Genomic DNA, 263486 nt, shown 5'->3' with positions numbered 1-263486 from the left:
CTCACTGGCAAAATGAATGCTCTAAAAATAACTGATATTTATATAATTTACATTGCATAATACATAGACATAATTTTGTTCACCTATAATATATAACTGAAATTTATTTTAATATATTAATATGATGAATAGATATATTTATATTTATTTGTGTTATGTGTCATTTACCATATTTGGGGTGTTATTTATAAAAATATGACAATAAAACTGAAATTTCCAAAGCACATCACATGAAATTATCCCATTTGAGCCTCACAAGAACTTCAATGTAATTAAGTAATATTTCTTTTTTACTGATGAGGAAACTGAGGATCACACAGTCTAATTCGCTCAGTCCCACAGACAAGATAAGTCTTTAAGCTATTACTATGTATGCCAAGCCCCTCTGCTAAGCGCTGCGGGTACAAAGCTTAAAATAAGAGGAAGCTTACTCTTAAAGAGCTACATTGTAATGGTGAAAGATGATACATAAAGAGAAGCAGTCTACCCCATTGAGTAGTTGTGAGGAATTTCCCAGAATATCTAGTTGACAGGCATCACCACAGAGGCCATCTAGGCCAAGAGAATCTTCTCAAAAACATCTGCAAACCTTTTTATTTTAAGGTTTTTGCAAGGCAAATGGAGCTAAGTGGCTTGCCCAAGGCCACTATAGTGAACCTTTAAAAACATTTTACTATTTTATTTTTCCCAATTACATCCAAAAAACATTTTAGATTTTGAGTTCCAAATCCTCTCCCTCTCTTCTCCCCCACCCCCATTCATAAGGCAAGGAATTTGACAAAGATTATTACATGTGAAGTCATGCAAAGCATATTTTCATGTATGTCATCACTGTGAAAGAAAACAGACCAAAAAATCCATGATCTTCAATCTGCAATCAGGTTTCACCAATTTGTAAATATCTTTTTAGGATTTTGCAAGGCAAATCGGGTTAAGTGGCTTGCCCAAGGCCACACAGCTAGGTAATTATTAAGTGTCTGAGACCAGATTTGAACCCAGGTATTCCTGACTCCAGGGCTGGTGTATCCACTGTACCACCTAGCTGCCCCTGTAAAAATCTTTTTTAACCCATCTGCTACCTCAGTTGAGGTAACTTCTTTCAGTATGGTATAGCTGATGATTAGGAAATTTCCCTTATTTGGAGGCTGAATCTATATAAGGTTTAATCTGTTTCAGACCTCTCATCACCCTTATCTTCCTCCTCCAGACCCTCTCTACTTTATCAAATATTTTATTCAAATCCATGATTTCATAGAATTCAAAGTGAGGAAACTCTCTACACAGATGGAGATCCTCAACTAACTCTTCTACAATTTGTTAGGGAAGTTGAGAGCACTGAGAAGTTGTAATTTGCCTAGAGAAGTTCACAGTGTGCATTATAGGCTGGACTTAACCCCAGACTTAATATTGTTCTTAAAATGTGCTTTTTCTTTGTAAAACTCCTTGAAGGCAGACACTGTGACATTTTTCATCTTTGATAATTCCTAGTACTGGGGACACCAAGTTGCCAGGCATAATAATGCTTATTGGATTGTCAGTAGAAAAAAGCACTGATTTTAGAAAGAGGACATGTCTAGTCTTTAAGCCTCAGTTTCCCCAACTACAAAGACTTTGGACTAGATGCTAAGGTCGTACCCTACTTTAAATCCTATGGAAATTTGAAAAGTATTCAGTGTTTATAGGAAGTATTTAAATGCAGTGGTATCCAAAAATATCAACTTGCAGCACAGGCAACTTAAACTATGAAACAATGATCTTACCTCACATTTGTATAGCACTTTATGATTTACAAAATGCTTTCTTCACAATGGTCTTGTGAGGTAGATAGTAAGTAGTCGTGGTAGGTAGTAAATATAGGACCTGACCAAATTCACAGGGTTACTAGGACCTCTAAAGGTAGGTCTCTTGAAAGCTTTTCCCCTTCATTAAAAAGATGTTCTTAAAAAAATTGGACTTAGCAAAAATTCCCCTTTTCCTGAGAAAGAAATGAAAACCAACCTAAAGACTTCCAAAGAGGATGACCGTGATTTCTTCTGTAGAGGAAAAAAAAATCCCAGATTTCTTATAAAACAAAATTAAAGGAAGCTAGCAGATATTCCTCTAGTAAGCAACACAGTCAAAAGCAACTAAACCCAGAATCAGGTGGTTTAATATTCCACTCCTCTGTTGCTATCTATGGATGATCATGTAGGGACAAAGAACCTCTCCTCAGTTTCATCAGCTGTAATTTGGGGATAATACCTCCCTCTTGGTGTTGTTGTGAGGCTCAGAATGGCATATGTCAATTTTTTGCAAGTCTTAAGACACTAATATCACCTTCATTAGTAAATCATCCTACTTATCCCTAATATTCTGATGAATTCAGTTTTGCAACTGTGTTAACTGAATTGATAAATGAGTAAACAAGTCCATTCTCTAGAAGTCCACTCTAGAAATACTGCTTCATATCCCAACCAGCAGGCATTTTGTCATCTGTCATGCTACTTGGTCTTGTTAGCATCCTTCAGAATCTGATATCCTTTCTATCTCTTGGCTCAGGAATCAAATCAATAGTATACTACCACTGACCCAGAAGTGGCTTGATCAACTCACCTCTGTTAATCCACCACAAATTGCCCAGGCATTCCTTTACCTAGTCCCTATTCCATAAAGGTATCTCCCACTATGGGAGTTAATAAACTACTTAAGGGCAAGAAATGTCCTGCCCTTTGTATTTGTATCTCTGAACCTGGCACTTAATAGGTATTGAATAAATTGATTTCTTTTTCATTTTCTTTTATTGATATGTTTTGTTTTTAGATTATAAACATTACCAGATTATCCCCTATCCTCTAGGATACCCCTCTTGGAACAAGGTAAAACAATTCAACAAAACCATATTACCTCATATGAAAGTACATACAACATTCCACACCATTAGTCCTTCCAATCTATTTTGTAAAGTGTTTTTTTAATTAATAGAAATCTATTTTCTTTCCTCTTCTATCCCCCACTCCATTAAAAAGAAAGAGAAAGGTGAAGCCAAAATGGCAGGTACTTTATTATAGAGTACCTACTCTTTGGGTGACTTCTTCACCCAAAATTCCTCCAAACAAATCAGACAATCATGATGGGGAAATGCAAGAAAAATGAATAATTTTCACATCCAGGTTGGTCTAGGGAGAAAGATTGAGAAATCTGTGGACACTGGGAATTGGGTCTGGCCAGGAACGTACAGCACTCCATTGTCCAAGGAAAGATTGTGCACCGGGGAGAAGGAAGTCCCAGGTCCACAACTGGAAAAAGTACCATCTGGAAGTTCTGTCAATCACTATTCAGCCCCAGATCCAGGTTGAAACAGGGAGGGGATCTATTCTCAGGGTTAACTTTCTGGGAGAATAAATTGTATCAGGTCCTAGGATAGGTACTGAGAGAAATAAATTCAGAAGCAGGCAGCATCAGGAGCAGAACAGGATCTCAATTTCAATTCCTAGCCCAATTTGAAGTTTGCAGAGTAATAACAGGAGCAGAAGTCCTAGATCAAAGGAGAGTTAGCAATACTGTTAGTCTCTGTGAAATAGCAGGGCTTCCAGCCAGCTGAGAGTGACAGAGTCCAGCAGCATTCCAAATCCAGGTTTAGGAACTTGATAAAACTCCTAACATGGAGCAGTGATCAGACTTTACCTTGGAGCAGACCACTTTTGGAGCACTCTAAGCTTGCAAGCCCCCTAACACAAACTGCCTTTGAGATCCTGAAATAGCAACACTCTAACATGGCAAGAAAGTAGCAACAATCCAGTCATTTCCTCCTGAAGAGCTTGGAATGTAGCCTTGAAATTTGATGTCAGGAAGTAGGCTAGACAAATGAACAAACAAAAGCGAGAATCCTATCACAAAAAGCCATTATGGTGAAGAGAGTGGCTCCAAAATTTCTATCTACAAGCAAAGCCTCAGAGAAAAACACAACTTGGGCAAAAATTCAGATACAATTCCAGGAAGAGATAAGAATTTTTAAAATGTTCTTAAAATAGGCAGCTAGGTAGCACAGTGGAATGAGCACCAGCCCTGGAGTCAGGAGGAGATCTGAGTTCAAATCCAGCTTCACTTAATAATTACCTAGCTTGTGTGACCTTGGTAAAGTCACTTAACCACATTGCTTGAAAAAAACAAAAACAAAAAAGTTTTTAAAATGAAATGAGGCAGGGGTGGCTAGGTGGTGCAGTGGATAGAGCACCAGCCCTGAAGTCAGGTGTACCTGAGTTCAAATCCGGTCTCAGACACTTAATAATTACCTAGCTGTGTGGACTTGGGCAAGCCACTTAACCCCATTTGCCTTGCAAAAAATAAAAAAATTAAAAAAATGAAATGAGGGTCCTAAAGGAAAGAATTGAAAAAGAAATGAGAGCTACAGAATAAAGCATTGGAAAGAGAATTATGTTTGGCAAGAGGGTAAAAACCTTATTCTAGCAACAAACTCCTTGAAAATTAAAATGGGCAAAATAGAAACCAATAAATCCATGATAAGTCAATGAATCAAGAAATAACAGAATGAAATCAAAACACTTTCTCATAGGAAAGAACAAATAACAAAAAAATAAAAAACCTGACTTGGAAAATAAATCAAGGGAAAAAACTTAAGAATTAATTATTGGTATGGCACTGAATTAAGTAATTTAACTTAGGTAGAATTGTCATTTTTATTATTTCAGACCTGCCTAACCATGAGCAATTCATATAGTTGCTGGGTTTGTCTTGGTGGGTAGATTCTCAAGTTTTTATATTGGCTACAGTTACTTTAAATGGAATTTCTCTTTCTATCTCTTCCTATTGGGTTTTGTTGGTCATATATAAAAAATGCTGATGATTTATGTGGGTTTATTTTATATCCTGCTACTTTCCTAAAGTTGTTCATTGTTTCTTTAGTTGAATTTCTAGGGTTCTCTAAACATACCAGTATATCATGTGCAAAGAGTGAAAGTTTTGTTCCTCATTGTCTATTCTAATCCCTTCAATTTCTTTTTTCTTTTCTTATTGCTAAAGCTAGCATTTCTAAAACAATATTGAATAATAGTAGTGATAATGGGCATCCATGTTTCACCCCTGATCTTATTGTAAATGCTTCTAGGTTTATCCCCACTACATATAATGCTTTCTGATGGTTTTAGATAGATATTACTTACCATTTTAAGGAGAAGACTATTTATTCCTCTGTCTTCTAGCATATTTAATAGGAAGCATTTTGTCAAAACCTTTTTCAGCATTTATTGAGATAATCATATGATTTCTGTTAATTTCGTTATTGATATGGTAAATTATGTTGATTTTTTTTGCTAGTATTGAACTATCCCTGTATATCTGGTATAAATACTACCTGATTATTCCAATAATAACTTATTTTACTCTTTGCTAAAATTTTATTTAAGATTTTTCTATCAATATTCATTAGGGAGATTGCTCTATAATTTTCTTTGTCTGTTTTGGCTCTTCCTGGTTTAGAAATCAGTACCATGTTGGTACCATGAAAGGAATGTGGCAGAACTCCACCTATTTTTTTTCAAATACTTTACATAGACTTGTAATTAATTAATTTTTCTTTAAATGTTGGTAGAATTTACTTGTAAATTCATCTGGTTCTAGAGAGTTTTTTCTTAGAGAGTTTATTGATTACTTCTTCAATTTCTTTTTCAGAAATAGGCTTATTTAAGTATTTTGTCTCCTCTTCTGTTAATAAGTGCCATACCCAGGGCGGCTAGGTGGCGCAGTAGATAAAGCACCGGTCTTGGAGTCAGGAGTACCTGGGTTCAAATCTGATCTCAGACACTTAATAATTACCTAGCTGGGTGGCCTTGGGCAAGCCACTTAACCCCATTTGCCTTGCAAAATCTAAAAAAAAAAATAAGTGCCATACCAAATAAACTACCAAAAAACTATTTTACAGAGGTAGAAAAAAAAAGAAACAAAATTCATCTGTACAACAAAAGGTCTAGAATATCAAGGGAATTAATTTTTAAAAATGCAAAAGAAGATAGCTTAGCTATACCAGATCTAAAACTATATTATTAAAGTGGCAGTAATCACAACTGTCTGGTACTGGCTAAGAAATAGGAATAATGGATCAGTGGATTAAGTTTAGGTACCAAAAAACCCCACTAGAAATTGACTATCATAATCTACTGTTTGATTAAACTCACTATTTGACAAAAACTGAGAAAACTGGAAAAAAAAGTACATCTCACACCCTATACCAGAAGAAGGTCGAAATGTATAGCATTTAAACATAAAGGATGATACCATAGACCAATTAAGAGAAAAAGAAATACTCTTATCTGTTTGATCTATGGAGAAGGGAAAAGTTTATGGCCAAACAAGAAAAAGAAAGGAGATTATAAATTGCAAAATGGATAATTTTGACTATATTAAATTTAAAAGTTTTTACACAAGAAACAATTTTCACAACTATTGTTTCTTACAAAGGACTCATTTCTAAAATATCCAGAGAACTAAATCAAATTTATAAAATTACTAGTCATTCCTCCATTGATAAATGGTCAAAGGATATGGACAGGTAACTTTCAGATGAGGAAATTAAAACTATTTATAGTTATATGAAAAATGCTCCAAATCATTATTGATAAGAGGAATGCAAATTAAAACAACTATGAGAAACTACTTCATATCTATCAGATAGGCTAAGATGACAAAAATGGAAAATGGTCAGTGTTGGAGAGGATGTGGAAAAATTGGGACACTAATTCATTGTTGATGGAGTTGTGAAGTGATCCAACCATTCTGGAGTGCAATTTGGAGTTATGCTTAAGGGCATTAAAACTGCTCATAATCTTTGATCCAGCAATCCACTTAAGTCTATATTTCAAAGGGATCATAAAAAGGGGAAAAGATTCACATGTATAAAACTATTTATTTTATAACGTCAACGAATTGGAAATTGAGGGAATTTGCAGAAATTGGAGAGAAACTGAACAAATTATGGTACATTAATATTATGGAGTACTATTGTTCTGTCAGAAATCATGAATGCCTGGACTTTAGAAAAGTCTGAAAAGACTTGTATGAATTGATACTGAATAAAATGATCAGAACCAGGACAGAATTGTACACATTAACTACAACATTGTGAGATGGATCACCTATGATGGACGAGGTTCTCCCAACAATTTAATGATCAAAGATAATCCTGAGGGACCTGTTGTGGAAAATGCCATCCACATCCAGGAAAAAAGCAACAAAACTCTGGAGTTGGAATGTAAAACAAAGCATATTATGTCCATTTTTTTTAAATAAAAAGATTTAAAATCTTTTATATTTTTCTTTCTTATGGTTTTTCCCTTATTTCTAATTCCTTTTTCACAACATGACTATATTGGAAATATATTAAACATTATTGTACATTTATAAATTTTACCAGTTTATTAGCCATGATGGGGAGGTGGGGAGGGAAGAGACTGTGGTAGAAAAATGTTGAATTCATCAACTTGCAAATGAATGAAAGTTGAAAACTACCTTTGCATATAATTGGGGAAAAATGCTTTAATTATTGCATTATCTGAAGTAAGAGCAAAAAAAAGAACCTAAAGAGCATATTTCAAGAACAAAAACTGCTTAGGTCTCTTAGAAGGAAAAAGCAAAATAGAAACAAAAAGAATCTACCAGCCAACTTCAGAAAAAAATAAAATTCAAAATGAAAATTCCCGTGAACCTAACTAAAATCCAGAGCTTTCACGTCAAATAAAAAAAAATTACTGCAGACAGACAAATAGAAAGAATTCAGGTATATATCTATAACTATTTGGAGAGCTTGGAATATAATATTCTAGAAGATTTACTACCAAGAATAACTTACTCAGCAAAACTGAGTGTAAAGCTATCAGGTAAGAAAAATATATTTAATGAAATACAGGATTTCCAAGCATTCTTGATGAAAAGATCAGAAATATGTAGAAATAGTTAATTGTAAGCATAGGAATTAAGATATTAAAAAATAAACATAATTAATGAATCATAAAGAGGTAAAATTGAAAAGGTCTTGAGGTCCTGCCCCAGGTTCAACTAGGCAAGTACATGATGTTCTCATTGACATTTATACAGAATGCTATACTAGTTAAGAATCATGAAGGGGAAGGAGGGAAGAGATATTTCCTTCCTTCCTCCCCCACTGGAGATTTAAGGGATTGATGCATTTAAAAAGTAGGAAGGATCCAAGAGAGAGTGGAAATTATTTCTTTTCATTGTTAAAACTTTCTGAGGAGTCTTGCTTTCTTTTTCTACTGCATTTTTTCTGATTTCTCTTGATACAGTCTAGACTTGAACTTGGTTTTGGAAACACACACACACACACACACACACACACACACACACACACAAACCTCCACTTATTCCCCTCATGACCTGTAGATGAGGTATATCAGGAGATTAGATGAATTTAATTCTATGCCCAGTAAATTTGTACAAAGGTAATATTGATTGATTTACTTCATCATTACTTAGCATATACTAAGGCTCATTTTAATAGAGAAAATATCTGTAAGTCATAAGATGTCCAATTGATGAATCTCTGAAATAAGCTTTAGACCATGACAGATTTAAAAAGTCCTTGAAAATAGAATGACATACAGGAATCTGTTCAGATAGTCTAAGAAGTGGTCACACCTCAGGGGTTATCTATGAGAAATATTCCATCCTAAACTTGCTATGCAATAATATTAGGAGACATAGGTGCTATTATCTCCATTTAACAAATGAGAAAACTGATGCTGAGAGGTTATATGACTTGTTCGGAGTCACACAATGTGTCAGTGTATGAGGGTAGACTTGAACTCAAGTCTTCCTGACTCCAAGATAATTTGGAACCACAATCATTTGATTAGTTTGAGTAAGCATGGCCTGCCAGTGAAACTCCTAAGGAGGAATTTCTGTGAGTTGGGGGTTCAAGGGGAGGAGAAACCATGGTTTATGCCTTGGTGTCGGGTCTCCTCTTCTCCCCATTCCTTTGAACACAGAAGGAACTTGTAAACTTTGAAGTATCCATAGGATTTTGACCTATCTTCCTATCAATATCCTAGAAGCATCCACAGATCAGCTGACAACAGTGACTAAGTTGGAATCAAGAGCAATTTGGATATGGACTTATTGTTCTACAAGGAGGTCAACAGAGCAGTTAGATGGGACAGTGATTAGAACACCAGCCCTAGAGTCAAGAGAACCTGAGACCTCAGGTCCAGCATCAGACACTTAATAATTACCTAGCTATGTGAACTTGGAAAGTCACTTAATTACATTGCCTTGCAAAAAACAAACAAACAAACAAAAAAGATACCAACAAAGAAACGATCTATCTGTCTAAGAGGAACTTTATGAATGCTTCAGGAAAGAAGCAAGGACTCCCAGCAGCTATGAGTTAACTATCTGGCACATGTGCTTTCTAAACTTGAGCCTGCTTTCTTCTATATTCTGTTTACATTTCTGGGGCAGTGTATTACAGAATTTTCGGGAGAGGAAATTTTTAAAATTAAATTTTGTTTTGTCAATTAATAAAAATCTTCCTTCTCTTCCTATCCCTCTTCTCTTTCTATTGAGAAAAAAAGAAAAACAAAATCCCTGTTAACAATTAGGTATAAAGTAAAATAAATTCTAAAACTGACCATATTTTTTAAAAAACATCTGTCTACACTCAGGCTTTATCAAGGTCTTTATCAGCATGTTTCATTGTAACTGATGATTGAATTCCTAAGTCTTTCAACATTGTTTGTTTTTATAATATTGTTGCTAAAGAAATTGTTCTCTTGGTTCTACTCCACTTTTCATCAGTTCATACAAATCTTAGGCTTTGCTGAAACGTCTACTTCATGATTATAACAAAATAGTATTCTATCACTGGAGCAGTTAGGTGGCACAGAGAATAGAGCACCAGTCTTGGAGTCAGGAGGACAGGAGTTTGAATCTGGCCTCAGACACTTGCCACTTACTAGCTGTGTGACCTTGGACAAGTCACTTCACCCTGATAGTCTCACATCTAGAACCATGTGCAGTCATCCTGCTTCATATGTGGCCACTGGAACCAGGTGACTCTGGAGGAGAAAGTGAGACTGGTGACGTAGCATGGCAATCCCCTCACTCAAATCCAAATCATGTGCTTGTCATGACTTCATCTCCTATTACTTGAGCTACTATAAATATTTTTAGACTTATGGATCTTGTTATTCTTTTTTAAAATGACTGGATCAATTCACAGCTCCATCAAAAACTATATTAACACATCCATTTCTCCACAGCCCCCCTAGCATTTGTCATTTTCCTTTTTTGCCAGCTTTTCCAATCTGAGGGGTATAAAGTAGAAACTTAATTTTTTGTTCTAATTTCCATTTTCTAATTATGTTTTCCATTTTCTAATTATTATTGATTTAGATTATTTTTCTAGCTCATAAGGAGTAAATTTCTTCTTAAAATTGTTTGTTTATGTCTTCTGACCATTTATCTATTGAGGAATACCTTTTATTCTTATAAATTTGAATCAGTTCCCTGCATATCTTAGAAATTAGACCTTTATCAGAGAAACTTACTTTAAAAACTTCTTTTTTGTTTTTTTAAGGTTTTTTTTTTTTTGCAAGGCAATGGGGTTAAGTGGCTTGCCCAAGGCCACACAGCTAGGTAATTATTAATTGTCTGAGGCTGGATTTGAATTCAGGTCCACTGCACCACCTAGCCACCCCCAAGACTCCTTTTTTTAGCTGTTTCTCTTCTAATTTTAGTTGCATTGATTTTGCTTACTCATTCAGAAATGATTATGTGTTTTCCTTCCTCCTTTTCTCATATCTTTCTTTTTGCTTTTCTTTCCCCTCCTTTATTAAAGGAGAAAGGGAGAGCAAGAGAGGAATGTGTTCACACCAGTGCCTTAGGTTTTGAGCAATATGTTTCTGTCCCCTGCCCTTTTCTTCCCCCAACCAGAACCCAATCAAGGATTCTTATCTTTTTTTTTTCTTTTCTATTAAATCTCTTTTCAGGATTCACCTTCCTCAGAATAGTTTTTTTTGTTAGTTTTTGCTTAGTAGGAATTCATTCTCTCTTCTCTTTCCCTTCTGCTTCTCAGTTGAGTCAAATGTATTTTTGTACCCAAATGTACAAATGTATTCTTCCTTCCTTTAACTAAAGTTGAGATGAAAGTGACTTAAATGTCTCACATTCCCTACATCCTTTGTCTATGTGTGTACTTAGAAATTATGTGAGATAAATTTCCCCATCTTTTCTTTACCTTCCCCTCCCAACCTAGGGAATTCTAGTTTCCTTCCCTTTCCAGTCTTTTAAAAACATCAAGATATAAAAGAACCACTTCCTTGATTTTTGTCTAATTAGATAGGGCAATAAGGTGATTCAGTGATAAGTCTGAAACACATTCCTGAATTCAAAATTGACTTCAGACACTTACTAGCTATGTGAACCCTAGCAATGTGGGCAAATCACTTAACTCTGTTTGCTTCAATTCTTTTCCTTTTTCGTTCTTTCTTTTTTTTTTTTTGCAGGACAATGGGGTTAAGTGACTTGCCCAGGGTCACACAGCTAGGTCATTATTAAGTGTCTGAGGCTGGATTTGAACTCAGGTCCTCCTGACTCCAGGGCCTCTATCCACTGCTTCAGTTCTTTATCTGTAAAACGAACCGGAAAAGAAAATGGCAAACCATTCTTTGCCAAGGAAACCACTATTGGGGTCATGAAGAATCAAACAACTGAAAGGACTGAACAGCAACAATGACTCCCAAAGATGATAGGGTTCAATGGGAGCATATGTATCAACCCCCGATATAAATATATAAGCAAGTGGTCCTTATTTGTTCCATTATGATTGCTAATTTATGTTTACTTCATATTTCTATTAATATCTCTATTTCATTAAATTTCATTAATGAGAGTTTTCTCATTTCAAAGATTATATTTGGTTGCAGCAAGGTGATACAGTAGATAAGAGTGCTGGACTGGGAACTCATTTTCATGAGTTCAAATCTGACTTCACACACTTTCTAATTCTGTGACCCACAGCAAGACACTCAATCCTCTTGGCCTCAGGACTTCAGCTGGAAAATGAGCTGGAAAAGGAAATGGCAAACTACTCCTATATCTCTGCCAACATAACCCCAAATTGGAGTAACTGAGAGTGGGACATAACTTAAAAATGACTTCTCAATAAGAATTGTATTTAGCTGGAAGTCCTTGCTTCTTGGTTGTAAGTCTATATCTTTTGCCATTTAAAATATAATATTTCTAAATGTTCTACTCTCATGTGATCCTGAATATGTGTACTTAGTACTTGAATTCTTTCTTTCTGATTTCTTATAATAGATTTCCTTTGAGCTGTAATCTTTGAATTTTCACTATAATGGTCCCAGGAAGTTTCATTTGGGGGTTTCTTTCAGGTGGTAACCAGTGGAATATATTTTTACATTACCTTCTGATTCTAGGATATCTAGCAATTTTCTTTTAATATTTTTTGAAATATGGCATCTAAGTCTTTTCTGGGGGGTCATGACTTTCAATTAGTTCAATGATTCATAAATTTATCTCCTTAATCTGTTTTCCACAAAAGTTGTTTTTGCAAGGAACCACTTTACATTTCTTCTATTTTTCCAGTTTTTTAACTTTAACAACTTGTCTCAACAAGTCATCATCTTTTAATTATCCTACTTATTATTTTTCCTCTGTTTCTCATATCATTTGTAAAATATGTTGAAATTCTTTAAAAAAATTCTTGTCTCATCTTTTCTAGAAATCCTAGTTAAATTCATGCCTAGGCTATGTTTTCCTTGGGGGCTTTGTTTGTAGGTGTCTTAGAGTTATTTTACTCTTGTGACTTTGTGTCTTGAATATCTCTAATACCCTAATAACTTTTTATGGTAGGATTGTTTTTGTTTGTTCCTCCTTTTAGCCTTCTTCTTAGGACATGAAGTTAGAGCTGAACTCTCAGCACTTCTGGAGAGGATTTCTGAGATGAACTTGTCTTCTTGGGTCCTGCTTCTGCTCTCTTGAATGTTGTGTTTATTCCGGATTTTAGGGACTAACAGAAATTATTAATAACTAATGATCTGGGGAGATCCAGAGTTCTCCCCCTTTTTACTAAAGTCCTCATTTCAAGGCTCAGTTGGTCTGGATAGATGATAGCAGATTAGGATTAACACACTTCTTAATCTAGTTCAGATCCCATTCAACTTTACAAGAAATTTAATTTTAAAGTGGGGAAATTCATGGTCCTCTGTCAGGTTTTAGGGATAATTTCATTAGATTGCCCAAGTTTGGGCAGTTTAGAAGATAATGACATAATCATTTACATTGCAGCCCTTCCTTAGAATAGGTCTCTGCAACTAGAGAGCACAGTGAGTAGAATGCTGGTCCTGAAGTCAGAAAGATCAGAGTTTATATCTGACCTCAGATACTTATTAGTATGTGGCCTTGGGCAAGTCACTAAAACTTGGTTGCCTTATATCCAGGACTATGCCCAGTCATCCTGATTCATATCTGGTCAATGGACCCCAATGGCTCTGGAGGAGAAAATGAGGCTGGTGATTTAGCTCAGTATTCCCCTCACTCAAATTCAATTCACATGAATATCATGGCATCATTTCCATGATGTCATGGTCTTCCTCTTTAAAGACATCATCATCAGAATTCATCCACCTCTCATTGCAATATTCATTGTCTCTCATTACTTGTTAACCAATAAGACATGATTGCCACCTGCAGGAACACCCACTCTTCCAAGTATATAAACCGTGAACCCACTATGATTGGTCTTTGGCATTCAAGAGTGTCACTGAATGTTTTATTAATAAAATGATAAATTACCCAGAAATTATGTTTCCTTGAACTTTTTAAATATCACAGGATAGTGCATGTTAGGCACTTGCTAGCTTTCAGCGCCCCCAGAACAATCTGTTCCAGAGCAAAATCTAATCGCTGCCTTCATGTTCTGAGTTCTGCAAGTTCACCCTGGGTTTGAGCACCCTACCTATGGGTTTACTGCAGGTTGTAGTTTCAAAACATAGTTGCTAAACTCAGCCACTATCACTTGAACTTCAAGCCCTCCATTTCCTAGGATTCCTACTCTAGTTATTCTTATTCAAGCTTCAGCCTGAGCTGGAGGCTGGAAGTGACACCCTGCTCTACTCCTCAGGTCACACACGATAGCTCCTGCTTGATTCTGATCTTTTTCCTTGCTCAGAACACAATCTATGATCATTCCTCACACTGAAATTCTACTGCAAAATCAGCTGTGTGACCCTGGGCAAGTCATTTAAGGTCTTTTTTGTTTTAGGTTTTTTTGCAAGGCAAATGGGGTTAAGTGGCTTGCCCAAGGCCACACAGGTAATTATTAAGTGTCTGAGACCAGATTTGAACCCAGGTACTCCTGACTCCAGGGGCGGTGCTTTATCCATTGCATCACCTAGCCACCCCCATTTAAATTCTTTTAAAGTCATTTCACTTCTTTTTTCTTCAGTTTCTTCAATTGTTAACTGAAGATAATTGCACATTTCTCACAGGATTGTCAGGACGATCTAATATTTGTAAAAGTATTTAACACAGTATCTTTTACAAAGTAGGTACTATAAAAATGCTTATCCCTCTCCATTTCCTTCATTCCACCCTGAATCTATGGCCCTTATCTGAATATTAAAAGACAGAATTGCCAGTTGCCTATTCCTGCAGCCTTCATAAGTTCTAGCCCCTTTCTCTGGGTCTAGAACCTCAGCTTACTCTGACACAATGTCAGTCCTCTTTCGGTCATGGACTGAAAAGCTCCATGTAGCTATTTCCGATTAAACCTCAACCCCATCATTTACAGAAGTCTTTTTCTCTTTCTTTTTAACATGGGGTAAAAGAATGCTCATTTGTGATTTTTTTTCTTGTATTTAAGACTCATTCTGTTACATTTTCTAGATCTTTGGGGAGGAAGTGTGGTGGGAGAGAAGTAAATTGTACTTTTTCCTAATATTTCACACCAAGTATGAAGTGTACCACCTTAATGAATACCACTTTCCAAAAGCTACCTAACACTGGTTGACTAAAGTGATGACCTTTTTCCAACAGAGTTTCTTATTTTGTTAAATGGGGAGAATAGTAATACCTTTATTCCTGAGTTTTTAAATTTTTTTTAATTTTACATTTTTCTTCATTTATACATTACTAAAATAGTCTTGTTGTAAGAGTAAGCTTAATCCCCCCCCCAAAAAAAAAGAAAAACCTCATGAAAAACAAAGTGGAAGAAAGAGAAAAAAAATTGTACTTCAGTCTGTATTCAGATACCATCAGCTCTGTCTCTGAGGTGGATTGCATTCTTTATCATAAGTCCATCAGAGAAGTTGCTTCCATATTTTTTATCTAAAGTTGCTATTGCTGATTGCATTTTTATCCATTCCTCCTCACTCCCATTATTCTATTTTCTCTGTTCTTTCACTCTGTCTCTCCTCAAAAGTGTGCTATGGGGCAGCCAAATGGACAGAGCACCAGCCCTGGAGCCAGGAGGACCTGAGTCCAAATCTCACCCCAGACACCCATAACCACCTAGCTATGCAATCTCAGGCAGGCCACCCAATCCCACCACTTTGCAAAAAAAAAAAAAACCCCAACAAAATTTTGAAGTATCTATCTTCTTCCATGATCTACCCTCTCCTCTATCACCTATAATCCCCCTTCCTTCCCCCTTCCCTCCCCATCCCCTTTCTCCTATCCCTTTCCTCTCCCTTTTCCTTGAGGGTTGTTGAGTTCCAGTTTGGACATGAGTATTAAAGGGGTGGGAGATGAGGAAGACAAGGATGACAAGTTCTCCAAGATCCCCAAGTTACTCTAAGGTCTCCTTTTATTTACCAAAATACAAGTGCTTAAATATCCTTCCCAGTCTCTAATCCACCCCCACTTTCTGTGGCAGTTAGTAAAACAAGGCTCTGGTTCTCAAGGACACCAGGTGATGAAGGTTCACAGCACTCCCACATACAACAGTCCCTAACAGAGGGTAAGAAATTTCTATACCCTATTAAGTTTGTATGTTGTTTCCTCTCTGAGCCATTTCTGATGAGAATGAAGGCATACTCATTCCCCCTCACCTTTCCCCAGCCTTCTGCTCTATTACAAAAGCTTTTTCTTGATTCTTTTATATGAAATATCTTAGCCCATTCAGCCTCTCCTTTCCCTTTCTCCCAGTTCATTCCTTTCTCACCCAGTGACTCCATCTTTATAATTTATTATACCTTCATATTCAGCTCTCTCCTATGTCTTGTCTAAATATGCTCCTTTTAGGGGTGGCTAGGTGGCATAGTGGATAAAGCACCAGCCCTGGAGTCAGGAGTACCTGGGTTCAAATCCGGTCTCAGACACTTAATAATTACCTAGCTGTGTGGCCTTGGGCAAGCCACTTAACCCCGTTTGCCTTGCAAAAAAACCTAAAAAAAAATATGCTCCTTCTAACTGCTATTATAAATGAGAAGGTTCATATGAGTTATCAGTATCATCTTCCCATTCTGGAATACAAGCAGTTCAATATCATTAAATTCCTCTTAATGTATCCTTCTCATCAACATCTCTATACTTCACCTGTACTTGGAAATCAAACCTTCTGTTCAGCTCTGATCATTTCAATGGGAAAGTTTGAAATTCCCCTATTTCATTGAATGTCCATCATTTACCCTGGAGTGGATGTTCAGTTTTGCTAGGTAGGTGATTCTCAGTTGCATTCCAAACTCTTTTGCCTTCTGGAATATTATATTCCAACTCCTATGAGTCTTTAATGTGAATGCTGCTAAGTCCTGTGCAATCCTGACTACAGTGCCATGATATATGAATTGTTTCTTTCTGGCTGCATGTAATATTTTCTCTTTGACTTGGGAGTTCTGGAATTCGGCTGTAATATTCCTGGGAGGCTTTTTTGGATCTTTTTCATGAGGAGATTGGTAGATTCCCTTCCTGCTTGATTCTGATCTTTTTCCTTGCTCAGAACACAATCTAAATGGGGTTAAGTGGCTTGCCCAAGGCCACACAGGTAATTATTAAGTGTCTGAGACCAGATTTGAACCCAGGTACTCCTGACTCCAGGGGCGGTGCTTTATCCATTGCATCACCTAGCCACCCCCATTTAAATTCTTTTAAAGTCATTTCACTTCTTTTTTCTTCAGTTTCTTCAATTGTTAACTGAAGATAATTGCACATCTGAATATTAAAAGACAGAATTGCCAGTTGCCTATTCCTGCAGCCTTCATAAGTTCTAGCCCCTTTCTCTGGGTCTAGAACCTCAGCTTACTCTGACACAATGTCAACAGAAGTCTTTTTCTCTTTCTTTTTAACATGGGGTAAAAGAATGCTCATTTGTGATTTTTTTTCTTGTATTTAAGACTCATTCTGTTACATTTTCTAGATCTTTGGGGAGGAAGTGTGGTGGGAGAGAAGTAAATTGTACTTTTTCCTAATATTTCACACCAAGTATGAAGTGTACCACCTTAATGAATACCACTTTCCAAAAGCTACCTAACACTGGTTGACTAAAGTGATGACCTTTTTCCAACAGAGTTTCTTATTTTGTTAAATGGGGAGAATAGTAATACCTTTATTCCTGAGTTTTTTAATTTTTTTTTAATTTTACATTTTTCTTTATTTATACATTACTAAAATAGTCTTGTTGTAAGAGTAAGCTTAATCCCCCCCCCAAAAAAAAAGAAAAACCTCATGAAAAACAAAGTGGAAGAAAGAGAAAAAAAATTGTACTTCAGTCTGTATTCAGATACCATCAGCTCTGTCTCTGAGGTGGATTGCATTCTTTATCATAAGTCCATCAGAGAAGTTGCTTCCATATTTTTTATCTAAAGTTGCTATTGCTGATTGCATTTTTATCCATTCCTCCTCACTCCCATTATTCTATTTTCTCTGTTCTTTCACTCTGTCTCTCCTCAAAAGTGTGCTATGGGGCAGCCAAATGGACAGAGCACCAGCCCTGGAGCCAGGAGGACCTGAGTCCAAATCTCACCCCAGACACCCATAACCACCTAGCTATGCAATCTCAGGCAGGCCACCCAATCCCACCACTTTGCAAAAAAAAAAAAAACCCCAACAAAATTTTGAAGTATCTATCTTCTTCCATGATCTACCCTCTCCTCTATCACCTATAATCCCCCTTCCTTCCCCCTTCCCTCCCCATCCCCTTTCTCCTATCCCTTTCCTCTCCCTTTTCCTTGAGGGTTGTTGAGTTCCAGTTTGGACATGAGTATTAAAGGGGTGGGAGATGAGGAAGACAAGGATGACAAGTTCTCCAAGATCCCCAAGTTACTCTAAGGTCTCCTTTTATTTACCAAAATACAAGTGCTTAAATATCCTTCCCAGTCTCTAATCCACCCCCACTTTCTGTGGCAGTTAGTAAAACAAGGCTCTGGTTCTCAAGGACACCAGGTGATGAAGGTTCACAGCACTCCCACATACAACAGTCCCTAACAGAGGGTAAGAAATTTCTATACCCTATTAAGTTTGTATGTTGTTTCCTCTCTGAGCCATTTCTGATGAGAATGAAGGCATACTCATTCCCCCTCACCTTTCCCCAGCCTTCTGCTCTATTACAAAAGCTTTTTCTTGATTCTTTTATATGAAATATCTTAGCCCATTCAGCCTCTCCTTTCCCTTTCTCCCAGTTCATTCCTTTCTCACCCACTGACTCCATCTTTATAATTTATTATACCTTCATATTCAGCTCTCTCCTATGTCTTGTCTAAATATGCTCCTTTTAGGGGTGGCTAGGTGGCATAGTGGATAAAGCACCAGCCCTGGAGTCAGGAGTACCTGGGTTCAAATCCGGTCTCAGACACTTAATAATTACCTAGCTGTGTGGCCTTGGGCAAGCCACTTAACCCCGTTTGCCTTGCAAAAAAACCTAAAAAAAAATATGCTCCTTCTAACTGCTATTATAAATGAGAAGGTTCATATGAGTTATCAGTATCATCTTCCCATTCTGGAATACAAGCAGTTCAATATCATTAAATTCCTCTTAATGTATCCTTCTCATCAACATCTCTATACTTCACCTGTACTTGGAAATCAAACCTTCTGTTCAGCTCTGATCATTTCAATGGGAAAGTTTGAAATTCCCCTATTTCATTGAATGTCCATCATTTACCCTGGAGTGGATGTTCAGTTTTGCTAGGTAGGTGATTCTCAGTTGCATTCCAAACTCTTTTGCCTTCTGGAATATTATATTCCAACTCCTATGAGTCTTTAATGTGAATGCTGCTAAGTCCTGTGCAATCCTGACTACAGTGCCATGATATATGAATTGTTTCTTTCTGGCTGCATGTAATATTTTCTCTTTGACTTGGGAGTTCTGGAATTCGGCTGTAATATTCCTGGGAGGCTTTTTTGGATCTTTTTCATGAGGAGATTGGTAGATTCCCTCAATTTCTATTTTTCCCTCTACTTCTAGGATAATTTTCCTGAAGAAATTCTTTAAAATGTAGTCAAGGCTCTTTTCCTGATCATGACTTTCAGGTAGTCCAATAATTTTTTAAATTTTCTCTTCTGGATCTGTTTTCCAGGGCAACTTTTTCCAATGAGATATTTCGTGTTTTCTTCTAGTTTTTCATTCTTTTACTATTGTTTTATTGTTTCTTGATTTCTCACAAAGTCATCACTTTCCTTTACCTCTATTCTACATTTGAAGGAGTTTTCTTTTTCAGAGAGCTTTCTTATCTCCTTTTCCATCTGGTCAATTCTGCTTTTTAAAAACTTTTTGCTTTTCTGAAATTTTTGGACTGCTTTTTTTCCATTTTACCTAAACTGGTTTTTAACATGTTGTTTCTTCAGTATTTTTTTGTTTGTCCTTGACTAAGCAGCTGACTTAGTTTTCATGTTTTTCCTGCATTGCTCTCCTTTCTCTTTCCAATTTTTCCTCTACCTCTCTTACTTTCCAAATCTTTTAAAAATTTTTTTTAATTTAAGGCAATGATGTTAAGTGACTTACCCAAGGTCATACAGTTAGGCAATGATTAAGTGTCTGAGGTCAGATTTGAATTCAGGTCCTCCTGACTCCAGGGTTGGTGTTCTATCCACTGTACTACCTAGCTACTTTGATTTTCAAAATCTTTTTTGAGCTTTCCCATAGCCTGAGCCCAAACCCTATTTTTCTTGGAGATTTTGGATACAGAAACTTGGACTTTGTCATCTTCTGAGTGTGTGTTTTGATACTCCAAAGGGACCAAAGTAATTATCTATGGTTAAATTCTTTTCTTTTTATTTATTCATTTCCCTAGCCTGTGCTCTGGTTTTGAGGTGCTTCCCAAGCTTTTGAGTGTTATTGGGACATCCCCGCAAGGATCTCAGTTCCTTCAAGATCTTATAAGAGTCTCTGACTGCTCTCCTGCCTTTGCTCTGGTCTGTGGATGACCACAAGCATTCCCCTCTTCCCTGGAGTGTGAGGAGGATCTCTGTTCTGCTAAGGCAATGGAGGGCCCCAGACTGAGACCAGGGTCTGAATATGGATGAAGCAACAGAGTCCTGGCCCAGGGACAGCAGAGAGAGTCCTTGACAGTCTCCTTGGACTCCCTTACTTGCCTTGGGCTGAGCATTCTGGAAGCAGCTGCCAGCCGCTCTCTGTTGGGTGCTTCATTTTTCCAGACAGGGCAGTGCTAAGGGGCACAAGGGCCTGGGCTCAGCACTCACTCTGGCAGTCCTCCCCCCGCAACTGATCTTCCAATTTGTGCTTGATGATCCCTGGAAAGTCTGGATAGGCTTCTGCTGCCAGCCCTGTGGGCTGTTCTTAGGAAACTGGAACTCATTCACTCCAGAACAGTGCAGCCTTGGCTGCACTGCCTCACCTTCTGACCCTGGTGGAATAAAGCTTTCCCATGAATCTTCAAGTTACCTTGGGCTGGAGTATTGTTTATTTGGGTCTTTCTGGGGGTTCTGCCTCTCTAAAATTTAGTTGAGTCATGATTTTCAGGTTTGGGGGATATTAAGAAAGAGATCTGAGGAAATATTGCCCTCAGGCGACTATCTTGGCTCCTCCTGCATAGTACCTTTTAAAAATGTATGTCATTTTTTTTAAAGTTTTGAGTTCCAAATTCTATTCCTTCCTTTTCTGTCCCCTCCCTGAGACAATAAGCAAACTGATATACATGTTTAATCATGTAAAACATTTCCATACTAGGCATTTTGTACAAGAAGATTTGAACAGAAAGAAAGGAAGGAAGGAAGAGGATGAAAAGGAAAAGAGAGAAAAGAGAGAGAGAAAGAAAGATGGAGGGGAAGCATGCTTCCTTTTGTATTCAAGATAATATCAGTTCTTTCTCTAGAGGCAGAAAACCTGTTTCACCAGGAGTCCTTTGTGATTGTCTTAGATAATTGTATTGCTGAGAATAGATAAGTTATCCACAGTATAATATTTTTGTGTTTAGCATTCTCCTAGTTGTGCTCACCTCACTTTGTATCAGTTCATGTAAGTTTTTCCAGGTTTTTCTGAAATCATCCTGCTTGTCATTTTTTGATACTTTATTTTATTTTTCCCTAGTTACATGCAAAAACATGTAAGTTTTAACATTCATTTTGTAAACTTTGAATTCCAAATTCTCTTACTTTTTCCTACCCCACTCCCCCTCATTGAGAAAGCAATTTATTTGACATAGGTTAAAATGTGTAGTAATATAAAAAATTACCATAATAGTCATGTTGTGAAAGTACAGACAGCTCTCCTTCAAAAAAAGAGAAACCTGAAGAAAAATAGAGTAAAAAAAAAGTATGTTTCACTCTGTATTCAGACACCATCAGCTCTGTCTTTGAAGTTGGACTGCCTTATCCATTTGACCTAAACTGTTTTTTAACACATTGTTTTCTTCAGAGTTGCTATGGGTCACAGTATTACTGAGAAAAGGAAAGTCGATTACCTACTTATCATTTCTTATAGTACAGTAATATTCCATCACAATCAGAAATAACACAACTTAAGCCATTCCCCAATTGAAGAACATTCCCTTCATTTCCAATTCTTAGTCACAACAAAGAGTTGCTATAAATATTTTTGTATAAGTAGGTCCTTTTCCCTTTAAAAAAAAATCTCTTTGGGATACAGAATTAGTAGCATTTGCTGGATTGAAGGGTATATGCACAGTTTTATAGCCCAACCATAGTTCCAAATTGCCCTCCAGAATGGTTGGGTCAGTTTACAATTCCACCTACAATACATTAGTGACCTAGTGTTCTAAAATCCTTTCCAACATAAATGATTTTCCTTTTTTGTCATATTGGTGTCTGATTGATGTGAGGTAGTACTTGAGAGCTGTTTTGATTTGCATTTTTCTAATCAATGCTGATTCAGAGTATTTTTTATGACTATAGATAGCTTTAATTTCTTCATCTGAAAACTACCTTCTCATATCCTTTGTCCATTTGTCAACTGAGAAATACTTGAATTCTTATAAATTAGACTCAGTTCTCTATATATTTAAGAAATGAGGCCTTTATCTGAGACATTTGCTGCAACATTTTTTCCATTTTCTGATTTCCTTCTAATTGTGGTTGCAATGGTTTTGTTTGAGCAAAATTATCTATTCTACATTCTGTAATGCTCTCTATATCTTGTTTGGGACTAAATTCTTCCTTTGTCTATAGATCTGACAAGTAAACTACTCCATATTCTCTTCATTTTCTTATGTATATTAAGCATTTTATGTAAATTTTGTATTCATTTTGACCTTATCTTGAGATATGGTGTAAGAGATGTTGGTTGGTACTTATTTCTGCCATATTGCTTTACAATTTTTACAGCAGTTTTCAAATAATGAGGTTTTGTCTCAAAAGCTTGAATCATTGGATTTATCAAATACTAAATTATTATGCTCATATACAATGTATTGCTTACCTAATCTCTTGCACTGATCCATCATTCTATTTCTTAGCCAGATTGTTTTGATTGTTTTGATTTTTTTTGTGGTAAATTGCTATAATGTCTTTGCTAGTATTTTATTTAAAATTTTTTAATCAAAATTCATTAGGGAAATTGTTCCATAGTTTTCATTTGCAGTTTTGACTTTTCCTGATTTGGGTTTCAGGATTAATTTGTGATGTAAAAGAAATTTGTAGGATTCCTTCTTTGCCTATTTTCTCAAAAAGTTTATATAGTATTGGGATTAATTGTTTTTTAAATGTTTGGTAGAATTCACTTGCGAATCTATCTGACCCTGTAGATTTTTTTTTTTTAGGAAGTTCATTGATGACTTATTCAATTTCTTTTTCTAACACTGAGTTATTCAAATATTCTATTTCCTCTTCCTTTAGTCTGGGTAATTTATATTTTTATAAGCATTCATTTCATTTCATTTAGAGTATCAAACTTATTGTCATAAAATTCAGCAAAATAATTCCTAATTGGGGCAATTAGGTGGCATAGTACATAGAGCACTCGCCCTGGAGTCAGGAGTACCTGAGTTCAAATTCGGTCTCAGCTGTGTGTCCTTGGGCAAGCCACTTAACCCCATTTGCCTTGCAAAAAAAAAAACTTAAAAAAAAATAACTCCTAATTGAGGGGTCTTGCTACTGACTGACCCGAGGGTGGGGTCTGTCTTCTGGTCAGCAAGGAGGGTGAGGCCTTGCTAATGAGCTGGTTGCACAGACTGTGGGCTTGTTTTTGGAGCTGTTGGTTTATAGAAGGGTGGGGCCTCCCTGACAGATTGCTCTAGAATTCTGGGGTTAGGAGCCAAGTTGTAGGCCCCCAGCTATAAGGATGGTTGCTGCTGCTCTTAAGACCAAACCCTCTCCCATTCCAAGGAGATAGACTTTTCCTGCTGAGTTGGTAAAGACCAATTATATGGGCTTATATGGGTTACATATGTCTGTGTGACTTTAGACAAGTTTCTTAATCCTATTTGCTCTATTTCCTCATCTGTGAAATGATCTGGAGAAGGAAATAATGACAAACTATTCCTGTATTTTTTCCGAACCCCAAATGGGGTCACAAAGAGTTGAACATACCTAAAACAATTCAACAACAAATTTACCCACAATAAATAAACTGTGTTTGATGTATGTAGGGGAGTTGAATAATAATGAGCCGGACACTTTACTAAGAGCTTCTCAATTATTATCTCATTTGTTATCCTCACAGATCTACATGGGGCATGATGGCAAAGCCATTAGATTCTTTTTTTAAAAAACTATTCTGAGCAGTATTTTTTTTATCCTTTAGTACAAATTCAGAACCTAACCAATGTTGACCTGTTTGGCAGCACTGGGAGGTGGAGTGCTTTTGCAAATTAATTGTTCTTTAGTGGCTAATTGGGGTGCTGAGGCACTTGTGTAGCTGACTGTTCCATACAAGCCAAGAGAGCAAGACTTACCTGAACAGGTTAGCTCTTGCAATCATTTTGGATGATTAATATAGTGACATCTTTCTCTGGGTTTAAAAGAGCCAACACTCAAGTCAATGTAAATTGTCATGCTACATGGCATGACTTTAAGGAGTCTATACCTCTATAGGGGTATACTTGCAGGTCAGAGGTGTCATGCTAAAAAAAATGAATAAAATATCTGGAAGTCAATGTGCTGAGACACATTCATGACTTGCAGTACAGAACAATTCTTACTGAAATAGAAGAAGATATAAATAATTAGTCATATATTGTTTATGATTAGACTATGGCAATATGACATATATGAAGATACTACCTAAATTAATTTTCAGGTTTACTGACATAATAAGCTACAAAACTTTTTCAAATAAGATAGCTAGAGGGAGTAGAGGAAACTGATGTATAAAAAATTCTAGAGACAAAGTTTCTGTTGAATTATTCATTTTGTTAATTATTGCTAGCAGATAATAAAAAGGATTGACTATTTGGTCATCTCTCCTGAACCAAAGATGAGTTTGGTGGCTTCTAAACACCTATATGCCTTTGAAAGAGTGGGTATCCCCTACACATGGCAATCAACTCTGGCTGGCTAACAATTGATGAGAGAAAGTTGTATTCCATCTAGTGAGGAGTTGGGGGAGGCAGTGACTTTGATTTCTCTAGCTCCCAAATCACTCTTAGGTTTAGGCAATCTAGACAAAAGATCTTTCCTTTCTTCCCCCACTAAGACACACACCTGAGCCTGCCCAAGTGGAATCCACCTTATATTCAATTAAATGAGGTTTTCTCTTGGGTGGAGTCTCCCATCCAGGATTAAAAAGAAAGGCCCAAGGGATTTGGGCAAACTTTTCTGACAATAATATCCCTCAGAGACTGAACAGTCCACAAATGTCTGTTTTCTGATCAAGGAAATAGGAAAGTAAAAAATTCTGATCCTAATTCAATAATTCTTAGTATAAGAGAGAAATTAATCATTTCTCTGAACAATCAGCAGGAAGCAGCTGAGTTTCTATGGCAGGTGGGGTGGTCACATTAACTGAAGACATTCGCATCTTAGGCTAAAAATGAAATAAAAAGTTAGGTTACACATCAAGTTTTATTCTCTAAGGTCTTACAAAGAAACCCATAAATGGAAGACATCATTAAAGAGATCAACCAAGAATTTAATGAGGGAAAAATATTTATAGAAATCACACAGTCATAAAATTTTGGCAGCCAGCCACATTAGTACATAAAAGTGTCATTGATTACTTTATGATTCTCTAACCCATCCATAAAGTCTGTCTAATGTCAGAACTGACAAATATCCATATAACAGCAGGACTACTGTTTCCTTTTTGACTTGATATTTTATGTTGTTTTCAGATGTGAGGACATCTGATTGGGATGTTATCCCTTTCCAAAATGTCATAAGTATAAATTTATTTGAGTCTCTTAGCCTTTGTCTAATTACTGACACAACTGTGAAAGTCAAATTTGCAGATGCAATCGGAGAAGTAAGCTAATTCCTGACATCAGATTTATAGCTGTAGAGATGCATACCTAGAGGAAAGAAGAGACACCAGACTTACAAATTCCAATTAGAGGTTGAGAAACTAATTTTTGATCAGAAATAAAAGATAAAAGAAATTAATTGGAGATTGTCTCTCGCATCACATCATGAATACCCTAATCATATGTAGTCCCTCTGTGTATTTGTATTTGTGTCCCCCTTCAAACAGTTGCCCTAATCACTATCCCAAACATGATTCCTGTTTGGAATCTCTCTTCCTAATGAGAGTCAATATTTTCATACTCAGTGATCAAGAGGTGCCAAAAAGGAGACCTGAGTACTAACAGAACTGAGATTGATCCTGGGTGGATCTGATACCCAAAAGAAGTTTATGTTCTCTCTTGAGCTTTACTCCAGTACTATTGTTAACTCCAGAAAAATAGTTAAAACAAAAAACTATTGTATATTTGGAGGGAATATAAGTCATACGTGGTAGAGGTGTAGTTTCATGTGCAATCATCTTTTTATTATTGTTTTATGGAAATGCTTATTTTGTTCTATTAAAAACAAAATAAACTATTTTTTTAGAAAAAGTAAATAGAAATATAGAAAACAGTAGCCAGGGCTTCAAGATCTAGTCTTAGGTCTATTTAAGTAAGCACATGTCTTTGTTGCCATGTGCTTGTACTGTAAGATACTACTGGCGGGTGTGGGGGGTGTGACAGTGTGTGGAGAAAGAGAGCAGAGGATGGTACTCTTTCCTTTCCCTTCTTTTCACTCCATTGCTGGTAATTAGAAACCCAAGAGAGGAAGCTTGCACAAGTGGAAGCTTTTCACCATTCTTATAGGTCATAGCAAGGTTCTTTGACAAAAGTTCATTCTTCCTGACCCTCAGTCATCTTTGATGAACATTGTAGTCACAGAGAACCCATCAAGAGTTTTTCTTTATCATTTCAGCAGAACCTGTGTCTCTCAACAAAGAATCAGAGTATGTGTCTGGCTCTGAGGGAGGTCCAAACATCAGAGGGTTTCCATGTTCATCCCTGCTACATTAATAAGAGAATAAGCTCAATGTTTATAGGTTGACTAGCCTCTTGTTGAGAAGACTGCATGGTGTAGTTCATAGGAAACCAGTTATGAGATCATGAGGTTCTATGTTTATTTCTTTCCCTGATTGTATAAACCTGGGCAAGTCACTTAACATTTAAGAAACCAGAGCATTGATAGTGAAGTTTCCTCACTTACTTTACCAAGTGAAATTTTTCAGGTTATTACTAATGGTCTATTGTTGCTGCTATTGCATGCTAATTAATTGCCCTTCTTATGGAAAAAAACATTAATCAAGGTCTGTAGGAAAGATGTTATGCTAAGTGCTTGGGTTACAAAGGTGGTGAGGGGGTGTCCCTTTCCTCAGGGAGAGGGGTTATGATTAGTATAAAGAGAAGTTTGATACTTAAGAAGCATACAAGCGATTTGGAAACAGTAACTTTTGTTTTAGCCTAAATACAAATGAATTTGGACAAACTTCAAGAGATAGTGAGGACAGAAGGATCTGTCATGCTATGATCCATGGGGTTATGAAGAGTCAGAAAACATTGAACAACACCCCCTAGCATCCAGTCTTACACATAGTAGGTGTTTAATAAATATTTGCTTCATTGACTTAAATGTTGCAAGGTAGAGTTTATAAAAATTGAGAAAAGATATGAATGTAAAGGTACCTCCTTGCTCAACATCTTTTGCCCTGTTTTTCTTTTTTCTTTTATTGTGCCCATCTTGAATTGGCCACAGGCATAGGCAATGTGAAGGGTGTAGCCTTGGGGGGGGGCATAAGTGAATTGCTATATCAAGGGTGGTTACACTGTATATCACACTATGACTTTGGACTTCTGAATTAGAACCTGGACTCAGGTGAGCTTCCTCTAGTTCTCTCTTCCCTAACTAGTAGCAACATTAGAAATTGGCAAGAGAATCAGAGAAGCTGTTCATATGATATATGGAAGTGATTTGATTCTTTGGGGAGAAGGAATAGGCAATCTCTGAGAGAAGATTGTTTCTGACCTCAGAAATCTTGAGAGGCCATCTTATTGAAGATGTTATTATGGGAGAAATATCTCCTCTCTAAGTGCATGTGATGGGTAACTGCTGCTAAATTATATTTATCACAATGAAGAAATTGTGGGAGTAAAAACCTAGATTTTATTATTATTCTCAAGCATAGAGTCATAGTACTCATAGAGAATCTGAACAATCATTAGGATTTTAGCAAGATTGTGGGATCTCTGGGGTGAAGGAGGACCAGTACCTCAGACACTAACTTGGTAACCCTGGGTAAGTCCTTAACCCTCATTGCTTCAAAACAACAACAAACAAACTCAGAAACAAGTCAACAAATCTCCCCAGGGAAGGGGGACTAGGTGCTGTGGGACTTAGGCAAGTCTAACTGTGCATGTGCAGAATGATTGGGAGTAAAGGGAGACTTATAGGAATTCCAACAAGTTTCTGCATAAAGGGAAGGAACTGGAGCGGTTTGAATTCAAGATATCATCTGGTGTCTTATACATAGGCTACACCCTCCAGGAGGTCTCAGAACAAGATCTCATTTCGTGGCTTGGGGCATTCTTTCTGACTGTCCCCCATGGCTGGAACCCTTTCCCTTTTCTGCTCTGATTACTGAGCTCTCTGACTTCCTTTAAGGTCCACTTAAATCCCATCTTCTACAGGAAGACTTCTCTATCTGCTCATTAATTCCAGTGCCTTCCCTTATTTATTATTTATCCTGAATATAAGTTGTGTTATATACATCTATTTGCATGTTATATCTTTTGGATTGTGAGCTCTTTGAGGGCAGGAACTGTCTTTTACCTCTTTTTTTTATTGTATTCTCACTACATGGCACAGTGACTGATGGAAGGGGCTTAATACTTATTGATAGATTGATTGTTAGCAAATGTACCTTCTCTGACCTGCCTTTCTTCTTCTTAATCATTATGCCAAGCACATGCTGCTTTGTAAAGATAATCTTTTTTTGTGAATTATTTGCATTCTGAACTGGTAATTTCATTTTTGTAGAAGCTCCCTTCTCTAATGAAGAACAAGACTAGTCAATTAGAATTTATTAAGTACCTATGTGCCAGTCACTGTGTGCTGAGGATACAAAGAAAAGCAAAAAGCAGTCCCTGTTCTCAAGGAACTCACAGTCTAATGGGGAAATGACATGCAAACAACTATGAACAAATAAGATATAAACAAGATAAATTGAAGACAATCAACAGAGGGAAGGCATTGGATTAGATTGAATATGATTGGGGAAAGGCTTTCAGCTGAGACTTGAAGGAAGTTAAGAAGCAGAAGTGAAAAGGGAGAGAGTTCTAGGCACAGGAAAAATTCAGTGAAAATACATGGAGATGGTGTGGCTAGGTGGTGCAGTGGATAGAGCACCGGCCCTGGAGTCAGGAGTACCTGAGTTCAAATCCAGCCTCAGACACATAATAATTACCTAGCTGTGTGGCCTTGGGCAAGCCACTTAACCCCATTTGCCTTGCAAAAAAAAAAAACTAAAAGAAAGAAAAGAAAATACATGGAGACAAGTGATAGAATGTTGTGAAGAACAGAATGTAGGCCAATGTCACTAAACCTCAGAGTTATGTGGAAAAAAGTAAAAGAAAGATAAAAGGGACCAGATGATGAAGCCTATTTTAAAAGCCAAATAGGGATTTGCATGGACATTGGAAAGATCATTTGGTAGCTGAGTGCAGGATGGTTTGGGGTGGGGAAAACTGAGGCAGAGAAACCAACCAGTTGGCTATGATTAATAGTTCCCCCTGTGAATTGAGAAAGGTCTATCCCAGAATGGTGTGAGGAAAGAAGGGGTCTTATAGTTATTAGGAAGGCAAACAAGAAGACTTGGTAACAAATTGGATAAAGTGGGGAGATGCTGTAAGAAAAACTGAGGAGTCAAGATGGGCTCTTAAGTTATAAGCCTAAAGTGACTGGCAGAAGGGTGGTATTCTCAACAGTAATCAGGAACTTCAGAAGAGAGGTTTTGCTGGGGCGGCTAGGTGGTGCAATGGATAGAGCACTGGCTCTGGAGTCAGGAGTACCTGAGTTCAAATGCGACCTCAGACAATAATTACCTAGCTGTGTGGCCTTGGGCAAGCCACTTGACCTCATTGCCTTGCAAAAACTAAAGAAACAAAGAAACAAAAAACTAGGGCCATTTGGGGGGAAGAGGGGGAGGATGAATAGAAAGGAGGGAAGTGAGGAAGCCTACTCAGAGGAGCTGATGCTTGAGGATGCCTTCTAAGGCCGGGCTCAGTGTCGGGGAGCCTCGGGGTGATTTACCCTGTCTGGGTCTCTCTTTGCTCAGGTGTAAAATGGAAGTTTTTTTTTTTCCTCTCAAATTGTAGGCTCCCCTGAGAACTGAGGGCAGCAGCCTTGGCCCAGTCCGCAAGCGAGGACGGAGGATGCGCAGCCGCGTTTCCATGGCAACGGATGCAGGCCCGGCACACCCGGGCGGCCTCTAGGCAGCTTCCCGCCCTGGGCCCTTTGGGGGCGGGAAGAGGCCGAGAAGAGCCAGTCCTCCAGCATCCTAGGCGGCGCCGGGCGGAGGGAGGAGGAGCTGGGCCCTCTGTCCCGCTGCCCACTCGCCTCTATGGTTCCGCCGTGCTCCCAAAATCCCCCTGGAGGCGGCTCTAGTCGTCCAGTCCGCGGAGGAGCAGTCCCGGGAGCCGCGGCCGTCCCGGGGAGCGCCGCCTGCACGTCGAGCGCCGCTGCCGCCCGGCCCCGCCGCCCTCGCCATGGCACCCCCCACAGGTACCCACTCTGCGCTCCGGGGCGCCGAACCACCCGCGCTGCGCCGGCCGCGGCGTCCCCTGGAACCCGGGCCCGGGCCCCCTCCCCCTCCGACCACGGTATCTGCAGCAGGACCCCCTTGTGGCCCAGGGTGCAGGGGGCCCCGGCCCTGGGATGCAGCCCCCCAGATCACCCCCTCCCTCTACTCCAGGGATCACCGGCCAGGACCCCCTTGTGGTCCTGAGTGCAGAAAGCCTGAATCCTGGACTGTAGCCCCCCGCCCCGACCACCCCCCTTCTGTCCTGAGGAGCATCAGCCAGGAGCGCTTTGCAGTCCTGGGTGCAGGGAGCCCCGATCCTGGAATACAGCCATTCAGACTATCCCCTGCTACCCGGGGATCAACCAGGGCCACCTTGTGTTGCAGGTGCAGGGAGCACTGGTCCTGAAATACAATTCCCTACATCATCCCCGCTCCATTCCAAGGACCCCTTGTAGTCCTGGATGCAGGGAACTGGGTCTTGGAATACAACTCTCATAGACCACCAGTCAGGGCCACCTTATATTCTTTTTTTTTTTTTTTTTTTTGGTTTTTGCAAGGCAATGGGGTTAAGTGGCTTGCCCAAGGCTACACAGCTAGGTCATTAAGTGTCTGAGGTCGGATTTCAACTCAGAGACTCCTTACTCCAGGGCCCGTGCTCTATCCTTGCCGCTTCACCACCTTATATTCTTGAGTACAGGGACTGGGAGCCTGAGTCCTGTAATACTGGGGCTGCTTGCATTTCCCCCTCCCCCCAAAACCTCCCTTCTACCCCAGGGACCATCAACTAGAGCACCCTTATAGTCCCTGGGTACAGGGACTAAGAGTCAGGGAGCCTGAGTCATGTAAAATTGGGGCTGCTTAGCTGTCCGGATCCCTCCCTTCTACCCCAAGGGCCATCAGCCAGGGTGCTGGTACTGGCTGCAGGGCCTGGGAGGCATTGAGCCTGGGTCCTGTAATAGTACAGCTGCTTCCAACTCCATCTCCCCTTCTACTCCAAGGACTAGTAGTAGCCAGGCAGGATTTCCTTGTAAATCCTGGATGCAGGGACTGAAAACTGGGGAGTGTGGGATTTGTTATTCTGGGAATCCACAGAGAAGTAGACCAGAGCTATAGACTTATATACAGAAGATCTGGATTTTGCCACTTAACTTCCTGTGAAACAAATCCCTTCTCTAGTCCCCAGTTTCCTGGTCTATAAAGTGAGGAAAACAGGCAATATGATCTGTTGCCAAGAGTGTTGGATTTGGAGTCAGAGGTCCTGGCTTCAGATCCTTTATTTTCCACTTATCATTTTTGTGATCTTGCAGAATTTCCTTATTTGCAGAAAGCTGGATGGCCTAGGTGGCCTCTTGAAATTCCTTCAAACCCTAATATTTTGTTATGGATATTCTTGGGTGGTCTCTAGAGATCATTTCCGGTTTCAAAACTGGGGAATTATGATTCTACCAGATCTTCTCATCTTTACTTCCAATGCTTTTGAAAGGATCATAGATTTAGAATTGGGAGAGACCTCACCCAGTACAATTCTTTCATTTTATAGATGAGGAAACAGATTAAGTTCCAGAAGTAAATTGGTTAGTTAGTCAGCAAACATAATAAACATTGTGCTAAGAGCTCTAGGGGGAAAAAAAAAGGCAAAACCACAATCCTTTACCTCCAAGAGTTCACCTTCTAATGGGTAGACAGCTATATGAATAAGATGTAACTATACCTATCTGCTTATCTAATATTTATCTTTCTAATGGAAATGAAAAATAATCTCCAAGGGAAAGGCATCAGCTGTTTCAGGTGAAGTAGGAGGATAGTTGGGAAAGAAGTGATAGGGTCTGTATTTGACCTCAAGTCCTCTGACTACAGATTCAGAACTCTGGGCCACCTGGTTTTCTCAAGAGAGCTTGAGGTTCTGAACCACATTTCTTTGTGCTGGGATCTCTGCCTTCTAATCCTAAGTGGTATAAATTTGGGCTCTAGAAAGAGATTCCTAGAGTCTCACCTCAACCGAGGCAGATCTTTTGGGTCTCCCCCAGTCTTTCCTCTCGTACTGAAGATCTTCTTCCCACTAGCCCCTCTCCCTTTCTATTTCACTCGACCTTTCAGGAATAAATGGGGTTGCTCATTCTCTATTCTATAATTGAGAGAGCCTAGGCATTCATGTCTTCAGAGGAATCTGGAACTTTCTGCCAAACCAGATTTCCCTCTTCCAAATGTAGGTAGGTGCTGTCTGGTGATTGGGAATCCAGGTTACCCAGTAAAGCCTAGAGTTATTTATTTCATTCATACCAGAATTGGGCTCCTGAGCTTGCTTGTTTGTTTCTGAGCTCTCATGTGAGTCTGGGGCTCTGAGTTCTTCCAATCTCAGAGTTTGAGTGCAAAAGTTGGGGCTTCTTGTTCCATTAGATAGCATCTTTTTTTCACCTGAGTGCTACACTTGGGCTCAAGGATCATGGGCTGGATTCAGCGAAGAAAAAGATTAAAAAAAAAGTCTTTGTTCTTGAACAACTTTTACTCTAATAGCTCATGTTGTGCACTCCTGCTAATCAGAATTAACAATGTAAATAAAAATAATAATAAATCACTATAAAACTAGAATTAAACACAGTGTTGCTACCTTCCTAACAAAGTGAAACAGGTATCCTTTTTTGTTACTGCTTAGCTGTAAAGGAAAGAGATGAATACCACCAGTTACAGTCACTCCTAGGAGTTTGGAACTATAGAAGAGGAGACAAATGAGAGATGCAAGCTATATTCTGGAACTGGAAATGTCTGGCCTTGGTATCTGATTAGCTGGAGAGAAAATGTCTTTGATTCAGTGCACATTTCTTTGTTGTCTCTCCTGAGTCCTGTACTCGGTACCAAGAAGAATACAAAAATGAATATAGTCTCTGCCCTCATGGGGATTGTACTCTCAAAGGGGCCCAGTAAGAGAGACATAAACAAGTTTAAATAAAAGTTAAAATGGAAATGACTATGAAGAGTACAGAGTGTTATAAAATCATATAAAGAAGAGAACACTTCTAGGTGGGTCCATTTTTTTTCTGTCCCTTGTATTCTCAGTGTTTATTTGGTGCTTTGAACTTGAGTCAATGACCTATGGATGTTTGATGGTATTTGAAGCCCCATTTTCCTAGATCCTATTTTGTGGACTATGAGGGAAAATGGTGCATAAAGAAATATAAAATTTAGTTCTTTTACTTCCAGGGAAATAGTTTGTACTTCAATTTACCTCTCTATAGCCCAAGAAAAGATGAGCCTTAGGTCTTCTAAGAGGCCAATAAGGTTGTATCTGGATGGCCATATTGGGTATCAGCTGCTTGTTTATCCATTTACCAATCCTCATGTTTTGTTTTCCTGTCTTTGATGTGCAGGAGATGTCCTGGATAATGTGTCTCAGTGTTCTGTGACAAACTACTTACGGTGGGACTTGACGGCAGGGCAGATTGAAAATCTTACCAATGAACTCATTGAAAAAACCAAACGTGTGTATGATCAAGTGGGATCGCAGGAATTTGAAGAAGTATCCTATGAAAGTACTCTTAAGGCGTTGGCTGATGTGGAAGTGGAGTACACAGGTAAATTACAGGCCATGGCCCTATTTGAGATTGGCTCCCGTCCAATGCAGACTAACTGAGCACAGTTCAGAGTTGCAGCTCATCAGCCCCATTAGCTAAGAGCCAGAAAACTAGAAAACAGTTTGAATTACAAACTCACACCCAAGAGCCAACTCAGATTACAGCCTTGAAACTTGGGTCCTTTTTCACCTCTCCAAGCCAACCTGTTTTGAGATGTCAGGGAAATGTTTTCTATTTCTCTTGCCAAATTTGACCATGATCTTTTCTTGTTTTGTCACCTTCCACTCCTTCACCCAGTTAAAAACTATGAATTGCCTAATTACTCTGCCACCCATCTGTCTCTCCCCTTAAAAAATGTTGATATCCTTTATTTTTAATGTCACCTTCATTTCCAGATATATCCTACTTCCTCCTCCCCAGATATAGACTCTTCTCTTATTCTGCTTGTAAATATTCTTATTTGGGGGATTAATGATAGTGAATTACTTCACCCTTCACCCTTCTAAGGTGAAGAATATTGTAACAACATCTTCCAGCTTTGGTTTGTTACTCCATAGAGTCATACAATCCCAGGGCTGCAAGGGACTGTAGAGTTTGTTTAATTCAGTTTCTGCCTTAAGTTAAGAATTCCCCCAGTTAAGTAGAAAAGGTGACATCTTGTATTGGAAAGAGGGTTGAATGTGGCATGGTGACATGAGAAGTCTCAGATTTGAATCCCAGCTTTACTACTTTCTAACTGTGTGACCTTGGGCAAGTCACCCAATGTCTTTACATATAAAATGATGAGATTGAACCAAATGATTTCCAGCATTAAATTCCACTAGTCCATTGGCCATTTAGCCTTTGCCTGAGCCACTTTCTGCATTCTATTTTCCAGGTAGACTTACTGGCTGTTCTCATCTGCGGCATTTATGTTTACACAAGCCATCCTCCATGTCTGAAATGCTTTCCCTTTTCCACTTCTACCTCTTAGATCCCCTTCCTTTCTTCAAGCCTTGACTTAATTGCTGAGTCCTGGTCCATGTCCTGGAGGTGACACCCAATGCAGTCATGTGACCTTTCAGTGCTGGTTTTATTAAATGGAGACTTTACAAATAAGAAAAAACTGAAAGTCCTGAACTAACTCATGATCCCAGAGCATTTTTGTTTTGTGTATCAGGTACTTCTGATTGGGATCTCTTATGCCAAAGAAGTGCCCCACCCCTGATATTTTGTATTTTCTTCTGGCTTGAGGTTATTCTCCTGCCCACACCCTTACAGCCTGCTCCTAGTTGAATATATACCCTTGGAGCCAGGGACAGAGTAGGGTGTGTAATAGATGTTTGTTGAATGAATGCTTTACTGATTTGCTCCTGAACAGGCTCTCCACTCTGGGAATAGCTGGAATTCTAGAATGTTTTTTCTTCTTGTGAACAGAAACATGCTTTCCTTTTATTTCTGTCTCAGTATTCCCAAGCAGAGACTGAGTTCTTGCTGATGTTGAGATATTTCACAGAATCTCAAGAGTTGGGAGGAACCACAAAGGAAACAGTCCAACCCGTACCCTGAAAAAAATCCCCTCCCTGATCTACTTGATGAGTCAACAGCTGACTTGCCTCTATTGCTGCTGCTTTGTGGAGGACTGGGGGTTGTGGGGAGAGGGGGATGACAGTGTAGTGGAAAGACCCCTGGGCTTTTTTTTAATCTTTTTTTAGGTTTTTTTTTTTTTTGCAAAGCAATGGGGTTAAGTGGCTTGCCCAAGGCCACACAGCTAGGTAATTATGAAGTTTCTGAGGCCGGTACTCCTGACTTCAGGGCCAGTGCTCTATCCACTGTGCCACCTAGCCACCCCTTACCTTTTTTTTAAATTTTAGAAAGGTTTTATTTATTTTGAGTTTTACAGTTTTTCCCCCAATCTTGCTTCCCTCCCCCCACCCCCCACAGAAGGCAGTTTTTTACATCACTCCCAGTCTTTACATCACTCCCATAGTATGCATTGATCTCAGTTGAATGTGATGAGAGAGGAAATCATATCCTTAAGAAACATAGTATGTGATATAGCAGAATTATATAATAAGATAACATTTTTTAAAATTAAAGGTAATAGTCTTTAAGACCCCTGGGTTTTGAGTCAGGAAGCAGCCAGAGGCTTTGGCTATAGGACTTTCAGTTTTTCTCATTTGTAAAATCTCCATTTAATAAGTCCAGTCCTGAATGTCTTGGGGCTGTTGGGAGGAGCAGGTGAGGCTCTCATAATTATTCTGTGACTCATTGAGGAGGATTTAAAATGGGTGTTTATTGCTTGACCACTTGGTCAACCTGACCTACTTTTTTCCCTGCTTGACCTTTCTTCAGTACAGAGAAACATTCTGGATTTCCCACAGCATGTCTCCCCCTCCAAAGATATCCGAACAGCCAGTACTGAGGCCGACAAAAAGCTCTCTGAGTTTGATGTTGAGATGAGCATGAGACAGGATGTATACCAGAGGATTGTCTGGCTACAGGTGAGTACAAGTGGGGTTTTTTTAGGTTTTTTTTTTTGCAAGGCAAACGGGGTTAAGTGGCTTGCTCAAGGCCACACAGCTAGGTGATTATTAAGTGTCTGAGACCGGATTTGAACCCAGGTACTCCTGACTCCAGGGCCAGTGCTTTATCCACTATGCCACCTAGCCGCCCCTGCCTTAGGTTTTTATGCCAATTATTTCCCCTCCTGAAATCATCCAGCTCTTCTGGAAACAATGAGAAGAACCTATAAGCAAAGCCAACCAATGCAACAGCTATATCAGTCAGCAAAGAACAGTTTTGTATCCAAAGTCAGGAAATACCCTTGCTCAAATGCAGTCATTCAGAATGTAATTGCTTTCTTGGTGTTATGAATAACTTATAGTTTTATTCTGCTTTCTTCACTCTGTATCACTTCCTGTAAGACTTTCCAGGTTTTTCTCAATTACTCTTGTTTGGTGCAGTAACTAGTTCATTCCATTTCTAGCCCATGATTTTTTTCATTCAGTTCCCAGAGAACTGCTCATTGAGCCATCTAGAAAGGGTACGGTTCATATGTAAACTTACTGTGTTACCATTCACCATTCAGTTAAAAAATATTCTGAACTTCAACTGCAAATAAAATCAGCATTTCTACATACCTCATGGCATAGAGAAGACACTTGTACATGAAATTGTGAGTCTAGTGAGTATATTAGCTATTCTTAGATCAAATACATTTAACATATATTGTGTTTAGCTGTGTCTGCAAATGTATGCCCTATTCTGCCTTTTGAATCTATTGTCTTTTTGGGTGAGGTGGGAGCCATGTTTTATCGGGGATCCTCTGATCACGTGGTCAGTCATTGTATTAATCAGAGTTCTTGAAGTCATTCTAACTTCTTTTTCTTTTAGAGTTGTTGCATAAGCTGTTAATCAGTTTACATGTCTTCCCAGATTTGCCTGAAACTATCCTTTTGGTCATTTTTTACAGCAAGCTAGTGTTTCATTCATAGAGTTATCCTTTGTTCATCTATTTCTCCAGGGAAGGAAATTACTAACTGGTCCATTTAGAATGAACATGAGGACACAGCTGGCATAGGAACTCAATGGAGGAATATTAACATTTCCCCATCAGTTTTCCCCTCATCATAAAGTCCATCATGGTAAATGTGTTTGCTGATGAGGGAAAAGAGGGAGGAGAAGCTTTTATTTTTTAATTTTTTTTTAAGGTTTTTGCACTGCAGATGGGGTTAGGTGGCTTGCCCAAGGCCACACAGCTAGGTAATTACCAAGTGTCTGAGACTGGCAGGTGCTTTATGCTTTATCCACTGCGCCACCTAGAGGAGCCCCAGAGGAGAAGCTTTTGAGCTGACTTAGTACCCAACAGAATTCAGCTCCCTAGACTTCAGGATAGATAAATGCATTTGTGGCATGAGAGCAATTATTTGGGTGAAGCATTTTACTCCAAATGGCCTCATGAGGCAGCTTGGCTTGAGACTTTCCCTTTGCTCTATGGTCCCCAAGTGTCAGAGCTGGTCCCAAATCCATGCTTTCTGATTCTAACCATTATACTTGTCAACTCACTCCAAAATCTGTGTATTTCAGAATTGCTTTTACAGTAGCAATTGTGGGCAGCAGTAGTGATTAGCCACAGTTTACAAATGGAGAAAGAGACACAGGAAGTTGGTGACTTAGGATAGGGACCATATCCATTACTGGGGCTCCTCATTCCTTATCCATATTCCACTTTACATCCCTTATTTTGCTTGAGTTTCAAACAGTGCTTTGATAGGTAAGTACAGTTATGCTTATTTTATGAGGAAACTAAGGCTCATTTGGGTTTCAGAGGAATATATACCTAGTAAATATCTGAGGCAAGATGTAAACTTGGGCCTTCAGTTGCCAAAATGAATGCTTTAGCCAGAGTACCATGAGCCTAATGTGGTCTTCATCTACCCAAATAGAAATTTCAGTGTTGGGGCAGCTAGGTGGCATAGTGGATAGAGCACTGCCCCTGAAGTCAGGAGCACCTGAGTTCAAATCTGGCTTCAGACACTTCATAATTACCTAACTGTATGGCCTTGAGCAAGCCACTTAACCCCATTGCCTTGCCAAAAAAAAAAACCTAAAAAAAAGAAAGAAATTTCAGTGTTGAGAATGAGGTCAACCGATGGGGACTAGACTTTCTAGGGAAAAGGAAGGAAGGGAAAACTTGTTCCTTGTCAAGATGTTAGCAAGGAGAACAGGATTACACAGAGGAGGAAGGGAAGAGAACCTATACAGTTAGAACTTAAAGGAGAAGGATCTGGATGCTCTGAAGAGCATTGGCTGGTCCTCCTAAGAATGAAACACAGCAACTGTTAGATAAGAGCAGATCCTCCAGATTTGGGATTCCCTGCTTTGGAGGACTGAGGCAGCTGTTTGCCAGTCTGACCACAAGGGAAGTCTATTGTATTCCTGTGGTGTGAATTTCCAACACAAACAGGTCCTCTCAGGATGTAAAATGGATTGTTCCTGCTTCTGGTGATTCACATGGTTACAAATGACTTCCAGAAGGAATCTAAATATATTGCCACTGACTAAGAAATATCTAGACAAGAGACTAAAGACCATTAAGATGCAAGCTGTGTTTTCTTCACTTTTGCCTACTGAATGCAGGGGATACTGAAGAGAAAAATTTGGAAGTGAATATTAGTTCATTAAAAAGGTAGCATTTGAGTATGAGATTTGACTTTCTGTATCATGATTTACAGTATAGGGTTAATAGACCACTGGATAGATATGGAATATAATTAATGAAGGCTGATGAAAATATATTTTGTCACTTCTCAAGAAAGAATTACAAATTATAACTAGTTATATGAGTGAATACTCCAAATCAACTAATAAGGGAATACAAATCAATGCAACCCTAAGTTTTAGTCTAAACCAAGAAATTGGCGAAGATAATAAAAGATGGGCATAATCAATTGGTAATGGAGTCATAGATTAGGACAGCTGTTCTGGAAAACAATTTGGAATTATGGAAATAAAAAAGTAGCTAAAATGTCAATTCCCTTTTACTTAGAAATTTCATTGCTAGGCCTATTTCCCAAGGATGCAATGACTTAAAAGAAAAGCTTCATATCTACGCAAATAATTTATAGCAGCACTTCCTCTGGTAGTGAATAATTAGAAAGTCGATGCTTATCAATTTAGGAATGGCTAACCAATGTGAATGTATTGGAATATTACTGAGCTGTAAAAAATAATGATGTAAAAATAAAAATAATAATGAATGCAGAAACGTATGGAAAGACCTATGTGAAGTGATACTAAGTGAAGTAAACAATCAAGAAAACAATATAGAGTGACTACAGCAATTTAAATAGGACAACAAGCACTAAATAGTTGAAAATTAATATTGAAAAATTATAAAGAATGAGTTTGGCCCTAAACAAAGGAGATGACTTTCTGTTGTATTCCTGGGGCATATATTTAAATTATACAATTTAAATTAGACCCTCTCAGGACTTAAAATGCATAGCACTCACTTCTGGTGATTATATTAAAGAAATTTAGCCCCTCACCTCAGCCCCATGGCAGAGGCAGGTGCTTATGGTAATTCACAGACCAGGAGGGAGGACAGAGCCTTACACACTGAGTTCCTTGTGGGAGTTTCCCAAAAGCTCAGGAAGCACCCCAAAAATAGGCTTAGGCTGGGAAAATGAGCAGGCAGAGAAACAAGAGGAACACCATTGAGAAATATTTTGCCTGTGAGCCCAAGAAGGATCAAAACACTAAGTCTGAAGATGAGGAAGCACAAGCTCCTGCTTGTAGAAAAACAGAAATTGGGCTCAGGCTATGACAGAGCTCAGAAAAGACTTTGAAAATCAAATGAGGGAGTTAGAAGAAAAACTGGGAAAAGAAATGAGAGAGATGCAGGAAAAACATGAAAATGAAGTCAGCAGCTTAGTCAAGGAAATCCAAAAAAATGCTGAAGAAAATAGCATGCTAAAAACCATCTTAGGTCAAATGGATAAAACAGTTCAAAAAGTTATTGAAGAAAAGAATGCTTTAAAAAGCAGAATTGGGCAGGTGGAAAAAAAGAGATAAGAAAGTTCCCTGAGGAAAACAAATCCTTCAGACAAAGAATAGAACTCAGGGAGATTGCTGAATTTATGAGAAATCAGGACTCAAGACTTCAAAACCAAAAGAATGAAAAATTAGAAGGAAATATGAAATATCTCATTGAAAAAACAACTGATATGGAAAACAGATTTAGGAAAGATATTGGAATACCTGAAAGTCATGATCAGGAAAAGAGCCTTGACATCATTTTTAAAGAATTACTACAGGAAAATTGCCCTGATATCCTAGAAGCAGAGGGCAAAATAGAAATGGAGAGAATCCACTGATCCCCCCGAGAAAGAGATCCCTAAAAACTAACCCCCAGGAATAGAGCCAAGTTCCAGAACTCCCAAGTCAAAGAGAAAATATTACAAGCATCCAGAAGGACACAATTCAAATACCGTGGAGCTGCAATCAGGATCTCACAGGATTTAGCAGCAACTACACTGAAAGCTCGTAGGGCTTGGAATACAATATTCTGGAAGGCAAAAGAGCTTAGAATGCAGCCGAGAATCAACTACCCAGCAAAACTGAATGTCCTCTTCCAAGGAAAAAGATGGACTTTCAATGAACCAGGGGAATTTCAAATGTTCCTGTTGGAATGGCCAGAGCTGAACAGAAGGTTTGATCTTCAAATACAGGACTCAGGTGAAGCATAGAGATTGGAGGAGAAGGGGAAAGTATGAGGGACTTGATGATGAACTGCATGTATTCCTGTCTAGAAAAATGACACTGTTAATATTCATATGAACCTTCTCAATTAACAGAGCACAGGTAGAAGGAGATTTTATAGTTGAAGCACAGGACAAAGCTGAATTTGAAGATAAAATATGGTGCAAAAATGGAGTCAATAGAAAAAAGGGAAATGTAATGGGAGAAAGAAAAAGGAGAGGGGGAATAGACCAAGATAATTCATATAATAAGATTTTTCTTTATTACAATGAGCTATTGCAATGATATGGAAGGGGGGGAAGGCAAGGGAATCTTTGCTCTCATCAGAGGTGGCTAGGAGAGGAAACAGTATATATATATACTCAATGGGGTATAGACATCTGGAGTAAGAAGGAGGGGGGGACAGGGGGAAGGGGGAGGATGTGAGTGATGGAGGAGAGGATGGACCATGGGGGGAGAGTGGTCAGATATAACACATTTTCTTTTTACTTCTTGCAAGGGGCTGGGATTGGATGGCCTGTCTGGGACCATAGGGACAGGTGGATGGATGCTGAGCCTAAGGGATGGTATGGGGGCTCAGGGCCTCTTGGCCCCAGGGCCAGGGATTTGTCTGCTGCGCCACTCAGCTACCCTACAGCAGAGTCAGAGTGAAAGGAAAGAGAAAATATAGTACATGGTAGTGGAGAAATATGAAAGGAGGGAGTTGCAATCAGCAATGACAAAGGTGGTAAAATATGGAAGTAACTTTTGTGATGGACTTATAAAGAATGTGATCCACCCACGACAGAGTTGGTGGTGTTGGAACACAGACTGAAGCACATTTTTTATTATTATTATTATTTTTTGGGAGGTTGCAGGGCAAATGGGACTGGGTAGCCTGCCTGAGGCCGCATAGCAGGGTGATCGTTGGGTGTCTGAGGCTGGATTTGGACCCGTGTGCTCCTGGCTCAAGGGCCAGTGCTCTGTCTGCCACCCAGCTGCTCCTACTATTATTACTATTTTATTTTATTTTAGGTCTTTTTTTTTCCCTTTTTTTGGTTTTTGCAGGGCAGTGGGGTTGGGTTGGCTTGCATGTCACATAGCTGGGTGATTGTTGGGTGTATGGGGCCAGATATGGGCTTGAGTGCTCCTGGCTCCAGGGCTGGTTCTCTGTCCACTGTGCCACCTGGCCTTGCCTACAATTATTACTATTATTTTTTAATTTTAATTTTAATTTTTTTCTCTCCCCTTTACTTTATCTCTCAAGCAAGTCTATATTTTTTTGGGGGAGGGGGTATTTTGTTTACTCTTAAACAAGAATATTTTATTAATGTATAAAAAATTTGTACAAAATGAGATAAATATTAAATATAATAGGAAAAAAGAAAAAAAAGAAATTTACACTACTTTCCCCTCCTCAATTCTTTTTCCTCGTGGGTATGGAACATTACATAGATTATCAAATTGGGGGGGTGTATTGATTAGTTCTATTGACTTTTTCCCCCCCTTTTTAAAAAATTCCTTGTTACAAAAAATGGCTTTCTGGGAGGTATTGAAGGCAAGGGATATAGAGGGGAAAATGGGCTATATAAAAACAAAAGAGATCAGTGAAATTTTAAGAAAATAATGTATCTGTTAAATCTGTTGCAAATCTAATAAAAAAAAAGCTTTAAATTATAAAGGTTGGGGAAGGAAGACTACCTATGTATATCCACCAAGTTAGATACTGTAGAGAGAAATCACAATGAAGGTTGGAGAAGTAGGATTTGGTATACCCACAAGTGCACAAGAAATGAAATCCAAGAAAAGGACCAGTAGTAGAATTTATACCTTGAGTGTACAAAAAATGTCCAAAAAGGAGCTCAGCTGGGCTATGCTGCAAGGGGACAAATTTGACCTCTTGAGTTATCATTGAGGTTGGTGGGACTCAATTGTGTCTACACTGTAGCTCTGGATGGGTATGCTTTATTCTTTTTTGTTTTTTTTAAGGGTTTTGTTTTTTTTTGCAAGGCAATGGGGTTAAGTGGCTTGCCCAAGGCCACACAGGTAATTATTAAGTGTCTGAAGCCGCATTTCAACTCAGGTCCTCCTGACTCTAGGGCTGGTGCTCTGCCCCGGTATGCTTTATTAAGAAAAGATGGAGGGGCAGCTAGGCAGCATAGTGGATAGAGCACTGGTCCTGGAGTCAGGAGGACCTGAGTTCAAATGCGGCTTCAGACACTTAATAATTACCTGTGTGGCCTTGGGCAAGCCACTTAACCCCATCTGCCTTGCAAAAACCTTAAAAAAAAAGAGAGAGAGAGATGGAGGGACAGCTAGGTAGCGCAATAGATAGAGCACTGGCCCTGGAGTCAGGAGGACCTGAGTTCAAATTTGAACTCAGACACTTGATATTTAGTAGCTGTGTGGCCTTGGGCAAGTCACTTAACCCCATTGCCTTGCAAAATCCAAAAACAAACAAGAAGAAATGGAATAGGTAAAAATTGTAGGAGCATTGTATATTAAAAAGACTCATAGAAGAAAATCTAGGAACCAGTGGGGGAAAGCATTATGGAAAGCATTTAAGTAAAGCTCCAAGAAGGCACAAATAGAAGTGATTTTGTTATTTGGAGTTTTCTACAAATCACAAAAGGGGGAAATAGCTAAGGAGTTTGGGAAATAGACAACAAGTCTAGCACAGAGGAATGCTATAGCTCCAGCAGGTGTCTGGATAACTGATAATCACTTATCCAGACACCTACTAGACCTCTGCCAAAAGCAGAGCAGCTACTAATTGTTTGACCTGCTGCAGTCATAATTTCACCCATTAAAAGGGGCAATTCTGGGTCTGATTATTACTAGTGAAGGAACTGACTTGGGGTAGAGGAATGATGGAATCCTTCTGGTTCCTGAGTGACTTAGAATTTTTGATAGGGTAGAAGAAACCTGGTTATACCCTGACATGCATCCTAAATTGCAGGAGAGCAGCATGTAAATAATTTGGGTAAAAGATTGATAAGATGCCATGGACTAAAATGCTTAAGGAAAAGCCAGCCTAAGGGGATAAGAGATGCACACGAATGATATTCTGAAGATATAGATGGAAATAATTCCAATAAGGAGGACAAATGGGATTTGTCAGAAGAAGAAAAAACTGCGTATACACAAGGGAACTCATCAATCAAGTGTATGGAATATGTGGTAGAATCCTATAAAGAGATTTGAAGAGTGATAAAGCTCAGATTGACTTGAGACTGGCAAGAAACCAAAGGAAAACAAAATTTTTTTTTTTAAATTGGTTTCATTGGAAGACAAAGGAAGCTAAAAGGAGAGAGGAAGCCTTTGCTTCATTAGATAGGATGATCATTATTGACAACTAGCAGGGAATTGATACCCAGCCTAAGTAAAGTGATAGTAAGAGCACCTGGTTGCCCTTGATGGATTCAAATCACCTGGCTGAAATTAACTCTATCCTTAGATTTTTTTTTAAATATTATTTATTTAAAACAATGGGTTTAAGTGACTTGCCCAAGGTCACACAGCTAGGTAATTATTAAGTATCTGAGGTTGTATTTGAATTTAGGTCCTCTTGACTCCAGGGCCAGTGCTCTATCCAATGTGCCACCTGGCTGCCCCACATGTCCTTAGGTTCTGAAAGAACTAGGAGATGTGATAATTGGGCTTTCAGCAATGCTTGAAAGATCACAAAAAGCTGAGTGTTGGTAAGGGAGACTGAGGCTGGTGGATTACTTGAACCTGAAAGTTCTCAGATGTTATAAGTCTAAAGCTGATCAAGTGTCATCACTAATCTGGCAGCAATACAATAAACTTCCAGCAACAGGGGGCCACCAGACTGTCGAAGAAAGGGTGAACCAATTCACTTTGGAAACAATCAGTCTAAGCTTCCATCCTGAGCAACAGTGGCATTCTTCAACCTACTGCAGTTTCAGGTTGGGTGAAAGAAAGAAAAAAAATAGAGATCATCATAGAATAAGATACCGCAAGATTGGAGAAGGAAAATTGTAGTCCCTTTTTTCATAAAAAGGAAAGAGAAAATAATTTAGATACTATAGGCTCTGAGCATGACTTTAATTCCTGGGAGGATTTTAGAAAGATTTTAAAAAGATGGTAAACATATAGTAATTAATAAAGAGAGGCAGCATCAAGAACAGATTATTCCAAACTAATCTCACTTTTTTGATTGCTAGAATTATTAAGTAGATGATAAGAATGCTGTGGATGTATAGTTTAACTAGATTTCAGCAAAGCTTTTAATAAAAGCATCTCTTACTGTGTGGTGAAGATGGAGAGAGAGAATGGATTAAAGTGATATAATTAGGAAGATTCAGAATTTTTCAGATGGATAGACTCATAGAGTGAATTGTCAGGAGGGTGGGAGATCTCCATTGGAGTGTCCTTGGGATCTCTTCTTGACCCTGTGCTGCTTAACATTTGTTAATGACTTGGATGAAATTATAGATGTCTGACCACTGCAATTGCAGGCAACACAAATGTAGGAGAAATAACAAATAGAAGAGATGACGAAATCAGGATCTGAGGTCCTTGATAGGCTAGTGCATTAGGATGTATCTGATGAAATGAAATTCACTAAGGATAAATGCTAAGTCTTGCACTTAGAGACAGAAAATCAGCTTCCCAAGTATAAGTTGGGAAGACATGGATAGGCAGATCTGAAAGTTTTAGTGGCCCTGAAGTTCAAGAATCAGCAGTGCCATGTGGGAGCCAAAAAACTTGATTCCTTCTTGATTCCTCCTCCTTTAATAGATACAATGGTGACAGTCTCACTGTACTCAGTTGTCAGACCTCATCAGAAATATTGTGTTCAGTTTTGGGTACTTTGAGGGACATTGATGGGGAAAGTGTCTTGAAGGTGACAAGTAGGATGGAAAAGGACCTTAAAGTCATGTCAGAAGAAGATTGGCTGAATGAATTGGACATGATTACCTGGGAGTAAAGAAGACTCAGGGGAACATGGTAATTGACCTTTGATATTTGAAGAGCTTTTGTGTGGGAGATGGATTAGTTATGTTCTCTTGGTCCTAGGGAACAGAAGCAGGAATGGGGAGAAGTTGCAAAGAGCCAAATTTAGGCTTGATTTTGAGGGAAAGTTCCTACCAATTAGAGCTGTCCAAAAATGGAATGGGCTGTCTTCGGAAGTGGTCAGCTCCCTCTACCTAGGGGGAAGGCCTACGCAGTTAGTGGTTGAGTGTGGTCTAAGTGAGATTTCCTTTTGTCTGTGGGTTGAAGTGGAGCTTTGCTTAGATCCAACTCTTCTCTTCTAAGATTCTAGCTATCATATTTTAGGAGCAGTTCCGAGAGAGAATGACCAGAGGAAGGAAACATTGAAAACAACTGTCCTCGGTTCAGATGGAAGAACTAAGGCTATTTAACCTAGAGAAGAGAAACCTGGGAGAGTCATGATTGCTGTTTTCTGACATGTGAAGGGCTGTCAAGGGCAATAAACTTGTTAGGTTTTTTCTCAAGGTTTAGGATTCTGTAGTATAGAAGTTGCAGAGAAGCACATTTCAGTTAAGCAGAACAACATAAATATTATAGCTGTACCCAAATGGAATGAGCAGTGAGTTCCCTTTCACTGAAGGTATTCAGGAAGAGACTTTTTATAAAAATCATTATTTAGTTTTATTAAAGATTTTCTTTTGAGTTTTGCAATTTTTCCCCTAATCTTACTTCCCCCCCCCAGAAAGCAATTTGTCAGTCTTTACTTTGTTTCCATGTTGTACATTGATCCAAATTGAGTGTGATAAGAGAGAGAAATCACATTCTTAAGGAAGAAGCAAAGTATAAGAGATAACAAGATCAGACAATAAGATATCTGGGTTTTTTTTTTTAGGGAATAGTCCTTGAACTTTGTTCAAACTTGATGGTTCTTTATCTGGATACAGATGGTATTCTCTATTGCAGACAGCCCCAAATTGTCCCTGATTTTGCATTGATGGAATGATCAAGTCCATCAAGGTTGATCATCACCCCCATGTTGCTGTTAATGTGTACAGTGTTTTTCTGGTTCTGCTCATCTCACTCAGCATCAGTTCATGCAAATCCCTCCAGGCTTCCCTGAATTCCCATCCCTCCTGGTTTCTAATAGAACAATAGTCTTCCATGACATACATATACCACAGTTTGCTAAGCCATTCCCCAATTGAAGGACATTTACTTGATTTCCAATTCTTTGCCACCACAAATGGGGCTGCTATAAATATTTTTGTACAAGTGATGTTTTTACCCTCTTTCATCATCTCTTCAGGGTATAGACCCAGTAGTGGTATTGCTGGATCAAAGGGTATGCACATTTTTGTTGCCTTTTGGGAGTAGTTCCAAATTTCTCTCCAGAAAGGTTGGATGGGGGGCGGCTAGGTGGCGTAGTGGATAAAGCACCAACCTTGGAGTCAGGAGTACCTAGGTTCAAATCCGGTCTCAGATACTTAATAATTACCTAGCTGTGTGGCCTTAGGCAAGCCATTTAACCACATTTGCCTTGCAAGAACCTAAAAAACAAACAACCCCCCCCAAAAAAAAAACCAGAAAGGTTGGATGAGTTCACAGCTCCACCAACAGTGTAATAGTGTCCCAGATTTCCCACAACCCAGTAAGAGACTTTTTGACTCATTTGGTTGTTGTGGAATGGTTTATGCTTCAGGTATGGATTCACTAGATGATTTTTTGAGATCTCTTCCAGTTCTAGGATCTTGTGAAATGATTTCTCCTTCTGAAACTTTTTCCTCATCTATAATAGTTCCCTATAAAGGTCCCCTCCCAGCTCTAACATTTGATAATTCTGAAAGTGTCCTTTGAAGTAATCTTTAAATACTTGGTTTTCTCATTTTCCTAGGAGAAAGTTCCAGGAGACTCATTGAGACCAGAAGCCAAGAGATACCTGGATCGGTTAGTTAAGCTGGGAAAACGGAATGGACTTCACCTCCCTGAAGAAACTCAAGAAGTAAGAACTCTGCCTAAGAGCTATGGCCAAATGTAATTAAGTCATGTTACTGGCGGCAGCTCTTGGGGATTCACTAGTGAAGAATTCATGGGGTTTCAGTGGCACATGCTTACACCCCCCTTCTTCATGGTATACTTATATTGGCTGTCTTACAGTCTCCTGCATTAGTGTTTTGTGATTGGGTGCCTTGGTAGTTACCATTTTTCTGTCTCAAGAGACCCTTCTCATGTAAAATCTTGTCTCTTCCCTATCAATAACTCCCTTTGTGATCTTGGTCAAATCTCTTCCTCATTTTGGATCTAGATGACTTTAGAGGGCTCTTCCAGCTTTGTATGCACTGTTTCAGCAAAGGTAGTTATCCTGTTTTATCTGAGATATAGCTGAGGATATGTCAGTTTGCCTTTTTTTCTATTCTTAAAAAACATGTCAGAGTAAGGAAAATATCTTTTAAAAAATATGGGGCAGCTAGATGGTCCAGTGGATAGAGCACTGGCCCTGGAGTCAAGAGTTACCTGAGTTCAAATCCAGCCTCAGACACTTAATAATTACCTAGCTGTGTGGCCTTGGGCACGCCACTTAACCCCATTGCCTTGCAAAAGCAAAAAATACATAGTAACATATTCATCCACATCATCTAAGTATTAATTTCCTTTTGGGGGGGGTAGTTTTTTTTTTTTTTGCCAGGCAAATGGGGTTAAGTGGCTTGCCCAAGGCCCACACAGCTAGGTAATTATTAAATGTCTGAAGCCGGATTTGAACAGGTACTCCTGACTCCAGGGGTGGGTGCTTTATCCACTGCACCACCTAGATGCCTCTATTTATTTCCTTTGAAGTGCTGCCATGGAATGTCAGAATAAAATCTTTGAATAGGAAGATAGCTCAGTGGCCATTGAGTATGGCCTTTACTGTACCCTATCTACAACATACCCCATAACTGATCATTCAAACTTAAAGGCTTTTGCTTAAAGACTGTTTTTGTTATTTTGGAGGAAAATGTTTTTATTGATTCTTTTTAAAAACATCACTGTAGATTCCCAGTAACCTCACAGAATCCTCTGTTCTTATAATTACACAAAACAAATGGACACATTGACCATTTTTAACAGCATATGACTCTTTCCTTGTCAGTCTTTCTCTCTCTACCTTCTCTGCCAAAAAGAAAAGAGTAGGTTTGAGCATCAGTCCTCTGGAGTTAAGCGTGGTCATTGCATTGACCTGAAGTCCTAGTCTTTTAGTGTTTTTTACCTTTACATTACTGTTCTTACTTTGTTCTGTATAGGTTCATTCAAATCTTGCCAAATCTCTATGAAGTAAGGATATTCTATTATATTAACATATCACAATTTCTCTAGCCATCCCCTATTTAATGGCACCTGCTTTTTTTTTTTTCAGTTCTCTTGGATTCTCAAATATGCTACTATAAATATTTTAGGAAAACTATATTTTAATTTTTTTTTTTAGTTTTTTCAAGGCAAATGGGGTTAAGTGGCTTGCCCAAGGCCACACAGCTAGGCAATTATTAAGTGTCTGAGACCGGATTTGAACCCAGGTACTCCTGACTCCAAGGCCGATGCTTTATCCACTACGCCACCTAGCCGCCCCGGAAAACTATATTTTAAGACAACCCATCTCATGTTATAGATAAATTGTTAAGAACTTTTCCTTGAAATCATCTACATTTGCTTTTCTGTTAATTCTGTCCATTGTACCTAGTTCTCCCCTCTGAGGACAAGCAGTTCTCTGATCTTTCTTAAGCAAGGCAGCCCTTCAGCTTTCATGTTCCCTCATTCAAGTGAAATATCCCCAGTTCCTTCTGTTAATCCTTGTGTGGTAAGATGTTGAAGGCCTTCACCATCTTACTTGCCTTTCTTGGTAATTTCTGCAGCTTATCAGTATCCTTTCCTAAATATGGCATCCAGAACTGAACACTGAGATCCATCATGGGGCAACTAGGTGGTGCAGTGGATAGAGCACCAGCCCTGAAGTCAGGAGGACCTGAGTTCAAATGTGGCCTTATACACTTGATAATTACTAGCCGTGTAACCTTGGGCAAGTCATTTAACCCCTTTGCCACCCAAAACCAAAAAGAGATAGAGTGGAATATGCTGGCACTGTTGACTCCCCAGTTTTAGACAGTTTATTTATCTTCTTTTTCCAGTGGCTTTATTAGCTATCTTTGACTGCTAGAGCACACCCTTGACACTCATATTGAGCTTGTGGGCCCAAGTAACACTGAGCTGTCTCAGATGAGTTTCTGTCTAGGCTTGTTGTCTAGATGTTCTTACTTGTGATTTAATTTACTTAAGTTTCTATATTTAAGCCTATTAAATGTAATCATTTTATAGAGAGCTTAGTGTAGTTGCTGGCGAGCCTCCCTTAAAATCAGGAAGACCTGGGTTCATTCTTTATCTGAGCCACATTATTGGCTCTCAAGTCACTCAACCTCTTACTACTTCAGGTAACTATGACTTCAGGTTGCAGAAAAAGTGCTAGTTTCATAACCCAGGAGTTTCTCATACTAACAGAATCACAAGTTACTCTGCTCATTCTACATTTCATCTTATTATATTCGACCCACTATTAGAACTGTTTAAATCCTTAGGACTCTTGATTCTGCCATGCAATAGGGTAACTGACTTTCTCAGCTTTGTGTCAGTTGGGCATGTTATAAATGTTGCTGGTAGGCCGTCAGACACATCAGTGGTGAAATTTTGGAAAAAGGCAACACCAAGTGTTCTGAGCCCCACTTTAAACCACTTTTCAGGTTAACATCAAGCCATTTATCCATTAATCTCATTCTTAGGTCACTGTCCTGTCATATCTCACATCATTCTTTCTCATCTGCAGGAAGAGCATGAGAGATTTTTATCAAATGCTTTATTGACTAAAATCTAGATAAACTATCCATAATATGTCTCCCAGTCTAGTAAAGGAAGAGAGGTTAGTTTGGTATGGCCTGTTTTTGATGAAGTCATGCTAGTTCTTTTATTTAAAAAAACCTAGAATTTTGCCAATAATTGAAGCCAAACTTACTGGTTTGTAGTTTGCAGAATCTATTTCTTTTTCTTTTTCTTTTTTTTTTTTAGAACTGGGACCTTTGCTCTTCTCTCACCTTGTCATATTTTCCCCACTTTTTCCGTCTTTCAGAGATCATCAACAAGAGCTTGTGACACTGAAGTCTCTGCCAGGGATTCATTGCATGTAGTAATTTGAGCTCACCAAGGGCAGTCTAAGCCACACTGAGGTGTTCTCTTTATTTCTTATTTATTTTGATATCTGTTCCCTATTAGCCATTTTTCCTTCTGGCCTTTGGAGTACAAAAGTAATTCTCTTCAGGGAACAAAACTAGCAAAATTAAACTGGTACAGACATTGGTACAGTACTTGTATTAGTTCTGTCTTTTCTCCATTGTCACATCACCCCAATCATTAATTATAACCCTTCTTTGAACTTTCCCTTTTCTCCAGTATAACTTTTAAAAGTCTTTTTGTTAACCAGGAGTTTTAATCTTTTCCTGATCCTGTAGTCCTAGGGTCAGTAAACTGTCTTACTTTTATATTTCTATCTGCAGAGCATGGTCAGTATAAAGACATATGAGACTGATTTCATCTGTTAGTTTTCATTTTCTATACTCTCTTTGAAATTTTGTTTGGTTAGTGAGTTCTCTGCTCATCCACACAGAAAACCTACTCCTTTTCCTCCTCATTGGAACTGAGAATTGAGCAGCACCTTGTACATAATAGATCCTTGATCAATGATTCTTTATTGAATTTCCTTTTTGCTTTCAGAGTTTCATTCTTGAGAATTTCCAATTCTTCTAACCTTTTGCTGTCTTCCCTTCCTAGTTGTAGAGTACATGCCAAACCATGCCTAGCCTTTTCTCTCCTCACAAACCCTGTGAGGTTTCCATCTTTTCCATTCCAGAAACCAATTTCTTGTTGGTGAGAGTTGCAGAATCGATATTTCTTGGTTCTTTCACTTTCTGAAGCATGACATCATGAGGGCAAATCATTGACTGCTCTGCTTTGGATTGAAGTATCCAAATATCTGGTATCTGCATAGTTGAAGTCTCCCATTACAACTTGCTAATACTTCCATAATGATCAGCTTCTGATCTCTTTCTCATACTCTACACCTTCTTACCTGAGTATTCATTATTTAATATACAAATATGACTCTTACTTCACATACCAGACTGGTGTTTCACACAATGGTTTCTCATTATGTAAATAATAGTATGCCTTTCCAGAGCCATAGTCTTGTGATGAGTGTCATCCTATAAAGTTTAAGTCACATTTATGAGGTGAAATTTGGTCTCTCATTTGAGGACCTCTAATTCACCTTGCTAGGTATTTGTACTTTATATATTTGTGCATAAACATGAGTTTTATTATTGATTCGTTTTTTGCATTTCATGTCCACGAATTTCTGGACATTTCTTCCTCTCTTTTTCCTAAAATGTAATTACTACCTATGGTATTTAAGTTAGTACTCATACTAAGGCAGTATTCTTGCTGCCCTTTTAAAATTTAGATTTTTATGTTGATAAGTTTGCCTAAATTTCACACTGTGTCCCAATCCCTCACAGAAAACTATCCTTTATATTAGTGTTTTTTTGTAAGGAAGAAAGCAATCGGCAAAACCAATCAATATATATTTTAAAAATCCGACAGGTATACTGTTCCATATCTCTGGACTCCCCCACCCCTACTTCTGCACAGATGTAGGTAGAGGTGATTTCTCCTATAGCTTCTTTTATAAAAATTTTGTAACAGGATTAACGACCTTTTAATTAGATTTGTGAGTCACCGGGAAAATGATTTAATAGCCCTTGTTAGATGTACTCCATTCCTGGTTTCTATTCCTGTAGTCTGTTGTTCTATTTTTAATTGTGGTCCAGAAATCCCAATCCTATTCTCAGATACCATCTTCCTAGCCAGCTGTTCATTGTCCAGATCTGTCATTTCTTTTTGAAGCCATTGCCTTTGATAGGCAGCAGCGATGGAAGCACCCCTTTCAATCACATGATTCCCCCACACTATGTGGTCTAGCCAAACTGCATAACCCTGTACAAGCTGACTCCCATGTCTGGAAATGCATGTCTTCCTTAGCTCCCCCTCTTAAGAATCTTAAGGACCATTTCCTACACAAGACATTTCCTGACCTGCCAACCTCAAATGTGCATTCACCCCCTCATGCCCAGGTGCTAGTACCTGCATGAAATTTTGTAAAACTGCTTTATGTATATTTTATATCTGCCCACCTGTCCATAATGTTTCCCTAAAAGACTGTAAGTTTCTTTGTAAGTCCAGATCGTCTCATATTGGCCTAGCATGGTGCCAAGTGCATTAGGTTATTAAGGTCCCCAACATTGTGTTTGGTGCTGTGGATCTAAAGAAGCACAAACAGGACTTTACATTTGACTAGAGGTCCCAACATGTCATGGGGGTTACAAAGCAGACACTGCAGGTAGTTTTAGAATCAAGCGACTGAGCAGGATATTCTGCATAAAGTAGCCTTAGAGCAGGGTTTTGGAGGAGGGCAGGGATTCTGAACCCATTGAAGAAGGGGACCATTCTAGATTTGGGGGACCTCCATTACAAAGGTTTGGAGAAGGGAGATGGGGTGGAGGTGGATGAGGAACAAGGAGGCTTAAAAATTGCTTGGTAGTGGACTTTCAGCTCTTGGTTCTTAGAAGGAACACCCACCCTTTGACTCCACACATTTTTGGCAGAACTGCTTCAGAGTCTAAAAGCCTAAAGTGCCTTCAGTTTCTAAAAGACTCAAAGGGAAATCAGTCTTGTTGCTTTTTGCTCACATTACGTTAGAGTACCCTCATGTACATTCCTCCCACACATACTTCCCCCTGCTTCTTTTTCTTTTGTCTTTGCTCTTCCCACAGGGCTGCCAATGAGGTACAATCAATGTTGCAATCAATGAGACCACCATGGCCCCCCAGGGGAACTACCTTAAAAGTTAGAGCCTACACATTTCCTTTTTCCCTATGACTCCCTTCTTCCTGACTCCTCACTTCCTTTCTTTCTTTCCCCTTTAGAAAATAAAAAACATTAAAAAGAAGCTAAGTCTCCTTTGTATCGACTTCAACAAGAACCTGAATGAGGACACTACCTTCTTGCCGTTCACCCGAGAGGAGCTGGGTAAAGGATCCCATGACAATATTTGCAGGGGTGGGGGGGGAAAGGAGGGGAGGGGAGGTGGAAGGAAGGAAAGAAGGGTGGTACAGTACTTGTATTAACTGCCCTTCAGAGCTCTGTGATCGTGGGGATTCTAAATGAGTAGAAGAATTCTCCAAGAGCACCAACTTCCTGTTTTTGGCATGGACCAAGATTTTGGGGGACAGTTAGGCTCTCTTATGTGTGGGACTTAAATCTTAAACTTAACATTTGTATCATGCAAGAATTGAATTACAGAATTGTGTCACTAGATTGTGATTGTAAGTTCCTTGAGATGTAGACATTGAATTATTTTTAAAAATAATTTTTATTGATGGTTTTGTTTTTAAATTCCCTAAATTTTCTCTTCTTCTTTCCCCTCCCACATAAATTACAAAGAATGTTTTTTTTTAAAGAAAAGAAGGGAAAAGCAATCAACAAAGCTCTTTAAAATATTAAAAAAAAATGCTTGATAACATGTGCAATATCCAGTCCCTAGATCACCCTCCTCTGCAGGACATGAGGAGGCAGATGTCTTCTCATGTCTCTCCTCTGAGACTATGCTTGTTTTTTGAAATTTCACAGTGTTTTTTTTTTTGTATGTTTTGAAGATTGCTTCCATTTGCATTATGTTTTTTGTTCTCTTGGTTTTGCTTACTTCACTCAGCATCAGTTCATGGTAGATCTTTCCATACTTCTCTATATTTAGCCTATTTGTTGTTTCTGATAGTTCAGTAATATTCCATTACATTAATGTACTACAATTTACTTAACCATTTTCTTGTTTTATTTTTTGGGTTTTTTTTTTTTTTTTTTGCAAGGCAAATGGGGTTAAGTGGCTTGCCCAAGGCCACACAGCTAGGTAATTATAAAGTGTCTGAGACCGGATTTGAACCCAGGTACTCCTGACTCCAGGGCCGGTGCTTTATCCACTGTGCCACCTAGCCGCCCCTGCGCCACCTAGCTGCCCCAACCATTTTCTAATCAATGAGCATCTACTTTTTAAAAAGTTTTTATTGATGTCTTGTTTTTTTACACTACTGTAGTTTTCCCCAGTATTCCTTCCCTCCTTTTCAGACAGCCATCAAATATTACATAGTACTTTACCCCTATGTTAGTCGTGTTGTGAAAGAAAACACAAACCAAAAAACCCCAGCAGTAAACATAAAGGAAGTAAAGTTGCTTTGATTTGCTTTCAGACTCCATCAGTTCTTTTTCTGGAGATGGATTGTATTTGGTTTTTTTTTTTTTTTAGTGTAAGTCCTTCAGAATTGTCTTGGGGGGGGCGGCTAGGTGATGCAGTGGATAAAGCACCGGCCCTGGAGTCAGGAGTACCTGGGTTCAAATCCGGTCTCAGACACTTAATAATTACCTAGCTGTGTGGCCTTGGGCAAGCCACTTAACCCCATTTGCCTTGCAAAAACCTAAAAAAAAAAGCAAACAAAAAAACCCAGAATTGTCTTGTGTTGTGTATTACTGAAAATAGTTAAGTCATTCATAGTTGATCATCATACAGTATTGTTGTTATTACATACAGTAATATTCTCCTGGTTCTCATTTCACTTTATATCACTTCATGTAAATATTCTCAGGTTTTAACTTATAAAAGTTTTAGCTTTTTAAAGTTAAAAGAAGAGAAAAAAATCAGGGCAGTCAATACAATTTGAAAAGGGCTGGAAAGATATACTGTGTCCAGTTCTTGTGGATTCCCCATCTTTGCAAAGGATTGAAAAGGATGGGTCTTCTCAGGTCTCTTCATTCTAGTCCTGCTTGATCTTTATAATTTTGTTAGATTTCCTTGGGATTTTTTTAAGTGTAACTATTCTTTCCATTTCCATTATCAGAATTATTGTGTATATTTTTTTCTTGGCTCTGCTGACTTTGCTCTGCCCCAGTTCATATACATCTCTCCATACTTCTTCAAGCATCATATACATCATTTCTTACAGCATAGTGATATTCCAAAATGGTTGTGCTCACAGCTTCACCACCCATATATTAGCACACTATTTTCTTATAAATTCTCTAACATTTACTTTTCCTACCTTTTGTCAGTTTGCTGACTTCCATTTTCTTATTATTTGGACCATTCATTTGTGTGGCTGTTAATAGTTTGTAATTCTTCTTTTTAGAAAAATCTATATTTTTAGAACCTGACTTGGTGCCCAACTCTGAGGATACCAAAAAACCCAAAGCAGTTCTTGCCCTCAGGACTCTTACATTCTAACAGATATCTTGAAGATAATCTGTACTTATGAGATCCTAAATAAGTCCAAAGTAATTGTTATTTGTTTCTGAGGGAGTTCTTAAAAGGTTCATGTGATCCCTTGAGCTGAACTTTGCAGAAAGGTTGAGATTCTAAAGAGTGGAGAGGAAGAATAAGTGTGTTCCTGGCCTAGAGGACAACTTGTGCAAAGGTATTGTAAGAAGGGAAATGAAACATTAGTTTGAGATAAACAAGTGGATCAGGTTAAATAGACCACAGAGTTGTTTTTTGTTTGTTTTTTTTTTTTTTTTTTTAGTTTTTGCAAGGCAATGGGGTTAAGCAGCTTGCCCAAGGCCACACAGCTAGGTAATTATTAAGTATCTGAGGCCGGATTTGAACTCAGGGCCTCTTGACTCCAAGGCCAGTGCTCTATCCACTGCACCACCTAGCTGCCCCTGACCACAGAGTTCTTGAAGAGGATTAATGTGGCATAAATCTGGAAAAGATAGAAAACTGGGCTGGAGATAGATTGTGAAGGGCTTTAATCACCAGAGCTAGGAATTTTTATTTGATTCTAAAGACAACAAGGAACTCTTGGAGTTTTTTGAGAGAGGGATTGTCATTATCAAATCTATATTTAGTCATAAAACTTTAGCAGCTTTGTTTCTTATGGATTTTTGGAGAGGGGAGAGATTGGAGTTAGGGAGACTCAATTACTCAATTAGGGGTCTCTTTTGTGTGAGAAGGGGGTAAAGGCTTGAAGGAGGAGATGAAATTGAGGTAGGAGAATAAGATTTGGCAGGTGTTCAGATATGGGGACTAAGCAAAAGTGAGGATGTGAGGATGACATCAAGGTTAGGAATCTGGGAGATTGACAGGATGATGGTCCCTTTCTAAGAAAGGTGAATTTATGAATTTATCTTAACTCTTCTTTTGCCTAGGAAAATTTTCAGCCTGCATCACCCCAATCTTTCGAGAGATTTTTTACCTATCTGAAAATTAGCTAATTATATGACCTCTCAAGGTCCTTCTTATTTAGCATTCTCTTTATCCTAGGATTCCATGAGTTCATGCCCTAAGGAATCAGTATAGGCAGAGAAGTAACTGGGTAGGTCCGATATAGTTCTAGGCAGGCCAAGGAACATAATCTAGGCTATTCCAAAGGATCTTCAAGAACAATACCATGGTTATATATATGGGCCTTCATATATATATTCATCTATTTTACTACTGGGTATTTGTAGGGTTTTGAAGGTAAGTCCAGGCTCTGAAAAAGGAAGGAGCATAGGCGCTAGGATCACTGGGTTAGTCTAGAATTCAGTGCTAGGAGGAAAATGAAAGATCACTGAATCCCACTTCCTCAGTGTACAGATGGATAAGACACAAGAGGAGAAAGCACCTGGGATCATAGACATTCAAATAGACAATCACATGGGGATGTAGCTGGAATGAGGTTCTTGCTCTTTTGATTTTTGGTCAGGTGCTCTTGTCATCATGCTCCCTTGTCTTCCAATGGGCTCTTATTGTGAGTGGGTTGACCTTTGTAGTTCTTTTATATCATGGAAGCCTGGGACATAGACAATGAACTGAGATTTATATTTTAGATAAAAAAGAAAAGTCTCTTTTTCATGCCATTTTGGCTCTTTTCCTCAGACTCCATTTTTCATTTCAGAGTGATTCTCTGACTCTTCTGGCTCCTCCCATTACCCATTTGCATTTGCTTTTTGGACTCCTTCCTTCTTCAGTCTACTAATTTTCAACTTTGCAAGGCAGGTCTATGAGCTTTCGTCTCCATTTTCTCATTTGAGTCTCATTCCTGCCTTGGGATGGGGACCAGGCAGTGATTATTGTCCCTGTTGAACAGAAAAGAATCTCAGTGGCCACCCAGTGTCATAGTCAAGAGACTAGTGGAAGCAGCAATAGGCAGCAGACTCACTTCTGAAGGACTGAATCAATCACATGCAAAAATTTTAGACCACTGTTAATCCATCTACATATGCTCATCTCCCTGGCAGGCATAGAACACAAAATCAGAGAGGAGAAGACCTTCAGAAATCAGAGGCAGGACTTCTTCAAATCCTTTCCTTTAAATTTTCCATTTTTCTGGGGGAGAACTAACTGAGGCTAAACTGGGGAATGAATGCCCTCAGTCCTTCAAGTCAGGGGCAGAGTCAGAACTGTACATCCTAATGCCTGTTGTTTCTCCCACTGGAGTATGTCATCAGGCACATTTAACCTTCTTAAAGAAGAGAGGAAATGAGTCCTTGCCCCTAATGCCTGCTTGATATGAATTTTGACTGTTAATTAAACTATCTCTCCCTGCCCTTGTTTCCACAGGAGGCCTTCCCGAGGACTTTCTGAACTCCTTGGAAAAGACCACAGATGATAAGTTGAAAGTCACTCTCAAGTATCCTCATTATTTTCCTCTCCTAAAGAAGTGTTATGTTCCTGAGACTCGAAGGAAGGTTGAAGAGGCTTTCAACTGTAGATGCAAGGAGGTAAGATGGCTCCTCTAGCTCAAGAGCAGGGTTCTGCTCGCCTTCCTTTGCCTTCACTGTTGTCCTCTTTTTGCCATTTGGGTGTCTAAAACCAGAAGTGATAGTAAAGGGATTTGGATTATCATTGCAGATGCCTAGCAGGTAATGAGTCTGGCCAAACTCTTGTGGTTCTGGTCTTCTTCAATACTGAAGGATTGGCAGCGATGAGTATTTGGGGCCTGTTGGGATAAGTGTGCTTATTTCCTGAGGGGGACCACTTTGAAGGAACCCCACTGACCTGTTAAAAGCCTTGCTATTTCATAGTCCTCTCTTACAGGGAATAAGGTACTTATCCCAGTAGGTCAAATCTGCCATTGAGATAGATAGATACTCGTGTTGAGGTAAACTTCTGTCTCTCTCCAGTTTCCCCTTTTAAAATGTAAATTCTTCTGGGAAAGGTAACCCTTAGAGGTCCTGTTCTGTGGGGTAAATGAGATTAGTCTCTTAAGAAACAGCCAAGGCACCATGTGACCTTGGTCACAGAAGAGTCACTTCCTCCGTGTATTCAGTATCTTCTTACTTAATCCTAGGTTATTTGGGGAAGGACCCCCTTCAGGAAAGCCTGGAAACTTAGACTTTTTTCCCCCACTCTCTTGTATCTTTGCATCCAGTCAGATCAGCAGAGAATTCATACTGTCTCTGTCTCCATCCTTTCTCTTCCCGCAGCTGCCAGCCTAGTTCAGCCCTTTATTTCCCTCAGCTCTAGTTGCAGTGTCCCACTAACTATCATCCCTGGTCTTTTTCACCTTCAGCCCATCCTGCCCCGGCTGCTAGTATAACCTTCCTAATGTGTCACTGCCTTACTGATAGCTTCATTTACTCTCGTCTACAAGATGAAGTCCAAACTTTTTAGCCAGGTGTTCACGGTCCTTCCCATTCTGTTTCTACTTTTCAGCCTTTTTTTTTTTTTAATTTTTTGCAGGGTAATGGGGTTAAGTGACTTGTCCAAGATCACAAAGCTAGGTAATAATTAAGTGTCTGAGGACAGATTTGAACTCAGGTCTATCCTGACTCCAAGGCCAATGCTGTATCCTCTGTGCCACCTATCTGCCCTACTTTTCAGTCTTCTTATAATAATCTCCCTCAAGGCTCACTAGTCATATTATCCTCAAAAATATTGTATTTCTTGGCTTACTCTTACCATTTCTGGAATTCACCCATCACCACCACCTAGAGAAGTTCTGTCAGCCCCTAATGACCAACCTCACCTCTACCAACTTCAGTTCTAGAATTAAAACTCTTCCATTCTCTCAGCTCTCATGAATTTTTAAAAGAGAATATTTGTTGTCCCAAATGAATCTCTTTAAGTGGTTGAATTTTAAGCCATGTAAAGCAAAATGGCACATTGAAACAGTATTAGGGCAAAGATTTTTTGGTGGACCGTCCCTCATCCCTATCTGAAGATCAATTTCAGGGGCTCTCCTTTAATCTCTTTCTATCTGGCAGTTCAACATTTATTAACATTCTACATACTGGAGAGGAACATAGTCCCCAGCAAAGGTGAGGTCTAGTACAAATAACTATGGTACAGAGTAGAAAAAGGCATCACAGTGGATAGAGTCAGGAAACCTCATCTTCCTGAGTTCAAATCTAGCTTCAGGTACTTACTAATTGAGACCCTGGGCAAGTCACTTAATCCTATTTGCCTCAGTTTCCTTAAGGCAATGGTCACTCCAGTATCTCTGCCAAGAAAATCCCAAGATGGGGTCACAAAGAGTCAGACATGACTGAAAATACTCAGCAACTACACAGACTAGAAAATAAGAGATAAGCACAAAGACCTGTGTTTGAATCCCCAGCTCCAGTACTACAAGGTCTTTAGGACCTTGCTCTTCCTTTCTTAAGTTGAAGAAAATGAATTAGAGGGACTTGAAGACCTTTTCTCAAGACTCTACATCCTTTGACCTTCCTCCTTTTCTAAACCCCGGGGTCTGAGCTTCCCACATTTCTTGTTGGCCGTGTTGGCTTTGGGAGGAATGATCATTGCTAGGTCCCTCACTATGCATACTCTTTGATTTCTCCTAGGAGAACTGTGTGATCCTCCAGGAACTAGTGGATCTCCGGGCTCAGAAGTCCAGCCTGCTAGGATTTAAAACACATGCTGATTATGTCCTAGAGATGAATATGGCCAAAACAAGCCAGGATGTCGCCACATTCCTAGGTAATGCCTGCCACCTTCTCATCCAGCCTGGACTTCCTGCATGGCAAAGAGCTCTGCACTTGGGGTCTGTAGACCAAGGTTCAAGTACTTATTCTGCCATCATCTGGTTGTGATATTGGGCAAGTTACATAGCATTTCCCAGCTCTAGGGACTCAGTCTAGAAAGTGGAGATAGTGATACTCATCCTGCTTGTCTCATTGAGTTGTTGCAGTGATTAGTTTTTCTGAGACATCATAGTCTGGGTACTGTGGAGTGAGGGGTACTGGGAAGAGTACAAGAGAGCTCAAGTAGGATGGTAACCATGTTGGAGTTTTGGAGAGTTTCAGCACTGTGAGGCATAATCAAGTCTAGACCTTTTGAGCTAGAAAGGATCATAGAGAGATCTTGTCCACCCATCTCATTTGAGAGACTGCGAAGGGGTCGTAGCCAGGTAGGGAGGGCTTGAACCCCAGACTTCTCCTCAGCCATGCCCCATGAGATTTACCCTAACCTCCTTCCTAGGGCTGTGGTGAGGAGAGGGCTCTGTGGACCCCCTCAGCAGGAATGCCCACTCACTTAAACACTGTCTTCCTTGCCAGATGAACTGGCCCAAAAACTGAAGCCTCTTGGGGAAGAAGAGCGAGCAGTTATTTTGGAGTTGAAAAAAAAAGAATGTGAGAAGCGGGCCCTGGATTTTGACAACCAGATCAATGCCTGGGACATGCGCTACTACATGAACCAGGTGGAGGAGACCCGCTATAATGTGGACCAGAACCTGCTGAAGGAGTACTTCCCTATGCAGGTGGTCACCAAGGGTCTCCTGGGCATCTATCAGGAGCTCCTGGGACTGACCTTTGAACTGGAAGAGAATGCCAAGGTGTGGCATGAGGATGTGAAATTGTATTCTGTGCGGGATGTTGACTCGGGCAAAATGATAGGGAAATTCTACCTGGACTTGTACCCCCGGTGAGTATCAGAGAGGACCTCATGAACAACTCTGGGGACAGCTGGACTTGGGATGCTTGGGAGACTTGTCCCTCAGATTGGTGGGGCTTAGGGAAAGTGTGTTCAGGGTGGAGTTTCCTTATTTATTTATTTGTTTGTTTATTTTAAAATTGTATTAAGGCAATGGTGTTAAATGACTTGCCCAAGATCACTCAGCTAGGTAATTATTAAGTGACTGAGGCCAGATTTGAATTCAGGTCCTCCTGACTCCAGGGCTGTTGTTCTATCCATTGTGCCACCTAGCTGTCCCAGAGTTTCCATTTTTAAAAGCAAAAAGAAATTAGGAAATGTTTCTTGCACACCAAGCTTCAGGATGGCAGAGTGGTATTATGGGAAGGATCCAGAAGACAGGAGAAGGATCCAGTTCTAATTCTGCCACTAGCTCCCTTGGAGACTTTGGGCATGTCCTCATGATTATGGCTGTAGAAGGACACCTTTACTTTTCTCCCTTCACTTAAAAAAAAGCCAACCATCACACAGTCCAGCTCCCACCTGAAGCCCAAGAGTGATGATCTTGAGGCGGCTAGGTGGCACAGTAGATAGAGCACAGGTCCTGGAGTCAGGAGTACCTGAGTTCAAATCTGACCTCAGACACTTAATAATTACGTAGCTGTGGCCTTGGGCAAGCCACTTAACTCCACTGCCTTGCAAAAACCTTTTTAAAAAAAAAGAGTGATGATCAATCCTCTTCAGGAAGGCCTCCAGGTCATTATTTTAGAGCTTATTATTTGAGAGGTCTTCCATCAGCGAATCCAGATTTACTTCTTTTTTAGCTTCGACTCATCACTCCTAATTATGCCTTCTCCGGCAAAGGAGAACAAGTCTAATCCCCTTTTCATCTGACAGCCCATCAGATATTTGGTACCAGTGAAGATACACCCCCTATGGCATCTCCTTCCTAACAGAACAGCCCCAGTTCCTTTCAGGGGTCTTTGTGACTGGGTTTGACTACCTTCTTATCTTTCTGGTCCTAGGAAAGGATGCGGGGTGAGGGGTTACTATCATAAGCTCAGGTCCTGTTAAGGCAGCTTAAGAGATCACAGGAAGCATGCCAACCAGATCTCATGGTGGCTAGTAGTGAGCTTGAGGTTTATTAAGACTTCTAGATCTTTTTTCTCCCCCAGCTTGAATTTTTAATATGGCTAATTCCCCATTCTATATTTGCCATTGTTGTTCAATCCTATCAGAGTCTTTGTGATCCCATGCACCATTCTGTCCATGGGGGTTTCTTGGCAAATATACTGTTGATTTTTTCCTCTTGTGGATTAAGGCAAATAGAGGTTAAGTGATTTGCCCTAGTACATGTCTGAAGTCAGTTTTGAATTCAGGTCTTCCTGATTCCAGGCTTATTCAGTCAACTATCTGTACATGACTTCATATTTATCCCTTATTATACTTGACTCCTTACTCTATTCTGTTCTTAGGATTCTATTGTTCTAGGAGTTAGACCCTTTCTTTTAGTCTGATTTATAGATGAGGAAACTGAATAGTAGAAGGGAACTGACTTGCCTAAGGTCATGCAATGAGGAAAAGAACTAGGACCAAGAACTTCTCATCCAAGGTTCTCTTCACTGTAATATGCTGTTTCTCTCTCTGTGTCCTGGTGGATGACCAAGCCTTATGAGTGAGATTCCTCCCACCCCAAGTCAGAAGCCTGGACCTTGACTCATTTCCCTCCTCTGTCTATAGGGAAGGAAAGTATGGTCATGCTGCCTGCTTTGGCCTACAACCTGGTTGCCTCCTCAAGGATGGTAGCCGGCAGATTTCCATTGCAGCCATGGTGGCCAACTTCACCAAACCTACACCGGATGCCCCCTCCCTGCTGCAGCATGACGAGGTGGAAACATACTTCCATGAATTTGGGCATGTGATGCACCAACTCTGTTCTCAGGTAAGGGTGACATTCCACAGAGATAGATGGATAGCAGTAAGACAGTCCTGTGACCAAGAGGACTCATGTCTCAGAATCAGGACAAAGGGGAGTGTATGGCTGGTAGGTACTGGCAAACCAGAGTGTCAAGTGTAGAAAGTGTAGACCCTGCAACCACTGGCCATCAGGGTTTGGTGACCCAGATACTGAGAAGATCTTGGATGGTTTGCCAAGGATATAGTTATTCATGATCTTGTGATACAGTCACCCAGATTCTGAGACTTGAGTCCTCTTGATCAGGGGGCTGGCTTGCCCATTATTGAATTCTAGGACACAGACATCAAGGTGCTCCCAACCAGCCTGGTTCAGTGACACAATAGAGGGACAGCCTCCCTGATAACTCACCTGCTCAGAATCCCCATTGGTCTACCACTGAGCTCCTTTCTTCTGATAGATTAACTTCATAGTTGCAGCATAGAAGCCCAGGCTTTCTTTTATGTCTTATCAGAAGGCTGCTATAGGGGTATGGGGAGATGTTGCTCTTATGGCTCAACTACCTTGTTTCCCTGATTGTGATAACATCAGAGGAGCAGGTAGATAGCATAGGTTCACATGGACCTAGGGTCATTACCAGTAATTTAGTCAGAGTAAACAAAGACAGAAACCCAGGCAGATCTAAGCAGGAGGCTTGCACAATGCGCCAACAGCTAGACAGGCATTGGATTGTAAATCAGGGTGGAGCCAGCTGACTGAGGCTGTGGGAGAAGGGGACACTGAGCCAGAACAGCCCTGTGGGAAGTGAGTTCAGTCTCTGTTGCCATTCTGTGGTAGAGATGGTTGGGTTTTTTAAATGAAGGGGGAGAAGATTAAAGGTGTGATAGAAGGTAAAATTGGTCATAGAATGTAAACCTAGAAGGGATTTTAGCAATCTAGACTAGTTTTCCAGCCAAGGAAACTAAGCCTAAGTGACTTTCTAAGACTAGAATCCAGGTTCCTTGACTTAGCAGTTGAATATATCTTAGTTAACCCTCTGGTTTTACTGTTGAGGAAATGGACAACAAAATGAATTCTTTGGGGTCATATTGCAAGCTCTGATGACTCTTAGTCTAGAGCAATTTGAGAAATGTGGGTGACTGGAGATAGGGTATGGAATGAAAAATAGATCAAGGGGTCTACAAAGTATGACCTGTGGGTCAAATATAGCCCACATCTGTTTCTGTGGCGTCCATAAGTTCATAATAGTTTTTACATTTTAATATGCAATCAAATTTTATTTTTAAGTTTTTTTATGGGTTTTTTTTTTTGCAAGGCAGTGGGTTAAGTGGCTTGCCCAAGACTACACAGCTAGGTAATTATTAAATGTCTGAGGCCAGATTTGAACTCAGGTACTCCTGACTCCAGGGCTGGTGCTCTATCCACTGCGCCACCTAGCCATCCCAAAAATTTATTTTTAAGATTGTAAAAAAAAACATTGTTCACTGAATTTGGCTCTGGGCATGGTCCCCTGGACTAGACACTGGCATGTACATAGAAAACCTGTAAAGTTCTGTGTCCTAAACACTTATAGGTATATTGTAGTCTAAGGAAATTTGGGGACAGTATTTCCCAAACTGTTATCGAGCACCTTCTGAAAGCTCATTTGACCCCATTGTTGACATTCCTTTCTCTTGGTAAAGTTGGGGATCATAGATGCCATAGACTTATCCTACAAGGACTTTCAGACAGAAGGGAAAGTGGACAAGTAGAACGGGGAGATTTTTTTGGTCACGGTAGAAGACAGAGACCCATGGTCCTTATCTTGTCCTCACATTCACAGGCAGAGTTTGCCATGTTCAGTGGAACCCATGTGGAGCGAGACTTTGTAGAAGCACCGTCACAGATGCTGGAAAATTGGGTATGGGAGAAGGAGCCTCTGAAGCGCATGTCCCAGCACTACAAAACAGGAGAGCCCATCCCCCAGGAGCTGCTGGAGAAACTCATCAAGTCCCGTCAGGCGAATACAGGTTCAGTGTTCACCCATCCGCTTTGATTTTTTTCTTAGATGTTCACTGAGTTCTATATGCATGACTGTATGGGTATATGAGGGCTGTTCATCGGTTGCAAACTTCTGAAAAGAGAAGGGACTAAGTATCAGGTAAATAGCAGAACTAAATCTAACCCTGGGCAGCTGACTGCGAATCCATTGTTCTTTGCCTACACATGTTGCCTATGATTTCTTCAAAGGCACAGTGTGATTTGAAGTCAATAAATAAGGAGATGTTTGAAGTGCTACTTACAATGTCACCAGAAAGCCAGTGGTGGCTTCTGGGTTCTTCTTAAACTAGAGGTGGCATGTCTGAACTGTGAGTGGCACCAGGGAGAGCTGGAGGGGAAGAGGGACTGGGACTGAAATGAGCACTCTGGAGAGAAGCCGACAATAATGGGGTGACCTGCTAAGGTCATTTTGGAGGTACCTGGCAGTTAAACAGTATTTCATGACTTATTTTCTTCCACACAGGTCTATTCAACCTGCGTCAAATTGTCCTCGCCAAGGTGGACCAAGCCCTGCATACACAGACAAAGGCAGACCCAGCCAAAGAATATTCCAGGCTGTGCCAGGAGATCTTAGGAATTCCAGCTACTCCAGGTACTCCCCCGGTATTCACCCTGACTGCCAGGGGTTCACTGGAGTTGTTTACCCCTGGGTGCTAATATGGACTATAGTTATAACTAGGGTGCAAAAGAGTTTACAAAAATTCTAGATGATGCTTCCATAGCAGGGTATGGATATCACTCCAGAATTTAAACAGGAGAGGAAGTGAGTACCTCTCCATTCGAAAGTCTGGGTCAGAGTAACTGAGGAAGAGAAGAGGAGGCCTCCAGGGGCTAGAATCATAGAACCTCAGAGTTAGAGAAAAACCATAGGACATGTACTGTCAAAGCCCTTACTTAGAACATGGACTATCAGAACTAGAAAGGATTATAGAGATCATCTGTAGTCACCCTGCTTTTGCAGATGAGGAAACTGAGGAGTAAGGAGAGTAGTAAGCAGTAAGGAGAAAGGGCTTGCCCAGATTTGTATAGGTAGCGATTGACAGAGCAGGTCTGCTCCCCAAGTCTTCCAGCTCCAGGCACAAGCACTGTAGCCTTTCTCTGCTGATATTGAAACTGTAATGAGAAAAACCAGGAAAAAGCAAAGCTCACTTAATACAGAGAGATCCTCTAACTTCTGGTTTGCCCAGCTGTATCCAACATAGTCCTTTATGGAGGGAGGGGCATCTTGTTCTAACCTCTTTGTTCCTTAAATGTTAAAAAAAAATGTCAGAAGGCTGGGCATCTGGCAGTCCCTCCCCCAACTCCCCCCCTGCCTGACACTGTCAGACAGAATGCTAGGATGGTTGGACCATTGGTTTCTATTGAGATGTGTAATGACATGACAGGAAGAACAGAAGATTGAGAGTTGAGAAGACTAGATTTACAGACCAAAGGACTTAGAGAATGGGCACAACACTGAGGGGATTCATCAGGCCAAAAGCTTCCTCCTGGAGATGAGGCTTTAGAACACTCCCTTCATCCAGACAGTTCCACATTGGACATTGGGGCAGGTCCAAGGAGATTGTCTTAGAAGGAGAAGTGAGCTCCCTGTCCCAGGCATAGCTACCTTTCTACAGGATATCTTTGGGTCTTAGAACTTCTCTGAGATAAATGCTACCATTTTTTAATCTTCACTTTATAGATGATGCCCCTCATGCTCTTCTGAAAATACATGGTGGCTACATTGTGTGACTATAAGTTCTAATGCAGTGACCAACATTGGCTGTGGAGCAGTTGAAAAAATTACCCAGAGTGGTGGGGGCATCGTCCCTGGAGAGGGACGATAGGTAGGCACAGGATTTGACAGAGACTGTTTTCTTTGTTACCAGAAGTGGGGTTGGAGGGCATAGGAGTGGCCACTGGCACAAATCCCTGGACATGACTGGGGTGTGATAAACCAGCATCCACAAACAAGCTAGCAGCCCAGGAGGGGAGTACTTGGTTCAGCGCAGCAACTCTGCTCATGACCACCAGATGGAAGCACCGAGCCAGGGAGCGCCCTGGAGTGAGCCTGGCCAACGTGGGGTCCATGGTCCCTGGTAGGCAGAGGCAGTGAATGTGGTCCAAGGCCACTTGGATTTGTGTCAGGGGAGTGGGCTCTAGCACCAGCCCTCTGATTTACCCCCTTTGTGACCCAGGACAAGTCTCCTCTCTTTGAACCTCAAGCTCTTCTGGCAATAGGGGCAGACATTGCTCACCTTGGCGATCCGGATTAATGCACTACTACTGTTATGGACCAGGGGCTGGTGACACTTAGAAACAAGTACAGATAAATAGAAAGGAATTTAGGGGTGGTTGAGGTGGTCTCTAATGGGAAGAGTTGTTAGAGAAGACACAAAGGAAGCCAGGGGGCCCAGAGGAGGAGATAAGGATGGAGAAGATTTCAGATACCAAGGAAAGCCCCATGTAAGACAGAGGTTGGCTGGATGCATTTATTGGATGCATAATGGGGAGGAAAAGTGGGTTGGAGCCAGGCCTTTAAATGCCTTGAGAAGAGTGAGTCAGTAAAGAACCACTAAAGAGTTCAAGCAAATAAGATTTAAGCAGATTTGGCAGCTGTGTGGAAGATGGATCAGAGAGGGAAGAGATTAGAGATGACTGAGGAGGTTATTACATTGAAACAGGAGAGAAGATATGAGAACCTGAAATGAGGTGGTGGTGGGAAAATCAAGAGCAGGGGATGGGCTGAGAGGCCTTGAGTCCTCTGCCATTTAGTCCCTGTGTGACTTTAGGCAGAAATTCTCTAAGTATTAATTTGCTCATCTATAAGCTTAGGGGATTGTACCATGACTTCATTAGCTCATCCCAGCCCATAAATCTCTGGACCTGTGACAATCTGCACAAAGATTCTATCATCCTCAATGGCAAAGATGTGGAGGCAGAATTGATAAGACATGAAAACTGATTAGAAAATGGTGATGGTGAGGAGCTATAGGAGATATCCAACAAGGCAGTTGATAATAGGGGACTAGATAAAGGACAGAAATCATTTGGTTTTTAATTAAATTTTTTTTCCATTTAACAAAAACCTATTTTTCTCTCTCTCTTCTCCAAACTCTGGGGGGAGGGTAGGGGGGAGAAAAAACTTTTGTATAGTCAAGCAAAACCAATTCTCTCTGGCCATGTCCCCAAAAATTTGTATTATTCTGCATCCTGAGACCATCATCATCATCAGTCAGTCAGGATGTGGGAATTATTTTTCACTATAAGTCCTCTGGAATTGTGATTGGTCATTTCATTGATCAGTTTTTACATCATATTGTTCTCTTGGGAAACAATGAATTTTTAAAAGAAGATTTGTAAATTACAATCACATGAAAATATGTTCTAAATCATAAGAGAAATACAATTAAAATAACTCTTGGGGGGGCACAGCTGGGAGGCATAATGGATAGAGCACTGGCCCCGGAGTCAGGAGGACCTCAGTTTAAATCCACTTAATACACTTAATACTTGCTTAGCTGTGTTACCTTGGGCAAATCACTTAACCCCAATGCCTTGCAAAAATCCAAAATTAAAAAAACGAAACAACAAAAAAACAACTCTAGGTTTCTTCTAATTCCATGACAAAAGATTGGAAGTCAATGTTGGTGGCGTTGTAGAATAGCAGAGGCTCTAATGCACTGATGGTGGACTTCTGAAGGAATCTAGTTGTTCTGGAAAAATGATTTGCAGTTGCAGTTACTGGCCATGTACCCCATGGAAATCAAAGACAAAAACAAAAGTTCATTGTATACTAAGTATTATTAGCAGTACTCTTTATGTCTTACAAAGCCTGGAAACCAAGTGGGTGTCCATTGATTAGGGTTTGGCTAAACATAACATGTGATGGAAAAACTTGTATGAACTGGTGCAGACTGAATCGTGTAGAACAATTATACAATGATTACGTATCTGAATGCAAATAAGGGGACTAGAGCTTGAAAGAGAGATGAACGCTGGCTATGGAGATTTTGTATGGTCTTTATTGTGTTATTGGAATCCATGGGAGACTTGGCAATATCTGAGCTGAAGAGATCTGAGAGGCATTAGTAAAGAAGGAAGTCTAACTAGGTGACTTTCATATAAAAGTGACCATAAGGGAGGATTACAAAACAATATATTGAAGCTACTTTGAACGTTCATGGTTAGTAATAAGAAAAGAGAGAGACACAAAATGCTTACAGCTGCAAGAGAATCACACCTGTCCATCATGAATACTTCAAGGATAGCTTCAGGAGTTACTGGACATGGAAAGCATCAAACATTACAAAAAATGGAATTGAAATTTTGACAGGAATGACTGGTTTACTAGGATGAGAGACATTTCCTAATCAGTTACTTATGTTGGCCCATAAGAGAAAGAAATAATCTAGAGTAATACCTCCTTCCTCTAGGTGGATGAAGGGCAGAGAGGAGGAATCAAAAGCTATCAGTAGCCTTGCTTTCAGCAATGGTGTTCTTAGCCATGTTGTCTCTTCACATTGGGCAGTGGCTTCATCAATGTATTTCTTAGAGAAGAATTTTTTTTAACTTAGGTTCTATATGGACAAATGTCAGAGTCCATAAGTTTGTTTTTAAATATTCCAGTAATATTTCCAATAAATATTCCAGTATGCGTTTATAAAGACTGTTTTAAGAGGGGTCCATAGGCTTCACCAGACTGACAAGGAGGTTCATAATTTTTCATGATTGTTGATATGGGTCTGATTCCCAGGAGAGAGATTGGAACTGTATATAAAGTATCATCCTGTGGAAAAGTTGTTTGAAACCAGGAGAGCTAATGAAATCACCAACAGTAAGAAAGGGCATAGATGTTAAGGGAGAAGAGATGAGGACTCAGGCCAGGCAGAGTAGTTCATGGATAACGGTCCAGTACAAGTGTCTGAAAAAGTTGTCAAAATCAATAGATGAGAAAGTGCATGTCAGGGTTGAGGGGGGAGAAGGGGAGTTAGCTCAATCTGGAAGATAAAAACTGAGAAAAGTTTTTTGGATTTAGTAACTAAGAGATCATTTGTCACAATGACCAATCTTGACTTAGGAGAATTGCTGGTGAAGAATGTCAAGAAGTGATGGAAGACGAGTACTTTGTGAGGCTGATGTCAGACATACTCTATGTGTTCATTTGTTTTGCTTAATTCCACTTCTTTCTTACAGGGGAGGGTTTTTTTAAAAAAAAATTTATTTGGAAGGGGGAGAAGGAATCATTGGGAAGTGATGGTGATTTTTAAAAACAAAAATACTACTTGCTTTTTAAGATTATTAGTAATCTCAGAGAGAACATCTTTACTCAAATATTGAGGCCAAAAGCCAGATGGCAACGAATTGAGAATGAGTGGGAGGAGAGGAGGTGGAGGGAAAGAGTATAGATACCCATTCTAGGAACTGAGAACATTTCCAAAATCACATCTCGAGGGAATAGTGGGGTTGAATTAACCTTCTTTTAGGGATAGGAAATACTTGGGTATGTAAGCAGCAGGAAAGACCCTGTGAGAAAAGGAGAAGTTGATGAGAGTGTGACAGAGAAAGGGGGATGGAAGAAGTAGACTTTCCTAGAAGAGACATGATTAAAGGCACAAATAGAAGCATTTATAGACATAATAATAATAATATAAAGATAAATCCCCTCTGAGAGAAGAGCCAAGGAGGAGAGAATGATGGGGAGGAGAGGATAATGGAGAGGTTTTAAAATGTGGAAGGTGGGAGCTTTCAACAGCTTGCTTTATAACTTAAATTATTTTTTTTTTAGTAATGATTGTTAAATAATATTTAAGCTTTTTTATTCTTCTGTCAGTGATTTCCTGTTATCTCACCCTTAATTAAAATCTTCCCTAGCAAGCAAAAGAAGATGAACGAACCACCTGACAATATTCCCTTTTTCCTCCCTACCAAGAAGAAAATATTTCATCAGAGTTCATGATGGCCTCTTTTCCTTTTTATATATGAATATTTTGTTTTCCAATTATGTACAATAGTAGTTTCCACCAATCATTTTTTGCAAGGCTTTGAATTTTATAATTTCCCCCCTCCCCCTAGCAGAAGGTAGTCTGATAGTCTTTACATTTTTTCCATGATATGCATATATCAAAATTGAATGTGTTGAAAGAAAAAACATGTCCTTAAGGAAGAAAGAAAATATTAGAGATAGCAAAATAATGTAACAACTTTTTTTAAAAATTGGTCTTTGTTTAAACTCCAGTTCTTTATCTGGATACTAATGGTATTCTCCATTACAGATCCCCTAAAATTGTCTCTGATTATTGCACTGATGGAGTGAGCAAGTCCATCAAGGTTGATCATCACCCCACGTTGTTGTTAGGTTGTACAATGTTCTTCTGGTTCTGCTCATCTTGCTCAGCATCAATTCATGGAAGTCTTTCCAGTCTTCTCTGAATTCCTATCCCTCCTGGTTTCTCATATAAAATAGTGTTCCATCATATACAAATACCATAATTTGTTTAACCATTCCCCAATTTCCAATTCTTTGCCACCACAGAGTTGCTATGAATATTTTTGTACATGTGAGGTTCTTACCCTTTTTCATGATCTCCTCAGTAGTGGTATTGCTGGATCAAAGGGTAGGCATAATTTTACTGGATGGCCTCTTCTCTTAGTGAAGTAGGAAGGGAGGAAAAGGTACTGTAGGAAACTTGAGGGAGAAGGTTTAGAGGCTCTGTGGCATGCAAGAGAGAATCAGTTAGGGAGCAGCTAGGTTGCACAGTGGATAGAGCACTGGCCCTGGAGTCAGGAGGACCTGAGTTCAAATCCAGCCTCAGACACTTAATAATTACCTAGCTGTGTGACCTTGGGCAAGTCATTTAATCCCACTGCCTTGCAAAAATAAAAAAAATAGAGAATCATTCAGGTCAGAATAAAAGGACTGCCATGCAATAGTGAAGATTAGAGAACAGAAATGTTTAGTTGCTCCAGTTGACATAAATGATTTGACTTCCTTTTGTGGAGTGTTCAGCTGAGATGGTGGAGAATAACCTAAGTCTCCTCCTCTAGGAAAAGGAGTTCTTTAAGAAGGCCCACACCGAGAGCTCTCCACTAAGACATCATCCAACATTTCCGACCTTTTCTCTCTCTTCCCCAGGTCCAAGGCCATCAATGAACCTCATCACCACAGTTTATAGTGATCCTTTATGCACTTGGTTTGTCTCTTTCCTGAATTATCTATCACCTTGTATTTTAGTTATCTATTCATATCTTTGGTTCTATCTCTAATGTGAGCCCCCTGTGAACAGGAATCATGAATTATTGACTCCACTGGAGTCTTGCCCTGTTGCTTCCTCTCGGTTTGGAGGAAAGTTTGTGCCTCAGGTGGGTAGGTCCGGCAGAAAGAGGATCAGTCTAGCAATTCTCAGAGAGACTAGGCATTCAGATGGTCTCCTACAGTACCTGCTCCTCCTCCTCCTTTTGGAGAGTATCTTCCTTCCTACTTCACTAAGAAAAGAGGCCATCATGAACTCTGATTAAGCAGAATGACCAATTTTAGTCCCAGAAAAAAAAGATGATGAAATATTTTCTTGGTAGGGAGGAGAAAGGAGGTATTGTCAGGTAGTTTGTTCAGAAGATTTTAATTAAGGGTGGGATAGAACAATTTCCTGGTTGTGATTGATGGAGAAAACTGATCCTATAACATCCTAGGTCCTTGAATTATCTTCAGAGAACTAAACCCAGTGCTCTGCACACAACAGGAGTTTGTTGAAATTTCAGATACTTCAGGGAAAGGGGAGAACATGAGTTCTTCCCCTCACTCTGTGTTTTCTCTTCAGGTACTAACATGCCAGCCACCTTTGGCCACTTGGCAGGAGGCTATGATGCCCAGTACTATGGCTACCTCTGGAGTGAGGTGTACTCTATGGACATGTTTCACACACGCTTCAAAATGGAAGGGGTCCTCAACTGTAAGGTAAAATAGCTTATTCTTGGGACAGGTTTCTGCTGATTCTCTTCCAGTCCACTTGGTCCCCTTTCCCATCAAAAGGCAGAGGAGTGATGTCACTGGAGAACTCTGGTCTAGTGTCCACTCCCTCTGCTTCCCAGTGTACACAGTGTACACCCCTGAAGATCCACGCAGGCACAGCTTTATATAATCCCAAAGCCCTCTAAGCACACCTTGTGTTAGCCCACTTGAGCCTGGATTTCTCTTCCATGACTGGGAGAAATCAGCCTTTCCTACTTCTTCAGCTTTCCAGGGCAAGACTGTAGGCTCCCCTTCCCTCCTAGAGGACCTCTGATTTAAGGGCCAAGGTCAGAACCAACCAAATGAAACATGTGGACAGCATGGGTCCCATCTTCAAGGATGTGAACAGAGTAGTGAGAATTGCCTTTCTTGGCCTAAAGGCACAAAACCAGGAAGAATGTGTGGTGGTTGGAGAGAGATGGAGCTGGGTTCTATATATAGAAAAATCCTAATGATGAGAGTTGCTCCAAGTGTGTCATAGGCTTCTTGACATGGGACTTGATGGCCACTGACTGGGGGTACTTGGCTGGGCCAGATAACCCTGGAGGTCCCTTCCAAGCTCTGAGATTCTGTGAGCGTTTGGAATTAGATGCTGTTTGATTTGGGTAAACTTCCCACTCACCACTTTATTATCCCTCTTTCCCTGCCTTCCAGCTCTCCAGTGACATCCACTGTGAGCCTCTGCCAAGACCTTCCTTTCCCCCTGCTAGCACCCAGGGTGTCAGCATTCCTTTATTCTCCCTTAGAGCCACTGTTCTGTCAGTGCGACCAACCTCCCCTAAGTGCTGGTGGTTTGGACAGATTGGTTATGTCTGGTCATAGCATAATTGGGAGCTTCCCTTTCATCATTTCCAGGATGTTGTCACTTCAGCTGCTTGGGGCTGGGGGATGCTTTTGAAAATTGGAAAGCCCCAGACTCCTGGGATCCTGCAGTGTTCATGGGGTGATCAGAAGAACTCTGTTGTGCTTCAATTTCCTCCTCCATTAGAATTCTCTCACCACTATCCTAATTTGGTCCATTTATTTTCCTGGGTGTTATATAACTTTCCCAGGACCACAGATGGTACCTAATTTCTCTGGATTTTTTTACACTTCTGTAAAATGAATGCTCATACTGTTCTTGCCTAAAAAAATGGGACTAGACCAGGGGGTCTATTTAAGTTCCTTCCAGTTTTAGGATCTTTGGTTCTAGGGGCAGAACAGGGATGATTTGGTTCAGTCCTTTGCTAAGTGGGAATCATCTGCATAGTCTCCCTGACAAGAGGCCAATCTGACTTCTCTTTGGAGACCTCTAATTATGGGGATCTCCTCAGATCTGGCAGAGGAGAGTAGACTCCCCATCTGGATCCTGTGCCCATACAGCCCGGGGTTGGGGAAGTATTGCTTCCCTCTCTGTAACCCAAGTCAGGGGAAATGACCCCTGTAAGCTTACTATCTTTCTCCACTGTGCCCCTCATCCCTCCTGCAGGTTGGCATGGACTATAGGACCTGCATCTTGAAACCTGGAGGCTCTGTCGATGCCATCAGTATGCTGCAGCAATTCCTCGGCCGGGAGCCCAAGCAGGACGCCTTCCTCCTTAGCAAAGGCCTGAAGGTGTCAGAGAACAGCTCCCTGCCCTCTGCCTGCTGATGGACCAGGCCTGGAAGCCCAGGAACTCTTTCGTGCATCCCTGTTCTTCAGGACTGAGCAAGTGTGGACATAACCTTCTGCTGGCCTCCCTGTTGCCTTAACCTCCCAACAGAGAGAGAACCGAGGGACTCTAGAAAAGCCACTACTAGAGAGGAGTGGGATGAGGGGGTATTCCTACACCTTGTCCCAAACCTGCCCTGTTTTGTTTTCTACTTTTTAATCTTCCAAGTCCCTTTTAGGGTCTTTGCTCAGTCAAATTGAGATGTTTAGAGAGTTCTTGTGTTGACCATATGACCTGGTATGTTCTTTCCCTTGTCCAACCCACCCTTGATTAAGCAAGATCAGGTTATCTATGAAACTAACTGTATTCTTTTTTTTTAAAGTGGAGTGAAAAAGGGAGTCTCTCCTCTGCCTCCCTCTCTCCCTCTATAACTTCCTTGAAATGGTTTAGTTTAATGTTAAGGCAGAAATCATGGTTTAGTCTTTTGGGGGTGGTTTTATCATACACTGTTTTGGTGAGAGATTGATTAGACCTCAGGGAATTGACAGCTGGGGGTGAGTGTGTTGTGTTTGCATGTATGCAGTAGCTGGTGAGTGAAATGAGTGAGTTGTTTTCCTAACTGGAACCAAGGGGCCTTAGAAAGTTCACCTTGAGCTTTGTACATCCTTACTTTGGGGGTTCTGAGGCCAGCATCTCAGCTTGTATCTCAAGAATGTCCATTGTTAACCTCTTCAGAAAGTGAGGTCAAGTTGGAGCTCCCTAGGAGAAAGTGTTTGGAAAGAACTTGGTCCAAGTGACTCCCCCCCCTTTTTGCACAGCCGACTTTCTCAAATCCCCCAGGAGAGGTTCTGCAGGCCAGGTTCTTGGCAATGACTTCTCCTGCCCTTGATCACTCTTCATTTTCTCAGCACAGAGACTTAGGCTTATATTGGGCACTTGGTGTGTTAGCAAGGTGAGGGATGATAGCAGAGGTAGAGAGAACACCTCAGGAAAAACTTTGAAGTGGGAGGGAACAAACAGGCTTTAAATTGGTGGGTGTCAGATAAATCCAGGCATGAGCTCTCCAGGCCTGTTCCTGTGCCTAAGACAAAGCCTGACCTCAAGAAGCTTAAAGTCTGATGCAGACCACTAGGTACAGACAGGCTGCAGATGGGAGGAACAGGAGATACACATCAGAGAGAAGCCCTGGAGTTAAGAGGTATTGGGAAGTGCTTGTGTAGATGGTGGCACCTAAAGGAAAACAGGGGTTCAGAGATGAAAGTGTCCCCGGCAAGGGAGATAACCAGAGAAAATGCCAGGAGTCCCGTGATGGAGGGCCTTGTTTAAGGAACAACAGCCAAGTTGCACCAAATTTCCATCCAAAGGCAATTGGAATGCCCTCTGTTTTTTGCCCACCCTCTGTGTTGTGTGAACTTAAGCCAACTTCTCTGGGGTAGGTGATCTTGAAAGCCCTTCCCAATCCTAATATTCAAAAGATCAGTGAATATTGAATATTCCTATTCAAATGCCCCCACTCCTAGAAGCAGTCTTAGCACCCTCTGCTTCTGTATCTCTGCACCTCATCCTGCCCCTCTCTGCAGAAATCTCTTCAGGGAGTAGTCAAGGCCAGTTCCTGGCAATCAAGTGACCTCCTACCTTTAACTGAACCAGCTAACAATGATTAGAGTTTTTAACAATGACCCCAAATTATCAGCATCAGGCAAAATACCACAAATACTACACCCAGGCTTTGGCCACCCCTCATCCCTCTTTTTATCTCTTTGCCTGCCCCTGCTCCCCCTTAGCAAGAAATAATTACCATACACAGAGAGATTTAATCTCTGACTTTTAATCTTTTGACTTATTAGAAATTTCTTTTCTTGGGGCGGCTAGGTGGTACAGTGGATAGAGCACCAGCCCTGGAGTCAGGAGTATCTGAGTTCAAATCCGGCCTCAGACACTTCATAATTACCTAGCTGTGTGGCCTTGGGCAAGCCACTTAACCCCATTGCCTTGCAAAAAAAACAAAAAACAAAAAACCCTTAAAAAAAGAAATAAATTTCTTTTCTTGTTATCTTGGTGGTAAGCTCCCTGCTCTTGATTCTGAAAACAGAGTATGGTGCCTTGTCTTCATTGTGGCTTTTTCAGTCAGGTGCTTGGAGTTCCCAGGACTCCTCCAGCCTTTGCTTAAGCATTTGTCTTTTTTGGTCTCAACAGACCCCAAGGTAGAAACAGTTGACAGTTCAGTCAGCTACAGCAAGATCCACCAGGTTCGCAAGAAAGGCATGAAGAAAGGGAGTGACCCTCTTCCCACCAGGGACCAGTGTTTGGGGATGGGAGTAGGATCTTGTTTCCCTCTTTCCCAATTCATTTCTCCCAACCTCCCACTTCCTTTTCAGTCATCTGCATCCAGCTCCTAAACCAGGGTGGAATGCTGCAGAGACAGTTTGTGCTCAGGCCTTGAGACAATTGTACCTAATTTGCCCTGCCCTCTCCCAAAATTCTCAGCAGGACAGGTATGTGATTTTTCTTAGCCGGAACTAGTAAGGGCAGGTCTGAAGGGTCAAGATATGGTATCCCTGATGTCTTCACTATCCCAGGAAAGTGAGTTGCTTAGATTCTGTGGCTTCTACAACCGAATGTTATGATATCTACAATCCTCTGCTTTAAAATACCAGATCCACAGGACAGTTGTACTAGTGTCAGGAGATGAGATTGTCCCTATTAATTCCTCTGACCATGTGCCATCTTTTATGGTGGCCAGACTCTACTGGACTCTGCAACTAGTGAGTGACCTCTGATTCATTTGACTACTCAGCCTTCAAGGTCCAAACCCAGCTTGTGACCTTTGGTTTTTGTTGCTGTTGTTTTAAAGATATAGATGTCAAAACTCATAAGCAGAGAGAACAAGGATTCTGAGGGCCATGGCTGCTTTTTGAAGCCTGCCATGTGATTGGGAGGAAGGGGGAGATGCCATTGCAAGAGGCCACATTTGTACAAATGGAGCTATGAAAGGCAACTAGTGTAATGAGAAGATCATTGAGTTGAATCCTGACTCATTACCCATATGATTATAGAGAAGTCCCTTCCCTTCCATATATCAGTTTTTTCCATCTGTAAAGTAAGATTAGACTTTATCTTTAAGTCTTTCATTCCATCTCTTATTCCATGGTCTAATTAAGCAAAGAATGCATCATCTGTCCAAGTTATGGCTTGGCTCTAGAACGACTATCCCCTTAGCAAAGCCTTGATTTTTTGGTGATCTCCTCCCTGGTGACCTAACTTGCCCTGGGCCTCCAGCAATGAGCTCTTGCTCTTCCCTCTGTCTCCTTTGGCTTGATAAGATATATAAAAAGGTCACAGATTTTTAATTTCTGCCCGCTTTGAGTGGCCAGCCCTGTGCCCATATTCCTCATTCCCAGGAGCTAGTGTCTTAGTGCTTAAGAGATATTTGAGCCTCTGAAACTGAGTGTGCCCACATATTCCCAGCGTTCCCTCCATCACCCTCATCCCCCCAAGGCCCAGGGACCTGGATCTCTTCACATAGCGTCTTTGCCGCCTCTCCCTGGCCTCCTTTCCCTTCCAGTATCTTGAAGCTTTTTCCATATCCTGACGTATGTTGCCTGTACTGAAAGCCCAGCTCAGGTACTCAGCAGAATCCCAAAGGAGAAACACATGCTCAGTGGGGATAGCTTAAAATACCTAAGGCAGGTGTGGGGCCGCTGAGTCAGCGCTGGACAGCCTCTGCTCCCCAGAGACTTCCCTCTCATGGAGAAAGCATTGTCTGCCATCTTATCTACTTCACCCCAATCTCTAGACATGGCAGGGCTAGAGATTGCGAGTCTGTCTCATTCAGACTCCATTCCTATCCCAAGTCAGCAAGAAAAAGTGGTTCCAAACTGTGCCCCATGCCCCTCCCCCCCACCGCAGGTGCAGCAGCTGCAGGGTCAGGAAACAGGCGCGTGGTATAGTCAGGAATGCCAGACTGGGAAGGTGCCCAGCTCCTCTCCCTTGTCCCTGCTCCTTTTATCTTTCTCAAAAGAAACCACTGGATGGAACCCCATCCCCCCCCCCAGACTGCCTCACTGTCCCCTGCAAGCCTAGGACCAAGCTCAGCCCCAAAGCTGAATTGACTCTGTCGTTCTACCCATAACCCGGAGCCATAATCTAGCTACCCGATGTACCCCTAAAGCCTTATGGCTGCACCAACTCGATGGAGGCAGCTAAAATCAACTTGCAGAAAGAGAAGGTGATACCAAGGCTTGTCAAACTTGCCCTCTATATACTTCCAACCTCTCCAAAAAGGTCCTCTGATTAATTAAACTCCACAGTTATTAAGCATCTACTGAGCAAGGTGATGTGCTAGGAATACTGACAATTACCAAACAGTCCCTGCTCTCAAGGAGCTCACATTCTACAAAAAGCTTAAGGGGCCCACAGATCTTGGCCCTTTCCCACCTACCACCCTTCTCTTTGGAGTCAAGTGTTAGGCTGCACCCCAACCTTGCCCTTCATTCCCTTCTCCCTCCCCAAAGAATGGTGCTTTTGAGATTTTTGTAATGGTTCAGGTTACACTGGCTTGTTAAGCTGGTTGTGTTTTGGCAAAATGCTTATTACTAATAAAAAGTGGTTTCTAAAAGGATTTTTTGAGATAGGAACAGTGTTTCTTTAAGTTTCAGGCTCCTGTTTGGGGTGCTTTTCCTTCCCACATAGCAGGGGGTGAAGTAAGTACACTAACACATGAACCTGGATTCTCTTGTATCCCTGTTTGGGGAAATTAGTAAATGATTAGAAAATATGTACTATTTCCACTCCTGGTCTCTTCCAATCCCCAGTATGATTGTGCAGTCTTGTCAGTCAAAAAAAATGTTAAGCATCGACTACTGTGCTAAGCACTGGAGATACTAGGAAAGGTAAAAAACAGTCCCTGCCCTCAAGGAGTTTACAATCTAATGGGGTAGACAACATAAAAACATCTGTGTACAAACTAGCTATGTACAGGATAAATCAGAATCAACAAAGATAAGGGTCTGGGCATGCTTTCCACTTCCAAATAGAGAGGTGACAGTCTCAGAGTATAGAGTGAAACATATATATATATATGTATATAAAACATTCTGGGCATGAGTGACTGCCAGGGAAAATGCTGAGAGTTGAGCTCCAATGTCACTGGATTGAAGAGAGTACATGGCTGGGTGTGAGATATGAGAAGAGTAGAAATTAGGGTGATGAGTAGAAATGGAGGGTTAGGTAGTAAAGGGCTTTGAAGACCAAAGAGGACAGTTTATATTTCATCCTGGAGGGATTAAGGAGCCAGTGGAATTTATTGGTGAGATCTTCACTTTAAGAAAATCACTTTGGTTGAATGGAGGATGGAATGGAGTGAGGAAATACAACAGGGAGACCCATCAGCCACCTATTGGCAATAGTCCAGGTGTGAGGAGATGAGGGTCTGTACCATGATGATAGCAGTGTCAGAGCGAAAGGGACATATACATATATGTATATGTATATGTATATGTATATTCAAGAGATGACACTAAGGCAAAAGAAACAAGCCTTGAGAATAGCCTGGATACTAATTGATAACCTTGCTTGTGAACCTGTCACCAAAGGAGTGACACTAATTTCCATAAAATTTGTCTATCTGGACTCCAATCTCTTCCCACATTCATCCTTCCCAGAGCCCAGGTGTCTATTTGATTGTAGATGAACCTATTCTGGACCATCTCCTTAAAGTCACTCCTGCCTTTGCCTCAAATGAAGTTGCTGACATTTGTTCTAGTCCCATGAGAGTCACGTGGTGGGTCCTGAGGAGTTAGGGGAAGGAATTATGGTACCAGAGATATAGTGCTAAACTGGAGACCAGGACACTTGGGTTTGCCATGAAGTGACTAATCATAATGTGACCTGTCCCTCTCTAAAATGAGAGGTAGTCTCGATGGTCTCTCAGGTTCCTTTCTGCTCTGGCATTCCAGGTTCTGAGGCCCTTTCCAATTAGAGTTTTCACTGCCTTACAAATGACTTTTTTGAATATACCTCATTGGTTAGTTGGGATACATGCTTTAGCGAATCACTGGGACTTGTAACAAGATTGAATTGGGGCTCCACTTCTTATTCTCTATGGACCCTTAAACAAATCTCTTAGCCTTTTATGACCTGAGTGTTTGTCTTCTGCAAAATAAAAGGGTTGGACTCATGATCTCTTAGATTACTCTTGGCTCTCAATCTCTTATCACATGACTCTTTTTTGGCCATCCCCGATCCCAGTACCATGACTCATGGCATGCCTCTCCTCACCTCCAGGTGGCAGACATTGGCCACTTTGGCTTCTAGTAGGTTTTCCAATTACTGGGGTCTTGGGAGCTTCAGGGTGTCTGCCTTGATTTGGGGCATTCAGCTCCAGGTCAGGCTCGCAGATTATCCTGTCTCTTCCCAACACAATCTGCCTCCTCTGGGGCCCCTCAAATGCCTTTTCCCAAGAACTGCAGCTGGCTGGGACCCAGGAATAACTGGGAACACGATTCCTAAATCTCCCAGATTCCCTAGGCGTCCCCAGACTCCGGGGGGCCATAATGTGCCCATGGTCCAATATTAATACTGTGGCTATTCTGAGCCAGTCCAGGGCACCACTGTCTGCTGTCTCTCCTCCATTCCTTCTCTCAGCTCTCAAATACTCCAGACATGTACTATCGTCTCAGAAGCGAGTGTGACCACATTCTTGGCATGGGTCAGATGTATTGTGTTCAGCCCATTATGGATTTATTGGTCTCCATGAAGTCATCCTCGTAGCCCAAGTGCCATCTCCACCCCCCACCTTTTCACCCCTAGGGATCAAGAGGAGAGTGGGCTCTATTACTGCCTCCTGACCCACCTCCTCCAGGGCCAACCTGTAATAGGAGAACCTGGAGCTTCCCTGAGATTGCAGAGGGCTGGGGGGAGGAGGAGCTGGTACCATTTTGAGAAAAGAGAATCATTAGCCCCTCTCTGGGAAGCAAATCAACAGCCCAGTCCATTTTAGAGGAGAATCTCCTTAGGGTTCAAACTTCCTCTGCTTTTTTATGGTAGATTTGGGTTTTGAGAGAACTCAAAAGTTTTATTTGAATCCAAACAATGAATAATGTAGGAGAATGGGGTCAGAACACTTGAACACTCAGCAATTTGGTGTCTATTAATGTTTCCAAGCCTCCATTTCTTAGTCTGTAAAATGGGAAATAACACTTGCATTACATTCCCTCAGTGAATGACAAAGGTACTTTGTAAACTTTAAAGCACAAAAATAAGTTGTTATGGGTGAGCTGGGTTACCCTTTATGATAAACATTTATAAAATGGAAGTGATGAGAAACAAAGTGTGACTGATAATATTTCCCCTTTAGCAGCTTATGATCCACTGGGAAATATCCCACTTGATGGACAAACACATTTGGATGGATAATTTGTTATTTACTGATGAAAACTTGCATATCATTATTTTGCAGTCCTAGCATACTTTTACCAAGACCTTTTTACACACAATCCTTTTATAGGGTCTTTATAGCAATTCCCAGAGCTAAGTATTAACAGCTGTCACTTCCCTCTGTGCCTTGGTCTCATCATCTGTAAAATGAAGGGGTTTCAGCCAGTGATTAGAATAGCATACATTTACCTAGTTTATAAAACATCTTCTTTTTCCCTTGATCATCACAGACCCCTGAGGTCTGTATTGAATGGGTTATTACACCCATTTTCTAGATGGAGGAAACAAAGCCAGAGACAAGTTGTCACCTCCCCAAAGTCACTTGGGAAGTAGAAGAACCAGGTTGAAGCCCGATCTTATTCCCACCCCAATGCTCTTTACATAATACCATGATCACAAGGGGGCCCTCCAGTTCTTAGACTGTTTGATGAGGTGATAACAACAAACTCCAACTCTAAAAGTTGGGAGAACCTTGAAATGCAAAACAAAAAAGGGGGGGGTACCTTGGGACGGATCAATGCTTGGTTCTCAGGCAAAATGACATGGTCCAACAATAGCAAAAAGTTCTTGAAGGGTTGGGAGAAATGTCTGGATGATTGGACTTAAGCTTCAAGCTTTTATGATTTCATCTTTGTAGGCCATGGGGGGGTGGGGGGCAGGTCCTGAAGTGTCCCTTCACTGGGTCAGATCACAATCCTCTCTTGCCTTGGTCTCTGTCTTAGTCTTATTTCTTTGCTGGGATCGAAATAACATGCTCCCTTGGACCCAGATTCTCCAGAAAAACATAGGAGGCCTCAGACTTGGGTACAGTGGTCCTCTAAGCACAAGACATGTTTGAAGCATTTCCTGCTTGGTAGTTAGCTCCCAAATTTTGGGCTCTCCTGGTAAAGGCTTCAAGAGCCTGGGCTTCCTTCCATGGCCACTGTTCCTGCCCCTTTGGACAAGAGATGATCACTTTTAGCTCTAAAGCTGGATCAGGGCAGCTAGTTGGCACAGTGGGTAGGGTGCTGGCCTTGAAATCAGGAGGACCTGAGTTCAAATCTAGTCTCAGACACTACTAGATGGGTGACCTTGGACAAGTCACTTAATCACCCTGATTGCCTCACATTCAGGGTCATCCATCTCCAGTTGTCCTGATTCCTATCTGGTCCCTGGACCCAGATGGATCTGGAGGAGAATGTGAGACTGGTGACTTTGCACAGCACCCCCCCACACACTCAAATCCAATTCATGTGCATATCATGGCATCATCTCCCTGATGTCATGGTCTTCTTTGAGAATGAAAGACAAAACATCATCAAAATCAAGGATTGGTCCTCTTATCATATCTATTAAAAACAAATAAAAAGGATTAGGATTCAGGACCAGACTGGTATAGTCTTGACTTCGTCCCCTTCTATTACAAGGATCCGATCACCCTCTGTACCTGCCTCTTCTATTCCTGGATCAAGTCATGGTTCATCTTATGCTGGAATCTGATTTGGGAAGTTGCTAGAAGGTTCTGCAACCTGGAACCATCCCAGGGTATCCACAAACAAAAAAAGTCCCTTCAGCAGGGCCAGTGGAGAGTAAAGGCTACTTTGCTCTCTGCCTTCTGACCAGTTTATGACCCAAATGGGTCACCTTTGAGGTCAGTGCTACCCTACCCTTGTCCACATCTCAGACGGCTCGAGGCTGTCCAACTAAGTGAGGAATGCAGACCCTGACTATTTGGCTATTTCCAGCCCAGACAGATATTAAAAGCCTTGACTTGGCGCGGATGTGATCAGGGCGGGGAAAAGAAAACCTTTGGAGAAATCCCTGCAGATCTCAGAGGCTGAGCTCAGAAGCCCTGGTTTGGCCCTGGCTTTCCTTTCATGGAATGAGTTTTTGAAAAATCCAGCATGGTCACAATGTCACATCCCCTGACCTCCACAGTATTCCTTTTGCTGGCCTTGTTCCCTGATCAGTTCCAATTCCTGTGGGGAAAAACCAAGGGGGGCATAATATGGCTTGGCTTGCCAAATGGAATCTCCTGTTGTAGATCTCTTCCTCTCCCCCATTCTCTCATATACCATCATCTTTGGCTATTAATAGAATCTTAAAGTTGGAAAGGAATTTGGAGGTCATCTAAAAGAGTTATTTTACAGATAGGGAAACTGAGGCTTAGAGAAGGAAAGGGACTTTCCTAAGATCACATAAGTAGGCAGATACAAAGAACTTTAGACTCCAAAACCAGTCTTTTTTTCCCCTGCCCCATCTTGCTGCCCAGGCTTCCAAACACTGTAAGCCCTGATAAGATTGGGCCAGTCACAAAGACTAGGGTGATTTTATTAGATCCCTGGGCTCTTTTAAACCCCAATCATTGAAGTCAAGAGATAATAGGACCCAAGGGTTCAAAAAGATCCCAACAACACTGTCTCCTGGGTGAGTACTGTTGTCAGAAGTCTGTTCTTCCTGACTGGCAGGACTTCTCATCTTGTCCCACCCTCCCAAACAGACAACAGGATCCAATTCCAGTTTTTTCATTTAATGAAAAAGACTATTTAGGAGATGCTCAGTCCAGCACAGAGGGCACCTTGCAAGATGCTCTCCAGTCCATTTCAATTCTGACCTGGCCCTTTTGGCCTGTGCCTGACCAAATCCCCAGGAACAGAAATCTTCTGAGATCATCTGTCCCATCATCCCCTCTCCCACACTGAATATTTAATCAAAGAATTGGAAGAGACTTTGGAGGATTCCTCCCTGCAATACGAATCCCATGATGACATCCCCAACAAATAGAAGTTTGAAGATCTTGAGAGACAGGTACCCCCTACTCCCAGGGTAACACATTTCATTGTCAGATTTCTCCTAAAATTCTTTCCCACAACTTCATACAATTCTTTAAGCTCTGCCCTCCAGGTTAAGGCAGAACAAATCATCCCTCTTCCACATCACAAACCTTCAGATATTTGGGGAAAAGCCAAACCAACTGTCATGCCTCCCCCATCCCCCACCTCACCCAAGTCTTCTCCAAGCTAACATTCCCCAAGTTCTTTCAGCTGATCCGGCATGTCATTTCCAGATCTTTCACTATGTCATCCATCCTTCAGATGTGCTCCACAACATAACAATGTCCTTCCTAAATCTGAACACTGTTCTCTAGAGGTCTGACCAGGGTATGGGGCAGCATATCTCTCCTATATATCTCTCTTCCTTCTCAACTTTTTTTTCTCTCTCTTATACAACCTAAGATTGTACCAAGCTTTGGGGGTTGCAATGTCTGTGTTGCTTCAGATGGACCTTATTGTCCATTAAAATCCCCAGATCCTTTTCACATGATCTCTTTAGCTATGTCTCCCCCATCTTGTTCTTGTGTAAATTAATTTTTTGAACTCAAGAGCAGAACTTTGCATTTATGCCTTGTTTTTTGTTTGTTTTTTCCTTTTTTTTTTAATTTATTATTTTTAGATTTTTCAAGGCAATGGGGTTAAGTGGCTTGCCCAAGGCCACACAGCTAGGTAATTGTTAAGTGTCTGAGGCCGGAATTGAACTCAGGTACTCCTGACTCCAAGGCCAGTGCTCTATCCACTGCACCACCTAGCTGCCCCTTGTTTGTTTTTTTCAGCCCAATCTTGGTCCTGGGCCAGCATCAGCCCTGACCTCATTAGAGTTATGGTGGCTGAAGGAAGTTGCTCCAGCTCTCCTCCTTCTACTTGCCTTTGCTTCTGCCCATTCTTTTGGCTCTCACTCCAGCCTCGATAACTGTTAGTTTTCCTGGAGATTGGACAGAATGGGTAAGGGAATAGGTCAGTGGACTGAAAGTGAGGAGTCCTTGGGTTCTAATCCTGAATCTTCTACTCAATGTCCTTGGCTGAGTCCCTTCCCTTCACTGGACCTCAGGGTCTCCCCATCTGTTAAATGAAGGGGTTGGTCTAGAAAGCCTCTGAAGCTTCCAGAGAATTCTCTAGAATTCTCATTTATACTTGGCACACCCCAAACTCTCTACCTTCAGCCTTTTCTCCAGTGTCCAAGGCATTTCACCTCAACTCTATTTTCCACTTCTCCCTGGATCCTAACTTGCTAATGACTCTCTGTACCTCCTATGTCCTTTACCCAACCCCAAGTCACCATATCTTCCCTATTTACAGTCTTTCCTCATGTAGCTTCTCTGGCTTCTTTTCATTGTTGGGGTTTAGGCAGCCCCGCCGCAGAACCCTGCCTCCTGCCCAGGTACCCCCAGAGGGTCAAACAAAGGGTACTAGAAGGTCTGGAGTAGGTGAAGGGTATAGTGGAGGCGCTGACGCAGAGCCTCACTGCAGCCTTGGCTCTGCAGGATGCCCAGTGGATGTGAGATGGCCTGCCGCTCCTGGTCAATGTAGGTGAGCAGGGGTTCTTCTCCGGCCCAATTCAGGAGCAGTTTGGTGTGATCATGGTAGAAGTTGACCTGACCAGGATGGGCAACAAAGGACAGTAAGTCCTCCCATTCTGTATCTTGCCCTAGTAACTGGTGTTCAAAGCTGATACCAAAGATAGGTGTGGGTTTAGGTGCCTGCTGATGCAGAGGCACCTACTCACCTCTTTCTCCATTCTATGCTGCATCATTATTATGGGATCAGGGATTCCCTAAACTTCCCCAGAGACTCCCTTTCCCTGGACTAGTCAGAGTGGGAAAGGATTCTGGACAGCAACCTCATTTTATAGATGATGAAGCAGGACCCGCAAGGTCAAGTAACTTGCCTGAGATCACAGGCACTTGAAGAGCCAACTCTTTTCTGGGGTGCTTCCTACTACTCTGATACCTTCTAGTGGTTTGTGTGGCGAGTCTCAGGAACTGAGGGCAGCTGTGGCCAGCTGGAGCTGGGCGAGTCCCAGATCCTTCCATGCTACCAGGAACCCATTTTCTCCCCTCCACTCGTTTTCTTCCCCTTACCTGCATTGTCTGATTACTGAAGAACAGAAGCAGGGCCTGGTCTGACTTGAGGAAGTGGAGCAGGGAGAAGCCAGGGCCAGGGTTGAGACTGGGTTGTGTAGGAAGACTCCCACCCTGTAGAGGGAAAAAGTGAGGGTGTCAAGAACTAGCAAGATAGGAAGGGTACCAGAGCCCACTTGTGCCTGCCAGAGCCAGCCTCACCTCTACTAGCCATCGCTGCATGTACCGGGTGAAGAGCTGCAGGACTGCCACTTGGGTGGCCAGGGAGTCGGGAATATCCCTCCAGGTAAAGGTCACTGTCTCACCCTGAACTGGAGTGTAGCTTATGCACCTGTGGGAGAGGGCCCAGAAGTAGATATAATGCTGATGAGTTGGGAAAGATCTCAGAGAACAAGGATGCTTCCCAGGGGACAAGCCTGGGAGTCAGCAGAGGGGTTGGAGGCTCATCCCTCGAATGGACACAGGGATTCACTCACCCCAGGGCTGGTTGGAGAGCGATGTGGGTGCCATCCCGGAGGAGGACACCAGTGCTGGCATCAGAGAGCTCATAACCGAAGCCATACTTGTTAGAATAATCCACCCACTTGGTAGCCCACAGAACAGGCTGCTGCTGCCCGGGGGGGTCCTGCTCCCCTAAACACAGAAAAAGCTGAGTAAGCATCTCTACCCTCTGGTAGCATCCAGAGAGACAAAGAAGGAAGGAAGCAAAGTCTCCAAAGAATGAGGGCTTAGGGCTAATCAGGATGTGAAAAATCATTGAGTTTGACCCCCTCATCCTACATTGGAGGAAAGGGTGACCCAAGCTGATTAAGCAGCTCACCCACTGACTCAGTAGAGCAGTTTTAGAGCCTGAATCTAGACAGTCTAGGAAGGGAGGTTGAAGATGGAGATTTGAGAGGGGAGGGGAGACCTACCTGCTGGCATAAAGTCCAGACAGTTCCGCAGAAGCTTGGTAGCCACCTCAATTCCATCATCTGGGATCCCTGGGGACTCTGGAAAAATAGGCAAGAGTGAGAATGAGCTCAGCTCCCTACAACACTTGCTAGAAATGTTCAAGAAGAGTGCGCTACCACAAACTTCATAGAGAACGTTCTTGCCCAGGCTCCCTCTGAGGTCACTCTTATTTGTGAGACTCTGAGACAGCTTGGCACCCTCATAGAGTCCTGGAACTCAGAAGTACCCAAGATTTTACTCACTGCCAGCTGCCACAGCCAACCATAGTTGCTCAATCCACCCATGGTCCTGGTCAGTCTCAGAATTGCTTGGAACATTTTTTTAGAGCTGGAAGGAATCTGAGATCTGGTTAATTTTATAGAGGGAAAAAAAAATGAGATCTTAGCGATAAAGTCACTTGCCCAAAGTCACAAATCAAGGCAGTGGCAGAATGGGTACTAGAACCAAGGACCTCTTCCTCCATAAATCAAGCCCCCATTCCCTTCTTTCTATCTACTCCCTTCTTCTCTGAGTTCAGACAATAGGAACTTTAGACAGGGGGAGGGGGCCTCAGTGCCAAATCACCTTCTGTGCCTGGTGGGTGACTCCTGAGGCTCCTCTGTAAGAGTAGATGGACAGGAGTCTCCAGAGAAAGGACTTGGGGATGAGTTTCTTCTTCAGGGCCTTCAGTCTTGTGGGGAGGAGAAAGGTTCTAAACAATAAGAGGCAAACGAGCAATTATTAAGCACCCATTATATACTAGGTGCTATGCTAAAGGTTTTATCAGTATTATCTCATTGGATCAACAACTCTGGGAAGAAGGTGCTATTATGATCCCCATTTTATAGAACTGAGGCAGGCATGGATTACATGACTAGTCCAGGGTCATACAGCTAATATCTGAGAATGGATTTGAACTCAGGTCTTCCTGACTCCAGTCTCAATGCTTTATGTACTTGACCACCCAACTGCTTAAGACAATCCTTTTTTTATTTTAGGCAATGGGATTAAGTGGCTTGCCCAAGGCCACACAGGCAATTATTAAGTGTCTGAGGCCGGGTTTGAACTCAGGTCCTCCTTACTCCAGGACCAGTGCTCTATCCACTGCACCACCTAGCCATCCCTGCTTAAGACAATCCTAACAATCCTTACTCATGACAACCCCATGAGGCAGAGTCCAAGTGTTTTTATCCTCCATTTTTAGATGAGAAAACATGTTCAGGGAGCAAGTGATCACTCATCAAATTAGGATAGAATCAAGACTAAACTCAGGTCTCTTAGCCCCCAGGCCTGGGCTCATCTTGCTGAAAACCCCATCAAATCCTTTGAGGGCCAGTTCCCATCCTAATCCTTTTGAAAATCTACCCTGAACTTTCTTCTCCTTCCTCCACTACCTTAGACACGACAAACTCTTACATAGACTGTCAGGACCTTGGAACACAGGATGCCAGAGCTGGCAGGGTCCTTAGAACAGAGAATGTCAAATTTCAGGCAGTGGGCTGGCCTGATGAGATGTGTTCAACATGACCTTTGCATGCAACCCAGTCTGAAGGGTATCCGAAGCCATACTGGTGATCCTCACTTATACAAGATCCCAATGAATACAGATGTCAGAGATGGGAGGACCCCTGGAATACAGGATGTCAGAGCTTGGGAGGGCCCTTAGAATATAAGGTGTCAGAGGTGGAAGAGATCTTAGAACATGGATTGTCAAAAGAGCTGAGACCAGGAAGGAAACTTAGGGGTCCTCATCTACCCCCTCATCTTACAACTGAGGAACCCAAAGATTGTTGATGGGCAGAGTCACAAGTACAAATGAAGAACAGAAGCCTCCTTGCAACATCGGTGAACAATATTGCCCTCAGCTCCCTGCTCTTGGGATCTTTCCTCCTATGTCACACAGTTCTCCTGGGTCTCTCACCTCATTGTCTGCTTCCCTGAGAGTCTTCTGGGTATCCTCTGGGGCTGGGGCTGTTGGCATCCTTGGGACAAATGATCCTAGAAAGCGAGGAGTGGGGAGAGAAGAGGTGAGCTCAGGTGGTGTCTCTGACTTGTTCTGGCAGCTAGGAGTAGAATCCGGCCTTAGCAATGTGAGCTCCTGCCTCTTCCACATCCACACAACTCACGTTGGGGTCGGCGCTGAGCCACAGCCAGGAACAGTTGGGTGGCCTTCTGAAAGAGTTTGTCCAAGGGCTGGGGGATGGTGAAGATGGGTGCTGTGTGGCAGGAACGGGGAGGCAATTGGTCTGGGGTGAAGCCCTGTAAGGGAAAGAAACAGTAACAGAATAAAGCTCATGACTTCAAGGTGGCACAGTGGATAGGGCACTGGCCCTGGAGTCAGGAGGACCTGAGCTCAAATTTGACCTCAAACACTAACTGTGGAACACTGAGCAAGTCATTTAACCCTTATTGCCTCAAAAAATATTTCAACCCCCTCAGAGGCTCATGAGGCCTTGGTGCTGGAGTTAAGGAGACCTGGGCTCAAATCCTGCCTCAACCACTTACTTCCTGGGTGATCCTGGGCATGTAGTCACTTTTTTCCAAACCTAAATTAGTAACAACAGTAATAATCACAACAATAACAGCTGCCATGTATATAGTCTTTACATTTAACACTGGGGCAGCTAGGTGATGCAGTGAATAGAGCACCAGCCCGGGAGTCAGGAGGACCTGAATTCAAATCCAACCTCAGACACTTAATAATGACCTAGCTGTGTGGCCTTGGGCAAGCCACTGAACCCCATTGCCTTGCAAAAACCTGACCACTATCTTGTTTGAGCTTCATAGCTCTGTGAGGATGTTAACACAACTATTACGATCTCCATTTTACAGATGAGGAAACTGAGGCTGAAGGGATGTGACTCTACCATAGTCAATTGTTGGAATCAGAGTTTGAAATTGGTGCTCTCTTGATTCCAAGTCTAGTCTTCCTTCCTGAGTTTCTGGTACATATCTGGTACAAATGCTTGGTGTTGATTGATTGATTAATTGATTGATTTTGCACTATTCTGCACTATACAAAGGGAAGCGAATGGCCTTGGATTATTATTGTCCTACCCATAAGCAGAAACACGTGGGTCCCTGCAGGCCCCAGCCTCCTCTCAGAAGAGGGAGGACCTCACCTGACTGGCTGAACCCATGTTCCCATCAAATGTGTGAGCCCATACCCAGGTGTGATGTGGCCCTGACCTGGGTGAAGAAGTCATCTTCCAAGACTTGGTCGAGGCTGGGTCGGTCAGCAGGGTTGGGGGCCAGCAAGCGGGCAATAAGCCTTCGGGCATTGGGTGAAAGTTGAGTGGGCACAGGATAGTGGGCATCACGGATGTTCTGGTACATTTCAGGCAGTGGGCTGGCCTTGAAGGGGGGGATGCCCGTCAATGCTGTGTACCTGGGGTGAGAAAAGGGTTCTGATGAGATGAGTTCAACATGGCCTTTGCCCCAAGCCCGTACCAGCTCTGCATCTGCAGTTGGGCACAGATATCTAGTCATACTCCCATATGCTCAGTACTCACATAATACAGCCAAGAGCCCAGATGTCTGACTGGATTGAGTGACCCTTTCGGGAGACAACCTCTGGAGCCAGGTAGTTGGGAGTCCCACAGAGCCCCCTGGGGAGAAAGACAGGAGCACTGACAGCACCCAACCCAGTCTGAAGGGTATCCAACAAGTATGTCCAACATACTTGTACATAATCCAGAAAGTGATACACATACAGAGACACAAGGTAGGAGTCACATCCAAAGCCACACTGATGATCCTCACTTATACACGATCCCACTCGCACACAAGCAAGCCACACAAACACACTGAGACTCAGTCACACACGCTTACCCATGGCAGTGTCCCCCAGGTCCCACTTTTGTAGCCAGTCCCAAGTCACCAATCTTCACTTCCATGTTCTTAGTAATGAAGAAGTTACCTGCAGAAAGAAGGGGTCAAGTGTGATGGCGTGTGGGATTGTGTATGATGGCCTGGGTGATGGTCTGTATTGTTATGTGAAGTATAGGATGATATACCCTATGTGTGTGATGTGTGATGCTGCATAATGAAGTGCAACAACACATGTGTAATGGTGTGTGTGTGTGTGTGTGTGATGGTGTACAGGTGGCTGACACTGGGTGATGTGTATTTGTGATAAGATGTGGGCTACAGGTGAGGGAGAGGGGACTCACTAGCAACAATAATGTCCCTGGCAGCTTGGCTGTGGTCTCCTGTAACTCCCTTGGTCTCTCCTCCCATCCCTACCTCCCTTCCTTTACTTCAACCACCCCTGTCCCTGCCCCTTTGCCTCCACGTACTGAGCTTGAGGTCTCTGTGGATGATACCCTGCTGGTGGAGGTATCGCAGACCAGCTGCAATGCCCCGAAGATAGTAGCGGACCTCAGGCTCAGTCAGCGTCTTCCGGGCCTTCAGGACATGGGCCAAGGACTAGGACATGGGCCAAGGACTAGAAGGAAGGAAGGAAGGAAGGAAGGAAGGAAGGAAGGAAGGAAGGAAGGAAGGAAGGGACTAGGTGTGATAAAGTGCTATTCTGAGTCTTCCCATCTACCCCATCACCCAACCCAAGGACCTTTCTAATCACTCCTCACAACAATCGAGAGACAGAGGGTATTGTCCCCATTTAAAAGTTGGGGAAACTGAGGCTCAGGGAAGAGAAAGCTTGCTCATGATCACTCAGGGAATTAGTAGCTGGGCTAGAGTAATATCCAAGTCTCTTGACTTTCAACCTGGCTAAGATAGAAGAAGGAGGGAAAGGAATAATTTGTTCGTTTTTGCTTTTTGCAAGGCAATGGGGTTAAGTGACTTGCCCAACATCGCACAGCTAGGTAATTATTAAGTGTCTGAGGCTGGATTTGAACTCAGGTCCTCCTGACTTGAGGGCTGGTGCTCTAGCCACTGTGCCATCTACCTGCCCCAGGGAATAATCATTTATATAGCACCAATATATACTGTGAGCCAGACATGGTAAAATGAAGCACATTACAAATTTTGTCTCGTTTAATCTTCACGACATTACAAGCATTACAGGGTAAGTGCTGTTATTGTCTTCATTTCCCATTTGAGGAAACTGAAACAGACTATGGTTAAGTGATTTGCCCAGGGCCACACAGCTAGTATCTGAGGCCCAACTTGAATTCGGGTCTTCCTGACTCCAGGACCAGTGAGCTATCATTGTACCACCAGCTGCTGCAGCAGGGAGGAATTAAGGCTGATTGGGAGATCAGAAGTGGCAGAGATTACTATTGGGGGGAGAGGATGGAGAGACGGGCTGGGGGGTCAGTAATATAGAAGATGAATGATAGGGGTGAGGTATCCCTGCTACAGATGAAGGGTCAGAAGAGGGGGAGATAAGGGGGCTCCGAGATAGGCCTGTGAGGTTAGTGATGAGAGCTTTACCTTGCGACTGCAGTACTCGAGCACCAGGTAGACATTGTCCTGGTCAGCAAAGTGCCCGTGGAAGCCAACCACATTCCTGTGCCTCAGCTGGCAATGTAGCTCAATCTCTCGTTCCACCTGCCGGCGAGAAGGTGGTCCTCTCTATGGAATAGAAAGGGAAGCATGATGGGACTGGGAGAAAAACCGAAGAGGTTGGGAAGCTGGGGATCAGGGATGAGGATGATGTGGGTGTTAGAGATGGAAACAGAGGAATCAGTGGTTAAAAAAAGGAGATCTGTGATGAAGATGGGGTTGGGAGATTCATAGTTGAGAGGGGTCAGGGATAAAGGGAAGTCAGGGATGGAAACAGGGTCAGTGATGGAGCTGGAGTCGAGTTGCATGGAGCAGGGAGATTAGTGATGAGGGAATTAAGGATGGACGAGTTAGGGATGAAGGAGATTCGTGATGGGATGAGTGTAGTCAGTTGATTAAGGGAGAGCGATGAGGCTAAAAGGGCAATGTAGGGGACACCAGAAATTGATGGATAGGGAGATGGAGTGATGAGCAGTCATGAAATAGGAGAGAGGTGATGCAAATGGAAAGTGAGCCGTGGAAGTGATCTCAAAGAAATGGGAGAGATCGATAATGGGGAGAGAGGAAATCAGGGATGATGGAAGTCAGTAATGAGGATAACAAGCTTTGGGATCAGTCCACAGGGGATGGAAATACCTCCAGTAAGGATGAGAATCAGGAATAGAGAACTAGGGATTTACTTAGGATTGTGGACAGGAATGGAGATGGAAGTCAGGGATAAAGGTAGAGGAGCTAGGAGTCTCTGAAAGTCTCTGAAAAGGGGTAAGGAATCTTACTTTCCCCCACTGGTTCAGCCCACTGAATCTTCCCCGAGGCACCACCTTGAGGGCAAAGACTCGATTGGTTGACATATCCGTCAGTTTGTAGCACCTGCCAAAGGCACCCTGTGGTGGAGAGGGGGAGTCCCAGGGGACATGAGATGTATCACAAGCATCCCAGGTACCACTCAGCCCAGACTCTTCCTAGGACCTGGCCTCAAATGCTTCCCAGGCTCTAAACTCAAGTAGATGCACCCTCAGGGAGAGATGGGGAAAAGGAAGGAGGGTTCACAAACAGGCACAAACACACAGGAGCACATTTGCACAAGTACCAACCCATACACTTCCCCCATTGTCCATTTACATCTCTACTGGTCTTCCCAGGGTTCCCTAACAGGATAGCTGTGGCCTTGGACCTTTCAACTCACCAGCTACATGGGCATCATCCCTCTTCTAAGCACACACGTGCACGCGCACACACACACACACACACACACACACACACACACACGCTCATAGTTACACAAGTATCAACCCCTACACTTCCCCCATTGCCCATTTACACCTGCACTGGTCTTCCCAGGGTTCCCCAACAGGATAGCTGTGGCTTTGGACCTTTCAGCTAATCACTTACATGTGTATGACCCCTCCTCTAAACACACACACACACACACACACACACACACACACACACAGACACAACACACACACAGGAGTACATTTGCACAAGTACCAACCCCTACACTTCCCCTACCTAGACAGCTGTGGCTTTGGACTTGAGCTGAAACATGAATTGTGTACCACCCCTCCTCTAAACACACACACACACACACACACACACACACACACACACACACGCAATCCGCAGGCTGGCTAGGGCTGAAGACAGACCCAGGAGGAGGAAAGAGAAGAGCTAAGTAAGTCTAGGAAAGTGGGCCAGCCAGAATGTGAGGATTTAGAGCTGGAAGAGACTACAGAAATCGCCTAAGGCTGCCCACCCTCCCCTGGCAGGACTCCCCCCTCCCTCCTACTTGTGCCTCGTCCCCCCCTTCCCTCTCCAGCCCTCAGGCCCCCAGGACTCCCCTTCCCCCCAGCCCTTACCGTGCCCAGCAGTCGCCCCCGCCTGTAGACGCGCCCCGTGCTCGGGTCCCGGAGGAAGGGGGCTACGGGCTCCTGGGCCCCTCGCCTCCTGGGGACCCCCAGCTCCATCCCCAGCCTGGCCCTCCCCCAGGCCGGGCTGGGCTCCCCCCACCTTCCCTCCCGCTCCCGCTCCTTCTCCCTGGCCCGCCTAGTCTCTGCTGGTCCTGGGGGAGCCCCGGGAAGGTTCATATACCCCCCGGGGCCAGGCCTCCGGGCCTCCCTCCCTGCGTGATTGGCTGGCGAGGAGACAAGAGGGAGGGGGCATGGGAGGCGGGGGGCGCGGGGCGCGGGGGGAGGGAGGCGAGCGGGCCACGCAGCGGGCTGAGGCTGGGAGCCCGTGGGGGGCAGTCTGTGCGTGTCTGCGAGTCTGGGGGTGAGGGTGGCTGGGCGCCGCGGGGATGGGTGAATGGGGGGCCGGGGAGATGGAAGAGGGGCGCTCTGCTTCTGGGCAGATTTGGGGTGTAGGAGCCGTCCTGGGGATGTGGATGAACAAAGCACTGTGTGGGCATCTGTGTGTTAGGGAGCTGGAGTCCCGGGGGACAGCTAGCTGCATCCCCCTCTCTATCCATCTGCCTATCTCCCCGATATATATGCAGGTTATTTATAAGCAGCCATGGAGGTGGGTTCTACATGTGACTGTACATACAAGGGTGGCCGTAAGGTGACGGGCTTATATTGGCCCTCAGTCACTATGTGTGCTTGCATAAGTCCCCCCCTCCACCAACGTGGGCCTCGGTCTCCTAATTTGAGAAATGGGCAGAGCTGCTTAGTAAAGAGCTTGGGCCTAGAGGGAGTCCTCTTCTCTCTCTCTCTCTTTTTTCCTGGGGCTTGGAGGAGACTCCTGTCATCCCCCTCCCTAGGGGTGAAGGGATGGTGAACCCTGACCTGCAGATTCTCTGCCAGTTGGGAGGAATCCATCCTTTCCTAGAAACTATCAATGTTTTGTCCTTTCTCAAAGAGGATCATGACATGGGGGGGGGTGATGCCATGTCAAGCATGTGACTTGGATTTGAGTGAGGGGGCGCTGTGCTGAGTCACCAGCCTCAGTTTCTCCTCCAGAGCCAACTGGGTCCAATGACCAGATTCGGATCAGAAAGACTGGTCATGCGAGGCAATCAGGGTTAAGTGACAAGCTCAAGGTAGCACAGCTAGTAAGTGGCAAACGTATTTGAGGCTGTATTCAAAGTCCAGTCCTGACTCAAAGGCCAGTGCTCTATCCACTGTGCTACCTAGCTTCCAAGGGACACCTAGGAATAAACAGTGCTTCCCCCCAACACTTAAATGGATCCAGTGAACCAAAGCTGTATTGATTGAAGGGAGACAGACAGTGAGGGATCTATCAGCTGGTGGATAGAGCACTGGCCTTGGAGTCTGGACGACAGCAGTTGTAATCCAACCTCAGACACTTGACACTTAGCCGGGTGACCCTGGAGGTAAGTCGCTCAACTCTGAGTTGAGTCACATCCAGGGTCATCTTCAATCATCCAGATTCATATCTGGTCACTGGATCCAGATGGCTCCGGAAGAGAAACTGAGGCTGGTGACTTTGCACAGCCCCCCTCACTCAAATCCAGTTGACCTGCTTGTCATGGCATCATCTCCCTGATGTCATGGTCTTCTTCATGAAAAAAGGACAGACATCGACATCATTAGCTCAAAACAAAGGGAAACTGCTCAGAACGGCTTCCGTAAGTCCCAGCAACAAGGAAGGCAAGTTTTTTCTGTCCTTCCCTCAACTTTCTCATCTATCAAGTGGGGCTGCACTGACTGAATGTCATAGGACTGTTTAGAAGGAAAATAAGCCCTGGAGCCCCATAGAAGCTAAAGCTCCTTATATTTCTGGAGGAGGCGAGATGGGGAAGACACTTGATTTAACCCTCAAAAAGAACAGTCTGAACTCTTGAAGATCACAGATTTAGAACTGAAAAGAGACCTTAGAAATCAATGATTCTAATCCCCTCATTTATGTTCCACTTGGGATTTGAACCTGAGTTTTCTTTATTCTAAAATCTAAAATTCTATTGGGCAAACTAGGTGGATAGAGCACCAGACACTGGGATCAGGAGGACCTGAGTTCAAATTTGACTTCAGACACTAGACAGTTACTAGACTTTGGACAAGTCACTTAACCCTGATTGCCTTGAATCCAAGCCATCTTCAGTCATCCACCTCCCTGATGTCATGGTCTTCTTTGAGAATGAAGGACATATATCAAAATTCTATTCATAAACCACATAGTAAAAGTTTACATTTGAGTTTTGATTATAATCGGGGTGGCCTTCAATGCAAAAGCTATGATGTGTTGAGAAGCTAGGAGGTGAAATGGATTGAGCAACAGTCCAGGAGTCAGGAAAACCTGAGTTCAAATTCAGATTCAGACAGTTTCTAGCTGTGTGACCCTTGGGTAAGTCACTTTACCCCAATTGCTTTCGCATAAAATACCCAACAACTGCATGTATTGCCTCCTCCATAACGCCTTGAGGACAGTGACTATTTTTTGTCTTTTATCTTTGTAAGGAACACAGGGCCTGGGACATAACAGATGCTTCATATATGTTTGTTGACTGACACTCAGAACCTTCCCCACTCCCTAGGTGGTCCATCACAGGCTTTGTTCTTAGCCTACTTCCCTGAGTTTTGGAGCTAGAAGAGGTCTTTGAGGTGACTTAGTCTAGCTTGACCAGAGGGGCCTTGACCAAGTTTGCAAAGCATGTGAATGGTAGAGTCAAGATTTTAAGCGAAATTAAGCGAAGGTCGATGAAGAAATCAGGGACTGAGCGATCCTTCCAGTTCTAAAGTGATTCTAAGACTCTAGAAAAAGATCAGATTCCAATTTTGAGTGCCTATCTAGATCCCAGAGTGATCTCAGTAGGTGAGCAGCGCCCCCTAATGGCTTTCAGGCCTATAACATTTGGGGACCTTTGGCAAGGGTTTCTCCTAACAGTTTGATAAAGTAGATAGATTTTTTTGTGAGAAAAAGTAGAAAGGCGGGGTCTGGAGGATGGGATGGAGGGGAGGGCAGAGAAGAGAGCTCAAAAGAACTGGGAGTAAGATCAAGGGTCCTTTGAGAACCCACAGTCCTGCAAGTAATCCAAAGTATTTTTACCCTTTTATGCCAATTTTCCTCACCTCCATCAATCCTGAACCAGCTGGGGTAGTAACTGAGGGTTCTAGAGGTTTAGGTCTGTATTTCCTGTCATTTATTTACTCTGTGACTCTGGACAAGTCCTTTTATATTTCCTGAACTGTGTCCCCAACCATAAATGAGAAAGGTCTCTTTTATAGAGAGTGATGTGGTTTTTGTAATGTCGATGGAGTTGAGTCGGGCAGATCCAGATCGGATACAACTATTGTGACAATGGACAAATCACAACTTCCCTAAACCTCAGTGTCCTCATCTGTAAAATGGAGACAGTAACAGATACCTGCCTCACAGGATTGTTTTGAGGACCTGATGGGGGACTATAAGTAAGGCAGTTATGTAAATTGTTACTGTTCTAAAATCCAAGATTTAAGGATCTTCAACCATTAATATAGTAAGATTCTTCCTAATTCTAACATTCCATGAGTCCATCGACAAAGCCAGCACTAGACCCTAGATTCTGGTTTTCCAGAACTCCTTCCAGAACCTAGTCTAGCTAAGGCTTTGGGCTCCTGTTTAATTTCCTATTCAACTCTTTTCTTCTTTGAATCCCTCCAAAAGTTTCCTGATTGTCTGGCCTTCTTATATCCTTAATCCTCCCCTGCTGGATCCCCCTCTGCCCCGGAGAGGGGCCCTGGGGGCCCTGGGGGCCCAGGGCCAGGAAAGGAGATTGGGATGTCTACAAACAAGAGAGGGGGTCCAAGAGGCTCAGGGGACAAGGACAGAGGTCTGGAGATGCAGGCCCATGAGCAAGAGAGGGAAGCTTAAGAGATGGAATGGGCCATCTAGACTTAGGGGAGGGCTCCTCCATCTCCAAGGTCTCTTTCTACCCCCCCCCCCATGACAGCAGCGTCCTGGAACGCGCCTGGGACATCCGATCTCCCTGTTTACGCAGCCCCAAGGGAGGACTGGGCGCAGTGGCGTCCTAGCCTGGCCCCGGCCCGGTCCCAGCTCTCTCCGGGCTGCTTCTCCTCCTCCTCCTCCTCCTCGACCCTTCCTCCCCGCACCCCCGTTAGTTTGTTGTCCGGGGTCGTGTCCGGCAGGGGTCGCTATGGAGGATTCCCACGTCTCTGCAGTCTCCCACCCCCCTCAGTTCACCCCTTTGTCGGCGGCTAGCTGCAAGCGCCCCGGTCCCTAAGGGACACCCCGGCATGGAGTGTTGGAAGATCCTGCTTGCTTTGGCCTCCGCGGTCCCAGTAGCCAGACTGGGGACCCAGGTGTCCGAGGGCGGAGCAGGGGAGGTCAAGTAAATGGTTGGGGTCAGGGGCTCAGTGGACCCAAGGGTCCGGGCTATTCCTGGGGAGGGGCTGGACGAGGGGGAAGGGGGGACCTTCAGGGTGCGCCAAGCTGGGTCCGACTCAGGCCAAGCTGGGCTTCTTGCTCTGGGCCTCAGTTTCCCGATCTGTAAACGGAGAAGGCAGACCCCCCCCCCCAGGATCGCCAGGGCCTTCCGAGCCCCGGGAGTGGAGCGGGGGCGAGCCCGGCCTCACCCTTCCCCTTCTCTCCTCCCCCTTGGGAGCACCGCACCCCGAGCTCACATTTCCCGAGCCTGAGCAGGAGGAGCAGAAATAGCAACGCCCGGGGCGGGGTGGGGGGCGGTGAAGAGCAGAGGATGGGGGGGCTGTGTGGAAAAATGAGATTGGGAGAGGGGAGGGGAGGAGGGCAGGAGAGGGGAGGGACGGATGGCTCCCCCCGCCCCGCCCCGCCCCGCCCCTGCCCTCTCCCCTCCCCTCCGCTCGGACCAGTGGGGATGCCCAAGGTCACTGGCAGCTCCAGGTCGCCTGGGGCCCCTACTACGGTTCCGGCCCCGGGAAGGCGGGGCAGCCGGAGAGAATGAACCCCCACCCCGCCCCAAGCCGCTGATACCCCTCCGGTGTCCCCCCACCCCCAGCTCCTCGGATCCGGGAGCCCGGAGAGAGCGAACTCCGAAGGGCAATCCGGCCCCGCCCCGTCTCCCGGGCCGGCTGGGGGAGGGGGGTCCCCTGCCCCCCCCCCGTAAGTGCCCAGAGCAACCCCCCGCCGCAGAGCCCGGGAGCCCTTTCCCTCCTCCCTTAGCAGAGCCGAGGCCCCCCTCAGTCTCGGGACAAGCTTGGAGGGGTTAATGGGCCCTGGGTGGAGTGGAAGGGGTGGGGGCCTGGGAGGCCTTGGGGCCCCGGAGGCGCCCCCGCCTCGCTCCTCCCGCCGGCCCGGCCCGGGGTGGGAGGGGCCGCCGCTGGGGCAGCACCCCATAGCAGGCCAGCCCCAGCCGGCAGAGCGGCAAAGAGACGCAGCCCAGGTTGGGGAGAGGTGGCCCGCCCAGCTCCCCCCAGATGCCACCTCCCGCGGGGACCCAAGAGGCTCGGGTTGAACCCCCCGCCGGGAAGCTCTGGTAAGTCCCTGGACCCTCCCAGGGAGCCATGGAATTGGGGACCATTCCCCAGGACCTCCCCACCCCGCCAAGCCCCTTCCAAAGAAGCTTGGGGCAATCAGTCTGTGTCCCCATCCTCTCCAGGAAGAAACGGGGGTCTGAGGGACCTTCACAATGGGGGGGGTGCAGGGAGGGGAAAGGGAGAAAGGACTAAAGGATTACATCACGCAATGATTGAGTTGGAAAGGACTTTAGAACAGAAAAGTCAGAACTGAAAGAGTCATTTAGCCTAGCCTCCTCATCTTGAAGTTGGGAAATTGAGGCCCAGAGGGAGGAAAAAGCATTTATTCAGTCACACCTCTCTGCCTAGTGGCAGATTCGGGACTAGACCAAGGTCTCACTCCTCCAGGGTCTCACTCCTCTCTAACCACCATCCCCCCTAAAATTTTACTGGGAATCTGGAGGAGGGGAGATTAGACATTATTAGGGTGGCAGTTCCCTCTGATTTATTCCTTCAGTTGGCCCAGGAACCAAACTTAAGCCCCCACCTCCATCCCCCTCATTTCCCATCACTCACTTTTTCTCTCCTTCCCTTTACTAAGGGAAGCCCTAAGTAAACACTTCCTTCTTAAACTGTTAAAATCTCCACTCCTAATCTCCAGCCTATCCCCATCTCCCCAGATTCCAGACACCCCCCATTCCAAACTAAGTTCCCTGCCCCCGAGGGACTATCACAGGTACTTTCCTACTAGATAGACAAAAGCACTTTTTAAGAAACTAGAATGGTGGGTTCTCTTCACTTACTCATCTAGAACCTGGAAGTTCTGAGGGATAAGAGTTTGGGCTCAAAGACATAAGCAAGAAGAACCCAAGAGTTCCCAGGCCAGTGTCTCTTCTCCCTCCTCCAGGAGTAGATGAGTAATCTCCTTGCCCCTTCCCCCACCGCTGCTTCCAGAGTCTTGCCTCCCCTCCCCTGGGGATTCTCTGTGGGTGTTCAAATTCCCATACACCAGCCCAAGCTCATTCCTCCCTTGACCTCCTTACCCCACCTCCATCTTGACCTGGTCCAAAGTTTGGTGGGTTCTTTTCCAAAGTGATGCACTTGAAACCAAACTACCTTCTGGGTAAAGTTTAGAGAATCCAAGGATATGAGAGATGGAAATGACCTTATAAAGAAGTCATTTAACCCAGAGCCTTTCTATCATAGAAGGAGCAATTGAGGCCCTGAGAGTGGAAGTGACTTATTCCACAGGGAAGCCAGGCCTCCTGAGGACAAAGCCAGAGTTCTTTCCATTGCACAACACTGCCTCATTTCTTTGAGATCCTTCCCACAATCAACAATTTCAAACCCTGAGAGAAGGGCCTGAGTCAATAGAAAATGAGGAAAGAAGGGATGCCTCTGGGGACTTCCAGTGTGATCCACCCTGTTGTTTATGGATTTCTCAGTGGAGAGAGCAGGCCCTAGTGCCACTTGCTCTGTGTGACTGTGGACAAGTCCCTCTCCCTCTCTGGGACTCAGATTTCCCTTCTGTCACATGACAGGATTGGACTTTTAAGATCTTTTCAGTTCTGGTATTCCATATTTCTAGGATCCTTTTGGGGTTGTTGACAGCTGAGTTTTCTCCTGGTCATTTGAGGATATTGTTTGCTACCTGAGACTAAGGAAGTGTTGGTACTTGCTGGGAAGGACAATTGTTATAATGCCTTGGGGAGGATGCAGCCCCCAGACCTAATTTCAAATTGCTTAAAGGAGCCCAGTGCCCAAGTGGATGCTGCCAAGCTGGGGTGGACACTGACCCCTGACAACCCCATCCGGGAAGTCCCCAATCTTGCTTTCTCCACCTAGTTTTCCTACCATCCAAACACTGTCCCCACCAAGAGATTTAGGCAGCTGCTTATTTTCCTGCCAACATCTGATCAGTGGCCAGGCCTGTGCTCAGAGATAAGGAGTGAAGGGACACTGGTATATAGGAGCCAGGAGGGTTGGGGGGTCAGAGTCAGGATGAGGGTGTGGTTGATGAGGGTAGGGTGCTGCCCCCTTCCTGGGGGGGGGGGGCTGTTTGATAGATGAGAAAACTGAAACTCAGGTTAAGAGACCTTCCTCAATTTATGTAAGTCAGAAATCACAGATTTTTTCACTCATATGTTCCCCAAAGAACAACATCCAGTGTGTTAATTTGGAACTCCCCAAAGGCTTAAAGTCCTTCTGTGTCCTGCCCTGAATCCCAGCCTCTCTCCTTTCTCAACATGCTGTATTTACAGATCTTCCTCCATCAGGTATCCCTAAGCTGAATGATGATGATGATGATAATTATAGCCTGCATTTATATATTAATCTAAGGTTTTCAAAGTGCTTTGCATACATTATCTCATTTGATTCTTACACTAGCCATTATAGTAGCCTTGTGCAGTAGGTGCTGTTTTTGAACCTGTTTCACAGATGAAGAAACAGGCTCATGGAGAATAAGGAATGTACCCTGCTAGTAAAGATATGAGGTAAAATTCAAACTCAAGTCTAGCAGCCCAGGGCAGGGACTTTCACTTCTGTTTTTATCAGTCAGGCAATCAATCAATAAACATTTCTTAGGAACCTGCCTAGTGCTAAGTACTGGAGAGACAAAAAGAAGTAAAAAAAAAAACCAATCCCTGCCCTGAAGAGTTTACAATTTAATGAGGGAAACTACATACAAATAAATATGTACAAAGCAAGCCCCATACAGAATAAATAGGAAATAATTAGTAGAGGGAATAAACTGGAATAAATAGAGGATGGAGAAGGTTTCCTGTAGAAGATGGGATTATAGTTGAGACTTAGAGGAAGCCAGGAGTCAGAATTGAGGAGGAAAGCCTTCTAGGCATGTCTTATTTAATGTTCCAAAAGTGTCTCCATTGTTGTAAGTGCATAATATTTGTGAAATTTAACCAATTTTTTTGGAGGCAATGGACTCCAGGGCTACATGGCTATAAACATCTGAGACTGGATTTGAACTCAGACCTTCCTAACTCCAGGGCTAGTACTCTATTTTATGTTCCACCAGTTGCCCTTGCCATTTAATCTTGAAAAATTCAAGTTGAATTAGATGGCTTCCTTTATTCCTAAATCTGTGATCCTGGGGGTGGCCCTCAAAAAACTGATCTTTAGGGGCAGCTAGGTAGTGCAGTCGATAGAGCACTGGAGTCAGGAGGACCTGAGTTCAAATCCGACCTCAACCACTGAATAATTACCTAGCTGTGTGGCTTTGGGCAAACCACTTAACCCCATTTACCTTGAAAAAACCTAAAAAAAAATGATCTCTTCCCACTTCAAGTCCTCCTCTATTCAGCTGCTAAAGTGACTTTCTAAAAGCACAGGTCTGACCATGTCCCTCCTTCCCTCGATTTGAATCCCTCTGTTCACTTTTTAAAGCCTCATCCTCCCTGATTCCACCCTACCCGTCCAGCCTTGTTCTATAGCTTTCCTTTGGCTGGCCAGCCAGAGAAACCTTTGCTCTTCCTCTCCTATCACAATCTCTATCTCCCTACCTCTCTTTTGCATTGTCAGTCTCCCTTCCCTGAAATGCTGTCCTTCCTCATCTTTATTTTGCTTCTACACACACACACACACACAAGATTATATATATATATATATATATATATATATATATGTATATGTATATATGTATATATATATATGTATGTATATATGTATGTCTATGTATATATGTTTTCTTCTCAAATAGAATGTAAACTTCCTGAAGGTAAGGACTGTATCATTTTCATCTTTGCATTCCTAGTGCCTACATGTGGTAGATCCTTATTAAATGCTTGTTGGTAGTTGAAAGGAACCTTAGAACGTAGGATATAGACAATCTACTGGAAGAGACCTTAGATCACAAAAGGAAAAAATCAGTACTATCCAAGAAATGTGTGGAGTAGAGGCCAAGGATAGATCCTTTGACATGGAGGACCAACCCAGCCAAGCTCTCAGCAGTTCATCACTGTCATGGCCATCTGATGAAGTTTCCTGGCATGACAATTCTCAAAAGTCACCTGCTGTCTTTAAGAGGGGGTTTTGGCTCATGCTGATGGGGGGCATGTACTCAGCCAAGGAAAGAGAGATACTGGAAGTGGTTAGGAGGTACTTAGAGCTAGCTGGAAGAGAACTTTGAGGTCAACTAGTTCACAGAGTTGAAAGGGGTCTCAGAATTATTCCAACATGGAACTGAATAGGACTGTTATCCCTAGCAAATGGTCTGAATGACCTCCAGTGATGGGGAAACCCTTTGGAAAATGAGAATCTGGAGGAAGAAATTTCTCCAAGAACTTTTAGAGAGTGAATAGTAGATTAGGGGGCAGTTAGTGTAGTTGATAGAGTACTGGGGGTTGATAGAGATTCATCTTCCTGGTCTCAGACACTTAACTGGCTGTATGACCCTAGACAAGTCACTTCAATCTGTTGGCCTCAGTTTTACCAGCAGTAAAATGATCTGGAAACCAAACTCAAATGGAGTCACAAAGAGTAGGGCACAATTGGAAAAAATAAGAAAAAGCAGATCAGGAGATATGGAAAGGATGGGGCAAAGAAGACCTGAGTTGGAATCCTCCCCTAGATATTTTCTAACTATGTGACTTAGGCCAAGTCACTTAGCCTCCCATAAGTCTTTCAATCTCAGTTTCCTCCTTAAATTGGGATAATTAAATTTAAATTATTTTCATTTAAATTGGACACTTCTGCCAGGGCTGTTGTGAAAATCAGTTGAGATAAGATGCGTGAAGTGCTTTGCCAACCTTAAAGTTTATGTAAATGCTCTTTTATTCAATTGGGAACGGAAGCCTCCTAGAGGATCCCTGTCTTGAGCCCCTGGAGCTCCTAAACTCTACCCTTTGCTGTCCTTAGGCCCAGGCCTCGACCAGTCCTGCTCCTCATCTGGATATACCTATGCTGTGGTCTGGAGGGGAGAGCTCAGGTAAAGGGAACACGCCAGAGTCTGCCATCCCTGTGGTCCCAGAAGACCCCTGTCCTCTGAGGAACTATGGCCCATTCATCCTCATCCCCTGGGGGAGGGATGGCAGAGGATGTCCCAGTCTTCTTTGCTATATTGGAATTTCTTCTTCGCCAGAGGTCACAGAGGCACTTTCGTAACCCTCTGTTGCTCATTGCTAGTGACTTTGTTGAATTATTTGAGGGTGACGAGAGCAGCAGCCTCTCTTCACAGGAAGCTGGATGAATGTGTGCAATCCCCCCCCCCCCAAAATTGTCATCCACAGACTGAAGTCTGGTCCCAAGGGAACAGGAGCTAAGGTTGGGAGGGATTTATGGGGAAGCTCACTTTTTTGTGTGGGTGTCTTGTTAATGTAGGGAGAGTCCTGCCAGAGGTTACAAGCTGCCCTTTTCTCTGTGTTTATGGACCCCTTCCAGTCCTTAGAAACTCAGCCCCCGCATCTCTTGCCTCTACTCTCCATGGAATCTGGCCCACAGGGGGGAAAAGAGGGGGTGGTCAGGGTCCCTTGCTAGAATCAGCATTTTTTGGGGGGGGAGGGCAGCTCTTCTCTTTGCATCCCTTCCCCCTGCACAGCCACAATTGTACCAGACCCTGAAGAGCCCCTCCTCATCTCACCTCCACCTCTGCACCCTACCTCCTCATATCCCATCAGCTTCTAGGGCCTCCCTTACTCATTTCTATTCCTTATCCCTCTCTTTATGGAAATTACATTCATCCCCCCTTTCTTCTCAAGGGCTGAGCCAGCAGCCCTGGAGGCTGGGGCTGGAGCTGGTTGAACAGGCTGGGGCTAGATAGCACCTAGCACCCTGCAACTGCTTCCCGATATTTCTGGAAGCTCCCCATGTGCTGCCTGCCTGCCTCCCCACGGGGGCAGAGGAAGTGGTTGGGGCTGGGCCCTGTTGACAGAGGGAGGGGTCCCCCTAGGGGGACAGGGCCCCCTGGGGCCCTTCACCTCATTCCCTGGCTCCACCCCATCAAGGGGCCTAGAGGAAACTTCCTAGGGGTACCTAGGACTCCTGGTCCAACTAACAGTTATGTTCCTCCAAGTAGGGAAGATCCGGGTCCAGTGAGTGGACGTCCTGGGGACCCTGGAGCAGCTGCTCCAGTACTTGTGGTCAGGGGGCTTCTGTTCGCAGCAGGAGATGTGTGCGGTGAGACCCTCAGAATAATGGGGAAGGGGGGACCATAGAGGAGGAGGGCTTGTTCTGAGAGGCCTGGGAAAGGACGGGAGTTTAGGAGATTGGGGGGAACCTGGAGAGGTGGGTCTCCTCCAGTGGGCTGGGGGGGCTAGGCACTGCCCTCCTCTCCCCATCCCCTAGGGTTTAAGATGGGAAGGGGGATCTAGACAGGCCTGGGCGCACCCCCACGCCCCATCCCAGGAGCACAGCCCTTTAATCCCTTTGGAATGTGGGGCTAGGTTGGGAGCGGTATATGCAGGAAGTCGGGGGGAGGGATTTATAGACCAGGCACTGCGGCTGCTTTCCTGACTGCCTTTGGATCCCCCCCACCACACACACACCCTAATCTGCCTGCAGGATTTCCCGGGAACATGCCTGCGGGGGAGAGTCTCACCAGTACCGTCTATGCAGGCTCCCTGTGAGTCCCCCAAAAGCCTTCAGATATCCCCAGTTCCAAGATGACATCTTTCTACCTCCCTCCTGCCAATCATATTCTCCCCCCTCCTAGCCCCTCTTTGCTCCCTCGCTCTCCCCAGCTTCGACTCCCCAAGAGGAAAAAGTGGAAAGAATTTTGAGTTCAGAAAACCCAGGGGCAAGTCCCAGTCTGCTTTGTGACTTTGGGCAAGCCTCATTTTCTACCCTTGATTCTCCTATAAAATGAGGGGCTGTTGGATGATCCCTGTCAGCTCCAACATTCTATTTTTTAAAGACGCTCCTAGCCTGTGATTCTGAATCTGATCCCCCCTCCTTTCTGCTCTGCAGCCCTCTATTTCCCTCCATATACCCACAGTCTCCCCATGTACTGCACCCACTTTCTGAAGGCAAGATTCAGCCCTGATGATCCTAACCAATTATGGTTCCAAGTGTGTTTTCCAAACATGTCACATCCTCTAAATAGCTTACCATTTTCTGAAAACCACCCCCTCATCATTTTTTCCTATTTAAAAAAATATATTGTAACATTTATTTTTGAAAATTTTGAGTTTGGGATTCTTGCCTTCACTTCACCCCCCTCCCCCATCTATTGAGAAGGCTGGCAATGTGATATCAATTATACATGTGAAGTCATGCAAAACATCTCCTTCCTTCTTTCTTACAAAACAATAGTATTCACATACCATAACTCACTCAGCTATTCTGTTATTGATGGGCATCCTGTCAATTTTCAGTTCTCTTTTCTCAAGATTTCATTCAGTATTGCCTACAGTCTTTTTCCTTATTCCCTTGAATCCTTGAATATTGGTGAAATTCTTACCCATTATACATCCCAATCTCCCAATCTCAACTTCCCTTCCCCTAGTTCCTTTCCAAACATCCTCTCCCTAGTCCCACAGTGCCAACCCTTCCCCCTTCTCCCCAGCAGCCTCTGATCCTCCAGCCCAAGGGCACTGCTCTGACAGAGCCTTCTCTCCCTGCTTTGCTTGGCAGGAATGCCCCTCTGGTGCCATGCCCTTCAGGGAGCTGCAGTGTGCCCTCTACAACAGCAGGCCTGTTCTGAGTGACCAAGCCACTTATCAGTGGGTACCCTTCTATGGAGGTGAGTGGTTATGCTCAAGGCTAGGACACTGGTATCTCCTCATTCTTGAGCCTACTTTTGAGCAGTTTAGGGTTACCCAGGTCTGGGAGTGGGTAACTGAATGATCATCCAGAACTTCAAACTGGAGATAGGAGAAACCAGGCTCCCTGTGAGTAGGGGCCTGGAGATGTCCCCCCATAAGAATTGGAAAGAGAATTTGTAAAGCTGATCCATATGTGGCTTAAACCCATGATCTCCGTCTTATGGATAAGAGGACATGAAATGATGGAGCTGACTAATTAGGGAACACTTCCTGGGAAGAGCTTTTGGGAGCATGCAACGAGGCAACTTCTTCCCAAACTTTCATCTTCTCTGCCAGCTCCCAACCTGTGTGACCTGAACTGCTTGGCGGAGGGCCACACCTTCTACTACACCTTTGGACGGGTGCTGGATGGGACCCCCTGCAGCCTGGACTCTGAGGGGCTTTGTATCAATGGCCGATGCCTTGTGAGAGTCTCCCCCACTCAATCTGATTTCTGCCCCAAGTGCCCATTGAACCCTTTGGCCTGCAGGGGGAAGTGAAGGGGGGCTGGACAGTTGAAGATGGTCGAAGGCTGTGTTCTGGCATGCCCCCAAGGGAGGTACCTCTGGAGTTCCTAGCCCTGTGGAGGGTGGAATTCCCAAACCAAATTTCCCTCTCTTCCTGTTCCCCAGACCGCAGGCTGTGATGGTGTCCTGGGCTCTGGGATCCATGAGGACAACTGTGGGCAATGTGGTGGCAGAAACAACTCCTGTCTCTTCATCCAGCGTGTCTTCAGTGAGACTGCTCCGCCCTCTGGTGATTATTCTCCTGCAGGGCTGCCCCTTTGCCCTCTTTCCCTTACCTACTCCTTCCTGCCCTAGGCTTGACATGACCTAGAGTTCTCAGACTTTCACCTGTCCCACCTGTCCCTTCTAGCCTCTGGAACATAGAGTGTCAGAGCTATAACAAGACCTTCAGGCATGGAGAGGTAGAGCCGGAAGGATCAGATTTTTTGGATAGAAATTGAGGCCCAGAGCGGTGACTTTAGAACACTGTGTTAGACTTAGGAGCAACCCTTCAGACAGAATAGAAAATGTCAGAGTTGAGGATTCAAGGCTATAAGGAGCCCTAATGTCAGAGAGGTTAATGACTTTAGAACCCAGAATGTCAGAGTAGGGGTAGAGGGGACATTAGAATATGGAAGGTCAAGGGCTTCTGAGATGGGATGTCATAGCTGAAAGGGACCATTCAATTTAATTCCTCCATTTGATAGAAGAGGAAATGAAAGTTCTTTTGGGGTGGGGAGAGTAACCTCTAATGGTAAGTGATTGTCATTACTTGTTGCCCAGGGCCAACCTCTTTCTACCTCACCTTCCCCACATCGTGCTTCCCCAAATACACACAGGCTTGTATGGTGATTGGGACCCTAAATATAAATGCACTCATGGCTCTTGAGGGAGGGTAGCAAAGTCAAAGCAATGGGACTCATTTGACTTCTCCTTCCCCAATTTCCTATCAGGCCAATCTTATGGCTACTGGAATGTGACCCTTATTCCCACTGGTGCCCGGCACATCAGAGTCACTGACCGGAGCCGCAATTATCTGGGTGAGAGCCAAGAAGATCTCCTATTTCCTGGAGCTTGGGGCTTCTCAGCCCTGCTGGGGTGGAGGGTAAAGGGCAAGTCTGGGGGTAATATCTCTGGTTAGGATGGGGCTATTCATAATGGATAGGGACTCCCAGGAAACAGATCAGCCCAGAGTCTAGAGCTGAACTAACCCAATCCCTTCCTCTGGCCTGAGGACCTCCTAGTATCCTAATGAATGTGGGAAACTGAGGCATGGGGATGTGAAGCTGTTAAAAAGTTCTAACTTGATATCTAGAAACTCCTTGAACTCCTTTTCCTTCCCCTGCCACCCAGCACTATTAGGCAGTGATGGGCGCTATGTCTTCAATGGAGACTGGGCCATTGACTGGCCAGGGACCTTCCAGGTGTCTGGGACTCAGGTTCACTATAGCCGCACCAATGACCGGGATGAGAGTCTGTGGGCAACTGGGCCCATAGGTGAAGACCTCTACTTGCAGGTGATTGCAAATCCAGGGTGAGGGACAAAGACCAATCCTGGGAAGATTTTTGTGGGCTACTAGAGACAGGTGTGGGAGGGTCACTGAAATACTGTAGGAAGCAGTGGGTAATCATAGAAACAACCTTCAATTTGGAATAAGGAGACCTATGTTTAATCCCTGCCTTCTCAATTTACTGGCTATGTAGCAGTGGGATTAAGTGACTTGCCCAAGGTCACACAGCTAGGCAGTTAGAACTCAGGTACTCCTGACTCCAGGGCCGGTGCTGTATCCTCCGAGCCACCTAGATGCCCCAGGCTGTGTAGTCTCAGGAAAATTATTTAAGCCCTTGGTGTTTCAGTTCTGTCATCTTAAAAAGGGATAATAATCCTTCCACCCCTTCCCTCTCAGGATCACTGCCTTTTCTGTGAGAAAAATAAATGTTGTCCTGGACCTGAAACTATTTGTTACCTTGAGTGCTTGTATGGGAGCTAGGGGCTTTGTTGTCTATATTTGTCAGAAATCTAGATTGACAATCAACTTTTATTGATCATCTATTATATGTATTTTGAGTGGAGATTACAAAGTCAGAAGATAGCTTCTTTTCTCCAGGAGCATAGTCTAATGGTAGGAGTTATATATCAAATATATTCAAAGATTCAAAAATATCTTGGTGGGGGCAAAATGAACCCAAGAGAATGGGACCATTTTAAGGAGCTGATCTATGAAACTGGGAGCCTAGAGAATGGAGAATCCTGGTTAAATCCTCTGTGCTTCCATTTCTTCATCTATAAAATGGGGCTACTTCCAATTTCCTTTTCAAATCTTAATGTTCTGTTGAAATTTTCTATTTATTGATCCCATAGCCAGAATCATTCTGGAAAGAAAGCAAGGCATGGGATCTTATATACTGTTGACTGACCAGGGGACTGAAGCTCAAAGAATCCTTTAGCTTTAGGTAGCCAGCAAATGTTAGTCTGGATTCAAGCACAGGCCTTATATCTGCTTCTCAGAATAAGAATGGAACGTACAAACCATCTACTTCCACCCCTGCAATGGACACAGATGGGGAAATGGAGGCCTAGAAAGCCCTAGATTAGAGTGAATTTAGTCAGAACTTGAATCCAGGACTCAGCTCTGACTCCCAGGCTGGCAGCTCTCTCCATGGTACTGAACTAGAACCAGTTAGAATGTGGAATTCTTGGGGGCTAGGGCTGTTCTCTTTGTATAGTGATAATCTCATGGTCATAAAATGCTTGTTGGTTGATTGATTGTACTGCTTTTAATTACAGAACAGATGCCTGCCTTATATAGGCATTAGGATGATTTGATTGAAAGAGGAAAATAGTGATCATTTGGGGAGAAATCTGCCCCAGAATGGAGGCTGGTGCTCAGGAGAAGGTATAAATGGGGAATCTGAGCCTCTCTGCTCCCCTAGGTTCTCTTCCAAGAGCCCAACCCAGGCATTGACTTTGAGTTCTGGCTGCCAAGGGATGCCTATTATGCCCTGCAGAGCTACAGGAGTCCTCTAAGGCAGCCACAGACTCGGGAGGTGGAGGTGGGGCCCCAAGAGCCTGCCTCAACTTGGACCGGGCCAGCCCCCTCCTCTCCAGGATTCTCCCCACCTCGGGAGCAGCCCATTGAAACAGGTGGGTCTCCCTTTCCCTTAACTGAGTAGGGAAGCAGGGAAGATCCTCCTCCTCTCATTTCCCCTTCCCCAGAAACTGGGATCAGAATCCATTTGTGTCTCTCCCCCACCCCCACTACTTCATTGCCAACTGTAGAGACCTGCCAGTCATGTCCAGGTGCCAAGGGACGGAGCCAGCGTCTGCTTCATTACTGCAGGAGTGACTTTGGTAAGATTCCCCCCTCCTTCCATGTGTTCTTGGCCTCATACTTCCTATCCCCACTCCAACTGCCATCTCTTCTCACCTTAGGTTCGGGCCCCCTGGATTTACAGATTCCTTAGGTTTTATCACTCAAAGGCACCTTAGATAATTCAACCTCTTTTCAGAAGAAGAAAACAAAATTAAAACTCGCCCTAGGTCACCTGAGGAGTAATCAGAGCTTACACTGATTCAAATTTGAGTGTTTTCCCCTTGCACTGAACTCCATTCCCCTTTGCTGCCCAACCTTGGCATTGGTTCTGGACAAATCACACAAACCCCTTCAGGTGTCAGTTTCCCTTTCTGTAAGATTTATCAGGTCTGGAAAATATTCTAAATGAGGAAGGAGCTCTGCCCTGTCTTTTTCCTATCCTCTCTGCTGCTGACTTGCTGGGTTATCCTTTCTGATTCTCTCTACAAATAAGGGGGCTGGATAAACTCCTCTCCAAATTCCTGAGTCTGCCCAATTGCTGATACCCACAGTATTCCGGGCCCGGGTCCTGGCACGGCTCCGTTTGGGTGAGGAGACCCGGTATGATATTCAGGTGCAACACTCTTACAAGAACTGGACCCCACTAGAGCGAAGGGAGTTTCTCTGGGCCCCAGGGGCCTGCCCCTGCCCCCTGCTGGTGCCTCGAGGAGAATACTTGGTGGCTGCCCAGAGACACATCAACTATGAGGGTACCCTGGACCGACTGCTGCTGCCCCATGCTGGTTACGCCAGGCCCTGGACTCCCAGAGAAGATACCCGCATCCGGGAGGTAGCCAGGCATTGTCCCCCGGCTCCACGACCAGGCTGAGGCCACCCTGTCCAACCTCTGGAGAGGGCCACACCTAGCCCAGCAGACTGCCCAGGCATGGGCCTACTGAGAGTCCCAGGAAAAGAGTTGACCCATTCCACAATAATGCTGTCTAGAATGGTAGTGCTCCAGGGGGATTCTTCCAGGGCATGGGCCTAGGGGAGCCAGATTGATTTCCCTATTCTGCCCTTTTGCCCATGATTGTCCCATCATCAGGAAGAAGCAGAACTGGCTCTTCTTTGTCCCCTGGCTTCCCTCTGGACCCTGAATTTTTCTCCAACCTTCAGAGCACCAGATGTCACAATACAGTAACACAATTTGGATATCATGGAGGTCAATCCACAAGCACAAGACAACCAAATGCAAGCCACACTTCACTGTCAATCACTCAGAAAATTTTTTAGCACTTGCTTTGAACAAGGAAGAGCCTCTGTGGGATACGTAGACCCTGCTACTTAGGAGTCTACAATCTAATAGGGATAAGGACATTTATACCATTTTGATGAGGGAGAATGAGATCATGGTAAAGGAGAGTAAACCAGGCAAAGTGCCAGGAGAAATTTGAAGAAGATGTCATCTTGACCTGGAGAATTAGGGAAGGATTCTGGGAGGAGACACCACCTGGGCTGAGCCTTCAATATTTTAACAGACAGAAAATGAGAGGAGAAAAGAAAGCCCCTCTACCAGAAATGGAGGACAGGAAGAACTGAGGCAGAGTTGGGAGGGGGAGGGCATCCGGATTTGCTGGAACAATCTATGACACCTGGAAAAGTAGGTTGGAGCCAGTTTGTGGAAGATGATGAATGAGGGAGGGGGTTCCTTTTGGGAGGAATGACATCACTCAAGATTGTAGCCAAGTAAGGCTGCCTCGATAGCTCTTGGATAGGGTGAGATGAGAGGTTACGCCAGGATAATTTGAAAGGGAGTTGAGGAGTGGAAAGAGGATGTAACAGCTTTAGGAGCCAGACTCAATTAGATCTAATAATTAATTTAGGATATGAGGAAACATGTTCCTTGGCAATACAAACATTAGTGGGGTGTACAGCACATAAGTTGTTTTTCAGACATTAATTCTGAGTTCCAAATTCTCTCTCCAGCTCCTCCCCCACCTATTGAGAAGGCAAGTGATGATACATGTGAAGTCATATAACACAAATCTTAAGACCTATTGAAATCCTGCCCATCCTTTAAAACCTAACTGGAGTGCCAAATTGTCTAGGAAACCTTCCTTGATTCTCTTTCTCCCTCCCACTCAGACTTCTCATTGCTTTATACCTCTAAGGCACTTGTCAGAGGGTGTGGTCCACCCCTGTGATAGTATGCCTTCATCCCTTGTCACATATCATCCTTGGCTAGGCTTGAAGCTCAAGGATGGCAGGAACCTTGTACTATATATGTAAACCATCTTCCTTAACACCAGCATTTTGGGACAGGGACAGATATCACTATCATTCATAAATATTTCATTTGGGTTGCCATCCGGAAGAGGGGTTAGTCTTGTTCTGCTAGGACCCAGTGGGCAGAGCTGGGAGCAAAAAGTGGAAGTTGAAGCTCAGAGGACTGGGCAATGTGGGTTCAGATTCTACCTTAGGCACTATGTGACATCACATGGTCTCTGGTAATTCCCTGGCATTCATCCATTAAAATCATAAAAGGGCAGCATACCTACGCTGGTGGAGAAAGTTCCCTATGAACATTTCTCTAATTAGAAGTATCCAGGAACAGTTAGGTGGCACACTGGTCCTGGAATCAGGAGGACCCTAGTTCAAATATGGACCTCAGATAGTAGCTGTGTGACCTTAGGCATGTCATTTAAAGACAATTGCCTTTAAAAAAAAAGTACCCTAAAGTGCAAAGGTGAATAGTGAGCTTCCTGTCACTGGACTTGTATAAAAGTAAGGGTTCAGAGACTTTTGGTTGTAGAGGGGATTTTTAGGTGGCCCTTCCTCCATGGATATTCTCTGCCTAAATGTGCAATGAATGCACTCATACTTGCCAACAGCATGGCAAAGGAAGGCTTTCACATTTAAGGGGAAAGGAAGAGAACAAGCCAGTCATGTACCAAGCAATGTGTTGTGCTCATTTGATCTTCACAACCACCCTGGGAAGTAAGTGCTATTAGCATCACCATTTTACAGTCAAAGAAACTGAGGCTGAGACTTGTGATTAGACTAAGGTCACATAGCTAGTGCCTGAGATCAAGTTTGATCACTGCACCACCTAGTTACCTCTAGAAAGCAGGAAGCCTCACATAGACACTTAATCTGACTTCTCAACCCTGAAATAGGTAACCTAGGTAAGGCCCAAATCTTCTGTTCCTTTCAAACTTGGCCTATAGCCTATATTTTCCTACAATGCACTGCTTCTCTCTGGGTTTCCAGCCTGTCTTTTTCCTTACACACCCTCTTCCCCACCAAGCCATACTTTTACACACATGGAGCTATCTCTGGGGAGGAGCTTAATCTCCAGCTAAATAATGAGATATCTGGAGGTTTAAATTTACTGGGGAAAAGATGATTTGGCAAAGATTTCCCAGCATGAGGATTAAAGTTGAAGAACAGGGGTGGAAAGGGTTCTATCCACCCATGTAGTATTAACCACTTAAAACATTCTGATGTAGGGGATTATTTATGTTTGGATTATCCAAGCTCCCCTCCCTGACAATGGAACAAATTGTCATCCTCTTCACACAAATGGCCTCTGGGGAGTGGATGAGGTGGGGCCCTGGACCGAGGCAAGAGCCAGAAACTGCCTGGGGCGACAGGCAGCTGGGCCCATCTTTTGCTCAAACCCACCCTGTTTCAGGGCAACCCTAAATAACCAGAGTCTGCCCAGTAATCAAAAGGGTATCAGCATGCACCCCATACTGTTTGGGGGGGCTCTGGGGTCACATGCTATTCCCTGCTGCCTGCCTTAATGGAGTCAATTCTTGGGAAGAAAGACCTATTCTTCAGAAATCACTTGCCTCCACTGGTGGAGAAGCTAGGAAGCCAAGAAAATGTAAATATAGCATGTCTGCCCCAATACTTTTAAAGTCTTCTGAAATGTCTCAGTCTTCTTCCCAGTGTTCCCCTTTCTCCTCCAAAGCTAATTGTGCCACTTTTCAGCTGTATGACCAAAGTATTTTCCCTACAGTTACCCCAAACTCCTGACCTGGAGTCAGGAGGTCCTAAGTTCCAATCTAGCCTCAGCCGCTTACCAGCTGTGTGATCTGGGCAAATCATTTAACTCTGATGGCCTAAAAGAAGAGGGGAGGTATCCAAGGTTCTTTTTAACTTTAAGATTCCTGTTTCTCATGTAGAGCTGGGGCAGAAAGCAGGACTACAAGGATTTGATAGGTAGAGAGTTAGATTGGGCCATGGCACCCTCTGGTGGTTAGATGTAGCAGAACAAATCCTTTCAGGGCCTGACTGATAATGTTGATAAAGGGTCCATGTTGATGGAGGATCCTTGCTGGTGGCTAGGTTGAACCAAGAATTTTACATTACAAAATGTCAGAACCGAATACTCTCAACCCTTTCCCACCAAAGACAGCTCAGATCTTTCTAACTAATAATATTCCCTTCACCTTCCATTCCCCTGTCTCCACCTCAACAAAAAATACAACAAAAATACTGTGAGGTCAAACAAGTTTGGCCTGTGTAGGATTTTTTTTTTTTAATACATAGGCAGCTGGGATAGCCAGGACACATCTAGCAACCTATGGGGAGACCAGTGGTGAGTCTAGGGGGCCAGAGGCAGATAGATGGTCAATAGTATACTTAAGAGAATTCTGGGCACCAACAGGGCCCTTGGTCGAGGCTGATAGAACCTAGATGGGCAGAGCCCCCCCCCCCCCACATCCAGAGACTTCTCTAATGCCCTAAAGTCCAAGAAGGTGGAGTTGGGGAGATGCAGCTGGGAGGGATCAGCTGCTTAAGACATGAGCCAGCATTGGGGGCCATGGTCCCTGGTGGAGGATGTCCAGTTACTTGAAGCCTCTGGCTCAGAGATGATCTCGTCACTTAATCTTCAGTGGATGAATCATTCCTGCATTGGTTGCTGGGGGAAGGGGGACAAAGATGAGATTGTGGGGGGGGGGGGGCTGTACTAGGGGTGCTAAATAGAGACTAGGGGAAGAGAACTTGTGATGGGAAGCATAGGTGGGGGAACTGGGAGACCAGACAAAAGCTCAGGGAAATGGAAAGGTGGGAGGTTGGAGAAGGAAAAGCTGCTGGACTCAAAAGCCAAACAGAAAAAAAGGGACCTGTCACCCCCCCCATACCCAAACTGGAGAATGGTCCTCAGTGGAGCTGCCTCAAGGGAAGAGCTGGAGGGGCCCTCCTCACCTATTCCCTATCACCACTATCATTTAAGACACAAAATGAATTAGTTGCACAGCTGAGGCAAAAAACAGTCCTCCTGACTCCCAGGTCAAGCCCTTTCCTTCTTTCACTACAAACTTCTTTTCATGAATTCCCTCTGGTTTTCCCTCCCTCTCCTATCTGGGTCCTGACACCATTGGTATGGGATGGGAAAGGAGTTACATACTGGACCTCTGGAGAGACCTGAGAAGCTCCATGGACGTTCAGCAATGTCCGACTATGAGCCAAAGTCTGAAGGACTGGATCCCGAGAGCATGACAGAAAACAGGGACAGACAGACAGTAAGAAAGAAGAAAGCAGAAGCAAGGCTGAGTGTCCAAGCAAGAGGCCAAAGGCAGGTAATGGTGAATGGAGAGAAGGAATGGGAAAGGGTCTCTCTCACCTTCCCGGGTCAAATTGGCTGCTGTGTCTAGGGCTCGTCCACTCAGGTCATTCACCAGGCTGTCCATGGAAGCCTGATGTCTTAGGAAGATGGGGCGGATCAGGCGACGATACAAGATCTGGGAGCCATTACAGGCCATTGGAAGCATGCACCACAGCAAGAAGACACACTGGACAAGATGGGGTGAGAATTGGTGTGGCTCACTTGGAACCCTTTGCTGTCACTCCCTTCCTATGATTTCCCCACCCCCACCTCACCCAAGGGACTCCCCTGAGGCAACCCTACATCAGAATTGACTTTTAGATCCCCCCATCCCTCCACTCTCAGAACTAGAAAAGACCCCTCCCCCATCCTTTACCACCCACAGTTCCCCATCCATCCCACTAGTACCTTCCCTACATAGTAGAAGGGGAACCAGAAAAGGAAGATGTCAGAGAAAAACTCAGCCAGGCCAAATATGCTGTACACCACCCAGTAGGTCAGCCAAGTGGTATCGTCATCTTTGTTGGGGCTTTCAATGGCCTTGATGCTGTGGGAAAGAAAAAAAAGGAATGGGTGCCAAGGACTCTTGCCTACTCATGCAAGGGCTTGGATTTGGGGACTTCAACCAAGAAGTCCCAGAGGGAAAAGGCACTGGAGTGGAGGGGCCCAAAGGGTTTTTGGGTTTCTTTTTCCCAATTTACCATCCATCCTTTCCTCTAAAAAGTCTAATTCACTCCCTTGCAGGAATCCTCCCTGGATCATCTAGCACCCAGACAGCACTTAGATCTGCTGCAGGGCGCATCTGAGTTGTAAGGAACAAATAAGTGCCAGCATAAGGCTAGACCTTACAAAGACTGTTCTTTAAGTCACCAGTCAGCCAAATCTGGCCCTCTTCTCTGAACAGTCTACCTTACTGGTCAGTCTGGTGTCTTCCTCCCAAGATCCTGGACTTGTTGAGAGTTAGAGCCCCCATTTTTCCTCCTATCTTTCCCAAAGTACCCTCTTTGGAACTTCTCCTATAAGGCAGTTTCTAACATGTTTCAGGTGGACCAGTCTTCTGGTTTAAGTGTTTATATGTGCAAGGACCCTCTAGGGGTGATGCATGGGACGGTCTCCATCAACCTGGACCAGTCAAACCCATTCCCTTGCTTAGCCAAGGGTTAATTCCTAGCAAGGGTTCACACTCACGAGGCGTATGCTGGGTAGATGAATCCGATGAGATTGCAGATCAGGGAGGCACCATAGCCAAAGATGAGATAAAGGCCCAGGAAAGCAATGAAACCTGCAGGGAAGTAAGGATTGGGGGAGGGGATTATGTAAATTCATCAGGAAGAGCTTTCAGGAGCAAACTTACATTATCTATATCCCCCTGCCTTCCTATCACACAAGGTAAGGTAGAAGGAATATTGGATTTGAAGTCAGAAGACCTGGATTCAGACACCAGCTCTGTACCCTCACTTGGACAAGGTACTACCTACCCCCCCAACATTGCTTTATCTCTAAAAATGAAAGAATCAGGGCCCCTGAACTGACATTAGAAGTTCTAAGGGTCCTAAGAGCTCCACCATTTTGTGTTCTAAGGCCCTTCCTCCCAGCTTTGACAACTGTCAGAGTCTGTTGTGTAGTGCCTGAGCTCCAAGTTCCAGGTACAATCCTGATCACAGGTTAAATCTGCCCAGGGACCAGCCCTGAAGACCAAGAGACATCTCATCAGAAAGTGATCAACGGGGGTGCTTAGGTGGCACAGGGGATAGAGCACCAGCCCTGGAGTCAGGAGTACCTGAGTTCAAATCCGGCCTCAGACACTTAATAATTACCTAGCCATGTGGCCTTGGGCAAGCCACTTAAACCCATTGCCTTGGAAAAAAAAAACCCTAAAAAAAAATGATCAACTGGTTGGCAGCTTGTGAAAAAAAGTAAAATTACAAAACGGCCCTTAATCCTGGGTGACCAGGGCAGAAAAGGGAACAGAAGGTTGCTAAGATTCTATAACTACTGGTGGCCTAAACAGCTATCTTTGTTCAATGACCAACAATGCTGCCATAGAATTGGAGGGACTGAATTTTCTCAATATCAACATTCTCATCTATTACCATCTATTTATATTTACAGTTTTTTTTGGTATATTGTCTCTCCCATTAGACCTAAGCTCCTGGAAAGTAGGGACTGTTTTTGCTCCACAGTACCTGACTCTTAATAGTTAAGTTTTATTCTGTACTCAAGGACAAAACTTAATTTTTTGTGAAAAATAATTTCACAGCATATGTGGTCACATTGCCTTGGATTGGTTAGAAGCAAAAAGGGGGGGGGGGGCAGCTAGGTGGCTCCATGGATAGAGCACGTGCCCTGGAGTCAGGACAACTTGTGTTCAGAGTTGACCTCAGACACTTAAGCTGTGAGGCCTTGGGCAAGTCACTTAACCCCTTTGCCTTACAAAAAAAAAAAACAAAAACAAAAGAATCATGAAGGTCAGGAAAGTTCATGGTGAACCTGACAAGCTCTTCCAAATGATGTCAGAATGTGTATGTGTGTGTGTGTGTGTGACTTGTAGGCTGCTCAGTTTCCTTGTAACTCATCTCATGAGCCTTCTTTAAAAAAAATGGAGCAAATGGGCCCTATACTTGGTGAGTACCAAATGACAACTCACATAAAGATATTAAACTCACTAAATCTTAGCTAAAGGAAAGGACTGGTTACCAATGGAAGAGTTTATCCATAGGTTTGGTAGCTGATGGTCTATGTGTAGTCAGAGCATCAGTACTAAAGAGAAAGGGTCAAAAGAAACAGTAAGAAGGGGACCAAGAAAGATATAACAGCCCTACTAGTCTGATCTACCAAAAGATCATCTATTCCTTCAGAAGATTAAATGGGATACAGCAATTGACAAGATAAGGAGGTCAGAAAGGTCCAAAAACTGTTTCAGTCCAGACCTCCTGACCAAAGGGGAAAAATACTGTCTTCAAGGACAACTCTGGTTTAAACTTATCCTGGAGGAAGTTGGGAGATCAATGAAGAGCAACAAAGGGTGACTAGAAAGGTTTGAGAAGAATTTGGTGTGGAACTATCTAATGATACCTGATGATCCCAAAAGGATTTCTAGATGAAACTAGAACAAGTGAAATCTCTCAAGATTTTTCATTAGCTTATATTTATCACCAATAACAGGGGATTTATTGTTCAGTCATTTTTAGTTGTGACCAATTCTTCATGACCCTGTTTGAGGTTTTCTTGACAAGATACTGGAGTGGTTTTGCAATTTCCTTCTCCAGCTTACTTTCAGATGAGGAAATGGAGACGGACATGGCTAGGTGACTTTCCAATGGTCACATAGCTAGTGAGAGTCTGAGGCTGGATTTGAATTCAGGAAGAGCCTCTTTGCATCACTCTATTCTCTATGCCACACAGGAAGACCTGACTATATTTGGATTATGGATACCAGTAGGCTATAAGAAAAAAAGGTGAATTTGGGTGGAGCCAGTGGACCAGACCAAGTATAAAGAGAAGAAATCTTTGCTGCATGTGGTTCAATTTTTGAAAGCATCAAAGCATCTGTTTTTAAGAAATCTTGATATTAAATAATTAGGGTGGTGGGATAAATCTAGAGAAGGTACAAGATAGGATCAGTAAGTATTGATTCATACACACTGCTTTTCTCCCCCAGTAGAATGTGAGGGATACACCAGTTTTTGGTTTTGTTTTGCTTTTCTTCTTATTCTCACCATTTTTAATAGCAACATATCTGGCATATTTAATAAGCACTCAATAAATGTTTTTTGTCTTTTTTTAAAAAATCTGTATCAGAATGATAAATGCAAAAGATTGCACAGCAAGGCCACCCCAGATGAAACTTTTTACAATTGATTCACAAATGATTTTTCTAGAGATGAGATGGGAATTTCACAGAGCACATCAAAACCTGGGTTGGGTTTACTTGTTTGTGGACTATCAATGCACTGAGCTCAATAATGCAAAGTACAACCTCAAGCACAGCCAGCAAGAGATTGGGTATTTTTCATGCTTATGGATTCCTTGATTAAAGTAACTTACCCAATAACTCTTGCTTGTCATCATGCTAGGCCAAGGTTCACAACAGTGAGGGAATGATTAAAATAAAAGAGGAAATCATTGTCTATGGATGCCAGGCCTCATTCTCCACCCCCAGGTGTTCCAGTAGGAAGGGGAAAGTTGAAATGCCTTGACACCTTCTTCACTGAGTAGTGTATAATAAAACTCAATCTATAGAGGAAAAACCAAGTACTCAAGAGAATGAGCCTTGGCTGGTTTAGGGATAGAGACCATTCCTCCCTTTCCAGTCTTCTTTCATTCTGATCTTCTCCATGAACCAGCTAACCTGGCCCACATGGTATTCCTTGAACAGGATACTCCATTTCCTACCTCCCAGCCTTTGCACTTGTTCATTCTCCCTCCCAACCCCCAACTCTTTTTTAAGTCTTTTAAAAAAATTCATTTATTTTGAATTTTATAATTTTTCCCCTAATCTCGCTTCCCTCCTCCCACTCCCCACGTAAGGCAGTCTGTTAGTCTTTACATTGTTTCCATGGTATATATTGATCTAAGTTGAATGTGATGAGAGAAATCATATCCTTAAGAAAAAAAATAAAAGTATAAGAGATAGCAAAATTACATAATAACGAGTTTTTTTTTTAATTAAAGGTAACAGTCTTTTTGGTCTTTGTTCAACTCCACAATTCTTTCTCTGGCTACAGATAGCATTCTCTATTGCAGAAAGCCCCAAACTGTGCCTGATTGTTGCACTGATGGAATGAGCAAGTCCACTATGGTTGATCACCCCCATGTTGCTTTAGAGTGTACAATGTTCTTCTGGTTCTGCTCATCTCACTCAACATCAGTTCATGCAAATCCCTCCAGGCTTCTCTGAAGATAGATTTGAACTCAAGTCTCCAGGTTCAGGGTTACTCTCCATTGAGCTGCCTAGCTCTAAGGTTACTTTCATCTACTCAGTATTTATTTTTCCATGGATTCTCTTATTAGAATACCCCGAGGTCAGAAGCTTCTATCTTAGCACAGGATCTGGAATTTAGGAAATACACATTATCTCATTTGATCCTTACAACAGCCTATGAGGTAGATGTTATTGTTATGCCCATTTCACAGAGAAGTTTCCTCACAGAAACTGAGGCTTCATCAACTCCTTGCTACCTGCCCAGTTGGAGAAGCACTCACATTCATAGTAAAATGTAAAAGATCTATGAGAGCAGGGAACTCCATTGTGCCTTTCTATCTTCAGGGCCTAAAATGAGCTTCAAAATTTCTAATATTTGTAAAGCACTTTACATATACACTTTAATGCTGTTGCTCATAAAACCCTCTGGTAGATGCTCTCATTATCTATTTTTTTTTTTTGCAGATGAAGAAACTGAAGCCACAGGTTCCCTCAGTTACACAGTTAACAAGTGTCTCAGGTTCAAGTCTTCATGTTTAGTGGAGACAACTGTGCTAGGATGGGAGTCAGAAATAATGGAGTTAGTTGAAAACTGAGCTCAGATACTTACTAGCTGTGTGACCCTGGACAAGTCACCTGATCTTTATCTGCCTTAGGTTCCCCACTTGTAGAAGGGGAGAATGATAATATTACCACCCCCCCAAGGGCAGAACTAGAAGCAAAAAAGTAAAATAATCCTTTCATTACAACAAGGATCTAAGGAAGAACTCCCAAAAGAATTGGGAAGCAACAGGGAGTATATTCTTGTTGCCATGGAGATGCCAGGAAGAAAGCAAATAGTTAAATTCTGTGCTTTTCTATAGTAGACTGTATCATGAGCTACACTGACCTTGTGAAAAGTAGATTATAGAAGAATGATATTACCTCCATGGGAAAAACTTTCTCTCCTCTCTGAGAAACTGCCTCCCTCTACCTAACCTTGAATTGATAACAGTCATCTGTATACTCTGTATTCTGCCAAGCTGATAGGGACTCACTGGGAGGGTTCTACAAGGACAGGGAACCAGAGACAGAAGCCCAACATAACAAACTGCTAGCTTTTTGTTACCTAAAATGAGCCTTTGTTACCCTGAACACCCAGACATAAATCCTGCATAGACCCCCTACTCATTTCTAGACCCTGTACGCCTATAGAAACCCTAGCTTTTTCTTCTGCTGATTTATCCCTTAGAGATAGAGCCCATAGGAAATCATCTTATACCTGAACTGTGAAATAAAACTTCTTCCTTATCACTGAGTCATGAGTCTTCACTATTCAAACCCTAACTTAGTGAGCCCCAAGTGCATCATTTAGTACCCACTGACTCTCAGATAAGCGTTTTTTTGGTTAAGTCACCCTCTACCCAGGTACAAGACCTAAGTTCATCCTCTCCTGGAGATCTGTTGTTACAGCCGACCTGTGTAGTAACAGTACTATTTGAGTCCCGCTGTCTGCCCTTGCCCAGGACAGTATTGGGGGCAGGGGGAGGAGGGGAAATATTGTATTGCCGGCATTCCAGAGATTTCATTCTCAGAAATGTGGAGTGGCAGGCGTCCCAAGGACCTGGGTCTGTGTGAATATGATGTGGCAAGTGAAACCCAGAGATCTCATTCTTTTAGGGTCTGCGGGATAGGGCCCTTATGGTGGTGGATGCGCAGCCACAGGCCACCTATCTTTCCCTCTCCAGGCCACTGCTAGAGGTGAGTCTCATTGTGGTCTTCACCATGGATAGAAAACCTGCTATTGTCAAATGATAAATCTCATAAAATGAAATGCTTTGGGACATAAAGCATTTATGTTAAATAAAGTATTATAATCAAAAATTGAGATTTTGTGTAATGCCATTTAGAATAAAGATTCAGATGTAACTGATAAACTACAACATTGGAAAGATTAGAATGCATAAGATTTAAAATTGATTTACAAAGAAAATCTTTTTTTTTTTTTTTGCAAGGCAAGTGGGGTTAAGTGGCTTGCCCAAGGCCACACAGCTAGGTAATTATTAAGTGTCTGAGACCGGATTTGAACCCAGGTAGTCCTGACTCCAGGGCCAGTGCTTTATCCACTGTGCCACCTAGCTGCCCCCAAAGAAAATCTTGAAAGGAAAAAAATGAATTTTTAGAGGCAACTAAGTCATAAATCTTTATGAAGACTTATCTGTGACAAGGAAAACTCGTTGCACAAGAATCCACCAGCATATTTTGCCCAAAAGATATATTTATTGTGTTTGATATATTCATATGAGTCAATATAGAGATTTAATGTGAGGTTATTTCTAGTGGATGAAGGAAAAAGGCAAAGAAAAATACGTTACCATTTATATGCTCTGTGGAAAGGCTTTTAGTTATTCTCTGGTTGTTATTTGGAGAACTGACTATATATAACCTATCAGCAAAAGAGCAAATTCCTTAAGTCCCTTAAGTCAGAAAAGCAGTCATAAAATTTGTCTTTATCCACCATGTGTTTGTAAACAGGAATATGTTAGAAATTAGGTTGTTATAAGTCCAGATTTGGCATACTTTAATTAATATTTGTTATTTGGCATTAAGACAAATTTGGAAAATGCATGGATTTGAAATTTGTTAATTGGCTGATGAAGCAAGTTACCTCACCCTTCTATGATTGTAAATGGCCAAGCAAAAGGTAAACACTTAAAAGAATATATTATTATTTTGGCCTTAATTAAGGATGAAGGCTTTGTAACTGATAATTTTGTATGATTTCTAGAATGTCAATAGTATATTATGATGCTAATGGAGACAGATGCTGGTAAGGAAATTTGGTCATGCATTTATAGAAGGTATTATTTGATCAATAATGAATTTTGTTTCAAGTAATATTAATTTTAGGACAATGTACAAATTGGTACACTTATGCACAAGTTATGGTTTCTACAACTTGGATATTATTTAGTATGGTTTGAAAGAATAGAAAAATCATTGGGAAATTATTTTTAAATCAGCTATGCTGTCAGTCCCTGTTTTTTAACTGCCTGGATTTTTCCACCACCTTTGACTAAAATTAAGAAGTATTACATCTTGGGAGGCTAGGTGGCGCAGTGGATAAAGCACCGGCCCTGGAGTCAGGAGTACCTGGGTTCAAATCTGGTCTCAGACACTTAATAATTACCTAGCTGTGTGGCCTTGGGCAAGCCACTTAACCCCATTTGCCTTGCAAAAAAAACTAAAAAAAAAAAAAGTATTACATCTACAACTACTTCATATGAAAAATTTAAATTATTTGAAGTTATTGTCATAATGTTGAAAACTAAAGATCAAAGATTATAGCCTATCACCGGATAAATGAGTAGACAGGCAGGGGACAGCAAAACCAGTTCTCTTTTCTGGGGTTCCTGTTGGGTTAGTATGAGCAAGGTCAACCAGTCCTGGGAAATGAGCCAACTTTAAGTCATGAAATTCTAAACAGTAAATGTGGCTTACTATATGTAGATCTGTAAGCTTCTGTTTAATATTCTAATGATTTGGTATTTACCTCAGCACAAATCTGAACAGGAAAGAAAAATTAGTGATAAATTCTAAGTGAAATTTTTTAAAAGTGTTTGAATCAGTATTCAAACAGTATTCAAACAGTAAACTGTTACTGCTTATTGCAACTCAAGAGAAGAAAATAACTATCAAGCCTTAAGCTGTGTTTAAAGAAAGTTTTTTATTTAGAGTACAAGTCTTTGGAACAATGTTTGATTTTTGTTCTTTTAAGTCTTAAGAAAGGCTATCTGATGAATCATTAAGTCATTAATCTACTGATACAGCTAATGTCCTAAGAATTGATTGCACAGCTTTTGAGACAGTGGCACAGGACTGCCCGGACCGCCCAGCATAGTGTGCCCTCATCAGTGAGGGGGCTGTACTCTATGAGGAAGGCAGAATGGAAGCAGCTCAAGGGAAATGTGACATCTATAAGTTTAGAATACCCACCCCAGGTGTTCACATGGACTATTTGTTCCTAATCTGGGGGAGAGCATTACGAGCTCATGTCTCATCTGCCTGAGTCAGACACACTGTAATTTGTCTCAAACAGGTGACATTTTGGTCTTTGGTCTTCTTTGATAAAGAAGGACAAGAACCAATCTACTGATACTAGCTAATGTCATACATAAGCTAACTCAGGGAATTCGATCCTGAACTGTTACAGGTGGAGGAGGTCAACTCTGAAAAACTTGAGTCTCAGCCCAGCCTGCTCTTCTGGCTACTTTGCTGTCATTCCTTCCCTCTGCCACCTTACTTACCTAGACCTTGGATATTAATCCTGTCCTCAGGCTACTTACTGTCTCTCCAGGAAAATAAACTTAATCTGTGAACTTTTCAAGTTTGGGAAATAAAAATCCTAAACTTTTATACCTCCAGGCCTAGTTTGAGTTTTTTTTACTTTCAAAAGGACTCAAATCTTTATGATGGAGACATCAATTTCTCCTCCAGTACCATACAACCTTCCCCTACTGTTAACCATAATTTTCCTTTGGCTAAAACGAAACAACAAATTAAGCTTAAATGAAGTTTAATTCTCTAGGATCTTACCGAAACCTATGGGTAGATGGCATCCTTACAAATACCAACAACAGCAGAAAATTTCGGGGACAATTTATATAGACAGAACACAGAATCATAAAATTTTTGGTGGCTAAACAATCAGATTCTACCATTTGTTTGTTATTAATTACTTTGATGATTATCTGACCTATTCAGAGGTCAGTTCCTGTGTCAAACTGATAAAATCAGATTTTTCTCCAGGATTACTCTCTTCTTACCTAAGTGTCAACCAGAGCAGTTTTCCTCTCTTCCTGGATGAATCTACCTTCTAATATACAAGTTGAAAGCCATTCTTTGAGATGCACATTAGAAAAGGTCTGCACAGACAAAACCTTTTTCCTTAGATCTATCAAAAGGACAGACACTGGGGGGAGGCTCCCCCCAAATATACACAGTTCTGAACTTCTGAATCCTACAATCCTCAATTAGAGCTAATAGAAGAATTTTTTTAAATTGGAACTGTAAAAAAATTTTTTTTAATTTAAAAAACCCTAAAAAAATTGGAATTGTAGAGATCAAGGAATGTTAATAAACCATTAAAGGATATTAAGATTAGACACTACATGCTAAAACAATCACTTCTACTTGGATTGGGAAAATACAACATGATATAGGTTAGATCCAGATTCAACCACCGACTACCAGTCATAGTTTATTATCTATTGTTTTGTTTTTCCTTTTTGCTATAGCTGTATGTGTATGACCAATTTTCAATAAGTTGAACTCTGGACTGAGTGTGTCATGGAAAAGTCTGCACGGAAGCAGAAGGTCCAAGAGAATCTTATCTCCCCAGGATACTCCCTTGGGTGGGACTCCTATTTTTTTTGGTTTTTGCAAGGCAATGGGGTTAAGTGACTTGCCCAAGGTCACACAACTAGGTCATTAAGTATCAGAGTTCAGCTTTGAACTCAGATTCTCCTAATTTCAGGACTGGTGCTTTACCCAATAAGCCACCTAGTTTGGCCCTCTCCTGGCTTTTTTTCTTGCAGACCCTGATACTCATCTATTGATCACTTTTCTCCTGAATCTCTTTAATCTTCTTGTAAAATTTGTTTTCTCCAGGCTACATATCTCAAACCAGTGGAGCAGGATACCATTCTCAACACCATCCTGGACATCAGTGACCCCCAGTAGCTGCCTCAGCCATCTACCAAATGTATCTCAATTCCTCAACAACTCTTTGCCTCACCCACCCTGAACAGGAAATGAAATCCATATTCTTTGTCCCCCAACTATTAGGTGGGGGGGAGATGTTGTTGTGGAAATGCTAGGCAGAAAGTAAAAAGTTAAATTCTAGGCCCTTCTATAGTAGATTACATCATTGATGCAGAGAACCAAGGACAACAGGGAGTGAAGAGATCACAAAGAGACAAATTTTGTAAATCTTTTGTTTGCATTGTTAAGGGAATCTTCCTTCCGAGTCTAATTAAGACAACAGCCTGAGGGAGGGCCTGACCTTCAATCTGATTTGGGTTCCATTCCCTTTAGGTCAGGGGATGCACTGGAAACACTAAACCCACCCACCCACAAGGGAACCCTCCACAAAAGGTAAAATTGCCAAAATGGGACTTGGGTCACTCCCAGGTTGCCACCCCTCCCATGGACCCTGGGAGAGAATTTAAGGAGATTGGGGCAGGGATTCACTCTCTTAGCTTTCCAGCAACGTGACCTTTTCTTTAAGCTCTACTTAACTTTCCCATTACTTTCTTTTGTCTTGTAATTTCTTTTAATAAATCTTTACTTTCTTTTACACCTGCATCACCAGGGGTCAGAGTGATTCTTCCCAGGCAATAAGCAGCAGCAACATCGTGAGCTATACTGACCTTGTGAAAAGTAGATTATAGAAAAATGATATTACCTGCATGGGAAAAGCTTTTTACCCTCTCTGAGAAACCTTGAATTGATAATAGCCATCTGTGTACTCTGCACTCTGCCAGGCAGATAAGAACAACCTGCAGGGAAGATTCTATAAGAACTGGGAACCAGAGGCAGAAGTCAATATGATAACAGACTGTTAGTTAGCTCTGTTACCTAAACCAAAGCTTTATTACCCCCTAACAATGGCAGAGAGTCCTTTACACTATACCTGGTGACCCCTACCTGTTTCCCAATAGAAACCCCAGCTTTTTCCTGCTAGTTGCTTATCCATTAGGGATAGAACCCAGGCAATCACCTTATGCCAGCAAAATAACACTTCTGTCTCTTTTCACTGAGTCATGAGTCTTTGTAGAAGTCTTTCACTATTCAAATCCCAATTTACCATGTGAGCTGAAACTATATCATTCTCACAGGAGGAATTTGGAAAGATGGAAGATCTCTTGTTTTGGATGCTGGAAGGAAGGGGGGATCATAAGTGTATAATGGTATCTAATTGTTATGGGGGTCCAGTCAGATTATATTTGTAAAACACTTAGCACAATGCCTTCCACATAGTAGGCATAGAATACTGCCTCCCCTCCAAGAAATTACAGAAAGAGCCCCTCCCCCCTTGCTCATAACCTTCTTAGCTCCCATTCTCCCATTCCTTCCCCTCCACCTAAACAAAGATTTGTGTGGAGGCATAAGACTTGCCCAGGGACCAACAGCTAGTAAGTGTCTGATGCTGCATCTGAACTCCTGTCCTCATGACTCCAGGGCCAGTGTCCATAAATGGTTTGCTAAAGAAGCAGTACTAGAACAAAGAAATCAATAAGACTTTGCCCCGGCAGTAAAGATCCAGTTCACCCTTCCTCCTACTTCCCTTCTCATACGCCAGGAATTAGAAGAAGAAAAATCCCTCAGGATCCCTTTTCTACCCACCCCCAACCATTCAGATTAAGATTCTCTTAGCTCAGGGAGAAAGGAAATCTCCATAAATGCTAATACCAAAGATAGCCAAGGGCAGGGGGAGGAGGGGAGAATGTGACTAAACCCTTTAGTCTTTACCAGTCAACCTTCAGGCAAAGTTGGCTTCCAGGGTATAAATCCTCAAATCCCAAGTAATTTCTGGGTCACCTGGGTAAGCCACCCTGGGTAGAAGGGAAAGGTCTTCAAGAAGCTAGAAAAACCAATTAGGCATAGACTCAGCCCTGCTGGTCAGTCAGGTTGGTGAAGGACCCCAGCCTTTTGACTTTGGCACAGGAAGTCAAAATAGCAGATTTGAGTTCCTCTTTGCCCAGTGATATATTAGCTCAATATGGTATGAACTTTGCCTGGAATTGACAGCTGAATAAATAAGGGAAGATTTTTCCCATATGTCCCTGTTCATTATGGTAAATTTCTAATATCAAGTCATATGATCAACATAAACACAATATTAAATCCTTCTGTTATAAACTAATACTGAAGCATATCTGAATTACTTGGTAAGTATAAGATCTGATGAGCCATTTGGCCTGTTAATACATAATCAAGATCCTCACAAGGATATTTAGGTGAATGACACCAGGATATGACTATAGCAGTCTCAGCTCTTTTTTTTTTTAAAGTAAAGAAATATCAGCAATATTAGAAAAAAATGTGGCCTTTGGCTTATCTTAAAAATGTCTCAAGAAATTAATTTTTTTTTGGCTAGAAGTTTTGTTCAATTTAAACACGATTAAAGGCTGAAAGTGTTTTATTGTAAATAACTTACTTGATATGCAGTATTTTAAAACTGATTTATCTATTTATGTGTGTGAACCTTTTGCTACAACTGAAGTTAATCTAGCAACTTTCAATGAATTCAGCAGATTGGAACCTTTTAGACCATAGAATTTTCAAACTTCATTTTCTAATAAAAGAAACATAAGATTTGGCCTGGTTACCTGCAAGGAAAAATTTGTATAAGATGCTCTTTATAGATCTCTTCAAGAGCCTTGAGCTGGAGATATACTCTGAGAAGTATACCTGAACAAGACTGCATAGCATGTTCCAGAGGAATAAATCTGAATCTGCTTTACTGCTACCATCCTTCCTTTTGTGAAAGTCAAGTACTAAAATCTTATTATTTCTGATCTAAAACTGGTTTTTCATTAAAGTTTATAAGTCTGGATGTTAGTTAGCCTCTGCCTTTCTCAAGGTCTATCTCTCCAACTGTAAATCTGAAGGTAGACTCTGTAAATTAGTCTGGTACCCCTCTAATTGCATCCCAGTTGTGTCAATAATTACAGATTTTCCTGAGAAAGGAGACTATTCAAGTTATCTCTGAAACCCAAATAAATTCTTATATTATGACATTTTGTAAAAGGAGAAATCCTAATGTTTTCTACATCTAAAATGTATCTGGTAACAACATAAAATTTCCAGTCAGAAAAGGAGACACTAGTTCTGCTACCAGTTGGATCTTTTATCTGTTCTTACATAGATGGGTAAAAAGGATTGGTTGGCTACCAAAGTTTATGACTCTTTTGTATGTTTTCTATAAACACTCTTCTCATTGTGCTCTAGAGGTAGACATTTCTAATGTAGGTCACCTCTAGGTTTTCTAGATAAATCTAAAGAAAATCAATTTCTTGTATAACCCAAATTTCTGTTTTATGTTTAACAAAAAAAAAAAAATTAAGACATATACTTTATACCTTTAATTTGTAAGAACCATTTTCCAAAGGGGACTGCCCCCTTCTATTCTGTCAAAATCCCATTCATCTTTTCCCTTTCCTTCTTTGGATATTTGGCCCATACATCCTAAATTTGTTCATGAGGATTTTATTCTCTAGGCTGATGTCTATTGACTGGTCGGTGGGTTGGTTTGTTCTTGTGCTTGGTCATCAAAGACAACCAAAATGCCATTACTATGTTAGAGACAAGTTACAGTGTGTCCAATTGTGGCCAATCGGAGCAATAAAGTGCTCGGAATGCCCTAGTACCAGTCAGGCACATGTAGTCCATGTGGGCACCTAAGGTGATTCTTTAAACTGGAATCTATTAAACTACAGATGATAGCCTAGGATGGCTATATCCTTTAGAGACTTCCCAGCATCCCTTAGATTCCCCATTTAATTTAAATCATCTCCCTCCCTCACAAAGGGACCCAGTAAAGAAGGGACATCTCTATGACCCTGGTCAGTCTGAAAAATTTGTAGAAGATGTGATTTCAGTCTCTTCTTCCGAATTAATTTGGATTCCTACTCCTGGAATTGGGAAAAGAAGAGATCAATGAATTTCAGTGAAGCACCTGGCCCCCAGGCACAAGATGAGTTCCAGCCAACAAAACAATAAATCTCTATTTTAGCCAGAAAGGATAAAGTACCCTCACTAGGAACCCTTCCTTACCTGCTCTTTGAGCTATACCTCCATTTACATATCCCTTTCCTTATCTCACCTCTACCCTTAAAAGCTCACCCTCTGGGCAAGGAACTAGAAAGTGAGGCAATGTCCATTGGGTGGGGAATGGCTGAACAAACTGAGTTATGTAATTCCAACAGAATGCTATTTGGTTATAAAAATCAGTGAACAGGATGCTCTCAGTAAAATAGTTGAGTAGATGCACTGGGAAATGTATTTATTATATATAAAGTAACAGTAATATTGTTGGATGATCAGATGTGAAATACTTTCCTTTTTTTCAGCAATGCTGTGATCCAAGTCAACTCTGAAGGACTTATGATAAAGAATACCATCCATCCCAAAGATAGAGCTGATGGTATCTGAATATTATATAAATTAAAGCATATTTTTTTAAACTTTATTTTTCTTGAAATGTTTCTCTTTGTGTGTGTGGGGGGGGTTAATTTCACAACATGACTATTTTGGTAACTTTTGCAGTACTACAAATGTTCAACCTTTATCAAACAACTTACTTTCTCAACAAGGGGGAGTGGGGTGGGAAGGGAGAGAATTTTGAAATCAAAGTTTTAAAAATGAATGTCAAAATTCTTACATGTAATGGGAGAAAAATAAAATAAAAGAGAAAATTTAATCCTAAAAAACAAATCCAAAAATTCATCTTCTCCCTTTGGGAGGTCAACCCACTCACTTTTTGGGATCATGATCCCCAAATAAATGCCTTTGCTTGAACTTGAAGATGGTATGAGTTTGAATTCTTTTGGGACATCTCAACCCACCTCACCTTACAGGATAATATAGTGTCAATGCATAAAGGATGGTTATATTGATGCCTGATGCCCTAAATTGATTCTTATTTCAAGGTTATAGGGGTATCAGAGAATGTTAAAGTAGGGAGAGCCCCATAGAACACAAAATTTGAGGTGGGAAAGTTCTTGGAATGGTCAATCAATTGACAACGCTGGTTCTTCATTTTTTTGGTTTGTTTGTTTTTGCAAGGCAAGGAGGTTAAGCAACTTGCCCAAGATCAAGCAACTTGCCCAAGGTCACATACTTAAGGCAATTATTAAGTGTCTGAGATTTGAACTCAGGTCCTCCTGACTCCAGGGCCAGTTCTCTATCCACTGCACCACCTAGCTGCCCCTTGTCCTTCATTCTTTTTTTTTTGTCATTCAAGAAAGATTTTATTTATTTTGAGTTTAACAATTTTCCCCTAATCTTGCTTCCCTCCCTCTACCCCCACAGAAGGCATTCAGTTAGTCTTTACATTGTTTCCATGTTATACATTGATCTAAGCTGAATGTGATAAGAGAGAAATCATATCTTTATGGAAGAAAAATAAAGTATAAGAGATAGCAAAATTACATAAAAAAGATAAGAGTTTTTTTCCTAAGTTAAAGGTAACAGTCTTTGGTCTTTGTTCAAACTCCACAGTTCTTTCTCTGCATAAAGATGGTATTCTCCATTGTAGATAGCCTAAAATTGTCCGATTATTGCAATGATGGAATGAGCAAGTCCATCAAGGTTGATCATCACCCCCATGTTGCTGTTAGGATGTACAATGTTTTTCTGATTCTGCTCATCTCACTCAGCATCAGTTCATGAAAATCCTTCCAGGCTTCCCGGAATTCCCATCCCTCCTGGTTTCTAACAGAACAATAGTGTTCGAGGACATACATATACCACAGTTTGTTAAGCAATTCTCCAACTGAAAGACATTTACTTAATTTCCAATTCTTTGCCACCACAAACAGGGCTGCTATTGTCCTTCATTCTTGAAGAGAACCATAACATCAGGGAGATGATGCCATGGAAGCAAGTGAATTGAATTGAGGGAGTGCTGTGCTAAGTCAAAAGGCTCACTTTCTCCTCCAAAATCATCTGGGTTCAGTAGTCAGATATGAATCAAGACAACTGGAAATGGCTCTCCCCACCGTGTCACCTAGAATGCTTTAATCAATAAACAACTATTTTAGCTCCTACTTTGTAAGCCCTGGGGATACAAAAAGATGCAAAAGACATTCCTCACTTTAAAGAAACTCATAATCTAATAGGAGAGAAAATACAAAGCAAGCTATTTACAGGATAAATAGGAAATCATTGACAGAGGAATTAAGAACTAATTAGAATTTAAGAAGAATTGGTGAAAAGCTTCCTGTAGAAAATGGGCTTCTAAAGGAAGCCAGGGAAATCGGTGAGAATAGGAGTACATTTCAGGCATGGGTAACACTTAAGAGAAAATGCCTGGAACTAGAGATGGAGACCAATGTCACTGGATCAAAGAGTCCATGACATGTTTTGGGTTTTTTTTTGCAAGACAATGGGATTAAGTGACTTGCCCAAGGTCACACAGCTAGGTCATTATTAAGTGTCTGAGGTAGGACTTGAAGTCAGGTACTCCTGACTCCAAGACCTGTGCTATATCCATTGTGTCACCTAGCTACCCTAGTCTATGACATGTATTCTCGTATTCATGTACATAGAAAGATAGGAAGAGACTGGGTAATGGACAGTTTTATATGTCCAACAATAGCATTGTTTGGCTCTTGAAAATAATATGAAGACATAGGAGTTTACTGAGTGTGAAGAAAGGGAAGGTGGAGGGTATGACTTGATTGTTTCTTTGCTTTAGGAAAATCACCTAAAAGAGAATGAGTGAAATGGGTAAAATGTACTGGCTATTACAAATAGCCGGCCATTACAGAGATCAGGGTGTGAGGTGATGAGGGTCCTGAGCCAGGATGGTGGCCGGGGTCAGAGGAAAAGGGTCTGAATTAGAGATGCTGCAAAGGTGATATCACCAAGTCTTTGGCAAGACATTAGACATGGAATGTGTGTGTGTGTGTGTGTGTGTGTGTGTATGAGAAACAAGGAGGAATATAGGATGACTTCTAGGTAGGAGCATAAAGTAATAGGGAAAGTAGGACAGAGATAGCAGAAATATCCAGTTATCTGAAAGGCAATTGGAGATATAAGATTGGAGATCAGCAGAGAGACTGGGGCAGGAAAGGTAAATTTGAGAATAGTTAGAGATAATAATTATATCCATGGGAGCTAATGAAATAACCAGGTGCAGCGGTGGCTAGGTGGTGCAGTGGATAGAGCACTGGCCTTGGAGTCAAGAGTACCTGAGTTCAAATCTGGCCTCAGACACTTAATAATGACCTAGCTGTGTGGCCTTGGGCAAGACACTTAACCCCCTTGCCTTGCAAAAACTAAAAAAACAAACAAACAAACAAAAACCAGGTGCAGTAGTATAGAGGAAGAAGAGATGAGGGCCTAGGACAAAACTTGAAAGATACCTATGATTCCTTAGAGGGATGATCTGATAGACAGAGAAGTGGTAAGACAGGTAGGAAAACCAGAAGAGTGGTGCCTAAAAAATCTAGAGAAAAGATTGCTATAAAGAAGAAGGTAATCCACAGTATCTGCTGCTACAGAGTGGTTAAGGAGAATTAGATTGAGAAAAGGCCACTGGTCATTTGGAGAGTAATTTAGGTGAAATACAGTTGGTTAAAAGTTAGAGTGTAAGGAGTTAACAAGAAAATAAGAAGAGACAAAGTAGAGGCATCTTTTGTGGAGGAGGTTGGCTACAAAGGGCAGAAAAGATATAGGACAATAGTCAGCAGGGATCGAAGTATCAAGTGAGGGTTTTCTCAGGATAGGGGAGATGTGGGCACATTTATAGGCAGTAGGAAAGAAGCCAGTAGACAGGGAGAAGTTGAACCTGCAAATGGTAATGAGAAGCAAGGAATATTCCAACTACTCTTCCTTGACTAATGAGTCAAGGAGACTATATCATCTGGAGGAGCCAGGTTTCTTTGAAGGTGCTATTAGACAGAAGCAGAGGGAAAGAAAAATATTTAAGGTGCAGGGACATTCGTTGCCTATGAAACAGGCATTCCAAAGGGCAGAGTGGAAGGGTTAGACTGAAACTTTGAGGTGGGAGGATAGAAGGGATGGAAATGAGGTATAGGGGTGGGAAATGGGATTTAGATGATTTATCTACAGGAATACTAGGGATGAAGGGTAGATCAGGAGTAAGAAAGCTCATCATTAAGTGAAGGGCACCACTCTTCTATCCTCATATGACAGGTCAGTAGGACCTAAAATTTAAGGAAGGTTGTTCTTTTTTACTGGACTTTATCCACATACCAGTTGGGAGATTGGGCTAGCATCAGGTAGGGTTGCCTTGTTCTGGAACAGACATAAGAGTAACTAGATGGGAGAGCCCTTGGAATTAAAAAATGTCAGAGTTAAGTAGGTGGGGGAAGAGAATGGACACGTTTCCCCATGGAATGTAAGCTCCTTGAGGGCAGGAACTGTTTCATTTTTTGGACTATGAATCCCTAAAGCATTGAACAGTGTAGTCAGATCAACAAAGTACTTAATAAATGCTGGTTCTCATTTCCTTTGTTGGAGCTCACCGAGGTCACAGGACCTGAGTATGCCCACAAAGCTCTATTCTGGGCCCTCTTCTTCCTTTGTACTACTCTACTTCTATAGATTCAATTATTATATATTTGCTCATCATTTTTCAACCTACCTAGACAGCCTCAACTTTTCTGCTGACCTCCACTGTCTATTAGACATCTTCAACTGAATGGCCCATAGACATTCAACTCTTTATTCCCTTATGCCACAGGCTGCCAGGGCCTAACCCTGGCTGTCCTGCTGGTGAAGGCCCTCATCTCCTATGCCAGGATTTTTGCAATAGCTGCTGGTGGGTTGGGTCTGCCTGCTACAAGCCTCTGCCCTGCACAAACCACCCTCCATTCAGCTCAGGACTGACCACATACCCCTGCCCCATCCCCACATTCCAATGGTGCCCTATCATTTCCAGAACCAAATTTAAAGTCCTGTCTTCAGTGTTCAAAGTCCTTCAGGATCTACCCCTTCATCTCTCCCCTCTTTCCAATCTTTACACCTTATGCTTTTCCCTAAACTCTGATCCTTGGCCTCCCTGCCAGTTCAAGAATGAGACCCACCATCTTTCTGTTCCAGGTCTTCTCCCTGGCTGTCCCATGGTTGGAAGGTTCCCCTAACTCATTCCCATCTTCTGATTTTCTTCACTTTCAAGCTCAGATCTCACCTTCTTTAGGTAGCCTTCCTGATCTTCCTTAATTCTAGGGCCTCCTTTCTGAGACAAGCCCCATTTAACCTCTGGGAGCTCCAAGAGCTGTGGCTGCCTTTCTTTGTATCACCAGCACTTAGGATGTACTGCACACACCAAGTGCTTAATATGTATATATATATATATATATATATATATATATATATATATATATATATATATATATATATTATTTATTTTAGGTTTTTGCAAGGCAAATGGTGTTAAGTGGCTTGCCCAAGGCCACACAGCTAGGTAATTATTAAGTGTCTGAGACTGGATTTGAACCCAGGTCCTCCTGACTCCAGGGCCAGTGCTTTATCCACTGTGCCACCTAGCTGCCCCTTAATATATACTTCTGAACTGACTGAGAGAACATCAGAGCTGGAAAGGATTTTAAAACAGAAAACTTAATAGCCAGCACTTTTATAATGCTTTAAAGTTTGCAAAAACTCTCTAGTTTCATCTTCACAAGGACCCTGGGAGGAAGATGCTATGGTTTTCCCCATTTTACAGCTAAGGAAACAGGCAGGGAGGTGAAATGACTTCCTCAGTTATTTGCAGTTGGATTTGAATTCAGGACTTCCTGAATCCAAGTTTAGCACTCTATCCACTGCACCACCTGGTTAGATATTATTATTAGCATTAACAGTAAGTGGCATAAGTGGCAGGAGATGAAAGGGCACAGATGGGTTGGCATCTGTGTGGTTGCAGAGAACAATAAAATCAACAAGGTCTCTGATTTATGTGAGACTTTCATTTTGAATTCTGTCTCAGACAGTAGCTGTGACCCTGTGTCATGTCCCTTCCAACTCTTTAATCCATTTAAGGATTTGAGTTTTTGACTTAGGACAAGTGAATGGCCACACAGTGAGGCAAAATGGCACAATGAATGGAGCACTAGACCTTAAGTCAGAAAGCCTCTAGTTCCAATCCAGCCTCAGAACCCTAATAGCTAGACAAGTCATTTAATCTGTTTGCCTCAATTTCCTCAACTGTATAATGGGAATAAAGCACCTACCCTCCAAGACTTTGGGAGGCTCTATTGAGATGGTATTTGTAAAGTTCTTTTCAAACCTTAAAAGTTTTCTATCTATCTATCTTTAGAGAGTGAGGGAGAGAGAATTAGAATTAGTGTTAGCAGTGGTAGAAGGACTAGTTGTGTCAGAGGTAGGACATGAACCCATCTCTTTCCTGACTTATAATCCAGCACTGAAGTCACCACATTCAACACCCCCATGAGAAGACAGAACATAAAATTCAAAGATCAGAGCTCATAAAGGAAGTTCAAATGGAAGAGATGGAAGTTACCAAAAAACAATGCCCTACCCTCATTTGATAAATGAGGAACTACAAACCTAGAGGGGGCAAGCTGACTGCCCCAAATTCTCAGCTCTACCAGAGGTTGGTAGTTGGTCAGACCTCTTCTTTACAACCCCCATTCCTCTTCCTTCTCCTCACCCCTCCACATCTCCCCCCACCCCAGGCTCCTCAGAGGCCCCAATCCTTTCCACTAAGACAAGGTCTTTCTTTCAAATTAAGAATGAAAAGTTCTAAGTGCCAAAAAGACAGTTTGCCCAAATGGCTGGTCAGGGTCAGATGGCTCCCTGGGCCCCAGTCCAGGACCAGCTGCTGCTCTTCTAATTTCTTGGGATATGAAGGAAAGAACAAGGCAGAGATACTTATCGGCTAGGGAGGTGGCCAGTGATAGACTTAGCTAAAACACAGGCAGTTAGTGTCCTTGCCCTCAGAGTAAGGCCTTGATCCAGTGTGCCTAATATGTGTGTATGTGTGTGTGTGTGTGTGTAGTTTTTGCAAGGCAATGGGGTGATTTTGCCCATAATCACACAGCTAGGTAATTATTAAGTGACTGAATCTGGATTTGAACTCAGGACCTCCTGACTCCAGGGCCAGTGCTCTATCCACTGCGTCACCTAGCTGCCCCCTAATAAATAGTAATAAACAAGACTATGGTATTCTGGCCCAGAATGGTCCCTTAAGGGACCATAGGAGGCTGGCTCAAATAAAACCAGTTTGCCCCTGGAGAGTTGCAAAGGCTCGGGATTCCCAGTAAAAAGAATTCTAGTTCTCTTAGGACAACAGAATGAAAGAACAGCATGTGGCACATTTTTGTTTGTTGTTGGTGTTCAGTCATGTCTGACTCTTTTGTGATCCCATAGACCCTAATGCTTATGAGCTTTTCCTGGCAGAGATACTTTAAGACAAAGAGAGTTGACTAGGGTTACACAACTAATGTTAGATGCTGAATTTGAACTTGGATTTCCCTAACTCTAACCCAGCACTCTATGGAGCCACCAGACTGGCTTGTTGCTTTTTGTAAAGTTGTGTCAAGGGTGGCTAAATGGCTCAGTGAATAGAACACCGGCCCTGGAGTCAGGAGTACCTGGGTTCAAATCCCACCTCAGATACTTAATAATTACCTAGCTGTGAGGCTTTGGGCAAGCCACTTAACCCCATTGCCTTGCAAAACAAAATCCTAAACTTGTGTCAGATTTATTGTGACCCCATTTGGGGTTTTCATAGTAAAGACACGAGTGATTCGTCATTTCCTTCTCCAGCTCATTTTACAGATGAGGAAACTGAGGAGAGTTAAGTGACTTGCCCAGGGTCACCCAGCTACTAAGTATCTGAATCCAGATCTGAACTCAGCAAGATTGGCATTCTTATCCATTGCTGCCTCTATGTGTCCACTTGATTGCTACAGTGATTCTGTTAAGTTAGGATCTAAGAATTTATTTTTTTAAAAATACTGAAAGTTAAAAAAAACCCATCCCTTTTAGTACAATACTTTCATTTTACAAAAGGAAAATATAACTAAGACCCCAAGCACTCAACAAACAATTGATTTAATTCAATCTCACATACTTGATCTAAATCCTTCCAGGTGTCCAGGGACAGGTAGCTGGTAGCTTTACAATACTCTCAGGAAGTTAGACCTGAGGGGTCTCCCCTTTCCAGTGAAATCTCTTCCTAAAGCACTGGAATTTGGGGATTTCATTTATTCAGTTGCTGAGCACCTACTCTTTGGAAGTTTTGTGAGGGAAAAAAGACACATGAATTTCTATCCACACAAGAGTTTCTAGTCTAATACGGACTATTATGAAGAGCTTTGGGAAGAGAAAAGATTTCTGGTAGAAGGCTGGATTTTAAGACTTGAAGAGGGGCGACTAGGTGGTGAAGTGTATAAAGCACCAGCCCTGGAATTAGGAGTACCTGGGTTCAAATACAGTCTCAGACACTTAATAATTATCTAGCTGTGTGGCCTTGGGCAAGCCACTTAACCCCATTTGCTTTGCAAAAACTAAAGACTTGAAGGGAGAGGGCAGCTAGGTGGTGAAGCATTACAGCATTGGTCTTGGAGTCAGGAGGACTCAAATCCAGCCTGAGACGCTTAATAATTGCCTAGCTATGTGACCTTGGGCAGGTCATTTAACTTCACTGCCTTAAATAAATAAAACATTTTTTAAAAAAGATTTGAAGGGAGCCAGGAGGCAGGGATGAGGTGGGAGAACATTCCAGACATTGAAAACATAGCTATGAAAAGGTCTGGAGTCTGGAAATGGGAGTGTCTTGCTCAAGGAATGGCAAAGGCCAGCCAGAGTCATTGGCTCAAAAAGTTGGATAAGGAATAAAGAAACTGGAAAAGGAGGACCATAGGTCATAAAGATGAATTGTGAATGCCAAAGGGAAGATTTTATATTATATTCTGGAAGATATAAGGAGCCACTGGAGTTTACTGAGTAGGAAGATGACACAGACTTGGACTTTAGGAAAAATCATAATGGTGGTTGAATGGAAAAAAACTTGATTGGGGAGAGACTTGGAGCAGGCAGGTCAACCGGCAGGTTATACAATAGTCCAGGGATTAAGATAATAGTGTCTGCAGCAGCACGGTAGAGATGTTAGAGGACAGAAGTGATCATAATGGAGAGATATGACACCAGTGAAATAGCCAGACCTTGGCAACTGATTGGGAGGGTGAGAGACAGTGAGGAACTGAGGAAGACCACTATATAAATCTGGGGGATGCTGGTATCTTCTTTTTGGGGGTAGGAGGGAGGAAGCCGTTGTGAGGCAATGGGGTTAAGTGACTTACCCAAGGTCACACAGCTAGTAAGTATCAAATATCTGAGGTCAAATTTGACTTCAGGTCCTCCTGATTCCACAGTGGGCACTCTATCCACTATACCACCTAGCTGCCCCATGGATGGTATATCTCCAACAGAAATAAGGAGGTTTAGAAGAGGGGAGGGTTTTTAAAAAAAAAGATAACAAATTAAACTCACATGAATTGCATTTGAGTGAGGGGGGTGCAGTGCTTAAGTCACCAGTCTCACTTTTTCCTCTGGAGCCACCTGGGTCCAGTGACCAGATAGGAATCAGGAGATAGGGTAGCTAGATGGCACAGTGGATAGAGCACTAACCTTGGAGTCAGGAGGACTGGAGTTCGAATCCAGCCTCAGATACTTGACTTTAACTTGATTAACTATCTGTTTGTCCTTGGGCAAGTCACTTAACCCTGACTGTCTCTCATCCAGGGCCATCTCCAGTCATCTTGATGCATGGCCACTGGACTCAGATGGCTCAGAAGGAGAAAGTGAGGCTGGTAATTTAGCAGTCCCCCTTACTCAAATCCAATCTATGTGCTTGTCACGGCATCACCTCCCTGATGTCATGACCTTCTTCAGAAACAAAGGACAGACACTTATGACTGGAGAGCCAATCCAAATCTAATGGGCAGCTGTAGATTTGAGAAAGAAGGGCAGCAGAGAGCTGAGGGATAGCTAAGAAGATCTGAGAATTTATTAGCAGAGCTGATAACTGAATTCATGGCTACTGATGAGATCACCAAGTGAAACAGAATAAAGGGAGAAGAGAAGAGACCTCAGGACAGAACCCTGGAAAGGTACCTACAGTTAACAAATGTATCCTGAATGAACATCCAAAATGGAACCTAAGCAGGAGCATTCTGAGAAGTAGAAGGGTCAGAAGAGAGTGATGTCCTGAAAACGCAGAGAAGAGAGCAACTTCCCAGGATCAAAGCCTACAGAAAGTTCAAGGAGTATGAAGATTGCAAAATGGACATTCATTAGAGTACTATGGGAAAAATTTCAGTGGAGTAAAATCAGAAGCCAAATTGTTAAGGGATTAAAAGGACAATGAAAGTAGAGGAAGTGTTATAGACAGTCTTTTCAAAGAGTTTAGCCAAGGAAGGAACAGAGATATGGAAGCTTGTTAATGAAGATTGATAATCAAGTGAGGGTTTGGTGAGGATAGGAGAGACACTGGCATATAAGGAGCCAGAAGACAAGAGAGAGAGATTGAAAATAAGTAAAGAGTGGGGGCGGCTAGGTGGTGCAGTGGATAGAGCACTAGCTCTGGAGTCAGGAGTTCAAATTCGGCCTCAGACACTTAACCCTAGCTGTGTGGCCTTGGGCAAGCCACTTAACCCCATTTGCCTTGCAAAAACAAAAACAAAAACAAAAAACAAGCAAAAAAAAGAAAATAAGAGTGGAAAATGGTAAAAGGAGCAATCTTCCAGAAGGGGAGAGGTGGAATCACTTGTGCAAGTAGAGGTTGGCCTTGGTAAGACATTAGACATTTCTCCATGTGAGACAGGGTGAAGGAGAGGGGGATAGGAGGCATCTGAGTCATAGGAGATAAGAAAGAGAGGAGAGGAAGGTCTGGGTGAATGTCAATTTTTTCAGTAAGATATAGGGCAAAGTTCTCAGCTGAAAGGGTGGGGAGAAGGGGAACAGTGGGAGATTTGGAAAGGGACAAGAGGCAGCGTGACAGATAGGACTTGAAGGACATATAGGATTGCAACAGACAGAAATGACTTTCCTGCTAAAATATTCTAGAATCAAATATGAAAGTCTCTTTTTGATTTTTTAAAGTCCTTTATCACCTCGCTCCTCATCACATTTCTCAAATATTCTCATATTTTACTCTCTTTCACATATTTGATGATTAGCAATACCTAGCTATGGGCAGCTGGCTAGTTGACACAGGATGGAGTGCAGACCTGGAGTCAGGAAGACATCTTCCTGAGTTCAAATCCTGCCTCAGACACTCACTAGCTATGTGACCCTGTAGTTGCACTTCAGAAAGTGCAACTATGATGGCTGGACACATTGTGAGAATGTCAAGAAGACTCTTTCATGGAGAACTCACACAGGGCAAGCTCTCCCAAAGGGGCCAGAAGAAGTGATACCGAGACATCCTGATGGTCTCATTGCAGAACTTTGGCATTGATTGTACAGCATGGGAGACGCAGGACCACCCAGCATGGTATGCCCTCATCAGATAGATGGTTGTTCTCTATGGATAAACCAGAACTGAAGCAGTTCAAAGGGAAGATGACATCTGTACGTTTAGAGTACCCACCCCAGGTATTCACACGGACTATTTGTGCCCAACCCATGGTAGAACATTCTGAGCTCATATTGATCTGATAGCCACAGTGGGACACACCATAATTTGTCTCAAATGTAGTGATGTCATTTTGGTCTTCTTCAATAATGAAGGCTCGCCCAACCATGTCCTCCTGGTCAAGTCACTTCACCCTGTTTACCTCTGCTTCCTCATTGGTCAAATGAGTTGGAAAAGGAAATGGCAAACTACTCCATTATCTATGCCAAGAAACACCAAATGAGGTAAGAAAGTTGGACATGACTGAAAATAAACGCCTGATCAAAATCACCTGATTCCATGTTTTATATTGGCTGACCCTCATGTTCAGAAAGCTAGTTCTGTCTGCCTCCAGGTTGCCCTAGCTTCTTTCCATTCTACCTTCTCCAGGTCTCTCCCACTTCTGGTGCTCTTCCCCCTTTGATATTACCTTCCACTTGTCCTAGTTAACACATGGTTATATTTTACGATTTGAATGCTGATTTTTCCCAGAATATGAGCTCCTGAAGCTTAACTGTGTCCTTCCTTATATCCCCAGGGCTTTGTCTGAGCTTATGCTTCTGGCCTCAATGACTCCACACTGTCATCACGAGGCAGTAGTTCTCAAAGATTTTGTCAATGGACAGCAAACTACTGAAAAGTTTGATGGCTGACCTGGCAATATAAGTGTCAGCTCCCAAAGGCATCAGTGGAGGGAATGAACACTCCCAACAACAAACTTTTGAAGTATGAATTGGAGAATGCAAAGGATAGGGGGATTTAGGTATAGGCCTAAAGGTACAGGCCTTGGGAGACCTGGGATAAAGTCTACTCTAAGACACATCATTCAACAAACACCGACTAGCATTCACCAAGCACTGAGCTAGGGTAAAAGTACTCATTGTATAAATACCAAAAGAATGAAGCCATCTCTATTCTCCAGAAGCCTATATTCTAGCAAGGGTGACTTTACCTGTTGGTTTTTCAGTGGAAAAAAAGGATTGGACTTGAGATCAGAGGGTCTGGATTCAATTGCCAGGCTTGCTTTTGGTTAACTTTTAATTAAATCTGTGCAAGTCATTTCAGCTTTCTGCATCTCATTTTCACAATTGTAGAATGAGGAAGGACTAGATGACCACCAGGTCCATTCCAGGGCTGTCTAGGATTCTGCAAAATGTGTGCAGAATACAAGTTAGTTAGGGGAAAAAAGGGCAATAGCAGCTGGTAGGTGCCAAAGAGTGATGAAAAAGGGCCATGGGGGCAGCTAGGTAAGGTCATAGAGGATAGAGCACTGGCCCTGAGAGTCAGAAAGATTTGAGTTCAAATCTGCCCTCATCAGTTTACTAACTAGGGGAGATCCTAGGCAAGTCACTTAACCCCAGCTGCTTCAAAAAAAAAAGTCAGGACAAGTTTCAGGTAGGAGGTGTTGCTTGAGTTGCCATCTTGAAAAAAAAGAATTTCTAAGAAGCTGGGGGGAGTGAATGGCAAGTACAGGAGATAGACAGGGCAAAGGAAGGGAGATGATGCATCGAGTACCATGCAAGGCCAGTTAGGCTGGACTGTAGAGAGCAGGAGGGGGATTAATATATAATGAGCTTGGGAAGATAAGAGTGGAGCCACTGTGAAGGGCTTTAGAAGCTAGAATGGAATAGATGTCATCTTAGAGGCAAGAGAGAGCCCCTGGAATTTATTAAATGGGTCAGATCTGGGCTAAGGAAAATCACTTTGGCAATTATGGAGTATGGATTAGAAGGGAGACTGATCAGGGCTTTGGCAATAGTCTTTAGACAGGGGGTGAAATGAATTTGAACTACATGAGCAGAGAGAGGACCGGCTTCAAGAAATAGAATTGGCAGATTTGGAATTGATTAAATATGTGGGAAGAGTGGGAAATCAAAGATAACAACTGAGGACAGGAAATCTGAAAGACTGAAGGATGAGTGGCAGCTAGGTGGAGCAGTGACTAGAGCACTGGCCCTGGAGTCAAGAGGTTCGAGTTCAAATACAGTCTCATACACTTAATAATTACTTAATAATTAATAATAATTGAATATGTCATGCTAGGGAAATCTAGAGGACATTTAGTTTAAAATGGCCAATAAATAGCTCATAGGAGTCATCAAGATCACGGAGAGGATATGGAGAGGAAAGGATTCAGGACAGAACCTTGGGGGCAGACCCACAATGAATGGACAGGACACAAATACTGATAGAGCAAATAAATCTGAGAAGGCTTGGTTAGACAGGTAGGAGAACCAGGAAGGAGAAAAGTGTCACAAAAATCCAAAGAGGTGAGAATAACCAGGAAGAAGGTGGGTGACAGTTAAAAACACAACAAAGAGGTAAAAAAGATGAGGGCTGAGAAAAGATTAGGAGACAGTTGCTAACTTTGCACTGAATAGTTTCAGCTGAATGAGGAGGCAGAAATCAGATTGCGGAAGGGTTGTGGGATAGAGATGAGAAGTCAAGGAACATAGTGTCTTCTAGGAGTCTTGCTGAGAAAGAGATGAGAGGTATAGACTGGAAGAGCTGACAGGGTTTGCTTTTAAGGATGGGGAGATAGGTATGCTTAAAGGCTGTAGCAGGAAAGGTCCTATAAGATAAGGAGAGACATAAGATTAGAAAGAGGCTGGGGATAATTGATGGAACAGTCTCCTGGAGAAGATGGGAGGGGAGGGGATTGAACACACATAGGAGTGAGTGTTCAACTAGGCAAGGCAAAGGGCTTCTTTGTCAGAGCCTGGAGAAAAAGAGGTAAGAATGGAGAGTATGGGGTCAAGGGGGTTTAAATAAAGAGATGGAAGAGGGAAATCATGGCAAATGGTGTCAGTTTTCTCAGAAGCAAGGTCTTCAGCTAAGAGGAGGAGGAAGGGAGTGTTAAAGAGACTTGAATACAAAGCTTGTAGATAGCTTCTGTGAGATAGCTGACTTGCATGGCTGCAGAGTTGTCCTACTGATTAAATAGGTAAGACTTTGAACAAGTCACCTCCATTTGGGGGGTCAAAATTGTCTCATCTCTAAGGGGACAGGGTTAATCTCAATCTCTTTGGGTACTGAAAAGAGCAGCAGGCTTGCCGTGAATACAGTCTGGGTTCAACTGCCCCCTTTGCCACTTGCTAGATGGGTGACTCCAGGGCAAGCCTCTGACTTTCAGTTTCCTCATCTATAAAATGGGGAAAAGAGCACTGCCTTATGCAGATTGGTGCAAATATGACAAAGTTTAACAAAGCACTTTGAAAATCTTGCTATACTGAACAATATTTCTAAGAACCTTATCTCATTTGAGTCTTGCCATAATTTTTTTTCGGTTTACAGAAGATGCTCAGAGAGTTAAGTGTGGCTGGTAACTATTACCAAGTGTCAGAGGTGGCATCAAAAATCAGGGCTTCCTGGTAATAAGGTCAGTACTCTAACCACTGAACCTGGCTCAGTTATTACTATTATCATCATCCTCATTAGCTGAGGATAATCATAAATAAAATATTTCACTTTCTTGGATCTCAAGTTCTTCCATGAAAACTGGGGAAATGGGGGTGGGGGGTGGGACTATATTCCATTTAATTCAACACCCGACCCTCAAGGAGCTTACATTCTCCTAGAGGAATAAATAAGTAAATGCAAGGTAAATTCATGTTCTTTATGGTTCCTCCTGGGGCAGTTAGGCGACATAGAGTGTTAGGCTTGGGGTCAGGAAGACCTGACTTCAAATCTGGCCTCAGACACTGGATGACCCTGGGCAAGTCATTTCATTCTGATTGCCTCAGTTTCCTCATCTGTAAAATGAACTAAAGACAAAAGTGGCAGACAACTTCAACATCTGCCAAGAGAACCCCAAATGGGGGGAATCTCGTTTGATTCCAACAATCTATGAATTGACATATAACAAACAACTAGCATTTTTTTTTAGATTTTTGCAAGGCAAATGGGATTAAGTGGCTTGCCCAAGGTCACACAGCTAGGTAATTATTAAATGTCTGAGACTGAATTTGAACTCCAGGGCTGGTGAGTGGATAAAGTGCCACCTAGCCACCCTCCACAACTAGCATTTTCTTTTTGTTTGTTTTTTTAGATTTTTTGCAAGGCAAATGGAGTTTATCAAGTGTCTGAGACCGGATTTGAAGTCAGGTACTCCTGACTCCAAACTGGTGCTTTATCCACTTTGCCACCTAGCTGCCCCTCACAACTAGCATTTTCTATAGTTTTAAGATTTACAAAGTTCTTTGATCCTCCCAACAACACTGCCAGAGAGGTGCTATTAAGCACAGTAGCTGCTTATAGATGAGGGAACTGAGGCAGGCAGAGGCTAAATCATTAGACTTGCCCAAGGTCACACAGCTACTAAGTGTCGGAGTCATACACATTCAAATTCTGGTCTTCTTGACTCCAGTCCCTTTACTCTGTCCACACTGCCAGCTTATAGAGAAGCTCAGCTGGAAGCTTTTATAAAGTTAATTGAAAGCAGGGTCAGTCAGGACTGCACTAAGTATCTGAGGCACCTGAAGCAAATACAGGAACTGCTCCCCAAAACTGCATGAATCAGAGGCACCCTTAGCCTCGAACCACGTGATGGGTTGACCTGGACCAAATGGAACTTCCTGGCCTCTGAATCCTTTGGCCCGGGGGGCCGTCTGCCAGGGCCTTGCACAAGGGCAGCAGAACCATTCTCTGCTTGATTTCATGCTGCCAGCCACCTCCTCCCCCTTGCCCCAGAGCAAAGGGAACAACTGGAAGGACCAGAACCAGATAATCCGGGGATGTCCCTAGAAGAAGGGCCCAGCCAGCGAGGAAGGCCAGCCCGGACTGCGTGTCGGGAGATCTCAGCCACCCTTTCAGCCTTGGCCTCTTCCAGAATGGACCTAAAGTCCAAGAGCTGGGGGGATACCAAAGGGCAAAGTGATGTAATACTCTTTCCCCATCAAGCATGGCTCCCCAAATGGGCCCGGGGCCTCCTAAGAGGGCTCTTCGGGAGGGGGCTGCCCAGCACCGGCCCCGCTCTGGGTCCTCCCGGGCCTCGGGCGTCCCCTCCCCTCCCCTCCCCCAGCTGGGCAGGACCAAGATGGCCCCAGACCACGGCCCCTCGGGCTCCTGCATGCCGAGGTTCGCCTCTGGGTGGAACATTCTCCACTTGTGGGATTTGGGGTGCAGAGCACTGGCCCGGGCCTCCAAGCTCCCGCCCCCAGGAGAGGGAGGGGATTCTCCCCTGCCTCCTCCTGGCCCCCTGGGGGCCCGGCTGGGGCTCTGGGCGGCAGCTCGACCTCGCCCCCGGCCCCCCAGGCCCCCCAGGGCGTGGAGAGGAGAGGGCAGCAGCGCGGCGGGGCCGCCCCCCAAGCCCCCCGCTGTCCTCCACCCGCACCGTGGGGGCCAGGCCCACGTTTTCCGTCCCTGCCGTGCCCAGGTTCCGTGCCCGGGCCCGCGGGCCCTACCTGTGGCCAGGTAATACTTTCGGACGCCGGAGAGCTCCTCCAGCTTCCCCAGGAAGTCGGTGATGATGTTTTTCTGCTCCAGGAACCTCTGGAAGCGCTGCTTGAGGCTGGCCATGGCCGCTGGGCTCGGGAGGGGGGAAGGGCCGGAGGCTCCGAGCTCCGCCGCCGCTCGCGGTCCGGGCGCCCCGTCCCTCGGGCTCCGCGTCCCTCCCTCCCTCCCACCTCGTGCTCCGGCAACTGCTGGGGCGGCCCGGGCCCGCCCCCCGCGGAGGGGATTGGACGAGACGCCGAGGCGGGGCCTCGGGCCGCCCAGCCTGCCCGCGCCGGCCAATGGGGGCGCGCGACGGACAAAGGGGGCGGGGCTTCTCTTCCCAGCCGCTCCCGCCCCTCCGGCGAGGAGAGCTCGGGCTGCCCACCTGAGAGCCGAAGGGGCGGGGCCCCTCCCGGCCAGGGGCTTCTCCGAGAGTCAACATCCCTCCCACCCCAGTCTGGACACCTCCCCCTTTCCTAACTAATCCTCGGCCTCCAAACTTTGTTTTGTGTGTGTGGGGGGGGAAATAGGGGTTTGTTTTTGTTTGTTTTTTTTTGCAAAACAGTGGCTTGCGGGGTGGCTAGATGGCGCAGTGGATAGAGCACCGGCCTTGGAGTCAGGAGGACCTGGGTTCAAATATGACCTCAGGCACTTAGTCATTCCCTAGCCGTGTAGCCTTGGGCAAACCACTTAACCCCATGGCCTTGAAAAAAAAAATCTAAAAAAAAAAGACAGTGGCTTGCCCAAGGCCACACAGCTAGGGAATGATTAAGTGTTTTAGATCATATTTGAACTCAGGTCCTCCTGACTCCAGGGCCGGTGCTCTATCCACTGCGCCGCCTAGCCGCCCCTCAACTCACATCTTGTCACGCATTTCAATCACAAGAACCTCCTTGAGCCGGGTCTCATGCTCCTCCTACTATCCCCGGACGTTTTACATTCTATTCCCTCTCTGAGATCCATGGAAAAAAAGTCCCTCTTAATATTCTACACACAGTAGGAGCTCAATAAAGCGTGGGAATGCAGTGTGATGTAGTGGAAAGAGGTTGAATTTGGAATCAAAACACCTAGTTCATTCATTCATTAGTTAATACTAAGTGATTTTCCATGTATTTCCTCATTTGGTCTCCACAACAGTCCTATGAGCTATACTGTTATAATTTGATCTTTGTGGAGATCAAATCAGGTAATACATGGAAAGTTTCTTGCCAACTTTAAAACACTATGTAAAAAATATTAGCTTTTCTCATCATTATTATAAAAATGATACAAGAAAAGGAGTGGTGCCCTATTTTAACAGAGAGTAAAATTCAGTGGGAAGGCTATCTAAAAGAACTAGTATCTAAATCTAGTCCTTCACTGAAGAAAAGCAGATGGGGAGGGAATGGTTCAAAGGAGACCATGACATCAGGGAGGTGACACCATGACATGCAATGAAATGCATTTGAGTGAAGGAGTGCTGTGGCAAGTCTCCAGCCTCACTTTCTCCTGAACCACCTGAGTTCAGTGGCCAGATATAGATCAGGATGGCTGAGGACAGTCCTGGATGCAGTGGGAGACATTGGCCTTTTAAAAGCTAGATTTTTCCCTGATCACAGTTTGACTGAGGCAACACCCATTCATTTTTTTTTTTTAGGTTTTTGCAAGGTAATGGGGTTAATAGGCTTGCCCAAGGCCACACAGGCCACTGCTCTATCCACTGCGCCACCTAGCTGTCCTCACCCATTCATTTTTTAAAGTTAAGTAAAAGAAAGATGAGAAGATGCCAAGAATGGCCACTTCAAACCAAAAATGAAGATGGGAGGGTAAGACCCTCATATTTCTCTTTGATCAAAAAGAAATCTGGGAGGGAAAATTCTCAGGGTTTGTGGCCAAACAGAAACAACTTATTTATATTCACTCTGAACCAATCAGGTCCAAACTATGGCTAAACCTTTGACCTGTTGTTGATCAAAGAAGGAGAGCCAGAGGGGTTTTGGCTTGTAAACTCAAGAGAAGTCTTACCAGGTCTCAGACAATTGTCCTGTGCAAGTCACTTAACCTTTAACCTTCCCCCCACCAAAAAAAAGGTGTGTTTTTTTTTGGTTTGCTTAGCCCATAGGCAATAGAAACTCCTGAAGATTATTTTTTTTGAACTAATCAAGATTATGTGACTTGACAAGGTTGGATTTGAACTCAGGTCCTCCTGACTTCAGGGCTAGTGGTGAATCACCCAATTTGAAGGCTATTTTTAATAGGGTAGTGAAGTGTTCAAGTTTGAACCCTAGCTAAATGGATGGATTTGGCATTGGTATATAGATTGGAGAAGGGAGGGCAGGGAGATTAATTAGGAGGAGGATGAAACAGTTAATCAAAAGCATTTATTAAACTTCTACTTATGTGCTAGTTCATAAAGACACAAATCAAAATATATACAAAATAGACACAATACAAATCCTAGCTTATGGGGTTGGAAAGGAACCCTAGTGGGGTGGGGTGGGGGGGCTGTGATCTGGAAATGCCTCAGGTAGGAAGAGGCTCTTAAAGGAACCTAAGAATTCCAAGAAGGGAAACTATTCAAAGTATAGGAAGGTAATCTGTGTAGCCAAGGACTGGACAAGGAAATGAACAAGCAAATAGGGCAGTTCAGCTGGAATACCTAAGGATAGGAGCCATGAGGAAGATAGAGATGGAGAAGAATGTGTAGGACTTGGTAAATGGTTAAATGAAATCATTAAGAACAGAGTCAAATTCCAGCTGTCTCTTGCAAAAAATTCTCACCACTTAACAGAAAGTCTTTCTGAGTGGCCCTAAATTCTAGTGCCTTCTCTTTGTTGATTCTGAATATAGCCTGTTTGTGAGAAGTTGTTCTCAAGGTATTTCCCCTATTATTGTGGCCCTTGGAGAAGGTCATTGGCCTTTCCTATAAGACCAGCCTCTAGCACACAGTCTCTGGTACTTGTTTATGAACTGTCTGATTGATTAGCAAAGCAATGTGACTTTGTGCAAGTCAGTTCATTTCCCTTCTCCAGGCCTCAGTTTGTTCTTCTTTAAAATGGGAGGTTCAGCATTTGCATGGCATACTTGTAAAGTATAATAGAAAGTCCAGCGGCTGCCACAGAAAGGCTGAGTCAGCTTGTATCCCAGGCCACATGGGTCACTGCCATACTTTATCTTTTTTCCTGTTGTATGTATAATGGGTCAATATTTATCTTTTAATGTAAGAGGCAGTCGAGTTCCAAGTTTTGGTTTTAACAGTGGAGCCAGAACTGAAAGGGACCAACCGCAAAATAAATTTTACAGAGGAGGACACAGAGGTTCAGACAAGGATGTGGCTTGCCTAAGTTTCATTCTTTTGGGGGGGGGGGGGATTTGTTAGGCTTACCCAAGGTCACACAGCTAGGTAATATTAAGTGTCTGAGACCGGATTTGAACAGGTACTCTTTGGTGCTTTATCCACTTCGCCATCTAGCCGCCCCCTTGCCTAAGTTCCAGAGGCAAGATTCCCCTGGGCTCAGGGTACCTCTCTTGGCCTCTGATGAGAAGCGAGCTAGAAAGGGCTTTTCCGACTTTGAGATCAAAATCTAATGGAAGTCTCCTTTCCCCGGTAGGGAGCAAAGGAGAGTCAAAAGGGGGAAATGACAGACCCAAGGTGACATAGCCACACGGGTAAAAGCAGAACATGCCGCTGAGGGTGGGAGGGGTAGACTGAGAAGACCGTATCCAGTTCCCACTCATCTGGGGGGTGTTCCCTTCTTCACCCAATCCTCCACGTTACCAAGGTCCCCCACACCTCCGCCCCATTCCCGGGGGGGCTTTATAAAGACTGGCGCCCGTGGGGCGGCTAGGTGGTGTGGTGGATAAAGCACCGGCCCTGGAGTCAGGAGGACCTGAGTTCAAATCCGGTCTCAGATACTTAATAATTCCCTAGCTGTGTGGCCTTGGGCAAGCCACTTAACCCCGTTTGCCTTGCAAAAAAAAAAAACCTAAAAAAAAAAAAGACTGGCGCCCGCACAGCCCCCTGGGAATGAACCCCCCTGGGGGGGCGGGGGCAAAGGGGTTGCCATGGAGCTGGGAAGAGGCGTCCAGAGGGGCGGGGGGTTGCTTCGCTCCGATGCCCAGGGGGCGGGGCTGCTCCATTCCTGCCTTGGGGGTGGGGTGGGGGAGGGGGCATTTAAAGGACCCCCCCCAGGAGCCCTAGAGACAGTTTGTCCCGCGGGAGGGGCTTCTCCCGGGCCCTGACTATCATGCGGCCGCGCTGGACCCGCTTGAGATTGGTTCTGACCCTGGCCCTGACCTTGGTGCTAGTTCTGACCCTGACTTTGGTTCTGTTCTCCGTGTGGGTCCTAGAGGGGCCCCGGCAGGAAGCGGGGCACGGGCGGGGGCGCCAGGGCCACTACCTGGCCCCCATCTACGTCAGCAGCTGGGCTGTGCTGCTGCCCGGGGGCAGCCAGGAAGCCAACCGCTTGGCCCGCAAGTTCGGCTTTGTCAATTTGGGGCAGGTAGGACACCCAGGGGCCTCTTTGGGGCTCCCACCGGTAGCAATTCCCGGGCTCAGGTGCTAGCTTCCCAAGCCTTCTACCAGGGACTCACCTCACTGCACACTCCACCCTCACCCCCAGGCACAGGCTCCTCCCCTTTCCCCACCATTCATCCACCTCTCTCATGCAACCTCTGGACCTCCTAACTGCCCCTGCCCCCAACACTGGCAGACTCCTCCGCATACCATTTCTTTCTCATTCTCCATTGTATTAAATCAGTCAGCTGTGTGCTGAGGCCTAGCTACACAGCAAATGGATTTTTTCTAAATTTTTTTTTTTAGTTTTTTGCAAGGCAATGGGGTTAAGTGGCTTGCCCAAGGCCACACAGCTAGGTAATTATGAAGTGTCTGAGGTTGGATTTGAACTCGGGTACTTCTGACTCTAGGAGTGCTCCAGCCACTGTGTCACCTAGCCACCCCAACAAATGGATTTTTCAAAAAGATAGTGGTTTAGGGAGTTGATGAGATACTCATTGAAAAACAACAGAGAATTTGGAGAGAGAAGATAAAATTGCTCACAAATCAATAAGATACTAGGTAGCCACATCTGAAATAGTCCTGGAAAGAGCCTGAGTTCTCCAGTAGAATGGAGCCTAGAAGCTTAGAAATAACTGGTCTTGGGGGGCAGCTTGGTGGCACAGTAGATAGAGCACTGGTCCTGGGATCAGGAGGACCCGAGTTCAAATGTGGACTCAGACACATAATAATTACCTAGATGTGTGACCTTGGGCAAGTCACTTAACCCCACTGCCTTGTTAAAAAAAATAACTGGTCTTGGCAAAGAGACTGAGAGAAGGGAGATATTTATTGTATGTATGTATGGTATGCATAATAAGTCAATATCTATGCAGGGAGAGAAAAGGAATGTGTGAACTTGGTTTTGACCAGGTAGGATCTGAAGCATCAAGGGTATGCCCAGGTAGAGTTAGGAGTTCAGGAAAGCAACTTTGCAAAGTACTACCCTTCTTTTCCCAAGGTGGTGCAGTGGATAGAGCACTGGCCTTGGAGTCAGGAGGACAGGAGTTCAACTCCAGCCTCAGACACTTGACTCTTACTAGCTATGTGACCTCAGGCAAGTCACTTAACGCTGCTTGTGTCACATCCAGGACCATCTTGAGTAGTCCTTATTCATATCTGCTCACTGGACCCAGATGGTTCTGGAAGAGAAAGTGAGGCTGATGACTTAGCATAGCCTCCTCTCACTCAAATCCAATCCATGTGCTTGTCATGGCATCACCCCCCTGATGTCATGGTCTGCTTTGAAAATGAAGGACAAACTCCCTGTTGTACACTCTACCTTTCAGCTAAATGGGACTGTTAACTCTTCCACCAAATTTATAGGCTAACTACCATCTTCCTGAGTCTATTTCCATATATTCTAATCATTGGCCACATGGGTCATTCCATGCTTTCTGTTATCTTTTTTCCCTTTTGTATGTTTAATATGTCAATATTTATCTTTTAATATAACAGGCAGTTGACTTGTAAGTCTTAGTATTAACAATAGAGCTAGAACTGAAAGGGGATCAACTGTAAAATAAATTTTATAGAGGAGGATGCTGAGACTCAGATAAGGATGTGGCTTGCTTAATAGTAAATTTCAGAGGCAAGATTCAAACTCATGACCCAGAGCTAGTCCTTCTGGCATTGTGCAGCAATCCCCCCATCTACATAGTGGTAAATTGAGAAATAGGGTCCCCACCACCACCACAATCTCCCCCTTTTTCAGAGAAACTTTGGAATTTTAACCCTATTGATGGTGGAAAATTATTCCCCCATGTGTTGCACTGAAGTTGCTTTGTTAATACTAATACTTGTAACTTTATTGTGATACATTAAAAGATAAATATTTACAGGGACAGTGGAATTTTCTGGCTCTAAAAAATAACAATGTATAAAAGGCAAAAAAAAAAAGACAATGGAAGGCATGGAAGTGGCCCATGCAGCTAATGATTAGAGCTTATGGAGAGAAGAGAGCCAAGGATGGAGCTTCAGGGATACCACTGGTTAAGGACAAAAGAAGGCAAATGGAAAAAGAGAAGGCCTTAGTGAGAGATGAAGTGGTATAGTCGAATTCTAGCTAGACCTGAAAGTCATGCCCATCATAGACATGAGTACTTTGGTGGGAAGGGTAGTTAGGTAAGTTATCTTTCCATCATTTAAATATTTCCCCTTTATCTTCCACCTTTTTCTCTTGTACTCACAGTAGGCACTGCACCTCTGGCTATAATCTCTAGGACTACCTTCTCTCATCTCCACTGATATCGTGGGAGTGGGGAGAGGTCAGCATTGTTATTTCCAGAATCTTCTTCACTTAGGAACTGATGACTCTTTGGCGATCAGTCCATAAGTTTTTATAATCATTTGCACAGGATAGCTAAACGCATGATACAAAGAAAGGCATGGTCTCTGCCCTCAAGTAGCTTACATTCTAATGGCAGAGATGAAGAAATGGTAATAATTAGATATGTAGTAGATTATTGTTGAATTTTGTCCAGTGCTTCATGGCCTCATTTTGGGGTTTTCTTGGCAGAGGTACTAGAGTGTTGTACGTTTCCTTCTCCAGCTCATTTGAGAGATGAGAAAACTGAGGCAAACGGTGAAGTGACTTGTCTAGGTTTACACAACTAAGCAAGCATCTGGGACCAGATTTGAACTCTGAAATATGAGTCTTCCTCACTCCAGACAGAACTGCTCCACATGGTAGAGAAAGTAAATGAAAGCTGTCTAGGAGGATGCGCAGGAGTCTCCTTGAGGAAAGCTAAGGATCTATGGAGTGGAGCTGAGAACTAGGGCAGACATTATGGTGCAGAGACACAGAGCGGAGATGGAATGTTGGATAGGAGTTTAGCTTAGTACTTGGCATGGGGTAGGTATTCCATAAAAAAATTGTTAGGCCAATTGAACAGAAGAGTGTGTAAAGAGTACTATCCCTCCTTCTTTAATGGTGAAATTTCTTGGGAAAGCTTTCTATGATCAATGCCTCTTCTTCCTTTCCTCTGCCTGTCTTAACTTTCTGCAATTTGACCTCATCATTTATCTGAAATTACTCTCACCTGAATTACTGATGATCTTTTCCACTGACGAATCTAACAGACTTTCCTGGTTTCTCATCTTTCTTGACCTCTCTTCAGCCTTTGACACTGCCTGCCACCCTGTTCTGGTTCTCTTCCTTATATCTGACTGCTCTTACTTCATCTCTTTTTTTTTTTAGTGTTTTTTTTTTTGCCAGGCAATGGGGTTAAGTGGCTTGCCCAAGGCCACACAGCTAGGAAATTATTAAGTGTCTGAGGTTGGATTTGAACTCAGGTCCTCTTGATTTCAGGGCCAGTGTTCTATCCACTGCACCACCTAGCTGCCCCTCTCCATTTCTTTTGATGAATTTTTATCCAGGTCACATTTGAGAGGGCAACTCCCTCCCAAGGCTTTGTCCTGGACCATTTTCTCTCTATATACTATTTCTATACATTGTACTTATCAGTCTCATTAGTTCCCATGGATTGAATTATCATCTCTATGTTTAAGATTTCTAGATTTGTTTATCTAACCTTATCATCTCTGCTGATCTCTAGCCTTACATCTCCAACTACCTATTAGATTTCATGCTCCATAGACATCTGAAATTTCACATGTTCAAAACCAGAAATTATTGTTATAAAAGATATTATTATCCTCCTAGTCCTTCAGGTTGAAAGCTAGATATCATCCTTGACTCCTCACTCTCTCTCATCACCACCCCAAAGCCAATCTGTTGCCAAATTCTGATGACTCTAATACACATATATCTGTATACATATATATATGTATATATATATATTTGTATGTGTGTATGAATTTATGTGTATATGCACCATGATAGTGGCAGAGTCAGAAGTTTTAAATTTATTTATATGTATATTATGTATAATAATAGGTTTATATATTATATATAACATACTATAATATGTGTGATAAATAATATACATATATATAAAACTTCTGACTTTGCCATCACCCTGGTACAGGTCCTCATTACCTCACTCCTGGACTATTGGGATAGTTGCCTTCTAGTTGATTTCTTTTTTTTTTTTTGCAAGGCAATGGGGATAAGTGACTTGCCCAAGGCTACACAGCTAGGTAATTATTAAGTGACTGAGGTCACATTTGAACTCAGGTCTTCCTGACTCCAGGGCCGGTGCTCTATCCACTGCACCACCTAGCAGCCCCCAACAAATGCTTCTTGACTTGATTGGCTTGAATTGGTCTGTGTGCTTGGGTGTTTTTTCATATTTTGATAACTTTTTCCTTTTTTCTTTTTTGCAAGGCAATGGGGTTAAGTGATTTGACCAAGGTCACAAAGCTAGGTAATTATTAAGTGTCTGAGGCCACATTTGAACTCAGGTTCTCCTGACTCCAAGGCTGATGTTCTGTCCATTGTGCCACCTAGTTGCCCCTTGATAACTGTTTTCTAATATCATTGATTGATTTTGTCTTGATGTGAGTTTTATTTTATTCATTTAAAGATATTGTTCTAAGGAGTCCATAGACTTCACCAAGGCTGCCAAAGGTTTTTTGATACCAAAAAAAAAAAAAAAAGCTAAGAACCACTGACTGGAGGCTTCTGAGCAAGGAGGTAATATGGTAAAAACCCCTTCTTTAGGAAAGTCATTTTGGCAGCAGTGTGAATGGATATGAGTTGTTTGAGTAGCTGTATGATGGATGGAGGAAGGGAGAGATCTGAGGCAGAAAGATCTATTAGGCTATTTTAATAGTCCAGACAAAATGTAATGAAAGATTGAACTAGAGAAGTGGTATAAATGGAGAAAATTCAGAGATAAATTTGGGAGCTGTTTGACTATAGAATGGCCAAGACTTCACAATAAATTGGATTTTGGGGTGTAAAAGAAGCTGAAGAATTCCTCGAAAGGAGAATGGTTCCTTCAACAGGAACAGGAAAATTAAGAAGAGGAGTAGATTCTGGGAAAAAGATAATCAGTCCTTTTTCAACATGTTGAATTGGGATATCCATTTCAAAACATTTGAAGATGTTGGACTTGCATTCAGAAGAGAGACAGGGTGGGTTCTAAAGATGTGGGAGTCTTTTGCACCAAGATGATCATTGAACCTGGAAGCCTGAAGAGATCATGAAGTAAGAATAACTAAGGATAGAGCCTTTCAGAACATCCCTGATTAGTGGGTAGGACACCCATGTCTATGTGGGTAATAGTTGACGATACTAAGAATGACAATCTAGGGAGAAGCAGAACATTTTCTTGAAAACAGATTATCTGGGTAGAGCAAGTGATCAACAGTGTCAAATGCCTCACAGAGGTTGAAAAAGAGGAGGACTAGGGCGGCTAGATGTCACAGTGGAAAGAGCACCAACTCTTGAGTCAGGAGGACCTGAGTTCAAATGCAGCCTCAGACACTTAATAATGACTTAGCTTGTGTGATCTTGGGCAAATCACTTTTTTTTTTAAGGTTTTTGCAAGGTAAAATGGGGTTAAGTGACTTGCCCAAGGCCACACAGCTAGGTCATTATTAAGTGTCTGAGACTGGATTTGAACTCAGGTACTCCTGACTCTAGGGCTGGTGCTCTATCCACTGCACCACCTAGCCACCCCGCAAATCACTTTTAAAAATTAAAAAAAGAAAAAGATGTGGACTGAGAAAAGATCTTGGGATCTGGCAATTTAGAAATCTATAGTAACTTTGGGGAAAGTAACTTCAATTGAGTGATTAAAAAAAAAAGCTAAGCTTTGGCCAAGGGTTGAGAAGTAAAAAATAGGAAGTGGAAACTGAGTCTAGTCAGCTTTAAGAGTAATCCGTGAAAGCGAGAGATACAGGACAATAACTTGAAAGGATGGTAAGGTCTAGTCAGGATGTTTTAAAGCTATAGAAAATGTGAACTTGTTTGTTGACAGTAGGAAAGGGAGCAGTGGATCTGATGTGATGTTTCCATTTATAAAGAAGCCATAAAAACATGAAATCATAGATCCACTACACGCTCCTTTATACTTAAATTTAATGTAGTCCCTGCTGTCTGTGTCTCCTTTTGTATCCCACTCTGGTCTCTCTTGTTTAGCTTTTGCTTCATGATGTTCTTTCTTCTTTCTTCTTTGTTCTTCTTCCATCATAATCATTTCTCCTCACCCTACTCCAAATAAAAGTCCTCCCTTATAACAAAAAGAATAGTCAAGGAAAATAGATTTGTGCTAAACCTATAACTCATTCTAACCATTACCTCTACCACTTTCCCTACCCTCAATGCTTTCCCAGGCCTTTTCCTTTACCCTAAGGTCACTTTCTTCCTTTCCTAAACTTGTCCAGATAGTTAACTAGTCCAACCTTGTACAGCCCACTGCTCTTGAATCCCAGGTTCTTTCCACACTCATAATTTAACTACTCTTAACCCTGGATTATTCCCTCCATTTGCTTCCTCCACTTTTCCTGTGCCTTTGAATAATACTAGAAGAAATCATTCAAGCAGTACTGACTGGGTCCACTAAAAATGTATTTTCTCTAATTCCCCCCCCCCCACTACTTCCTGCTAATCTTATTAGCTTTTCACTAATTGATTCATTTTTGAATTCCCCAAAGCTGTTCTTCTAATTATTTTTTAATCTCTTCAAGTCTTTATCTCTTCCCTCTCCTCTCAGCAGAGGCTCTTGAAGTCTACTATTTAGATTTTTTTTTTCAATTAACAATCTATTTTCTCCCTCCCATTCTTCCCCCCTTCCCCAATCTGGAGGGAGATGGAAGGGAAGGAAAAACAAAAACTTTGTTACAAATATGTAACAAGTCATGGAAAACAAATTTCTGCATTGAGTCATGTCCAAAAATATGTCTTATTCTGTATCCAGAGTCCATCTTTTCTTTAGTAGATGAATAGTATGTGTCATCATTGGCTCTTTAAAATCCAATTGATTAGTTACTTAGAGATATTAAGGATTCTTTAGTCTTTCAAAATTGTTTGGCTTTACATTATTGCCATTGTATAAATTTTCTCCTGGTTCTATTCATTTCACTCTGCATCGGTTCATAAAAGTTTTTCCAGGTTTCTTTGAAACCATTCCTTTTGTCATTTCTTATATGACAATAATATTCCATTGAATTTATATACCTGCTATATTTTGCCATAATTTGTTTCCCAACAGATAGGTACAGCCTTAATTTCTAGTCTTAGCCATCATAAAAAGAACTGTTGTAAAGATTTTTGTATACATGACTCCTTTTCCTTTTTGTGGCACAGGCCTAGTAGAGATATTTCTGAGAACTCATACTTTACTGAGAAAATCAAGGTCATGAGCTCCCTCTTAACTCCCATTCTTCTCTTGTCATCATTTCTTCTTTTTTCCTGCTTTGTATCCAGTCTTTTACCAAAGGGGTGCCCCTCCAATAATTCCCTTTCTTTGTTTCTACTCCAGTTTGTAGAGAGATATTCATGATCTCTCTTTTCTTTCTTTTTCTTTTTCAGATTAAATGACTTGCCCAGGATAACCCCTACCAAGTGTCAAGTGTCTGAGGTCAGATTTGAGCTCTTGACTTCACAGTCGGTGCTCTATCCACTATGCCACCTAGCTGCCTCGCTCCATTGTTTTGTTTTTTGTTTTTAGATTTTTGCAAGGCAAATGGGGTTAAGTGGCTTGCCCAAGGCCACACAGCTAGGTAATTAGTAAGTGTCTGTGATCGGATTTGAACCCAGGTACTCCTGACTCCAAGGCCAGTGCTTTATCCACTACGCCACCTAGCCACCCCTAGCTCCATTTTTTTTTTTTAACAAATGATCATCCATGTACTTATTTGTGTGCCTACGTCTCTTCCTTTTCTCCCCCAGAGGACAAGAAATTTCCCATATTTTTATTTGTACTCCCAAAGCCTAACACAGGCAGTATCCATAATCCAGTGAAGAGAACATGAGCAGATTGGGAGGTGGAGTGCTTAGGTCTGAATCCTGATTTTTGCTCCTTTCTACCTCTCTCACCTTGAACACTTCGTGACTCTTTGGGCCTTTATTCCTCTTCTATAAAAGGAAGGTTTTGGACTCTAAGGACTCTTCTGGTTCTAAATATATGGTCTAAGTAGGCACTTAAGAAATGCTGGTTGGTTTGGATTGCAGGTAATCAGGAGCAAGTCACATATCTTCCCAAATGCTTCAGTTTCACCATCTCTAAAATAAGAAGAATTATAATAATAGTTGACATATGTAACCCTTAAGTGTTTGTTTATTTAAAAAACCCACAAAGGGGCAGTTAGGTGGCACAGTGGATAGAGAACTGGCCCTGGAGTCAGGGGTCTTGAGTTCAAATTTGACCTTAAACACGAAATAATTGCCTAATTGTGTGATCTTGGGCAAGTCACTTAACCCTACTACCTTAAATAAATAAAAAAATTTTTTAAAAACTCACAAAAACACCTACTTTAAATATCCTATCTTATTTGTTCCTCACAATAACCCTGGGAGGTAAATACTATGGAGAGAAAAAAGATCCATTTTATAGATGAGGAAACTGAGACATGGAGAAGGGAAGTAACTAGTCTAAGCTCATTCAACTAGATTGTCATAGATTGAATTTGAATCCAGTCCTCTCCTCATTTCAAGTCCAACCCTGTTCTCACTTTAAGATGCTGTTGTTCTATGATATTTCTGCCTTCCTCCCAGGGTTGTGAGCTCTGAAAACCTTCACGTGCTACATACATGTAAGAGGAGAATCACAAGAACACAATATCTCAGAAACCCACAGAAGGAGGAGAGAGAATTTCAAGAAGTGGGGGAGTGGCCCACAGTATCAAATTCCAAATAGAGATAGATGAAGGAGGCTGAGGTCTGATAAATGACCACTGGATTCAGTGGTAATGAGGTCATTAGTGACCTTGGAGAGGATTGTTTTAATAGAGTAATGGGTAAGGAAGCCAAATTGCCAAGGGCTTGAGGAGTGAATGGGGATCAAGGGAGTGAGGGAGACAGATGAAGATGGAATGGACACAGTTATACCTTGGATCCAAGTACAGACACTTCTATGGATCCAATTCCACTCTCCTCTCCCATGACTCCCATTTAGAATTTCTACCTAGATGCCCCTACTGGCATCTTGGACTCAACATATTTAGAATGGAATCCATTGCTTCCCCAAGAAATACTTCTTCTCCAGACTTCACTATTTCCTCCCTGTCTTCCCAGATTGAAAACCTCAGTGATCTTTTTCTTATTTTATCATCTGGCATCTCGACAGTCGCCAAGTCCTTGAGATTTTTCCTACTACCTCTTCTCCCTGTTTACATGGCCACCATCTTAGTTCAGGCCTCCCTCCCCAACTCTTGTAATACCTTCTTAAGTGGTCTCTCATCGCATCCCTCCCCGGGTCTTCTCTCTCCCTTCCACCCTCCACATAACTACCTCCACATAGCCAGGCATCCTCTTAATGCATGCGTCTGATGGAGTCACTCCCCTCTCCAAAGCCTTCAGGGTTATAATGCATGTGCCTTACTAAGCCTGAAACTCTTGAGAGAGATCCACAATCTGGTCCCAGGGTGCCTTTCCAGTCATATGTCATATTGTTCTTTTTTTTAAAAAAATATATTTGATGTTCTAGTCATAGTAAACTGTTGTCTGCTCTTTGAAGGCCACCATGTTTTTGGAATGGGTCTCTTCTTTTCTAATGATCATCTATATATACTTATGTGTAAATAGTTTCTTCCCAAGTAGAATGAAACACCTTTGAGGATAAAGACTATTTATTTATTCCTTTCTTTCTGGGTATCCCCAGAACCAAACATAACAGCATAGTACAATGAAAAGAATATTTGGATTTGGAGACAGAGGAACAATTATTAAGCATTATATCAAGCTCTGGGCATACTAACTTTACAGTGACATTCTATCAGGAGAGAAGTTTGCAATAAATCCGTATATATATACACAATAAATGTAAAATCAAGGTAAATTTGGGCGGCACCAACAACTGAGGGCAATTGGGAAAGGCTTGAGTGGATAGTATTGATTGAGTTTTGAAGGAAACAGGACAAGGAGGGAATGTATCCCAGGTTTGGGGGAGGAGACATTTGAGCCCCAGAGAAGAGAGATAGATGATGCAGTGTGAGCAAGAGCACAAAAGCCTTTGCGGGGAGATCCTAGAGGGCAGGAAGGAGAATAACATGTAAGAAAATTAGAAAAGCAGGTTAGGGGCAGATTTTAAGGGGCTTTATTTGTGATCCTAGAGATGAAAGGAAATCATCAGAATTTTTAGAGATGAAGCTGAGGCCATTGCTATTGTCCAGGAGAGTAGAGTCAGAACAGATTTCAGAGGCCATCTGGTTCGACTCCTTCATTCTACAGAGGAGGGAACTGAGGCAGAGGTCAGGTGATTTGATTTTGATAGTCCTTATCTCCTCCAAAGGCTCACATAAGCACCTCAGACAAGTCTTTTTACCCCTTCAGAACCAGTTTCACCATCTGCAAAAATGAGAGATTTGGACTAAGGCCCTTTTTGTAACTTTAGACCAGTGAACCTGAGGTCTTCCATGAAACTCCATCTCTCCCTGGACTCCCAAGCTGAGTGTTCTCTCAGTCATCCAGTTTTCCTAGACCACATTGCCTGGTTCTGGTTCTCTCTTCTGACCCTTCCTCTCCATATCTTGCTTCATACTTACCTGTCAGGTATGTCATTAGTGAGCTGGTAGCTTCTTGAAGGTAAAGCCCGAATCAACTTTTATTTCTGTTCCTGCGGTACCTAGCAAGGGCCTCGAATGGAGTAGATATTTAATAAATATTTACTGAACTAGACTGTATATATGCATGCATAAGCACCCCCTGTCTCCTCATTTCCTACACAAATACACAAGGCTCTCTCCTGGACATATCTGGAGGTCAGCAGAAGACCTCTCTAAGTGCCATGGCTTTCCAGAAATATGGTTCTTACTTTATTATTTGTTCGAATCCAACCTCAGACACTGGATACTTACTAGCTGTGTGACTTAGAGCAAGTCACATAACCCTGATTGCCTTGCATCCAGGGCCATCTCCACACATCCAGATCCATATCTGGCCACTGGACCCAGAGGGTTCCAGAGGAGAAAGTGAGGCTGGTGACTTAGCACAGCCTCCCCTCACTCAAATCTGATTCATGTGCTTATTGTGGCATCACTTCCCTGATGTCATGGTCTTCTTTGAAAATCATGGAAAAATATCATTGTCATCACTTGACAGCATCACCCCTGTAAGCTCAGAAATAAATATATACATGTATTCCAGACACAGCCTTGCCCAGCTATTTCCTATTCTTCCTTCCCCAATTTTTCCCCTCTAGCTCAGTTACAGAGCCTTACCCCCCTCCACATCTCTGACCCTGCCATATCCCAGACAATCACTAGAACTTCCTTCTCTGTGGCCAAGCAGAATCTCACCCTAGATGGGAAAGGGGACCAATGGGAGGGAAGACCCTTAGGAAGTTGAGTCAGGCTCCAGGAGTTGTGCGATGATGATGGCATGGGATGAGGTGGGGCTGGTGGTGGGCTGTTTTTTGCTAGTATAATGTTCCTGGGACCTATTCCCCAGGCCCCTCCCTGCTCCTTCAGCCCCTGGTATGGTCATCTTCCCTGCAGATCATCCCAGGCAGGCAATATTACCACTTCCAGCACCGAGGTCTGGCTTCGAGAGCCCTTAGTCAGCACTGGGGTCACTGCCTGAGACTGAAGAAAGACCCTAAGGTAAGTGTGTTGAGTGAGAGGAAAACCACAGATTTTCTGACAATGTCATTTTAACTGCTCTCTCCCCTTGTGGGTGGGTGGGTGGGTTGGGGTTGGAGGTTATTTTATACCCTTAAATTCATATCATACAAGCCCTCAAAGATTTTGAAGAAATGGGCCCAGAGAGGGACAGCAGCTTGTCCAAGGTCAGTGATTATGTAGGAAGTCTAGAATCACAAGACTGACAAATCTCATCCCTTCTGTTGTCTATCTAACCAGTGCCCTGTAGCAATGGAGAACTCAAGGCTATTCATTCCTCTTTGGACCAACTATCATTATTAAGCAGGTTTTTGTATCCTTGAACTTAAATCTGCTTCCTTAAAACCAGCAGTGGACTGGGGTCAGCTCTAAACAGCTCTCTGAAACCAGTTACCTTTTTAGTAAGCTCCTAGGTTGCACAGTGGATAGAGCACTTCTCCTTGGATTCAAGAGGGTGGGAATTAGAATCCGACCTCAGACATTTACCACTAACTAGCAGTGTGACCATAGGTAAGTCACTTAACTCTGACTGCCTCACATCCAGGACCATCTCCCGTTGTTCTGATCCATATCTGGCCACTGGACCCAGATGGCTTCAGAGGAGAAAGTGAGGCTGGTGATCTAGTACAGCCCCCACCTCAAATCCAATCACATGCATGTTGTCATGGCATCACCTCCCTAACTTCATGGGCTTCTTCAAAAATAAAGGACAAACATTATTATATTTATACCTTTGAAATGTTGTTTTGTTGATTGTCTAGTCTTGAGACAGTGATGGAAAAAATGTTACTAATGCAGATTAAACTTTTTTTTATTTTGTGTTTTATTGTTTTAAAACTTCCAATATAATAACTAACATCATTAAAGATCATATCAGGAGATCCCTGTAAGTATCAGAACTGGAAACATGCAGAATTAAGTCTGTATTTGTTCTTGGTGGCAAGCTACAGTTAACAATGGAAACTCAGCAACTTGGGCTTGCATCTCTGGGACTTAACTCTGAGGGTGAATTTTCTATGCATGAGGTTGGTTCCGCTGGCTATTTTACAGATAGATATAGTGAATAACACAGTAGAAAAACCTTACATTTTTGATTAAAAGCTCCAGAGGAAAACAATGAATGACTGGCTTTGATACCCTCCCCCACCACACACCTCCACTGGTGCCAGAAAAATCTAAAGCACCAAAACAAAAGATGCATAAAACTCATATTTCTAAGAGTTCAGTTCTTTCGAATGAAGTTAATCTCCCTAGAATAGTTTGTTTTTTTAACTAATGCAGATTAAACTTAAGAAATGTCTTGCAGTTTTCTGAGAGCCTGGTTGTTAAACATTTACTAGCACACCCTCTGTCTGAAACCCACTCTTCCTTTTTTTGACCTTCTGGGCCCTAGCAGAACAAATTTAAAATTCCTCTCATCCATCATAACCTTTCAAAGACTTCAAGTCAGCCATCATATCCTCAGCCTCTTCTGGGTAAATGTTCCTAGTCTTTTCAAAGACCTGGTTTTGAATCCCTTCTCTATTCTAGACACCTCCCTTTGAACCAGAACCAGCCTCCTGGTTCAGGATTCTTTTTATTATATCAAGAATGGTAGGAAAATTAATCCCAAAGAGAATGTATCTCTCCTAAATTTACATAGTATGATGACAGAGCTTAAATAGAAGCTTAGATTTCCTACCAATTTGGAACTTTTTCCAAGATAATAATAGCTAATAATATCCAGCATTTATATAGTGCTTATATATCTTCATATACTTTATATATATATATATATTTGTGTATATGTATATATATATATATATATATATATATATATGTATACTTATAATATAATTTTATCTTCAGGATAACCCTGGAAGGTAGGTGCTATTATTATCCACATTTTATGATGAAGAAACTGAGGCTGAGAGAGGTTAAGTGATTTCCCCAGAGTCACCTAGCTAGTATAATGTTTGAGGTTGGATTTGAACTCAGGACTTGGTAACTTCATGTCTAATGCTTTATCCACTGTACCACCTAACTGTCATATTTCTGTCTTTACCCATCTCAAAACTTAGGGGTTATCCTTAGGCTGGCCTCAAGAGATATGATTCTCCACTTTTGCTTCAGCCCACCCCAACAGCTTACTTTGTTGACTCTTTAAATAACATATTACAAATTTAGTAAAGGACTATGGAAACCTAAAAAATAGAAAGTAAGGCATAAAATCTTACATAAGCCCCTTAGCATTTAACAAGGTAAGAGCTAGTGTGGGGTAGCTGATAGAGAACTGATCTTGGAGCCAGGAGGAGCTGGGTTCAGATTCTGCCATTGACATAGACTGGCTGAGTGAGTCACTTAACCCTAGCACCCTGAAGACTCTCTAAGACCAACCTGCATCTTTTCCCAAAACTAGTGCAATCTGTACTCAGACCCTAAGACTGATCCTCATATATTAACAAGCACCAAATAAGCAAAAAGATCTTTTTTTTTTTCCTGTGTCACCTTCCAAGTTTATCTGAAGTTTTGCTTCTTCTGGTTTTTCTTTTTAAAAAATCCTCCCCCACTACTTTTTTTTTCCCTATAGGGTTTGCATGTGATCATTAAGGCAGGTAAACAGCAGAATGGATAGAGTGTGGACGAAATTTGGAATTAGGAAGATTTGAGTTCAGGGGCACAGTGAAGAGTGCCTTAGATTTGACCTCTGACACAGTACTGTGTGACCCTGGTTAGATCACTTACCCCCAGTTGCCTTCAAAAAAAAAAATCAAAAAGAAAATCCTGTCTCAGACATGTATTAGCTGTGTGACCTCTGATAATCTCAGTTTCCTCATTAGCTAAAGGGAAATAAATAATAGCCCTTACTTCCCAGGGTGTAATTTGTATGAACAGGTTGAAACTTTAAAGCACAAACTATACAAATGTTCCTTATTATTGTAGCCTGTGTATAGATAGTTCTACTTTAGCTGGCCAGGATTTGTGTTGCTTCATATTTCATTTACAATTCATATATATTATATCAAGACATTATTTTTTGGTCCCGAATAGTGATTTCGTCAGTGTTGGTAGTTTCATCAGCACAGATTAGCAGTTTCTCTGTAACTTTATAGTCTCAGTGTTGCCTGGGATACTGAAGAGATTAGATCATTGCCCCTCTGTGGTCCAGAGGCTGATCTTGACCCCAAAGGGTCTTCCTGTCTTTTAAGGATGAGCCATTCATTATATCATACTCTCTCTTGTGTTGATGCACAATAATTTATTCAGCCATTCTCCAATTATTGGAAATAGAAGTCTTCCAATTTTTTTGCTTTTGCATAGAACCTTGAATAGTGTGTATTCCTACATATCCTTAAATGGCACTGCCTCCTCAAAACTTTCTCTGATTTCTCTCCTTCTCCTTTTCCAATTGAAAGGGATCTCCCTGGTTTTTAGATGCAATCCCTCTTCTTATTTGTGCCCCTGTCCTATATGGACATTCTCTGTTTTTTATTTTTTTATTTTTTTATTTTTTTTGCAAGGTAATGGGGTTAAGTGGCTTGCCCAAGGCCACACAGCTAGGTAATTATTAAGTGTCTGAGGCTGAATTTGAACCCAGGTACTCCTGACTCCAGGGCCAGTGCTCTATCCACTGTGTCACCTAGCCGCCCCTGACATTCTCTGTTAGACTAATCCTTGCTGGAGTCTTATTGAACCACCTGGACTTGGAACATTTTGGTGTCAGAACTAAGCCTTAATCCCCTTAGTTTTGTTCTGTAGGAACAAGTGTAACGCCCAGCTTACAGAGCAGTGGGGTAGCTCATTGGTACAGTGGATGGAGCAGAGCCAAGACTCATCTTCTTTTTTATTTATTCTTATTTTGTACAAATAGTTTTTTTAATACATTACTAAAATATTCTTGTTTAAGAGTAAACATAATACCCCCTCCCCCCAAGAAAATATAGACCCGCATAAGTGATAAAGTAAAGGGGAGAGAAAAAAATTAAAATAATAATAATAATACTAGGAGGTATGGCCAGGTGGCACAGTGGACAGAGCACCAGCCCTGGAGCCAGGAGCACCCAAGCCCAAATCCGGGTCCAGATACCCAACAATCACCCAGCTGTGTGACCCCATGCAAGCCACCCCAACCCCATTGCCCTACAACCCCCCCAAAAAAGACCCAAAACAAAATAAAATAGTATTAATAATAATAGGGGCAGCTGGGTGGCAGACAGATCACTAGCCCTTGAACCAGGAGCACCCACGTCCAAATCCAGCCTCCAGACACCCAACAATCACACAGCTGTGCAGCCCCAGGCAGGCCACCCAGTCCCATTTGCCCTGCAACACCCCCCAGAAAATAATAATAATAAAAAATGTGTTTCGGTCTGTGTTCCAACACCATCAGCAGCTGTCTTGGGTGGATCACATTCTTTAGGATAAGTCCATCACAAAAGTTACTTCCATATTTTTCCACTGTTGCTATTGCTGATTGAAACTCCCTCCATCCATACTTCTCTACTACCATAAACTATATTTTCTCTCTCCTTTCACTCTGACTCTGCTGTAGGGTAGTTGAGTGGTGCAACAGACAGATCCCCAGCCCTGGGGCCAAGATACCCCGAACCCAAATACCACCCCTTACCTAGCATCCACCTGGCCCTATGGTACCAGACAGGCCATCCAATCCCAGCCCCTTGCAAGAAGTAAAAAAGAAAATCTATTATATCTGACCACTCTCCCCGCATGGTCCATCCTCTCCTCCATCACTCACATCCACCCCTTCCCCCTGTCCCCCTTCTCTCCTTCTTACTCCAGAAGTCTATACCCCATTAAGTATATATGCTGTTTCCTCTCCTAGCCACCTCTGATGAGGGCAAAGTTTCCCTCATTCTCCCTCACCTTCCCCCCCCCTTCCATATCATTGCAATAGCTCATTGTAATAAAGAAAAATCTTATTATATGAAATATCTTAGCCTTTTCCTCCTCTCCTTTTTCTTTCTCCCATTACATTTCCCTTCCATCTATTGACTCCATTTTCACACCATATTTTATCTTCAAATTCAGTTTTCTCCTGTGCTTCATCTATAAAAGCTCCTTCTACCTGCTCTATTTACTGAGAAGGTTCATATGAGTATTATCAGTATCATTTTTCTATGCAGGAATACATGCAGTTCATCATTATTAAGTCCCTCATATTTTCCCCTTCTCCTCCACTCTCTATGCTTCGCCTGAGTCCTGTATCTGAAGATCAAACCTTCTGTTCAGCTCTGGCCATTCCAACAGGAACATTTGAAATTCCCCTGGTTCACTGAAAGTCCATCTTTTTCCCTGGAAGAGGACATTCAGTTTTGCTGGGTAGTTGATTCTTGGTTACATTCTAAGCTCTTTTGCCTTCCAGAATATTATATTCCAAGTCCTATGAGCTTTTAATGTAGTTGCTGCTAAGTCCTGTGAGATCCTGACTGCAGCTCCACAATATTTGAATTGTGTCCTTCTGGCTGCTTGTAATATTTTCTCTTTGACTTGGGAGTTCTGGAACTTGGCTATAATATTTCTGGGGGTTGTTTTTTTTTGGATCTCTTTCTCAGGGAGATCAGTGGATTCTCTCCATTTCTATTTTTCCCTCTGCTTCTAGGATATCAGGGCAATTTTCCTGTAATAATTCTTTGAAAATGATGTCAAGGCTCTTTTCCTGATCATGACTTTCAGGTATTCCAATAATTTTTAAATTATCTTTCCTAAATCTGTTTTCCATATCAGTTGTTTTTTCAATGAGATATTTCACATTTTCTTCTAAATTTTCATTCTTTTGGTTTTGAAGTATTGAGTCCCGATCTCTCGTAAAATCAGCAATCCCCCTGAGTTCTATTCTTTGTCTGAAGGATTTGTTTTCCTCAGAGAGCTTTCTTATCTCCTTTTCCATCTGGCCAATTCTGCTTTTTAATTTTTTAATTTATCTCCTCAATAACTTTTTGAACTGTTTTATCCATTTGACCTAAGCTAGTTTTTAACATATTATTTTCTTCAGCATTTTTTTGGATCTCCTTGACTAAGCTGCTGACTTCATTTTCATGTTTTTCCTGCAGCTCTCTTGTTTCTTTTCCCAATTTTTCCTGTATCTCCCTCAATTGATTTTCAAAGTCTTTTTTGAGCTCTGTCATGGCCTGAGCCCAATTTCTGTTTTTCTTGGAGTCTTTAGATGCAGGAGCTTGTTCCTCCTCATCTTCAGATTAAATGGTTTGATCCTTCTTGGGATCACAGGCAAAGTATTTGTCAATGGTGTTCCTCTTTTTTCTCTGCTTACTCATTTTCCCAGCCTGAGCTTTTGGGGACACCCCCACAAGGATCTCAGTGTGTGAGGCTCTGTCCTCCCTCCTGATCTGCGAATGACCATAAGCGCCCCCCCCCACCACAGGGCTTAGGTGGGGGGGGCCCTGCTTTTCTTTTGGAGGGCCTAGACTGCGATCAGGATCTGAATGTAGTATGAACCCCAGGGTCCTGTTCCAGGGACAGAGGACAGAGCTCAGCAGTCTCTCTTTGCTCCCTCCCTAGGCTCAGCGCCTCCAGGAGGCTGAAGTTCCTTTGCTTTGGCAGGCCACCCCTTTGGTGGGCCACCCTTCCGATCCCGTGGAGCCAAGCTTTTCCTCTCTTTTACAGGTTACCTTGGGTTGGAGAATTTCCTCACTGAATCCCTCTGTGGGTTCTGCCTCTCAAAAGTGTAGTTAGAGTCCTTAGTTTATAAGTTTTGCTCCAGAGCAACTGAAAGAAGGTCCTCTCCTTTCGCCATCTTGGCTCCTCCCCCAAGACTCATCTTCTTGTTAAGAGGTTTGTTTCATATCATATATGGGGAAAGATCAAGAGATTTTAGAACTTCTCTCTGCCATTTTGGTCGGAAGTCCCAAGACTCATCTTCTTGTGTTCAAATCTGATCTCAGACACTTACTAGCTGTGTGACCCTGGGCAAGTCACTTCACTATGCTTGTCTCAGTTTCCTCATCTCTAAAATGAGTTTGAATAGGAAATGACAGACTACTCTTGTATGTTTGCCAAGAAAACTCCAAATGGGTTTACAAATAGTGAGATATGACTGACACAAATGAACAACAAAATCGTACAACAGCAAATAATAAAGAAACGAATGCTTGGAGAATCTCTCAGATGTTTCTGATTGGGGAATTTTTTTTTCAGGTCCACTGGTTTGAGCAGCAAACACTGAAGCTCCGGGTGAAGAGAGATCATTTTGTGGTACCCACGGACCCCTGGTTCTCCAGGCAGTGGTATATGGTAAGAAGGGTGGGAACTGGGGTTGGGAGGAACTCCAGAGTCCCTGGATAAGGAGTGAGAGGGCCAGGTGAGGAACAAGGATTCCCCTAAGCCTCAGTTTCCACTGTTGGGAGTTTGGGGCCCCCAGGCTGGGGAAGTCCCTGCAGGGACCTTCTGAGGCTCCCCTTCTAGAACAAGGAAGTCCACCCTGACCTGAACATCTTGGAGGCTTGGAAAAAAGGTTACACAGGCCAGGGGGTTGTGGTGTCCATCCTGGATGACGGCATAGAGAAGGACCACCCTGATCTGCAGGCTAACTACGTGAGTGAAGGGACCTGGGGAGGCAGGAGGGTACCAAGGGGACATGGGGTGGGGTTCCGGGAGGTGATACTTAGATTCCCCTCCACCAAGAATGACTAAAACAGAAGGGAACCTTCACACATAGCAGGAACTCAACATAGTGGGATAGTAAAAACACAGGATCAAGAATCAGAACTTGGGTCTGAATTCAGTCTTACTGTGTGGTCTTGGGAAAGTCGCTTGTCCTCAATGGCCTTAGTTTCTGTCTATAAAATTAGAGTACTGAACCATATACTCCAGGCAAACTGACAAGCTGCTGTTCTGTCACATTCCACCTCCCTTTGAGGCATGATGTTCTCCTCTATACCAGTGCTTGGAACCCTCTCCTTCCTTACTACCAGATCTTGGAAACACAAGTGTAACCTCTTACAGGAACCTCTTGACTCTCCTCTTGGTTGTTAACGTTCCCTCAAGTTCCCCCAAATCATTTTGTATTGATTTACCAGGATACACATTGTTCTCCCCAGTAGAAAGTAAGCCCTTTGAGGGCAGGGTCTGTTTCGCTTTGGTCTTTGTAGCCTCAGCACCCAATACAGTGCCTGACCCAGAGTTCACAATAAGTAAATGTTTATTAAATGGATGTGAATTTGATGGGCTTTAAGGTCCCTTCCAACTCTATATCCTGTGATTCTATCATTTTGGTTCAAATCCCATCACTTTTGTTAGACAGCCATGGGATCTTGGAAAAATAAACTCATAACTGACCAAAATCTTTTCATTACAAGCCCCCGTCTCCCCCAACAAATGATCATTCAGCCTTCACAGACCTCAAGTGATCATCAGACCCATGATCTCCCACAGTTGACCATTCCCCTTTGAGATGGTATTCATTGTTAGGAATTTCAAATTCCAACTCTGCTACTTATGTCCTGTGTGACCTTGAAAAGTCACTTAATGTTTAGGGCCTCATTTTACCCCTCTAAAAAGTTGTGTTGGAGTGGATTCGATGGTCTCTGAGGTTTCTTCCAATCCCAAGTGCTATAATTCTTTGATCCAGGACCAACTGGCTAGTTACGACTTCAATGACAATGACCCTGACCCACAGCCAAGATATACTCTTATGGATGACAATCGGTGAGTTCTTTGCTTGGGGCCGATGGAGAGGATACATAAGTCACCTTCTGAGAGTTTCATCTGTGGGGAGTGATGAAACATCTCACCAAGCCACTCTTTCTACCACTCCTCAGGCATGGGACCCGTTGTGCTGGAGAAGTGGCGGCAGTGGCCAACAATGAGATCTGTGGTGTGGGTGTGGCCTACAAGGCCAAGATTGGAGGTAGGCACCTCATTAGGGCTGTCAGGGGCACCTGGAAAGGCAGCAGCCAGAGGTTGAACTAGAATTACTTTAAGGGCTCTTCCTGCTATAAATTTATGTTTCTGGTAGTGGTCTTCCTCAAGAAGAAAGTTGCTGGCATCCATTCCAGAACCCTACTTTCTCTCACAAGGTTATTATTATTATTATTGAGTTCAGGGTATCATTGTCAGACACGATACCCCAAGTTCTGTTGGAAACCACTGTCTGAGTAGGATTAGTGGAGTTATTTCTAAAACTAGTGACCAAGATAATAAATAAAGGTCAGGGAAGGGAGGGCCCCCAGAATAGAGAATGTCAGAGCTGGGAGGGTTCTTTGAATCCAGGATGTCAGAACTGGGAGGGGGCCTTAAAACCCAGGATGACAGTGCTGGGAAGGACCTTAGAATACAAAATGTCTTAACTGGGAAGGTCTTTAGGACACAAGATATCAGGCCTGGTCAGGGAGTCCTAAAATCCAGAATATCAGCATCAGGGGCCCCTAGAGGTAACAGATCTAGAGAAAGGGAGATTATTTACCAATGAATCATGAAGTTTGCCTTCTCAGAAGGCATCCAGTCCCATCTCTCTCTCTAAAATAGCAATCCTATCCCCAACATCCTTTTTTTAATATCATTTTTTTTTTGCAAGGCAATGAGGTTAAGGTCCCTTCCCCAAACCATACAGCTAGTTAATTAAATGTCTGAGGCTGGATTCGAACCCAGATCCTCCTGATTCCAGGGCCGGTGCTCTATCCATTGCATCACCTAGCTGCCCCAATCCCCAACATTCTTGTTTCTTGAACATTGCTGTTTTTTTCTATGGTCCTTGGAGATCTTTACAACTTTCTCTCTTGCTCCTAGTTCTGCTTCTGAAATCCACCACCAACAAGCCTACCTTGTTGTTCCTACACAAACACCTTTCAAATATTTGGGGACATCATTTCCCAGAGCTGGAAGGGACTTAAAGTCATCCTGTCCCAACACAGCCCAAAGCATGAATCTACTTACTACAGAATCCCTGGTGGGTGATTACCCAGCCCCTGCTTAAAGACCCCTGGAATGAGGAATCCCCTATCTACAGAGTTACCTCATTTGCCAGACCATTTTGACTGTGTATGTTTTTCTTTCTATGGAGCTGAAATCTCCCTCCTTAGGACTTTGTTCATTCCCAGCTCTGCCTTTTGGGACAAGAAGAACAGGTCTGATCCCTCTTCCTAACTTCTCTATTATTGTTGAAGGCACCATCATTCTCTCACTACCTCAGTCTCTGCTCTCTGATTCCCCATAACCAAGATTTTGCCAAAACCTGCTGATTTCACTTTTGTAACATGCCTCAAATATGCTCCCTTCCCTCCTCCGATACTGCCGCTCCTCTAGTGCCGACTCTTGTCATCTAACATCTGGATCAATTCAAGAGCCCTGGTGGGTCTACCTGCCTTAAGCCTCTTCCCCATTTCCATCCATCTCTTATTCAACCACCAAAGCAAATTTCCCAAAGCACAAGTTCAACCATGAGGCCCCCTTACTCAGCAAACTCCAGTGGTTCCCCATCCCCTCAAAGATCAGATATGAGATCCTGTTTTTGACTTTCAGAGCCCTTCATAACCTGCCTTCCCCTGCACTACCACCCACCCACCCACACCTCCACCTCACACCATTCCATGTTCTCTGGCTTCCTTGCTGCTCCTGGAAAAAAGATCTTTCATCTCTCAGCTCTGGTCATTTCTGAGACCCCTCCCAGCTCTGATGTTCTAGGTTACCAGTTCTCAAAAGGTGCACCAGGAAACATGGGAGTTTTAGCTAGATATAGTCCCAAATTGTACAGAATTTATACTCAAAAACACCATGTGATTCCAGTTTCCCAACTCTTTTGAGATGTGCTCAGATTCTTCTCAGAAGAGAATGTTACTGTGTCAGAAGCAAAAACTGAGTTCTACTCTAAGTCATAGGATAGCGTTCTCAGTTCTGATGTTCTAAACTCGGGGGGGGGGGGCCTGCTGCTCTAGGAGTCTAGGCTTAAGTTGGGGATGTGGAGTCCTACAGGCACCTGAGTCTTGAATACAAATCCCGGCCAGAAGTGGGGATGGAGAGAACCTTGGGAAGTTGGTGGGAAGCCCCAGTTCCCACCACCCCTACTTCCCTACCCTCATCCCCAGGTGTGAGGATGCTGGACGGCTCCATCACGGACATCGTGGAGGCCCAGTCCCTGAGCCTACAGCCCCAGCACATCCACATCTATAGCGCCAGCTGGGGTCCTGAGGATGATGGGCGCACAGTGGATGGCCCTGGGGTGCTGACTCAAGAGGCCTTCTCCCAGGGAGTCAATACTGTGAGTGCCAGTTCTGGCATGGGTCCTAGGGATACTTTTCCACCACCCCCACTTCAGTAATTTCCATGGAAGGCTGAGTCTTCAATTTGCATTTCAGAGCCTGTCCTAATCTACAACTAAGCCCAGACTCAGAGAAAAGGTCAGATTCAATTCCTCAAATATTTACTTAAAACCTTTTGGCTATAAGGCACTGGTTGAGGGTGAGGATGGTGGTTTTTTTTTAAAAAACTAACTAGATTTTTGTTGATTTCTTTTGTTTTTATATCTCTTAAAAGTCCCCCTGTATCTTTTTCCTTTCTCCCATTCAAACAGCAATCTTTATAAGAATTTTTAAAAGAAAAAAAGGAAAAGAACAAAAATTTATAAAAGCTGATAAAAAAAAAAATCTGACTATTTGCAATGTCCCACGTCCATGGGACTATCCCCCTTCCAATTCTGCAGAGGAGTAAGAGAAGGGGTCTTCCCATAGATGATGGTGAATCTTTCAAAAGCTCACATTTCTATCATTCTTCAAGGTGTGCAAAATGTTTCCTTCTCCATAACCTTATGGTGATTGCCCCACTTTTACAAAGAAGGGAATCAAGGTTCAGAGAGAAGTGACTTGTTCAGGGCCACACAGCTATGAAATGGCAGATACTCCACCCAGCTGTCTTGCCTACTAGACTTTATAAGCTGTCAGTCAGACCCTGCAATTATGGTAACTGGCTGTGATAGATGACATGAGCAAAGCAGAAAGAAGACAGATTCAAATTTGGGAGAGTTGCCTTCAACTTCCTGACCCTAAGATCACTCAGTCTCATTTCCCTTTTTCTTGGAGATGCAAGACAGTGTAATGTGCGGAGAACTGACCCTGGGGGGCAAGTCCTGTCTCAAGCTATTTATAAGCCATGGGACAGTGAACTAGATCTCCTTCTGGGCCTCAGTTTCCTCATTTGCAAAATGGGGATAATAATACACATCCTCCTCATAGGATTGTGGAAATCAAAGCACTTGGTAAACTATAAAATAGCTCTCAAGATATGAGTTGCTATCCTAATGTCTTTTATACTTTTTAGAACTCTCTTTACATTTTAGGGGCATTATGGAAAAGGGCAGGAATTGAAGTCACAAGACCCGAGTTCAAATCCCAGCTCTGCCCTTTACTCTCTGGGTGACCCTTGGGCAGATAACTTTAGCTCCCCTCACTTCCATCATCTAAGGGGGCTGGGATTGGATGAGATGGCCTCTCAGGTCCCTTCAGCTCTAGATTTGGAAATTCTGCTTCACTGATGGCTACAAATGGCATTCTTGACTGCCGTTGCATCTAGTCTTTATCATATTTCTTGTGAGGAAGGTGGAGCAAGTACTGATGAGGCATGGTATAGCCTGGCCCTGGTTCTCATGGGTCTGAGTTTGAATCCTGGCTCCACCAACTTCCTAGTTGTGGGACTTCAGGCAAGTCATTTCAACAAGCACCTTAATGAGAGACAGTTGGGTAGCTCAGTGGATAGAGCGCAGGAAATAGGACTGGAATCAGGGAGACTTAAGTTCAAATTTGGCCTCAGATGCTTACTAGCTGTGTGACACTGGGGGTGTCACTTAAACTTCCTTTTGCCTTAATCCATTAGAGAAGGAAATGGTAACACCTCCTGTATCTTTGCCAAGAAAACCCCATGGACTCTTGGTCGCTTATGTATGACCTATATCAAGTTGCTTACCCTCTCAGGGAAGGGTAGAGGGAAAGAATGAGGGAATTTGAAATTTAAAGTTTTAAAACCAAATATTAAAAAAATTATTTTTACATGCAGTTGAAAAAAATATACAATCCTAAAAAAAAGAAAGAAAAATAGAAAACCCATGGATAGCATTGATGTTCTGTGGGGTCCCCTGGGTCACAGAGTTGGACATGACTGAATAGGCTCTACACCAGATACCAGGATATAAAGACAAGAATGTAACGGCCCTTGCCCTTGAGGAGGTTACATTCTCCTGGAGTAGCATGGAGGAGGTTCAACATCTACACAAGAAGGGAAATAGAAAGCATACACAGGGAGAGAGGATCAGTAAGTAACTCAGAGGATCAGGCTTCCTGGAGACTTGGACCAGGGGGATCCATAGTACTGGGAAGATTGCTCAAGGCAGCCTTCTTTCCTGACTACCTTTCTTAGGGACTTGATATCTCTGGGAAGGAGTCCTCAGCAATTAATAGTTTAATAAAAAATATTTGATTAATAATAGATTAATTGATAATTAATAGATTAATTAATCCTCCCTAATTAATTACAAGTGAGGATGCTGATCCAGTAGAGGAGGCCTGGAAACCCTCACTCCTATACATCACTGTACAAAATTCCTTTAGGAGTTGCCTTGGTGATAATAGCCATCTGCCCCAAAGCTTACAACTACAAAAGAGTTTTCAAAATAAAAATAAAACATAAATAAAAGAACAAGAGAACAAAAAGAAAGCACCAAACTTCACCACTCTCTACTCCTACCCTTTCATGCCTCTTCCCTTCCCCCCATGCCCCAACCAAGTAAGTAATGCTTAGGCTGCTATGGACCAACAGTCTCCTTATTATGGACTCACTGAGAACAGATTATCCTGGATGAGCCTTCAAAATGCTTATGCCCAGCCTCTGGGTTTATATGTACCATGTCCAATCTTGGTACCTTCTCCTCCAAATATCACTCTTGGGCTTGTTTTGTTCTCACCCAGAGTTTCTTCTAGGAAATCTCAGAATGTAACTTGGGTCTAGGCCTCTAGAAATGAAGGTAAAAGGCATCCTAGATCCTTTACAAGCTCACGGTAACTACATATTCATTTTCATTTAAGGCAAAAATGCAGAAAGCATAGTGTGGACACACAAGAGTTCTGCTTCTCTTGATAGAAGACTATGTTCCAAATTGTTGAATATGGTGTTGTTAGCAGATGAGACTGGTCCTACTGAGGGAATTACTTAATAATAATACTGAACATTTATATAGAAATTTAAGGCTTGCAAAGCATTTGTAATACCATCCTTAATAACCTTGGGAGGTAAGTACTTTTCTATCTCCATTTTACAGATAAGAAAACTGAGGCAGGCCGAGGTTAAATGACTTGTCCAGGATCACACTGCTACTAATTTTCTGAAGTGGAATGTAAACTTAAGTCTTCCTGATTTCAGGCCCATTTTACCACTTTGCTTTCTCCAATCTCTATGAGTCTGGTGTCCTTTCTTGTAAAATGGGATGATGATATTTGTGATTTGATACAAGAAGTCAGGGCAACCCAAATCCTGCGTTCCTAGGACTAAAGTATTATAATATTACTAATTCTTAGATAGTACAATAGAAAGCATGTCAGGCCTGGAATCAGGAAGACCTGAGTTCAAATCTGACCTCAGACATTTGCTAGCTCTGTGACCCTGGGCAAGTCCCTTAACCCTGTTTACCTCAGTTTCCTCACTTGTAAAATGAAGGAAATAGCTAACTACTCCGATATCTCTGCCAAGAAAACTCCAAGCAGGTCATAAAAAGACCACACATGACTGAATAACTATAAATTCCATCTTGTGAAAATTGAGGTTCAGATTTTTCAAGGGACTTGTTCAAGGTCATGCAGCTAATAATAAAGGCCTATTGGCCACCCAGGGATGTTGTGAGAATAGCTTTGTAAACTTTGCAAATCTTGAATCCCACAGAAATGCTATTGACATTGTTTTGTCCATGGTCAGTAAAGATGATGAGGATATTAAGTTTTCTGTGGTTGAGCTAACCCATTCTCCTCTAGATAGGTTTGGCTATCCCATGACCAAGGAGTTTGGTTGACTTGGTAATGCTCAGAATTATCACAGGTTAGATAGAGTTGGAAGATACCTTAGAGATCAGTTTTGCCCGGATTTCTGAAACAAGAATACTTGTACTTTAAAAACAAGTTTTTTGCTCGTGTCTGTATTTTCAATACAATTGGTTTCCTTTGTAATCCTTTGTGGAGGGGGGGGTGGATTATGCCTTTGAAAACATTATTTGAGTAGGGGTCCATGGGTTTCACCAGACTCCCTGTCAAAGTGGTCCAATGGCAGAGAGATCGTGGGAAGATAGGTATACTGGTACATGAATCACAACCACCATTTTGAAATTTGTAAACAAAGAAGCTAAAATGGCCTTTTGACCAGAGATGTCCATCTTTCTTCTAATACCTGAAAGAGGTAAGAAGCAAGTCCCCATGTACAACTAAATATTTATAGCAGCACTCTTTGTGATAGCAAAGAATTAGAAACAAAATAGATGCCCAGGGGCGGCTAGGTGGCGCAGTGGATAAAGCACTGGCCCTGGAGTCAGGAGTACCTGGGTTCAAATCCGGTCTCAGACACTTAATAATTACCTAGCTGTGTGGCTTTGGGCAAGCCACTTAACCCCATTTGCCTTGCAAAAACCTAAAAAACAAAAACAAAAACAAAATAGATGCCCATCAACTGAAGAGTGGCTAAATAAATTGGAGTACAGGATTGTAACGAGACATTGTAAGAAATTATAGATGAAGCAAATCTAGAGAAACAAGGGAAGATCTACACAAACTGAAGCAGAGTGAGCAGAGCCAAGTAAACAAGGTATACAATATTACAACAGCGAAATGGAAAAGAACTCCAGAACAATCAAAGGTGAATGTTGCAAAATTATGAAGAACTAGCTTGACTGGAAAAAAGAAATATGAGAAGACACTCCAACCCCACCCCTTTGCAGAGGTGGAAGAGTCAAAAAGTGTTGTACACAGCATAAATTCTTTTTTTTTTTTTTAGGTTTTTGCAAGGCATATGGTGTTAAGTGGCTTGCCCAAGGCCACACAGCTAGGTAATTATTAAGTGTCTGAGACCGGATTTGAACCCAGGTTCTCCTGACTCCAGGGCCAGTGCTTTGTCCACTGTGCCACCTAGCTGCCCCCACAGCATAAAATCTTTAGACTTTTTCAGTGTATGGATCAATTATGCAGATTTTTTCCTCTTTATTTTTTTAGCAAAATATTTCTTACATGGGATGACTCTTGGAAAGGAAAAGAAGGAAATTATGGTGTTTTAAAAAAAATACATCAACTAAACTTTTTATTTATTCATTCATTCATTCATTCATTTATTTATTTGCTTATTTATTTATTTATTTATTTATTTATTTATTTATTTATTTATTTATTTATTTTTAGGTTTTTGCAAGGCAAAATGGGGTTAAGGGCTTGCCCAAGGCCACACAGCTAAGTAATTATTAAGTGTCTGAGACTGGATTTGAACTCAGGTACTCCTGACTCCAGGGCCGGTGCTTTATCCACTGTGCCACCTAGCCGCCCCTAAACTCTTTTTTAAATGAAAATAAAAAAGAATCCTTGACCTACTCAACAACCTTCTATTTTACAGATGGGAAAACTGAGATTCAGAGTAGTGAAATGACTTCCTGAAATTCACAGAAGTCATAGGAATATGTCTATATGGATCCTTGGTTGGTTCTGGTTCTTTCATTTTCTAAAAATTTTTATTTAAGGCAATGGGGTTAAGTGACTTGCCAAGGCCACACAGCTAGGTAATTATTAAGTGTCTGAGGCCAGATTTGAACCCAGGTCCTCCTGACTCCAGGGCCAATGCTCTAACCACTGTACCACCTAGCTGCCCCTTTGTCTTTCATTCTTGAAGAAGAACAAAATGACATCACTATGTTAGAGACAAACTACAGTGTGTATGACTGCGGCCGATCAGACTAATATGAGCTTGGAATGCTCTACCACAGGTCAGGCACAAATAATTCATGTGAACACCTCGGGTGGGTACTCTATACCTGAGTATCTCATATTTTCTTTGAGCTGCTTCAATTCTGCCTTGTTCATAGAGTGCAGCACCCTCACTGATGAGGGCATGCCATGTTGGGTGGTCCTCTGGAGAAACTCTCATGTTCTACAATCAATTCTAAAGTTCTAAAGAGACCTTCAGGGGCAGCTAGGTGGCACAGTGGATAAAGCACCGGCCCTGGAGTCAGGAGGACCTGGGTTCAAATCCGGCCTCAGACACTTAATAATTACCTAGCTGTGTGGCCTTGGGCAAGCCACTTAACCCCGTTTGCCTTGCAAAAAAAAACAAACCTGAAAAAAAAAGAGACCTTCAGGGTGTCCCTGTTTCCCTTCTTCAGACCCTCTGTGAGTGCTTGCTCTTTGTGAGTTCTTATAAAATAACCTTCTTGGCAAGTGTAAGTCTGGCATTCTAATTGTGCCTAGCCCATTGTAGTTGCACTCTCTGTAGTAAAGTTTGAATGCCTGGCAGTTTAGTTTGAGAAGGGACCTCAGTGTCTGGGATCTTCTCCTGCCAGGAGATCTTCAGAATCTTCTTAAGACAATTTAAATTTAAGTGATTCAGTTTCCTGGCATGGTGCTGGTAGACTGTCCAGGTTTCACAGGCATAGGCAATGAGGTCAACACAGCAGCCCTGTAGACCTTCAGTTTGATAATCTAATATTTCTTCTCGCCTACACTTTCTTTTGGAGCCTCCCAAATACTGAGCCAGCTCTGGCAGTGTGAGTGTCAACCTCATTGGTGCACCTCCCTGCCAAGGACACTGCCAAGGTAAGTGAACTTGTCCACTGTCCTCAAAACTTCTCCATTTGCTGTAATCGATGATTCCACCTATGGATGGTGCGGTGCTGGCTGATGGAGCACTTGAGTTATTAATTGTTAGACCAAAATGAGCACAAGCGGCAGAGAATCAATCCATACTTTGTTGCATCCCAGCTTCAGAGGCTGCATAGAATGCACAAGTCATCAGCAAACAGAAGATCAAGCACCAACACTCCCTCCACTTTGGTCTTGGCTTGTTATGTAGCCTTTTCAAGTTGAAGAATGTATTGGCAGTACGGTAGCTGACCTTGATGCTGTGTTCATACTTAGTGAAGGCATTTGATGACATGGTTGAAACCATCATGCTTTTTAGCATGGGAGCAAGGATATCCTTGTTTCTTTCTATTGGTGACTGGGAAATCATGAGAGCAAGCCATCATGAAACTGATGTACAGTACTGATGAACTTCTTTGGGAAACCACATTTTGACACAATTTTCTATAAACCCTCATGTCTGTTGGATTCAAAGGCCTTGGACAGATCTACAAGCATTATATACAGACCTCTGTTCTGCTTTTGGAATTTTTCCGGGAGTTGTCAGGCAACAAATATCATTATCAACTGTTCCTCTATCCTTTCTAAAGCCACATTGCCTCTTGGGAAGGTGACCATCTTTCAGATGAAGGATCAGCCTATTGAGGGGGACTCTTAGGGCAGCTATGATATGCAGTAGATAGAGCACTGGCCCTGGAGTCAGGAGGACCCGAATTCAAATTCGACCGCTGACACTTAATAATTACCTAGTTGTGTGACCCTGGATAAGTCACTTAACCCCATTGCCTTGTAAAAAAAAAGGACACTCTGGCAAGAATCTTACTAGCAATGACTAAAAAAGAAATATCCCTGTGATTGTTGCATGACAATCTATTCCCTTTACCTTTACAGAGATGGACAATGGAGGCAGCCTTGAATTCTTGGGGGGGACAATTCTGGAAAAATTCAGTCAACTTTTATATGAGCAATGGATCCCCCCCCCCACCTTGTAAATCTCAACTGGACCAGAATTAGCACTCGGAACTTTGCCACAGGAAAGGAGAATAATGTTATGACATTTAAAACCTCAGCTGGAGCTTCAGCTAGGGCTGGATTAACTTCAATTAGAACTAGAATTAACTTTAACTTCACTAGATTTGTATTTTAGCAGAATGAAAAAGAGGTCTGGGGCACTGACCCTGCATGGAGAGGCTCTGGATCCAAATTCAGTCTCAGAAACTGTCTAAGTCACTTAACATGATGGGAAGGGAGGATGGAAGAGAGGAAAAGAAGGAAGGGAAGGAGGGAGGGAGCATGGGAGGGAGAGAGGAAGAGAAAGAAGATGAAAGACAAAAGAAGGGTGCCAAAATGGAACAGTAAATGGGAGAAATAAAGTGATGTAGGGGATTAGGCAGGGCACAGGACTGTAGGAGGAGGAGAGAAATGGGAAGAAAGAGGCAAGGATCATGGGCTTCTACATTCTATACTAAGGTCAGCATGGTATAATGGAAAGAATATAGACTATATGTCTGAAGATGTGAGTTTGAGTTCTAAATATACTCTTAGTTTTGTATGTTCAAACATATCCCTGTCCTATTCTTTTTTTTTTAAGGTTTTTGCAAGGCAGATGGGGTTAAGTGGCTTGCCCAAGGCCACACAGCTAGGTGATTATTAAGTGTCTGAGATCGGATTTGAACCCAGGTCCTCCTGACTCCAAGGCCGGTGCTCTATCCATTGCGCCACCTAGCCGCCCCATCCCTGTTCTATTCTGAACTTTAGTTTCTTCATCTACAAAATAAGGGTATCAGACCCCTGCCTATTGAGAAGGACTCTTAGGGCAGCTAGGATGCTCGGTAGGTAGAACACCGGCTCTGGAGTCAGGAAGACAGGCCTTAATGGAGCCTAAAAAAAAAAAAAGAGATAATAACCTAGAGCCAATAGACTGAACACTTCTATAGTGTTCTTGTCAGGAAACTGAATCACTTAATTCTTGCCAGAATTGTCCTTTTTTTTTTAACAAGGCAATGGGGTTAAGTGGCATGTCCAGGGTCACACATCTAGGCAATTATTGTCTGAGGCTGGATTTGAACTCAGGTCCTCCTGACTTCAGGGCCGGTGCTCTATCCACTGTGCCACCTAGCCACACCTCTAGAATATTATCTCTATGACTAATCAATGTGACTCCATCAGCACTGAGTAGTTGAAGTGCTCCATATGTCTTTGGCCCATAAATAGCCTTCAGGTCCTCATAAATATTATTGGTACTACTATTACTACTATTTTATTACCATTTTCATAAAACAATTTCTTCTGCCTTCTTACTGAATTAAGCATCCTCCTGGGCAGCTAGGTGGCGCAGTGGACAGAGCATTGGCCTTGGGGTCAGGAGGACCTGAGTTCAAATCTAATCTCAGACACTTAATAATTACTAAGTCACTTAACCCCATTACCTTGCAAAAAAAAAAAATTCTGCATCTCTCTTAAGCTTCACTTGCATTTTACTTTTGATGGAATTAAATGCTGCCTTCTTAGAAACGAATGAACTATCCTGCTGGGTAAACCCTGTGAGTTTTCATTTTTTCATTTAGCAACTTCTGTATTTCCACATCATTTTCATCAAACCAGGCTTGATGCTCGCAAGTATTATGACCCAGATAAGCAAAAGTAGTGCTCAGGGTCCTTACGTGGTCTTCTAGGACCCCTTCATTCTACAGATGAGAAAACTGAGGTCCACAGAACCCACATAATTCACAGAGCCAGGATTTGTACCTACTTCCTCACCCTCACAGATTCCTTATTTCTTCCATCATCCCACCCTTTATCTTCTCTGTGAATGGATGAAAGAGAAATCGTGCTCTGTACAGTTACAGACTGATTTGACTCTCCAATATGGAGAAGTTGCCATTAGCTCCTCACCCTCCAGGGATAAGGATAGCCAAGGTAAGTATGGATGGGGGACCCAGGCAGCACAAGGTACTGATATACTAAGTTACTTGGCAAATCTTTGTCTCTCTGGGCCTCATCTTCCCAATGGTGTTGAGGGAGATTTTGAAGGTCCCTTTCAGCTCTAAATTACTCAATCTTCCCCTACTTAAGTTTCCCACTTCTTTTCCAGGGTCGAAGCAACCTGGGCACCCTGTTTGTCTGGGCCTCAGGCAATGGTGGCCTTCACTATGACAACTGCAATTGTGATGGGTACACCAACAGTATCCACACGCTGTCTGTGGGCAGCACAACCCAGCATGGCCTTGTACCCTGGTACAGTGAGGCCTGTGCTTCCACCCTCACTACCACCTTCAGCAGCGGCCTCTCCAATGACCAGCAGATTGTGAGTATTGCTCCCAGGCCTGCCCCCACCTCTGCCCACATGCACACACACTCTGTGGCAGCTGGCTCACTCCTGGGCCTCCCACCAGGGGATCTGATGGGATGATACAGCTATGCCCATCTCCAGCTACCTTTCCCCAGGTAACCACAGATCTGCACCACAAGTGCACCGATAAACACACGGGAACATCAGCCTCTGCTCCATTGGCTGCTGGCATGATCGCCCTTGCCCTGGAGGCCAAGTAGGTGAATCAGGGCTGGGTCTCTACTTCATCATCATATCTTTTTCCCCAAAGGACCCTCCCTACTCACATCTCCCCTCCTTCACATATACCTCACTCACTGGGGAAAGAGAGGAGGCAGCATTATTAGTGGAATTTCTACCCCTTCCTTGTTCTGTTTTCTTATTTCTTTAAAATTCCTTTTACCACTTACATTCTGTATTTTTTCAACTCTCTTTTATTTTTCAAGATCCCTCCCAGTTCTGACATTCCCTATTCTAAAGGCACTCCCAGATCTGACATCCTATGTTCTAAGAACCCTCCCACCTATAATATTCTAGGTTATTTGAATTTCTTTTTAGTTTGACCCTATCTCCTATTCCTTCTGCATTTGTCTCCTTTCAGAACCTGTGATTTTCCCTTTCCCTTCCCCCACCCCTGACCCTGTTCTCTCATGCACAGCCCTTTCCTTAACTGGAGAGACATGCAACATTTAGTAGTGAGGGCTTCCAGGCCAGCCCAACTACAGGCTGAGGACTGGGCCACCAATGGAGTGGGACGCAAAGGTGAGGTGTGATTCCCCCTCAGTCAGTCCCTGAACCTTAGAGGGCCTGCCCAGACACAGATTCACCCCTCAACTATTTCCCTACAGTAAGTCACCACTATGGCTATGGGTTGCTGGATGGTGGGCTTCTGGTGGATTTGGCCAAGAAGTGGACTACAACTGGACCCCAGCTGAAATATTCTATCAAGATCATCAGCACTCCCATGTGAGAGGGCCCCCCTTTTCTCCAACTGCCCTCCCTGACATGCACCCCGAACCACCATGCTTCATAAAATCACTACTTAGAGCTAGCAGGGGTCTGTAGATGAAGAAACTAAAGTTCAGAAAAGGACAGGGATATGTTTGAACATATGCAACTAAGAGTATATTTAGAACTCAAACCCACATCTTTCAGACATATAATCTATATTCTTTCCATTATACCATGCTGACCTTAGTATAGAATGTAGAAGCCCATGATCTTTGCCTCTTTCTTCCCATTTCTCTCCTCCTACAATCCTGTGCCCTGCCTGATCCCCTACATCACTTTATTTCTCCCATTTATTGTGCCGGTTTGGCACCCTTCTAATGTCTTTCATCTTCTTTCTCTTCCTCTCTCCCTCCCAGACTCCCTCCCTCCTTCCCTTTCTTCTTTCCTCTCTCCCATCCTCCCTTCCCATCATGTTAAGTGACTTATCCAGTTTCTGAGGCTGAATTTGGATTCAGAGCCTCTTGATCCAGGGTCAATGCCCCAGACCTCTATTCTGCTAAAATACAAATCTAGTGAAGAATTGTGGAAAGAGTTTGGGAGTCAGAAGGCCTAGATTCACATCTTAAGCTCTACCACTGACTTGCTGTATTACCTTAGTGGAGCTAAGGATGGTGCCAAGGAGCTCTTTAGGCTCTGACATCCTGTATTCTAAGGATGTTCTCAGTTCTAACATCCTGTGTCCTAATGGCCCTTCCAGCTCTGATATCCTGATACATCTGACATCTAAAGATCCATTTAATTTTGACATTCTTTGAGTCTCTCCTGTCTGCCCAGGGTCCCAGTCACTTTCCTGCCTTCTCCCCTGCTCCTGCCCCCACCCCAGGGTGAAGAGGGTTTCAGCTACTCCATGTGACTCCTGCATTCTCATCCCCAACCCTACCCCTGGGCAGTCCCATTAAGCCAAGGATGCAGGTGAGCCAAAATGTATCATTCTACCAAGGAGAAGACCCTCACATCCGCTCACTGGAGCATGTCCAGGTACAGTTGTCACTTACCTACAGTCGCCGAGGGGACCTGGAGATCACACTCACCAGCCCCATGGGCACACATTCCACCCTGGTGGCAGTCAGGTGAGCTCAACCTTAGATTAATTTAATTCTTGTTAAAGGTCAAAGGACCTAAAAAGAGATGTCTCTACACAAGTGACTAAAAAATTTCTTAAAAGACAAAATATACAGAAAATGAGAGAGGAAAAATAACTGATGAGTTCAATTCACTTAGTCCAAGCCAATCAAGTCCTTGGCAGGGAACTGAATGAACTGGCAGATTTGATTGCTCAGTCTCTCCTAAGGATATTTGAAAGATTATGGAGAATGGGAATACAAAGATTAGAGATAGGCAAATATTATCCTGATTTTTTAAAAAGGGAGAAAGGAGGAAAATGTGGAATGTAAATAGACCAGGTTTGCCTTATTTCTGGCAGAATTTAAGACCATATTATTCAAAGATCAGGAGCAGCATGGTGAATCTATTTCATGAAGGCTTAAGTCCAAGTCCACTTCTTATTCATCCCTGCTGTGTGAACCTGTCAAGTCACTTAACCTATCAGGCAGGGTCCACAAATAACTCTATGACTAAATTGCAGAACAGCTGTTGATCTGCATTGGTAGAGGGCTTTTCCTCACCTGGAACTCCCCAAACCAATGGCATCACAGATCTGGGTCAGAAATTATTATTATTATTATTATTTATTATTATTATTATTTTAGGTTTTATTTTGCAAGGCAATGGGGTTAAGTGGCTTGCCCAAGGTCACCTAGCTAGGTAATTATTAAGTGTCTGAGGCCGGATTTGAACTCAGGGACTCCTGGACTCCAGGGCTGGTGCTCTATCCACTGTGCCACCTAGCCGCCCTGGGTCAGAAATTATTAAATTGAATAAGTATATGGAAAAGAAGGTGGTGTTACCCAAGAACCAGCGTGGCTTCTCAGGCTCAGGGTATAGCAGAATAATCTCATTTCTTTTTTTGTTGATGTTATTAGACTTCTAGATCAGAGGAGATGCTGTCGATATCATTTATCTAGATTTCAGTAAAGCATTTGACAGCCTTATACTATTCTTGTGAACAAGGTGGAGAGATGTGGACTAGACAGTCACATTGGTGGCTCTCTCCTCATTCAGCTAGATTTAAGTTTGATTGAATGAACAGCTACTATGTAGTTGTTAAGAAGGTATGCTATCTTGGAAAAAGATTTCTAGGGGAGTGCCCCAGGGTTTTGTATGTGGTTCAGAGCTGTTTAATGTTGTTTAAAAAGAATCTCATATTATGACTTGGATAAGGCTTAACTGGTATTCTTATCAAATTTGTCAGTGTTGCAAAGTTGAAAGGGATAATTAAAACACTGAAAGGGAGTGTTAGGAGTCCGAAAAACCTTTCAAAAACAAAAGCATCTTGACATACAAAACACTGAGCTAAATCTTAACATGAAATCTAATAGAGATAAATATAAAGTCATATCCTTGGACTCAAAAAATCAATTTCACAAGCACAAGGTGGGATGAAGAATGATTCGATAGAAATTCTTCTGAAATAAAAATTTGGGAGTTTTAGTGGGCCACAAATTCAGACAATGAATGATTAGATAGAAATTCTTCTGAAAAAAAGATTTGGGGGGTTTAATGGACCACAAACTCAGAGTTAATGATGTGATTTGGAGGGACAAATGTGATCTTAAACTGTTTTTGAGTCATAGCAAAAGGGAATACGGAGGTATGACAGAGAGTTGACCAGGGCACATTGCCCTGAGCTGACCACATTTTGCTCTAATCTCCTTTGTGATGATTCTTTAAGCAAAAGTTGGGTGATCAATCAACAAACATTTATTAAATGCCCACTGGATACTAGGCAGTGGAAATGCAAAGACAAAAACAACTTACAAAGTGAATGTAAGAAACTTACATTCTATTGAGAAAGAAAACAGCATTATCTATTCCAATCTAGCTAGTATTTCTCTAGAATTTGGAAGTTTGCAAAATGCTTTAAAAATATTCCATTTTCTCCTCACTTTGAAGAGGCAAGTGCATACACACATATTAAATATATAAACATACCGCATTGAAAACTAGGCTATTTGAAGGTGGGGGAGAGATTCCCCATGGAGGATTGGGAGAAGGGATCAGGAACAGCCTCCTGTAGGTAGTGGCTCTGGGGCATTATTCTAAAAAGAGAAGTTATCTCTAAAGAGAAGTTTCTCCTAGAAGTTATCTCTAAAAAGAGAATGCATTATTAGGCACAAGGTGACAGCCTAAAGCAAAGGCATGGAGAGATTTGGAAAAGCTGGCTGGAGCCACAGGGGGAAGGGCTCTAAACCTCAACCAGAGTTAGGGGAACAGTTGGAGATCTTTCAATAGGCAGTTATGGAATAGAAAGGAAACTGAGGCTAAGAGATTCAATAACTTGGCCCAGGGTCACATGCCCATGTCTGAGGCAGAATTCAAACCCAATTCTTCTGGCTTCAGGTCCATGCCCTTAGCCACAGAGCCACATAGTAGCTTCTTTTACCTCTGCAATTCCATGATTCTGGGACCATGGCAAGGACAGTCAACCTAAGTTAGTCCTTGAAGAAGGGAGACCCTCAGGAAATGGAGATGGAGTTGGAGGAAAGGGAACACAGGGAAGAGATTGGAGAAGGAAGTACCTAGTGGAGTTGGACTGTAGAGTATAGGGAGTGGAGGAGATGAGAGTCAGGTAGAGAAGGGCCTGGAATGCTAGGGTCTGGTCACTGTATGGAACTAATAGTTTGGGGGGTTGGTCTGTTGTTGGTTTTTTTTTTTTTGGAAACAAGTAACAAGATAAGAGTCCTGCATTAGGAAAATTCCCTCAAGCAGCCTGTGGGGATGAGGAGATTCTAGAGGCAGTTTTAACTGTTCCTCACTAGTTAGTTATCTTAAAGATAAGGGCCTGACTGCAGCTTAGAACTTCTCCTCCCTTCTCCCCACACTGCCCAAAGCTCTTTCTGGTAATATTTATGTATTTTAAGGCTTGCAAAGGGTTTTATAAGTGTTAATTCAGAGTAGCAAGTGTCTGAAAATGTCCAGAAGCAGGGTACATGTATTCAGGACTGTACAACTTAAAGAGATAGGTGGCCTCAGACTCATGTGAGAATAATGATGGTACCTGGATCCCTTGTAAAGATGCTCAAACTGGGGCATTTGTTAAAGGAAACTGATTATGAGTCAGTATGGACTTTCAAGGAAAGTCCTGAAATGGCCATTTGCAAGAAAGATAATTTAAGGAACATCACTAGGTATATTAGCTATTCTTGGGGTTGATCCAATGGCACAAAATCAAAAATTTAGTTTGATTAGTTTTGGAGCCAGGAAGACCTTTCTAAAGACATTTGGTTTAAAAACTTGCAGTAGAAGGAGGTACAGCAATTTTGGAAATGTACCTATTATCATGATGATTATATGGCCTATTTAAGAGGGCCCCTTGGAAGTAAAGAAGAACAGTAATATCCATTTGTTGGAAACTATATTCCTGGAAGACCAACTAGCACTGGAGGGACATTATTGGATTTGTAGGACTACTGCCTACACCCAGTTTTCCAAAGAGTTGGTTAGGGAATTATCTAGACTTAAGGGCCTACTACCTTGGCACAGGATGGGAGTTGGGGCTATGGAACCCCAGTTTATATCCTGAATAGACTAATAAGACTCCAAGCTATAGTGAAAAAATTACCAATCACACAGCTAAGGCCTTGGACTTACTGACTGATCAAGGCTTGCTAACAAAAGAGGCAATTATTCAACATAGATTGGCATTAGACTTTTGGCTGAAAAAGGAGTCTGTGTTAAACTGAATTTATCAAATTGTTGTCTAAAGATAGATGACAATGGGAAGGTGGTAAAGGAGATAACCAGGGATATCAGAAAGTTGGCACATGTGCCAGTCCAAGCCTGGACAAGCCCCTTTAGTACCTCTTTGGATGAATGGGTTTACTGGTTCATGGTGGAAACAGTTACTGGGTATCTTACTATTAACACTAAGTAAGATAATCCTATTAGCCATGTCTCCCATGTATGAACCAGTTAAAAACTCAGTACAAAATTCTATCAGCAAATTAGGACTGGTATATGGCTCTAATAATGAAGAAGTATTGGGGTGGCTAGGTGGTGCAATGGATAGAGCACCAGCCCTGGAGCCAGGAGTATCTGAGTTCAAATCCGACCTCAGACACTTAATTACCTAGCTGTGTGGCCTTGGGCAAAGCCACTTAACCCCATTTGCTTTGTAAAAACCTAAAAAAAAAAATAAGAGGTATTCATAGAAAAAGTCAGTAGTGCTATTAAAGATGAGGATTATGAATTAATTTGAGGAAGACCTTTGCTGGTGTACTGTGAAGAATGGGGAGTTGTGAGGAATGAAGGGCATTGTTGGTCTTCACAGGGTAGAGGGGGCTCCTTTGAAATCCATTACAAAGGGGGATTGGCCCCAGTCAATCACAAAACTGGGAGAGTTCTCCTCATCCCACTCCAAAAATGACAAACTAGATTAGAAGAAACTAGTCCTTAACTGGTCAAGAGCAACCTAGTCTTGACCTTCTCTTTTGCACATGCTCAGAGAGATCAATCTGTTCTTGCTTGTTAGTATAATGAGCAGGGTGGGGAAGCATATAGGAAGCAATGTATCAGTTAGATTTGTGACCCCAGCCATGAATGGTGCAGGAACAAAGTCTTTCAAAGTGCATAAAAGAGCTAGTATGGATTTCCCTGCCCCTCTCTCCCACCATGAGAGAAGGTGTGCCATTTTGCTAAGATATCCTAATAAAAACCATTTTAATCATTCTGGAAAAAAAATAAATGTTAATTCATCTTTACAACAACCCTGGGAGATAGGAGCTATTATTGCCTCCATTTTAAAGAAACTGAGGCAGATGGAGGTGAAGGGACTTGCCTAGGGTCACACAGCTAGCAAGTGTCTGAGGCTATATTTGAACAGAAATCCTTCCTGACTCCAAGCCAAAGCTTAATTCATTGGGCAACCCTGCTCTCCTCCATCTCTGCCTTCCCCAAAGCAGCTCATTATCCCTCCTTTCAGACCCTTTGACACCAGCAACCAGGGTTATAAGAACTGGATCTTCATGTCCACACACTTCTGGGATGAGAAGCCACAGGGCATCTGGACCCTGGAATTAGAGAACAAAGGCTATTATTATAACTTTGGTGAGGCCCTGGGGAGAGAAGGGAGGTAGGAGGGGAGGTGAGGGCTTTCTAGAACTTCTCCAGGTTCTGCCCTAGAAGTTTGGGTCTCCTCACACTCTTAGCCAAGATTCCTCTACCACTAGCCTCCCCGATATAATCATTATATCTTTATAATATAATCATTATAATCTTTCTACCTCCCCTGCCACCGACCCCCACTGCCTAGGGACCCTTCAAAGTTATACTCTGATTCTGTATGGGACTGAGGAGGACATGTTGACCCGGAAGCTGAGCAGGCAGGTTATCGATGAATGCTTGCAACGAGACACCCAGGGGCTGTGCCAAGGTGAGTGACAGTTCCTGATCCCTCCTTGGGGGATGGGGGATGCAATAGCCCAGTGTAGTGGTTTGGAGAGGGCACCAGGTATGAAGTTAGGAAGCCCTGGCACCAGATGTATGACCCTGGGCAAATCACTTAATCTTTCTGTGCCTCAGTTTCTTCATTTGTAAAATGATAGGGGTGGACTTAATAACAGACCTTTGGGGGAATATTTCCGGCTATAAATTTGTGATATCCAGCCTCTCTGAATAGTGCAGCAAACATCAATGGATCCCTCATATCTATCACTATGTCTACCTCATTCATCTTGTCATTGATGTTTCTGGTTCTATTGTCTCACTGTGTTCTGCTTTCCCTACAGAGTGTAGCAGCCCCTACTACATCGTAGGCCATTTCTGCCTCTCCTATTGTCCTCCCCGATATTTCAACCAAACTCAACAGGGCTCAACCTCTGAAGCTGGGCAGCCGTACTCCAACGTCCAGATCTGTGCCAGCTGCCACCCTTCCTGCTATACGTGTCAAAGCCATTCGGCCTATGCCTGCACAGCCTGCCCACCCCACTACACCCTAGACAAGAGGATGCATTCCTGCTCCCCACCCCCAACTACCTCCTCCAGATCACTGTCCCAGCTCACCAATTCTTTACCTCGGACCCAGCCAGAGCAGTTGAAGAAGACAACTGTGGTCATGCTGGCCCTGGCCTGTGGTATTCCCCTTTTCTTCTGCACTCTTTACATCAGCTATCACCTCCTGTGGATGAACCTAGAGAGCCGCCGCCGCCACCACCATCCCTGCTGCCAGGACTACCTGCCCTCCAGGACAACAAGCCCTGGCATGGCCATATCTGCTGACATAGCTTCAGACAGTGATAGTTCTTCCTCTGACTAGGCCAGAGCTGCCCAGGAGCACATATTATTGGGGTGGGAGGTGGGTTTCCCCATTAAATCCTCCTGAATTTTCTGGATAATCTTTCTTCCTGGGCTCTGGGAGTTCCTCTTCCCCTGCTCTTTGGGAGCCGAGGAGGGACTATTCCTTGGCTTGAGTTCTCTCTTTCCCTAGCCTTGGAGGATAGAAGGGAGAAGGAGACTCACAGAAATTAGGGCACTTGGGGTCCAGTGGGAGGGCTAGGGCTGGTTTCCATATATACTAATAAATGTTAACACAAAGCTTGTTGTCTTTCTTCCTACTGAGAGGGGAGAATGATAGTGTGTATTGGGGTGGGATTAGGTCTATGGTTGAAGGCTTCAAGGCCCAAAATGTAAAAAAAGTGAGTACCAGCAGTTCTTCTGGAAATTCAGTGTTGGAGTCAGAGAAGTAATAATGTTCCTATTTTGAATATTTTCAGGGTTACAAAACATTTTCCAAATTAATTTTTATAAAGATCTTTTGTTTTTTACATCACCTGCTGCAAATCCATATATTGGGATAGGAAATCGAATAAGATATTCAGTGTCTATACCTGCAATCCCCTGCTCTAACAAAGAAGGAATCAACTTTTCATATCTCTCCTTTGAGGCAAGTTTGGCCATTGGAACTTTGAAGCTCTCAGTTTTATTTTAGTCTTTTCATCCATATTCTGGTAGTCACTGGGTATAGTTTTTTTCCCTGGCTATGTGTGTTTCACTCTGCATCAGCTCTTATAAATTTTCCATGGTTCTCCATCTGCATCATTTATCACTTACAGTAATATTCATACCATTACTTAGTCATTCCCTCACTAATGACATCTATTTTGCTTCCTGTTGGTGTCTAGATGGTCCTTTTTATCATTTTCCTCCCATTCAGTTTTGACGGCCAGACTTTTAAGGAAGGACATTGACAAACTGGATCGCTCCTAGAGGGAAGGATTGAAGGGACACAAGTGCTAAATGATTAATTATGGCATCTCTGGATCAGAGGGCACAGACATTTCAAGCACTTTCTTCCCACGATTCTAAATCATTTTCCAGAATGGCTGGATCATTTCATGGCTTCCCCATTTGAACATGTGTGCCTCTTTTCAAAATCCCTTCAACATGGACTTCCTATCATCATACTTCTATAATCCCTTAACATTCACAAAGCCCTTTACATATTTTATCAAAATTTATAATATATTAATATTAAGAATCTACTATGAAAAAAAAAAAAGAACCTACTATGGGGGCAGCTAGCCTGGGAGTTAGGAGGACCGGAGTTCAAATCCTTAACAATTACCCAGCTTTGTGATCATAGGCAAGTCACTTAACCCCATTGCCTTGCAAAAAAATTTTTTAAAAAGTAAAAAGAATCTATTATGGGGGCAATTAAGTGGTGCAGTAGATAGAGCACCAACCCTGGGTTTACAAAATTTTTTTAGCATTTATTTTTTAAAAATTTTGAGTTTTAAATTCTCTTCCCCTTCTTTTTCCTCCTCCTTGAGATAGCAAACAATTTGATACAAATTATACACATGCAATCATGGACAAGATATTTACATATTAACTATGTTGCAAAATAAAATATAATCAAAAAAGAAAAATAAAGAAAAAGTAAGTTTTAGTCTGTAATCAGACTCCTCAGTTCTTTCTCTGGATATGGATAGCATTTTTTTTTTAATCATAGGTCCTCCTAAATTGTCTTGAATCATTGTATTGCTAAGAATAGCTAAGTGATACACAATTGAACATTGCCCTTTGTTTTCAAAAAGGATCTCATATCATGCGTGATAGCTTGACTTGCCTATGAATCGGATTTAAGTGGGGCAGAGTTGTGCCATCATCAGTTTTACTTTCTCTTCCATATTCATGGAAGTCCAATGGCAACACAAAAAACTATTAATGATGGTCTGGAAAACAGTGGATAACTTGGGCATCTTAGATGACTGACCAGCTTCTAAATGCTCCACAATACTTACTTTCATGGCTACTAGAAGGAACTGTTCTCATCCACTCATTTTGTCAGAGGAAGTCTTCACAAGCTGGGGGTAGACAACCCCTAACTCACAAGTTTGAAGTCTAGCAGTGACCACTCAACCTGTTTGAGCTTGTGTGCCTAAACAGTTCACCTAGGTGCAGCCATTGTGAATGCTACAGATGAGAGTTGGAAGCCAGGTAGACATCAAAAGTGGATGAGTAGCCCTGACAAGAGTTCAGCAAGCCTTCATACCAGAAGTGCTAGTCCTCCTTGAATATTTCACACAGTCCTGATAATTGTACAATATTGCTATTACTGGTTCTGTGCACTTCACTTTGAACACTCCATGTAAGCCTACCTATAATTTTCTGAAAGGATCCTACTCATCATTTCTTTTTCCCTCTAGTTACATGTAAATTTTTTCTAAATACATGCAAAGACAGTTTTTAACATTCATCCATTTGCAACACTTTTGAGTTTCACATTTTTCTATCACCCTCTCTTCTCCTGGTGGCAGCAAACAAGCTGCTATGCTGTACGTGTACAATTGTGTTTACCGTATTTCCATACTAACTATGTTGTGAAAGAAGAATTAAGAGTAAAGGGGCAGGGGTGGCTAGGTGGCATAGTGGATAAAGCACCAGCCTTGGAGTCAGGAGTACCTGGGTTCAAAACCGGTATCAGACACTTAATAATTACCTAGCTTTGTGGCCTTGGGCAAGCAACTTAACCCCATTGCCTTGCAAAATCCTAAAAAAAAAAAAAAAAAAAAAAAAAAAGAGTAAAGCGGAAAAAATCATGAGAGAGAAACAACACACAAGAAGTTTCAAAAAGTGAACGTTGATTTTGACTTCCAGGAGGAGCCAAGATGGCAGCACCAGGATGGCAGCATGAAGCTAGCAAGCTCCCAGAGCTTTTCCCTACACATAGCTAAATGAAATGTCTGCACAGACATTAAAGCTACAGATCCATAAAAAGACAAGATCCAAAGAAGTATTCAATGATAGACATCATAGAGAATCTTCAGTGAAGGTCTGTCTCTTTGGGGAGAAAAGGGGAAGTAAAACTCAGCTAGACAGGAGAGTGGGAAGGCTAACTGGAGGATTTCAGCCACAGTCCAATCCAGGTCCAGTCCCGAAAGCTTGACAACAGGTTCTGACAAGCTAGCAGAGAGGGTTCCAAACCCAAACAAAGTCTGCACCCTGGGAACACTGAGGCAAAAGACAGGACTGGGTTGGGAACAAATCACTGCATAGGCAACATACTGGCCAACGACAAGCCAGGATTCAGACCCCAGCCCCAGCATAAAAAGCTTGGATCTATACTCCTTCTACCTTAGGAGAGCTCCAACAATAGAAATGAGCAAAAAAGCTAAAAAAGTACTCGCTATAGAAAGTTACTATACAGATAAAGAAGTTAATAAGCCTTCTCAGAAGTAGTGAAAAATTACTACAGAAGTCTCTTTTTTTTTTTTTAGGTTTTTTTGCAAAGCAATGGGGTTAAGTGGCTTGTCCAAGGCCACACAGCTAGATAATTGTTAAAGTGGCTGAGGCTGGATTTGAACTCAGGTACTCCTGACTCCAGGGCTGGTGCTCTATCCACTGTGCCACCTAGCCACCCTTACCTACAGAAGTCTCAAAAGAGACTATGAATTGGAGTCAAGTCCAAAAGTTCATAGAAGGGCTTAAAAAAGAATTTAAAAATCAAAGAGGAGAGGAAGAAGAAAAATGGAAAAATGAAAGGAGTTCATGAAGGAAAGTTATGAAAAACTGACCAAAGAGGGCAGCTGGGTGGTGCAGTGGATAGAGCCCTGGCCCTGGAGGCAGGCATACCTGAGTTCAAATCCAGCCTCAGACACTTAATAATTGCCTAGCTGTGTGAGCTTGGGCAAGTCAGTTTAACCCCATTGCCTTAAATTTAAAAAAATCGACCAAAGAAATCAACTCCTTTAAAAGTAAAAATAACCAACTATAAAAGTAATGCAACTCAGCAAAGAGCAAAAATTAATCAACTAGAATAGGAAACATAAAAGCTAACTGAAAGAAAATAAAACTGTAAAAATTAGAATTGGACAAATAGAAACCAATGAATCTAGGAGACTACAAAATTCCATCAAACACAGTAAAAAGACTGAAAAAATTGAAGGAAACGTAAGTAACTTTTAAGAAAAAACAAATGACCTGGGAAATAGATCCAGGAGAGATAATTTATGAATTAATGGACTATAGGAAAGCCTAGATCAAAATAAGAACCTGGAAAACATCTTTCAGGAAATTGTCAGGGAAAACTGTTCAAAGCTACTAGAGCAAGAAGACAAAATAACAATTGAAAGAATACACAGAACTCCTATAGAAAGTAACCCCAGGATTAAAAACTCCAAGGGTTATCATAAGCCAAATTCCAAAATTCTCGAAAATAATGCAAACAACAAAAAAGAAGTGATTTAAATACAAAGGAAACACAATTAGACTTTACACAGGATTTATCAGTTTCAACATTGAAAGACCAGAGGACCTGGAATACCAAATATTGGAGGACAAAGGACATTGGATAACAACCAAGAATTTACTTCCCTGCAAAATTTAGCATGTTCTGTCAGGGGAAAAATGGATGTTCAACAAAATAGAGGACTTCCAAAATTTTCTGATAAAAAGACCAGAACTGAATAGAGAATTCAATCCTCAAATACAAGACTCAAGATATACATAAAAAAGTATATGAGAAGGGGAAACAAAACAAAATAAAAGTTGGTCAAAAACATCAAATTGTATACAATCCTGGGGGTGGCTAGGTGGCACTATGGAAAGAGCACTGACCCTGGAGTCAGGAGGACCTGAGTTCAAATCCAGCCTCAGACACTTAATAATTGCCTAGCTGTATGACCTTGGGCAAGTCATTTAACCTCATTGCCTTGCAAAAAAAAATTGTACACAACCCTATAAAGGAAGATATAACATTTGTAACTCTTGAGAATTGTATTTCTCAAGGGATAGTTAAAGGGCTGAATATAATTGAAGATATTAGATTTAAAAGATCTGGGTATCATTGGTTCTTATTTTTCCATTGTAGAGAACCAAAGTGACCATCACTATGTTTGAGACAAAAAGTTCAGAAGAAAAACTGGAATGTTTGCTCTAAAGGTATGTGTCTCAATTTCCTGTGATCTAATTAGCATTTTCTTTGATGAGGGCATCCTATGCTGGGTGCTCCAGAGTCAGTGCCTTGTATACCTTACAATCAAGTGTAAAGTTCTTAAAAGAGACTTTCCTAGTGTTCCAGTATTTAGAGCACTTAAAGACTCTATAGTTAATTAAATCAGAAGTGGCATTAGGGGCAGAGGATGAAAACCTACCTAGAAGGGTGGGACTTAATCCATACTTCAGTTAACAAGGGTTTAAAGTATCATGGTTGGGGAACTAAAAGGGGAGGAGTGTGGAAGAAAGTATGCTGGGGGGGGAGTACAAATATTTTATGAAATTATTTGGCTTTGCTTTGGTCCATGAGGATTGTGTGTACTTTGAAGGTACTTGAAAGGGGCTAAGGTATAAAATGATTATAATTTGATGGGATTCATGACTCTTAAAAAGTGTATTTCTATTGAGACAGAAGGGAGGGTACTTAGTGACTATGAGGCAATGCTGTGTATGAAACAAACAAGCAATCAATCAATCAACTTGTGGTTGTCTTTGAGTTTATGGAGCAATCAAGCAATCAATTAATCAATCTTGGATTGATGGCACTCTGATGGTACTTGATTGATAGTACTTCTATTGGTAAATAATAGCAGATAAAGGGGCACAGAGAGTTATTATAGCTGAGGGAAAACAAGGGGGAGTGTACACTGAGTAAATTCTATTCAATAGATTTGACCCAGAGGGGGAATAAAATACATTATACATCAATTAATCAATCTTGGATTGATGGCACTCTGATGGTACTTGATTGATAGTACTTCTATTGGTAAATAATAGCAGATGAAGGGGCACAGAGAGTTATTATAGCTGAGGGAAAACAAGGGGGAGTGTACACTGAGTAAATTCTATTCAATAGATTTGACCCAGAGGGGGAATAAAATACATTACCGCTTAGGTTTAAAAATCTATCCAACTCTACAGGGAAGGGGGGGAAAGGGAAAGAAAAGGGAAAAAAGGAACTGATAAAAGGGAAGGCAAAGGTATAAGTGAAAATAAAGTTAAAATTTAAAAGTTAAAGGGGAAAGGAAGTGAAGTAAAAGGAATGAGGAAAGGAAAGAGAAAAATAGAAATGGGAACAGATAGCATGGAGGGAAATACAGAATTAGTGATCTTAACTGTAAATGTGAATGGGATAAACTCTCCCATAAAATGGAATTGGATAGTAGAATAGATTAAAAAATCAGAATCATACAATATGTTGTTTACAAGAAAGACATCTGAAGCAATGAGATACACACAGGGTAAAAGTAAAAGACTGGAGCAAAATTTTTCTTCAGCTTCAGCTGAGGTAAAAAAAAATCAGGAGTAGGGACAGCTAGGTGGCACAGTGGATAGAGCACTGGCCTTGGAGTCAGGAGTACCTGAGTTCAAATGCAGCCTCAGACTTAATAATTACCTAGCTGTGTGGCCTTGGGCAAGCCACTTAACCCCATTGCCTTGAAAAATTCTAATAATAATAATAAGAAGAATAAGAATCAAATCTTTCTAAAAAAATTAAAAATATATTGTACAATGAGTAAAATAAGGAGAGTATAGGTCCAAATGCTATGAGAATAGACTCTTAACTGCTAAAAAAGAAAAAAGAAAAAACTGTTATTATGGAATTTTGCTATGTCTTATACTTTATTTTTCTTCCTTAAGGATATAATTTCTCACTCATCAGTCAACTTAGCTCAGTGCATACCATGCATACAATCAAAGACTAACAGACTGCCTTCTGTGGGGGATGAAGGGAGAGAAGCAAGAATAGGGATAAATTTGTAAAACTCAAAGTAAATAAAATCTTTCATTGAAAAAAAATTTACTTATTTAAGTTATGGGGTTTAGTGACTTGCCCAAGGTCACCCAGCTAGGCAATTATTAAGTGACTGAGACTACATTTGAATTCAGGTTCTCCTAACTCCTGGGTCAGTGCTTTATCCACTGCATCACCTAGCTGCCCCCATCAAATCCTTTGAAAGTAAGTTTTATTCAGGATTTACATGCTCCCTATTTTTCCTCTTAATATGTCCTTAATTATCCTCTAATGCCTCCATCTTCTCCTAGTATAATTCTTTTGTGTCCCAATTGTTTTATGCCTGTAATATACCTTCACCCCCACACTCAGCTATTTAAGAGAATCTCTAGGGCCAACAATAAGGAACAGCAGTGGTACAACTTAGCTAGTCAGACTACTCAAGAATTCTGTTCAGTTCTGAGTACCATATTTTAGGAAGGACATCATTGAGTCTTTCCTAAAGCTTGAAAATATCCAAAAGGAGATAATCAGGATGATAAAAAGCCTGGGGAACATTCCTTACAAAGGGCAGTTGAAGACCCTGGGGATGTTTGGTTATGAAAAGAAAGACATAGGATGGGAAGAAGGGGCTGTGAAACATGGCAGCTATCTGTGCATTTGGGGCTGCCATGCTAAGATTCTGACTGATTTCAGGGGAGGAGAAAGAATTAAAAACAGAGAAGTTTCACAGAGACAAGTTTGGTGTAAAGAAAAACTTCCTAACAACTAGGGCTATTCCCAGGTAGAATGGATTGCCTTGGGAAGAAATGAATTCCCCTCTTTCATCAGAGCCTAGAAGATTGCATGTGGGAGGGAATAACTGTATAGGTATAGGTGAGACCACATAATTCCTTTGAGATTTCTCCTACATATAGATTCTGTCATTCTCTGACCTTGGGTAAATTGCTTCCTTTTGATAAGCCTCAGTTTCCTTAGCTGCATAATTGAACTACAAGATAATCTACAAGGAGGGGCGGCTAGGTGGCACAGTGGATAAAGCACTGGCCCTGGAGTCAGGAGTACCTGGGTTCAAATCTGGTCTCAGACACTTAATAATTACCTAGCTGTGTGGCCTTGGGCAAGCCACTTAACCCATTGCCTTGCAAAAACCTTTAAAAAAAAAAAAGATAATTTACAAGGTTCCAGTGAAGATCAAATTAGACAACCTGGACTCTGGACTCTGAAAAGGACTATGGAAATTAAAGTGCTACATAAATAGTAGCTCTTGTCACTATTATTACTATTATTACTACCAGCACCACCACCACCACCACCACCACCACCACCACTACTACTACTACTACTACTACTACTATAGTCAGTTAAAGCTCTGAGGAGTTTTATCCCAACCCACACCCTCAAAGTTGGGTCTCCACTTCCAAGGTCTTGGCTACATATCCCCATAGGGATTTCAAGATACCTGGACAAAGTTGTGGGTGATTCTCTTAGAGTATTAACTTGAGCCTCCACTCCAAGGCTATCAGTTAAATATCATTTAGTCAGCCAGTTTTATATAGAGTTTTTGAAAGAAGTATTAAGGGTGGAAAGCATCTCTCCAAGACACAGTGACCTATTGTCTCATTTGTACAGGGGGGAAGTGGATTCAAGTTTATACAACATGTAGAATAAGGATAGCTCTTCAAATTCCTAACCTAGGGCACTGCTCTGGATTTCATCACGTTCTTGTAATGTTTTATCCTGCAGAATCACATCAGCCCTGGAACTCAGTGCCCCATTAGAGTGTAAGCTCTTTGAAGGACTGTCTCCTCCCTCCAGCATTTAGCACATAATAGGCACTTAATACATGTTTGATGATTGAGTGAAGCAAAACTTCTAGTTATCTGCCTTTTTGTCTCTTGCCCAGATCCCCTGTCATTTATGTATCATTCTTTTTTCTAAAGGAGTCCAAAAGGTAGCTCTGAAAAGGTCAGGTTTGAATATGTTAAATCCTAAAGGCATCCAAGTTAAGATTGTGATGTGGAGAAAGAACTGGATATCATCTAGACCAGGAACAATGGGCAGAAGCTGCAACTATCTCCTATAATCTTTTCAAAAAAGACCAGGTTTCCTTGAGGGGTGTGGATTCCTCTTCTTTGAAGGTCTCTGAATAGATGCTGAATGATCACTTTGAGGGGAATTACTTTTGTGGAATCGGTGAATTGGATGACTGCTGTCAAATTTTGTGATTGTTAGACCTCAGGATGCAATGCCCTATTTGGGGGGGGGAAGGATGACAGAGAAATGACAGAAACCCTGAGACCCTGGCCATCATGACCAAAACTCTACTCTGTTGCATCTATGGAGGAAGCATGAAAGACAGAACAAAGTAGGTAGCATTCTGGGATAGGATTGCCCAGAAATGGGATCTTGATCTGTTTTAAATAATTACTCTTGCAAACAAGTGCTGCCCACCTTCTCTGCATTTTATCACCTTGTCCTGGCACCCTTTGTTCAGTCAGAATGGACTCTTCCCATCTTCATTTTTTGTACTATTCCCTAGGCCTTTGACCTCAAGCCTCCTGAGTTAATCAAAGCCCACCTTTGGAGCTCAATGTCCCTTTGGAGTTCAATGGCTAACTCTCTCAGGCAGTTTTCCATTACCTTGCCCCAGACAAAATACCCACAGCAATGATTTTTTTTCCACTGGATCTCACAAAGTCCCTTGTGCTGAAACTCTTCTATAGGCTTATCATATAATATTGCACATTAGAGCTGGTAGATTCTTATCTCACTGGGACAGGGTGAGTTTCAGGATGTAGGCACTCCTCTCCCCACACCTTTCCCCCCCCCAACAGACTCAGGACAGTGCTATGACCCCATACTCAAGTAAGAGACTTGTCAGATCAAAGAGGCTTAATCTGGAGCTCTTGGCTCACTAAGGCTGGGGAAAGGAAAGGGACATACAGTCTTAACATCTTCAGAAAAAAGCCTGACTCAGAAATACAAAGATTCTAGGAAATTCTGAAAGACTTATGATGAAAAATGCTATTCACATTCAGAGAATGTATGAATGCAAATCTAAGTATACTAAGTTCATGAGTTTTGCATTCTTTTCTTTTCATGAATTGCAATTTTTTTTAACAAACTACTTCTTTTGCAACATGACTAATATGAAAATAGGTTTTACATGATTACACATGTATAACTTATATCAAATTGTTTATTGTCTTAGAAATTCTTTTACTATTATGATGTCATATCAATAACCAATTATTAAAAAGGGAATATAGGCTTCTCTATATTGTATCTATATCTATAAAAAGTCAGTCTCTGAAGGACAAGATTAATGGATGAGATTGTCTTAGCCCTCAACAAACATGCTCTTCCATTTTGGGCGGGACTCCTCCCCTTCAGGAGACCTCACTTCTGTTTAGAGTGCAAACATAATCCAGTGAGGTGAGTTCTTACCTAGTAGACCCTCTGTCCTTGTATCCCTCCAGTAGAGTTCAGGGTAATCCAGCTCATGAAAAAAATCCAACCAGAGTGGTCTGAGTGAAGATGGCTTCCCCTGTCCAGATGGCTGGAGGCTGCAAGAGTCTCATGATTAAGTCATATTCTCAGCAGAATGAGCTGAAGACTCTTAGCTCACCTCCTCATTAAATGTCCACAGCCAGGGTTGATTTTCACTTGTCAGGAGCATTCCTTTTTATAAAGGTATTTAAACCATTTGGTATTTCTGTGGGTTTGTCTTTGGTTATGGAGAGGAACCGCAGACCATCAATTTATTGAATGCTGGCTAGTTTATAAATAGATTGATTATTAATTGCCCAGAAACTCTGTCTCTTGGGGTTTTTCATTCTTTACATTTATATCCCCATTGCTTAATATACTAACACATGAGTTTTTTGTTGACTGACTCTAAGGTACCTGCCTCAAAAGTGGCATATGAGAGAATTTGGAAGTCAGGAAGACATTCATTCAAACACATCTTTAACACATGAAGGGCCAAGGCAGTTAACCTCTCCAGGTGCAGCTTTCTCTTTAGTAAAATGATAAGCCAAAATCTATTGCTCCTCGTGGAGCTAAGCTTTAATGAGATTAAGCATGTAAAACATTTGTTACTATTATTAGTCCTGCACCCTCTGCCATAGGCCCCTTGTCCATCTTAGTCACTGGAATGATAAAATCATTTTATTATTCATACATGAAATACAACAGCTGCCCTCTCTTAGGGGAGATCCTGCTGCTCTCCCACACCACTGAAAGCCCCCAAGGCTCAGCATCTACCTGTAGTGGACAACATATATCAGAGTTGAGGGTCAGAAGCCAAGATTGGTCCAGGTGTATTTCCCCTACCCTGATAAAAAAAATGTGAGGTTTTAAAAATCCTGGGTTCATATCCTGCTTTTGTCATGGAGGGATTTAGTGATCTTGGTCAAATCACTGTTTTTCTATAAAAGGAAGAAACTGCCCTTCTATTTCTGATACTGTTTCATATTTCTTCTCAGGCTTTCTGAGAATCCCTATCTCATTACAGAGGGACAAGACTCTAGGCCCAATAACATATCCCATGACCCATAGCCAAATAAAAATAAACCACCCACCTTCTTCAACCAGGGAAAGCCCTTCATTCCCCATTTTGCTAAATTAGAGATAACAGGGAATAGCAAGGGACTGCTCCTTCCATCCAGATGGAAAATCCCAACAATGGCTCAGTCCTCACTAACTATTCACCATACCTCCCTAGCTCCAGCCTGTGTTCCCCTAAGAAAATACAAGGAAGGGGACAGAAGGGAAGGCATATATTGCATTTCTTAGCCAAGGTGTCTGATTTCCCTTAGTCTCAATACCTGATTTCACAGGGCCCTGGTCCTGAGCTCATTTAAACCCAAGGAAAAATTGTTTTCTCTCCCCTTCCTCAGCACCCCCCAAGTTCAAGTGTATGTTGTGGGAGCAATTAGGAGGGAGTCTTCAGATGCACACATACCTTCTCATGAAAAGGAGGCCTGCTTCACTCCTCTGTGTTCTGGGTATGATGTAGACTCCAAAGCTCTGGACGGACATCATCCTATGTGACAAAATTTAAGGGAGAATAAATAACAAGATGGAAGATAAAGACTGGGGGAGCAGGGAGGCTGATCTATGGGAGAGTTAGGAAATCAGTAAGAAGAAGGAAGGTTCACTTGTCAGAGTGGGAAGGAATTGGGCCAAGTCCTGTTCCATTCCCTACTATATCTTTACCAAGTGACTTAAACGTTCTAGGAGAGGCAGAAGCTTAGGCAGTTCCCCGTCTTCACTGTCATCTTGCCATTGGGAAGTCAGGAGCCGGTTGTCTATCTGAAAAACATGCAAAGGATGGGACAGCTTCCCCCTAAGGAGCAACTTGCCTCAACTGGAAGGAGGGAACACTCTCCTTCCAGTTAGGCTCAAGTTTTTCCTTATGAACACGAGAGGGCAGCAAAGGCCAGACAGTTCCGATTCAGCAGGCGGCTGGGTGGCTGAAGGATTAAGAGCTAGTTCAATCCAACATTTATCCTTTCATTTTTCTTACCTAGTGCTCCCACCCTCACCACTTCCTGCCCCCCGCCCCCCACAACTGACCACTCATTTTTGCCTTTAAAAGTCTCACTCTACCAACTGAGCAAAACAAGTTAAACAAAACCTATCCAAAGAAGCTTATTAGGCAACCACATTGTTGTTCAGCCATTTCCCAGTTATGTTTGACCCTTCATGACCCACCCCATTTGGGGTTTTCTTGGTAGAGATATGCAGTGGTTCACCATTTCCTTCTCCAACTCATCATACAGATGAGGAAAGTGATGACTTGTCCAGGGTCACACAGCTAGTAAGCATCTGAGGTCAGATTTGAGCTCAGGGAGATGAGTCTTAGGCATTCTATGGACTATGGTGCCACTCAGCTGCCCTTATACACCCCTAAGCCTTTTATCTTTCTGCCAAGAAGGCAGAGAATGCAATCTTTCTCCTCTTTTCTCTGGGACAAAAACTGGTCACTGTAATTAATATGAATTCAATAGTGTTTTAGTGCTGTTTTCATTAGTATTAACATGATGAGCATTGTTCTTCTGTAAGACTTCATTTGGGTCTTCCCCTGTTTCTCTGAATTCCTCATTTTTGCTATTTCTTATAGCACAATAATATTCTCCTCACATTCATTTGTTAACTCATCTCCCATTTGATGGGCAGCTACTTTGTTTCCATGTTTTTGGTTTGTTTTTCCTGAGTGCTGCTCTGAATATCTTGTCTTCAAGTTTTTTTTGTGATACACCAAAAGGCTTTTTTGGGACAGATTTTGTATATCACAAAATTTGAGAGTTGGAAGGGATGTTAGCAGCTGCCCACTCCAACTCACACACCACAGGAACCCCGACAACATTATCCAGCCGTGAGGTTGTCCAGCCTCTGCTCACAGACCTTCAAGGAGGAAATGCAAGGTCACCTTCCGTTCTAGACAGTTCCTAATGATTTCAAGACTAAATTATCATCTTTTCATTTCCACTCACTCCTCCTGATTCTACTTTCCGGGGACAAACAGGGCAAACTATTCCCTCCTTTACACAACAGCCCTCCAAATCCTCCAAGATGGGGGGCGGCTAGGTGGCACAGTGGATAGAACACCGGCCCTGGAGTCAGGAGGACCTGGGTTCAAACCTAGCCTCAGACACTTAATAATTACCTAGCTGCATAGTCTTGGGCAAGCTACTTAACCCCACTGCCTTGCAAAAAAAAAAAAACCTAGAAAAAGGAGACCAATAATTACCTAGCTGTATGACTTTGAGCAATTCACTAAACCCAGTCTTGCAAAAACCAAAAAAAAAAGACAAATACTCCAAGACAGTTCTTGGGTCAGTTTTCTCTTCTCCAGGTTATATATGCCCAGTTCAGTCAAGTGAGGAGACATTACTTTAAGACCCTTTCTTGTTCCTTCTCTGGACTCTCTCTAGCTTAATTGGCCCCCTCAATGGGACTGTCCAAAACCTAAGGCAATACAGCAGTTAAGTTCTAAAGAGGACAAAATTTACATTCCAAGGTCACATGAGATTTTGAGTTTCTTGCTGTCACATCACACTGCTTCCTCATATCAAGTTCCCATTCAGTGTAAGCTCCTTGGGGGCAGGGATTGTCTTTTGCCTCTCTGTGTGGTCCCATTGCTTTATTTTTTTTTTTAGGTTTTTGCAAGGCAATGGGGTTGAGTGTCTTGCCCAAGGCCACACGGCTAGGTAATTATTAAGTGTCTGAGTTCAGATTTTAACCCAGGTCGTCTTGACTCCAAGGCCAGTGCTCTATCCACTGTGCCATCTAGCTGCCCCGGTCTCATTGCTTAGGAGAGTGCCTGGCACTTTGTAGGTCCTTCATGAATGCTTGACTGATAGACCACTAAACCCCTCCAGGTTCTCTGCAGACCAAATGCTGCCTAGTCAGGCCTTCTTCATCTTGTACGTTTACTCCTACTGCATGCCTTCAAACTGGATTCATCCAACACTCCTGCCTGGCAGATCTTTCTGAATCCTCACCCTGTCTTCCAGTGTTTGAGGCCATCTCATGAGTCTGCTACTTCAGCTTTCATGTAAACAAGATAAAAATATTAAAACAGGAAAGGGTTTGTGTCTCTTTTGCTTGCAGTCTCTCCCATTAGACTGGAAGCACAGGGCAGGAAGTGTCATTTGTCTTTCTTAGTGTCAGCAGCACTAATCACAGGTCTGGTGAGGGCAGGGGCTGATCCCAGGGACTCTCCCTGGAGGCCTCTTACTACTCTGATATTGAATATTAACAATCAAATCTTTCTTTTCTCTCCTTGTTTTCCTCCCCCTGTATCTGCTCCCTCGGAGGGGAACTGATTTGCCCAAAATGGCATAGGATATATACAAGTGGCTACAGCAGGATTCAAATTCAGGTCCTTTGGGTAGTAGCAAGAACAATGAATTTAGAGTCTGAAGAGCTATCTTTAAACCCTGATTGCCTCTTTCCCTTTGTGGATTTCAGCATCTTTAACCAGAGAAATGTTGGGGTTCACCTAGCTAGCCTCTGAGGCCCCTCCTAACCCTAACACCCTGGGCTCAGTCTACTCTCCATGTAGATGTATCTCTCTAAGGTGATGAGGAGAAGAGATAGGAAGGTTGTTACCTGGTAGGGGAAAGCCTTGAGGGAATCAGTCAGGACCACTATGTGAGCCAGGTCCTGCCCCAGCACTATCAGGTCCTTTACATAGTGACCCTGGAGGCAGACACAGTCATCCTGGAAAAGAAGGCCCCTGGAACCCAAACAAAACCCCCATTCATACCCTCTGGCCTTGGGTTCCACTTTATTCCAGCCCTTTTCTCATCCAGCATGCATGAGAACTCTCACAAGCTCACCCTGGGCAGGGAGGGGAAGGATGATTTGTCCCAGAGGCTCCGAATAGAAAAGTCTCTGGCCCTAGGTCACACAGCCAACCAGAGGCCAAGACAAGAGAAGACAAGCAGTCTCCTTTCTGCCTCCCACATCCAGGGCTCTTTCCCCCGTATATGCGGGTAAAAGATCAGGTGGTGGTGGAAAGGGGGTCAAAGAGTAGAGTGGGGAGTTGGTGACTTCACCTAATCAGCTTCTTGTGGGGATCCAAGAGATTTGCAATTGGTTCTGCATAGTCCCTTTTAGCTGTGGTGAAGATAATGATCTAGAGTGTTGGGGGTGGGGAATAGGGAATTAGCTGAAGTTTCACCTGACTTTCAGCTTTCTTAGAAATGGGGCAAGGAGACTCAATCCTCAGAAGACCCAGAGAGCCTTCAGATTTTCCCTTCCAACTAGACAGAAGGTAGAGCACACTGACTCAATCCCATTCCACTCTCCTAGTTATCAAACTGGGGTGGGAGGGAGGAAGAGGAGAAAAAAAATAAGATGATACGTGGAAGAACTGACTCAGGATCTCCAGGAATTCCCAGGTATGGGGCTGCAGCCTGCCCTGTACCTGGGAACCAACAGCAGGTGCCCACTGGAAGCAACGGCTAGGGTGTCTTCACTTGCTAGCCAAAGCTAGTGGCCAAGCCCAGCAGCCCACTGGTCAGGCAGGAGCTCCTGGGTCCCTTCTAGCTCAGATATTCCTTATTTCAGGGATCAACAGCCCAAAGGATTCTCTCCAACCCACCCATGCCCTCCACCCTAGGACCGAAACTACTCACCTTTTAATACATACCTTGGAATTTCACAGGGAAGGAGAAGTGGGCATGGGGCAGAGCCCGAAGGGAGCAAGAGACCAGGAAATCATCCTAAGGAGGGATCTGGACTGGAGTAAGGGAATGAGGGTTGCTCTTCTCTACCTCCCAACCCCTCCCCTTCCCATGGGTCCCCTAAGCTCTGACCAGTGACAAGGAAAGGACAACAGTTGCCTGAGGCTGGGCCTGAGGTCAGGGTCAAGGGGAAGAGACTGGCCCTGACCAACATACCAACTCCAAGACCAATGTGCTGTCTAGTGTGCTCCATGTCTTTGGAGGGATATTTAGCCCCTGAGGCCAGAGTCTCCTTCAGGGTAGGAGACTGGGGGGTGAGGTCACTGCCAGAGGAGAGACAGAAGTTCAGTAGGTCTGGCCTGCTAGCCACAGAAAGACTGCTGGAAAGACAAGTTGCCTTTATTCCTTTCCTTAGACTTTCGTTCTGGGAAAAATCCCCAACACCAAAATGCCTTCTCAGATGAACCATCACTGACTGAAATTCCACCATTAGGGCACTACATTATTTAGGTTAAGCTAATACCTTATTAGAACACAAATTTAGGGAATCATACATTAAGTCAGTTATCAGGGATTGCAATCTGGTTAATCATTTCATAAAGGCATTATTTGAAATAAATTATGACCAATAATTGGGTAACATCTGTTTAAATTATGGCACATGAATAAAATAAGCTAATGAGCTGTGATTTAGACATCATGGGCATTCCTTGGCCTAAGAATTTCCTTTATTATTACAAATGACTTCATCAGTCCTAAAGAGTTATCCTAGGAAGGCATATGGTGTAGAAGTGCCTTACCCAGGGTCACACAGCAAGTATATAGCCCAAGAAGGACTTGAACTCAAGTCTTGCTCCCAAATCCAGAATTCCAATGTAGTTTGTGAATATAATTGGGCTATTTCTATTCAGTAAGAAAGGACTAGAGAAGACATGTGGTGGATACATCTAGAAAGGTGGCTTTGGATCTAGAAAGACCTGAATTCATATCCTTACTCCAACAGACACTGACTCCATGACCCTGGGCAAATAACCAACCCTAACATTTATCAGTGCTCTAGACAATTTTTTTCTTTTTTTAGGTTTTGTTTTTTTTTGTAAGGCAAACGGGGTTAAGCGGCTTGCCTAAGGCCACACAGCTAGGGAATTATTAAGTGTCTGAGATCAGATTTGAACTCAGGTACTCCTGACTCCAGGGCCTGTGCTTTATACACTATGCCACCTAGCGGCCCCTGCGCTAGACAATTTTTAAGAACATAAATTGCTAGCTAATGGATTAACTAACATTGGTGAAGGAATTACCTCACCTGGGGCAATGAAGTCCCACACCCAGTTCTTGTCTCTATCCTAAGAATATAAACACTGGATGGGAAAGCAGGGCTGAAAGAATAATAAATTTAGAAAAGTAAGTGATGCTATCATGGACCCTTTGTAGATTACAATACTAACATGGACCAACATCACACTGTCACAGTGACAGACTACAGCTGTTTTCTGTTAACTCATAAATTGTTTCTCAAGGGACATCCTTTGTAAAAGGGGTTTGCTGAGAAGTCTGTTGTGTCACAACAAAATGTACCAATAATTTTTTAAAATCATACACATTAATACAATTTTAAATTAAAAGATATCCCTGATTACATTCCTCCTATTTGTTATGTTGAAGGGGAACTTTCTTCTGTTCCCTGCCCCAGCTCAGGTTCTGAGGTGTAGAGTAGCATTGTACTCACAGGGACCAGGGAAAAGTCACATCTACAGGAACAGCAGAGAAATAGGAAGGTGAGGTTGTAGGCTGATTCCAAAGGACCTGGGGGGGCTAAAGGAAAAGGAAACCTTTGTGGAGAAGGAAGGGAGGAGTTCAAGGTGCCCCTTTTTCTTGATAGCCTCAGTCTCTCACCCCAAGAAGCCTGATTTTTACATTACATTTTTATTTGCAGAAATTAGTCAAGTCTCCCTTTCTTCTACCCCAACTTCAAACTGACAGCTTACCTTCTTCAAATGCCTTAGACCACTTCCTCTTCCTTGGTGACTTCTGGGCCAAATGCAAGGTCTGGTGCTGCCTCAGTTTGGGGAGATGAACCTTACCCTCCCAGCTTCTCTCTAGTGATCCTGCAACCTCCTTTTCCTCTTGATTTGCCAACATGCACTGACACAGGGCCATCTGTCTTCCTCCAGGACATCAGGGTCTCCTGATAGTTGGGGAGACAGGAGTGCCACTCTTCCAGAACATAGAATCATGGGTCTGTATGAATCAGGTGAGTCCTAGGAACTGAAGGATAATTAGGTCTTGAAAGAAATAGGTGAGTGGGTGTCCCTTGGCTCCAAGGATGTTTGACAGGCTCTTAAAACCAAAGGAACTATTAAAATAAAGTGGCTGAAGAGATATTAAAGCTTTCTCATTCTCTCACCCCTATTTTATAGATGGGAAAACACAGCCACTTAAAAGCAAAGTCAGAACTGGAAGGTTAAGTGTCCAGACTTCTCTTTTGATAATGTATGTAACATAATAGAATATAAATATGTAAATAAAATATAACAATGTATAAAATATAGAGTAAATGACTAGTATTGTTCATTCATTGCCTGGGGATTATGTGTCCAGGAAATAGCCTCAGCTAAACTGAGCCCAGGCAAAGGGGAACTTGGTATACCAAAGAAGCTACTATAGCGTCCACTGCTTTGAACACAGCATTCAGGTTTTAGCCAAGGAGAAAAAGGAGAGGAAGAAGGGATAAAGACAGCCAGAGTATCTGGTTGTAAAACTGAAGAGAGAGGAAAGAAACCTAGTTAACAGGAGGTTTGACTAGAGAGTACCTAGAAACTCATCCTAGCTCAGCTCAGCTGAGCCAAACTCATCCTCAACCAGGCACTGAGATTATTTAGGGTTAGCAGCTGGGAATGTGTAGAAGCATGGCGGGATGGTAATTGGGTTTTTTTTTTTTTGCCAAAGATCTTTTGGATATTAATAATAGCACTCCCAGGCTATATTTGGTCAAGCATCTAATTAAAACACCCTTAAAAAGCTCTTAGATTTATTGAATTTTGAGTTCTGCCTGCAGTTGCCTTGGCAGTACCAGATCAATACTGGAGGTTCCCTACCCTTGACTTCCTAGATTCTGGGAGATGAATTTTTTTTTCTTTTTTGGGAGGATATTGCAAGGCAAATGGGGTTAAGCGGCTTGCCCAAGGCCACACAGCTAGGTAATTATTAAGTGTCTGAGGTTGGATTTGAACCCAGGTACTCCTGACTCCAGAGCCGGTGAGATGAAATCTTTATGGAGGCAGAAGGAATGGTTTGATCTGTGATTGGGGAAAGAGAGCTTAGAACAGAGTCAAGACACCTGTGTGATAGACCAGGCACTGCCTCAGACTGGCTACTCAAAGCTTGACAGTTATTCCCCCTCTTGGACCTCAGTTTCCCTATTTGTAAGACAATGGCATTTTATTGATTATCCCTTTCCTTTTAAGTTTTTTCTTTATTTCTCCAGAAATCCTAGTTGAACTTGGATCCTAGAGGTGTTTTTCCTTTGAGTTTTGGAGCCACTCTCCTTCCAGAGTTGTGTCTTGGGTGGCCTTGTGGCTATTTTTACGGTGGGTTTCTCTTTTCAGCCTTACTTTTAAGTGGGGTCTTCTGTGTGAGAGCCAGTTTCTGCCCACTTTGGTCTCTTCTGTCCTCCAGGGTCCTGATGGGGCTTTCTTCCCAGGCTCAGGGGGCAGCTCAGGGCGGTGACCTCTAAGTTTTCAGTCCATGCAAGGTTAGTCAGTTGACCTCTGCTCTCTCATTAATAATACTTTAGTAACCCTTAGTCTCTTTTTCTTTTCTTTTCTTTTTTTAAGGTTTTTGCAAGGCAAACGGGGTTAAGCGGCTTGCCCAAGGCCACACGGGGAGGTCATTATTTAGTGTCTGAGGCCGGATTTGAACCCGAGTCCCCCTGACTCTAGGACTATCCACCGTGCCACGTAGCCGCCCCTAACCCTTAGTCTCTAGACAGCGCTTTAGGGCTGGGGGCTGCTCCCCGCCATGCGCTGTCAGGGCCATCCCGAGTTTACAGAGGAGGAAACTGAGGCCGGCCTCGGTCAGCGCCAAGTTTATAAATCTAAGACCCCAGGGGGAGAAGGGACTCAGGGGGTGACGGGGCTGTTACTCGGCCCCACCCCCTTCAGGGCACGTGATCCGTCGTCGCCCCCCGCAGGGTAGGTGGGGGATGGGAGGAGGAGGAGGAGGAGGCTTCGGCCGTGGAGCTGGTGGGGAGGGACGAGACGCGCAGTGACGTAAGAGAACAGTCCTGCGTGCGCTCCGGAAGAGGCGGGGCTTAGGAGCACGTTCCGCGCGCCCGGCGGAAGGGAAGAGCTAGGAGGAGGCGGGGCTTAGGCCGGGACAGGCGGCCGCGCGCGGCTCGCCCAGTGATTCGTGACGCGCGTGCGGCGGCGGAAGCGGAAGCGGCCGCGGCAGCCGGAAGCGGAAGCGGCCGCCGTGGCGCTCGTCCCGACGCTGGAGCGCTGGCTTCAGGTGAGCCTCTCGCTTGGCCTCGTCTCCTTCCTCCCCTTCATTGGGTTAGAGCGAGGCGGGGAAGAGGCTTCTGTCGGTCCTCGGCGAGTCTCAGACTGTAAAGTCAACAGTAAAACTCGTACTGTAGGAAGATCCCTTAGAAAGTGGGGGATGAATTGGAACGTGTCGAGACTAGAGGCGAGGCCCCCGGGCTTTGAGGGCCTGCATTGGGGGGTCCCACCTGAACGAGCGCTTGTTGACTTGTGAGACGGCTGCCCTGAAACAGAGTCGTGCACCAAGGCTTGTGCCTCCTGAGAGGAAAGGCGGCTGCTGCAGATGAGGCAGAATCTGGAATGAAAGGACTCGGTTCCTTCCTTGGCTTGACTCGTGGGACCGTAGACAAGTCCCTAAAGCTCTGTCGGGCCTCAATGAACGTGTTTAGGCGATCCCAGAGGTCCCTTTCAATTCCAAATCTTTGATCCGGGGTGGGGGGGGCTTTGAATCGTTTTAAAGGATGAGGGAAGCATTCTAGAGGTGAATTCAGGGAAAGAGGAAGGTCAGAATTCAATCAACAAATGTTAAAGTACAAGGCACTCACCACCGATAACCAGTCAGTTGTCCTATCTTCTATCTGGGCAACATCTCTTGTATGTATGTACCCCTTCTTGGACAGTGCCACCCCCCGATGCAGGCCCTCGTCACCCAAAACCTGGGGTATTGCAATAGCTTACTGATTGGCATCAAGAGTCTTCCCTATTCCAATTCATCCTCCCATAGTAGAAGTCTGACCATATCACTTCCCTATTCAATAAAATGCCAGGGTTCCCTCCAATATCAATTATAAAATGTTTGACTTTTAAAGCCTTTTGAAGCATTGACCCTTTCTCCCTTCTAGTTTAGTTATACCTTACCTCCCTGGCATGTAGTCCAGTGAAACTGGCCTCAGATAAGATATGCCATCTCCTGACTCCCTCTTTCTCTCTACCTCCCAGTTTCCTTTAAGTCCCAGTTAAAATCCTTAATCTTAGAATCTTGCCTTTCTTCAGAGTCTACCTCCCAATTTATCATGTACATTTTTTTTGTATATCATATTCATGTTGTCTTCCCCAATTAGATTCTTAGTTTTTTAAACCAGTTGCTGTTTTTACCTTTCTTTGTATCCCTAGCATGTAGCACAATAGTTGATAACATGGTAGCTCCTAATAAATGACTAGCACTACATTAAATGCTAGGTATTTAAGATCATTAATGAAACAGCCTTTGGTGGGATACAATTGGAAAGTCATAGATTAGTGCAGCCAAATAACAGGAAGCCATTGAAAATTTTTCATGGAGGAACGACATGGGTCTTTCAGTAGGTGATACTATGTGCCAGGATGGTTTGGGGATAAGGGTTGGACAGAGGCAGAAACACTTTTAATCCAAAATGCATTTAATAAACTTGATTATACAGAAATAAGATGAAAGGAGGTACTCCTTGATCTCAATTGAGTGTGGGAGCAGTATGCTGGCTTCCCCATTCTCCCACTTCCCCTTTTCCTACTTCTCCCCCAGTTTTTTTCCCACCTGTCACTCTTTCCCTTGCCATCCTTTTTACCTACTCACCTTATTTCAATTCAGCTAACATTTATTGAAGGTATCTCATGTGCAAGGCCATGGGATGAGAAACAGCTGAATTGAGCAGGTTTCCTTATCTATGAAATGAGGGGAGTGGAGGGTGAGATTGTTTTAGAGTCAGGAAAGACCCAAGATGTATCTACTCAGGGACTAGGACTTTTTTTGTATTTCAAAGGAAAAGCAAGCTGCATATAATGGAGATTTGCGACCTTTTTGTTTGGTGTTAAGTGCAACATTTTTTTTTTTTAATAAGAAAGATGGATCACCTATTGGACCCAAAGAGTGTGAGGAGACATTGCAGACCTGGAACAAAATGAACAGAAGTATAGAGATGGGAAAGTGCTGTCTGGTCAGAAATAGCGTGAAGGAATGTGTAGGGCTGAGCACACAGTGGATTTTAATAAATACTTACTGGATTCTGACTGTACTGGAGCACTTAGATTTGGTAGTTGTTAGGAGGAGGAACAGTGGAAGGTGACATGAAGGAGTAACTTGGGCTTAGAGTGTGGATACCCTGAATGTCAGTTGACTTTATCCTGAATCGCTGAAGATGTGAGCAGGTGAGTGACTAGAACAGAACTGAACTTTAGAAGAGTGATGCTTAACCTGTGCAGACAGGAGGTAGGGAGGAGGGGCTGCTACATGGAAGTCCTAGGAGAGAGGGGATGGAGGAAGTAGCAGAATGGGGGAAGGGTGGGGATTTTTGCTTTTTAGACTAGGGTAGATTTGAGGAGACAGGGATAAAGTCACAGATAAATGTGCAGGGTTACCTTTGGCAAAAAAACAATCATTAAACCAGGGTTTGAACAAAGAATGTAAACTTATTTGAATATTATCCTCACCTAAATTTGAATATTATCCTCACCTAAATCCATTCGCAAGTCTTCTGATTTCAAGCCCAGGGCTTTTTTGACCATTTAATGATAGAAAGCCCTAGATGGTGAAAAGTATGGCCCAGCTGAGGTACTGGATCGTGGATCTATAGTGGACTCAGCTTTCCTGGATTCTCATTGCTTTGCCACTTGTCCTTCCATCTGACCTTGCCCTCTTTCCCTGTCTACTTACTCCCTGGGCAGCTTTCCCTAATTTCTTATTCTGTTTCTGTCTCAGCCCTCTTGTCTGATGACCTCTAAGGCCAGAAAGCGAGTGGTCCTTCCCACAAGACCATCTCCACCCACAGTTGAACAGATTCTGGAGGATGTCCAGGGTGCTCTGCCCTCTGATCCAGTGTTTACCTCCTTTGCCCCTCAGGTCCTGGAAGGTAATGTAAGTCTTTATCATTCCTGAAATCCCTTTCTTTGCACCTTAGCTTGATCTTGGGAGTATCTGAATGTTTGGACTTGGTACTTTGACCATCATCCACCTTGTGATTTTTTTCATTTCTTTGCCTTTGTGCAAACATATTTGTGTTTCCATATGTAATATGTACATACATATTTGTATCTTTTTAAAAAAAATTTAAATATTTTAGTTGTGTTTCTAACTAAATGCAATGGTAGTTTTTACCAATTTTTTTTTACAGGGTTTTGAGTTTTACAATTTTTCTCCCTCCCTTTCTTCCCTCCTCCTTTCCCCTGACAGAAAGCAATCTGATATAAACTCTATATTTATAACTATGCTAAACATAGATCCATATTGAACATGCTGTGAGAGAAGAATCAGATCCAAACAGAAGAAAGAAAATATTATAGGGGCGGCTAGGTGGCGCAGTGGATAAAGCACTGGCCCTGGAGTCAGAAGTATCTGGGTTCAAATCTAGTCTCAGACACTTAATTACTTAGCTGTGTGGCCTTGGGCAAGCCACTTAACCCTATTTGCCTTGTAAAAAAACTAAAAAAAAATATTAGGGGAAAAAAATGACATAATACATTAAACAATTTTTAAAAATTGAAGATAGTAATCTCTGGTCTTCATTTAAACTTCACAGTGTGTTCTCTGGATATGAATGGTATTTTCCAGTCTTAAAATTATGTTTGATTACTGCTGAAATGAACAAATCCATCATTGGTTGATCATCACTGTTATCAGTGGCTCATCATTATAAATACCTAGTCCAGAGTGATTAAAATGGCTTTTTATTAAGTCATCTTAATAAAAAGGACCATCTGTCTTAAGGAATGGGGACCCCAAATCATGGTAGTGCTGGACCTTATATGAAGTTTGAAAGGCTTGTCCCTCCCCCTTCATGCCAATCATTGGCCAGGGTCACAACCTAATTGATACATTCACCTCTGTCTCCCCCCCCCCCCCCATAATACTAATTAGCACAAGGGAGTGAACAGTAACCTCCTTGGGTCACAAAGGAGGACACAGACCCTAGGTTAACTCAGAACTAGATGGGGCAGACCTGATAGAAAACCCAGGTTTTGATCAGGTTGGGGTCAATTCTTTTGTTTTATACTCACATACCTGCCTATAAGGCAGACCCCAGTCTTTGTAACCTAACAATCTTCCTTCATATTCTTTTTTTTTTTTTTTAGGTTTTTGCAAGGCAAATGGGGTTAAGTGGCTTGCCCAAGGCCACACAGCTAGGTAATTAATTATTAAGTGTCTGAGACCCGGATTTGAACCCAGGTACTCCTGACTCCAGGGCCAGTGCTTTATCCACTGCGCCACCTAGCTACCCCTTCCTTCATATTCTTATGGGAACCAAACACCCCCACATTCCTCCTAGTCACTCCATGTTGTTGTTAGTGTGTTTGAGGTTCTTCTGGTTTTCCTCATTTCACTCAGTATCAATTTGTGCAGATTTTTCCAGGCTTTTCTGAAATCCTGTTCCTCACATTTTCTTATAGAACAGTCATGTTCCATCATACATAGACCAGTTTGTTCAACTGTTCCCCATTCAATGAGCATCCCCTCAATTTCCACTTCTTTGCCACTATACACAGAACTGCTGCTATGAATATTTTTGTACATGTGGGATTTTTACTGATTCAGTAGTGTATTATTGGTCAAAGGATATGCACATTTTCATATCCCTTTGGACATAAAAAAAAATGAAACCTGGGGTCTTGAAGATAAAAATCAGTTCCTGATTCTAAAGTGCTTTCCTCATAGTCCCCCGGTGATATAGGGAGTACGGCTAAGATCTTCATTTTAACAGATGAGGGAACAGTCAGAAAGGGGAAATGATTTGCACAGTCAGGCAGCTATTAAGGGATAGAAGTGGACCTTGAATCCAGCCCTTACTCTCATTTTATTCTATTGATGGAACCAATTTGCCTTGTGACACATTTATCACATTGTGCCTAGTACTTTAGTTGTACATATCTTATTCCTTATATCAATCTGATCTCCATAAGGAGCTTAATTTCCCTGTTTGTAAAATAAGGATGTACTGAACTGTCTCCAAAGTTTCCAGCTCTGTCATTCAGTGACTTTATGTCCTTTCTGCCATATCATTCTCTGTTCTTTACTTTAAATACTTTTCCAGGTCTGCTATTCTATATTCTAAGAACCCTCTCAGCTCTGGCCACCAGGGTTCTACAGGCCCTCCCAGCTCTTAACATTCTCTCTAAAAACCCTCCCAGATGATACATTCCAGCATTAAAGACATAGGAATAGTTTTTAAAGATGGTTTAGGGTTATACTGTGCCCATTTCCAATGTACAGGGACTTGAAAGACAACTGTACTTGTGTTCTTGTTTTTTTTCCTCTCCTTTCCTTTTTCTTCTCAGAACTTCCTGCCACTCAGGAGAATGAGGACCCAGAGGTGGAAAGGGAACGGCAATACCAACAGAGTCGTTCCTATGTTGCCATGAATCATCGACTCCAGCTAGCCTGTGGCCTGCTGAAACAGAAGTGTGAGGAGTTACGGCAGGCTGGGGACAGCCTTGAGCGAGATATCGTAGACATGAAGCAGAGGACCCTCTCTGGCACACAGGGTTCCAACTGTTTTCCTGATGTGGATTCCTCAGGTTGATGTCATGCTTTTAAATTTATTTTGGGAAATAAAATTCAGGACCTCTCTATCTGCAGAGACACAGGCTTTTCTGGAAGCTGCTTTTCCAAGGCTTAGTTACTGGCCAGTTCTGGCTCTCCATCCTTTTTTCTCCTGCATTCCACCTAATCCTTCAGCCTTGAGGCCCTGCCCCCAGCTAGGGGAGGGGTGGAAGAATATTGTAGTATGACATCTACCTTTGGCCATAAGAAGGACAAGGATGCCCCATAGACCTTCATATCAGGACCTGAAGCCAGTTGTCCCATCCATTGAGGTCACCTGGGGAGGTCAGATTTGACCTGAGCAATTGAGTGCCTAAGGGTATCTAGAACAGAATCTAAACCAAACCTTGAAACTGAGGACTAAATCCACTTGGAATATGATGAAGGGAGTGTAATGAAGACATTATCTCCAAGGATGATTCTTCCAAGAAACACTGCCAGATCACCAAAGAATGCTGGTTCTAGGATTGCATTGATTTAATTGTCATTGCAGCTCCAGAAAGCATCATCTGGTGCTGCCTGCACAACTCCTACTCTCTTACGTTTCTCTAGTCTTATTAAATCCTCCATACCTTTTACTTTTTAGAGGTTTGATGGGGTCATTTTTTGCATGTAGGCTCTGGTGGCTTTGTTGGCTTCATTGCTTCCATTAAAATGAAATTGTCCAACAGTGACCTGGCCTCCCCTTTATCTCAGGCCCCATCCCCGATGGCCAGAAGTTGAAGGAGGATTTTCAGGTTGTAATGTGCTCTGAGAGTCAGATTCAGTCTCTCTGGTTTTCAACAACTGCCCCCAATTAATATGTATTTAATGCTCGGTCTTTCAGTTCTAAGGATCATAGAACTAGAATGGGGAGATGTCTTAGAAGTCTAACTCTTTGTTTTACAAATGAGAACCAGGACCCTTCTGACCCATGGCTCCAAGTCTGTCCTCTTAACATGCGCCAGAGTGCCTCAGCACCTATTCAACAAAACATTGATTTAGCCAACATTTTTAAAACACCCACTATGTGCGATGCACTCTGCCCAAAGAGTGCTTTCCTCAAAACATATCTGAGGTGAGTAGTTAGGTGTTTTGTTCCCATTTTATAGATGAGGAAAATGGAGGTGAGTGAGGTTAAGAGACTTGCTTGTGGTAACAGCCAGCAAATGTTAGCGTTGGACTGTAACTCAGGTTTCTGATTTCAGATCCAGTGAATGCTTTTTCTCCTCTCTGAAAATCTGGAATATGACCTGCTTCCCTTCCTGGAAGGCAGCTGTTGGAATTTGGGATCAACTTTTAACAGCTAAAACATCAGAGATTTCTCTTAGGTATAACCTCAGGGCCAGTGAAGAGTTAAAAACTCACCATCTAGCTTTGTTTCATCTTGACCTTTTTTTGTAGGGTACACCTGAAAATTCCGTTTCATCTTCTTTAAAATAAATGATAATAAAGTGGCTTGTGAAGAGGTGATCCAGAGCCCCAGGGCCATTTTGATGCTTATCGTTTAGAACTCTCTGAGCTCCACATCAATAAAAACCCTTTTCTTTGTAACTGGGACTTCTCAGTTGTTTCTTTGAAACAGAATTAATTCAGTTCAAATGAATGCTTTGCCTGAAACCAGTGTCCCTAAGGAGCATAGAGATGAATTGACCTGTGAATTAGCAAGTGAAAAGAAGTACTCTGAATCTTGGACCAGGAGGGCAAGGTACCTCTAGTCTAGTGAAAGCTGCATTTTGTGTTTGATAGTCATTCAACTGACATTTGGTTAAGCTTTGGAAAAGGAGGGAAGAATGGATAAAGGAAACTGGTTTTGTAGGGCTATTGATAGGCCCTGACATCATTGATGTAATAATAACTCAGAGCTGAGCTGTTAAGGTTTACCAAGTGCTTTGTCACTTTGGGAAAAATAGTATAATATTTTCATCTTACAGATGAGAAAACTGAGACTTAGTGGCAGTTTGTTCAGTAGCTAAGTCAGGACTTAATTTCAGCTCTTCCCAGCATCCTCTGCCTCCCTAAGAGCCAAGGAGGAGCATGAGCGGCCCTCAAGGGGGAGGAAAGGAGAGGTGGAAAAGTACAGGGAAGGCATCAAGTTCCCCAGGGTGGAAAAGCAGAGGCTGTTCTGGAGAATGCATGAAGTGGTAAAGTACAGTCAAGAGGGAACAAGTATTTATTAGACACCTATGTGAGGCACTTTACAAAGATTACCTCATTTGATCTTCACATAGAGGTTAGGTAATATTATGATCTCCCTTATACAGATGAGAAAATTGAGGCAAGAAGAGATTAATTGACTAGTCCAGGGTCACTGAGGCTGGATTTAAACTCAGGTCTTCCTGACTTAAAGGCCCAGAGCCCTAGCCATTGCTCCAAGGTGACCTGTTCAAATTCTTTTTTTTTAAGTTTGGTTTTTTTTTTTTGCAAGGCAAACAGGGTTAAGTGGCTTGCCCAAGGCCACACAGCTAGGTCATTATTAAGTGTCTTGAGATGGGATTTGAACCCAGGTACTCCTGACTCCAGGGCTGGTGCTTTATCCACTGTGCCACCTAGCTGCCCCTACCTGTTCAAATTTTTAAACTAATCATTTAACCTCCATGGGCCTCAATTTCCTTGATAAAATGGGGGGACTGGACCAACTACGGTGTCAAAGCTAGTCAAGAAGATCTGAATGCATATCTGCCTTCCAGTGCTAACTATGTGATCTTGGGCAAGACATTTCTCTCCCTCTGTTTCCTCAACTTAATATGGTAATAACAAATCAATACACATTTAATAAGTACTCCCTACTTGCCAGTGACTTTTTAAGTGCTGAGGAAATAAAAAGAGGCAAAAGATAAACCCTGACCTCAAGGAACTCAGAATCTAATGAGATAAAACTATATGTAACCAAATATGTACAAAGTAAGTTATATTTAGTATAAAATAGTAATCAACAGAGGGAAGGCACCAAAATTGAGGAGTCAGGAAAGGCCTTCCTTTATGAGGTAGGATTTTTAGCTGGGACTTCAAAGGACTCCAGGGAGGTCAGTAGTTACAGTAGAGGGGGAAACAGTTCCAGAGAAAATTACCAGAATTCCAGGGAGGAAATGGAAAGACTGGAAAAAGGTGGGTGGGAGCAAAATTATGAAAGGCTCTGAAGGCCAAAGAGCTATTTGTATTGGATCTTAGAAGTAACGAAATTACTGGCGGGGGGGGGGGTTAAGGTGTATGACACGATCAGACCTGTACTTTAGGAAAATCACTGGGCTGAATGGAGGATGGATTGCAGGGTGGAGAGACCTGAGACACTTTCCTCCCCTCCCAGTGTTATTAAGATGAGCAAATGAGATCTTTGCAAAGTGCTTGGTTAATAGCACAGGGCTTAGAAGACACTCAATGAATGCTTATTTCCTTCCTAAGGTTACCCTCCAGCTATAAAAACTTGTAGTTCTGAAATAAGGTTTTCCATCACAGCTAGGCTTTGTATAACAGATATTCATGACTTTTTCTGTAAAGTATCAGAATTCCTGCTTTTTGGGATTAGCTGCTTCCCCCAGTTGAGTCTCTTCGAGTTCTAAGTCCAATTATCACCAGTTTTTTCTTTTCAGAGGGGCTGTAGGTCCAGGTTCAGTCTGGCATAAAGGGTCCTAGGATATATGGAAAGGTGTGATTAACTCTATAATGTTAACCTCAGAAATTGTGGAATATAGTGTCTTGTATATCCTATGTAATGGACATAGATCGGTTGAATGAACATCCCTCCTCCTTTAATAACCATTATGGATCCATATCTATATATAATTTTAGAGGTGAGGGAAGTAAGGTACACAGACCTTGAGGGGCTTGTCACAACTGGAAGGTGTCTTGAGTTGGAAGCCAATCCAACCCTGAATTTCAAATCCAGCAGTCTTTTCTGTTGTACTTTTGTTTAAATGATGTCATCTGGCTTCCTCTTTGTCTACTTAATTGATCCTCCCCTTCAAGTGGACCAGTTTCTCTAGAGGATTGTTGTGTTTGCAGTGTGTTCAATGATCTCATCCTTTATTATAGATTCTACCTTTTTTCCCAGGAGTTGAGATTCACCCTCCCAAATGCAAAGAAAAGAAATAAAGCCTGGTCCAGGCCCAGAAGGCAATTCAACAGCTTAGTTTATTAAGTGAATATGCTAAAGGTGCCCTACAAGTCAATTGCCTGATCTTCCCCTCTCATCTTTCAACCAGACAAATGGCTTTGTTTTATTTTAGTGGGGGGAGAAAGGTGGGGGGAGGGGACACTTAATATTTACAAGCTTCATTTTAATACTGTCCAGAGTCCTAGGAAAATGACCTTTAGTACAGATGGTAGGGAAGGAGATATAAGGGAAGCTGAAAGTGCTCCAGTAGAGAGGATGGGTTGAAAACCAGTTGAATGAGATGGGCAAAGGCAGCTTCCTTCTGGGGGCTGACAGGGATTATCACAGAAATTTTATGAGAACAGAACTAGGGTCTGTGGCAAAGAACTGGGGTGGCACATATTGAATGGACATGGTGACAAGTAGAGATGTGAGGTAATGCTGCCCGCTCCTATTGCTTCAGGAAGAGATATGTGTGTTGTCCTAAATCCAGTACTTGGGAATGGATTAGGCCGGGCTGTCTTTCAACTTTGCTCGTTAGACAGTACTGGTCAAACATAACACACCAGTTCTGAGAAGCTGGTGAAACAGCAGACTGATGTTAGGCCTCCCTCTTGGCTGCTCCAAGGGTCATTTCTTCCAAAGAATAAGTCCTTCCTCTTTGGGTTGATCCTTCCACCACCAACAGATTACATGAGAAGATAATAGAAGTGTTGAACTTTGGTGAAGACCCACCAGGTGGAATGGATCCCTTCTGAAGGTGCAGGATTCCTGCCCCTCCGAATCTCAGTTCAAATCCCTTGGTGATGACAGTGTATAAGCAGGAACACACACATATCCACTCTCACACTGAGAGCAAAAAGGAGTGAACCAGGTTAACAGCTGAGTGGTACAGATAGCATCCCTATGATGGGATAAAGGCTTTAAGTGATCATTGTGTTTGGTATGTGACAATTTGGTTTCTCTGGCCCCAGTTGATGGATGTATGGATATCAATTGTTCCATTGCCACAGACTGCCCTCTACCCCAGGAAACCATAGTATGTCTGCCCACCCCCTCCCCCCACCGGCTGGAGGATGGTGTGAACAAAGCTGACATGTGAAAAGTTGAGGGCAAGGAGGGAGGCAGCTGAAGTCCTGGGACTGGACAGAGCAGGCAGCTAACTTGGGGAGCCAGGCTATCCAGCTACTCTTAAAGCTTCAGCCCCATTTTTGTCACCTACCTCTGTAGTTAATAAGGTGATGTTGATTGAACACAGAGACAAGGAAACTTCCCTCTGACCCCTTGCTCCTTCCAAAGATACATTATCTGAATTTATCCTGGAGTTTCAGGTTGCTCACCAAGCCCTTGAGGCTGGGAAAGGAACCTTGACTGGCTTCAGTGCAGCTCCTAGGACAAGTTAGTATAAGTAATAGGAAACAGAAGGTTCCTAACTAAGCCTTTGCTCAAGAGTTAGAACCAAATTCACGCCCTGAAGTGTAGCACCAGTTACGCTATGGAATAATACCATCCTTGGTAGATCTCCCAACACTTCATCGTGTCCATCAGATCAGCCAATGTTTCTCCCTTGGGAGGTAGATCTGGCAGAGGTTCTCCCCATATCACAGGTGGGGGAACAGGCACAGAGCGGTGAAGCAACCTATCCAGATCACCCAGTGAGCTCTGACCTCTGGACTGAGGCCCTTCTAGAACCTCATAATGTCTTCTAGGAAGACAAGAGGTTATGAGTTGGGCACTGCCCACTGTGAGCATCCAAGACTCATCACTTTCCCATCCAGAATTGTCTGTTAGACTGATAGCAGTCTAACACAATCAACCTTTTTCAGTCTGCAAACTTTCCAGGATGTAGTTTCACTCTCAAAATACGTTTGAATGTTCCATCCAATAACGGGCAAGTATCTGATGGCCAGCTGAACATTAGCTCTCGCATTCACTAAAACCACTCTATCAATGCTTGCTTTAATCTCTGGCTACAGATTGGGTAAGAGAGGTTCTATTCACTCTTGTCCTTGCTGAATGGGAAACAAGCCTGTCCCTTTATCATATTCATTCTGTTAAAATGGAGACGCAGAACTGGGAGCATCTTTGGAGGGCAGCCCCTAATTTCAGGGGCCAGGTTTGGAGGATCCCTGTGTAAGTATCCCCTCCTCTTATTTCTATAAGGCTGAAGCATCCAGTGTTGTGTGGAAAGGGAAATGAGGATGAATCACTTCTTGAGTTTTAGTCCCAATTCCAGATGTAGGTTGCAGATATACATATCAAGTCTTATAATATTGGCATTGCAGGGGGGAAAGGGGGAGTTGTTCAGTTGGAGCTACCCCATAAATCTGTGCAAATTGGGTCAACCTGGGTCTATTACAGCCTTTTAGAGTTGGCTCCTCCCTTAATAAGAGCCTTCTTGGCAAAAGAAAACATTGTCTCAACTCCCCATATGAGATGTTAAAGATGCAACCCCAAACAATGATTAGCTCCAGGCTGGGAGATAGCTTTGAGTATAGGGCCAAGGCTCCCGGCAATTTGTCATATGGTCCTTTGAAATGGTGGCCATGAATGAATTTGACTGAATGGCCTGCTGTGGAACGACTGAAGAGGTGTCACGAAGGGGAGTGGAATGAATTTTCCAGGATTCTGAATTTAAATTTTCCTTTTATAGATTCAGCAAATAAGGAATTGATACTGCTCAAATCCTTCCCCCCGTGGGACCAGAGTTAATAGAATAAATGGAATCCATATGCTCGGCTACTTGCATAATGTGTATCGATCTACTTGCTTGATATATTCTTTTCTTTCCAGAATCACAAAACATTCAAGCTAGAAAGAACCCTAGAAATCATCTAGTCCAACCCCCTCATTTTACAGAGATAACTAACAAAACTAGGAAGCAGGAAGGGGCTTGCCCTAGGTCTCTTGTAGATTGAGCCTACACTGTATTCTGTGAGGACTGGTTCTTGCAAAAACGGCTGGAAAACAGTTTTGCAAAGAGCACCTGTTTCTGGAACCCAGAATTCCATTGGGAAAGAGGTTACATGCTCTTTTCAATGGAAATACTTCAACTGGAAACCTTAGTTCTTAGACTAAACTAAACAATAAACATCGTCCGTCCTTCCAAGGGGGCTCTAGACTGAAATATTTGAAGGTGTCTGTTCAAAGAGCCCTACCTCTGTAACTATACAATGAGCCTATAGATCAGTCTTTTTCAAAGCCAAGGATGAGGGAGACAGAGCAACAAATGTGGTACACCCTGGCTCGAGAAGTATTCAATCTTCCTCTGGTTAATGTGGCTTCACTGATTGCTAGCTGTTCCATGGCATCTGTAGGAAATAAGTTGTGACCTCAGCCCAGTTCCCAGTGGGTGAGTCACCACCATACAAAGCCACAGTTCAATTAGCAAAAACAGCCAAAAATCTTGTCATTTTGATTTTCTGCCTTCTTCCCTCTCCTGCATCTGACCCTCCTCACATCCATCATATGGCACAGTATAGGTTGCTACTTCTAATAACTGATTTCTTGCATCTCTACTGCAGATCTTTAGCCCAGTAGCAAACTGAAGCTAGCCAAACAGGGAAACGACTCCCTCAGTCATCTTGCTAATTGTTTGGACCTTTCACATCCATTCACAGAATTTCAGCTACAAAGGATTTCAAATTTGATATAATCTAACCCATAACTTAAAAAGGAATCTCCTCTATTGCTTCCCTTGAAAGATGGTCATCCAACCTCTTGTTGAAGAACTCTGTTGATGGGACACCCCCACTACCTTCTGACACAGGTCAATTCACTAATGGACAGTTCTAAAAGTTAGGAAATGTTTCCTTACACACCAAACTTAACATTTTCCTCTTTGAAATGTCCACATGTCTCTTAGATCTGTTTTCTGGGACTAAACAGAAACCAGTCAGTTCTCTGGACTTATCAAATACATTCTTCCCAGAGTTTTGACTTGGCTAAAGTCCAGGAGGCAGTCCATGAAACTCAAATTTTACTTCTTAGAGAAAATACTGGGTAACCTTAAGGGGTGTTACCCTTTCCCCTAAAGTAGCCTTCTGGGATAATCCTGCAATTTTGTATTTTTCACCAAAAAATCATTTAAAAAACCAAACAAACAGATGGTTCTGTACCCTAAACTATCCCACACAAACAGTTGGATCTGCTCTCAACAATCCTTTTAAAGTGCGGTTTTACAATAGAAAAGAGCTTGCCCTTGAAGCTCACGGGACCCTCGCTTTCTAATCCTTCTCCAGGACTCTCCTCTCTAGTTCTCCTTTTTCTGCCATCTCTATCTGTATTCTTTGGTCCCTCCTGTGGCTCAGTTTCTGAGAGGGTTGGTGCTAAGGAGGATGCTTAACCATCCTGCTCGTTTTCTAGTCACAGATGGATCTTTCTCCACCCAGCTAGCTATCTTCGTCACAGGCCATGTTAGAGGTGAGGCAAGAGATAAGGCTCAGTGTAATGCCTATCCCCACTCCTCAATGGATTGTAGTGTCATCCACCTGCTAAAAGCACAATCAGCTTTTCTCTGGATGTTTCTTAAAGTCTTGACTTCCTGCCAGGGACACTACACTGCAACCCTCCCCTATGTCAGTCACCTCATGACTATGGGGGTAAGTCCATACTAGCTAAGGGAGAAAAAAAAAAAGAGTCACCTGTAGTTTCTTGTTCTTAAAAAAAGAGATCAAAGCCAGAGTGACAAAACAGATATGCATCTGTCTTCTTTCCTATCCTCTCAACCCAGTCAGCTCTCAGTGATAAGGTCTACCAGGGGACATCAAGGGAGTGGTATCAACGTCAGCCCTAGGCTTCCCTATTAAATAAGGTGCATTTCTCTCATTGTCTCAGATCCCTCTCAGTCTCATCCCCAAGCTAGTTTACATAATACAGACAAAGCTCAGCAAATTAGTCATTACTGAATTACTGGGTTGCATTAATTACAGGCATTTGGCCCTGCCACCAACAGCTCTTCCGCATCTGGTGGGTTCTCTGCCTGCTCCCTCTCTGGCCCTCCCCAGGGCTTCCCCCTATCTGGAAGTCTCCTTCCCATAATGCTGACAAGCTGTAATTCATCTATATGATGTTTATAACTGGTTATTAGTGCTGGATATGCAAGAAGAAGCATGCAGCAGAGAAATCTGAATTAAGGCTTGGCTAGAAGGTGGCTTTACACTTGGGCAAGGGAGGTGGCAGTCCCAGCCAGGGTGTCTTGTTCTCCTTGGGACCTAGAAGGTGATGTGTGTGCCAGAGGGACCAGAGGGGCAGCACTCTGCATTTTAAGAGTCCCTTGCCCAGAAGAAGGTCGTTCATCATGCTCCCTGCCCCCAACTTTCTGGATTTTCCTCAAAATGACCTCTGTCTCTCTGGACTTAGTTGCTCTAGAGCCCTTGTGATGTTTCCTCTCATTGCATTCCTCTTATTGTTCTTTCCTAGGTTCCAAAGCATTAGTCTCTTCTTCTCTGCCCCAGTTCCCCATGCCTACTCCTACCATTTATTTCTTCTCAAGGAAAGTCATCCCCTCATGGTGGGGGAGAGCCATCAAGGATATCATCATATAATAGAAAAGGGGAGCCTTCCATATCTAGCTTTGGACTCTTTCCCACAGTACTCTAGGCCTTGTGTGTGTATGTTGGGGAGGGGGGAAAGTCATTCCCATCTTCCAGGAAAGAAAGTTTTTTGGCAACAGGACTGTGATCAGAGATGTAGAGGAAGAAGGAAACCCTCATCAGACATGAAGCCAGAAGTTCCATTCTGAGGATGACTGGTTAGTCTAGGACCCTGATCCAATCTCCATTCCTATCCCACCACCAGGCCCAAGTCTGAGCCACTGATCTTTGAAAACTAAATTTCTCTTGTACTTGGCTGAGTATGAATAAGAAGCAGCTTGTTGAATTTAGTTCTTTGTACATGGGATATCTTCCACAACAGTGCAGCTTGTTGCCATGAAGGTTTTAGAGTAGGGAGGCCTAAGCAGGCGAGGTTTGGAGAGATGAAGACAGGGAGATCTGGAGAGAGGCCAGATGAGGTTCTATTCCCCCTGGAGGCTGATAGTTTTCTCTACAGCTTTGTCGGTTGTGGCTGATACCACCATGGGACTGGGGACATAATTGAAGGGGGTAACTCGGGCAGCCCGGCTGGGTGAGCTGTGGCGGCTGGAGGGGAAGCCCCCTGCTGGGGCTGTCAGCCCCTCATGGGCAAAGGAGATGGCGGCAGCCACCTTGGAGCTCAGCCCGTCCACCTCACTGCCAATGAAGGGGGTCTGCACCCCACTGGCTGGGCCACTAACTGCATTCTTGGGTGGTTCCCGATTCTCCAGGGTTGGTGAGGTGCTGGAGTTGGTTTTAGAGGTTGAGAAGTCTTCGGTCTGGACCACAGCATCACTGGTCTTCCTTTGGGGACCTGGACTATCCTCCTGGATTGTGCCAACAAGAGGCAAGGCAGTAGAAGGGAGCGTGCTCTTGAGGATGTGGGGTATGTCTTCATCCCTAATCCTCCGCCATGTACCCTTGGTGGCTGTTGACTGTGCATCATGGCTCTCCCCTGCACCTACCTGGGGGAGAGGTTTGGTCTCTCCATCACTCCTTCTTCTCCCACCCCCAGCCTCAGCCCCCTGTGGAAGGGCGGGGGCTGGACTACTGGACCTCTTGACAACATTGATGTGGGGAGATGAGGAATAGCGTTTGAATGGTTCAGGTGGGGGTGTAGCTATCTTGACAGGTAAGCGGGAAGGACTCTCTGAGCTGGTCCGGCGGGGTAGGCGGTCCCCTGATGAGGCTCTGGGACTAGGCTGGGATCCAGCTTTGGCTGATTTGAGCTCTTCACAACGAGAAGAACAGAGGAAGACCGCGGGAACACCGGGTCGACTTCGGCGAGGTGAATTGTTCTGTGAAAGAGGAGCTGTGGCCTCAGAGCGGTGTCTCAGGAGGAGATTGGAAGATTCCTTGATGAAGGTCAGCTGTCGCAGGAAGCCAGACCGATCGGACTCACTGCCACTGGATCGGGTGGAGGCCACACGGACTAGATTGAGCCTGCCACCTGCCTTTCCTCCAGCACCCTGCTCCCCTGGGACAGGCATGTTGTTTCTCACTGGGAACGTCTTCCTTACTGGCTTCTGCATGAATGGAATCCGAACGGGAGATTTCTGGGTTTTGTGTTGTCTGGAGAGCAGAGCCTTTACTGGAGCCTTGGGTTGGGGGCTGTGGGTGACTGCTTTCCCCCCAGTTGCTGGCACTGGCTTGTTTATCTGGGAAGAGGGCGGGGACTTTTTGGATGATGGCTGGGATGGAGTGGAAGTTTGAGAGGAGCCAGAGGAGGGTGTCTTAGCCATCCGGGCGGGTGGTGTAGCACTCCTCTTGGGGAGTGTCAACTCTGCCATCTCTGAGATTTTCCCTGGCCGATGTAGGCTCCGGGATCTCTGCTGACTGGGAGTGAGGGGTTTGGCAGGGGCCTCCATCTTGGGCACAGTTTTCTTTGGAGGAGATCGAGGCTTGGGGGTACCCTTGGCCAGGGTGGGCATGTAGATGACTGTTCGACCACGGAACACTGCTGGCAAACTGGACACGGGTTTCTGGGAACCGGTTGACTTTTCTGGGCCCCGAGACACCCGGCGGTTGAGGGTTCGGGTCTCCCCTCCTTTCTTGCATTCATCTGAAGTCTTTTTTGGTTCCTTCTTTTCCACCTCTCCTCCAGTCTCCTTCCCCCTTCGCTTTTGCTCCTCCCTCCCAAGGGTAAGCTGTAGGGTGGACCCCACTGACAAACCAGATACAAAGGAGAGGATTGAGTCAGATTCAGACGAGGGTTCTCTGGAAAAGGATGTAGCCGCTGCTGCTGCCTGGTGTAACCATGTCACAATTGAATTGGCACCATCTTGAATAGCCTGCCATTCTACACTGTCCAGATCTGAGGCTCGGTCAGAGCCCACCTCCTCACCTATCTCCCTCCGTAACTCGGCCTTTCGCTCCTTGCTGCCGGCTGCCTTAGGGACCCCTTGCTTGGGTTTGCGCTCAGCCTTACGGTGCCGGGCAGTGTGGCGTTGTCTCTTGGGCATGGCAGAGCCAATACACCTTTGTAGCAGATCTTCATCTGAGTTGAGGCTCGGGGAGCTGGGAGAACTGTCCCGACCAGGGGCTGGTGGTTGGGGCTTGGTATGTACAGACTTGCGGGCCTGCAAGTGGGGCAGGCCCCCTTTGCCCTGTGGCTTCCCTCCATCCTTATCTGAAAGGTCCAGGTCACTGAGCGAACTCACAGAGGAGCTTAAGGAGTAGCAGGGCGGTGTCTCATCGGCAATCAGTTTGTGCTGGGATTTGGGGGGCACTCGGGGCCGTATGGAGGATGTTGGCACCACTTTGGACTTGGACTCTGTTTCTTTCTTGCCCACCCGATGCTCCTTCTTTGGAGCCCTGGCTCCTGCTGGCACCTTCCGGATTGGGGCCTCAGGAGCATCATCAGAATCATTCTCATAGAAACAATAAACTGCCTCTTCAGTGGGTGTAGTGTGACAGAGTGACTGGAAGGCAACATCCCCATGACCCCCATTTGGATGTGCACCATCCCCCCTGGAACGACCATCCCTCTCAGAGTGGGCACTTCTGGGCCGGTTAACAGGCAGGTCTAGATTGGGCAGGTTTTTGAGAGAACCTCGGTTAGACTCGGAGCCCCTGCTTGGGAGTGGGAGGCTCGCACCTGCTGCCCTGTGTTTGTAGGTAGATGCCATCTTGGTTGGTGTAGAATGACTAGAGGTGACCCGCCGAGAGACTGGTTCCCTTCGCTCAGCCCGCTGCCCCTGGCTGTCCTTGGTCGGATACTGAAGGGTCTCATCGCTGAGGGAGGTAGCACTGGAGAAGTTGACTGGAGTGCCCTCTGCTGAGTCTGTGAAAGAATCCTCATCTTTATATGGACTGCGGGAAGGCCGAGGGGTCCTGGCTGCCAAGCTGGGGTGGGCATGTGCAGGCACCAGCATGTAGACAGGAACGTGTAGGCCCTTCTTTCCTGGAGGCAGACCCGGTACCAAGGCTGTCTTGACCTTCCTGAAGCGAGAAGGCATTGCTGAGCTGATACATTCCTTCAGGATCTCCAGGTCATCCTCAGAGTGGGTCTCCAAGCGGGGCCGGCCCCCATGGGGTCCATCCATCCGTTCTTCCCGCCTAGGCTCCTCCCGCTTTTCATGGCCAGCAAAGTGAAGTCCGCCTCCGCGCTCAGGGAAAGGGGGCAGGAGTTTGAGTTCCACATCCTTCTGTACATAATGCTCGTGGAGGGGCAGTGCGCTGAGGCTGGAGGCACAGGAGAAGTTCTCATCTGGCTTCTCCACTGTGAAGTAGATGGTGCTGTCGAGGTCTGGGGGTAACTGAAAGCGTTCCTTGAAGTCGGTGATGTCCATGAATTTCTTGACATTGTTCTCCCACTGCAGGTTGAACTGACTGGTCTCCCTTTCTGGAAGGGGGGTCTTGCTCCGGCTGGGGGGCATGGTCTGCCCTGGGCTGTCAGGAAGTTCGCTGGGACTCACTGTGCCACTCACCATCTCACTACAGGGGTCACTCTGGATTGAGCTGGCGATGGAGGGGCTTTCAAAACTGCCCAGGGAGCTGACTGAGCTGCAGCGGCTCATGACCAGAGGGGTCTCCTGGATGTAATTCTCAGAAGAACTGGAGGGTGTCATGTCTTCTTGTCGGGAGGGGGAGACGGCCTCATCCCTCTGGACCTGGGACAAGAAAGTTTGGTCACCCCGTGGGGAAGGGATAGCCACAGGTAGAGAGGCAGGCCCCCGAGGCCTCCAATCCTCCACCCCATCTTCCTCTCCTTCCCCGGGCCCGGGCTCCTCGAGGATCTCCAGGGAAGAGTCACTGTCCAGCTCATTGTCTTCACTGCGGCTTCTCACATCCATGCCATGGTCGGCCGAGGAGAGGGAAGATAGGGAGCTGCAGCGGGAGAAGCAGATAGGGGTGTCTTCTACAGAATACTTCTGTAACGTTTCTGTTGCTGGAGCTGGTGGGGCTGCGGCTGTCAGCTTCTCAGGGATCTTGCTCAGACCCTCAGTGCCTTTCAGGGTCCCTGTGGGCAGCCAAGCCTGCTTCCTGGCCATTGAGCCACCCCCATTGCTGGGAAAGGGAACAGCACCCACCTTGGCCATCCCCTCTAGCAGAGGCACGTGTTGATAGGAGGGTGACAGTTTGATGGTGTGCACATGGGAGTCCATGGCCAGCTTGCCCTCCTTCTCTTTGGGCCACTCTGACTCCTTCCTCAGGGCCCACTCCCCAGGGAATATAGATGACTTCTGTAGCCCATCCTGGGTTTCTAGCCCCTGTAGGAGAGCAGACTCTTGAGATGGCGGCTCTCTCCTGTCCGGCTGGGTAGCTACGATGTTCTTGAGGTCCAACCGGCTGGGGCGTTGCTGGTACCTCTGAAGCTCCTCTCGATAGTCGGCAAATGAGGCCCTTGGGGAGGGTTTCATGTGTTCTCGGGGGCAGTAGCCATCACTGGTACTGCTGCTGTTCAAGCTGTCATTGGACAGACTGGTGTAAGCCGCCTTCAGCCTTAGGAGGGGATGGGCCCTCCCCATCCCTTCCCTTCTCCCTGCCTCAGGAAGCCGGCAGGGTGAGCAAGACTGGGCCCTAGCCTCCCGGACCTCCCCAGGCCCCGAGGGCCAATCCAGCCCATGGTCACCCGAGCTGAGGCTAAAGCTGTCCTCTGAGGAAGTGTGCAGAGCTGAGATGTCCTCCACCAGCTTATCAATCTTGGCCACGGCCACAGACAGTTTGGTGGCCAGTTTCTCAGCTGCTGCTGCCGTGCCATCCATCACCCCCTTCTTGGCATCCAGACTGCCCCTGCCGCTGCTGCCATCTTCCTTCTCTGCTTCTGGCCCTCGACGTGTGGCTGGCATGCGGGGTAAGGCCTGGCCCTGCAGGAAGGAACTGTTGAGGAACATGGAGAGGACGGAAGGATTGCCCACCTCTACCCCAGGGGCCAGGGCTGGCACATCCTCATCGTCAAAACAACCGGAATCAGAGGCATAGTCCTTGACCAGACTGTCCAGGTGGCGCAGTGGGGGCTTCTTGGTAACCTGACCCTTCAGGCTTTGCTTCTCCATTGTGTCCAGAGCTTCTGCCAGGTGCCTGGCATCCAGCTCGGCTTCTAGGGCCTTCTGCTTGCGTACATAGAGACTAGGCATGCAAGAACCTGGGGAGATGACAGCTGCAGTGTCCTTGTATTTGAGGGGTCGGTGGGTGAGTAGGTTGCGCAGGGCGGCTGCGCTGCCCATCGCTATCATCTTGTGCTTGGAGTGGATCAGATTCCTCAACATGCTCACGGCTCCCAGGTCCCAGAGCAGCTCCTGGTCACGGGGACTTCTGGCCGACAGGTTCCACAAGGTCCCACAGGCATTACTCACGATGGTCAGGCTGTGGGACCTCAGGTGTTGGAGCAGAGTCTGAAGGCAGTTGTGGTCCCGCAGCACCTGCCTGGAGGGAGGAGAGAAGGGAGGGACCCCATTAAACACTTCCCCAGTTTCAGGTTTGTGGGGAGTTCATAAGGGTCGAGGAGGGAGAGGGGCTGCAGAGAACTCTCCAAATAGGTCTTCCTGGAGTCCTAGCACAGGCTCCTTTTTGGGGGACTCTCTTGTTAGAATTTTCCAGGTTTCTGTATGACCTTGACCTTGCGCTCTGAGCCTCAGGTATTTTATCTGTCAAATAAAGCTGGACTGGATGACCTCCAGATACTATGATGACCATGTGGTGTCTTAGAAGAGAGGGGAGGAAAGCCCTTTGTAAAGCTTAAAGCTCAGTTCAAATGTGAACTAGCAGCAGTAATAGTAGGAGGAAGAGGAGCCTGACCTTTTCTGCTTGGTCCCAGGGAATGGTACAATGAGTCAAATTTATCAGGAGGCAGATTATCCCAAAACAAAATGGTTTGAGTCTGAAGACAGGGATCACATCTTTTCACTGGAGGTCTCCAGAATAGACAGGCCCTCATGGGGGATGTTTGTCAAGGGGGACCCGGCCCAGGAATGAGTTGGGCTGGCTGTCCTTCAGCCCAGTGACCCTTATGACAAGATCACTAGACAGTCATGGATTGGGAACCAGACTGAACCAGAAGAGGGGTTTCCCCACTAAAGAGAATAAATTAAATATTTCTTTTTTTTTTTTAAGTTTTTTTGTAAGGCAATGGGGTTAAGTGGCTTGCCCAAGGCCATACAGCTAGGCAATCATTAAGTGTCTGAGGCCAGATTTGAACTCAGATACTCCTGACTCCAGGGCTGGTGCTCTGTCTACTGTGCCACCTAGCCGCCTCTAAATTTAATATTTCTAAGTAATGTAAGCATTAGTTTCCAAAACAGTAGCAGTTCACCATCCTTGAACTTTCAAGCCAGGAAACAAGGGAATAAAGGGAGAGAAAGTACAGGGAGAGATGAGGCTGACCTGTAGTCCTCCCGGGTCGCGATGAGGCTGGACACATTGCGCAGGATGCCCCCTCCGCTCTCGATGATGGCTAGGGAGTTGCTCTGGCATTTATAGGTGAGAGTGCTGACCAGGAAGCCCAGGGCTCCATCCACCAAGCATATGGCGGCCTTGTTCTCTGTGCTGTGGGCTGAGAGGTTCCAGAGGGCACTCAGGACACTCTTCAGTGTGGACTCCTGGGAGAGGGAGGTAGGGAGGAAAAAAAAATTGAAGCCATTCCCTGTTCATCTGGGGCTGCCACCTTCTCCTTTAAGACATTCACTCCAAGTCTGCCTCTCTCAGACTCACTAACCTGCAAGGTGGCTCCTCTCCTGGGGCTGGGGCTCTTACCCAACCCCTGCTTCCCTGGAATGGGTCAGAACGACTGGATATGACCCTGGATGCCTTTATAAGCTAAGGTCTCAGTCTGATTGAGGCAAGGATCATTCAACCATTCAGGCCTACCTAGCCTTCATCACTAGGGGCAGAAAGGAAGGCAAAAAACACAGTCTCTGGGGTTAAGGAGAAAATATTTAATGGTGATGCAGAGGAGAGGGGAAGTGAACAGCTAGACATATGGATAGATATGTGTCTTCAGAGCTCCTCTTCAGCACTCAGAGCAGAAAAAGTGTTTAAGGCAATGTTTGTGTTATGATAGGATTGGATGGTGATCAGGAGGAGGAGGAGGTGAGGTCGGGGAAGACCAAGGTCTATGTTTCAGACCCACCCTGCTGCTAAAATCTGGGTGACAAGTATGTCCCCCCATCTGAGCCTCTGTAAAATAAGGAAATTTGACTAGATGGGTGACTTCCAAACTGGGCACTCCAGCAAAGGGGGCATATATGAATGCATGTATGCATGCAGGCATGCACGTGTGTACTTGTGTTTGTGTGTGTGTGCATGCATATGTGTGGATGTCGGCGTGTGTGTGTGGCATGTCACAGATAGATGCACAGTTGCATGTAAACATGTATACATGCTATAGTTGCATGTAGAGCTGCATATGGTCAGATGCATGTCACACTGTGTGTGCCTGTGTATCAGTAGGTAAGTATGTGTGTATATTTCATATTTGTACAATTATAATTTATATGTGTATTGTGTATTGTTTATGTGTATAGATTAAGGTTAGGCTGTGTGTGGGTATGCATGTAAGTGTTTATGCATGGATGTTTACACACACATGTGCGCCAGGCACTATTTTTGACTTTTCATTAGCATCAACACAACATGTGCTGTTAATAAACAAACATAGATTTCTCCTGCATATTGAATAAATAACTTGTCTCACGCATCTCAGAGTATTTCCTATTTTTCTAATGTATGTTGATGTTATATTTAATAAAACATGCATCTGTTCCAAACCACTGCAGAACCCCAGTTGCTTTTCATTATCGTGTATTTTTCTCAGCAGATACTCAGCCGCAGCTACAACAAGGTTTGGGGGGCAGAGAAGAGGAAGGGAATCCTTTGTCACTCCAAAGGCATCCCGTTCCAGAATCTCTCCTAAGGGCAGAGAGGCCCGTCGTGAGCCTTGAGGCTTCGGCCTAGCCTTGGGTCTGGGATGGTCTCTCTCCACCTGGGACATGTTCTAGTCCTAGCATCCCATGACATTGAGACTGCAGGAGAACTGAGAGTGACAATGACAGATTGGAGTTGGAGATGACAGAGAAACCAAGGTCAGGACATCTTTCAATGACCTTCCTCCTGAAGACACACACTCTGTTTTTTTTATTTTTTATTTTTTTAAGTTTTTGCAAGGCAAATGGGGTTAAGTGGCTTGCCCAAGGCCACACAGCTAGGTCATTATGAAGTGTCTGAGGCCAGATGTGAACTCAGGTCCTCCTGACTCCAGGGCTGGTGCTCTATCTACTGTGCCACCTAGCTGCCCCGCACACACTCTGTTTTAGTCAGTGTTTCCTATGGCCACTGAGAAAAATGAACACCTTGGTGGGTTGGTGAAAGAGACACTTTGGATTGGTTTGGCAACAGGGATCCCTCAGGTTCTTGGCTTCCCAGCTGTTTCATACATAAAGTATGAAGTATGACTTCTCCAAATATATAGCGATGCTATTATGCTCAAGAAAAGAAAATTCATTCAAATTCATTATTTTATCAATCACTAGATATACATAATATAGTTACTGCATATGTATAGATGTGTTGTGTGAATGAACTATTTGTCATTAAAAAGGGTCCTCATATTAGGAACCTTTTCCCCTTTTCTGTCCTTCAGTGCCTAGGTGCTCCCCTGAAGCTTGGAGGTGTGGACAGACCAAGTGGCTGAGTCACGATGGGAATAAGCACCTGCTGTGTGTCAGTCACTATATGAAGTGCTTTACATACAATCCTTAAAACAATCCTACCAAGTAGCACCCATTTTACAGTTGAAGAAATTATTGACTTGCCCAGAGTCACATAGCTAGCAAGTATCTGAGGCTGGATTTGAACTCAGATCTTTCTGATTCCAGGCTCAGTGCTTACCTTGGTGGCTCGAAGGGCACACTGCATGAGCCCAGTCATACTGCCCACCTCCCGTAGAACCTTCTTGCTGTTGATATCTGCCCTCCAGGACAGGTTGCGAAGGATACTGGACACCACCTGAAGGAGAGGAATAAAGAAGGACTGATATTCAAAAGATAAAAGTGTAAAAGTCCGGGGCTTGTGTGTTAAAGAAAAAAAACTAATGGTACAAAATCAGGATGGAGGAGATTTGATTAATTTAGAATTAAAAAAAAGACCCAGGATCTATACTTTTTGGATAGAAAAACTACATAAAACAAATTTTGAAGATTCGTGTTTTTATTTTGTTTATATATTAAAATGCTTGTTTTTATTGATGCTTCCTACATTTAGAATACTTTTTAAAGAAGATTTGGGGATCTAAGTGGATTGCAAGCTTAAAATGAGTCAGCAATATAAGTTGTCAGTCAAAAAAGTTAATACAAGCATAGGAGTAGTGTCCAGAATACATGAGAGTTGCTATCTAATGAATTCGCTGATAAGAGTTTACAATATTAGAGTCATTTCTGGGTACCCCATTTAAGAACATTGACAGACTGGAGCATGTCCAGAGAAGAGTGATCAAGATAAAGAGGGAACTGGAAACCTTAACAATACAGAGTTCTAGGAAAGGGTTAGAGCCTAATCCTGGGTTAACACCTTCTTTGGGTAACTAGACATCATCCAATCCCATTCCACTGCCTTCTATTGGCTTCTGCCTTTGGACCCCTCCCATAGTCTCTCTGAGTGTTTAACCAGCCTACCTGGTGGAGTTCTTCACTGTCTGAGGCCAACTGGGCCACAATGGCCTGCATACAGCCCCGCCGAGCACACAGAGTGGCCTGCCAATGAAAGGAAAAAGGGCACATCAATGGATGACTTACTTAGACATCAAGGGAACATCCAGAACATCTTCCACTGTTATCTTGGGTTCATCCCATCTATGTGCATTCAAGGATTCTAATTCACCTCAAGGATAGGGTCCTCTAGATCCCCAATCCCTAAGAGGAATACCTTAGGACTAGTCCTGGTTCTGTCATTGACTCTATATGACCTATCTGATCTGAATTTCATCCTCCATAAAATAGAGGCTAGGTAGTTTGGAATTAATTCAGGTTATAGGAAAAGGAGAAATGGAAAGGTATTCAAACTCCAGACCATACAGTGATGGTTGCCTTCAGAACTAGAAAGAGCCATAGAATTCAACAAGAGAGTCAATTCAACAGGCAGTAGACCACTAAGTCTACTTAATTTCAGACACTGTTGGGTGCTGGGGATAGAAAGAGAAAAACAAAAGTCCTTGTCTTCAGGGAGCTTCCAATTTACTGAATGAACATAGGATGTGGAATGTTGGAGGTACCACAGAGACATCAAAAACCATCTAGTATAACCCCCTTATTTAATAGATGAGGAAACTGAGGTACAGAGAAAGTTGCATAGCTTTTTAGTACAAGTACTAAGCTGTCCTATGGAATCCAGGAGAACATCCCAAAGAGTGTCCCTAGTCTTTGGCAGGGGGTGAAGGAGTTCCAAATGATCCTTTTGCCCTCCCCCTTAGCAGTGGAGTCCTGGGCTGGAAGATTAGAGGAGGCCAAAGAGGAGCAGGCACCCAGCTTTTCACACCATTGTGTGCGCGCGTGCGTACGCGTGCACACACACACACAAACACATACACAAATACACACCTTGTTGACGACATCGCCAAAAGTGAGGTTGGTGAGGGCCATGCCCGCATATCTCCTTAGGGCCAGGTTCAGGGGGTCATTGGTCATCTTATGCATCTCGTAATCCACCTGCAGCAATTCTGCTACAGCTTGCAACCCACCTGCAAGACAAGAGACATCACAGTCCCCTCTGAAGCCTGAAAGCCTCAAGAGGAGTTTTCCTCATTGAGGATAACAGCTGGTTCCACGACAACAGGGGGCTGCCATCTATAAAACTGCTTTCCTCAGAACAGCTCTGGATGGGAGCTTAGGCAAATATAGAGTCCAGGGTCATCTTCACATCAAGATAAGGCATCAGAAAGTCAATCAACAAACATTTATTAAACCTTCCATGTGCTAGCACTAATGATAACTTCTAGAGATAAAAATACAGGCAAAAGAGAGTCCCTCAAGGAGCTTACAATCTCATGGACTTCTGAGGTATGCAAAGGTTATCATTCCTATTTTATAGATCAGGAAACTGAGGCTTAGAAAAATGCCCAAGGTCACACAGCTAATAAATGTCTTAGGACAGCTATAGAGGGAACTGGTCCTGTTCTGTCTCTGCCTTCCTTTATCTTCATTACTTAAAAAACAAAAAGAAAAAAATAGAAAAAATTCCCTAAAAACCATGCTTTCATCAGCATAGGTTGTATATGTTAGTCCTTTGACCAACAGTAAGATCCCAGGTTCTCTGTGTCTTAAAAGACACCAAAGGAGTTTCTGTGGTCAAAAAACTTCACCCTGTCAAGGCCAACCCTCTAGTGATAAGCCTCTATGTATTTAACTGGGCTAACCTCAGGCAACAGTCACAAGTGGCTCCACCAGACCTTGCCAACAATAACTTAAATTTCTACAATGCTTTAAGTTAAAAAGCACTTTTTCCCCATATCCTATCTTGAGATGAAGAGCATGAGTGTTGTTATTTCTCTTCTATGGAAGAGGAGACTATAGCTCTGGTTAAGTGACTAGCCCAGGGTCACAAAGCCAGGGTCAGAGCCAAGATTCAAATCCACGTCTCCCATCTCTAAGTACAGTGCTCTAGCCATGGCATCATACATCCTCTCTTATTGGGCTCCACCAGAGTTTGGCCTAGGTCTCTGTGAGCTTGGAACTTCAGGGGCATTGTGCAAATATTATCCTTGTTTTTACAGATGGAGAAACTGAGAGTTTAAACAATTTGTCCAAGGTCACACAGCTAGGTAATAAAATTTTGTGAATTTCTCCTGTTTCTATTGTACTATTTTGCCTTTTTGCCTTAATCTACCTTTATTCAACTGTCCCCTGGGATATGTGGGGATTACCCCTTCTGTTCCTCCTGTTACCATCTTCTTTGCATGTATTCCTCCTTCTCACCATTGTCTTGCCTCATGGGAAACCCATTCTGGCTCCAAACTCCTATGTTTTTCATCAGTCCAAAGCTGAGACAGAAAGAGCTACAGGTTTTCAACAATGATTCTGTGCCTATATTTAATATTCCCCCTCCCCCACCAAAAAATATGGCAACATAACAACATAATTATGCCCTTAGATGTTCCCCATCCTGTTTCTTCACATTCCAGGGTATGGACAGCATCTCTTAGACGTTTCTGGATGTAGATAGCAACCCCACATCACACACCAGTAATGATGCCTGCCAGCCTGGGGGGCAAAACAACTTTCTCTTTCCTTCCCCATAGAATCTTAGAGCAGAAGGAATGTCTAAGGGTATTGAGATATAGCCAGCCAGTGGCCAAACAGGAATTTATTCTCCCCATCCCCAACATCCAGGCTCCCCTTCATGAACTCTGACCTCCCATTCAGATGAAAAGCATAATGTATCACTGTCTGCTGGGTATCACCCTTTGGAGGCCCTGCCCTCCTCTCAAATTTAGTGTGTCCAAGTCTGGTTCATCATCTTGTCTCCAAGTGCCCCTCTCCCCCAACTTCCCTCTGATCTTACTCACAGCTGCGACACTCCAACTGGGTACATTCCCATTGCAAATTATGCAAGATTCAGTTGAGTCTTCACTTACAGCAAGGCAGTCCTTTTCTTCCTCCCTCTTTCTCTATTTCACTTCTCATATAAGCTATTCCAAACTGTCTCTTCCCTTCTCTTCTTTTTTTGTTTTTGTTTTTGCAAGGCAAATGGGGTTAAGTGGCTTGCCCAAGGCCACACAGCCAGGTAATTATTAAGTGTCTGAGGTTGGATTTGAACCCAGGTACTCCTGACTCCAGGGCCGGTGCTTTATCCACTACGCCACCTAGCTGCCCCTCTCTTCCCTTCTTAAATCTGTCCTAAGACATTTACTAGCTGTGTGACCTTGGCAAGCCACTTCACCCTGATTGCTTCCCATCCGGGGCCATCTCCAGTCGTCCTGATTCATATCTAGCTACTGGACGCAGATGGATCTAGAGGAGAAAGTGAGATTGGTGACTTAGCACACTTGAATCTAAATCATGTGCTTGTCATGGCATCACTTCTCTTTGAGAACGAATGATAAACATCATCATGTATATACACAGAATAGCTAATAATAGCCAACATTTATAGTGCTTACTGTCAGTGTTAAACCCCTTATAATTATTATTTCAATTGATTCTCATAACAACTCTGGGAAATAGGTGTTATTGTTATCCACATTTTATAGATGAGGAAACTGAGGCAGACAAGTGTTAAGTGACTTGTCCAGAGTCATACAGTCACCTCTCTCCCAGATTATTACAACAATCTCTTCTTTGGTCTCCTTGTCTCCAGTCACTCCCCATTCCAGTCCACCCTTCATCCTGCCACCTAAATAATTGTCCTCAAATGCAGATCTGACCCTGTGATTCTCCTATTCGGTCAGTGGTTTCCTATTTCATTTTAAATATTAAATATAAACCCGTTTAGCTTTTAAAGCCCTTCACAGTCGAGTCCCAAGCTATTGCTCCAGGCTCATGAATATCTCCCTCCCTCCTTCATTTTGTGATCTTTGTCCCTCCCGCATAACGCTCCTCTAGATGATTCCTCATGCCTGGAATATATTGTTTCCTCACTTCTGCCTTGTAAGTCCCTCTCTTCCTTTAGGAGGCAGCTCAGGGACCAGCTTCTGCAGCTCTCCTGGCTCCTTTTCTTTCCTCCCAAATCACCTTGTTTAATGGCATTGCCTCTATTTGTAATTTATTAACTTTATATTTATCCTGAATTCATGTATATATATATATATATATATATATATGTGCCTATCTATAGTTATGTTTACAGTTTATAACTATCTCCCTAGACTGATAGAAATAGTGATACATGTGAATCAATCAGTCTATCAAACTCTATCCCTTCATCTCTCCTTGTGAATAGGTTTTATCCCATTCTTTGTATGGTTATGGTCATCACCTCACACAGTGCTTGCCTCATAAATTGGCAATGAATCCATGCTTAATGATTGACCGGTGCAAATCTCTGTTATGTCTGCTCAGCTAAGAGACTACTGATAATGTCAGCACCCTCTAAATTTGACACCTTGGATCAAAATCCTTTCCACCCTATCCTTGAACCTCCTTGCTCCACCATAGAGTTGAAAATGAATTTCTCCCTATTCAGATTTCTCCTGGCACTTTCTCTGCACTCCTAGCTCTTCCCCATGGCCTCCCTTCCCCCACTCCCCCCCACACTAAGCATGTAGCAAGAGTTCTCCCAAAGAACCGTTGACAGATCTTCCTGGATCTCTCCCAGCCCCCAGGAATGAACCCGCTGTTCTCCCTCCCTCTGTACCTACCAAGTTCATTCATAGCCCGGCGGTATTCCTCATCAAAAGAGAGTTTCATCACTGCACACGTGGCCTGGCAGATCTGTGGCTCAATAGGTACGGGGCCTGGGGGGAGGGGAAGAGGAAAGAGAAGATCATTCAATATTCAAAGGCAGGTATGTAAACTGAGGCCCAGAGAGATCAGTGACTCACACAAAGTCATACAATAGTCATTATCATTTTTGACATTTCTAAAGCACAGTAAGGCTTTGCAGAGTGCTTACTCCAAAGTGATCTTATGAGAAGGATAGGATAAATATTATCTTCATTGTATAAATGAGCAAACTGAGGATCTCGTCCATGGTCACACAGCAAGGAAGTGTCTCAGATAGGACAAGTCAATGAGAAGGATGGATGAGAACCCAAATCTCTTGGTTCTTTCCAGCTGGGACCTTGCCATCTAGGCCCTTGCTCCCCTTCCATCCCCATTTACTTACCAGCACCCCCCTCGGGGCCCTGACTGCCGTCTTGGCCCTGCATCCGAAGCCAGTCCCAGCAGGTCTCTGAGTAGGAGCGGATCTGTTCCAGCACATGAAGCACTCTCATCTCCTTTTTGGCCTGGCCCTCATCTGGTTGGGAGAAGATGATGTTGTGGAGGGCCGCATTGGCCCTCATGCGGGCATCCTTGGCACCCTCAGCGGGGCCTGCCTCCCGGTCAGCATCATGGAGGATCTGCAGCAGGAGCGGCAGGCAGCCAGAGCGGCGCATGGCCACACAACTCTCCTGGGAGCTCGACATGGCCAGGAGGGTCCGTGCCATGTCCTCCTTATCCCTCGTGGCCAGCATGGACAACAACCAGAACACCACCTCCACCTGTGGCAATGATAAACACAGTCAGTCTCAGATGGGGGCCCTTGTTCTCTGTCGTGTCCTAGATCCCTAAGCCTTGCTCTTCATCCCTACCTAGATGTCCACAGCATATCTCAACCATCTCAACCATCCTCTCTCATCATCCTGGGATAATTCCTCCCTGATACACCATCCCTAGACCTACCCTGTCCACATACCCCTACTCAACCCAGGTCTTCTTTGTCCCAGCTCTTGGGATATGGATTTGGTTTTTCAACTCTTACCTTGCTGTTGCTGAGTTGGCTGGTCCCATCCTCTGGGTGTGTGGGGGCTTCTGACTCCCCATCACCCTCTGCTCCTGTTGGCTTTATACCTAGGAGGGCCTATGGGAAGAATGAAGTCTATGTTTCGTGTACAGCCCTCTAATATAGGTATGCCAGTCTCTGTCCTGGACCCTCTTTTCTTCTCTCTCTCTCTCTCTCTCTCTCTCTCTCTCTCTCTCTCTCTCACACACACACACACACACACACACACACCACACAAATCACATCTCATGGGTTCAGTTATAACCTCTACAAAACCCTCTCCTGGGCTCCAGATTTGTATTACTAAGTAACTGCCTGAAGAATGTCTCCAACCCAACATCCCCTTAGCAACTGAACCATAACCTGTCCAAGAGAAAATTCACTGTCTGCTCTCAACAAAAAAGAACAACCCTCTTCTTCACTTCCCTTTTTCTGTTAAAGGCAGCACTGTCCCCCCAGTCATTTCTCATTTCCATCTCTCCTTTATTCATAAAAGGCATAATTCTGGTCCGGCTTGATATCACCTCTCTTGAATTATGCCAATAGCCCCTAATTGGATTCTTTGCTTTCCATCCTCTCTATACCGCTGTCAAATCAGAGATGTAGCTATACATATTTCATATATAATCACACATATATAGGAACAACTAGGTGATACAATGGATAGAGTACTGGGCCTGGAGAAAGGAAGACTATTTTCTGAGTTACAAATCTGGCCTCAGACACTTAGCAGCTGTGTCACCCTGGGCATGGCACTGCACCTTGTTTGCCTCAGTTTCCTTATCTGTAAAATGAGCTGGAGAAGGAAATGGCAGACCGTGTTGGTCGGGAACACCCCAGAAGGAGTCATGAAAGATCCGACAACTGAAAAGAACTCAACAACAACACATATTATGGAGACATACATATACGCATACATAAAAAACCTGTCTATATTGTCTCCCTATCTTGTCCAAGCAAAAGTACAGGGGAAAGTCACAAGCCCAGTCCTACTGGTGGCTGGTATGGAAGCTTTAACCTGGCCTGTTTCTGACCTAGATAGGTGGAGTGGAGAGTGAGACAGGGGTCTCCTGACCTTCCCACCGTTCTGGGCTCATGGGACTCACTATATTAGTGTTAGATTTAGGACAGATACACCATTGGCTTTAGCCTCCACTGCCACTCAAAACTACTGAGCTCACAAGTAATCCTCCAGCCTCACCTTCCCCTGTAAGCAGGGATTACAGGAATATACCACCACAGAGTCCCAAAAGCCAGGACTGTACTCATAAATGTTTAACAACTGACTCTCCAGCACAAGGCAAAAATGTACCCATAGAGAGTATTCTCATTTAAATATTTAATTCTTAACACTTTCTTAAGTATAGACAATCAACAAAACAGTCAACCAAGCCCTGGTTGGTAGGGGGTGCCCATTTTAGAGGTGTAAGTGACTTTTAACAACCAGCTCTTATTATCTAGCTGGCTCCAGCATACCCCTGAAGAAGCAAACATCTAACCCGTCATTCCCCTGTTGAAGAAACTTCAGTGGTTTCCTGTAGCTTCTAGGAGAAAATATAAATTTCTGTTTGGCATTTAAAAACCATTGCAATCTGGTTTCAAGCTATATTTATAGACTTGTTTCCCATGACTCCCCCTCATAAACACTGCAGTCAAGTTCGCCCACTTCCGGCTCCCTATCCCACCTCCCTTCTGGGTGTCTTCACAGAGTTGGTCCCCACAAGGCTTGGAAAGCCAAGCAAAATCTTGCCTTATTTCTCCAATTATTATGACTGAGTAGTATTTTCTATTTACTTATGTGTAAGTAAATACTCCACCCCCCCCCCCCCAGTAGAATGTAAGCTCCCTGAGGACAAGGCGGGTTTGATGTTTGCCCTTGTGCCTCTCTCAGTGCTTGATATATAATAGGCACTTAAACACTCTTATCAAATAGCATTACACACACACACACACAATCCTGACTCAGTGAGGTCCTAGCTCCCTGCCCAAAAGGCTCTCTCCTCTCCTCCTCACCCTCATGATGTCAACTGTTACACGTCATCTATTTGTGCCTCTCTCATGGCTGGACTTGTCCTCTACAGAGGATGGGAGGCAACTACTTGGGGGCTGGCCTACCCCCCCATTCCTCATTTCCCCCCCACGAACTCAAGACCACTCAATGACCACCCCGCAGTGGAGAGTGAGGCAGGGGTCTCCTGAGCTCGGATAGTCCCACCCTGAGGTACCTGGTGCTCTGGCTGAGGCTGCTGTGCCCGCTCCCGGGTCTGGGTCTGAGCCTGGGCTTCTGCAAGTTCCTTCTCAATCTGCTCCAGGCGAGAGGCTCGTATCTAAGGGACGAGAACAATGGGCTAGGGTCTGACCCCCCAACCAGGGCTCCCAACCCTGGCTTCACACCCAGCCCTCGGCCCGCTGCAGTCCGTGACTCGGGCATTGGCTCCACCCAACTCTACCACTACCCTCTGACTCCACCCCCAATCCCTGGCCCCATCCTTGTCCTCAATTCAATCTTTGCCTCTGGCTCTGCCTCAGTTTCTGGTTCCATCATAGCCCTCAGTAGCGTCTTTATCTCTGACTCACCCCTAATTCCTGGCTCCATCCCTTTCCTCAGTTGTAGGTCTTTGAATCTGACTCCAGCCCCAATTCCTAGCTCCATCACTGCCCACAATCCAATTTTTGCCTCTGGCTCCACCCCAACTTCTGACTCCATCACTGCCTTTAGTTCAGTCTTTGACTCTGGCTCCTCCCCAATCCCCGGCTTCATCTCTGCCCCAGTCCTTGGATCTGTACCTTTCTTCATGCCTAGCCCTCCCTCCACCTCTAGTCCTCAGCCCAAAGCTCTCCCTGGCAGTGTGTGATTTTATAAAGGTGGACTGAGATCTCTCTAGTGCCAGGTCCCTGGGCCCCACCTGAGCCCTCTGCACCATCTCATCCGAGGTCCCAAATCGCTCTTCCATCAGTGCTCGAATGTGTTGAGCTTCAAATTCCAGCTGCTGCCGGATCAGGTCTGTCTGCATGGAAAACTGAAAGGAATATAACAAAAAGGAAAATGACAAATGCTGCAGGTCTTGTAGGAAACTCCAAGTTCTTTCCTCTTATGTCCAAACATTCTGAAAAGCACTTTGGAACTGTGCCCAAAGCTATTAAACTGGGTATAACCTTTGACTCAGGAGTTCTGCTACTAGGTTTACCCCCAAAGAGATCAAAGAAAGAGGGAAGGGACTTGCTTGCAAAAATATTTATAGCAGCTCTTTTTTGTGACGGGAAAAAAATGGACATTGAGGAGATGTCCATCAACTGAGGAATAACTGGACTAGTTATAATATGTGAATGTGATGGGATACTGTTGTGCTGTAAGAAATGAAAAATGTGCTGTAAGAAATGGAATAGAGGGGCAGCTAGGTGGCATAGTGGATAGAGCACCGGCCCTGGAGCCAGGAGTACCTGAGTTCAAATCCGACCTCTGACACTTAATAATTACCTAGCCGTGTGGCCTTGGGCAAGCCACTTAGCCCCATTTACCTTGTTAAAAAAAAAAAACCTAAAGAAAAAGAAATGGAATAGAAACCTAGGAAGATTTGTGTGAACTGATGAAGAGTGAAGTGAACAGAATCAGGAGAACAGTGATATTATGAAAATAATTAAAGGACAGCCAGTAACTCTGATCAACACAAAGACCAACCACAGTTTGAAAGACTCTTGATAAAACTGCTATCCATCACCAGATAGAGAATTGATGGACTCAGAGCAGATTGAAGCTCTTCTTTATTTTTTTTTTAGATTTTTCAAGGCAATGGGGTTAAGTGACTTGCCCAAGGCCACACGGCTAGGTAATTATTAAGTATCTGAGGTCGGATTTGAATTCAAGTACTCTTGACTCCAAGACCGGTGCTCTATCCACTGCGCCACCTAGCCACCCCTTCTCTATTTTTTTTTTGACATGGTTACTGTGGGGATTTTTTTTTTTGCATTACTGTATGTATTTAACAGGAGTTTTTATTTTCTTGCCTTCTTCATGGGTGGAGGAGAGTGGGAGAAGGGAGATCATTCAAAACTGAAAAATAAATGAAATAGAATTACAATTGCCAAAAAAAACCCCTTAAAATTGGAGGGATGATGAGGGTGAACCATAGGGCTTAAGGGGGATTCTCTTTCCATCTTAGAGATGACAAGTGAACAGTACAGGCCACATAAGACCCCTCCCCAATTCCCCAGATGCAGAACTCAAACCCCTGGACCTTCCACTTTGCCCATTCTCCCTCACCGTCTCTGATCGAGGCAGCTCATCCAGCCTCTGGGACAAGCCTTGGAGCTGTCCATAATACCAGAGTTTCTCTTGTTCCTCCTTCTCAATCTCTGCCAGCAGGAAGCACCTGGTGGAAAATGGGGGAGACATAGTTGAATGGGGATACCAGGGTTTTCTCTCTCTCACTAATCACCCAGTAATATCCTCAATTCATTTCTCTATCCCTGTCATGGTTTGCAAAAGACTTTCCTTTCAACAAAATTGGGAAGAAGTGAGATTTAGTCAAGAATCATTAATTTAATTTAGCTGATAGAGAAACTGAGGCCCAGGGATGGGAATTAAATTTGCTTAATGTCACATGACTGGTAAAGGATTGAAGTCTCTTGACTTCAAGCTTCTTGTACAATGCCCAAGGTCTGAGATCTAGTCTTATTTGATGATGGTGGATTGAATTGGCAGAAAACTGATAGCTAAAGAGAAATGAGGCAAAAAAAATAAGAAATAAGATTCAAGTCAAATGATACTGAGATGGAAAGATGGGACCAAAAAATTAAAATGAAAAATGGTCACTGTGCTGTTCTCAATTGATACAGTTCTACAAACTCTAGAGAGGGTTCCTGACTCATTCCTACCCTCTAGGGCAAGAGGAAGAAAATGAGGTTAAAAATCAGAAGAATGAATTACTTCTTTCTCTCAAAGTTCACCAACATGTTCTCAGAGCCCTAGACCCTTCCCATGAGAACACTAGGAGGGGCACGGATTGTGCATATTGTCTGAATGGAGAGACTGAGGCCCAGAGAAGGTAGGTGTCCTATCCAAGGTCAAACAGCAAAGAGAATCAGAGAGAGAGGAAGAGATTTTCTCAGGGTAGTACAGTAAAGTTAGTGGTAGACTCGGGACTCAAATTAGGACTTCTGGTTCCAGGGCTTGGCCAAGACTTGGGGGGGGCCTTATCTCATCTGCTCCCCCTTACCTCTCTTTGTCTAGTTCCTCCAGCAGCCGAACAGTGGCCCTGCTCAGTTCTCCCAGTTCTTCTCTTTTCTTGGACATCCCGGGAGCAGTACCTGCAGGAGCGGCACAGTGCAGAGGGCTGCCCTCGGGACTCCGGCTCCTGCTCTGGCTCCCTGACTCTGCAACAAGAGCCGCTGGCTGAAACTTGAGGTTGTACAGGTTGGTGATATCCATCTGTAGAGCTGGGAGGGGAGAGAGAAGACAGGACAGCAGCTAAGCAGAGGCTGTAAGTTTCCCTGCATCCAAGGTCCAAGTAATGGTTTCTTATGTGCAACTCATTATAACCCCAGAAAGTAGGGAGAGAAGGGATCATTCTCTTAGACAGGTGGAAAAACAGAGGCCCAGAGAGTGGGAAAGGCTTCGTTTAAGGTCAGACAGCAAGTGTCAAAGGACTGGAGGTTAGAAGAAACTTTGTATATCTAGTCAAACTCCTTGACGTGACAGATAAAGAAAGTGAGACCCAGATAATTTAATGAATAAAAGGATGGGGAATAAAACATCTTTCAGAAATGTTCAACATGATCATACATATATAACCTATATTAGATTGCCTCCTATCTTAAGAATGGGGGCGGGGAGGGAGAGAAGACTAGAACTTGGAATTAAAAATTAAAAAAATAACAGTGAATGGTAAAAATTGTTTTTTATTTGTAATTATGGCAAAATGAAATTTTAAAAATTAAAAAATAACCACATATTTCTGTCCAATACTCACACTAATATATCTTTAATCTCTTTCTATCTACAGAGTTCTTCCCTGCTGTCTACATATGTGTCTAGGTGTCTCCATTCTTTTATTTTATTTTAATTTAAAAATTTTTTTTGTTTTTTTTGTTCCCTGTGCTTTTAAAAGCACCTTCAATAGACCCTACCATACCCTCAAGTTATGGTCCTATGTGTCTCTTTCCTTTCATAGCCAAACTCCTAGAAAAAGCTGTCTACATTCATTGCTTCCACACCCTCTGATTTCATTTACCTCACTAATTTCTTTTGATCTGCAAATCTCTTATTGTTAATGATTTGGAACAATATCCTCTATATTTGTTAAAGTGTCATTCTTCTTTTGAGAGCTCTTATATTCCTTACTGCCATCTAGTAAATATTCAATAAACTCATTGATTGATTGACCATGCCTCTATTGGGGAAATGGAACTTAGTCTAATATGTTTGCTTTTATTCCCTACATATCTTGGATATCAGACCCTTATTAGAGGTACTAGATACAGGGACCTTTTTTCCCCATTTAATGGCTTCACTTCTCCTAAGTGGATCATTTTGTGTTAGTTCAATACCATTCACTTTTTTGTTGTTTTTTGCAAGGCAATGGGGTTAACTGACTTGCCCATGGTCACACAGCTAAGTAAGTATTAATTGTCTGAGGTTGTATTTGAACTCCTGGGCCAGTGCTCTATTTACTGTGCCACCTAGCAAAATATCATTCACTTCTTAAAAAAATCCAATATCCAGGTCATCACAAAGCTACCAAATCCAGAGCCTTTGGGATGGATTACCAAATCTTCCGACATTACCCCTAGGAGATGTGACCTGGCTGGACTTGGCCATCACTTGACCTTGTGCCATTGTATAGATCTCAGGATCATTATACACTTGTATCTCAGTCTTCCTCACTGATTTATATAACATTTGACATGGCTAACCACCTTCTTCTAAATACTCTCCTCTCTGAGTTTTCTTGCTGCTATTATCTCAATTTGATCCTCTTCCTATTTAGCCTGTCTGACAGCTCCTTCTCAGTTCTCTTTACTGGATTCCATTATGTGGGTGTACTCTAAGGCTGTCTCTCAGGACCTCTTCTATCTCTACACTTTTTTTTCTCATTAGCTCTGATGGGTTCAATTATCTTTTTCTATACAGATAACTCTCAGATTTCCATTTCCAGTCATAGTCTCTCCTGTGAGCTCTAGCCTAGCATTACCAACTGTCTATTGAACATTTCAAAATGGATGTTCCTTAAATTTAATATTTCGGAAATGGAACTGAACCTAAACCCATTGTCCTAGCTATTTGATTTCTGGTGAGGCTACTACCATCTTTCCAGTCATCATCCAGATTCATGAGCATTCAGCAGAACATTCCTCAACTATCAACTCTCCTGCATCCCCACTATCAGAACAGTTTCCAGTTGTCTTTCACCTCTATAGCATCTCTGGCTCTGACTCTCACCACCTCATCATCTTCAAAGCTCAGATCATACTCCAATTCCTACATGAGGCCTTATTTCAACCCTTCAACCCCAACTGCTAGTGTCTCTTCCCTCCAAAAACATTGTGTTGTATATGGTTTGTATATATTTTTCATTAGCCTATATATGTTTCCCTTGAGTAGAATATAAGTTTCTTGAGGGCCGCATCTAGCCCTGTGTTTAGCATGCAGTAGATGCTTAATGAATACCTGATTGATTGATCACTGTTTTTTCCTTGTTGCATCCAAGGTTAGAACCACAGTCACAGAATCATAGAATCTAAAACTGGGTCTAGAGACTACATATTTCCAAATTCTCACCGTACAGATGGGGAAACTGAGGCCAAGAGAGTGAAATATCTTCTCCAAGTGAGTGAGTGATAAGTTAATAGAATCTGAGCCCACCCAGAGCTCTTCACACTGTACCCATTTCTCAACCTGGTTCACTGTCTATGTCTCCTGCTATCCTTGTGACTCCAGAATGACAGGAGCCTTTGTTGTAGCTTTTTCCCCAAATGTGGAGCCCAAGACTCCTTCCTCCCCCACCCCTTACCTTTCAGTTGCTCCAATAACTCAGTCCGCCCAGATGACACCATTGCTCGGGCTTCTTGCTCTAGCTTCCCCTGAAGGTGCTTTAGCACCTCCTAGGAAAGAAAGCAAATTCCAATTTGGTCAGATTGTGGTTTCCACTCCACTCCCCATCCCTCACCCCTTACTCCCATCCCCCTACCACAGACTCTGGGAGCAAGAAAAATTGCTACCTGGGATTGTCACTATTTTACAGATGGGGGAAACTGAGATCCTTAGAGAGGAAGGAATGAACTGTTCTTTTCAACATAGTGCCTGTGAGTGTGACAGTTGGGATCTGTCTGGAGGTCATCAGGGGAGCCATAGCAAGGACTTCCATTATACTTACTATCATCTCCCCGTTCACTGTATCTCAACTCTATACCCCAGCTTCCTACCTCTACAGATCCCAGTCCCAGACCTACCTCATCTCGCCCAGTTCCTAGTCTTACTATTCTCTACCTCCCACCACTAGGCCATAATCTATGACTCTATCACCCTTAAGTCCTGTGGGCTGCTCCCCCCAACCCTAACCCAGGGTCTCATATCCCTGTGTTTCTGGATTTTATGTCCCATAGCCCTTGTTCTATATCCTGTGTTTATGAGCCCATAGCTTGCATCCTAATAAATACCCTAATCATACCTTCATGTCAGAGGTCTCATTCTCCAGCTTCGACAAATGACTGGAGTTATCCTGGAGTTCCCTTCGCAGGTGGGTGTTCTCCCGGCTCAGGGCCTCCACCTGCCGCACCAGCTGCTCGTAGGAAGCCGTTGGGCCTGGCCCCGACATCTTTAGTTCCTCCAGTACCTGGAGCAGGATGGGGGTAGGAGTGGGAGAGACACAGATTGAAGATGAGTTTGGGGGTAAACAGGAAAACCCAAGACTCTTAACCAAAGACTTTTTAGTCTATCTATCATAGGATTGGAGAATCAGAACTGTATCAGATATAATGTGATCCAACTTCATTACTTGATGTCCCCATATAAGTAAGGAAATGGTAAGAGAGTGCCTAAGTAATGAGTTTCTATCACTTGGCCCACGTGATCCAGATACGCAGCTGCCCCATTGTTAGTGAAAGTTCATGAAGAATGAGAGAGGTCCCTCAGGATAGGAGTAGTCTATCCCCATGTCCAAAGAAGAGCTCAGCAAATTACAGGTCAGTGAGCTTAACTTTGATTCCCGGGAATTCTCTAGGATGGATTTGTTAAAAAGATAGTAGGCAAATATCAAAAAAGGGAAGCAATGATTACAAAGAGCCAGCGGGTTCTTAAGAATAGGTCATTCCAGACTAACCTCATTCCCTTTTTTGATAGGATTTATTAAACTAAGAGATAAGGAAAATTTCATTGATTTTAGCAAAGCTTCTAAAAAATATCTTGCATTATTAGGGAGATAGAGATATGTGGATTATATAGTTGTAACTGGTTGAATGAATAGCTTCAAAATCTAGTCATTAATGGTTCAATGTCAGTAAGTCTAGCGCCCCAGAGATCTGTGTTTGGCTTGTTCTGTTTAACAATTTTGTCAGTGATAAAGGCAAAAATGCCACACTTAACCAGTTTACAGATGACTCAAAGCTGAGAGGGATAGCCAGCACCCTGTGACAGAGTCAAAATCCAAAAAGAAATTCTTAGGCTAGAACCTTGGGCTGAATCTAATAAGATGATATTCTGGAATAAAAACTATATAGTGCTACACCTGGGGCCAAAAAATCAACTTCACGGGTACAGAATGAGGGAGGAATTGTTCAACGTTTTTTTAAAAAATGATACTGGGTCAGTCAATCAATAAGAATGAGCAGTATAATGTGGCAGACAAAAATAGCTAATGTGATCTTAGTCTACATTAAGAAAAGCTTCTGGGAATGAAGATGTTAGTGTCTCTGTCACCTACATTTGTCAGATTATATCTAGAACACTGTATCCAGTTCTAGCTAGAGCACTGGACCAGGGGAGTCAGGAAACTGGGTTCAAATCTAGCCTCAGATACTTACTCACTGTGTGACCCTGGCAAAGTCACTTAACCTGTATGGAGATAATAATAGCACCTACTTCACAAAATTGTTATGAGTATCATGAAAAGCTTATAAGCATTTATAAAAAGCTCTTGAGGCAGCTAGATGGCTCAGGGATAGTGTACCACCTCTGGAGTCAGGAGGATCTAAAGTTCAAATTCAGTCTCTGACACCTACTAGCTGTGTGGCCCTGGGCAAGTCACTTAACATCAATTGCCTCACTAAAAAAAAGAATAAACTCTTGTTACTCTTGTTATATAAATAATTTCTGTATAAATGCTATGAACCACAGAGAAAGAAGCATATTGATAATCTAGAATGTCCAAAGGAGGAGTGCTGCAGCTTCAGAGTCTCTATTTAAGAGGTTCAGTATTGCCTTCTTCCAATTTTGCACCAGTTCCACTGTTTTTGGACTTTTTATGAACTTTTTCCATCATGCCCCTTTGCTTGGTACCTTCTCCCTGATCTCCCTTCCTTCCCTTCTTGGCTTCTTTTCATGCGTTGTCTTTTTCCATTAAATCATAAACTTTTTGAGGTTGGGAAAAATGTTAATGATACAGATTAAATTCAAAAGAATATTATGCATAATTCTCCCCCTTCCCTCCCCCTCCCCCTCAGCAGTGAGCTGGTGGTTAAACAATTTACAGAGTACTACCCTCAATGAACATTTCCAAGTGGTTGTCCCATGGACTTCTCAAATTCATCCTGTCTAAAACAAGAACCTGTTCTTTCCCCCTCAAATCCAATTTTCTTCTGAATTTCCCTAAATCTGTCCAGGGCACTAACATTATTCCAGTCAGCCCAGTCTTAACTTCAGAGCCATCCTTATTTTCCATATTCAACTGATTGCCAAATTTTGTTCACCTAACTTTTATAGTGGGACATTTAGGTGGCATACCGCTTGCACTGGGCTTGGAATCAGAAAGACTTATCTTCATGAGCTCCAATTTCAGCTGATAATTACTAGCTATATGACCCTGGGCAAGTCACTTAACTCTGTCTCAGTTTCCTCATCTGAAAAATGAGCTAGAGAAGGAAAAGGTAAGACACTCCAATATCTCTGGCAAGAAAATCCTAATTGGGGGTCAGGAAGAGTCAGATACAACTGAAAATGACTCAACAACAGGCAGCTAGGTGGTGCAATGAACACAGTACCAACCCTGGAGACAGAAGGACCTGAGTTCAAATTTGACCTCAGATACTTATTCACTGTGTGACCTGGGCAAATCACTTATCTATATTTGTTTCAGTTTCCTTATCTGTAAAATGAACTGGAGAAATGTAAAATACTTGCCAAGAAAACCCTAAATAGAGTGATGAAGAGTCAGACATGACTGAAAAGTCACTGAACAGAAACCCCTATAGCAACTCTCCTGTCTGTTTCTTTTTCTCCACTTACACAGTCATCGCCCTCTTCTCCTGGATACTATCTCCTTTCTGAGTTTTTATGACACTAATCTCTCTTCCTTGTCTTGAAAGAGGCAAGATGGTACAGTAAAAAGATCATTGTGTCTGGTATCAAAGCTCCTGAGTTCATATGTCCCTTTTAATATAGTCTGTGTAACTTAGGGCATATCACTTATCCTCCCTGGGTCCTTGTTACCTCTTGCCTGGACTATTGCAGCAGCCTCCTAATTATCCTCCCTGCCTCCAATCTCTTCCCCTTTCCAATCCATCCTCCTTCAGTTGCCAAAATGATATTCCCAAAGCATAGATCTAATCTATGCCCAAAGGGCAACAAAAATGTGCATACCCTTTGATTCAGCAATACCACTAGTGGGTCTATACCCTGAAGAGATGATGAAAAAGGGTAAAAACATCACTTGCACAAAAATATTCATAGCAGCCCTGTTTGTGGTGGCAAAGAATTGGAAATCCAGTAAATGTCCTTCAATTGGGGAATGGCTTAGCAAACTGTGGTATATGTATGTCATGGAACACTATTGTTCTATTAGAAACCAGGAGGAATGGGGTTTCAGGGAAGCCTGGAGGAATTTGCATGAACTGATGCTGAGATGAGCAGAACCAGAAAAACACTGTACATCCTAACAGCACTATGGGGGCGATGATCAACCTTGATGGACTTGCTCATTCCATCAGTGCAACAACCAGGGACAATTTGGGGCTGTCTGCAATGGAGAATGCCATCTGTGTCCAGATAAAGAGCTGTGGAGTTTAAACAAAGTTCAAGGATTATTCCCTTTAATTTAGAAAAAAAAAACCTGCTATCTTATTGTCCAATCTTGTTACCTCTTAGACTTCTCTAAGGCTATGATTTCTCTCTCATCACACCCAATTTGGATCAATGTACAACATGGAAACAAAGTAAAGACTGACAGATTGCTTTCTGTGGGGGGGTGGGGGAGGGAAGTAAGATAAGGGGGGAAAATCGTAAAACTCGAAATAAAATCTTTAATTTAAAAAAAAAGCATAGATCTAACCATTTCTCTCCCCTACTCAATAAATTCTCATGACTTCCTAGTACCCCATAGACTAAAAACAAATTCTAGTGTTGGATATTTAAAACTCTCCACAACCTGGCTCCAACCAACCTCTACAGGCTTATCATCACTCACTATTTTATGGTCTGTCATTCTTGTGGTTCCTTATTTATGATATTACATCTCCCACCTCTGGGCCTTAGGCCAGGCTGTCTGCCATGCCTGGAGTGCATTAGTTGCTACCTTCTAAATGAAGCTTCTCTAATGTCCTCACTTCTCCTGCCTCCTCCCCTTCCCAAATGACCTTATTTGCTTTTGTGTAAATATTTTATTTATTTATATGATGTTATCTGTACTGCTAGAGTGTAAGCTTCCTGAGGGAAGGACTTTTTTTGTTTTTATGTGTCCCCACTGTGTGTGTGAAACAGTGCCTTGGATAAAGTTGTCACTCAATGTTGGTTGAATGCTTGGCTGACTGAAGTATTTGAAGGGCTGGTTTTTATGTGGAAGGGGGATTAGATTTGTTCTATTTGACCTTTGAGAGCAGGAACAATGGGTAGAAACTGAAAAAAAGACTTGATACAAAAAAACTTCCTCATGATTTGAGCTGTCTCCTATGTTGGATGACCTCTTGTTGAGTATATTTTAGTGGGGCCCCCTTTTAGATATAGGTTGGAAATAGATGGTCCCTGAGGGTCCTTTGAATGCTAAAATTCTTTTATTCTTTGGTCTTCTCATGGCCACTAGCCTGAGAGAGGGTCTAGGAGAATAGGAATGGCAAAGGATTTCAGATGGAGGTGGAGAGGGACTGACAGCCTCCAGGGGTCCCCACTGGAGGGGCAGCTTGGCCTGGGGTGACAAGAAAGGAGAGAGAATTAGGGCCAGACAGTTTAAGCTGGCAGTCAGAGATGGGCATCCTGACAGATTTATGGACCAATAATCTGACAGGTAGACAGACCCTTGGTGTTAGTGGACAGATGGTCCAAGATCCCTGTGGGGAGATGTGGGGTTGGTGTCCAGCTGCCCCCTCAAGCCCCAGATTTTTTTGTTTTGGTCATCCTGGCCCAACTCCAGGGTAGATTTGCCCACACCTGTTCCCACAACCTCGGCTGATGCCTTTGTTTCCTTCAGATTCCTCAGTTCTTTATTGTCCTCCCCCTCTCTTTGTTTTCATGCATGGTTCCCTGGATTATCACCACCTTCAGTTCTTCTCTCTTCTTCCCTAGTTCCCTCTGACCCCAATCTCCCACTCACTGGTTCTTTTCTTTCCCATATCAATCTTTTTTCCTTTCTCTGTCTTTGTCTTTATCTCTGTCTCAGTATCATTTTTGTCTCTCCCCATTCCTTTCTGTTTCTCAGTGTCTATCTCAGTCTGCCTCCCTCTGTGTGTGTGTGTATCTCTTTTCTCCACTGGAGTCTCTCTATTCCTCTGCCTCTTTCTCCCAGTTTACCACTGTTTCTGTGGCCCCTTTCCTGCCCATCTCTGGCTGTCTCTGTCTCCTCTTGCCTCTGACTCTCAGCCTTCTTCTCTTCCCTGTCCTCTAAGCTCCACTGCTCTTTCTCCCCTCCTCCTTCCCCCCTCCCAGCCCTGTGGCCCTGATTCCATCTCCATCTCCCTCTTTGTTCCCTGATCATACTTTCTCTCTCACTGTCTTTGTTTTCAGTATGGAGAACTCTCTCCAAATCTTCACCAGCAGCCCTGCCCCAGCCACTGAAGCTCAATCAGTGACCCATTCAAATGAACCTCAGCCCTGGCTCCTTCTGGGTCCCCAGGGCCCAGGGTCTCCCTGCCCCCACCCCCCCCATGCCCCACCCCCATAAATCCATCAACCGGTCAGTCACCAGACACTCAGGACCATCTCTTTATGTTGGACAATTAAGCAGAGGGCAAAATGGCCTGGATTTGGAGTCTTAGTAGCCATCTCATCTAAGTCATACCTGAACAAGAAGCCCACTAATGCCTGACAGACAAGGGGTAATCTAGCTTCTGTTTGAAACCCTCTAGGAGGGGGCAGCTAGGTGACACATTGGATAAAGCACGGGCCCTGGAGTCAAGAGGACCTGAAACCCTCTAGGGAAGAGGAACCCAATGCCTCCAGAGGTTTCCCTTTATGTAAAATGAGGACAATCAGATTTGTGCTCTTTGACTCACCAAGTATGGTTCAGAAAGATCTTTGGAAATTCAAGGTGTTAGAAAGCTACTACTATTTTTGTTAATTATAATTTATCAATTAATTATTATTAGCTTATGAAATGGCCCACAAAGTTCTTTCCTCATACTAGCACAGTGAGGTAGTCAATCAGTCAGTAAATAATCATTTATGAAGTGCCTACTATATTCCAGACATTAGACCAAGTGTTGGGGTTACCAAAAAAAGGCAAGAACATGGTGCCTCTCCTCCACGAGCTCACATTCTAATGGAAGTGGTTATGGGAGAATGGAGTGCAATAACTAGATACATTCAAGATAGAGATGGGATAAATGAAGGGGCCCCAAACCTTCTA

The 263486-nt window shown here is 43.1% G+C and overlaps 7 protein-coding genes and 1 long non-coding RNA gene across 18 annotated transcripts in view; 4 read left to right on the top strand and 4 right to left on the bottom strand.

Annotated features, from left to right (window-relative positions):
• Positions 1–30249: 30249 nt before the first annotated feature.
• On the top strand, positions 30250–83395 carry THOP1 (thimet oligopeptidase 1). The gene is made up of 13 exons (XM_074204592.1): positions 30250–30651; positions 34036–34239; positions 36574–36722; positions 48314–48421; positions 54477–54579; positions 59138–59298; positions 61363–61498; positions 62077–62443; positions 64172–64373; positions 66169–66355; positions 66850–66978; positions 74183–74319; positions 75842–83395. The coding sequence occupies exons 1-13, from the start codon at positions 30636–30638 to the stop codon at positions 76001–76003; spliced, it is 2061 nt and encodes a 686-aa protein (XP_074060693.1). The 5' UTR covers positions 30250–30635; the 3' UTR covers positions 76004–83395.
• On the bottom strand, positions 83175–96704 carry PLK5 (polo like kinase 5 (inactive)). Its single transcript, XM_074204593.1, has 15 exons — positions 96597–96704; positions 95514–95621; positions 94666–94806; positions 93567–93696; positions 93100–93187; positions 92781–92876; positions 92458–92656; positions 91395–91527; positions 91190–91266; positions 89854–89980; positions 89250–89327; positions 88812–88968; positions 88537–88666; positions 88336–88449; positions 83175–87849 (listed from the first exon to the last, which is right to left on the bottom strand). Exons 1-15 carry the CDS (start codon positions 96702–96704, stop codon positions 87664–87666), a joined length of 1872 nt encoding a protein of 623 aa, XP_074060694.1. The 3' UTR covers positions 83175–87663.
• Positions 96705–102008: 5304 nt separating this feature from the next.
• ADAMTSL5 (ADAMTS like 5) lies at positions 102009–130579 on the top strand. 4 transcript variants are annotated; one of them, XM_074204583.1, is made up of 14 exons: positions 102009–102145; positions 107001–107070; positions 108157–108257; positions 108642–108702; positions 109713–109821; positions 110180–110307; positions 110515–110638; positions 111342–111428; positions 111742–111905; positions 113323–113533; positions 113669–113740; positions 114254–120765; positions 124688–125962; positions 129872–130579. In XM_074204583.1, the coding sequence occupies exons 1-12, from the start codon at positions 102087–102089 to the stop codon at positions 114568–114570; spliced, it is 1503 nt and encodes a 500-aa protein (XP_074060684.1). In that variant the 5' UTR covers positions 102009–102086; the 3' UTR covers positions 114571–120765; positions 124688–125962; positions 129872–130579. The 4 variants fall into 4 exon arrangements, with proteins under 4 accessions (XP_074060684.1, XP_074060685.1, XP_074060687.1 ...); XM_074204584.1 differs by lacking the exons at positions 114254–120765; positions 124688–125962 and having other exon boundaries at positions 102011–102145; positions 129872–130569; XM_074204586.1 differs by lacking the exons at positions 124688–125962; positions 129872–130579 and having other exon boundaries at positions 102011–102145; positions 114196–114342.
• Positions 118202–151269, bottom strand: REEP6 (receptor accessory protein 6). Of its 2 annotated transcripts, XM_074204588.1 has the most exons (6): positions 151001–151269; positions 120487–120580; positions 119707–119845; positions 119317–119485; positions 119101–119173; positions 118202–118611 (listed from the first exon to the last, which is right to left on the bottom strand). In XM_074204588.1, exons 1-6 carry the CDS (start codon positions 151113–151115, stop codon positions 118575–118577), a joined length of 627 nt encoding a protein of 208 aa, XP_074060689.1. In that variant the 5' UTR covers positions 151116–151269; the 3' UTR covers positions 118202–118574. The 2 variants fall into 2 exon arrangements, with proteins under 2 accessions (XP_074060689.1, XP_074060690.1); XM_074204589.1 differs by lacking the exon at positions 119101–119173 and having other exon boundaries at positions 151001–151268.
• A 3907-nt stretch (positions 151270–155176) lies between these two features.
• Positions 155177–197058, top strand: PCSK4 (proprotein convertase subtilisin/kexin type 4). 5 transcript variants are annotated; one of them, XM_074204578.1, is made up of 15 exons: positions 155181–155512; positions 167131–167235; positions 174406–174501; positions 174673–174801; positions 175838–175914; positions 176028–176116; positions 178290–178462; positions 188161–188373; positions 188514–188614; positions 189056–189159; positions 189246–189363; positions 190299–190478; positions 195449–195573; positions 195779–195898; positions 196254–197058. In XM_074204578.1, the coding sequence occupies exons 1-15, from the start codon at positions 155258–155260 to the stop codon at positions 196778–196780; spliced, it is 2412 nt and encodes an 803-aa protein (XP_074060679.1). In that variant the 5' UTR covers positions 155181–155257; the 3' UTR covers positions 196781–197058. The 5 variants fall into 5 exon arrangements, with proteins under 5 accessions (XP_074060683.1, XP_074060679.1, XP_074060682.1 ...); XM_074204579.1 differs by lacking the exon at positions 174673–174801 and having other exon boundaries at positions 155182–155512; XM_074204582.1 differs by lacking the exons at positions 195449–195573; positions 196254–197058 and having other exon boundaries at positions 155177–155512; positions 195779–195893.
• Positions 197059–207799: 10741 nt separating this feature from the next.
• Positions 207800–215307, bottom strand: LOC141497545 (uncharacterized). Of its 3 annotated transcripts, none has more exons than XR_012471354.1 (4): positions 214887–215307; positions 208919–209014; positions 208665–208745; positions 207800–207964 (listed from the first exon to the last, which is right to left on the bottom strand). It is a non-coding gene; the product is annotated as an uncharacterized LOC141497545 (long non-coding RNA). The 3 variants fall into 3 exon arrangements; XR_012471353.1 differs by lacking the exon at positions 214887–215307 and adding an exon at positions 212865–212996; XR_012471352.1 differs by lacking the exon at positions 214887–215307 and having other exon boundaries at positions 208919–209209.
• A 1968-nt stretch (positions 215308–217275) lies between these two features.
• Positions 217276–224481, top strand: CXH19orf25 (chromosome X C19orf25 homolog). The gene is made up of 4 exons (XM_074204575.1): positions 217276–217407; positions 220114–220264; positions 222684–222923; positions 224136–224481. The coding sequence occupies exons 2-4, from the start codon at positions 220126–220128 to the stop codon at positions 224162–224164; spliced, it is 408 nt and encodes a 135-aa protein (XP_074060676.1). The 5' UTR covers positions 217276–217407; positions 220114–220125; the 3' UTR covers positions 224165–224481.
• A 2511-nt stretch (positions 224482–226992) lies between these two features.
• Positions 226993–263486, bottom strand: part of APC2 (APC regulator of WNT signaling pathway 2) — a 47534-nt gene continuing 11040 nt past the window's right edge. The window contains exons 2-15 of the mRNA XM_074204576.1: positions 257169–257333; positions 256512–256602; positions 253719–253938; positions 252764–252872; positions 251409–251522; positions 250728–250829; positions 248482–248580; positions 247846–248221; positions 247379–247474; positions 243624–243763; positions 242703–242780; positions 241921–242037; positions 239419–239633; positions 226993–238461 (exon numbers count right to left, since the gene is read on the bottom strand). Coding sequence (XP_074060677.1) covers positions 233037–238461; positions 239419–239633; positions 241921–242037; positions 242703–242780; positions 243624–243763; positions 247379–247474; positions 247846–248221; positions 248482–248580; positions 250728–250829; positions 251409–251522; positions 252764–252872; positions 253719–253938; positions 256512–256602; positions 257169–257333 — 7347 coding nt within the window. The 3' untranslated portion in view covers positions 226993–233036. The remainder of the gene's footprint in view (positions 238462–239418; positions 239634–241920; positions 242038–242702; positions 242781–243623; positions 243764–247378; positions 247475–247845; positions 248222–248481; positions 248581–250727; positions 250830–251408; positions 251523–252763; positions 252873–253718; positions 253939–256511; positions 256603–257168; positions 257334–263486) is intronic.

The sequence above is a fragment of the Macrotis lagotis genome, chromosome X (genome assembly GCF_037893015.1).
Source record: "Macrotis lagotis isolate mMagLag1 chromosome X, bilby.v1.9.chrom.fasta, whole genome shotgun sequence".
In the NCBI taxonomy this organism is placed as follows: Eukaryota; Metazoa; Chordata; class Mammalia; order Peramelemorphia; family Peramelidae; genus Macrotis; species Macrotis lagotis.
Note: the sequence above shows the minus strand (reverse complement) of the source record. Positions and strands in the feature narration are given on the sequence as shown.

Excerpts from the sequence above, each read along its gene's own strand:
- THOP1 (XM_074204592.1), top strand. Across the intron at positions 36,723-48,313 it reads AGAGGATTGTCTGGCTACAG|GAGAAAGTTCCAGGAGACTC; the intron begins GTGAGTACAAGT and ends TCATTTTCCTAG. Across the intron at positions 59,299-61,362 it reads TCAACTGTAGATGCAAGGAG|GAGAACTGTGTGATCCTCCA; the intron begins GTAAGATGGCTC and ends GATTTCTCCTAG.
- PLK5 (XM_074204593.1), bottom strand. The coding sequence starts at position 96,704 with ATGGAGCTGGGGGTCCCCAGGAGGCGAGGGGCCCAGGAGCCCGTAGCC. Across the intron at positions 88,969-89,249 it reads TCTGGACTTTATGCCAGCAG|GGGAGCAGGACCCCCCCGGG; the intron begins GTAGGTCTCCCC and ends TTCTGTGTTTAG. Across the intron at positions 88,667-88,811 it reads GCTCTCCAACCAGCCCTGGG|GTGCATAAGCTACACTCCAG; the intron begins GTGAGTGAATCC and ends CCTCTCCCACAG.
- ADAMTSL5 (XM_074204583.1), top strand. The coding sequence starts at position 102,087 with ATGCCACCTCCCGCGGGGACCCAAGAGGCTCGGGTTGAACCCCCCGCC. Across the intron at positions 110,308-110,514 it reads GTATCAATGGCCGATGCCTT|ACCGCAGGCTGTGATGGTGT; the intron begins GTGAGAGTCTCC and ends CCTGTTCCCCAG. Across the intron at positions 111,906-113,322 it reads GTGAAGACCTCTACTTGCAG|GTTCTCTTCCAAGAGCCCAA; the intron begins GTGATTGCAAAT and ends CTGCTCCCCTAG.
- REEP6 (XM_074204588.1), bottom strand. The coding sequence starts at position 151,115 with ATGGCCAGCCTCAAGCAGCGCTTCCAGAGGTTCCTGGAGCAGAAAAAC. Across the intron at positions 119,846-120,486 it reads ATCTACCCAGCATACGCCTC|CATCAAGGCCATTGAAAGCC; the intron begins GTGAGTGTGAAC and ends TCTTTCCCACAG. Across the intron at positions 119,174-119,316 it reads AGCCAATTTGACCCGGGAAG|TCCTTCAGACTTTGGCTCAT; the intron begins GTGAGAGAGACC and ends CTCGGGATCCAG.
- PCSK4 (XM_074204578.1), top strand. The coding sequence starts at position 155,258 with ATGCGGCCGCGCTGGACCCGCTTGAGATTGGTTCTGACCCTGGCCCTG. Across the intron at positions 189,160-189,245 it reads CAATGGAGTGGGACGCAAAG|TAAGTCACCACTATGGCTAT; the intron begins GTGAGGTGTGAT and ends ATTTCCCTACAG. Across the intron at positions 190,479-195,448 it reads TCCACCCTGGTGGCAGTCAG|ACCCTTTGACACCAGCAACC; the intron begins GTGAGCTCAACC and ends CCCTCCTTTCAG.
- CXH19orf25 (XM_074204575.1), top strand. The coding sequence starts at position 220,126 with ATGACCTCTAAGGCCAGAAAGCGAGTGGTCCTTCCCACAAGACCATCT. Across the intron at positions 220,265-222,683 it reads TGCCCCTCAGGTCCTGGAAG|AACTTCCTGCCACTCAGGAG; the intron begins GTAATGTAAGTC and ends TTTTCTTCTCAG. Across the intron at positions 222,924-224,135 it reads TCCTGATGTGGATTCCTCAG|ATCCAGTGAATGCTTTTTCT; the intron begins GTTGATGTCATG and ends TTCTGATTTCAG.